Source organism: Hyaena hyaena, unplaced genomic scaffold (assembly GCF_003009895.1).
Source record: "Hyaena hyaena isolate Hyena2069 unplaced genomic scaffold, ASM300989v1 scaffold_1163, whole genome shotgun sequence".
Classification (NCBI taxonomy): Eukaryota; Metazoa; Chordata; class Mammalia; order Carnivora; family Hyaenidae; genus Hyaena; species Hyaena hyaena.
Window position 1 is genome coordinate 41,976 of NW_024081791.1, and position 235,906 is coordinate 277,881.

At 39.0% G+C, this 235,906-nt stretch overlaps 1 protein-coding gene and 1 pseudogene across 2 annotated transcripts; one reads left to right on the plus strand and one right to left on the minus strand.

Annotated features, from left to right (window-relative positions):
- Window positions 1-49,492: 49,492 nt before the first annotated feature.
- Window positions 49,493-205,198, plus strand: ARHGEF9 (Cdc42 guanine nucleotide exchange factor 9). Of its 2 annotated transcripts, none has more exons than XM_039222567.1 (10): window positions 49,493-50,312; window positions 77,986-78,165; window positions 126,320-126,511; window positions 144,728-144,907; window positions 160,112-160,344; window positions 165,658-165,787; window positions 176,532-176,663; window positions 183,367-183,610; window positions 189,464-189,532; window positions 204,969-205,198. In XM_039222567.1, the coding sequence occupies exons 1-10, from the start codon at window positions 50,304-50,306 to the stop codon at window positions 205,148-205,150; spliced, it is 1,551 nt and encodes a 516-aa protein (XP_039078498.1). In that variant the 5' UTR covers window positions 49,493-50,303; the 3' UTR covers window positions 205,151-205,198. The 2 variants fall into 2 exon arrangements, with proteins under 2 accessions (XP_039078498.1, XP_039078499.1); XM_039222568.1 differs by having other exon boundaries at window positions 49,493-50,305.
- Window positions 62,326-62,915, minus strand: LOC120224325 (annotated as a pseudogene).
- Window positions 205,199-235,906: the final 30,708 nt, after the last annotated feature.

Genomic DNA, 235,906 nt, shown 5'->3' on the forward strand with positions numbered 1-235,906 from the left:
CAGACACTTCTCCAAAGAGGACATCCAGATGGCCAACAGACACATGAAACGATGCTCAGCATCCCTCCTCATCAGGGAAATACAAATCAAAACCACACTGAGATACCACCTCACGCCAGTCAGAGTGGCTAAAATGAGCAAATCCGAGGACTCTAGATGCTGGCGAGGATGTGGAGAAACGGGCACCCTCCTACACGGTTGGTGGGAATGTGAACTGGTACAGCCCCTCTGGACCACAGTGTGGAGGTTCCTAAGGAAACTAACAATAGAACTCCCCTATGACCCAGCATTAGCACTGCTAGGAATTTACCTAAGGGATACAGAAATCCTGATGCATGGAGCACATGGACCCCAATGTTCATAGCAGCACTCTCCACAATAGCTAAAACATGGAAAGAGCCTAAGTGTCCATCAACAGATGAATGGATCAAGAAGATATGGTTTATCTATAGCATGGAATACTACATGGCAATGAGAAACAATGAAATCTGGCCATGTGTAGCAACATGGATGGACCTTGAGGGTGTTATGCTGAGCGAAATAAGTCAGGCAGAGAAGGACAAATATCATGTTTGCACGTATAGGAGGATTAGGAGGAACTTGACGGAGGAACAAGGGGGAGAGGCAAACCATGAGAGACTCTTGAATGCTGACAAAAACTGAGGACTGATGGATGTGGGGGGGAGGGGGAATGGGCATGGAGGAGGACATTTGTGGGGATGAGCACTGTGTCTTATGTGGAAACTAATTTGACAATAAACTATTTGTAAAATAAATTAAAAAATAAATAAATAAAATATAAATAAAAAATAAAATGACTGATTAGATTAATTCCATCTGCTACCTTAATTCCCCTTTGTTGTATAACCTAACCTATCCATAGGTTCCAAGAATTAGGATAGACATCTTTGGGGGACCTTTATTCTGCCTACCTCATCATGTGTCAGGCACTATTCTAAGTGCCTAACATGTATTAACTGCAGTTAATCCTCAAAATCAGAATTCTGAAGTAAAGAATATTAGTATTTTCATTTTATAGACAAGGAGACTAAAGCATGCAAAGTTTAAATGGGATCCGAAGGTCCCACAGCTAAGAAATGGTGGAGTTAGAATTTGAACCCAGGAAATGGAGCTCCTAAGTTTTACTCTTATCCACCCAACTGTTACAGGTGTTCCAATCAGATTGGGGTGGGGTCTTATTCAACTGTATATAACCCACTGCCTAGCACTGAGCCAGGCTCACCTGTCTATTGAAGATAATCAAGTAAATAGGTCTTTATTTAAGGTAGACCTGGTATTTATATACTCGACTAGAGGCTAAAAGGTAAAGTGTATAATTTATGAAAATGAAATAAGTTGCCTAGGGCAGGAGGAAGGGCCAAGAGAAAAAATGCTCCGTTTTTAAGATGTTTTACAAACATAAGATGTTATAAGGTCCTATAAATTATATTGTTCCATCTAGCATTTATCTTTACCACCCCAAGGCCAAGAACTTTTATGCTTGTTTTATCCGGTAGGAATTACATATAGCTGGTGGTAACAAAGATGTGATATAACAGTGGCTCAAATAAAGCAGGCATTTTTCTATCATGTGAAAGAGACCTACAGGTGGGTTGTTCAAGGCTGGTATGGTGACTTCATCATCCTTAGCACATGGTTTTAATCCTCAAGGTTGTAAGATAGCTACTGGAATTCCATCTGTTACATCCATATTACAAACATTGGGAAGGGCACAAATGTCACATACTACCTGTCACCATTTTTAAAAATTGACGTATAGTTGACACACAGTTTTACATTAGTTTCAGGTGCACAGCAAAGTGTTTGACAAGTTTATATATTATGTTATGCTCACCACAATTGTAGCTTACATCTGTCACCATACAATACTCTTATGATACCATTAACTATATTCCCTATGCTGCACCTTTTATCCTTATGACTTATTCATTCCATAATTGGAAATGTATTTCCCACTCCCTTTCACCCATGACTATTGTCACTTTAAGGAGCTCTACCTAAAAGCTTCCACTGACCTCTTATTTGCCACTCTTAGTAAGCAAAAGCAGCGAGGCACATTCATACTCAAGAGAAGGGAAAATAGGTTTTTGGTAGGTAGATCTCTACCACAACTGTTAAGACTGAGAAGCAAGCCTCTTACTTGCTTGGTCCATGGCCCTGCCTCCTTTGCTCATATTCCTCCTGAAAAACCTGGAAAGGGAGCTTCTATTTCTTGTTTGGAGAATGCAACAAGGTTTAGGGCTGGGAAGGTCAACCACAGGTGCCTATAGGGGCTTGACTCGTAAGTCACATGAGAGATATTAGACTGAATGTATTTGAGAGTGGTAGGGAGCATGGCATTATAATACTAAAGGAGGCAGCCACAACTCAGTTCCACTGGATCCTGGCCGTTTGGAAAAGTGGGCATATTTTACTGGATCTTCTGATTTTGTTCAATGCGATTTGGAAATCCAGATTTTCTTGTGCAATATTCTGCTTTGTAAATGCCTTTTTAAATTTGTGGGACGAACTGAACAAAGAATCTAGCCCCAGAACACCAGCTTTCAACCACTGGTGTAATGTAAAGAGTAAAAAATTTGGAGAACAAGATTCTAGCCCCAGATATGCTGTGTGACCATGTATAAGTATCTTTCTGATTCTGGGCTTCAGATTCCCCATCTTTTTTTTTTTTTTAATATTTTTATTTATTTCTAGGAGAGAGAGAGAGAGACAGCGTGAGCAGGGGAGGGTCAGAGAGAGAGGGAGATACAGACTCTGAAATAGGCTCCAGGCTCTGAGCTGGCAGTCAGCACAGAGCCTGATGCGGGGCTCGAACCCATGAACCGCGAGATCATGACCTAAGTGAAAGTCGGACGCTTAACCGACTAAGCCACCCAGGCGCCCCCAGATTCCCCATCTTTAATCTTACAGTGTTTGACTAAAGATTTTTATGGAGTCTTTGAGCCTTGATGGTCTATGATTTTTTTCCTTATATGTAATATCCAAATGAAAGAGTACTTTCTTTAAAGTTTTTTAGATGTTTACTTTAAGTTTTACTTTTTAGGAGATATAAGCCATCATACATTGATTTACCATCTCTGTAATTGTTATTTGGGAAAAATATCTGGTCAGTTATTTGCTATATGCTGTCAAGACATCTTAGAACCTATTTGCTTCATCCAATTCACTTAGAAACTTTAAGACAACTGATAGTTCTATTGAACTTAACGTTTTTTAACATGCTGTGTTTCAAGGGTGACATTCAAATAATAATGGTTGGTATCACTATTTAACTCAATTATTTCTGGTAACTTTTTAGCAAAGTTTTAGGGAAGGATATGGGAGGCTTGGAATGAGTCAAATCTAAGAGTAATTCCTTTGGGGGAACATGCAGGAAACAGCAGATGACAGAATGAATATAAAATTAATCATATGAAACTACTATGTTTTAGCATCTGTAGGTATTGTATATTAATTACATCATTTGATATACCCACAAACGATTAAGAGATATTATTTTTTCCATTTTATAGTGTGGAACAGTGCTGATAAACTTTTTCTTTAAAAGTCCAGAGAGTAAATATTTTAGACTTTGCAGGCCCCATTAAGTCCCTGTTGCATAATTTTTTTAACAACCTTTTAGAAATGTATCAAAAATGTATAAAAATAGACCATGGGCAGGATTTAGCCCACACCTGCTATTGCCTTGTGTAGAAGGTTAAGAGCACTGGAGACAGCAGGGTTAAAATAGTGGCTCCACCTGTCACTCTGCAATTGAGCAAGTCACTTAGCCTCCCTTTGCCTCTGTTTCTTCATCTGTAAAAATGAGATAATTAAAGAATTTCCCTCACAGAGTTGTGAGGATTCACTGAGCTATTATGTTGTAAGTGCTTAGACCAGTGCTTCATGCTTAGTATTTGTTGAATGAATAAGAAAGCCTAGAATTCATCTTGATATCGAAGAGACATGTTAGGGGAGTGAGGCCTCTCTAGTGGCATGATTACACCCTATGGGGATCTACTCCCCCTACATCTGTGATTTGTGGGCCAGGTTTTACAATTTGGCTCACTATTCCAGATGCTCTGCTTTCTGTATCATATGCCTCAGATGGCACACCAAGCATACAGGATTGTTGGCCAATCCAGCCCAGATCCATATGCCTTTCAAACTGGAAACTTGATGCCACACTGCCTCTATACAGGCCACTTAGGGAGCTGCTGGTTAGGGAACAAGCCTTTCCTCTTCCCTGAGAACATGTACCACCATTGTATAAGCTTGCCATGGGCTAGACCCTGCCTGACCCCTAAAAGAGCCTCTCTCACAGCACTTGACAAAGTTGATCACTCCCTCATCCTTGAAATTCTGTCTTCCTTGGTTTCCAGGACACCACACTCCTGGTTTCAGTCCTATCTCACTGATTACTCCTTCTAATACTCCTGTGCTTTTTTTCTCCTCATTTCCCCATCTCTATATGTAGAAGACCCTAGGGCTCAGCCCTTGGACATCTTCTACATTTAGACTCCATTTTTTGGTGATCTGTGGCTTTAAATAACATTTATACATTAATTTCTCCCAAATTTATAGCTCAGCCTGGCCTCCCTTGACACACATCTAACTTCCTACTTAACATCTCCACTTAGATATCTAATGAGCATTTTGAACTTAATGTGCCTCAAACTGAGCTCTTATAAAACCCCAGATCCTCTTCTCCTGCACTTTTCCTTCAGTTAATAGTAACTTCCAGATACTTCATTCTAGATGCTCAGACCAAAATCCTTGATGATTCACTTTCTTACACCCCACATCCAATCCCTCAGGAAACCTGTTTCTTCAACCTTCAACATTTCTGTAGCATCAATTACTTCTCACAAATCCCGCTGCCATCACCCTAGTCTAAACCAACATCATTTGTCACTAGGAACACTACATTATTCTCTTTACTGTACTGTTTCCTCCCTTTACCTCCTGAAGTCAATTCTCTACATAGTAGTCAGAGTGGATTTGTTAAAACTTAAGTCAAATCATGTCACATCTCATGCCTCTGCTTAAAACCCTTCACATACCTCCTAACTTCCTCAGAGTAAAAGCCTAATCCTCAAAATAAACTATAAGACCTTACATGATCTTTTACCTTTTACCTCCATGACTTGATCTCCCACCGCAGTCTCCAGTGCTCATTCCACTCCAGTCACACTGTTCTCCCCTCTTCTTTAAAGCCACCAGGCACACTCCAGCCTTAAGGCCTTGCTTGCTATTTCTTTCGCCTAAAATGCTTGGCCTCAGATACCTGCATTGCTTTCTTATCCTGGTCTGATCTAGTTCACATGTCTCTTTCTCAGTGAGATTGTCCCACACTATCCTTGTAAAAATTGCACACTTGCTACTCCCATCTTACTCGTATTTTTTTGTCCCCAACAAGTATAATCATCTGACATACCATAAGTGTTATTTATTTGTTTCTTTGTTATTTGTCTCTCCCTACTACAATATAAGCTCCATGAAAGCAAGAATTTTGACTGTTTTAGTCACCAAAAAATCCCCAATGCCAGGAACAGGAAGTGCTTAGGACATAGAAGCTACCCAGTAAATATTTTTTGAATCAATATATAAAAATAACTGCTCTCTCCCAGTGCCTCCTTATATTGGTTTCCCTCTCATCAAGAATGTACAGTAGACCTAACTACCCTGAGAGGATCCAGAGGCAAGTTCGCAGAGGAATCACACCCCAAAAGGGGAGAAAGAGTGATGGAAAATAAGCAAGTGGTCTTATCCCTGCTTGTGTTTTATTTGTCTTGCTGCCAGTGTTTCATATGGCTTTTTCATTCTAGGTCCTGAGCTTTGGAAACTGGTATATTTTCACTGCCCCTAACACAGTCTCTACCCCCCCAACCCGGGCCCCCTTTTCCTCCTGGATATTAGACCCCAAAACCTTACTCTATGACAGGATCATATTCCTTACAGGTGTGAAGCACAGGCACACCTGGCTGCTGGTAGAGAATAAAGGCTGTATGGGGCCATTAGGTGAAGGAGTGTGTGTGTGTGTGTGTGTGTGTGTGACTATATAGTGTGCATAATTTTTTTATCTATTGTGTATTGGTATTAACCCATATGGTCTGCAAAAGGTCTGGCAAGGTCATTCGCCATCCTTAGAGGACCTTACTGTAATCCCTTCAAACTTATGCATATCTCCAACTCCCATTTAGTCACCATCACCAGAGCTAACAGGTGCCAGAGCACTTGGCTAAACGTTTTATGTGCATTCACTTATTTACTCTTCACAGCAAATATTTGCTATATGTCTTATTATTATTCTTATTTTCCAGACGAAGAAATTGAGATTCAGAGAGGTAAAGTCACTCAAGTATTGGGGCACCTAGGTGGCTCAGTTGGTTAAGTGTCTAACCAGCTCAAGACATGATATCATGGTTTGTGAGTTCGAGCCCCACATCGGGCTCTCTACTGTTGCCACAAAGCCCACTTTGGATCCTCTGTCCTTCTCTATCTTCCCCTCCCACCCCCCTCTAAAAATAAATAAGCATTTAAAAAAATTAAAACAGCCCCTCAAGTATTTATTTGCTGCCAGCTGATGTTGGGTTAGTATAGCATATTTCAAACTGGTCTGCTTAAGACCCACATTAAAAAAATATATATTCAGAGTGCCTGGATTGCTCAGTCTGTTAAGCATCTGACTTTCAGTTTTTGGCTTATGTCATGATCTCATGGTTTCTTGAATTCGAGCCTCACATCCAGTCCTGCATTGACAGTGAAGAGCCTGCTTAGGATTCTCTGTCTCCTTCTCTCTCTTCCCCTCCCCCACTCATACTGACTCTGTATCTCTCAAAATAAATTATATATTATGCATAATATATATGAATATATATTCCAAATCACAACTAACATAAAAAATTGAAACAAACATTTTATGGAATAATACCCCTACTATTTGCTTTGTACTCTAATATTTTCTCTTTAGGAAACAACAACAATAACAAACCTGTTCAGGACATGCCTAATTGATTTTTACCAACCATATTGGTCTACTTCACCATTCATTAAAAGGCTTGCAAACCACCCTTTGACAATCACCGCTTTAGGGTAGGTGCCCCCTTTCAAGGCTATTTGTATTTCTCAGAGACCTCCAAAATTTCTCCAGCCTCAAAAAGTGTTATTCTAATTGTGGAATGTGAGAACTCAAGAGAGACATGGTAGGGGGAGATGGAGGCACTTTAGCATGCCTTAGAATGCCAGATGAAAATTAGAACCTCTATGGCTCACTCTGCCCCTCTCAAAATCTGCTCAGCCATTTTTTCTCCCTTATCTGAGCATAAATTCATTCAACAAGAATTTTCTGAGCCCCTTAACACTAGGTGCTGTGCCAGAGGCTATGAGAAAGCAAAACTATGTGGGGGAGACAAGCTTATAAACAGCTAACTACATAAAGTAAGCATTAGCAAGTGGCTAAAAAGGATGCCCATGAAATGTCATGAGCATGTAGAGAAGGAGATGGATTTCAAGTTGGGTTGAAGCTTTATAAAAGACATGGCTTTTGAGCCAAACCTGGAAGTATGACTAGGATTTATACAAGCAGGAATAAGGGAAATGAAATTCTCAGAAGATGTTAAAAAAAAAAAAAAAAGCATGTGAGCTGGAAAATGTGAATACGTAGAGAGACTAAAGTGCATTTAGAAGAGGATTTCAGGGGCACTTGGCTGACTCAGTTGGTTAAATGTTCGACCTTTGGTTTCTGCTCAGATCATGATCTTGCAGTTTCATGGGTTCAAGGCCTGTATTGGGCTCCATGCTTACAGCACTGAGCCTGCTTGGGATTCTCTCTCTCCCTTTCTCTCTGCCCCTCCCTGACTCATGCTGTCTCTGTCTCTCTCAAAATAAATAAATAAACTTAAAAAAAAAGAAGAGGATTTCAGGCCAGGCTGTGGAGAATTGTGAATATATTGCTAAAGAGTTCAAACTTCATCTTGTCGGCAGTTAGGAGTCATTAGAAGCATTTAATCAGAGGATCAGGCAATGCTTTTAAGGTTCAATTGACAGCAGTGTGAGAATGGGTTGGACAGTAGTAAAAATGGAGGTAGGTATACACCTAGGAGGCTGATATAATGGTCCAGGAGAGACATAAATGAAGGCCTGAGCTGGAGTAGTGGTTATAGGTATGGAAAGGAGGTGGCACACAGAAGAAATGGCATTGGGGTAGAGGCAACAGGACCTGGCAACTAATTATATGTGTGTGTGTAGAGGTGACATCTTCTTTCCTCCTTCCTAGTTTGCCCTTCACCTCAGGGCTTCCCTAACAGCCTAATGAACCCTTTAATTCATCCATACCATGAAGAGGAAGCATGGGTGTGGGTGGGTGGCTTCTCCTGTGCAACAGGTGAGGAAGAGGACACAGTTCATCATAGGCAAGCCAGGAGGCCAGGCTGGATGGAGCCAGGTCACCCTGTTGCCATATAGCATTTCAGATCACGGAACTTTAGAGCTGGAATGGGACCTAAGGATCCTGTTGTAAGGATATCCTAATGTGAGGAGGAGCTGGATTAGGATGGAGGTGTCTAGTGAGGACAGAGCCATTAGGAAAAGCCTCAGTCTTGATCTCTTAGGCTCTTCTCTTCCCCCTTCCTCCTTTCCCTTCTCCCCCTCCTCCTCCTTTTCTTTTTTTTTTAATTTTTAATATTTTTTATTTATTTCTGAGAGAGAGAGAGACAGCATGAGCAGGAGAGGGTCAGAGAGAGAGGGAGATACAGAATCTGAAGAGGCTCCAGGTTCTGAGCTAGCTGTCAGCACAGAGCCCAACGTGTGGCTCGAACTCATGAACCATGAGATCATGACCTGAGCTGAAGTCGGACGCTTAACCACTGAGCCACCCAGGCACCCCTCCCTTCTTCCTATTTTCATCTTCCTCTTTATCCACCACTGTCTCTTCCTCCTTCTTTTCCCTCCTTTTCCCCCTCCATCTATTCCTCCTCTGTACTCACCTTTTTCTTCTCTTCCTTTTCTTCTCATCCTCCTCTTCAACTCCTCCTATTCTTTTTCTCCTTCATCTCTCTCCTTCTCTTCTTCCCTCTCTCCCTGACCTTCCTCAGGATATTTGCCAAGAAAACAAATTTCTCTTGGAGTTTAGGAGTCATTACATGGAAACTAAAAGGTAACTCAATCCATCCCAAGTTGGGGAGGGGCAGATCCCCTAGAAGGAGTCTCACCTCTCATTAAACAGATACCTTGCCAATTTTCTTTGTAATGCTTTTTCTGGTCAATCACTCCTCTGGCTGCAGGAATCTCTTTTTCTCTTCTTATTACCTCACTGGAGAATTGCTCACTAGGCCTGTTGAACAGAGGTTTAGCAGTTTCCCCAGTGCAGTGAAGGACAGTGAGAGCTGGTGCTGGAGACCACGGCTCTTTCTTCTCCACTTCTTGCTCTTTCTACTGTCCTCTCACTTCTATAATTCAGATCCATGGACCAGCAGCATGACACTTGGGAAGTTGTTAGAAATGCAGAACTTCAGGACCCAACCTAGACCTACTGAATCAGAATCTTCATTTAAGCAAGAAAATCTGTGAACATAGCAGTTTGAAAAGCACTGTTCTGCATAGACTATACTCCTTTATAGACACAGCCATTCCTAGAGGAACCCATTCTGGGTTTGCCTGGAACTGTGGAGGGGTAAAGAATTTCAAGGTGATAAAGCCCCGGAGGGCAGAGATCACCACTCAGACATCTGCAGAGTCTATGCAGAAGCCAGTAGGCAGGGACTCTGGCTCTAAAGGAGGCAGTTGCCATTCAGCTCCAGCTGAAAAGTTACAAGGTAAGAATACTAGTCCAGGGCTCATGGATCTTCTGTTGTTTTAAAAGAAGCTGGAATTCTAGATTATTGTATAAAATATCCTGATTTTAAGATTACATATAATTATATAAAATTATATAAATTATATATATTTTTGTATATTATATAAATTATATATTATATTATATTATATTATATTATTATATTATGTTATATTTAGTTTAACATCCAACAAACTTAAAACACTATTGCAGGCTATCAGCTAGACTTTTCATTACAGCCTCCAACGCAGTCTAGGCTTTTTTGTTTGTTTGTAGCAGCAGGGACTCTGTAAAATCACAATCTTACCTGGAAGCTTAATGTATTAAGCAGATGAAAGGAAAAACACTCTGGTTGAAGTGGGGCCCAGTGATCCTCCCTCTTAGCCTCCTCCATGTCCCACAGGGCAAGAAATAGCCTCTGAAGGATTCTACCTACATTCTATAAAAGCACTGGTCCAAAACCATTGAGAGACTCTAAGGATACCATTTGACAGATGAAGAGACTGAATATCTTGTCTAAGGTCATGTAGCCACTTAGCAGTCACCAGGCTTCCAGTCCAGTGCTCTTCTCACCTTGGCTCACTGACTTCTTTGCATGGTTCTCTAGCGTGGCCTTCCATTGATGGAGGATTCGTTGTATAACATCTCTGGCAGTTATTCTTCCAGACTTTGCTTGGATGCCTTCAGTGACAGGAAGTTCATCACTTCACAAGATTGGACATTAATATGTGAGTTTGATTTGCCAGAGAATCTTTAAGCAGATACATATTGTTTGTAAGCTCTGCAGGTCCTGAATCTACTCAAGTGGTTTAAGCAACACCTCCACCCAGATGGGGGTTAAATCTGCTCATCTAATTGAAATTCCTTATGAAGTTACTTCAGTTCTTGCCTTTGTACTGAAAATGAATAGTGGACTGAATAGCAAATTCCTTAGATAGACAGGAAGTTGTTTGGTGCTGAAAACATACAATGGGGGAGAGAAGAGGGAGCTAAAGAGGAAAGGGGTGAGTGCTAGTAAAAGGGGTGGGTAAGGTGAAATTAAATTCATTTATACTAACTTGGGAGTAAAGAAGCCATGGAGAGTTTAGAGAAGGAGAATAACTAATGGGTCCCTAATCACAGTGAAGGAACATAATTTTCATCTGACTGGTCCCTATGATTAAACTGAAATGTCCCTGGGGGGATGCTGTTAGACCAAGTCCCCCTACATTCCGAGGTGGTACTTTCTGTAGCAGCCCATTAAACAGCATCTCACTCTGTTTCCAGGCTCTTCCTGTTGAGGCCTGAAGAAAGACAAATAAGACTAATTTCTGCCTGCGCTTCCTTGAGCTGCTTGGAACTTGCTTCACATGACTCCAGAATCTACTGAGTCTTTTCTCTAGCCTGGGTCTACAAGGTCATGTAGCTGCTTGGGAAACCTAGAAGTGAGGAATTGCATTCCCAGGTGGATGACTATTTTAGCTGATGTTCCCACAGAAAAAATTGGAGCCCACATGCCCAGAAAACTTTCTTCCCTGAATTAGAAACCCTTACTGTCCTCAACATCTCTTACTATTAAGCTTCTAAATACAGATGAAGATGTTTCCCATTCTTTCTTGGACAAAAAAAAAAAACAAAAACAAAAACAAAAACAAAAACAAAAAAACAAAACTTATCTCAATGACTCAAACATAATTACAGGAGTTTGGTCTAGAGCTGAGAGAGAGAGAGAGAGAGAGAGAGAGAGAGAGAGAGAGAGAGAAAGAGAATCTTAACCCAGTCTGGAGCCCAATGTAGGGCTCTATCTCACGACTGTGAAATCATGACCTGAGCTGAAATCAAGAGTCAGATGCTTAACTGACTGAGCCACCCAGGCACCCCTGGATTCAGCATTTCTATTACGCTCTCAGGTGATGTTGATGCTGCTGGTCTGAGGCCCAGACTTTGAGTAGTAGCTAGGGGCTAGATGACCCTGAGAATTCATCCAGCTAGATTTGACTTTTCAAAGTCTAAACTAGATTATATTTAATCTATACACACTTTACTATTGCACTAACATCTTGCTTTGAATTCTTTCCTGTGTTAGCTTATTTGGGATGACATCTATCGTGTTTCCCAATTCTTCATCTCCTGCCTTCACAACTCCCAGCTTCTTGGAAGAAGATGCCATCTGCCTCTGCCACCCACTATCCCTTCTTTTTTCTTCCATATCCTGACATTCTGGCCCTGCCTGCTTCTCTGACATCATCTCCCACCACTGTCTTTTTTTTTTTTTTAATATTTTTATTTATTTCTAGGAGAGAGAGACAGCGTGAGCAGGGGAGGGTCAGAGAGAGAGGGAGTCACAGACTGAAACAGGCTCCAGGCTCTGAGCTGGCAGTCAGCACAGAGCCCAACGCAGGGCTCGAACCCACGAACCGCGAGATCATGACCTAAGCGAAAGTCGGACGCTTAACCGACTAAGCCACCCAGGCGCCCCCTCCCACCACTGTCTTATACTCCACTACATTCTGCCATGCTGACCTTCTTCTGCTCCTTGCACATATCAGTCTCATTTTCATCTCTGAACCTTTTCTTTTGTCATTCCTTCATGTTTGAATGCTCTTCCCCCAGATCTTTGCATGACTGGTTTCTTCTCATCATTCTGTTGTCAACTCAGGTAAGACAGTGTCCTTCTTCCTTAGTTACCTTCTATTATAACACCTTAATTTTTTTATAACACCTTAATTTTTTACTTTGTAGCTATTCAATACCTAAGATTATTTATTGGCTTTTGGGTTCAATGTCTAAATCCCTTCATTAGAATATAAGTTCCTTGAGGACAGAGACCTAGTCTGTTTTGTTCACTTCCATGTCCCCAGTACTTAGAACCAAACTAGGCAAATAGTAGGTATTTTACACATAATTCTTGTCTCACAAATTGTCTTTCTGGGCATTCTTCCTCATCCATTAAAGACTTTACCTACTGGATTATCACTATCTTCATCTTTTTCCTGTCTATTTTCTTGTCTAAGTGGGCTATTCAACCCTGTCCTCACTTTCAACAACCCCTTTCTTCACTTCATCACAGCCAGAAAACTCCTGTGGTAATACTTGGATTTTGTCATAGTAAGTAACTAACTGAATTCTCTCCATAATCTACATTTTAGGCATTTCTTCTCTGATCACTGCCCTGCTCTTCCATCTCACTTACTCTGGTACCTCTCCTCCAATAATTCTTCCACATCACCAAGAATGCCAATCATTGATCCTACCATTCCATTAGCCCCACCCTGTTACTCATCACACCTCCTCATATCCTCTTTTTCCTTCTGTCCAGCTTAGAACTCCTAGTCCATTATTATGATCACTCCCTTAAAAATATTTGGAACTCTATTGTCCATTTATGTTTCCATTGTACTTTTCTGTAAAATCTCCCCTAGATATCACCCAACCACCTATATTCTCTCTACCTGGTTGAGCAGCAGAATGAATAAAAGTCCCACAGCTGAGCTGATTGATTTTGTTTTACCACAAAGACAAGCTGATTGATTTTGCTTTACCTTCCTGTTTATGTAAAGGGCAAATATTTTCTCTTATGCTCTGGACCTTATGCCTCCCACCTTCTAGAGACATTGCTCCTGCAAGTATCCTCTCTGCTATACCAGTGCTTCTCAGACTTTGCTGTACATGCAGATCACCTGAGGATCTAGTTAAAATGCAGATGCAGTAGGTCTGAGATGGGACCTGAGGTTCTGCATTTTAAAACAAATACCTAGGTGATGATGATGCTGTTGATCTGTAGACCATGCTTCAAGTAGAAAGGTTTTGTATTGTCAGCTTCTCCTCATTCCCCTCATCATATAGGCATGCTCTTAACCTCATGTTAAAAGAAAAAAATTGCTTCCTTGACCTTATATACCCATTCAAATATTACCATATTTCTCTTATTCCCTTCAGAGCACAACTTATCAAAAGGTTCTATATACGTCTCTTCACTTTACCTTCATTCACTTTCCACTTTCTCCCTCTCATTTACTCTTCAAGTACTCCAGAATGATTTCTGTTACCCTTGTGCCAGTGAAACTACTCTAGTTAAAACCACTAATGGCAACCATGTTGCCAATACAATGGACATATCTGTAAGCATCCATTCAACTTCTCAGTATAATTCCTTAAAACTTTTTTTTCACCTGAAAGATTTCTCCTGGTTTTCTACCTTACCGACCACTACTTCTCAGTCTCAATTTTTACCCCTCTTTTTCTACTCAACTTTAGTCTAATTGTTGGACAGCCTCAAGACTTGGTTCAGGGCCCTCCTCCTCCTCCTCCTCTTCCTCCTCCTCCTCCTTCTTTGTAAAAGGTCTATCACAAAGATGTATTTGCTTTATTTTATTTTTTTATTAATTTAAATTCAAGTTAGTTAATATACAGTGTAGTATTAGTTTCAGGAGTAGAACCCAGTATTTCATCACTTACATATAATACCCATTGCTAATCCTAAGTGCCTTCCTTAATGCCCATCACCCATTTAGCCCATCCCCCCACCCAACTCCACTCCAACAACCCTCAGTTCATTCTCTGTATATAAGAGTATCTTATGGTTTGCCTCCCTCTCCGTTTTTATCTTCTTTTTCTTTCCCTTTCCCTATGTTTATCTGTTTTGTTTCTTAAATTCCATATATGAGTGAAATAATATGATATTTGTCTTTCTCTCACTGACTTATTTCACTTAGCATAGTACACTCTAGTTCCATCCACATTGTTGCAAATGTCAAGATTTCATTCTTTTTGAACACTGAGTAATATTTCCTAGATGATCACATCGTGTTGTGTGACTTCAAATACCATCATCTATATGAGGACCACTCCAAAATGTATATCTCCAGGCAAATCTCTCCTGAGCTTCAGGCATATGTATCCAATTGTCTTTCTTATATCTACTCTAATATGACCAATGGACAGCTCACACTTATTAATACATCCAAAATATAAGTTTTGATTTCTTCACTTCCTCAGACCTGCACTTATTCCACTCTTCCCACATTAACAAATGGTGCCACTATTTGGCAGAAACCAAAGCGCCCCTATCCTAAGAATTTTTATCTCACCTGTCATCTTCAATGATCTTCCAGTCTAAGTTACATCATCTCTCTCCTGGATGATTGCAACAATTTCAACTTCTTGGCTCTCCTTTAATCTGTTTACCCCACAGCAACTTCTTTCACAAACGTAAATCAAATCAACTTATTCTCTTGCTTAAAATCACTCTATTCCCTTCCCTCTCTTTCTGTTGTCCTCAGAATAAAATACAAATTTTCTACTGTGACTTTCAAGGCTTTATGTGACCTGGTTTCTGCCAAATTTGTCTCCTATAACTCTTCCCTTTTCTCTCTAGGTTTCAGCCCCATTGTGTTCTAAGTCCCAGGATACTAGGCCCTTTCAATTCTTTGGACTTACTTTTTTGTGTGCCTAGAATATTTTCTCCCACCTCTTTATTTGGCTGGCTCACTTTAAGTCTGTAGGCCTCAACTAAATGTCATTTCCTTGGAGAATCCTTCTTTATCTAAGTTCTCTCTCCCTTCCACCAAAGTTACTCTTTATCTTTTCACTTTCTTTCATAGCACTTATCATCATCTATATTAGCACATTTATTTACCTTATTTACTTGTTTACTATATAGAAATGAAGACATGAACGGTGTTTGTCTTGTTCATTACCGTGTAATCAGTACTTAGCATGCTGTGTCTGGCACACCGTAGAGATACATGTTTATTGAATTTATAAAATGAATGAATAAGAATAGGCAGTGATATATGTGCTAAATAATATCATTTTGTCAAGACAACATTGGTTGGAGTATAGATGTTAGCCTTAGGCTCTCAATACTAGCATTATAGTAGGTATGTACTTCTAATTTTTATCCTTTATTTTTTACTGTTGTATTCTACTCACTGTTGAGAATCAAGAGTCTGAGTTTTCATTCCACCTTATCCACCAACTTACTTTGTTACTTTGGAAGTCCCTTTTATTCCTAGGAGTTATATTTTCTCATTTTAAAAATAAAAATGTCGGAGGCCATAATCTTTAAGATCTTCACCAACTCTGATCTATGGATAAGTGCCTAACACTATTAGGTAAATAATAATTAGTGTGTTCATTGTATGATTGGGGAACCTGAGACACAGAGAAGCTGGATAGTTGTCTCAGGTTATCCACTGGTAGTGAGTTCAACTTTTCACTCGGCTCTGCACACAGGTAAGGACCAGCTTGCACTGGTGCCTCTGGCCTCCAGAAGCCTACCTCTGGGCTCCTTGAATTACTATGGACTCTAATAAAGAGAATGTGGTAGACTAAGAACCTACCTAAGACTGTCTTACTCCTTAAGCTGCTCATGGCTGAAAAGAGGACAGCATTTGGCATTTGTTTATTGGAGAGCTGGTGCAAGGCTAAGTACCAAATAGGCTTCTAGGAGATCACAGGGCTTCAGGGGAGAGGTCTGGGGTAAGGAGATTATGGAAACCTCTTTTCTAAGTTTCTATTATTCTGACCTGAATATTTACTGCTTGCCAGGCCCTGTGGTAAGTGCTTTTATTTTCCCATATGAATTGATCAAATCTTATGAAGTAGGCACTATTATTATCCCTATTTTACAGATAAGGAAACTATCAAGATACAAGAGATTAAATGACTTTCCTAAGTAAGTAGCAACGCGAATAATTGAATCCAAGCAGTTCTGGCCCCAGAGCTCATATTGTTACCAAGTACATTATTATATCACTTCTAATTGCTCATAGGTACACAATACATACTGAGTTCAATAGCCTCTATGCCTCTTGGATCAACATTTATTCTTTTGAAAGAGTCTCTAGGCACATACATTAACACAGGTCTCTCTGCTCTCAGATCCATCTTCTACTCTTCTCCTGCACACTAAATTTCTTAGGCTCCCTTGTTGTCTCACTTCTTCTGTCCAATGAGAGACACCTGAGGGAGATTGGTGAGTGGGCAGAAGGAAGAAACCTGGATATTTCCTTTACCTGCCCCAACCCACCACTGCTTCAGAGAGGTATTTTCTGGAAATGGCTGTATCTCCTACATGATTCCAGTATCTGCTTAATCCTTCATTCATGACCCCTGAACCATCAGGCCACCCACCCCATGCCTTTAGCTTCAGTTTAGCACCAGTCTCTGGGTTCTTGTAACATCACCTTTTCCCCATTATCCATCTAGCCTAGGGGTAGTAGCTGTTTTCTGTGGTTGCTGAATGCTGGCTTTTCTCACCAGCCCCTGTTTGACTTTTAGCTCTGCAAGTAAGATATATTTCCTGTATTAAATGCTCTCTCTATATTTGTCCTTCTCTGCCTGACTTATTTTGCTCAGCATAACACCCTCAAGGTCCATCCATGTTGCTACGCATGGCCAGATTTCATTGTTTCTCATTGCCAACAAACTGAGGACTGATGGATGTGGGGGGGAGGGGGGAGATGGGCATGGAGGAGGGCACTTGGGATGAGCACTGGGTGTTATATGGAAACCAATTTGACAATAAACTATTTGTAAAAAAAATAAAAATAAAATAAAAGAAGATGATGAATAAAAAAAGAAACAAAAAAAAGAAAAGAAAGAGGGAATAAACAAATGAACAAAAGGAGAAAAAAAATGCTCTCTCTATAAAAGACCAAGGGTGGATTCTATTTTCTTGACTGGACTATGATTGATATAGACAACTCTATAATTCCAGGACTACTCACTATCACATAAATTCATTTATAATCCTTCAAAGCATATATCACAACCTTTAATTATCTTGTTTGTTACTTATTTGTCATCTGTCTTTCTTTCACTCCACTCTAAGTAGATTATTATGTCCATGAGGAACTTTGTCTTGCATCCTGAGCATCTATCATAATGCTTGGCACATAGAGGTTCAATAATATTTTTGAATGAATACATCCATAAAAATACAAGTTTCTATTGGACATCTCCTATGTGACAGTCACCATTGTAGGAGATACCAAGGTGAGTGATTCATTTTCCCTGATCTAAAAAAAAACAAAAAACAAAAAAACAAAAAAAACAAACAGCTTATAATTTCTTTTAAATAACAAGACATAGAAAAATATATACATGACCAGTGCATTAGTTTGCCAGGCCTGTCATAACAAAGTACTGGGTGACTTAAATAACAGAAATTAATTTTCTCAAAATTCTGAAAGCTAGAGGTCCAAGATCAAGGTGGTTCTACTAAGGTCTTGGCTTGTAGATGACTTCCTTCTCCCTTTCTTTTCACATGGTCTTTCCTCTGTATCCATCTGTGTCTAAATTTCCCTTCTTATAAGGACATGAGACATATTGGATTGGAGCTTACCTTAATGATCTTAATTATATCTTTAAAGATACTATCTCCAAATAAAATCACATTGTGAAATATTGGAGATTCAGACTTCAACACAAAAATATTTGGGGGACAGAATTCAGCCTGTAACAACCAGTAAGTAAAAGATAATTTTCAATTGAGAAGCATAAATGATAGTGCTATAGGAGTTACATAAAAGATGATAAAACCAGACCCTGGAGTATTCCAGGAAAGCTTCATAGAGGCAGTTGTCTAGTACCGAATCTTAAAGAAATCTTAAAGAGTCATGACAGTCTGATGGGGCTGTTGACAAGGGAGGCGTATCCAAGAGGCTCAGTGTGAGTGAAGGCTCAGAGGTGAGAAAGTGAGGAGATCATTGTAGAATTATTAGACTATCAACCTTGGGAGGAAGTTGAAAGGCTAACCAGGTTAAAGTCTCATTTAATTCAAGAATCCCTTGCCAAAGGAACTTCTGCTCATATCCCTCCCAGGACTGGGTGCTCAACAAAGCAGCTGCTTAGATCTTTGGTCAGCTCTGTCTGGCCAAAACAATGTGTTGGATGAAGTGGGGGAGAGTCTGCTAGGACATAGAGGACAATAAGTTTGTGTGTGTAGCATGCCAGTGATGTCTTTCTACCAATCACCTTCAGGCACTCCTTTCTGATGTCATATTTTATTTTTTTAAATTTTAAATAGTTTATTGTCAAGTTGGTTTCCATATAACACCCAGTGCTCATCCCCACAAGTGCCCTCCCCCCTGCCCATTACCCCCTTCCCCTCTCCCCCAGCCCCATCAGCCCTCAGTTTGTTCTCAGTATTCAAGAGTCTCTCATGGTTTGCCTCCCTCCCTCTCCCCAACTATTTATCCCCTTCTTCTCTCTCATGGTCCTCTGTTAGCTTCCTCTTAATCCACCTATATGTGCAAACATGGTATTTGTTCTTCTCTGCCTGACTTATTTCACTCAGCATAACACCCTCCAGTTCCATCCATGTTGCTACAAATGGCCAGATTTCATTCTTTCTCATTGCCATATAGTATTCCATTGTATACATAAACTACATCTTCTTGATCCATTCATCAGTTAATGGACACTTAGGTTCTTTCCATATTTTGGCTATTGTTGAGAGTGCTGCTATGAACATTGGAGTATGATGTCATATTTTAATTCCTTCTTGCTGAAGCTGCAACCTCTGTTTTTATAATCCTACGCTTGCCTGACTTATCCTGTGAGTCAGAAGTCTTGGATTCTTCTCTTGTTTAGCTGTGCTACCTTGGGCAAATGTCTTTCAATCTTTGGGTTTCAGTATTTATGTATGTAACAGGGGCTAATTAACACTCCCTATCATGTTCTTCTCACAAGGTAATTGCAAGGAGTACATAGAATAATCATGGGTGTGAGTGTGACCCACAACACTTAGCAGATGTAAAGGTGCCAGCCTAAATTGCATTGCCCAGAGTTAGGGGCATCATGAAAAGGTGGGTGGTTTCTCCATTTGCCTGTTTTGCTGATATTATTTTGATTCATTCTCAGCCACACAAGCAAATGGAAACTTCATCCGTCAATAGGTTACCTTTCATATAACTCAGGATGTGAGGGAGAATCCTGGAATGGTGTGTTTATATATGTGCATGTATGTGGGCTTATGAGCTCTTGCCTGCGTGTGCACGCACTTGTGCTAGCAAAAAGAAGCTTGGAAAGCTGCAGAGGGTTAAGTTGAGGCTTTATCTTTTTTATGTGATCTTAGATAGGTCCCTTCCATCTTCTAAACCTCCATTTATCTGTAAAATGAAGATACTAATGCTTGTGTTTACAGGGTTGTTCTGAGAAAGCCCCCAAAGAGTACACAATAGGAGAGAAGATCTGAGGGGAGTATGCAGAGGGAGAGCTGGGGGAAACGGAGGCAAGAGAGTGTTGGCATAGTTCCACTGGGGCAGGATCTTTTTATTCCAGAGGATGGCCCAACACCTCTGGCAACTTTGGAGAGGACTTTTCGCTGACTCGACACAATTGGCACAACCGGGGAGCCCCGCAATAAGCAGCATCCAACTACTGCTCGGGGTGGGGGACAGGAAGAGGTGGCAGCTGCCTTCTCCTGGTGGTGATCATTTACCCCCATCCTCTCCCTGCACCCCACCTCCCAGTTCTGAAGCCTTGGCAGGGGACAAGGCAGTCGGTTGGGACCCTCCTCCTACGCTTTTCCCAGCCGAGCACCCCTGGAGCTGCAGGGCGGAGAGGCAGAGCCTGCCAGCTGGGATGGAACAACCTGACTAAAGGGGAGGTCCGGGGCGGAGGGGATTGGGCTGTAGGGCTGTGGAGGAGGGGAGGCGGAGGGGGCGCTTGGGCTTTCACTGGATCCAGCCCTGCCGGCCCAGCCAGCCAGCCTGAGACAACCCGCGCCGGCTACCCAGGCCTCAGAGAAGCCGGAATAAGCGGGCACCATGCAGTGGATAAGGGGCGGATCAGGAATGGTGAGTGCATATAACCCTGGCTAACCCTCTCTGAGCCTCAGTGCCCTAGCCCCACCCCAGCTCCTTCGCCAACCGCCCTGCCGGGAGCCCCCTGGCTTCTGCCCACCACCCTCTCCGCCGTCCTTGAGACGCTAGCGAGCTTGCTGTGGCCATTTTAAGAGCCCTTGCTCACTCGCCTGGTAAAGAAAGACCCCTCCCATTCGCTCCGTATTTCTATCGATTCCCTCCTTCCCCCCCCCCACCCCGCAATGGGGTGGGATAAGAGTGGGGGGTCTCCTGGAAGAACAATGAGGCAAAGGGGGTGGCAGAGGGTCTCTCTCAGAACAGTGGGGCTCCAGGGAGGCCGGTTAGCTGGTACGGGTTTGAGAGGGAGAAGATAGTCAAAAACCCTGGGATTGTAGAGGAGGCAGCATGGGAGAGCTTCGTGATCCGCCAAACAGGCTGCATGGACCCCTCACCCTGGCCAGTCTCAGGGCTTGAGGGCCAGGGAGTGACTTTCAGGGAAGCTGCATAGGGGAGCCCTTGGAGCCCTTGCTTGCTTGGGCTGGGGTCATCCTATACACACTTGGGGTTTTGTACAGGAGAGAAAGCTGCAGATACCTCAATCCTGGAAATGGGTTTGAGCCCCATTCAGTTAAGAGAGCTCTTCCTCACCCCTACCCCATCCAAGGAGTGTGTGCTTGTGTGTGTTTTTAGTATTGTCCTCCCACAGTTCATTGTATGCTATGGTGCTCCCTTCTTCACCTGGAGACCTTGGAATGACTTCCCTTGCAGAGGGGAAGTGGTTGCTGCATTTTGATGCCTCTCTGATTCAGCCAAGGGTAGCTCAAGTCTGGTCAGGGACCCTGGGGGATAAGAGCCATGGACAAGAGGCTCTTGGAGAGGAGGTAGGTTGGGTCAGCAGGTGCTGATGGCAATCCTAGCCCACACTTCTGCACTACCAGCCACAACCCGCAGCTGAAGCAAAGTAGCCTGAAGCTGCTGGGCAAAAACTGATATTTAGCTATTGTTTTGCTCCTGTCCTGGAAGGGTAGAAGGAATTTGGTATGGACTAGGACTGTACTTAGAGGAGCTGTCCTCCTTTCCTCAGGGTTTCCTTAGAATTTTGTTTCAGTGGTTATTAAAGGCATCCAGTGTATATTCCTATATACCAGGGCTTTAAGAGACTCTTCTCATACCCCCCTCCTTCCCTGGATTCCCATCAAAGCTGTTTCAAGTGTTTGTAGAACCAGAAAGGGTTAGAGCAGGAAAAGACCTTCAAGTTCTTGTCATCCATCCAGGAAAGCTGAAACCCAGAGAATGGGAGAGACTTGCCCAGGGCCACACAACTCCATGAAGGAAAAGCTGAGTCTAGCACAGGGGTCTTCTGTTTCTTCGTCATTGTCCTTCCCCACTGCTTCACAGGATTGTCAGTTCAAATGATGCTGAAAGAGGCAGAAAGGAGCTAACAGTTATGATCCTGTGAAAAAACTTTCTTCAGGATGAACTAATGCCATGAAATTTGCCTGAAAAAAAAAAACAAAACAAAACCCGTGCCAGCCCTGGTATTTTTGGTAGCTCAGTCTGGGTGAGGCCTCCCTCCTCTTCTAAATATATTTTAGTATAGGGGAGCAGATTGACAACAGATTAAATTAATGGAGAGATTTGAAGTTTGCCAATTGTGTGAGAAAAAGAGTGAATAACATATTTTGTGGAGACTATGGAATTAAAGATTGATTGATAGGGAAGTCTTATAGTATTTTTAGGGGACTGAAGTGGTGAATATCATATGATGAAAGCATTATTTTAATAATTTGCCAGAGCTCAAGAAACTCTATTCTAGCCTAGAGGCAGTTTTTACCCTGCTACTGTTTTGATATAAATATTTGGGGCCTCATTTTTCTTACCTGTTAAATGGGGCTATTAATTATCACCAAAATTCCTTCCAGGTCTGAGATTCTCAGATTCCTAGAAGTAAATGTTGGATAAAACGTGACTAACGGGTCATTATGAAAAAAAAACAAAGGGGGGGGAGTATTTGTTTAATCACCATTTTATAATGTGGCCAGTCAAAGGTCTTTCCTCCATGTTCTTTTATTTGCAAAGTGTTTGGAATTTGCATTAGACTTTTTATAATAGTGAGATTACTTTTTAGAACATTTGACCATTGTTACTGATTGCAAGTGTCACATATAAATGAAGATCCTTGAACATAAAACATCAGTAGGGATTTTTCAGAATAAAATCTGTCTCAGTAGAAAGGTAAAAAAAAAAAAACTGAGTTCACTTCTACTGGTAAATTCTTTAGTATATTTATTTATAACTTCTGTTTGTAATGCAATATCCCAGAGTGGAAAGAACAGTGGTCTCACACTTCTCAGCTCTGAAACACTTGCCAGTTGTCAAACTTTTTTCATCCTCAGCATTTTCATCCATAAAATGGGTGTAAAATACCTTATTTCATAGGTACGTACTATTGAGGTTGTTAATTCATTCAAAAATATATAAAGTAGCTACTATGAGTTGGCACTGATCTAGGTTCTGGGGAGACAGCACTGAACAAAAACAAATTTCTCATTCTCACGAATATTACATTCTGGGAGCTGGGTGTTCACTAAACAATTACACAAATTAATATACAATATGTCAGGAGCTGCTACATGCTAAGAAGAAAAAGAAAACCTCATAAGAGGTTAAAGAGAATGATATGGATGATATATCATTAGACAGATGACTCAGAGCCTCTGATTAAGAGACATTGGAGCAGAGATGTGAAGGAAATGAAGGAACAAGCTCTGTGCAGTTATTTAAGAGAAGCGGGTTCTAGGCATAAGCAAGAGCCAGAGAGAGAGAGAGAGACAGAGAGACAGAGACAGAGACAGAGAGACAGAGAGATAGACAGACAGAGACAGAGAGACATAGAGAACACAACTGATTTGTTTAAGGAACAATAAAGAAACCAATGTCCCAGGGACATTTAATCTGAGTGAAATTGGTAGCTTTTGGAAGGTAAGGAACATAATCTGACTTAAAATTTAACAGAATAAATTATAGTGGGACAAAGGAAAAAGGTGTAAGGAGGCTCTTACAATAGTCCAGGCTAGAGGTGATGGTGGCTTAGACAAGGATGAAAGTGCTATACTCAACATCATTTGTAAATAATTTGTGTCTCTCCTTTTTGAGCACCCACCTGATTCTCAGATGGCTAAGTGTGGGGCTAAAATGAACAAAGAAAGGGTGTATGTGTATGTGTAAATTGCACATCTAAGTCAATGATCAAATGATCTGCTTTGGGTCCCTGGCCTCTGATGGGGCTGATAGAGGGTTGGTTCTATGTGGATTACCAGTGAGCCAGTTCCTTGCTTTCTTGGATTCTGGACAATAAGATTAATTGTATTATGATTACTTTAGAGATGTGGTATACTTAGCATGTGTGATATCTGGAATAAATCATTTTTAATACTCCTTAATCTATATGACAAAATTATTTTCAATAATAATCATGTAGTGATCAGACTAATAATTATTTTATTGTTTTATTTTAAATTTTTAATCAGCAATGAATAAGAGGAATAAATTTCAATTTGAGAGATATTTAAATTCAGTAACATCTCACCTATAACTTAAAATGTACACTTACTGAACAAAAATAGTACACATTGCAGTTTGTATTGTCTTTGCTGTTTTAAATTTTAAGCACGAATGAAAACTCCAATTGGTCAAATACAGTGACAGAATTGAAGTGACTTATATTCTTTTTCTTTGATTTTACAATCCCTGTGCCATCATTGTTTACTTTGAACCTACTATTTAAATGATGGAACATATAGTACCAGAGACATTGCAGACATGAAATGCACCTGAAGCTCCCTTGAGTGAGTCTAAAGCTTTGTAACTGGAATGAACTGAAGGGACATATGTAGAGTCTGTGTTTAAGGGGTGCTACTGAATCAACTTCTATGTAGAATATAGTTTTATTAAAGTATAAGTAATAAAGATGCTGATTTAAAACTCAGTAGTAACAACAATTGTTTAGAATTTTGACCAAAATAGGTGTTTTTTTTTTTTCCAGGGAGTATTTTATTACTGACATTGTTTAAAATTGCTGGTTCAGAGGGGCCTGGGTGGCTCAGTCGGTTAAGCGTCTGACTTCGGCTCAGGTCATGATCTCTCCGTTCGTGGGCTCGAGCCCCACGTTGGGCTCTGTGCTGACAGCTAGCTCAGAGCCTGGAGCCTGCTTCACGTTCTGTATCTCCCTCTCTCTCTGACCCTCCCCTGCTCATGCTCTCTCTCTCTCTCAGAAATAATTTTTAAAAAACATTTAAAAAATAAAAAAAAATTGCTGGTTCATGGTGATAACAACAACAACAGAAAAAAAAAATCTCTAAAGATAGTACACTCCTTCATTGCCGGCACTAAGGGTTATCAGCTTCATTTGCCCCACTCTTGGTTAACCTCTAATTTGGAGAAGAATATGAAATTATGAATTAAATTCTACGCCAAATTTTATGTGACCTTTATAAAAGCCACAACATTGGAGTTGGTGGAAATCTCTGCATATGCAAGATGGAATGGCTAATTGTTAAGTGTAATGGTTGATTTGATTCTGCTATGAATAACAGATATCTATTTACACTGGCTTAAAACACACAAGTTTTATTTCACATGAAAGAAGCCAGGGGAGGGGCACCTGGCTGGCTCACTTGGTAGAGCATGTGACTGACTCTTGATCTCTGGGTTGTGAGCTCAAGCCCCACTTTGACCATGGAGACCACTTAGAAAAGAAATGAAGTCAAGAGATAAGCATACCAGAGCCAGTATGGTAGTTTTCAGGAAACTTTTAGGAACTTCTCTGCTCCACTAATTGGCTTTCATTGTTGAGGTTACTTAATGGTCCAAGATGGATATGGAATCTCCAGAACATCTATTAACATCCACTTTCTAGGCAACAGGAAGGCTTTTAAGACGAGGAAAAAAATTTGGTTATCCTTTTAAAAGAAATATTTCTAGAGGTCCTATTTAATATTTCTACTTATATCTCATTGGTCAGAATTGAGTCACATGGATGCTTCCAGTTGCAAAGGAAACTTGGGAAAGTAGTGATATAAACTGGGAGGCAATGTGCACAGCCAACGATTAGGGGCAAGATTTCTGATACAAAGGGAGAAGAGGAGAATGGACTGTGGGGAGACAACCTGCAGTCATTGTCACAATTAATTCACATGTATGTTTTCCAGTGTAAAAATGCAGAATCTCAGAAATTGAATTTGGCTTTGGATTATGAGCCATACATTGATGGACGGGGCCAATAGTAAAAATGCTGCCATCAGTCTGGTGAAGGATCAATCAAGACTTGACATACTCTAGTCCTCCTTTGCCTCCTCCCAGTGACAGTCTTCTTGTGAGACCAAATGAATAGTTATATCCCTCGCAGAAATGAGGAATGCAAAATGAGGACCAGTGTTTAGGGAAAGGTTGGAGAAGTGATATGACAAGTACAGTCTGAGCTATGTTGAGTCTGAGATGCTTGGGAAGTATCATATGGGACATACCCAATAGCCAGTTGGTGATCTACATATCAAGCTCAGAGGATTGGGAGGCATTAGTGACAGTTGAAGTTCTGACAGGAGACGAATTACCAAGTATTTCAAAATGCAGTTCAGCCTGGTGAAATGAAGGATGGGAACAAACTTTGAGCATTCTCTCTCTCTCTCTTTTAAGCATTCTCCCAAGGTAGAACAGAACCAGCCCACTCTACTTTCTTGAATTTCATGTTTCAGGCTTTATTCTCTCCAATGCTCATGTTGCTTCTGGGCTGCCTCAGCTGTAATATCCAAGTTGAAGGACACTGGGAATATTTTAGTACAACTCCTTAAATCAGAGGTCAGCAAACTACAAGTCTGCTGGTCAAGTTCAGCTGACAAGCTAAGAATGATTTTTATATTTTTAAATGGATAAAAATTTGAAAAAAAAAGAATATCTTGTGACACGTATATAAAATTTTACGAAAATTTATAGGAAATTAAAATTTTGGAGTCCATATGCTAAGTTTTCTTAGAACAAAGCCATTCTGCCTTTATGATACAAAGGCAGAGTTGAGCCGCAGTGACAGAGACCATATAGCATACAAAGCCTAAAGCATTTACGATTTGACCCTTTAATTAAAGGTTTGCAGACCCCTACTTCAATGCCCTAGAGTTACTATGGCAGTGCTCAAGGAAAGGAGGTCGGCAGGAGTAGCCAGGAATTTGGGTCTCCAACCTTTGATCAGTAAAGAGCACATGGTTTTTGCTTTAAATAGTTTATCGTCAAGTTGGTTTCCATATAACACCCAGTGCTCATCCCCACAAGTGCACTCCTCCATGCCCATCATCCCCCTTCTCCTCTCCCCCACCCCCAATCAGTCCTCAGTTTGTTCTCAGCATTCAAGAGTCTCTCATGGTTTGCTTCCCTCATTCTTCCCCACTATTTCTCCCCTTCTTCTCCCCAACAGTCCTCCGTTAAGTTCCTCCTAATCCTCCTATATGTGCAAACATATGGTATCTGTCCTTCTCTGCCTGATTTATTTCTCTCAGCATAACACCCTCCAGTTCCATCCATGTTGCTACACATGGCCAATTTCATTCTTTCTCATTGCCATGTAGTATTCCATTGTATAGATAAACCACATCTTCTTGATCCATTCGTCCGTTGATGGACACTTAGGCTCTTTCCATATTTTGGCTATTGTTGAGAGTGCTGCTATGAACATTGGGGTACATGTGCCTCTATGCATCAGCATCCTGTATCTCTTGGGGAAAATCCTAGCAGTGCTAATGCTGAGCCATAGGGGAGTTCTATTGTTAATTTTTTGAGGAACCTCCACACTGTTTTTCAGAGGGGCTGCACCAGTTGACATTCCCACCAACAGTGTAGGAGGGTGCCCATTTCTCCACATCCTCGCCAGCAACTAGAGTCTCCTGATTTGCTCATTTCAGCCACTCTGACTGGTGTGAGGTGGTATCTCAGTGTGGTTTTGATTTGTATTTTCCTGATGAGGAGGGACACTGAGCATCGTTTCATGTGTATGTTGGCCATCTGGATGTCCTCTGGAAAAATGTCTGTTCATATCTTCTACCCATTTCTTCACTGGATTATTTATTTTTTGGGTGTGGAGGTTGGTGAGTTCCTTAAACATTTCAGATACTAGCCCTTTATCTGATATGTCATTTCCAACTATATTTTCCCATTCTGTCAGTTGCCTATTCGTTTTTTTTTTTTTTTACAAACAGTTTACTGTCAAGTTGGTTTCCATATAACACCCAGTGCTCATCCCCACAAGTTCCGAACTCCATGCCCATCTACCCCCTGCCCCCACACCCATCAGTCCTCAGTTTGTTCTCAGCATTCAAGAGTCTCTCATGGTTTGCCTCTCTCCCTCCCCCCACTATTCTCCCCCTTCTTCTCCCCCATGGTCTTCTGTTAAGTTGCCTATTAGTTTTATGGTTTGTTTCCTTTGCCGTGCAGAAGCTTTTTATCTTGATTAGGTTCCAATAGCTCATTTTTGCTCCTGATTCCCTTGCCCTTGGGAATGTGTCAAGGAAGAAATTGCTGCGGTTGAGGTCAAGGAGTTTGTTTCCTGTTTTCTCTTCTAGGGTTTTGATGGTTTCCTGTCTCACATTCAGATCCTTTATCCATTTTGAGTTTATTTTGTGTATGGTGTGAGAAAATGATCTAGTTTCATTCTTCTGCATGTTGCTGTCCAGTTCTCCCAGCACCATCTGTTAAAGAGGCTATCTTTTTTCCATTGGATACTCTTTCCTGCTTTGTCAAAGATTAGTTGGCTGTATACTTTTGGGTCAAATTCTGAGTTCTCTATTCTATTCTATTGGTCTATGTGTCTGTTTTTGTGCCAGTACCATACTGTCTTTTTTTTAAACGTTTTATTTATTTCTGAGAGAGATAGAGACAGTATGAGCAGGGGAGGGTCAGAGAGAGAAGGAGGTACAGAATCTGAAACAGTCTCCAGGCTCTGAACTAGCTGTCAGCACAGAGCCCAACACGGGGCTCGAACCCAAGAACTGTGAGATCATGACCTGAGCTGAAGTTGGATGCTTAACCGACTGAGCCACCCAGGTGCCCCCATACTGTCTTGATATTGACAGCTTTGAAGTAGAGGCTAAAGTCGGGGATGGTGATGCCTCCCGTTTTGGTTTTCTTCTTCAAGATTACTTTGGATATTCAGGGTCTTTTGTGGTTCCATACAAATTTTAGGATAGTTTGTTCTAGTTTTGAGAAGAATGCTGGTGCAATTTTGATTGGGATTGCATGGAATGTGTACATTGCTTTGGGTAGTAGTACATTTTACCTATATTTATTCTTCCAATCCATGAGCATGGAATGTTTCTCCATTTCTTTGTATCTTCTTCAATTTCCTTCATAAGTTTTCTATAGTTTTCATTATACAGATCTCCTATATCTTCAGTTAGGTTTATTCCTAGGTATTTTATGATTTTTTGTGCAATTTTGAATGGGATCAATTTCTTGACTTCTCTTTCTGTTGCTTCATTATTGGCGTATAAAAATGCAACTGATTTCTGTGTGTTGATTTTGTACCAGGCAACTTTGCTGAATTCATGGATCAGTTCTAGTAGGCTTCTGGTGGAGTCTCGGGTTTTCTATGTAGAGTATCATGTCGCCTGCAAAAAGTGAAAGTTTGACTTCTTCTTTGCCAATTCTGATGCCTTTTATTTGTTTTTGTTGTCTGATTGCTGATGCTAGGACTTTCAGCACTATGTTACACAACAGTGGTGAGAGTGGACATCCCGGTTGTTTTCCTGATTTCAGGGGGAAAGCTCTCCGTTTTTCCCCATTGAGAATGATGTTAGCTGAGGGTTTCTCATAGATGGCTTTTGTGATGTTTAAGTAAGTTCCTTCTATCCTGACTTTCTCGAGGGCCTTTATTAAGAAGGGAGACTCTTGAATGCCAAGAACAAACTGAGGGCAGATGGGGTGGGGGGAGGGGAAGGAGGGTGATCGGCATGGAGGAGGGCACTTGTGGGGATGAGCACTGGGTGTTATATGGAAACCAACTTCACAATAAACTACTTAAAAAAGAAGAGATGCTGTATTTTGTCAAATGCTTTCTTATAAATTTTTTAATGTTTTATTTATTTTTGAGAAGGAGATATAGACAACGTGAGCAGGGGAGGGTCAGAGAGAGAGGGACACACAGACTCTGAAACAGGCTCCATGCTCTGAATGAGCTGTCAGCACAAAGCCCGATGTGGAGCTCAAACTCACGAACAGTGAGATCATGATCTGAGCCGAAGTCAGACGCTTAACCGACTGAGCCACCCAGGTGACCCTCAAATGCTTTTTCTGCATCTATCGACAGGATCATATGGTTTTTATCTTTTCTTTTGTTCTTATGATGTATCCCATTGATTGATTTGTGAATATCGAACCAGCCCTGTAACCCAGGAATGAATCCCACTTGATCAAGGTGGATAATTCTTTATATGTGCTGTTGAATTCGAATTGCAAGTATCTTGTTGAGAATTTTTGCATCTGTATTCATGAAGGATATTGGCCTGTAGCTCTATTCTTTTGCAGAGTCTCTGTCTGGCTTGAGAATCAAAGTAATGCTGGCTTCATAAAATGAGTCTGGAAGTTTTCCTTTGATTTCTATTTACCGGAAAAGTTTGAGAAGAATAGGTATTAATTCTGTTTTAAATGTCTGGTAGAATTCCCCAGGAAAGCCATCTGGCCCAGGGCTCTTATTTGTTGGGAGATTTTTAAAAAAAGTTTATTGTCAAGTCGGTTTTCATATAACACCCAGTGCTCATCCCCACAAGTGCCCTCCTCCATGCCCATAACCCCACTTCCCCTCCCCCCACCCCCATCAGCCCTCACTTTGTTCTCAGCATTCAAGAGTCTCTCATATTTTGCCTCCCTCCCTCTCCCCCACTATTTTTCCCGTTCTTCTCCCCCACGATCCTCTGTTAAGTTCCTCCTAATCCTCCTATATGTGCAAACATATGGTATCTGTCCTTCTCTACCTGACTTATTTCGCTCAGCATAACACCCTCAAGATCCATCCATGGTGCTACACATGGCCAGATTTCATTCTTTCTTATTGCCAAGTAGTATTTCATTGTATGGATAAACCACATCTTCTTGATCCATTTGTCAGTTGATGGACACTTAGGCTCTTTCCATGTTTTAGCAAACCATGAGAGACTCTTGAATGCCGAGAACAAATTGAGGGCTGATGGGGGTGGGTGGGAGGGAAAGGGACTGATGGGCATGAAGATTGTTGGGGGATTTTTGATATCTGATTCAATTTTTTCACTAGTTATGGGTCTGTTCAGACTTTGAATGTCTTCCTGTGTGAATTTTGGCAGTGAGTGTGTGTTTAGGGATTTGTCCATTTCTTCTAAGTTGTCCAATTTGTTGGCATATAATTTTTCATAGTATTCCCTGATAATTGCCTGTATCTCTGAGGGGTTGGCTGTAATCAGTCCATTTTCATTTATGATTTTGTCTATTTGAGTGCGCTCTCTTTTTCAGAAGCCTGGCTAGTGGTTTCTCAATTTTGTTTATTTTTTCAAAAAACCAACCCTTGTTTTCATTGATCTGTTCAACTGTGTCTTTTGTATCTATATTCTTTATTTCTGCTCTGATTTTTATTATTTCTCTTCTCCCACTGGGTTTGGGGTGCTCTGGTTGCTCTCTCTCTAGTTCCTTTAGGTGTGCTGTTTGATTTTGTACTTGTGCTTTTTCTAATTTCTTGAAAGAGGCCTGGAGTGCAATGCACTTTTCTCTTAGAACTTCCTTTGCCGCATCTCATAGAGTTTGGATTGTTGTATTTTCATTTTCATTTGTTTCCATATATTTTGTAATTTCTTCCCTAATTGTCTGTTTGGACCATTCTTGTTTACTTGGGTGTTCTTTAACCTCCATGGTTTTGGAGGTTTTCCATAATTCTTCCTATGATTGATTTCATGTTTCATAGCATTGTGATCCGAAGTGTGCATGGTATGACCTCAATTCTTTTATATTTATGGAGGGCTTTTTTTATGTCCCAGTATGTGATCTGTCTTGGAGAATGTGCAATGCACACTTGAGAAGAAAGTGAATTCCATGGCCTCAGGATGTAGAGTTCTAAATATATCTGTCAAATCCATCTGGTCCAATGTGTCATTCAAGTCCATTGTTTTTTTTAGTGATTTTCTGTCTAGTTTATCTATCCCATGCTAAGTGAAGTATTAACGTCCCCTGCAATTAGCACATTCTTATCCATAAGACTGTTTCTGTTTGTGATTAATTGTTTTACATATTTAGGTGCTCCTATATTTGGTACATAGACATTTATAATTGTTAGCTCTTCCTGATCGATAGACCCTGTAATTATCATATAATGCCCTTCTTCATCCCCTGTCACTGTTTTTACTTTAAACTCCAGTTTGTCTGGTGTAAGTATAGCTACTCCGGCTTTCTTTTGACTTCCAGTAGCATGATAGATATATCTCCATCCCCTTATTTTCCCCTTATTTTCTATCTGATGGTGTCTTCCTGTCTAAAATGAGTTTTTTGTAGATAGCAAATAGATGGATTTTGTTTTTTTATCGATTCTGCTGCCCTATGTCTTTGATTGGGGCATTTAGTTCATTTACATTCAGGCGTACTATTGAAAAATATGGGTTTAGAGTCATCATGTCCTTTGTGGGGTCATGCTTGTGGTAGTGTCTCTGGTATCTTGTGTTCCTTGCAACATTTCCCTCAGAGAGTCCCCCTCAGGATTTCTTGTAGGACTGGTTTAGTGGTGACAAATTGTTTCAATTTTTGTTTATTTGTTTATTTGGAAAGGACTTTTATATGTCCTTCTATTCTGAATGACAAGCTTGCTGGATAGAGCATTCTTGGCTGCATATTTTTTTCTGTTCCTCACATTGAAGATATCCTGCTATCCTTTCTGGCCTGTAAAGTTTCAGTAGATAGGGTGTAACCACTCTTATAGTTTTCCCTTTGCATGTTAGGGCCCTTTTCTCCCTAGCTGTTTTCAGAATTCTCTCTTTGTCCTTCTATTTGGCCAGTTTCACTATGATATGTTGTGCAGAAGGTCGATTCAGGTTACATCTGAGGGGAGTTCTCTGTGCCTCTTGGATTTCAGCGTCTGTTTCCTTCCCCAGATTGGGGAAGTTCTCTGCTATAATTTGTTCAAGGACTCTTTCAGTGCCTTCCCTGTCACTTCTTCTTCTGGAAGTTATATGATATGGATATTATTCTGTTTCATTGTATCGCTGAGCTCTTGAACTCTCCTTTCATGTTCCTGGATCAGTTTATCTCTCTTTAACTCAGCTTCCTCTTTTTCTATAATTGTGTCTTCTAAATCACTTATTCTCCTTTCTGCCTCTTTAATCCATGCATTTATTATGCCTCTCATTTATAACATTTTTTAATTCATCACAACTATTCTTAAGCTGATAGAGTGTTATTTTAAGAAATTTGTTTATGTGAATACAGAGGTTCATGTCCATAATATGCAGTGTAGGCCACCAAGCTGGGAAGAGTTGCAGTCTGAATCCAAAGGCAGTTTGTTGGCACAATTCCTTCCTGCTCAGGGGAGGTCAACATTTTTTTCTATTAAAACCTTCAGTCAATTAGATTAGCCCCACCCACATTATAGAATATAATCTGCTTTATTCGAAGTCCACTGATTTAAGTGTTAATTTCATCAAAATATACCTTCACAGAAATATTCAGAATAATGTTCTGAATATTCACCATAATCTGGGCATGTTGGTTCATCACGTTGACACATGAAATTAACAACCATACCTTATCTGTGAAACTTCAATAATATTAGTACCTGGTTATTGGTACTATTATGAGGATGAAATTATTTAATCTATGTAAAGCACTTGGTATGGTTTTTCACATAGCAAGCTTTCAATTAATGATAGTGTTTATTGTTTTAATACAATAATAATTCCTCACATTTGTTTGGTGTATTGCATTTTCAAAGCACCTTCGCACACATGAATTCATGTAAATATCACAACAGTATTTGCACTTTAAGCTTGGGGAAAGTAAATCTGGGAGAGATGAAATATCTTCTCCACACACATATCTTTAAATGGAGCCTGATGAGAAATAGGCCTATTCAGAATGCTGGAGGTGGCATCAAGGAGTCTTGAATGGGTAGAATCTCCATTTAGTATGCCCTCTACCTTTGTCTCCTATAAACAATTCTTCTCTTCACATCTTAAACAAAATTTTTTACTCCATAGAGCACTTTCAAATCATTTATTTTATCATCTCTTTGGTAGGTATTATTTGTTTCTCTCATTTATAAATGTGGAAACTGAGGGTCAAAGAGTATATGATTTGCCTAACATTAGGGGCAGAGATAGTATTCAATCCCTAAAATTATAGTCTTTTTTAGTATTAACTGAGTATTATTGTGTGCCAGCATTGTTCTAATTGCTTTGCATGTATTCACTCTTTAAACCTTCATTAACAACTGTATGAATCTGTTTTACAGATGAGGAACCTAGGGTAGTGAAAGTATGGGGCTTGCTGCATGTGAAGTGCATTATACTATTCTCCTCATTTTCAAGATGAGAAAAGTTAGGCTTAGAGACATTAAATAGAGAGAGAGCAGAAAGATGACAGCAGAGTAGGATGACCCTATGTTTGCTTCATCCCACGAATACAATTAGATAACAATCAAATCTTTGTAAATACCCTAGAAACTGACCTGAAGCCTGGCAGGCAGAACAAACTCCACAACTAAATATAGAGAACAGGCTACATCAAAGAAGGCAAGGAGTGCAGAAACAGTTTGGGAAAGAAACAGATAATGGTTCCTGCAGTGGGGTGGGAGCTACAGTTGTAAAGAAGGGCAAGAAACATACTAGCACATGGATGATGATTCCCCATAGTAATTGGCTTGGAAAGTAAGGGGGGCTGAATTCCTGAGTTCTTGCAATCAGCCAGGCTTAAAACCTAGAATTCTAAAGGTTAGTGGCTCAAGGAGAGCCCAGAGGGCATTGGGGCTGCTCTAGGAGTGAAAACAGTGCAAACAGCCCTGGGATAAACAGCCTGGAAACAGCAATTTGAAGACCGCCTGAGGTATACAGTGAGAAGGTGTTTTGCTCATCTTGGAGTGTGCCCCAGAGAGCCAGCATTCATAGAGAGACCCCTCTGAGAAGAAAAGAACTGGCCTATGCCACTTCCCTCCCCTGCCCCTTAGCAAGTACAGGGCCAACTGTGCAAAAACAGCACAGCAGCACTGACACTGGCTACCTAACTTGTTTACACCAAGTCCTGCCCCCATACACTGGTGAAACTGCCCTTCCCAGTCACACTTGTAGGGGTTCCCGAGAACCCCTTCTCCCGAGAAGACTAGCACCAAACCCTGCTTACACTGCATCTCCTAATGTGGGAGTTTTATGGAGCCATGATTTAGGTGGTGGTGGCAATAGGTCTCATTTCACAAGCAGACAAGATCACACCTAGAAAAAAACTTACCACATTCAGACCACGGACCAAACACTGCCCATAACAGGTAAAGAGAGCTTCTTTAGACTACTGGCCTGAAGGATAAAATGACCAGAATGCAACAGTAGAGCACATTTAGCACACATTGGAAACACTCCGCAAAGAACAAGGCCCTGGCGAACAGGGGAAACTTCACTTCAGGACACTACAAGACCTCTTGTTCATAAGACCATTACACTTAAGAAGAGACTTCGCTGCCTTTCCTAACACAGAGAAATTGACAAAATGAAACGACAGAGGCATTTGTTCCACATGAAAGAACAGGACAAGGCCATGGCCAGAGATCTAAATGAAACAGATATAAGTAACATGCCTGATAGAAAATTTAAAGTAATGATGACAAAGATACTGGACTTGAGAAAACAGTGAAAAGTGTCAGTGAGACACTTAACATAAAGAAATACATAGCAGAGATAAAGATCTAAATAAACAAAATGAGAAACACCCTTGATGGAATAAACAGCAGGATGGAAGAAGCAGAGGAACAAATTAATGACTTAAAAGATAAAGTAATGGAAAGTAATCAAACTGAAAAAAAAGAGACACAAAAGAATTATGTAAAACAAGAATAGACTTAGGGAACTCAGTGACTCCATCAAACTTAATAACATTAATTATAGGAGTCCCAGTAGATGAAGGGAGAGAAGAGGGGAAAGAAAATTCATTTGATTAGATATTTAATACCTAAAAACTTCCCTAATCTGGGGAAGGAAACAGATATCCAGATCCAGGAGGCACAGAGAACTTCCAACAAAATCGAAAAAAAGAAGATCCATAGCAAGCCATATTATATTTAAAATGGAAAGATATAGTGAGAAAGAAAAATATTAAAGCAGCAAGACAAAAGAAGACAGTTACATACAAGGGAAACACCATAAGGTTATCAAGGGTTGTTTCAGCAGAAACCTTCCAAGCCAGAAGGGAGTGGCATGATATATTCAAAGTGCTGAAAAGAAAAATCTACAGCCAAGAAAACTCTATCCAGCAAGGTTCTCACCTAGAATAGACAGACAGATTAAGAGTATCTCAGACAAACAAAAACTAAAAGAGTTCATGACCATTAAAACAGCTCTACAAGAAATATTAAAGGGGATCTTTAAGTGAAATGAAAGACCAAAAGTGAAAGTATGAAGGTAGGAGAAACACGAAGGCAGCAAAATTAATATGTTTTGTAAAATATCACTCAAGGAACTTACAAAATAAAAAGATGTAAAATATGACATCATATACCTAAAACATGGGGAGGAGAAGAGTAAAGAATGGGTTCAAACTTAAATGACCATCAACTTGGGGCATCTGGGTGGCTCAGTCAGTTAAGCGTCCGGCTTTGGCTCAGGTCATGATCTCATGCTTTGTGGGTTTGAGCCCCATATTGGGCTCTATGCTGACAGTGCAGAGTCTGGACCCTACTTCGGATTCCGTGTCTCTCTCTCTCGCTGCCCCTCCCCTGCTAGTACTCTGTCTCTCAAAAAATATGAATAAACATTAAAAATTCAAACTTAAATGACCATCAACTTAATATAGACTGTTTTATGCAGAAGAGGTTCTATAAAAAAGCCTAATGGAAACCCTATATCAAAAAGCATGAATAAATATGGAAAGCGAAAAAGAGCAAGAAATCCAAATATACCACTAAAGAAAATCAGCAAACCATGAAAGAGAGAAGGACAAGAAAGGATCAGAGAAAATCTTCAGAACAACCATAAAACATGTACTAAAATGGCAGCAAACATATATCTTTCAATAATTATTCTGAATGTAAAGACTAAATGCTCCAATCCAAAGACATGGGGTGTCAGAATGGATAAAAAACCAAGACCCATCTATATGCTGATATACAAGAGAGTAATTTTAGAACTAAAGTCACCTGCAGACTGAAAGTTAGGGGATGGAGAAACATCTATCATGGAAATGGATGTCAAAAGCAAACCAGAGTAGCAATCCATATATTAGAAAAAAATAGACTTTAGAGCAAAGACTGTAACAAGAGACAAAGAAGGTCACTATATAATCATAAAGGGGGGGGGGAGTCCAACAAGAAGTTATAACAACTGTAAATATTTATGCATCCCATACAGAAGCATCCAAATATATAAAACACTTAATAACAAACTTAAGGGAACTAATTGATGATGATACAATGATAGTAGGGGACTTTCATACCCCATTTACATCAATGGACAGGTTATCTAAACAGAAAATCAAAAAAGGGAACAATGGCTTTGAATGACACACTGGACTAGATGTATTTAACAGATATATTCAGAACAATCCATCCTAAAACAGCAGAATACACTTTTTTAAGTTCACATGGTAAGTTTTCTAAATAGATCACATATTAGCCCACAAAAGAAGTCTCAGCAAATTAAAAAAGATTGAAGTCATACCATGCATCTTTTCTGACTACAATGCTATGAAACTAGAAGAAAACCACAAGAAAAAAAATCTGGAAAGACCACAAAACACGGAAGTTAAATAAAAACAATGAATGGGTCAACGAGAAAACAAAAGAAAAAAAAGTTCATGGAAACAAATTAAAATAATAACCAAACCATCTAAACCTTTTGGACGCAGCAAAAATTGTTTTAAAATGGAAGTTTATAGCAATAGGGCTACCTCAAGAAACAAGAAAAACCTCAAACAACCTAGCCTTATACCTAAAGGAGCTATAAAAAGAACAACAAACAAAACCTAAAACCAGCAGAAGGAAGGGACTAATAAATACCAGAGCAGAAATAAATGATATAGAAATTTAAAAAAAAGAAAAGATCAATGAAATCTGGAGATGGTTCTTTGAGAAAATCAATAAAATTGATAAACCTCTAAACAGAGTTATCCATAAAAAAGAGAAAGGATTCAAATAAATAAATTCTCAAATGATAGAGGGGTAATAACAAACAACATCACAGAAATACAAACAATTATAAGAGAATATTATAAGAAAATATATGCCAACAAATTGGACAACCTAGAAAAAAATGGATAAAATCCTAGAAACATATAACCTACCAAAACTGAAACCGAAAGAAATAGAAAATTTGAAGAGACCAATTAGCAGCAAAGAAATTGAACAGTTATCAAAACACTCCCACCAAACAAAAGTCCAGGACCAGATGGCTTCACAGGCAAATTCTACCAAACATTTAAAGAAGAGTTAGGGGCGCCTGGGTGGCTTAGTTGGTTAAGTGTCCAACTTTCGCTCGGGTCATGATCTCGCGGTTCGTGGGTTCGAGCCCCGTGTCGGGCTCTGTGCTGACTGCCAGCTCAGAGCCTGGAGCCTATTTCAGAGTCTGTGTCTCCCTCTCTCTCTGGCCCTCCCCTGCTCATGCTGTCTCTCTCTCTTTCTCCTAGAAATAAATAAAAATAAATAAATAAAAAATAAAAAAAATAAAGAAGAGTTAATACCTAGTTTCCCAAACTATTCTAAAAAATAGAAAAATAAAGAAAACTTCCAAATGTAATTCTATGAGGTCAGAATTACCCTGATACCAAAAGCAGATAAAGACACCATGAAAAAAGCAAGTATAGCGCAATATCTATCCCTGATGAACATAGATGCAAAAATCTTTAACAATGTATACATACCCACAATGGAATATTATTCATACATAAACAAAGAATGATATCTTGTCATTTGCAATGACATGGATGGAGCTGGAGAGTAGAATGCTGAGTGCAATAAGTCAGAGAAATATAAATACCATATGATTTCGCTCGTATGTGGAATTTATGAAACAAAAGAAACAGGAAAAAGAAAAAGGAGAGAGAGACAGACAGACAGAGAGAAAGAGAGAAATGAAGAAACATACTCTTCAACTATAGAGAACAAACTGATGGTAACCAGAGAAAAGATTGATGGGGGGTTGGATTAAATAGGCCATGGTGATTAAGGAGTGTATGCGTCGTGATGAGGGTGATTTATGGAATTGTTGAATCACTATATTGTACACCTGAAACTAATACAACACTGAATATTAACTGGCTAGAATTAAAATAAAAACTTAAAAAAGTAAGTAACTTGTTCTGGGTCACACCACCAGCAATTGGCAGAACCAAGGTTGAACTTCAGTAGGCTGACTCTAGCGCCTGAGTTCTCAGCTACCAAGCTATACTTCATCTAAGTCTAGGGCTATTCTGGGCTTGCTTAATTGAAGCAAAGAGTGAGGGTGGGGATAGAGAGGGCAGGAGGGAGGAAGAGAGCAAGAGCTAGAGTGAGAGCCAGAGAGAGAGAGAGAGAGAGAGAGAGACTATGACCAAAACCTTGTGCTTAATTTGAAGATGAGTGTTTACTGTCCTGACTTCCTAATAGTTTACTGTTTAAATGAAGCTCATAAGTAAATAATCTGGACATGGGGGTCAGAGAGGGTAGCTGGTTGAATGATCTATGAGGCCCAAAAATAGAACTATACAGATTAGGCTCCAAAACTAAATGCTGGGCCTGATACTGAGGGAGGCATTCACTGCCCATCTCAGTCTTGAATTGATTCATAACTGGGTTTGGCTGTTCCAGAAAGATCCTGAGCCTGAACCTGAAAGCATTGTACTTCCTCTGAAGGGGCTTTTAGACCCTTGCTTCTCTTTTCCTATCAGTTCTTTCTACCCTGTTTGGTCCCCTAGGCCCCTCCACCCCCCATAAAACAGGTCTGAAATAAATCCATGTAAAGAATAGGGGGAAACTGCTGTTCTTGTGTATTTATTCAAATATGTATTCAGTCTTTGGCCACATGAGATCAGTATGGGCAGTGATTTTTGAGGGAAGGGCTTCTGGGTGATGGTTTAGAGTAGAGTCTGTGCCAACGGGGAACAGAAAACCAAAGAGGTCCTGAAATTCTCAGCCTGTAATGTGGAATGTGTAGTATTTTTTGGAGGAATTCTAACTAATGAAAGCCCTTGGTAGGGGAGGGGCAAAAGTTAGTGTTCACAGGCTGCAGTAGAAAATATTTTCCATGATACATTTCCTTTTTATCTTATATTGTGAGTCAGCAGAGCTATGCTTTTATCCACCTATTCATTCATTCATTCATTTAGTTATTCAGTTATTTAAAAATTATTTGTTGAATGTCAAGTACTGCTCTATGTGTTGGAGATACAGCAATGAACAAAACAATCTCTGCCTTCATGGAACTTACAATTTATATAGAGAGACAATAAATCAATAAAAAATAATTATATAACTTTTCATATAGTGATAAGGCTAGAATGAAAATCAAGATAATAGGATAGTGATGAGGTGGTACATTTTACAGAGGGTGGTCAGGGAAGGATTCCTTTTGAAAAGATGAAATAGCTAAATTTATAGAGAGAAGAAAAGTCTTCAAGAAGAGTCCAATTCTTAACCCTATGTCTAAAATAAAACCCTAAAACTCCACCCCTCACAACCACACAATTATATGCATCCTTATTCTTTAATCTCAACAAATCACTTATCATCCTGTCCTCAGTTTACCCTACTTGGGACCAACTTCATGCCTTCCACACCTTTGGCAAGGCAGTTGAAAATTTAAAACAACACTTTATGTTAAGTTACAATTGAAAACTAGCCATAGCTTTTTGAACTTTAAGGAATTTAAGAGACTTGTTTGAGGTCACACAAATAACGAGAAGCAGAGGCTGGACTTCTGAAAGTTTTAACTTCTTATCCACTGTTTTTTTTTTTTTTTTTTTTTTCACTTTGCCATGAACTTCTCAAGGCATAGTGAGGGCACAGTAAAACACATGAACATCAGACATTTTAAGTGAATGTGAGCTCATAAGTGTCTTTTCCTAAGAACTAGTGTTAATAAGGGAGATGATAGTCCCACTCCTCATTGTCATTCCCATCTGGATATGTGTTCTGAGAGATCTTGGAAAAACTGATGAGCAACCAGCTTGGGGAGGATTGCAAACCATGCCACAAGGAGGAGCTTAAACAAATGGTCATATTTATCTTGGAGAACAAGTAATGTGTGTGTGTGTGTGTGTGTGTGTGCATGTGCGCGTGTTAATGTATACAGAGAGAAATGTGGTTGTCCAGGAAGGATCAGAGTTTGAACCATACACGTGTGCTGTGTATACAGAGAGAGAGGGGGTTGTTCAGGAAGAATCAGAGTTTGAATACTTTAGGAAGACTATTGTTTAGGACTTAGCTTTTTTTGCATGGCCCAGAGGATAGTGTTCTAAGAAATGGAATGGAACAGCAGAATAATTAATTTCAGCTTAAAATGAATAATGGCTTTGAAAGCTTCAGAGTGAGTTTCCTGTTACTGAAATATTACAGCTGCTGCTGGACAAAACTAATCAGATAGTGGGCTTTGGAAATATATCTTAGTTTAAATTATGTTACTGCCACATCCTACCTGTATGGCTATGGGCAAAAGTCCTGAACTTTACTCTTTAAAATAGTGTTAATAATTCCTTCTATTCAGGATTCTGTGGAGAATTTAAATAGAATAATATGCTGAAAAGCTTTGTACCATGCATGCCCAAAGTAGGCGTTTCCTCTTCTTCCTCCTTCCATTCCCTCTACCTCATCACATATACTGTAGAGAGGATTCCTATGTAGGCTGGTTGGGAGGAAATGAACTTTTATTCCCATTTCAAGTGTAAAATTTTATGATTCATTCTATAATCATCAACAACTTTATTCATTATCTGATTATGCTTAAGACACTTTGCTGTATGACATGGAAATTATGTGTCATTATGACTATGTCTCCCACTAGACTGTGAGCTTCTTGAGAGCCTTCCTGTACCCCATCACTGTCAGAATAAGTGCTTATTGGGGCACTTGGCTGGCTGTCAGTAGAGCATGCAGCTCTTGATCCCAGGGTTGTGAGGTTGAACCCAATGTTGGGGATAGTATTTACTCAATAAAATTTTTTTTTATAAATTAAAAAAATAAGTGCTTATTGCATTTAACCTTGGAGGAGCAGTGATCTCTGTGCTGAATAATTGAACAAAACAGGAATCTGTCCTCAGAGAGCTGATTCTTTTAAGTGAAGTTGGCATGCACAAATGTGCAAAAGCATCTAGTCACATCAGTAGCCAAGACAATAAGCATATAAGACTCAATATCTTCAGACTGCCTGTAGCAGCATTGGGGATTATCAGGTGGCTGGAGTGCGGGTTGAAAGGCAATAAATGAGTAGTAGTGGGTGTCAGGATAAAATGCGGAACTTTTTTTGGTTATACTTCCTGGAAGAAGTGTGACTTTGGGAGTTGTTTGAACCATAAGAGGCAAAAGACAATGAGGCATTGGCTTTTCCCTGAGAAAAAACAAAGATTTAAGATTTAAACATCTTGCAGGTAGGTAAGCCATTAGGACTCAGTTCAGAACATTGAAACATTTTATTCCTGTGACCCAAGAGACATCTTGTCAGATGCTATTGGGAGATGGGATATGTGTTACTTAGTAGCATTCATATAGCACAGTGTGTAAGAGTATAGGCTCTAGAGTCAATGTGTTTGGGTTTACATCTGGGCTCCACTACTGACTAGCCATGTGACTTCGGGCAAGTTATTTAAACACCATGGCTCAGTTCCATCATCTGTAAAATAAGGACAGTAATAGTCTCTACCTCATCTAGTGGTTGAGAGGATTAAGAGATAATATATGTAAAAGGATTAGAACAGTGCCTGGCACTGAGTTAGCACTTTATAAGTGTTTATTATTAACTAATGAGTGGTCTTCAGATCCTGAGAAATATACTGGTGCTTATAGTACTTTCAGTGTGAGTTTGGCAGCATTTATGTTCCAAGATTTGCAGAATTTTTTTTAAGTAGGCATCACACTGAATGTATGCCTTGAGTCACTTACATCAAGGGTCATATACTCTACTGACTAAGCCAGCCAGGTGCCCCCTTGGAGCATTTATATTCCAAACCATCTCATGGAGTTGTTAGCTCCTCAGCAGCGGCTGTGGTAGAAGTGGTGATAACATCTGGTTAAAAGAGATGGAAGAACTTTCTATCAACTAAGATTGTCCAAGAGATGAATGGCCTGTCTTAGGAGAGAAGAACCTCTCCATTGTTGCGGGTGTTAGAGTTGAGACTGGATTTGGTGGGGATGTTGCAGAAGGGAGTGAAGGATAGAAGTGGGGTTTTGCTACACCAAAAATTCTGATTTTATTGATACTTGTCAGCAGAAAAGTTGGCTATGGGATGTGGAGACTGCTATTTGAAATATGGGGGACTTGTTTACTTTTTAAAATTGTGAGCAGAGTCAGGCAATCACTTCACTCAGAACACTAACTGCCATGGATGGAGCTGGGATCAAATGCCATATTCCAGAAATCTCTCAGAAGTACGTTTGGGACTAAAGCGACAAGGGTTTTGGTTTCTGCCTTGCCAGCAATTAGCTATATAATCTTGGGCATGTTGCTTCCATTCTCTGGGCCTCAGTTTCCTAACCTAGAGCATAAGTGTTTAGACTAGATTTTCTCTGAGGTCTTATGAAGTATTGCCTTCTGTGGTTGGAAGATATGATTCTCTGAGTGGAAACAAGTGGATGAAGAAGACACTCATGCATTCAGCAAATGTTTAATAAGCACTCATTTGTTAAGTGTTAGGTACTGTGCTAGGTATGGGGGAGAAAGCAGTGAACAAGACAGGCATGGTCTCTGCCCTCTTAGCTCCACAATCCAGTGCAGGATACAAACAAGAAAAAAAATTACAATACAGTTTAATAAGTATTCCAAAAGGGGAAAACACAGGGCCCTGTGGGGGAAGAATATGATCCAGAATAATTTTGAGGGAGAGCATCAGAGAAAGCCTTCCGGAGCAGGTGGCATGTGAACTGAGTTTTGAGGTGGGAGCTGGGGAAGGATAGCAACATATACATAATTCTTGAGGCAAGAGAACCTGATAGTTATGAGGACTATGGTCGGTTCTGTTTACCTGGAGAATGGAGAATGAGAGGGCATTGGTGAAAGTTGGTGTTAGAAAGACCAAAGAACACCAGACTGGCAAGAAATTGTATGGCATGCTACAAAATTTGCCTTAAAGGCAGTGCGGAGTTATGGAAGGCCTTTAAGCAGAGCAGTTACATAAGTCAGGGTTCAGTAGCAGAAATTAAATCACTCTAGCTATTCTCAGTAGAAAGAGTCCTGATACAGAAAATGATGTGCTTCTAAAATTGATGGAAGGGCTGGAGGGGCAACCTTTAGGCTAAGCTTCCAGGAATCACTCCCAGAATACAAGGGGAGCTATTTTCTGTGCCACCAGCAAGAAGGTGAGATATCAGGGGCTTTGGAAACATTCCACTTTACGTGAAGTCTAAGAATCTAGAATTTGCCATTGCCTTAACTATTGACTAGAGTATCATTATGCCTTCTAGATTCTCAGTGGCAAAAAAAAAAAAAAAAATCCAATGCTCTGGCTTCCTAAATATACAAAGCCAGTAACAACTGGGGCCTATGGAAAAATAATATGGTTGCAGAAAATCCTAAAATCTCCATCACTATGCTTGCCAATAGAAACAGCAGAAATATGGCTTCTGCGTCATTACCTCCTTCCAAATATTGTGCATGTGCATATGATTACCAGAAATAAATCACATCCAGAACGCTGGATGCAAAGGAGCCTGAGAAATGACAGGCTATGGTAGGTTTTTGGTTTTGAGTTTTTCAGCAATATAGGAAGGCAGACTAGAAAGAGGATGGTATGGATCCTGAGCACCCAATCTATAGTATCCACCATAGGATTGATAAGAGCTGTACTGATTTTGAGAGAGATAATTTAGACAGGAGAATAGAAGCTAAATTGGAGAGAGAGAGAGCAGCACAAGTAACCAAGTAATGGATAGAAATAGAATCTGAGATGATGAGGCACTGATAAAGATACTGGCAGCAGGGAAACAGAGGAAGGACACATGAGATATTAAAGAAGGGGAGAATCACCAAGACTTGGAGGACTGGTTGGCTGGAAGCAAGATGAGTGAGAGACAAGACTTATGTATGTATATCTCCCAGGTTTTTGGCAAGGAGACGTTCCTACGAGACAGGGAACTCAGGGAAAGAGGAAGCTGGCAGGGATGGGAGAAGATTATTTCAATTTTAGATTTATTAAGTTTGACGTTCTTGTGAGGTATTTGGGAGGATAAATCCAGAAAGCAGTTGGAAATTCATCTCTGCAATTCAAGAGGACTACCTGGGACTCATCAGCAGAGAGTTGTAAGATCCAGTCAGGCAAGGGTTTTATTCCCCCTAGTGTCCATTAACTTTGTTTAAAGGAGGTGTATCAGCGTGTAATGTAGGTAGTAGTTCAAGCTTCGGGAATGGATGGGTCCAACATTCAATGCAAGCACAGAATGAGAAGAAAAGTAGAATGAGATTAGAAAACCATGAGAAATCATGGCCTTAATGAATGAATGAAGAACCCAGGCAGGAAGTAAAGACTGTATAACTAGACCGATCATGTGGATAGTGTTTCCAAGGCAAAGGTTGCATTTCAGGAAGGAGAAAGGCATCAATGAAATCAAGAGGGAGAGAAGCCAAGAGAGATAAAGATGGAAAATTCACCATGCCATTTAGTAACAAGTTGGTCATTTGTTTATATTCACAAGAAGTTCTAGTTTCCTATGATGTGATGGGAGTGAAAGCCAGGCTACAGTGGATTGAAGGGTCAATAGAAAATGAAGTGGAGATAGGATATGAATGCACTTTCAAAGTCAAGGAGAACAAGAAAAAAATAGGTCTTGGCAGGGATCTGGAGAAAGAGGAACCCTCTTGCACTGTTGGTAGGAATGCAAACTGGTGCAGCCAATATGGAAAACAGTATTGAGATTCCTCAAAAAGGTAAAAATAGAACTGCCCTATCATTCAGCAATTGCACTAGGTATTTAACCAAATAATACAAAAAAAACTACTTCAAAGGGATACATGCACCCCAATGTTTATAGCAGCATTATCTACAATAGCCAAATCATGGAAACAGTTCAAGTGTCCATCAATTGATGAATGGATAAAGAAGAGGTGGTACACACACACACACACACACACACACACACACACACGGATATTACCCAGCCATATAATAAAAGAAGGAAATCTTGCCATTTGAAATGACATGTATGGAGCTAGAGAGTATAATGCAAAGCAAAATAAGTCGGTCAGTGAAAGACAAATACTGTTTGATTTCACTCATATGTGAAACTTAATGAAACAAATGAGCAAAGGTAACAAAAATTGAGAAAGAGAGGCAAACCAAGAAACAGGCTCGTAACTATAGAGAATAAACTGATGGTCACCCGAGGGGAGGTGGGGGGATGGGTTAAATAGGTGATGGGAATTAAGGAGTTCTTTTGTTGTGATGAGCACCAGGTATTGCATGGAAGTGTTGAATCACTATATTATGCACCTGAAACTAATATTACACTGTATGTTAACTAACTAGAATTCAAATAAAAACCTTTAAAAAAGCAAGGAGAACGATTCTGGTTGCTTACATTATGGTACTATTCTGATCACTAGTATCTGTCTCAACATAATCTAGCAGAGTGTCTTTTAAACTATTTTGGGATTACCTTCTATAAGAAATAAATTTTACATCACAATCTAGCACATTTATATTTATATATAAGTGAAAAGAAAGCTTCATTAAACCACAATAATATGAACATATCATATAAATGGAATCATACAAAAGCCTTTTGTGTCTGGCATTTTCTCTGAGCATAATATTTTCAAAGTTGATTTATGTAGTTACAGTAATAGTATTCCATTCTTTTTTGTGGGTGAATAATATTCCATCATATGGATATACCACATTTGTTTACCCATTCACCTTGATGGACATTTCAGTTTTTTCCATCTTTTTGCCATTGTGAACAATGTGATTATGAACATTCATGTACAAGATTTTGTGTGGCCCTTTCTTTTTTTCATTTCTTTTAGGTATATACATAGAAGTAGAATTATTGGGTCAAACTACTCTATGTCTAAATTTTTGAGGAATGACCAGACTGTTTCCCAAAGTGGCTTCATCATTTTACATTTTCGCTAGCAGTGCTAAAAAGGTTCTGATTTCTCCATATCGTCCTCAATACTTGTTATTGTCTAGCTTTTTTATTGAAACCATTCTAGTGGATGTAAATTGGTATATTACTACAAATAATTCTGTAGTAAATACCCTGCATCTGAGCTCCCTGCATTTGATTTGAATTCTCCTGGTGGCTAATATGTTGAGCATCATTCCATGTGCTTACTGACTATTTCTTTGGAAAAATGTTATTCAGAACCTTAGCTAATTTTTTAAGTGGGTTATTCTTTTTATCATTGACTTGACTTGATCTCTTTATATATTCTAAGTACAAGTCTCTTATCAGATATATAATTTCCAAATATTTTCTTCCATTCTGTGGGTTGTCTTTTTATACACCTGATAGTAGCTTTTGAAGCACAGAAGTTTTTTAATGTTGATGAAGTCCAATTTATCTATTGTGTTGTTGTTGCTTGTGTTTTTAATGTCATATCTAAGAAAACATTGACAAATTCAAGGTCACAAAGATTACTCCTATTGCCTCCATTTTGTTAAACTTTGCCACAATATCATTAATACATCTAAGCACTTAATAGTGATTCCTAATATCATTGAGTATCCAGCCTGTTCAAATTTCCGATGGTTTCATGTCACAAATGTGTGTGTATGCACAGAAATCAGAACACACACACACACACACATTTCACCTGAGTCATACTTTTTTCTTCCTATTTATTTGCTAAAATTTCAGGTTGTTGGTCCTGTATTTTTTTAGTGTGTACTTCCACATTACAGTTTAATATGTTTTTTATGTCCTCTGTGTGTTTTATAAATTGCTAATTGGATGTAGAAGCTTGATCTGATTCAGGGTTTTGTGTTGTTTGATTTGACATCCATCATTCATAGGTGATGTTATAAGCCAAAACCTTTGAAGTGGGGACTTCTTTGGGTTTTATTCTATCTTGTAGGGCTAAGGACCATTTTGTTTATAGCCTGCATTCATTCAGAATATCCAGTCATCTAGTTAAGATATGTGGCTGTTCTAGCCTCAACAATTTCTAGAGAATAGATAGCAATATTCATTCCTCTTAGAGTCTATAGTATTCTAAGAGTTCCAGAATTTAATTTGTTTTATTCCTGTCTAATCTAGTTCCTGCCCCCCCTCCACCAATATCTATCTATTCACTTTTACAGTCTTTGGATGAAAGAGGAAGAAGGGCCTTCAGAGATCTGTATAAGGGAGTCCTGGGTTCTTGAGGGCCCAGGAGCCTGCTGAAATTGAAATTGCATGTATTTTTCTGAGGTGAGGGTTCAGAGGTTTCACTGAATTTTCAGATAGGTCTAAGTCCTCATGTGACAGAAGGGAGATGGAGGCCAAGAGAGGGGAAAGGAAAGGAGTGACCCAAAAGTCAGAAAGTAAGATTGAATTTGGGCTGGGAGTAAATCTGAAACCTTTCTGTCTCCAGCACAGTGTGTTTTTTTTTTTTTGTTTTTTGTTTTTTGTTTTTTCCCCTAGCTCCAGATATCGGGTCAGGAACGCAGAGCAGGAGGGCAATGATTACAAATATATTTCAAGTTTTGTAGAAGCTTTTCCACTGCAAAGTTGGCTTCTCTTCATAGTACTCAGCTGCAAACAGTCTAAAGAAACCATAAACAGGAAGGGAAATAGACCTGTGAATGGAGGGATAGCAGTGTGTATTTGTAGTGTGTGCTTGTAGTTCTATACACAGCACTGATTTTTTAAAATATGTACTACTAATTAAGAGTTGTCTATAAATACTTAAAGCAGTGGCCGAAGACACCTTTGCTTCCTTCTTGGCCCAGAATCCAAAAAATGTGGCTGCCAAGGCATGCCTCCTCCCCAACTATCTCTTTTTTTCCATTCCTTTTCCTTCGTCAACCTTTTCCCCCTTACTTTCCATCACCCTTCTCTTTCTTCATCTTATCCTAGATCTTTTCTCCCTCCTCTTTCCTTCTCTTTTCCCCTGCTTCCTAAAGTCCTCCCCTTATTCCTCTTTCCCTTCCTTCCTGCCATAACCTCTTCCTTCCTCCCACTTCTGTGTACTCCCTTCACTCTCTCTCCCTACATCCCTCTCAGTGCACCCTCAACAAACTCCTCACCCCCACACCGGTACCCGTGGCCTTTGGCTCTAGCTAGAGGGACGGGGTTGGGTGGGGGGAGCTTGGGCCCTCTGATTGGCTACAGTGGCTAGCACGCCAGCTGAAGTCCCGCCCCACCCAGCTAGTAAATGCGCGGCTGTAGCACCTGCTATTGGCCGGCAGCACTGTCAGCAACACGGGTCGTGCCTCACGCAGGCGCCCACAGTAGCTAGGTGAATAAAAAGGCCGCCTACCGCCTGGGGGGTGGGGAGAGAGAGGGAGAGAACCAGCAAGGGAGGATTTAAATGAAAGGCTGGCAGCCGGGACCCCCGCGGAGAGAGCGACAAGCTGGCTAGAAAAGCGAGCAAGCTAGGAAAGCGAGCGATATAGAGGGAGTACGGGGAGACCGAGACTGACTTATAGCCAGGCAGGTGGACAGACGAACGCCCGGACAGAACGATCAGGCGCCGGAGAACCTTGCACTGGTTCCTCCCGCGTTTCCCTTTGAAAGCCAGGATTTTGCCTTTTCCTTGACGCCTGAGAGAGAATGCTGGACTCTGCCGACTTCAGCGTGAGCTAAAATTTCTCAGCTAGGGAGGAAAGATCAGCTCAATCCTGAGAAGGGGGAAAGCAGTCTCCCCTGTCCCCATCCCCTCCCCCACCCCATACCAAACTCGGGCGCCAGACCCAGCCCTTCCCCAACCATCCGACTTCCTCCTCTTCTTTTTAGCATGGTGGCTGTATGGACAGTCTGACAGAACAGAGACTGACATCTCCCAATCTGCCGGCCCCCCACTTGGAACACTACAGTGTTCTGCATTGCACCATGACCCTGGATGTGCAAACCGTAGTTGTTTTTGCCGTGATTGTAGTCCTCCTGCTTGTCAATGTCATACTCATGTTTTTCCTGGGAACGCGCTGAATGGAGTCCAGCTTCCTGAGCTGTTGCGAACTCTCGCTTTGATTTCATCCCGAGAACTACCGAGAAAAAAGAGAGAGACGGACAGACAGACAGAGACAGGGAAAGGAAGGGAGAGAAAGACCAAGCTTTCTTACTCAGGGGGGAAACGTTTTGAGCTTCAACATGGCCTCGCTGTGATATGTATGACGTTGGTATATTCTCTCTCCCTAAATCTTTTGTCATGTCTTGTCTTTTAAATATGGCTGTGAATGTAGTTGCTTATTGCTTGAGTAAAATTGTTGATAAAGAAATGCATCCTATTTAAGTGTGCATGTATGTGTGCATTCTCCATCTATGTGACGTTCACGGAGCAAGATCTGCGTCCTTTAACAGTGGCTTTGCAATTTATGATGTCTTGTCAACTCATTTTCTTGAAAACTACCTTTAAATTCCATCAGGGAATTTTAGTCAAAAATTTTCTCCTGCCATCAGGAGTGAATTTGGGTTTGTTTCTGGAGAAAAGGGGGATGTGGGAAGAGCGTTATAGATTTTGGACATTTTAGGAAAGACAGCCCTGCGCTGGATGTTTAGAGGGAAAAATCGATACAAAAAATGAATTTAAGGAAAATGATTCTTTAGTTTCTAATGAGAAGCGAGAATTTGAGAAGGGATGTGGTGGGGTGCAATGAGCTGGCAGTTGGTGACTGTGTCCTTTGACTCTAAATTTGCTGTCCAGGGTTCACAGTTTACAATCTGGAAAGAAGCCACCTTTAAAGCATTTATTAAAACATTTAATGACAGTTTCTTTGGAATCATGGACTGAGACATAAAAGCCTTCTCTGATCTTTATGAATTGGCAAGAGGAGACATTGACAAGAGCTGTTTAGCTTCCTTTTCCAAAAGAAGATTGTACCATTGGATTTGAGTTTGCAGATTTTTTTCTGTGTGTCCTCTGAAAAACAACAAAAGCCAGCTTTTTACCCAGTCTGGGAATAATGGTATTTGTATATGCCTCTTTTGGATATTCTCATTTGCATGATATTCTTGGGACTACATTTTAAATAGAACTTGCTAGTGCTAATGACAAAGTGGTGGTTTTTGTTTGCTTCCTTGTTCTTTAAGATCAGAGGTTTCTCTAATTGAAAGATTTCCATAACAAAATGCAAGTGTTTATCATGCTAAATTGAGAGTTTTGAGCACCCTCCCCCCAAAAAACGTCTGGATGGAATGGGATGAGAGCTGGGGAAGACATGAACTACAAGTAACATTCAATTTTGACATATATTTGCATTTCTGTCAGCTGGTGGTGGTGGTGGTTGCTGTTATTATTGCTATTGTTATTATTTTATATTTCTCTTTCCACTGGGAAAGCTTTTGGAAAAGCCAGGAAGAAATTGTCTCTGATGCCAATGTGTATGATATTTATTTTCTCCCAACTCCCACCCACTGATTGGCAGATATTCCTCATTCTGAGTTTACCTGACTTGAAATAGTGCCATATCTGGCTCATGTAGCAATGAATCAGGGCGCATACAGTCTACAGGCATGTTCCCTGTGTACCCATGTGGGCGGCTGCCCCTGTGTGATATATGAATCTGCTGCCATTGTGCTGTCAAGTTCCATATCCTGTTGTTCAATTTCTTTGGAAATGATTATGAAGGGAAAGAGGCTGTGAAGGGGGCTCTTGAAATTGCCCTGACCTCAGAACCCAGAAAGTATTATTTAATGGCGTCATAAGAGGTTTTAAGCCTCAGGGTGTGCTCTTGGCTTGATGTGGGTAAAAGGTGTTTTTTTTTTTTTTTTTTTTAATTCTGTTGGTACCATAGTATAAGCATAATCTGGGAAGTGTGGTGGTATTAATTCTTATTATTTACCCTTTGGTCCCTTTTTTGGGGGGGGGTTTCTGGATTGACCTGAATTCCTTTCTTTGCAAAGAGAATCTTGTAAGCACCCCCCTACCACACACACATCCTTAGCTCTAGTGGTATTATTTAAAGTAAGCTTATATTTTGGCTGGGCACTTTGTTTTGAGACACATTGGACAGGAAAATCTCTAGGCTGGGCAGCTACAGACTTGGGTTCTCTCACGCGGTTTATTTGACCTTGGGCATTTTTTTCCCTTCTCAATGTGTTTAGGATTTCCTCTAACATTGGCTTTTGGGGATGGTTGGCTTAGGTAACCTCCAAGTTATTGAATTTGGTGACTTTGGGTGCCCATGTGCACTTGAAATCAGAGGGTGATGAACTGGAAAGACAAGTGAGAAGAAAAATGAAATGTTAATCAATGGGTAATAGGGTTGAGGGAGGAGATAACCTGATTGCTGGTATCTGGTGAAACTTAAGTTTTCCCTAAGAGATTTTTTACCTAGCTTTGTGGGAAGAAAACTGGGTTACAACAATGGGATGCTTTTTTCTTTCTTCCCCCCTCTGTCTTTAAAGTGGGAAGTGTTCTCTAAGTCTAGTCTTTGAGCCAGGTTTGTGCCAAAGTAGTGTTATGAAATGCCACAACCTTCACTTCTGAGTGCCTGACAGACCCTTGGTAGAGAACCTTTGGGAATGTATGTGTGTAGGGTGTATGGCAGTATGTTTATGGTGTGTATGCACACCATTCTCTGTGTGTGTATGTGGAGGGGAGAGGGTGCACTTTTGAATGTGGGTGAGGGTTGGTTGTGCTAGGAATGAGGAAAAACAGCAGGGCATGCATTGCGTGTTCCACAGTTCTGAATGGGCTCCTTGTGCTAGGGCCTGTAAAGATTTGACTGGTGCCAGAATGGATGGGTATTTCCCCTACCACTCCTCCAGCTACCTCACAACCCCTCAGGCTAAAGGGGTATTTCCATCTGTAATTTAGTTGGCAAAATGGGTAAGCATTTTCCAGATTAATTTATCTCTAGGCAAGTAAGGGGCTGTTGCTAGCCAGATGGCAGGCCACCCAAGAGCAGCTAAAAGGGAGTTTGGGAAGTAGAAAACCAAAGTTGGCAGTGTGACTTTTTCCTTGTGTGAATCCTAAAGGTTTGGCATTTCTCCTTCAGACTTGTGAGGATATGCAAAAAGAGAAGAGTGGGAGAATATGAAAAATGCAGCCCAGAGGAGTGGAACCCTTTGCGTTTTAACTTCCCCCCCCCCTCTTCTGTCTCTTCATCTTCTCCGTTCTCCATTTACTCTCCCCTCTGATATAGCCTCATCTACTCTGCCCCCATCTGTACTGTAAGTGGAAGGGGAAAAGGAGGAGAAGAGGGCTTTTCCTCTCTGATTTGTCCCATCTTTTCCCAACTAAGTTTCTAGTTCCCTTTCTTCCTTTCTGACCTAATTGGATAGAGGATAGGATTTTGCTCTTACGATGGACAAAATTCTGGCTCAGAAATTTTCCCTTCCAGCTCCTCACCAGGGGATTCTGGAACAGCCATTTACCAGTATCCTAGCAACCTCCTGCATCACTCAGCTCCTGCTGAGCTCCAGAGCCCACCCATTAAAGGTCCAGGCACTAGAAAGTCCTCTAGAAAATGCGAGCTGGAGCCCAGCAAGACTTGGAGAGATGTTTTTGGGGAAGTGGACAAAGAATGAGCAAGATCCTCGTTGCTTGCAAATGCCTAGAAAACATGTCCACAGAAGGCATACAGAGCCTAGCCACCTTCTAGCCATGGGGACTGTTTATCAGAAAGCTCCTGGGTTCCACTTCCTTTCTCCTTTCTTCCAAATGCCTTCTAAAGATTAACTGAGTCATGTAACAGCCCAGCTTGAGCGCAAGGAAGTCCGTAGGCCCTGAAAAACATTTTTTTTTTCACTCTGACTTTTGGCTGACTCAGGGAGGAGTTGGAGGGATAGGGTTGTGCTTTTCCCCCATTGAGACAGCCCCTGTCAGAACCTATCACATCTATTTGTGTTTTGTGCCCCAGTTTTGTCTGTGGCTTAGGAAACTGCCCAACCTGGCCGTGATGTGGAGTTTGGGGGGTTTTGTTTCTGGGTTGTTGGTCTCTGAGTAGTTTCCAAATGGGAAGGCTGGGCAAATTAGGAAGACTATTTTGATTGTGGTACTGGTGAATGGGTCTTGGGCCTTGGCTGATTTTCTCATTCACTTGTGTGGGTGATTAAGTTTTAGGGAGCTGAGAAATCTCAGTGAGTCTATGAGTGAGATATTCTTCTGCCCTGTAGTGAGGCCTAGATTGAGAGCACTTAGCTATGACTAGAGGGAACAGTCTCACAGTTCCAGGGATGGTGCCAAAGCATGTCCTCCCAGCCTTGTTTGTTATCTTGGCCTCTGCTCCCTTTGTACTATGGAGTGTTTCTCTGGATGAGCACATGATTGGGAATTGAACCTATTCTTCCAAAATAACCACCTCCTCAGAAGATCTCACACAAAGCATCTGGATCCAGCCCCATTAGCTTTGCCCCCAAGAAGTAGGATAGAGGTGGGGAATCATATTTTCTAGCTCTTATTTCTAGCTTTGGAACTTCTTATAAGTCCAACTGAGGCTCTGATTTTCTAAGAATCCTTAATCAAAGCTTAGCTCTTCTGATATTTGCCTAGAGTGTCTCCTGTCATTAGGTGGAGCTAACTCTCAAGAGTATTTAGTTAACTGTGCTTTGCCCTGTCATCAAACACAAAATAGAAAAATTATTAAGGGGTAAAGGCCTAAAGGATAGAGAAGACTTGGGATATAGTCCAGTAATGACAGTACTAGTGACCCCTTGTCAGCTCATGGGCCTATGGAGTTTACAAAGCAATTTCACATTTTTTCTAATTCTGTTCATCACATCAGCCTTGTGAAGTGGGTAGGGTGATTGTTATTACATTTTACAGATGAGGTAAGTAAAGGTCAGAGATATTGGTGAGATGGACATAGGTCTGCCTTTCAAATGGAGAGTGAGGAAAGTCAGAGTTGATCATTCCCAGCTAGTGTGAAGCTGAATGAAGTCAGGTAGAGAGAGAGGTGTGTGTCATTCCTGAAGTCACACTAGCTTCCTCAAGCTTGCTTGCTTACATTTCTTAGTACTTCATACCTTTCATTTTTATAGCAATTTTGCACAGAATTCCTTATTAAATGAAATGCTTACTTTTTATCTTGAATATACATCAAAGAGTTTCCTCTAGTCTTATGAAAACTTAATATTTAGGATATTTAAAGGAGAAAAGCAGTGTGAATTGGTGAAGCCTAAAATACAAAATGTTTTGAAGGAACTGCAGTTTTTATACAATTGTCCTATCTTTCTTATTTTTCTATAGTTTTCTCTATTTCTTTTAAAATGTGTTGCTCGGAATTGATTATGTTACTCCAGATGTCACTTGATCAGGAGATTAAGTACAAAGGGACTTTGATCTGTTTGTGAAATATCTAATAAGTAGTTCTCAACCCTCCCTGAACATTCATATCAGTTGTGGAGTTTTTAAATATCCATGCCAGGTCTCCACTCTGAGGGATTCTGATTTAATTGGTGTAGGATAGGTCCCCGACAGTTTTTCCCCCTAAATTTAAAATTTAATGCTTCCCAAGGTAATTCAAATGTGCAACCAGCATTAAGAGCCATTGTACTGCTCTTTGGGGTTGTAAACTCAAATGCTTTGCTGTCTAGTCCAGTCTTCTACTATGTTGTGAAATAGGTTCTTTGAGGATTTTTTTAAACCAAATTCATTAAATTTCATTTTGTTTGGTTAGTCCATTCTAGCTTTTTATGGGTTTTAAAATTTTTTCTTTATACTGTGCAACACATTAGCAGTCCCTTCTAACATTGCACCAGTTAAATTTTATGTCTATTCTTGCTTTTGGGGATGAGTTTAAAATTTTTTTCTTTATGTCATGAAGTATATTAACAGCTTCTTTATCATTGCATCATTTGGAAACTAAATAAGTATCATCTAAATTGTTGATTCAAAGAAATGTTTAATATAGAGGGGGTAATCTCACCAGAGCCCCTTCTTGGAGTTACAACCCATTAATTTTTGTATATATCTGGTCAACCAGTGCAGAATCCACTGGGCTCCACCATCATTTATCTTACCAACATGTTAATAAGGATAGTGTGGCATGATAGGTTGTATGCTTTGTAGACATTAAGATGTATGCAAGATTTATAGCAATCATCTACCAAGCCAATGACCTCATCAGAAAAAGGAGTATGAGTCACTTGGCATCTTAATCCTGGTAAATCCTATTTCAGGCTCCAGAGTTCCCTATTTTCTTTCAGTACCCATAAAGTGTATGTTTATTAACTGGGTCCAGGATTTGCTGAGGGCCAGTGCCACAATTGTAGATTCTGTGTACCATCACTTTCTTTTCCCCTTTTTGGAAAAACAGGGCATTGCAGATGTAGCTTTAAAACAATGTAATTAGTTTCCAGAAAGTTTGGGAACATCTTTGTGCATGTTTGCATTGGTTGGCCGAATTGTTTCTGTTAACCAGTGGTTCTCAGTCCTGGACACACATTGGAATCACCTGAGAAGTTAACAACACTAACAACAGTTCCCAGAACCTCTGGGGGAGATCTGGTGGCCATGGCATCAATATTTTTTAAAAGCTCCCTGAGGTGACAATAATGTTCAGCCAGGGATGAGAACGACTGCTATGTTAAAAGGAAATGTCAGCTCAGCCTGAATCTAGCTTATCACACACGTGAATAGGCAGGCTTTACAGATGGTAAGATTTTATTCTAGGATTGTGGGGGCCTTGATGAATTTGAGGGGCTTATGCCCACTCTGAAAAGGACTCAACCCTAGAGAGTGAGTAGTCGGGGGACCTATTTGGATTTAAAATGATGGGCTGTGAGATGGTTTGAACCCTTCAGGAAAAAGAGTCAGTTCTTGTGTATTTGCTGTAATAGTGGGGAAGATTTTGTTCATTTGCTGTGTGGCTTTGGGTAAATTACTTTTCCCCTCTGAAATTTGTATTCTTCATTTGCAAAATAAGGTTAGGAGGATTAGACAGCTTCAAAGATTTCATCTGGCTAATGATGTGTACTTACTACTTTGTGATTAATAAAAATGATCAAAATGATTATTCAAAACCAGCAGGTAATCCAAAAGATCCCTTTCAGCAGGTTTGGAATGCATAGAATGATTTGGGGGGTCATAGACCTGCTTCCCTAATTATATTTGGCTTAGGTTTCTTCTAAAAGGTTGTATTCATTGAGCACACAGTGGCTGCCATCAGGGGTGGGAGCCCTACAGTGAGCTGAGTGGCAGAAGGATTCCAGTGTGAGATTTAGCAGTCTTTAAAAAGACATGTTGCATGGATAATTGAGAATTCTCTCTTATAGATAAAATATATCAGCCTCATAGGTCTGGGAAAGGAGGCAAGGGGCTGGCTGCTTCGACAGCCCAGAGCACCTTCCTGTGGTATTTTACATAGCTATTTATTTAGTTAATACTACTACTGTTAATAAGAATTTTGAAAAAGTTCCCTAGTTATTTCATTAGCTCCTTTTAAAACCTGAAAGTAGTTGAGGAAACTAAGGCATAGAAAGATTAAGTAACACACTTAAGGTCACACAGGAAGTGGTAGTTCCTGACCTAGAAACCAGGCCTCTTGACACTATATCCTGAAGTTCTTCTAATGTGTCCTGTTTGGTGGGCTCTGTGGTCAGAATGTGGTCATGACTCAGAAGTGAAGGGGTTCCACTGACATAGAGCAGAACTCATGAGGAAACTTAGAAGAAAGGGGTGAAGGGGCAACCTGGAGGAAAATTAAACATTAAGGATGTATTTGAAGCAAGTTCTTTCTTGCCCTTATCATTCTTCTGTGATAGTTTCCCCCTGACAAGAATTGGCCATTTGGTCTTTGAGCATCAAGGTCAAGAGTTGGTAGCAGAGAAGAAGGAAAGTTGTGCATGTCTCTGCTAGACGGTATATGGAAGGCAGACCTTCAGTAGGAAATAAAAATACTGGAAATGGTCTTGGGACCCCTGGAAGCAAGCCATGGCTCTGTTCCTACCTTGTTGCCAGAGCTCGATCAAGGCCCTTCCCCACTAGGCCTCAGTTTCTATGTCATTAAAGTGAGGAGTGGATTTAATAGAAGGACCATGTTTTCAAATGAAATCTGAGCCAGAAGTTTCTATAAAGAACAGGAAAAGGCAGAACTAGTTTGGTTGAAATGGGCCTAGGACAGAGGTGGAGAACAGCATCTAGAATCTTGCCAGTATAGACCTTAGATATTAGGGGAATTGGGATTAGGACAGTGGGGATGGCTATATGCAGCTCAGACAGACTGCTTGGAAGATAGGACAACCTTAGGGGAGGGAATTCTTTCATTTAAGTGGGCAGGATTCACAGAGAATCACATAGAGACAGAGATAAGAATACCTTGGAGATCTGTAGCATGCATTTCCCCTTCCTATTTTACAAGTGAGAAAACTAAGACACTGTAGGGAAAAGGGATTTGTCCAAGGTTTCAGGCCTGGGATCCTGACTTCTCAAATCAGGACTTTATATTCTGTAACCTGCTACCTTTACTATAGGGTGCTGGATCAGTGCTCCTTTGGCTGGATCAGAGACCTGAATGCGCTCTCAAGTATGGCTGGAGAAAGCAAGCTGATAGAGAAACTGGGTGAACAGTAGTATTATGTAACCTCCTAGAGGGGAGCAGGCCTGTCAGTAGTCCTTGGGGTGCCAGGCAGTGAGATGAGGGACAGGGAATCATAGAATCTCTGGCAATGCAGACTACATTAGTTCTCCTGAGGGAGGGAGCCCTGGATGTAACCCTGTGCTGTGCAAATATCCACCCTCAGAGCCCAGAAGAAGCCAGCACTGCATATCCATAGCCATCTCTGGGAATGGTTCTGGAAGCTTTGATCTCTTTGCCTGCCTGCCTGCCTGCCTTCATTTGAGGAGGGGGAGCCATGCACCTCCATGCCCAGCTGGCTGCAAGAAGAATGTGCTAAGTGCCCACCCCCCACCCCCTCAGAATGTGGTGCCTAAAGACAGCAGCTACTTTTAGCTGTACCTCCCACAGCCTCTCCTCCGCCCACTCTCTTCCTTCCTCCTCCCTCTGTGAACCCTGCTGGTTGGCAGGAGGGCTGGGCAGTAGTGGGTGCTTTGGCATTGGGAAAGAGGCAGGCAGTGGGGAGCCAGGTGTCCCTAGGAGAGGCTGTGGTAGACCTAGTACAGTGGGGGAGGTGCTTAGGACAAAAGCAAAACTATGAGACTGTTTTGTGGTTAGGGCCTAAAGGGAGTGGGGGGGATTTATTAATTTCCTTTAGACTTTGCAGCCAGCTGAGCTGCTTGTCTTAAAAATCTAGGTTGAATTGCACAGGAGGACTCAGAAGGATTTATTAGACGAAATGAACATAGACACTTTCTGTACTTAGATTTAAAGAAAGGCAACTGGGGCTAGTGATGCTTGCTTTATTCTTGACTCTCCCTCTTGAACACTGTCTTACACTTTTCAGGGGTTTTACAAATTGTCTCACTTGATCTTTTCTGTGGTCTTGTGAAATAGGAAGTGCAGGAATTATCATTTTACAGATAAGAAAAATGAGGCTCAAAGAGTTATTGTCATATAGCATCTGATCTGGGCTCAGGCTCTGGAAGTTATAGTGCCATTTAAAGTCATTCCAGATGGCTATATCTTCTAGAAAAGTGGTATTACAGCTATTCTGAATCTACTTCCTTCATTGTGAAAGCTGGAAAACTAGGCTTAGAAAGAGAAAGGACTCACTCAAGGAAGCACAGTATGTTTGTAGTAGTACTGCAACTAGAACATTGCCTTGCAAGGATGTGAGTTCCTGGACCTGTGACTTGCAAGCTGCTTTCGATTTTCAGGGATGGTGAAGGAAACCTGTGTAGTGTGATGGGAAGCAAATGGTCAATGAACTAGTAGTCTGTCATTTTTCAGTTCTTTGACCTTGGGCACGGTACTCAGCCTCTCTGAGTTCATTTTCTTTTCTGTTAATTGGGGCTGAAAGTCCATGAGAACTCTCTAAGGCAGAAATCTGTGTGACTGCTATAATGGAGGGAATTGACACTCAGTAGGCCCTTTGTAAAGGTTTTGTTAATGAAGGACATACACATGAATTAAGAGGGGTTGTAAATATGAACTAAGTCACTGGGCGACCTTGAACAAATACCATTGTCTTTGTGCCCTATTTCTCAGTCACAGCATGAAGGACTCTTTTACTTCCCTCCCTTAAAAGTATAAAAGTCTGTGACCTGGCCCATGTCTTGGGTGATTGGTAGAAATCTGGAATTTTTTTTTGTTTTTACAAATAGTTTATTGTCAGGTTGGTTTCCATATAACACCCAGTGCTCATCCCCACAAGTGCCCCCCTCCATGCCCATCTCCCCCCTCCCCCCCATTGGAATTTTTTTTATAGGAGGCTTTCTTTTACTTTCCCTCAGCTCCATCTCCCTCACCCAGCCACATACATATTGCTATGAATAGCAGACTAGCTTTCTTTCTCCCTGTCTCCTGCAAAGCTAAAAGAGGAACTTGGCAGAAAGCCAGAATTAATTGTGTTTTTATTTAGTGCCTTCTCAAGTCCATCAAGCCAGAACCATCTAGGCACTTAGCAATTAAAAATCAATTCTTGGACCCCAGGTCCTTGGCTAGGATTTGTGATGAGCATTACTGGGTTTTCATGATATGATTAAGAGTTGTGTTAGAAACTGCAGGCTCCTAACAGATGACCTACTTAGAACAAATCAACACTCTTCACCTTTGTCTGCATCATTTTGTTTGGAAAAATCTTATTGCTCCAGGGGCAGGGCAAGAAGATAAGGACTATTGTATAGTTTTCTGTTCCTGAGACATTAGCCTTTTATCTACAACCCTATGAGGTGAGCAAGGCCAGGATTATTTCCCATTTTATGGCTAAGGAAATTGAATCTCAGAGAATTGCTCTGATTGACTCAAATCAGTGCTGCCTCTTAAAAGCAGTGGTGTGCATGGAAGAGCTGAGCATGTAGAGTTAGCTGTTATCAATCTACCAACCAACCAACCAACCAAGTGACCTTAGGCAAGGATATTGTTCTAAAGATGTTTTCTGCACTTTATTTCTATCTGGGTCTTGTTATAAAAGTTAGACAATAGCAGGCAATACATGGCAGATGACACTAGATAATTCTGGCTAGATTTCTATTTAACTACTGATTGACAATTCAGATATATCTCTTTGACCTATGGAATGTCCACTCAAATATCATATCATCCAGGGATCCATGAGAGAACTTGCCAAATGCATAGTGGTTGCCCTAGATTATTCGGTCCTTCATGTTCAGTTTGGAGGTTTTCTTTTTGTGAGGTATATTTGGGGTACACATGGGATACAAGCGCCAAGTACACTTTCACATTGACATGCTTGGAACACACACATTCAGTTTACTATGGGGCACACTCACATTTGGACATACTCTGTACAGCTAGGGTATATACACAAAGGCATATATGATGCATGCTTATGCAAAGTTGTATGTGTGGACATATGTGTATGCATATTTAGCACAACCACATACCCAAATACACATAGGGCACACTGAAATGCACATTCAGATATATTCCTATCCCCAGAAAATATACTCCTATCCCTAAGATACACACTTTTAAGAACTTACATGGATGAATCACCCTACCCCCATGAAATATGTTTTAACACACCTATGGGGCATGCTCACATGTCCCATACAACCCTATGGGGCACACTCTGATCCAAAATACATGCTGTCCTTAGGACCAGCTAGCTGTTCCAGCTTTCCAAGTGGGCACATCAGAGTACTGGCCCCACCTGGTGGGCCTTTATCAGTTTGCTCTGGCTCTGCCTTCCTTTATCCCTGAAATCAGACTTCAGGGGCAGTGAGCTCAGGGATAAAATGGATACTCAAGATGGCATGTGTTATAGCAGTCTCTTCAAGGCAAACAAAATTTACAACTAAGCCCTCAGATGTTGTATTAATAGGCAGAGGGATGGAGAAGAATGGCGAAGATAAATTAGCATTCATCAGTGCAGAAAGCTTGAGCCTGCTCCTTCGTCCACCAATCCACTTCCAAACAATTATGGAATGATGTGATTGTGAAATAATGTCCTAGACAGCCTAAAGTAACTGAATATTAAAGTACAGTTTTATTGGGAATGAAGTAACAACTTGGACCTGAGCAATTATGTCTAAATTGGGAGGATGTGAGGGGAAGTAGTAGGATGCATAAGACCCAGCGCCTTTGAGTCAGTGGTGTGTGGAGAGAACAGCCATTTTCTTCTGCTTCATTTTAACTTTTATTTGCATTTTATCTGCATAAAATTTACTCCTGCGCTATGAGTTTTTGTTTCTTCAGTTTCTTCTGGGTTATCTTTTTCTTCTGTGCAACCTCCTCTTCTGGTTTAGGAACAAGCTGCTGTTTTTCAGTAAAGATCATCTTGATGTGGCAGGGAGAGCTCATGTATGGGTTAATCCAACCATGAGCCCTGTAAGTTATATGCTGCATCTTGGGGACTTTGTTCACCTGGGTGTGTTCAATGACCAGAGAATCTGCATCTAAACCCTTAAGTTCAGCATTATTCTGCAGTTTTCAGCATGTGAAGTAAAAATTCAGCAATGTTTTTGGGCCACTGGCCCTGTGTCCCACTGTATTGTTTGGCCTGGGCATACTTAACAACTCCACCATTGTAGTGATGAGATGGCACACATTGCTTCTGCAAAGTGACATCCTTCACATACTTAGTAGGATTTCACATATCCATACCCTTGATGGCCTGGGAAGTTTCATGTGTGTTCTTGAAGTGACCATGAAGGTTTGACCCTCTTGCTTTTGCCTGATTTTTTAGGGTTTTCTGGGTCAAGTGAATAGGAACCATTTTCAGAGATCACCTCAGGCCAGATAAGTAGCCACATTCTTAATGACCACAGCCCTGCCTCTAGGCCCAACAGCTTGAGCCATCTGGCCCCACTAATGAGGACCTGCTATTTTTAGAGTTTCTCAAGCTGGAAACCAGGTCAGGATGTCCTGGGGAGGCCTTTCTAGCCTTTAGTAACCAAAGGCTGGATCTGGAAGGAGAGAACCCTAGACTGGGTCTTGATTGAAGAGTATGAAAGCAGTGAGACAGGTGACTAGAGTGTGCCAAGTCTGCCTTGGAGCAGCAGCCTTAGCCTAAGTGGGATACTCTTGACTATGACAGGCCTATGCTTGTTTCTCAACTTTGCATTTGAGATCAAGAAACATGAATTCCAGTCACTGTTTTTGAAACTTAGGGTGTACCTCAGTCATGGTTCCCTCCTCTGTCTGGGTCTTGTTTGGTCTGTAGGCAAAATAGCCAGTATAGCCCTGGCTATAGATGCTGGCAAGAACTCAGACTAAGAGTTGAGGAAATGCCTTGCAGATGTACTAATTCTTCACCCACGAAGCTTCTTCCCTAAGTTACTTTCAATGCCCATCAACAACCAGGCCTGACTCCTACCACAGTAGCCATAGGAAAAAAAAAAAAGGAGTCAGGGGAAGGAAACCTCATTGTGTCAGGCTGGTCAAAGTCATACTGGGATCACCTTCAACCTTACAGATGCATTTCAGTACTAGGTCAATCCTTTCTCAGAAAACAGGTTTGCAACATTATACAGTTTTGGCTCCTCAGGAACCCTAGGCAGTGAGGAAAAGTGGACATTAGGACATTAGGAGCAAGGACTTCTTCCTAAACTAGGAAAAGCAAAGTCAGACCACCTATACCTGCTACCTGCCAGAGGAAGCAACCTGGAATGCTGACCCCAAGAGAGTGCCTTATTCCATTTTGTGCTCAGGACCATTTCACCTGCTTTGTTGAAGAGGATGGGTCAGGAACTAGACTATGTAGCTCAAGTTCAGATTTCTTCTTGCCATTCTACATTGTGGCCAAAGTTCTTCCAAGTCTCAGCTTTTTTATCTGTAAAATGGGCTTAACTGTAAATCTCAGGATTATTGAGTACAAGAATCCATCATGGCAAAGGATGTGAAATGTGCCTCATAAAATGTTGAACATGTTTAGCTGCTGTTTGAATTTTTAAGAGTTCATCCAGGTCATTATTGCAGGTAGTTTAGAGATAATTCAGGAGCTTGTTTTCATTTTATTTCCCACTCCTTTCTCCTATCCTTCCTTTAAGGCCAGTATTGTCTCCATTTTACAGATGGGGATACTGAAGCACAGAGAAGGGAGGGACCAGCCTGAGGATATAAGATTAGGCAGTGGTGGATCCATGCCTTCAGGCGCTGTTTAGTGCTCTTTCTATACTTCCAAGATACCAACGAGAAATCCTCTGCTAAAGGAAGCTGCCCATGGCAGCTTAAGTTAGTGTAATTTAAAAATTTAGGTTTGTTTCTGACTTAGAACAAGGTAGGGGGCTATCTGGGGCCTGGTCTTCCCCAGAAGAGTCCTGTGTGCCCGTGAGAGGCACATCCACTGAACTTTCATCCCTTCTACAGCTGCTTATGTCCTACTGGTATCCTACATGTTGGAAGCAGTGAAGCGTTGGAGAAGATGCTAAGCTGTTGGGATAGGGAATTGTGCTGCCCATTTAAGCTACTTCAGAAGGGTCCCTGAAGGCACTTGATCCACCCCCGCCTCCTCGTAGCTTCCTGGGTAGAGAGGTTTGTGTGGCTGAGCTGCATATGGGTATAGGTAGAAAGGTATCTAAGAATATAATGTTTGAGGGCTTTAATCTGTAGAGTATTTTGCCAACTCTTGAAGGATAAGATAGTGGAAATCTAAGAACCAAAGCTGGGAGAGTCCCTTGAGACCATCTTGGCCGATTCTCACCTGGCCTTTATGTGGACATTAAATTTCAGCTGGGCTGACTTTCTCACTTAGTGTGCTCTTTCTTGTATGTCACAGACTTTTGAGCTGGGCCAGATTTCCTGGAGGCTTTCTACTTTGTATATTTTTGTCTTTCTAAACCTAGGAGAAATACATTGAAACTGAGTGGTGAGAGGAAGGTGATGAAATAATCTGTGGAGGTCATGTCTTGGGTGCTAGGCATTTGAAAAGGTGGCCTTTTGTGTCTTTCTTCAGCTGTCTTGCTGTGAATATGTTAGTTTTCTAACATATATTGGCTGTGAGAGTCTAACTGAAAGTGTTGTTTTTTACTTGTGCTGCTAAAACCAGTAGGATGACTATGGTACTGTCCTGTCTGGTGTATTAGACAGTTTCTGGGGTGGGGAAACTGGGGGGAAAAAGGAGAGAGACACTTTCTGTAATTCAAGTTTAAGAGCCCAAAGAGTGGATAGGGAAGAGTTAGCTGCCAAAGCCCTGCTAAGAAGCAGCCACACAGTTTTCCCAGCTCCCTTGACCCTAGACACCTCATTTTTAAATTATTTTATTTTTGAATAGGAAATACTTCCACATAGTCAAATTCTAAAAGATATAAGAGGGTGCACAGTGAAAAATCTCCCTCTTGCCACTCCCTTCCAGCCACTTGGCTGCCTCTGCAGAGGCCACCAATGAGTCCTTCCAGAGAAATGTTCTATGGGTATATGAGCATATATAGATATATTCATTTTTCCTTTTCATGGTAATATACCCACTGTTCTATGCCTTGCTATGCTTTGAAGGTTCTTTGCACCTTTGGGGCATGAGGATGTGCCATGGAGAGGAGAGGTTAAGATCACTGGTTCTAGAGGAAACTATTTGGGTTTTGGTTCTGGCTGTGTGACCTTCAGCAGCCACTTCAACTCTTCGAACCTTGGTTTCTTTGTTTTTAAAATGGGGAACAAATAAGTTAGTATATGTAAAAACTTAGATTTGCCCCTGACATATACTAAGCACTCAGTAAATGTTAGCAAATGTTAGCCATTTTTTTTTTTATTATTAGAAGAAAAACATTGGACTCTGAGTCAGAAGATCTGGGTTTTCTTCAGGCCTCTGCTCCTGAGATAACTGAGTGACTTCCTTTGCCCAAGCCTATTTTCTCATTTTTAAAATATAAGGTCTTATTCCCACTTGGCTTATCCTCCAGAGTTGCTAGGAAGATCCAGTGAGCTCATGAATGTGAAATGAATGTGAAAGCAACTTAAAAACTGCAGTGTGCTAACCACATGGAAGTGGTGGTACTTAGTCTTTTCACAGAACTACTTTGAATGGCTTGAACCCAGTGGCCTGAACTGTGTGGAGAAGGCAGCACCCTTTCTTCTGGCAGTAGAACCTAAATGCCATCCTTGAACTGGAGTTCTATTTTGGGTAAAGGTAGCCCATGGCAAAAATTCAAAATAGTCAAGTGTTATCTTTTGACGTTTTTTATCTTACTGCATACCTCTTCTGACCTCCTTGTTTCTGTTTCCTTTGCCTCTGCTCTGTCCCCTTTAACTCCCCTCTGTCTCTTATCAAAACCTGCTTTTAGAAGCAAGGCAGCAGCATCTTTCAAAGGTGACCCCAACTTTCCATTTGAGATAACATAGTTCAACTAGCTCAGAGAGGAGCTAGATCTGCCCAAGTTCATACCACAAATCAGTAACTAAGGCAGGCCTGGAATCCCTTCTTCCCATCCCATTGTTTTTACACTTTGCTTTTTGGTGTGAATTTGAATCTGAGATTCTTTAGCAAAGATGTTTGGTGATGAGAGAGATCTGGAAAGGTCTGTATTTAGCCTTCATAGTGAGGTGTTCCTAATTTCCAGGGTCAGACTTGTCTGGGGTCCTGAGGGATAGGAGAGGCAGTGCTGGTTGTAGTATTGAAGGGGTGATATCTGTAGAACAGAGGGAGGAAAGAGCACCAGAAAATATCTAAAACAGTGAGCTCCAAAGTGAAGCTCAGGGAGAAAGTCCTGGAAATTCTTTATATATTAAATTGCTAATCTCATCATTATTTAATCTAATTTTTGTGTAAATTTTTATAAAACACATAGTACCTTAGTAGTACTTAGATATTCAGGTAGATGTTAATTTTTTAACCAATTGATTTTTAACCAAAAACAATTGACAACCATCTTTCTAAAATGTTGTAGGTTGGGTTTCTAATCTTGGCTCTGCTGCTGATGAGCTTTACATGTTAGGTAAGCTCTTCACTGGAACCTCAGTTTTCTTATCTGTAAATTGTTAGACTGAACTAGGTGTGCTATTTCTTGAGAGTCTCCAATCCTGATCTTCGCTGAGTATAAGAATCCACTGCCATGATCTTGAAACTGAGATGGAGTCAAGAAGATTATGTTCAAGTTCTGGCACTGTACTGGATGCTTTGTCCCTCAGTCAGTTGCCCTGGGCCTTCCCTTCTCCACCCCCGCCTCCTTCACCCAGCCCAGATAGGCAGAAGCTGTCTTACATAAGCCTGGCTGATGTACTTGAAGTTCTGTTGTTACAAGCACAACCACTTTTCCATCAGACACAGATCCAATGCCATCCCTCCTAGGCCCTGAGGGTGGGTCTGATTGTGCTTCTCTTGTGTCCTCTCAGATAACCCAAGTTTAGATGTTGCATCCCTCTGAAGGGAAGACAACTCCAACTCAGCCAGTTTGTGTCCCCTCTGGCCTGATCCCGTGGCTACTCACAGAGAACCCCTGCCATCTGCTCATGCACTATTTACCATGTCTGTTGAGAGCAAAAAATTGTGCTAGACTTTGTTAGGATAAACATGGCCAACCCCTGAACAGGAAACAATGCTGATAGGGACAAGGGCTACTCCTTAGTGCCTTGACCAGTCTTTTCTCTCACTGTGAGCCAGCAGGCAGAGGGAAATCAATAAGCCACTAGAAACCATCTACTTTATGATGGGCTGTTTAAATGCAGATTTCCTCTTTGAGTTGTAAGGACTCCCCCTGGAGACAATTACATTCTCATTGGAAAGGCTCAAAGCCTTTAAAGGGCTTTGTCCTGGGTGAGCATGCTTTGTAGACTTAAAAGTGTTTAAATTGATTCAAATATATTTATTTTTTCCTTTCTATTCTCCAGATTTAGGAGCAGGTCAAAGTGCTCCTAACTAAATGCTGTTCCTGTTCTCACCACCTTACAGCAGATGGCCACATTTAAAGATGACATTAGAACCATTAGTTCCAACCTATCTCCTTCTCTGCTCCTCCCCCCACCTACAGCCCTCCCCCTACAGTATTTTAACACGACATCTGTCAAATGGATAAAAAAATGACTTTCCCTTCTCTCTGCCTTGCCCACCCACCCTCTGGCTGTGGTGCTGATGAGTTTAGAACTATGCATGTGGGAGGCATGGAGGACAGATTCTTCATTCTCCCTCTCCCCTTTTGTAAACCTAGATAAGTCCCACCTCCACTCCTTCTCAGGAAACTCCAAGGCTGGCCTTCAAGTCACAATTCAGGAAAAGTTAAGGATCCTAGGGCTGGTCCCAGTAGAACCACATGAAGAAATTCACGAATACAGGTGCAGAACCTTAGATAGGTCTAGGTCACCTCAGGAATTGGGGGCTCTTTGAGCCCCCTGCCTCTCCCCTAGGCTTGCCCTTACCATCTCTTAAGGTTTGAAGGCAATGCAGAGACTCCAATGGGTGGCTGGAAATTAGTGCCCATAAGAAGTTCATGAAGATGGTCACAGTACCCAGGGCAGAAATATTTTGGAAATGGAGCCCAAGGTGATTCAAGAATCAGGTAGGGGTCAGGGTAACCTCCAGTTTGGGATGGTATGCTTCTGAGTTAACTCACAGAAACAGCATTGCTGAGTCATTTTTTGTTTGTTTTACTAATAATTTGTCTTTTAGATATTAGAGTCTGACTTGGATACTTGAGGACAGCTCTTAGAAATTGCTTTTAGACTGGGGGTCTCAGGGCTGAATTTCGGGGCAGGGGTGGGAATAGGGATGCAACAGAGCAGGTGCAAATAGCCTCTTAAGGATGGGAAAATCATCCTGGACAAGCTACTATACTCCCTCAGCCTGCCTGGAATCTAATACAAGAAGGAAAAGTCGGGGACAAAGTTTCAGAAATTCTGGATCAGCAAATGATCCAGTGCTGTCAGAGGAAATTCTTGTATTTCAAACTCTGGCTCTAGTAAATTTAAGACACTTGGTCTCAATATGATATATTATTCTGGATCACTCTGGCTGCTTTTTAAAAATTCTAGGGTGGGGGTGCCTGGGCAACTTAGTTGTTTGAGTGTCTGACTCTTGATTTTGGCTCAGGTCATGATCCCAAAGTTGTGGGATCGAGCCCTGTGTCGGGCTCTGCACTGAATGTGGAGCCTGCTTAAGATTATGTCTTGCTCTGACTCTCCCTTCTCCCCTGCTCACATGCTCACACTGTCTCTAAAATAAGATAAAAGAAAATAATATTTAAAAGGTAAAGTTTAAAAAAGTAAAAAAAAAAAAAACTGGGGTGAGTCTGAGCAGGTCTTTGAGAACTAGCCTAATGGGTTAGAGGCCAAAAAGATCCCAAAACAACTTGACAGTAACTCCTAACTCCAATGATTTGGATTTTGAAGATGATGTTTATCAGATTGGGAGGTGTTCTAGGTGGGAGACTTCTCTAGCCAACAGGATCATGACTGGTTGGTGGTCCAGAAACATGTCTTCTCTGTGATCTGTGCAATTTTTGACCTATTTGGCTGCGTGTTCTCTAACGGACTTATTTCTTCCACAAGACCAAACTCTTAGCATCATGAATTTTCAGGCAGTATCTGGGTCTCACTTCATTAACTCCTGGGACCATTAGGTTGAGCTAGTGGCTGAAGTTTCATATCAGAAGGGTCCATTGCTAAGGTTCAGACCAAGCAAGTAAATCCCCTTGCTTCATATATATTTGGTTGTTTACCATTATAGCTAAGATAGCCTTGTAACTTCTTTGGAAGTACACAAAGGTGTTATCCTTTGTTATTAGTCTATAATGAATGAAAAAAATCTCCTTCATAACTTAGGAAGCTTATTTGGGTTTCCCAAACTTTTATAGCCTGGCAGATATGAGTTGGCTTCTGACCAAAGTACATATTGGCTTTTGGCTCAGGTGATCGATCTTGGTCTTGCTGAGCCTTACCCTCATTTAGGCTGATCTTTCCAAATCAAGTCAGCACAGCTGAGTTTTGTGTTTGTCAGGTGTGGGTGAAACCATCTGTAGACCTTTCATTTTATTAAAGTGAAAAATGGATGGTACAATGGGACATTCAAGGGGGCCAATGCCCAATGACTCACAAATCACATGAGCAAACTAAGAAAAAAATGATCATGTCATGAAAAGATGATATTTGTATACTCCCTTTTAGTACATTTAGCCATCATCACTTGAATTCATTAACTATTCTGCTCAGAAATGAAATTATTTAGTTATGGGTCATAGCAACATCCAGATTAGAGCTGAAATCAGCCACATGTGAACTATTAAGTCACAGGGAAAAGAAAAATCAGTTCTTGGGTTTTTTAAAATACTTTTTAAAAAACATTTATTCATTTTTGAGACAGAGAAAGAGCGTGTGTGGAGGAGGGTAAGAGAGAGAAGGATACACAGAATCTAAAGGAGGCTTTAGGCTCTGAGCTGTCAGCACAGAGCCCGATGTGGGGCTCAAGACTATGAATTGTGAGATCATGACCTGAGCTGAAGTTGGACGTTTAATCAACTGAGTCACAAAAGGGCCCTAAATTCTTGGGATTTAAAAAATATTCATAGTGGTATTTTTCTTACCTGGCATCTTTTCTCCTCCCCCTGATGACCATCAAGCATCTGTGTATGTCTTCAGCAAAAACCTGCACCCCACCCCAGAAGCCATCTAGACATAAATACTATCAACAACAGAATGGCCTATAAGCCACCTGGTACATATTATGTAAACAGATTTCTTAGCCCCATAGTGTGTTCTGCAACCTGATAGAGATGCTAATTCTGTTGTTGTGATCTTCCTCAGAACTTGCCTGATTTGAGGGCCCAGGTTGTAGAGGCTAAAAACAGTATTGTTCTTTATGGATCAAGCAGATTTTTTAGATCTACTGTTCACAAGTATGTACTCTGGTGGTTTGGAGAATAGTACTCTGGTTGACAACTTGAATAAATCCACATTGCTTTATTTTCTTCTTATCCTACTTAGAAATTAGTAAAAGAGGCAAGGGGAAAGGATACAAACTGGAGTCATCTGGTGAGGAATTAAGGAACAGGCAAGCCAACATCACACAGCTAGGAAGAGGCAGCCTCGCTCCAGTGTTCTTATACTTACTTAACCAGGGCTAAGGCCTTTGCTGAATCAGAGGCATGGAGGTAGAACTGCATTTGCCTGCAGGAGGGTCAGTTTGGCTAGAGTGGAAGGTTTCTGCCAGGATCAAGATAAGGGTTGGAACCATAGGTGGGGGCTTGATTAAGGAGAGCTTTGAAAGATTGACAGTAGGGAGTTATTAAGGCTTCTTGAGCATGGATAGTGCAACCAGGAAACAAGTTTTAAGAAATGTATCATTAAGGAGTAGCTTAAGGGGGAGAGAGAGAGAGAAAGAGACAGACAGACACAGACCTGTGGGCAGCAGGAAGGCCAATTGGGAGGAAACTTGAGGTGATAAGAGCTATACCTAGTGTGGGACACTGGAAATGAAGATAAAGGGGGGAGAGAGAGAGAGAGAGAGAGAGAGAGAGAGAGAGAGAGGTGGAAGAAAACAATAGCAGGCCAAGAAGAGGAATTAGAAATGGGAAAAATTATGAAGAATAGGAGTGGGGGCATATGATGAGTTTTACATGTTTTATTGGCTCTGTAGCAGGTCATCCAGTGAAATGTAGAGCAGTAAAGTTGAAAGTATGAGACTGGAAGTGCAAGAGCTGATGACATGAGAAAGATGATTTCTCTGACTTTTGAATGTGGTAATCAAGGGTCCAAAGTGGAAAACCCATTCCTCAGTTTTCCTAGCCAGTCCAACTAGCCTGGGTCACCAGCAATGCCTAAATATTCAGGAAGGGACTAGCCAGCTCCAAGTTCTCATTTTCCTGAGTAGAGAGTAGTAAAAGCATCCTATCAAACACAAAGGAAAATGAGAAATACATTGTGATAATGAAATTTCTGTCCTTTGAGATTCTGAAATGTTAGCCTCAAATAGAAAGTCAGAGCTTAAGAGGTTGTCTGTCTGGTTCAAGTCTGTAACTTGACTGATAAAGAAGCTGAGACAGGTAAAGTACTTGCCCAGGTTCATTCAAGAAGTTACTGGCAGAGCTTCATTCAATAAACCAGTCTTTGCTGTATGCCATGATGCCTCCTAGCTGTTGTTGGAACATCCTGGGTCACAGCTTTCCAGAAGTTGGGATGATTGTTGTCCTTGAACATTTTGGGCAAGATAGTCAGAATCTATTTACAAGGCTGTATTTAAAAAAAGACTATTCAGGAGAGAGAATAAAATCCTAGCCTATTTTAGATGTACTTAAAAGGAATGAAGGACAGGATTTTGCTCTTGTCAATGCCTAGCTGTTGAGGGAAGGGACTTTCTGAGAGGATGGGGGCAGACACCAACTGAGAAAACCTTATAGAGGCAAAGATGCCTCATGTCCCTTCTTTGCATCCTGTGAAGCTTCTCAGAAGGTAGGACCAGGTCAGCTACCTTCATGGCAATTGACACATTTGCTATTCTGCACAACACACTTTAATATTTTAACATTCCCCCCTTCTGTTTCTTGCTATTAAAATTCTAATATTTCTGCCAGTCACCCTGGATGATTATATAACTATTTGGGGGTGGTATTGTTCAGCTAGACAGCAGGAGCAAGAAAAGGAAGACAAATGTTATGGCTCTGGATAACTGAGATCCCAGGGCTCTTTTCTATATTGGCAAGATATGGCATTGGGAATACTCCTTATATGACCCAAAATATCTGTTCTCAGACATACATCCTCTCTCACTGAGGGAGATCTTGTGGACAGGCAGGGAGCCCAATGTACAGGGTGGCATGGGGGTCCCTGGGAGAATGAGGCATTAGGAGAGGCAAAGGTGAAGCCTAGACTATGAAGGTCCTTCAGGGTGGTGGTTCATCAAGTGTGTCTGTGAACCAGCAATGTAGGCATTACCTGGGAACTTGTTCGAAATGCAAGTTCTCAAGTCATACTTAAGACCAACCGAATCAGAGAGTCAGACTTGGTGGCCTAGTAGTCTGTGTTTTAACAAGCCTTCCAGGGGGTTGAGAAGTACTACTCTAGGTCACTCACAGTGTGAGTTGGTATTCCTGGAAGAAGAAACCAGCTGGGAGCCTACTCTCTGCCTTCTTTTGGGGGTATTGGCAAAAGCAAAGTTGTAGAGTAAGGCCAAATAATAATTCAAATTTGCTTTACCAACTACTAACTGGGTGACTGTGGGCTACTTAGTGTCACAGATTATCTTCAGTAAAAATGGGGATGTTAATGCTTACCTTGGAGCGTTATAACGATTAAAATCACAAAGTCCCTTGCCAAATGCCTGCCATGTGTTTTCAATAATTCAAATTTTTCTTATTCCTGATTACTTTCTTCCTCACTTTTTCCCTGCCTTCTTTCCTTCCCCTTGAAAGGGCCCACTGGCCACCCACTCCAAGTTAGCTGTAGACACATGTGTCATTGTTGACCAGAGACCAGGCTTAGAAGTCAAACTCTTAGAGGTCAATTCCTGTAAGGTATGGTGGTAATATTTCTAGGTTAAAAGTCAGCGAACATGGGTATGATAACAGATGTATCTACTTATAGTATCAATGGAAAAGAATATTTGATAATTAGGATTATCCTGGGAAATCTAGACAAAAATAAATAGGATCTCATTCCTTTTATAGGAATGATATTATGACTCTTTTCCCTCCCTGTCTTCTCATTCATGTCCAAAAGTATCTTTGATGTTGAGGTACAGAGCACTGTGTGTCCCACTCACTGACAAGTCTGAGGAAGAGCCAACCTATATTTGGTGCTATACCTGAAATATCTTGGGGATTAGGAATTATTTTGTTAGAAGTCACATCAGGACTGTCCTAAGGCCAAGAGCTATTTGAGAACCTTGTTGGAGTAACCCAGTAAGTACCATCTCCTGATTTTATGTTGGACTTGCAAGATGAAGGGGTGGGGATAATTGGGAAATTAAGGTTATTGGTGAGGCAAAGAGTATAAACCAGTTTAAGATATAAAGAATTTAACCGCTGATATAGCTACTCCCAAATGACCATTTCTTGGCTTTCATCGTTTTATAGCTCTTTACCATTTGATAATTTGATAGCTCCTGATAGTTAAAACTCTTGGCTTTGGCTTTTCCAATATTACACTCCTTGTATCCTCATTAGGTACTGAAAGCTTCACTTTCATTTGTTTCTCTGGCTCCTCTTCTCTTCCTCACCTCCCATTCTTGCTATTTCCCAAGGTTTCTGGTCTTCTTTCTTGTCACTTCCTTCCTGGGCAAACTTCCTTGGCTTCCACAATTTCTGAGCCATTGACTCCAAACCCTATATAACTATCTCTCCTGACATCTCTTGAACTTGAAATCTACATATCCTGATGGACCCCACGTATTCAACACATTGAAGAGAAAATTTGTAATCTCTTTTTTCCCCTCCCAAACCAACATTCCCTCATGTAACTTACTTCATCACACTTTGACTTGAAATACCACTCCCACCCTCAAATCAACTTTGACTTATTCTTTTTTCTCAAACTAGATTTAAGAGCCTTCAAACAGGACTCCATCCTACCTTTCCAGTTGTCTTTCCTCAACTCCCCCAACTTCCTCTTCCCAGCCCTTTCCAAACTCCACTACCTTTGCCATCAAATTCCTCATAGTTTTATATCTGAGACTTTATGTAGTCTCATTCCTCTGCCTTAAATGCCTTTCCTGCCCCTCTTCAATATGTTACAATCCTACCCATTCTTTAAGGCCTATCTTCAGTATTCTACAAAATCAATCTAAAGCCTAATAGCCACATATGTTCCTCCCTTACTCTGAAGTCATGTACTAGGCCAACATGTACCAAGTACTGTAGTAGGCACTGTACATACATTGCTCAATTTGCCCTCTACTACCCTGCCTGTGAGGCAGGTATTATTATCCCCATTTTATATATGAAGAAACTGAGTCCAAAAGTTGTATCTCTTGAAACTGTTCTCTTTGGCTTTTGTGATATTGTGCTCCTTGGTATCCTAATTACATGCTGAAAGTTCCATTTTGGTTTGTTTCTCTGGCTCTTCTTCCTCACCTCCCATAGGTAAAACCTATGGGGAATTTGAAAGCAAACAGGTAGTGGAGTTTGAAATGGTCTGAGAAGAGGGGGTTGGGGGAGTTGGAGAAGGACACCTGGAAAGGTAGGATGGAGTACTGTTTGAAGGCTCTTAAATATAGTTTGAGGAAAAGGAAGAAGTCAAAGTAGATTTCGGGGTGGGGGTGGTATTCCAAGTTTAGAAAGTTACTGATACTTTCTAAAGTAGGAAAGCCCAGAATTGAAGCTAGGTTTGCTTGCCCTTAACCATTTTACATACTGCTTAAAGGGCATTCAGTGTTGGTGCCTGAAAGGCCTTTGATCTTCAGGTAAGGACTATGCCTGCATCATAATAATAAGATCTGTGTACATGGTGGAGGCTCACTGAATGAGCCAAGCATAAAGTTGGAAAGATGACTATAGAAAGAATACAGGAAGTGGAATCAGCCAGACCTGGACCTAGGGTACCTAAGACAGCATCACAGATAGTGTTCTGAGCAAAGTATTGATAATTGCTGCCAAGATACTCTTGACCTTTGGTAAAACGCCAAGGATATAGCTTTAAGCTACAGGCCTTGATGTTGTGATTTGGGAGTGTATGAGCTTATTGAGCTATAGCGACACCCAGTTGGAAACCATCTTTGGCAGGAGAGAAATTTTTTTATGAAGATTTATTTTATTGAGGCAAGTGACCAGCAATTTTTCTCCGCTGAGGTCAGAACAAGAAGAAATTGACTGTTAGTGCAATTGGAAGAAAGCAGGTTCAATATAAAAATAAATCTCATAGGCAGGGGTACTGGTGACTAAAGGTAGTTATCCATATCTCCTTCTTTGGGATTCTTTAAGAATAGGAGTTATATGCTTTGTGGTATGGATGGAATTTTATGACTTCAGGATAGCTAGTGAGTAGACATTGTCAGTATGGTATGATGGGCATTAGAGCGTATGAAGTCAGAAGGCCAGGCTCTATAATTTATTACTTGTATGACTGACCAAAGCACAGGTCACCTATATGAGCCTCAGTTTCCTTATCTTTAAAATATGGGTAATAGTGAGACCAGCTGATTCATTGAGGATCAAGTGATACAGTAGATGTGAAAATATTTTGTAAACAGTGAAGCATGATGTACTTGAAAGGTTGTGTTATAAAAGGCCCTATTGGAAATCTCTTTTGCATCCATGATGAGGAGTTCCCCTATGCTGTACCTGACCAACAGAATGCCTTAACTAAGACAAAAGATCAGGTTTTTTTCAATGTTTATTTATTTTTGAGAGACAGAGGTATAGAGCACAAGCAGGAGAGGGGCAGGGAGAGAGGAAGACACTGAATCAGAAGCAGTCTCCGGGCTCTGAGCTGTCAGCACAGAGCCAGATGCAGGGCTTGAACTCACAAACTGTGAGATCATGACCTGAGCCGAAGTCAGACGCTTAACCGACTGAGCCACTCTGGTGCTCCAAAAGATCAGGTTGTTTTTTTTTTTTTTAATATGTATTCATGTGTTATATGCTAATTTCATGACTGTAGGGTTATTCTCTAGTTGGGTATATTGAAAGGCAGACCTGTGTGAGAGGATACATATTCTATATTCTGTCTCTGTTGCCTTTGAACCATTTTGCCTTTGGGCTTGTGAAGCCACAGTTGCCTTGGAGAATCAGTCCTTCAAAACAGAGTGATGGAGAACATGTTCAAAAATTTAGTGCTAGGGAGAGAATTCTTGAATCCTTTGCCTTGACAGGACATATGTTCTCTATTCTGGAATATGTTTCCCCAAATGCCAGGAAGATTGATGGCCCATATAGGCTGGAACCAGTTGGGGAAAAAGGAGAACAAACAACATGGTGGTTAGGATGGCAGCCATAGAGAAGCAGACTCTTCCCTCAACCCCAACTTCATCACTGTGCTTAGATGAATGTGTGTGTGTGTGTGTGTGTGTTTGTGTGTGTGTGCACGTGCCTGCGTGCTCGCGTGAGAGGGAGAGAGAGAGACAGAGAAAGATAGAGTGACAGAGAGAGAAAGAGATATGGAACTGGCATAGATGTCTTCCTGTTGCTGTGTGGATCCCAGTCCTACTGGTCACAAAGTTTAATGACCAGGGTTAAGGTCTTTGCATAGCCCCTGTCTTGCTGTGTGATTGTAAGTTCACTCCTTAGTCTCCTTGTGACTCAGTTTTGCCATCTGTCAAATGCAAGATTCAACCTAGACCTCCTATGTATCTCACAGTGTGGTGGTACAAATCACTGAGTGAATCTGTGCCAAAGTTGAGTTTAGTGGAAGCAAGTCATCACAGAAAGCCATATTCTTTCATATCCATGACCTCTCTGGATGGCATCATGTGTGGGTGAGAACAGGAGGCTGCAGGACTGGAGTCCATTGTGTGTGAAGAATGCCATGATTTGTAACCCCTTGTGGGTGGGGTACAGTGGTGTTAAATAATGTACCACCAACTCTCAATTGGTCAGTTCCAAGAAGGAGGAGTAAACAGGGAAGAACACAGAGAATTTAGAGCAAATATGTTTGAGCTTCATTTTAGCCTTTGATTTTAACCTCTTCAGCCATTCCAGACCCAGTGCTGCCTTGAAGTACCAAGCAAAGATGCACTGGAACTTTTTTTCTTTTCTGGGGAAGGAGATTATGAGTAGGGATAAAAGCATAAGGCTTATGTAGTTCATATTCACATTCTGGGTCATTCCATCTACTGGCTAATGGAGAGTTGACAAGTATTGTTTGTTGTGTGGTCCAGTGGAGCTTGTGCTCCCAGTGCCATATCCCTCTCCCTAACCCTTCACCACTAGTATGTCAGTTTTTCCATAACTAGTAGAGTTCTGTGGGTGGGGTAAAGAGTAAGTAAGGTAGCCAGTTGTGTGGACTGAACACATTCTCATTTTGTTTCCTAAGCTGATCACTGGAGATTCCATCGTTAGTGCTGAGGCAGTATGGGATCACGTCACCATGGCCAACCGGGAGTTGGCATTTAAAGCTGGCGACGTCATCAAAGTCTTGGATGCTTCCAACAAGGATTGGTGGTGGGGCCAGATCGACGATGCGGAGGGATGGTTTCCTGCCAGCTTTGTGAGGGTGAGTGTCAGTCAGCCTTCACTCTCTTCTCCTGTCTCTTTGGCTACCTGCCCCTGGCTTCCCCTTCACCAGCCTCTTTTCTCCTGTTCATTTCTCTCCTGGTGGCTCCTCTCACATTTTTCTCTTTCTTTCTTTTCTTTCTTTCTTTCTTTCTTTCGTTCTTTCGTTCTCTCTGTCTCTCTCTCTCTGTCTCTCTCTCTCTCTCATCTATCTGTCTTTTACCAAGGATGTGAGCCCCCTTTAACCTTTTCCCTTCTAATTTTGAGTCTTTTCTTTTTATCCCTTATTTATTTTAACAATTCCAATATTCTGCCACCTTTCTCCTAACTACTGTGCCTTTGTACAAATCACTTCCCTTTTGCCCTTGATGGTTTTTGAAGACTCTTTTAACTCTATATTTCTGTGAACTTTTACCTTATCTCTCTTCTGCTTTCATCATTTTCCTTGTCTCCTCTTTTCTGTTCTTTCTTTTTATAGATCCCACCTTTCCTTCCTTCTCCCCTCCTCACTCCTCTCTGCCTCATCTAGGAAAGTATGAACACCCTTTGTGTTGTCTTCAACTCTTAATGTACGGGTGTGGGCTTCCTACCCTCTCAGGGGCTAGAGTTTACTGATTGCAGATCTTACTTTGAGTTAGGTGGCTGGGGTTTTAGATGTGTTGAGGGTGGGAAGCAGGCACCTTGACAGAGCTTATAAAGTTTTTGCCCTTTTGACATTGTGCCATGAAGAACCTGGCCCTTAATAGAATGGGCTCTCCAGAAAGGTCATGTGAGCAGTTTCTGCTTCCTCTTGGTTATCAATTAGCAGGATGCTATGGAGGAAGAACACTGGCCTGATGTCTCAGCTTTTGGCCCTCCTTAGAGTTATGAGCTAGAATCTGTTTTGTTTTGTTTTTGGTCTTTTTTTGTTTTGTTTTGTTTTTGTTTTGTTTTGTTTTGTTTTTTTGGTAACTGTGAGCTCTGATTCCCCCAGTCCCAATCACAAAATAGTGTTGACAATTCTTTCATGCCAGTAGATATCACAGTGAAATAACTTTGTGGTAGTGTAAGTACAAAAGCTACATTTAGGATGTCTTATGATCTTCCTTGCCACAGTCTATCACCTGTTGTTAGTTTCTTCTGTAAGATACCTGATGCCAAACAAAAGATCAGAGTAGCTTGGGCTCTTGGAAGATGAAGGGCCTCAGGATTATGATGACATTGTGACATGAGGAAAGGAACAGGACATTTGGAGCCAGACAACCCACAATGCAATTTCAGCTTTTTTTTTTTAATATTTTTATTTATTTCTAGAAGAGAGAGAGAGACAGCGTGAGCAGGGGAGGTTTAGAGAGAGAGGGAGTCACAGAATGAAACAGGCTCCAGGCTCTGAGCTGGCAGTCAGCACAGAGCCCGACGCGGGGCTCGAACCCACGAACTGCGAGATCATGACCCAAGCGAAAGTCGGACGCTTAACCGACTAAGCCACCCAGGCGCCCCTAAGTTCAGCTTTACTACCTCCCAACTCCATGACTTTTGGCAATACTTCAGTTCCCAGAACCTTGATTTCCTCATCTGAAAAATAAGGATAACAGAATTTTATGAGGATTTAAATGAGATCATATAAAGGTCTAAAGTGTTTAGGACAGTGCTTGGCACATGGTGGGTAATTGGCAAATGGTAACTTGATTTATCATCAGTATTATCCTCCTCATTATTACCCCTGTCACCTTATTAGCTCCAAAAGGTCTATGTTAGTGGTTAAAAGAGGACTCCTTTCTTGAGGGCTATAAACTCAGGAAACACTGTTATGTGGTTGGAAATATTTTGGTGAGGACAGTACTCAGAAACAGAAAGGTGGACAAAATGATCTTTCATCCTCATCTGTCCTGAAAATCTCCTAATTAAATATCCAAACCTTTTTCCTCCATGTATGTGGCATCTTCCATCAGTCTTCAAGTGTCATCTCTGTTTCAGCTTAGCCTTGCTGCTTGATGAATTGGTCCCAGGGGTAGTCAGAAAGAAAACATCAGTAATCATGGGCCTTTAGGATTAGTGTGTGGTCCTGTAAAGAAACAGCTTGTGTGTCTTGTGCTGACGGGCCCTTGTGCTGACAGGAAGGATGAAACTGTACCCGTGTCATCCCAATTCAAATGTATTTGACTTTCTGTGAAATGTCATTTTTATAATAAACAGTAAATCAAGGAATGGGGCAAAATGATTGAATAAGGCAGAGTGACTCAGGGAGGAAAATGGGAGAGCCAGGCTTTAGCATATCAGTGAACTGGCATTTATGCTTTTACATCCAACACCAAGGGAGGCATACAGTCCCAGCAGCTGAAGTTTACCTTTGAGAAGATCACTGGCTGGCTCAGACAAGCATGGTAGAGTCTAGCCTAGGGCTTTCCATCCTGGCTGCATGATGAAATAAGTCATGTGGATGAAAAAAATTAAAATATTGTTAAAAAAAACATCAAAACTCAGGCTCCAGGCTAGTTAAATCAGAATCTTTGATGTTGAGAACCACTGCTCTATACCAGCACAGTTTTGTATGTAACTGATGAATCACTAAATTCTACTCCTGAAACCAATATTATACTGTACATTAACTAAAATTTAAATAAATAAGAAAATAAATATTACGTGAGCCACAGATGTGAGCCACATGAACCATAAATGCAAGCCACAAATATATTTAAATTTTTCTAGTAGCAGGTGTTATATGGAAACCAACTTGACAAACTATTTAATAAAATAAATTTTTCTAGTAGCTACAATTAAAAAAGTTAAAAATACAAAAATACAGGTGAAATTAATTTTAATATATTTTTCTTGATCCAATGTATCCAAAGAATTATCATATAATAATATATTATCACTATAAAAATTGTTAATAATATATTTTTATAATTAAATATGGAGTATATTCTATAATGACAGTACATCTTCATTTACATTAGTCACATTTCAGGTGTTCATTAGCCACATGTGGTTAGTTGCTACTGTATCAGATAGAACAGGTCTAGACTGAGGACTGTGATAACAGACCAGGGCCATCAATGACAAGGTCCAAACCATAATTTAGTGATCCAATATTCTATCTACTATACTGATGTTTATTCTTTGAGAAACTAAAATCGCATAACATGTTGCCTCAGATTGTATTTAGAATGAGCATTTGATCATTATGAACCTTTTTTGTTTTAATAATAGTTTAATGTTTTTCACATCTCTACATGGGAGTACCATGGAACCTTAGGGTCCAGCTGTTGTGGTGTTTCAAATAAAAGAAAAAGGGGTCAGACTGTTGGATGAATGATATGAATATTGTCTCTTTCAATTCTTCTTTATGAGAATTTGTGTTTAGGTTTACATTTCTGGTGAGATTTTATGATACTCAAGGGATTAAATGATGGGGATTATATAGGCTCTTATCTAGTAGATAGTTTCTAGTAGTAGATATTTAAAAATAAAATTGCTGTCTCCATTTTCTACATTGATTTTGGTTGGGGGTAGAATAGTATTATGGAAATGGTACTAACTATATTAAGAAATGATAGATCTGAATCCTAGTCATGGCTCTCCCAACCATTTGGTATATAATCATGGGCTTTTATTTTCTCCTTTATTTCTGAAGCACCTTCTAGAATTTATTCAAGCTCTGACATGTCTAGGTAGGACATAGAGATGAATCACATTGAACTATTGAGCTTTCATTAATGCTGATGTAGTTGGTAGGTACATGGGTGAATTTCTGGGATATTGTACCTCCATGTTGTAGGACAGTTGCCTGCTTTTTCCAGACTCACCTTGACCTGAGATTAAGTACCTCCTTGAGAACAAAATCCCTAGGTTGTTTGGCACATAGCATGAAAGTATAGTAGGAGAGAAAACACTTTCCCCTGAACTGCACCTTTTGTAGATCATTGAACCAACTTGAGCACTGATGTAGTGGGGCATCCCCATTCCCTACCTGGAAGACCCATTGTCCCATGAGCATCCCAGTCCTAGGATGAATAATCAAGGGTTCTTAGGGTGGTTCTGTCCAAGCTAGCCCTACTTTTTATTAGGTTAAAATCCAGTGTGGAGTGTAAGGAACCCAGATTCTTTTTGTTTTCAAGGTTTTAGTTAAATTCCAGCTAGTTAACATACAATGCAATATTAGCTTCAGGTGTAGAATTTAGTGATTAGTCACTGTCTGGTGCTCATCACCTTCCTTAATACCATCACCTATTTAACTTAAACTCCCAACCTTCCACCCTCCCTGCAACCACCTCGCCGCTAATAACCACCACTTTGTCCTCAATAATTAAGAGTCTGTTTCTTGGTTTCTCTCTCCCTTTTTTCCCCACTATGTTCATTTGTTTTATTTCTTAAATTCCACATATGAGTGAAATCATATGGTATTTGTCATTCTGACTGATTTCTTTCATATAGCATAATATTCTCTAGCTCTGTCCACATCAATGCAAATGGCAGGATTTCATTCCTTTTTATGGCTGAGTAATATTCCTCTCTCTGTCTCTCTGTCTCTCTCTCTCTGTCTCTGTGTGTGTGTGTGTGTGTGTGTGTGTGTGTGTGTGTGTGTGTACCACATCTTCCTTCTCCATTCTTCAATCGATGGGCATTTGAGCTGTTTCCATAGTTTGGCTATTGTTGATAATGCTGCTGTAAACATTGGGGTGCATGTATCACTTCAAATCAATATTTTTTCTCCTTTGCGTAAACACCTAGGAGTGCAATTCCTGGATCAAGGGGTAGTTCTGTGTTTAACTTTTTGAGAATCTCCATACTGTTTTCCAGAGTGGCCACACTAGTTTGTATTCCCATCAGCAGTGTAGATGGTTCTCCTTTATGCAGAGTCTCACCAGCACCTGTGATTTCTGTATTGTTGATTGTAGCCATTCTGACAGATGTGAGGTGATTGATATTCACTGTAGTTTTGATCTCCATTTCGCAGATAATGAGTGATGTTAAACATCTTTTCTTGTGTCTGTAGGCCATCTGTTTGTCTTCTTTGGAAAATGTCTCTGCATGTCTTCTGCTCATTTTTAACTGAACTATTTCTTTTTTGGGGTGTGTGTGTTGAGTTTTATAAGTTCTTTATATATTTTGGATACTGACCCTTTATAAGATATGTAATTAGCAAGTAAGTTCAATCATTCTGTAGACTGCCCTTTAGTTTTGTTCATTGTTTCCTTCATTGTGCAGAATCTTTCTATTTTGAAGAAGTCCCAATAGTTAATTTTTGCTTTTATAAGAAAACCAGATTCTTTCATCACGTGTGCTGTTAGATGTGTAGCTTGAGCATGTTCCTGTACACCTTGAAAACTTGGTTTTCCTCCTTGTAAAATGGGGATAATTGAGTATTGTGAAAATATTCTGTAACCTGTGGTATATTGGTTACCTGTGATTAGGAAGTTTGATACCATTTTGGATGCTTTATAAGAAATTGATAGGTATATGTGTCTTCATTTTTTAAAATTGTTTATTTTCAAGCTGGTTTACATATAACACCCAGTGCTCATCCCAACAATTGCCCTCCCCCATGCCCATCACCCACATTTCCCTCTCCCCCACCCCCATCAGACCTCAGTTTGATCTCAGCATTCAAGAGTCTCTCATGGTTTGCCTCCCTCTCTCTCCCCAACTATTTATCCCCTTTTATCCCACATGGTCCTCTGTTAGCTTCCACCTAACCCACCTATATGTGCAAACATACGGTGTCTGTCCTTCTCTGCCTGACTTATTTCGCTCAGCATAACACCATCAAGTTCCATGCATGCTGCTATTCATGGCCAGATTTCATTCTTTCTCATTGCCATGTATACTATTCCATCGTATAGATAAACCACATCTTCTTGATCCATTCATCAGTTGATGGACACTTAGGCTGTTTCCATGTTTTGGCTATTGTTGGCTACTATGAACATTGGGGTACATGTGCCTCTATGCATCATCACTCCTGTATGCCTTGGGTAAATTACTAGCAGTGCTACTGCTGGGTCATAGGGGAGTTCTAGTGTTAATTTTTTGAGGAACCTTCATACTGTTTTCCAGAGGGGTTACACCAGCTTATATTTCCACCAACAGTGTAGGAGGGTGCCCATTTCTCCACATCCTCGCCAGCATCTGTAGTCTCCTGACCTGTTCATTTTAGCCACTCTGACTGGCATGAGGTGGTATCTCAGTGTGGTTTTGGTTTGTATTTCCCTGATGAGGAGGGACACTGAGCATCATTTCCTGTGTATGTTGGCCATTTGGATGTCCTCTTTGGAGAAGTGTCTGTTCATGTCTTAAGCACATTTCTTCACTGGTTTATTTTTTGGGTGTGGAGTTTGGTGGGTTCCTTATAGATTTTGGATACTAGCCCTTTATCTGATATGTCATTGGCAACTATCTTTTCCCATTCCATCAGTTGCCTATTAGTTTTATGCATTATTTCCTTTGCTGTGCAGAAGCTTTTTATCTTGATGAGGTCCCAGTAGTTCATTTTTGCTCTTGATTCCCTTGCCTTTGTGGAGGTGTCAAGTAAGAAATTTCTGTGGTTGAGGTCAAAGACATTTTTTCTGCGTTCTCTTCTAGGGTTTTAATGGTTTCCTGTCTCACATTCAGGTCCCTTATCCATTTTGAGTTTATTTTGGTGTATGGTGTGAGAAAATGATCTAGTTTCATTCTTCTGCATGTTGCTCTCCAGTTTTCCCAGCACCATTGGTTAAAGTGGCTGTCTTTAGTCCATTGGATGCTCTTTCCTGCTTTGTCAAAGATTAGATGGCCATACATTTGTGGGTCCAATTCTGAGTTCTCACTTCTGTTCCATTGGTCTATGTGTCTGTTTTTGTGCCAATACCATATTGTATTATGATGACAGCTTTGTAGTAGAGGCTAAAGTCTGGGATGGTGATGTCTCCACTTTTGGTTTTCTTCTTAAATGTTACTTTGGCTATTCGGGGTCTTTTTTGGTTCCATTCACATTTTAGGATAGTTTGTTCTTGTTTTGAGAAGAATGTGGATGTAATTTTATTTGGGATTGCATTGAATGTGTGGATTGCTTTGGGTAGTAATTACATTTTACCTATATTTATTCTTCCAATCCATGAGCATGGTATTTTTTCCATTTTTTGTGTCTTCTTCAATTTCCTTTATAAGTTTTCTATAGTTTTCATCATACACATCTCCTATATCTTTGGTTAGGTTTATTCCTGGGTATTTTATGTTTTTTTTGTGCAATTGTGAATGGGATCATTTTCTTGATTTCTCTTTCTGTAGCTTCATTGTTGGTGTATAAAAATGAAACTGATTTCTGTATGTTGATTTTGTGCCCTAAAACTTTGCTGAATTCCTGAATCAGATCTAGTAGGCCTCTGATGGAGTCTGTCAGGTTTTCTAGGTAGAGTATCATGTCGTCTGCGAAAAGTGAAAGTTGACTTCCTCTTTGCCAATTCTGATGCCTTTAATTTCCTTTTGTTGTCTGATGGCTGATGCTAGGACTTCCAGCACTATGTTAAACAACAGTGGTGAGAGTGGACATACCTGTCGTGTTCCTGATCTCAGGGGAAAAGCTCTCAGTTTTTCCCAATTGAGGATGATGTTAGCTGAGGGCTTCTCATAGATGGCTTTTATGATGTTTAAGTAAGTTCCTTCTATCCCGACTTTCTCAATGGTCTTTATTAAGAAGGGATGCTGTATTTTGTAAATGCTTTTTTTGCATCTATCGACAGGATCATATGGTTTTTAACTTTTCTTTGTTGATGTGATGTATCACATTGAATATTGAACCAGCCCTTTAACCCAGGAATGAATCCCACTTGATCTTGGTTGATAATTCTTTTTATGTGCTGTTGAATTCGATTTGCAAGTATCTTGCTGAGGATTTTTGCATCTGTATTCATCAAGGATATTGGCCTGTAGTTCTCTTGTTTTGCTGGGTCTCTGTCTGGCTTGGGAATCAAAGTGATGCTGGCTTCATAAAATGAGTCTGGAAGTTTTCCTTGGATTTCTATTTTTTGGAATAGCTTGAGAAGAATGGATATTAATTCTGTTTTAAATGTCTCATAGAATTCCCCAGGGAATCCTTCCGGCCCAGGGCTCTTATTTGTTGGGAGATTTTTGATAACTGTTTCTGTTTCCTCACTAGCTATCGATCTGATCATATTTTCTATCTCTTCCCATGTGAATTTTGATAGTGAGTGGGCGTTCCCGAATTTGTCCATTTCTTCTAAGTTGTCCAGTTTTTTGGCATATAATTTTTCATAGTATTCCCTGATAGTTGCTTGTATTTCTGAGGGGTTGGTTATAATCAGTCCGTTTTCATTCATGATTTTGTCTATTTGAGTGTGCTCTCTTTTTGAGAAGCCTGGCTGGAGGTTTGTCAATTTTGTTTATTTTTTCGAAAAACCAACTCTTGGTTTCATTGATCTGTTCAGCTGTTTCTTAGTTTCTATATTGTTTATTTCTGCCCTGATTTTTATTAATTCTCTTCTCCTACTGGGTTTGGGGTGCTCTTGTTTCTCACCCTCTAGATCCTTTAGGTGAACTGTTAGATTTTATACTTGCACTTTTTCTAATTTCTTGAAATAGGCCTAGACTGCAACGTACTTTCCTCTTTGGACTGCCTTTGCCACATCCCATGGAGTATGGATTGTTGTATTTTCATATCATAATGATCCTGGCCAAATAGAAGGATAAAGAGAGAATTCTGAAATCAGCTAGCGATAGAAGGGCCCTAACATACAAAGGGAAACCTTATAAGAGTGGTGACAGACCTATCTATTGAAACTTGGCAGGCCAGAAAGGAATGGCAGGAGATCTTCAATGTGATGAACAGAAAAAAATATGCAGCCAAGAATCCTTTATCCAGTAGGCCTGTCATGCAGAATAGAAGGAGAGATAAAAGTCTTTCCAAATAAACAAAAATTAAGAGAGTTTGTCACCACTGAAACAGCTCTACAAGAAATCCTCAAGGGGACACTATGAGAGAAATGTTGCAAGGAACACAAAATACCAGAGACACGACCACAAGCATGAATTCCACAAAGGACACGATGAGCCTAAACCCATATCTTTCAATAATAACCCTGTTTGAAAATGGACTAAAAGCCCCAATCAAAAGACATAGGTAGCAGAATGGATAAAAAACAAAATCCATCTATTTGCTATCTACAAGAAACTCATTTTAGACTGGAGGAAATTGTCAGATTGGAAATAAGAGGTTGGAGAAATACCTATCATGCTACTGGGAGTCAAAAGAAAGCTGGAGTAGCTATACTTATATCAGACATACTGGACTTTTCATTTGCCAGTTCACTATGATATGTCGTGCAGAAGCTCAATTCAAGTTGTGTCTGAGGGGCGTTCTCTGTGCCTCTTGGATTTCAGCGTCTATTTCCTTCCCCAGATTGGGGAAGTTCTCTGCTATGATTTGTTCAAGGACTCCTTCAGCACCTTTCCCTCTCTCTTTCTCTTCTGGAATTCCTATGATACGGATATTGTTCCGTTTGATTGTATGACTGAGCTCTCAAACTCTCCTTTTGTGGTCCTGGATCAGTCTATCTCTGCTTATCTCAGTTTCCTTTTTTTTTAAAATTGTGTCTTCTAAATCACTTATTCTCCTTTCTGCCTCTTCAGTCCATGCATTGGACACCTCCATTTTATTATGTGTTTAATTTATAGCATTTTTATATTCATCACAACAGTTTTTAAGCTCCATAGTCTTTGTAGCAATAGTTTCTCTGATGTCTTCTGTGCCTTTTTCGAGCCCAGCGATAAATTTTATGACTATTGTTCTAACTTCTTGTTCAGTTATGTTGCTTATATCTGTTTTGAGCAATTCTTTAGCTGTCATTCTTCCTGGAATTTCTTTGGAGGAGAGTTCTTCCGTTTCATCATTTTGGTTAGTTTTCTATCTCTTGTTAATTTTAATAGCCTGTTATGCACTCTGCCCCTGCAGATGCTGCTGTATTAAAAAGGGTTCTTTGACTGTCCAGGGCCTGTCCATTCAGGAAGTGTTCTTGAATGGTGTCTCTTGGTTTTTCTTGTTGAGAGTTTGGTTATTTTATTTCCCTACTCGTAGTGGTATTTGGGACTCTCCACCATGTGTACTTTGGCTTGTTTCTTGAGGTAGCCCATGCCCCAGTATGCAAGGATCAGTGCACAAGCTAGGATGGAGGTGGCCGGATGGCAGAAACTTTGTAGCTGGATACTCTGAGACTCCAGAGCCCCAGAGAAAGCAGTGAACTCAGTTGGCTCCGTGGGTGCTGGCACCTGTTGGCTCACCAGCCTCAGAGTTGTTCAGGAGTCTTCTCTGGATCCCACTCTGATCACTAACTGACATTAACCTTAAAAATAAAATGGCAGGGGCTGAGGCGTCTGAATGGCTCAGTATCTTGATTTTGTTTCGGGCCATAATTTCACAGTTTGTGAGTTTGAGCCCAACGTGGGGCTCTGCGCTGACAGCACAGACCCTGCTTGGGATTCTCTCTCTGCCCCTCCTCAGTTCGCTTTCCCTGTCTCTATCTCAAAATAGATAAATAAACTTAAAAAAAACAACAACAACAGGTACTTTACCATCAAGAAGGAGCTTATTCTAAACAAGCAAGCTACTGCAAGTTCAATATTTATGTCTTCTACTCAGATATTTCCATTTCCTGTTTTTCAGAATTTTATTATTTGTGTGTGTGTTTGTGTGTGTGTGTCTGTGTGCATTCTCAGATATTCTCCCCTGTGAACTTGGGAAATGTCTTTAAAAGAACAATGCAGGAGTTGATGTACCTTACCAGCAATTAGTCAGGTTAAATAAATTACAGCTTTCTGAACATCAGTCCCCATATCTAGCTCTTGACATCTTTAGCTGCTTTTCCTGGGCTTATTTCTCCCCTGGGAGCTAAAAGCAGACTGCTGGGATATGATTGTACCCAGAAGTAGCAAATCCCACTCCTCTGGTGAGCCTCCTTTAACATGCTGAGCCCTAACTCCAAATCATTCAAGCACTTTCTTTGTTTGTCTCCATGTAAAAAGGGGCTTTGTTTCTGAATCTGGGCCATGGCCTGGGGAGGACTTACTGCCCACTTGCAGGCAGGATGTGTACAAGACACATGGCAGCCTTCTATTGATGGTGGTAGGTGAACCTTGTATGACAAAACATAGGTTTGGTCAGAAAGCAAAGAGACTGTTCAGATTTCATCAGCATGTATTTTCCTTGCTTCTTTAAATTCTATATTTCTCTGGTTTCTGGCCTAGCTTGAGGCAGGGGATTGAAAGCTTGAGTTAATCAGGTCATTACTGTTATTCCTTGCAAATTGTACAGATCAGATGTCACAGTAACTAAATGTGTCCTGTCTATCAGGAAGCTGTTTCAGAGTGTTATTTGGCTTTTTATTATGTAGAATCCCTTTTTGGCTGCATTTTGGGAAAGATTTTCACCTGTATGAAATGCAGACTTATAGTAGATTTAGAGCTGGAAACACTCATCTTTGCCATCAGCGGTCAACTTAGATGTTTATGGGTCCAGGTCAGTAATTTAATGAGTAAAGCAATCTGAAATTAGGGTAAGTGGGTGTCTGTGTCCGGTTGAAAATCTATATACCTTTTAAAGTGAACAAAAGTTATTAGGATGGTTCTCATTGGTGGGGTAGGGTGTAGGAAGAAGGAAATTCCAGTGGGCTGAGATCTTGCAGTTTTTTTCAAGAAAAGCCAAAAATTAGATTTTATGTAAAAATCTTCATATATTTAAAATATTGATCAGTAATACACTTTGAAAAAAAAGAAACACTGTGAGGGACAAATAGAACACATCTGTGGGCTAAATTGGTTCTACAAGTCTCAGCTTGTGACCACTGATCAGCCTGACCTCCTGATTGTATAAATTCTGAGGAGACATAAATCCAGAGAATGGAAGTGATTTGCTTAGCTCATGTGGTGAATTAGTGACAAAAACATTACTTGAACGTAGACCTCCTGAATCTTAAGACAATTAAATTATTTGTCTAGTAATTATAATGTCTGAGCTTCTTCAAGTATGATTTCTGTTGATTTTTTTTTCCTGTTGATGGGCCTTAATTTCCTGTTTCTTTGTATGCCTTGTAATTTTTTCATTGAAACTGGACATTTTGAACATTATAGTGTAGTAACTCTAGAAATCAGATTTTTCACCTTCTGCAGGGTTTGCTGTTGTTGATTGTTGAGGGCTGTGGTCTATTTGTTTTGTGACTTTTCCAAACTTTATTTCATGTGTTTGCACAAAGACTGTATTCCTTGTCATGTGTGGTGGCTAAAATCTCTGTTATGTTATCTTATTGGTCTACCAATCACCTGACAGAGACTTCTTTAAGTACTGAAGCCAAGAAAACAAAAGAGAACAAAACAATTATTCTCCTGGTCTTTGCAGCTTGGCTCTGAGCTGGGGCATTTCTTCAACACTACTTCAAGCTGCTCACAGTTTTACCTTAGTTTTCTTTTACTACTCTCCTCAGAAAACCCACAGATCCTCCAAAAGTGTGAGTCTACAATCTTTTAAGGCTTTTTCTGAGCATGAATCTACTCCAAGGCATGTATGTTGTGCGCTTACTTCCTCAGTAAGTACAGTGGCCCTTCTGAGTCCCAATAAATTTCTTTCTCAGTCTCTTCCTTCCTGTGCTATTGGGTCTGTTTTCTACTTTCCCCTTCTACCATGACTTACTCTAAGTGATCATAGGCAATGTATATCTTCAAATCTTTTAACAGAGGCAGTCACTGCCTCAAAAGCCACTTTAGCCCAAGGGGCGGGGGTACAACACAAAGTTTTGGGGTTTCTTTGTTGTTTTGTTTTGTTTTGTTTTGTTTTGTTTTTGTCTGTCCTCTGTGCCTGTCCTGCAGGGCCAAACAGGTCAAAACATACAGCTACAGTATTTTAAAAACAAGATCATTAGCCTGGCACCAGCAAGTTGCATGAAGAATGTGTACCACCTTCCTTTCAACTTCTGGGAAAAAGGGGATAGTAGACAAATGAGCAAAAATGCCTCAACATTCTCAAACCCATTTTAGCTTCCTCTTCTTGCATCAATAAATCCCTGGTTGTAGTAAGCTTTGGATCTAGAATTTTGAAAATGTTGGTTCTATCAGTCTTTGCAAGCTAAAGATTGTTTCAGTGGAGGGACTGATTTTTGTACATCCTAATCTACAATGTTTAGAGGTGTTATGCCCCTCTTGAATCTTAATCCTGTGCTTTCTGGACTGTAGGATATTAGAAAAGGATATGCTTGGACTGCTAACAAGACTGTTAACACTTGAGGACCTACCTCCATTCCAGGTTAATGGCAACAGTGTTTTTGCTTTCTTGTGATGACTTAGTATATGCCAGCCCTTGTTTATCCACTCAAGCTTCAAGTGGATACAGGCCTTTAGACTAAACCATCTATACAGAAGTTTCTTGTTTGTGGCCCTAGAGGTGACTCATTACAGGATCTGTGAGTTGAAGCTGATATTAGCAGGAAGGGCCTTTCTCTCTAGATTACAGAGATTTATCTCCTCTATAATAGAATTTCAAATGGCATTATTAGCACTTACTCACATGATCTATTTTAATGTATTCTCACTGTGCAAATGCTTTGGATGAGATCATCCAGTACATCCTTTGGCTTCTTAGAAGGGGATTTTTTTAAAATATAGAACCATCTCCAGCTCAGAGAAAACACTAAATCTGGCTGTTGCCTGATCCACATGATTTCCTCCAAATTCAAGTAGGTCACACTGTAGGCCTTTCTTATAATCTCCCAAATTTAAAGCAACCTTGAATGTCATATAATGTATCCCCTTAGCCTCTAGGCAGGATTTATAACTAAATAGCCCTAAATTTCTGAGAATCTGGCTAGATTGCTTTGTTAAAAAGCAGTTGAAGGTAACATGGGGGGCCAAACTCTCCTGCCTCTCCTTCCCTTCCACCAACCATCCACCTCACCACCCATCCACTGTTCCCTACCCAGCAGTGGAAGACCCAGAAGATGAAACTGCTTCTTAACAGATAATATGTAACTAAACAAAATAACTTTATAAGGTTTCTTGGCCATGCTAAATAAAAGATAGAAATTAAATAGATAACAGGGACAGGGGTGAGCAATCAAAGAGCAGAGCCCAAGGAAAAAAAGAGGATGGAAGAGATGGGGAGGTTAGGGGAGTTCTCTCCTCTAGAAGATCTTTCATCACTCTCACTATTATTACCATTGCTACCAAGTGTTTGGGGAGCCCCTCCTTACCAGTTGACTCTCCATGGCCTTAACAAGCTCAATTAAAAGGAGTATTTCCTCAGCCTGGAATCCCATGTTCTCATTACTTTTACTAGCTAAACTGATGTCAGAATGGAGAAATGTGTTTTGTTATGATAGTTCCTTTCATTACCTAGGGTCTTTCTTTAAATTTTTATGGCTCACTTGACATATCCTATCTCATGACAGCCTCTCATACTAGCCTTTCTCATCCTCATTGTAGATAAGCGATGAGGAAACTGAAGTCCCAAATGGGACATAAATTACCTAGGGTTATGTAGCAAGTTTGAATTTCAGAGCAGAAACAAATATCTAATTTAGCCCTTCTGGGTACCTAGCTCAGTGTTGTTTCTATGTCTCCTACTAGGTTGCCTAATAGGAGATTTTGCTCTCTGAAGATACTTAGAAACCAGACTTTTTTTCCAGAAAAATATAGCATGAATGTCACTATAATATCACTTGTGCTAATACCTTTTATTTGCCTCCATGGATTGTCACAGAGAAGCCTTCAGCATTGGTATGTTATCAGTATACTGTTTGTATTCATACTCTAAGAGTCATTGCCCATGACTACCCACGGACTCTGCTTAGGGAAGGACATTCTGGTCAAAGTTTGTATTTGTCTAAACTTGGTTGAATTGGATCCAGCCAAAAGGCCTGACTTTGATCCTTCTTAAAATGATCTGTGAGCAATGGTTGTTGACTCATATAGCCAGGGAATTTTATGGCTTGGGAAGAGTTTAAAATACATCTATTATGGTTCCAGCTCTGTGAAAATGCTGTTGATATTTTGATAAGGATTGCATTAAATGTGTATATTGTTTGGAGTAGTATAGACATTTTAACAATATTCATTCTTCCAATCCATGAGCATGGAATGTCTTTCCATTTCTTTGTGTCCTCTTCAATTTCTTTCACTGGTGTTTTATAGCTTTCAGAGTACAGGTCTTTCGCCTCTTTGATTAGGTTTATTCCTAGGTATCTTATGGATTTGGTACAATTGTATATAGGACTGATTCCTTCATATCTCTTTTTTGCTGCTTCATTATTAGGGTTTAGAAATGCAACAGATTTTGTATGTTGATTTGGTATCTTGTCACTTTATTGAATTCATGTATCAGTTTTAGCAAATTTTTGGGAGTGTTTTGGGTTTTCTATATAGAATAACATGTCACCTGCAAATAGCAAACGTTTCACTTCTTCCATGGTGATTTGGATACCTTTTATTTCTATTTGTTGTCTCATTCCTGTGGTTAGGACTTCCAGTACTATGTTAAATAGCAGTGGTGAGAGTGGGCATTCCTGACATGTTCTTACTGTAGAGGAAAAGCTCTCAGTTTTTCTCCATTGAAGATGATTTTAGCTATGGGTTTTTCATGTTTATAATATTGAGATATGTTCCCTCCAATCCTACTTTGTGAGATTTTCTTTTTAAGTTTATTCATTAAGTTTATTCATTTATTATTTCAGAGAGAGAGAGAGAGCACACTAGTGGGGGAGAGGCAGAGAGACAGAATAAAACAGAGAATCTGAAGCAGGCTCCAGGCTCTGAGCTGTCATCACAGAGCCCAATGCAAGGCTTGAACTCACAAACTGTGAGATCATGACCTGAACTGAAATTGGATGCTCAACTGACTGAGCCATCCAAGTGCCCCTGTGTGGGTATTTTATCACGAATGGATATTGTACTTTATCAAATGCTTTATCTGCATCTATTGAAATGATCATATGGTTCTTATCTTTTCTTCTATTACTGTGGTGTATCACAGTGTTTGATTTGTGAATACTGAACCGCCCTTGCAACTCAGGAATGAATCCCACTTTATTGTCTGAATGATTTTTTAAATATATTGTTGGATTCAGTTTGCTAGTATTTTCTTGAGCATTTTTTGCATCCTAACAATCCTAAAATTTGTATGGAACCACAATGACTCTCAATAGCCAAAGCAGCCTTGAAAAAGAAAACAAAGCTGAAGGAACCACAATTCTGGACTTCAAGTTGTATTACAAAGCTGTAGTGATCAAAATAGTATGGTGCTAGCAAAAAAATAGATACATAAACCAATAAAGCAGAATAGAAAATTCAGATATGAACCCACAACTATATGGTCAATATATCTTTGACAACTTTGGAATGGGTAGCCAATAGGAAAAAGACAGTCTCTTCAACAAATGGTGCTGGGAAAACTGTACAGCAACATGAAAAAGAATGAAACTGGAACACTTTCTTATTCCATACACAAATATAAATTCAAAATGAGTTAAAAACCTAAATATAAGACATGAAACCATGAAAGTCCTAGGGGAGAATATAAGCAGTAACCTCTTCAACATCACCTGGAGTAACTTTTTGCTAGATATATTGCCTGAGATAAGGGAAACAAGAGCAAAAGTAAACTATTGGGATTTCATCAAAATAAAAACTTCTGCACAGAAAAGAAAAGAATCAATAAACCTTAAAAGCAACCTATGGAAGGAGAGAGGATACTTGCAAATGACATATCTAATAAAGGGTTAATATCCAAAAAATATAAAGAATTTATGAAACTAAACACCCCCAAAACAAATAAAGTTTATTTATTAGAGAGAGAGAGAGAGAAACACGAGCAGGGAAGGGGCAGAGAGAGAGGGAGAGGGAAAGAGAGAATCTCAAACAGCCCCAATGTGGGGCTTGATCTCATGACTGTGAGATCATGATATGAGCCAAAATCAATAGCTAGGCACCTAACTGACTGAGCCACCGAAGCGCCCCCCAAAAACAAATGACCTAATTAAATAATGAGCAGAAGACATGATTAGACATTTTTCCAAAGAAGACATACAGAGGCCAACAGACATATGAACATCTGCTCAACATCACTGATCATCAGAGAAATGGAAATCAAAACTACAATGAGATATCACCTTCACATCTCTCAGAGTGGCTAAAATCAACAACACAAGAAACAACAGGTATTGGTGAGGATGTGGAGAAAGGGGAACCCTCTTGCATTGTTGGTGGGAATGTAAACTGGTGCAGCCACTTTGGAAAGCAGTATGGAGGTTCTTCCAAAAGATAAAAATAGAACTACCCTATATTACAGCAATTGTACTTCTAGGCATTTACCCAAAGAATTTAAAAAAAATGAAATCAAAGGGATTCATGCTCCCCAATGTTTATAGCAGCATTATCTACAGTAGCCAGACTATGGAAATAGCCCGTGTCCATTGATTGATGAGTGGATAAAGAACACACACACAGAATGGACTATTACTCAGCCATAGAAAAGAATGAAATCTTTCCATTTGCAAGGACATGGATAGAACTAGTGAATATTATGCTAAGTGAAATAAGTAGGTCAGAGAAAGACAAATACCATATGATTTCACTTATATGTGAAATTTAAGAAACAAACAAACAAAAAAAACGAGCAAAGGGAAGGGAAAAAAAGACAAACCAAGAATCAGATTCTTAGCCATAGAAAACAACCTCATGGTTACCTGAGGGGAGGTGGGCGAGGGGATGGGTTAAATAGGTGATGGGCATTAAGGATGGCACTTGTGATGAGCACAGGGTATTGTATGTTAAGTATGGAATCACTATATTGTACACTTGAAACTAATATTACACTGTATGTTAACTAACTGGAATTTAAGTAAAAAGTTAATGAAAAGTCATCTAATTCAGCCTCCTTGTTGCTGTTTTAACCCCTCCAAAATATTCTTACCTCCCAAGTTTTAATCCAGTAGCTGCCTTTATGCCTCCATTAACAAGTGGCTCCCTACATTTTCAGACCAGTGGTTGTAGCTCAAAACAACTCTGAGAGAGTTTGTCCTTATGTTGAAATGAAATCTGTCTTTTTGGAACTTCTACTTATGGAAATGGTGTAAGTAGCTAAGAACACTATGGATAAAATCTGGATTAGAATAGTAGCCTTCATATTAATTAGCAGTGTAGTGATGGGCAGACCACTTGTATTTTCTTTGCTTCAGTGACTCCATCTTTAACTTGATGAGATAATAATACCTACCTCATTAATTTGTTGTGAGGACTAAACAGAACTATGTCTTTTGCATACTCTTTTAAATTACTGATAATAGGTTCTGACACATAGAAAGCAATAATAATGATGATTATACTAGCAGAAAATTTTAAATATTAATAGTGGAAGTAATGTCCTTATTCTACCCCCACCCCTCACGCACACCCTCCCAAGAGTACACTGACCCTCTACTCTGTAGTTCTTCAGAGGTCTGAAGTCTGAGAGAAAGTCAACTAAGCCTCTCCTGTTCTCCTGGCCTCTGTATCTGGCTATACTGAGGCCATTTGACCAGTAAAAGCTTCCGTTCCCCCATTAAGTCACTTGTATGAAGACATGGGCTACAGGGAAGCCCAGAGGTGCTGATAATGCCAGAATTATTATTATTTTTTAAATGTTTATTTAATTTTGAGAGAGACTGCACAAGCAGGATAGGGGCAAAGAGAGAGGGAGACACAGAATCCGAAGCAGGCTCCAGGCTCTGAGCTGTCAGCCCAAAGCCTAATGTGGGACTCAAACCCACAAACCGTGAGATCATGACCTGAGCTGAAGTCAGACACTTAACCAACTGAGTCACCCAGGCACCCAGGTACAGACATAATTTAGACCTGGAGCCATCCTATAGAAGTCTGATAGATATGAGAACTTATACAGAAGGAAATGGCTTGCCTAAGCTCTGTGACCTTGGCCAAATTCTTTCTCTTGGCCAGGTCTCAGTTTTCTCCAGCCCATAATCTATAGTTTTTTCATTAAGGTTAAATACAAATAACATAAACTTTACCATTTGGCTCTTTTAATTTATAGAACTCAGTGCATTTATGATGTTGTACAACTATCACCACTATCTAGTTCCAGAACGTTTCCATCATCCCTAAACGAAACTCATACCCAGTAGCAGTAATTCCCCATTCCTCCCTCATCCCAATCCCTGGGCTCCATAATATTTTGTACCCAGGTCTGCAGTTGGAAGGTAGAGGGTAGTTATAGAAGGGAGCTGATGTCAGGAAGAGGCATATGACTTGAGTAGCCACAGGAGAATACCTTAGCCTGGACAGGGACTATAAGGAGTTAGAAATACAAGGCAGAATCCTAAACAAGGAGCAGGCCAGATTTAGGATACTGATAGAGTTCTGTAGGATAAGATAGTGAGACCCTGACAGTATAGTAACAAATTGCACAGCCTAGACAAGATAACAGTTTTGACTCCAAAGCCAGTGTTTTGCCAGGTCACTATGCTGAAGTAGTTTTTCTGAATGTCAAATACTGTGAACTTTCTGGAAGATAAATTAACTCAGGTTAGCTTGATTTCAGCATCCTTCCTTAGTGTGGCTTTCATCCTGAAATCAGAAAGGGTAGGGATTTGTACTTCCATATCTGAATAGCTTAACTAGAAGCCTTCTCTTTCTTTTATCCCAAACAAAACAAATATCAAAGGAAATGCAGATAAAATGAACATTTAAAAGTCCTGGCAGTCAATTAATATGTATACATCTACACATGTTATTTGTTTGCTTCTACTCCCCCAAGAGCACAAGACCCTGCACATAATATTTGTGAAATAAATCCTGAGTGATTTAATTTGACATAAATATTATTTTTGTGTCTATTTGACTAATATAAACCTAAATTCTATCAGGGTCTAATCAGGAAGTAGGCCAATGAAAACCAATTAAAAGTAGGACTTAGATGTAATATGGGGCATAATCTGTTTCAGAGGCATCTAGTGGTTTGTTTGTTTGTTAGCAATTATACTATTAAATATAGATTTGAATAGATATTTGAATGCCTACATATTGAACATATATATTATTGAAAGTATTTGAAATATTTGAAGGTATTTAATTGGCTTGAAGTATTTTTTTCAATGTTTAAAAATTATTTGTGACAAAATTGTATATATGTAAGGTATACAATGTGATGTTTTAGTATATGTATACTCTGTGAAATTATTATCACAATCAAACTTCTTAATATATCAATCACTTCCTGTAGTTAACTATTACGATTACTTTTTATGGTAAGAAGACCTGAGTTCGATTCTCAGAACATTTCAAGTGTACAATATATTATTATTATGTATAGTCAATGTACTATACACTAGATATCCCGAATTTATTCTTCTTATAACTAAAAGTTAGTATCCTTTGTTGAATATCTTCCCTTTTCTCATTGGACTTTCTGTTGCTATGAGTCTGACTTTTTTTTAGATTCCATATATAAGTAAGATGAAGTGATCTTTCTGTATCTGGCTTATTTCACTTGGCTTAATAACCTCCAGTTTCAGCCATGTTGTTGCCAATGACTGTATTTCCTTTTTTAAAATATTGGGGTGCCGGGGTGGCTCAGCTAGTTGAGCATCTGACTCGGTTTTGGCTCAGGTCATGACCCGAAGGTCATGGGATTGAGATCATGTTGGGTTCCGCACTGAGTATGGAGCCTGCTTGGGATTCTCTCTCTTGCCCCACTTGCTCCTCTCCCCCACTTGCTCACTCTCTCCTTCTCAAATAAAAAAAATGCTTTTAAATTTTTTTAAAAATAAAAGGTAATTTAAAATTAAAGAAACAATAATATTCCATTGTGTGTATGTGTATTCTATTGTGAGTGAGTGTGTGTGTGTGTGTGTGTATTTTTTCCTTTCTATTTATCTATTGACTGGCATTTATGTAGTTTCCTTATCTTGGCTACTGTGAATAAAGCTGTAATGAACATGGGAGTGCAGATTTGTCTTTGAAACAGTGATTTTATTTTTTTTAATTTTTAATGTTTATTTATTTCTGAGAGAGAGATAGAGACAGCATGAGCAGGGGAGGGTCAGAGAGAGAGGGAGACACAGAATCCAAAGACAGGCTCCAGGCTCTTAGCTAGCTGTCAGCACAGAGCTAGAACCCACGAACCATGAGATCATGACCTGAGCCGAAGTCAGGCGCTTAACCGACTGAGCCACCCAGGTGCCCCTGAAACAGTGATTTTATATCTTTTGTATATATACCCAGAAGTGGAGTTGCTAGATTATATAATAGTTCTACTTTTATTATATTTTTTAGTTACCTCCAAACTGTTTTCCATGATGGCTGTAACAATTTACATTCCTACCTATAGCACATAAAGGCTCACTTTTCTCCACATCCTTGCCAACATTTGTTATCTTTTGACTTTTTGATTAGCTATGTTAACATGTATGACGTGATATCTCATTAATGTTTTGATTTTCATTGTGGTTAGAAAATATACTTGATATGCTTTTCATTTTCTTAAATTAGTTAAGACTTGTTTTATGGTCTGACAACACATGGCCTATCCTGGAAAGTGTTTCATGAGCACTTAAGGAGACTGTGTATTTTGTCACAGATGGAATTTTCTGTGTATGTTTGTTAGATACATTTTGTTTAAAATGTAGTTTAAGTCCAATGTTTCCCTACTGATTTTCTTCTGGATGATCTATAAATTGTTGAAAGTGGGACACTGAAGTCCCCTACTATTATTGTATTGTTATTTCTACCTTCAGATATGTTAAAATTTGCTTTCCATATTTAGGTGCTCCAATGTTGGACACACATGTATTTACTATTGTTATTCCTCTTGATGTATTGATCCTGTTGTGATTATATAATTACATTCCTTGTCTCTTATTACAGTTTTTTTTCATAGTTTATTATCAAGTTAGTTTCCTTAAAATACCCAGTGCTCATCCCAACAAGTGCCCTCCTCCATGCCCATTACCCCCCTTCCCCTCTTCCCTACACCCATCAGCCCTCAGTTTGTTTTCCATATTCAAGAGTCTCTCATGGTTTGCCTCCCACCCTCTCCCCAACTATTTTTCCCCTTCTCTTCCCCCATGGTCCTCTGTTTAGTTTCTCCTGATCCACACAGAAGTGAAAACAATGGTATCTGTCTATCTCTGCCTGACTTATTTCGCTCAGCATAACACCCTCAAGGTCCATCCACATTGCTATGAATGGCCAGATTTCATTCTTTCTCATTGCCATGTAGTATTCCATTGTATAAATATACCACATCTTCTTGATCTATACAACAGTTGAAGGACATTTAGGCTCTTTCCATGTTTTGGCTATTGTTGAGAGTGCTGCTATGAACATTGGGGTACATGTGCTCCTATGCATCAGCATTTCTACATCCCTTGGGTAAATTCCTAGCAGTGCTATTGCTGGGTCATAGNCCCCTTCTCTTCCCCCATGGTCCTCTGTTTAGTTTCTCCTGATCCACACAGAAGTGAAAACAATGGTATCTGTCTATCTCTGCCTGACTTATTTCACTCAGCATAACACCCTCAAGTTCCATCCACATTGCTACAAATGGTCAGATTTCATTCTTTCTCATTGCCGTGTAGTATTCCACTGTATAGATAAACCACATCTTCTTGATCCATTCGTCCATTGATGGACACTTAGGCTCTTTCCCTGTTTTAGCTATTGTTGAGAGTGCTGCTATGAATATTGGGGTACATGTGCTCCTATGCATCAGCATTTCTACATCCCTTGGGTAAATTCCTAGCAGTGCTATTGCTGGGTCATAGGGGAGTTCTATTGTTAATTTTTTGAGGAACCTCCATAGTGTTTTCCAGAGGGGCTGCACCAGTTTACATTCCCACCAACAGTAGGAGGGTGTCCGTTTCTCCACATCCTCACCAGCATCTATAAATATGGTCTTATAGGTGTTATCATAGACTCCTGATATGTTCAATTTAGCCACGCTGTCTGGCATGAGGTGGTATCTCAGTGTGGTGTTCATCTGCATTTGCCTGATGATGAGGGATGCTGAGCATCATTTCATGTGTCTGTTGGCCATCTGGATGTCCTCTTTGGAGAAGTATCTGTTCATATCTTCTGCTCATTTCTTCACTGGATTGTTTGTTTTTTTGGGTGTGGAGTTTGGTGAGTTCCTTATACATTTTGGATACTAACTCTTTATCTGAAATGTCATTTGCAACTATCTTTTCCCATTCCATCAGTTGCCTATTAGTTTCATTGATTGTTTCCCTTGCCGTGCAGAAGCTTTTTATCTTGATGAGGTCCCAATAGATCATTTTTGCTCTTGATTCCCATGCCTTTTGGGAGGTGTCAAGTAAGAAATTGCTGCATTGGGGTCACAGAGGTTGATTCCTGCTTTCTCCTCTAGGGTTTTGATGGTTTCCTGTCTCACATTCAGGTCCTTGATCCATTTTGAGTTTATTTTTGTGTATGGTGTGAGAAAATGATCTAGTTTCATTCTTCTGCATGTTGCTGTCCAGTTCTCCCAGCACCATCTGTTAAAGAGGCTGTATTTTTTCCATTGGATACTCTTTCCCACTTTCTCAAAAATTAGATGGCCATACATTTGTGGGTCCAGTTCTGAGTTCTCTATTCTATTCCATTTGTCTATGTGTCTGTTTTGTACCAATACCATACTGTCTTGATGATGACAACTTTGTAGTAGAAGCCAAAGTTGGGGATGGGGATGCCTCCTGTTTTGGTTTTCTTCTTCAAGATTACTTTGGCTATTTGGGGTCTTTTGTGGTTCCATACACATTTTAGGATAGTTGTTCTAGTTTTGAGAAGAATGCTGGTGCAATTTTGATAGGGATTGCATTGAATGTGTAGATTGCTTTGGGTAATAATGACAATTTACCTATATTTATTCTTCCAATCCATGAGCATGGAATGTTTTTCCATTTCTTTGTGTCTTCTTCAATTTCTTTCATAGCTTTTCTATAGTTTCATCATACAGATCACTTATATCTTTGGTTAGGTTTATTCCTAGGTATTTTATGGGTTTTTTTTTTGCAGTTGTGAATGGTATCAGTTTCTTGATTTCTCTTTCTGTTGCTTCATTGTTGATGTATAAAAATGGAACTGATTTCTGTATGTTTATTTTGTACCCTGCGATTTTGCTGAATTCATGGATCAGTTCTAGTAGGACTCAGGTGGAATCTGTCAGGTTTTCCATGTAGAGTATAATGTCTGTGAAAAGTGAAATTTGACTTCTTCTTTGCCAATTCTGATGCTTTTTATTCCCTTTTGTTGTCTGATGGCTGATGCTAGGACTTCCAGAAATTTGTTAAACAGCAGTGGTGAGAGTGGACATCCCTGTCGTGTTCCTGACCTCTGGGGAAATCACTCATTTTTTCACCATTGAGGATGATGTTATGTAAGGGCTTCTCATAAATGGCTTTTATGCTGTTTAAGGAAGTTCCTTCTATCCCGACTTTCTCGAAAGTCTTCATTAAGAAGGGATGCTGTATTTTGTCAAATGCTTTTCTGCATGTATCGTCAAGATCATATGGTTTTTATATATTCTTCTGTTAATGTGAAGTATCCCATGGCTTTATTTGTGAATATTAAACCATCCCTGTAACCCAGGAATGAACCTTACTTGGTCATGTTGTATAATTCTTTTTATGAGCTGTTGCATTAGATTTACAAGTATCTTGAAGATTTTTGCATCCATGTTCATCAGGGATATTGGCCTGTAGTTCTCTTTTTTTGCTGGGTCTCTGTCTGGCGTGGAAATCAAAGTGATACTGGCTGGCTTTGTAGAACGAGTCCAGAAGTTTTCTTTCCATTTCTATTTTTTAGATTAGCTTGAGTAGAATGGGTATTAACTCTAATTTAAATGTCTGGTAGAATTCTCCAGGGAAGCCATCTGGCCCAGGGCTCTTATTTGTTGGGAGATTTTTGATAACTGATTCAACTTCTTTACTAGTTATAGGTCTGTTCAGATTTTCTATCTCTTCCCGTGTGGATTTTGGTAGTGCATGTGTGTTTAGGAATTTGTCCATTTCTTCTACGTTGTCCAGTTTGTTGGCATATAATTTTTCATAGTATTTCCTGATAATGGCTTGTATTTCTGAGGGATTGGTTGTAATAAATCCATTTTCCCTCATGATTTTGTCTGTTTGGGTGCGCTCTCTGTTTGAGAAGCCTGGCTAGAAGTTTATCAATTTTTTTTTTCAAGAAACCAACTCGGTTTCATTGATCTGTTCAACTGGTTTTTTGGATTCTGTATTCTTCATTTCTGCCCAGATTTTTATAATTTCTCTTCTCCTACTGAGTTTGGGGTGCTCTCATTGCTCTCCCTCTAGTTCCTTTAGGTGAGCTGTTAGATCTTCCACTTGTACTTTTTCTAATTTCTTGAAATAGGCCTGGAGTGCAATGTACTTTCCTCTTAGAACTCCCTTTGCTGCATCCCATAGAGTTTGGATTGTTGTATTTTCATTTCATTTGTTTCCATATATTTTTTAATTTCTTCTCTAATTACCTCATTGGCTGTTTCATTCTTTAGTGGGCTGTTCTTTAACCTCCATGTTTTTGGAGGTTTTCCAGATTTCTTCCCCTGATTGATTTCAAGTTACATAGCATTGTGATCTGAAAATGTGCATGGTATGATCTCAATTCTTTTATATTTATGGATGTCTGCTTTATGACCCAGTATGTGATCTATCTTGGAGTATGTGCCATGAACAATTGAGAAAAAGTGAATTCCATAGCCTCAGGATGTAGAGTTCTAAATATATCTGTCAAATCCATCTGGTCCAATGTACCATTCAAGTCCATGGTTTCTTTTTTGATTTTCTGTGTAGTTGATCTATCCATTGCTGTAAGTGGTGTAGTAAAGTCTCCTGCTATTAGCACATTCTTATTCATAAGAATGTTTCTGTTTGTGATTAATTGTTGTATGTATTCGGGTATTTCCATATTCGGCCCATATACATTTACAATTGTCAGCTCTTCCTGATGTATAGATGCTATAATTATTATATAATGCCCTTCTTCATCCCTTGTTACTGCCTTTCCTCTAAAGGCCAGTTTTTCTGATATAAATATGGCTACACTGGCTTTCTTTTGACTTCAGTAGCATTGTAGATATTTCGCTATCACCTAACTTTCAATCTGAAGGTGTTCTCCAGTCTCAAATGAGTTTCTTGTAGACAGCAAATAGAAGGATTTTTATTTTCTATCCATTCTGCTACCGTATATCTTTGATTGGAACATTTAGCCCATTTACATTGAGTGTTATTGTTGAAAAATATGGGTTTAGAGTCATTGTGTTCTTTGTAGGGTTCCTGCTTTTAGTGGTGCTTCTGGTATCTTGCGCTCCTTGCAACATTTCCTCATAGAGTCCCCCTCAGGATTTCTTGTTAGGGTGTTTTAGTGGTGATTAATTCTTTCAATTTTTGCTTATTTGGGAAGATTTTTATCTCTCCTTCTATTCTGAATGACAGGCTTGCCGGATAGAGGATTGTTGGCTGCATATTTTTTCTGTTCATCACATGGAAGATTTCTTGCCATTCCTTTCTGGCCTGCCAAGTTTCAGTAGATAGGTCATTAACTATTCTGATAGGTTTCCCTTTGTATATTAGGGCCCTTTTATCCCTAGCTGCTTTCAGAATTCTCTTTTTCCTTATATTTTCCAGTTTCGCTATGATATGTTGTGCAGAATATCGATTCAAGTTACATCTGTGCCTCTTGTATTCCAATGTCTGTTTCCTTCCCCAGAGTGGAGAAGTTTTCTGCTATAATTTGTTCAGTGCCTTTCCCTCTCTCTTCCTATTCTGGAATTTCAGTGATACAGTAATTGTTCCATTGGATTGTATCTCTCAACTCTCAAACTCTCCTTTGTGTTCCAGGATCAGCTTATCTCTTTTTCTTGGCTCCTCTTTTTCTATAATTAGGTCTTCTAATTCACCTATTCTGTTCTTTGCCTCTTCAATCCATGCTTTGGACGCCTCCATTTTCTTATGCACCTCATTTATAGCATTTTTTAAATTCATCACAACTATTTTTAAGCTCCATAGTGTTTGTAGCAATAGCTTCTCTGATGTCTTCCATGCCTTTTTGAAGTCCAGTGATTGATTTTATGACTATTGTCCTAAATTCCTGTTCAGTTATGTTGCTTATATCTGTTTTGAGCAGTTCTTTAGCTTTCATTTCTTCCTGGAATTTGTTTAGAAGAGAGTTGTTCCATTTCGTCACTTTGGCTAGCTTTCTGTCTTTTCTTAGTTTTAAAAGCTTGTTATGTGCTCTCCACCTGCGCATACTGATATATTAAAGAAGGCTCATTGATTGTCCAGGGCCTGTCGGTTCAGGAAGTGTTCTTTTAATGATGTCCCTTGGTCTCTCATGTTGAGACCTTGGTTATTTTATTTCCCTACTCGTGGTGGTATTTGTGACTCTCCACCATGTATACTCTGGCTTGTGTCTTGAGGTAGCCCTGGAAAGGAAAACAGACAGACAAACACACAGGGAACAATGGCACACAAACGCACAGACAAATCCAACAAACAAGCAAACTGAAAGGGAAAAAAGGAAAAGAAAAAAAAAAAGAAAGAAAGAAGAATAAAATCCCAAAAGACAAAGGACAGTATAAAAGTATAAAACCAGAATTCCCAGAAGCTAATAAAGAGCTGGATGTATGCACTGTTGATGGAAGAGAATATACAGAAAGAGAAATGATGGGGGCAGGGAGGAAGCAAATTTGGACAATGACCAGGTAGAGATACTATGAGGCTTAATACAGAGGGAGAAAGAGGAGAATATGGTAGGAGGTGAGGAGAAAGAAACAAAGATAGTGTTACTCAGAGAAATAATATAATCTGATTACTCCAGAGAGAGAGAGAAAGATAGTGGTGGAGGTGTAGAATATAATACTAGAGAATGGATTAAATGTGACTATTTAAGCAAACCAATGACCAGAGTGCCCAATCTAGCAGAGTGGATGGATACGAATGAGACAAGGGAAAATATATCTGAATAGAAAGAATTGATGTAGAATTAATCATGGCATTGCATCCATGTTCGTCTTGCCCCGGGCTCCGGGAAAAAAAGAAAAGCAGCTCTCTAGTGGGGATGGGCATGGTTTTGTGTAGGCAGGTTCTAACCTCCACTGCAGTCTGCGAGCCACTCCCTAAGGTCCCGTCTTGGTGGTTGTGGAGATAAAAATGACAGCGCCCCAGTCTGTTCCTGAACCAAGCATTGCAAATCACTCCCTTTGGTCCGATCTCCCTGTGCCACAGGTGCAGCCAAAGTGGGCCATGTTCTATCTTCCAAGCCCTGCCTCATTCCAGGTCTTAGTCCATGTGCTTTATTGATATTGCCCAAAATATAATCCTGCAGGCCGGGCCTCTTCCCAGCCATGGATCTCTTATTAAAGTTTTTGACTTCTAAACCACCTTTTTTTTTCTGATATAGGTATAGCCACCCCTACTGTCTTTTGGTTTATATATTTATGGAATATCTTTTTCTGTTACTTTCAGTCTACTTGTATCTTTTTTTCTTTTATTATTTAACTCATGTATAATTAACATAAAGTATTATATTAGTTTCAGGTGTACTATATAATGATTCAAAAATTACATATGTTTATTAGTGCTCATCAAGATAAGTGTGTGTTAATCCCTGTTATGTATTTCAGCCATACCCACACCCACCTCCCCTTTGGCAATCACCAGTTCATTCTCTGTATTCAGCAGTCTATTTGTGTTTGTCTCTTTATTCTTTGTTCATTTGTTTTGTTTCTTAAATTCCTAAATAGATATTTTGCCAAAGAAGACATACCAATGGCCACCAAACACATGAAAAGATGCTCAACTTCTCTATTCATCAGTGAAATGCAAATTAAAACCACAATGAGATATTATCTTATACCTGTCAGAATGGCTAAAATAAAACAATATAAGAAATAACAATTGTTGGCAAGGATGTAGAGAAAAAGGAACCCTTCTACATTGTCGATGGGAATAAAATTGGTGCAGCCATGTGGAAAACAGTATTCAGTTTCCTCAAAAAGTTAAAAATAGAATTACCATATGATCCAGTAATTCCACTTCCACATATTTACCAAAAAAATGAAAACACGAATTCACAAAGATATATGAACCCCTATGTTTATTGCAGCATTATTTATAATAGCCAAGATATGAAAACAACCCAAGTGTCCATAGATAGATAAATGGATAAAGAATATGTGTGTATATATATGCTTATATACAATGGATTATTATAAGCCATTAAAAATTATGAGATTTATGGGTTCCTGGGTGGCTCAGTCAGTTGAGCGTCTAACTTCGGCTCAAGTCATGATCTCGTGGTTTATGAGTTCAAGCCCTGGTTCAGGCTCTGTGCTTACAGCTCAGAGCCTGGAGCCTGCTTAGGATTCTGTGTCATTCTCTGTTCCTTCTCTGCTTATGCACTCTCTCTCTCTCAGAATAAATAAATAAACATTTTTAAAAATCATGAAACCCTGGGGCGCCTGAGTGGCTCAGTCGGTTGGGCGTCCGACTTCAGCTCAGGTCATGATCTCATGGTTCATGGGTTCGAGCCCCGCGTTGGGCTCTGTGCTGACAGCTAGCTCAGAGCCTGGAGCCTGCTTCAGATTCTGTGTCTACTCTCTCTGCCCCTCCCCTGTTCGTACTCTGTCTCACTCTGTCAATAATAATTAAATGTAAAAAAAAATAAAAATCATGAAATCTTGCCATTTGCAACATGAATAGACTTAGAGAATAAGTGAAATAAGTGAAATAAGTCAGTCAAAGGAAGACAAAAAACATGATTTCTCTCATATGTAGATTTTAAGAATCAAGACTCCTTAAGCTGATCCTTAAGAATGAAGTCAATCCCATAGCTAGCATATAGTTGGGTGTTGTATTATATCCATTCAGTCACTCTGTGTCTTTTGATTAGAGATTTTAATCAGTTTCCTTAAAGTAATTATTGATTAGTAAGTACTTATTATTGCCGTTTTGTTCATTGTTTTCTGAGTGTTTTATAGATTTTGTTTTGTTTTGTTCTCTCTTGCTCTCTTCTTTTATGATTTGATGGTTTTCTATACTGGTATACTTTGGTTCCTCTTTATCTTTTGTGTATCTAGTATAGATTTTTGTTTTATGGTTTCCATGAGGCTAACACAAAACATCTTAAGGCTTTCAGTAGTCTATTTTAAACTAATAACAAGTTTGTCCTAATACAAAAGCTCAACACTTTTACCCTCCACACACATTTTATGGCTTTGATGCCTTTGCTTATATCTTTTCTCTTTTTATTTAAATTCCAGTTAATTAGCATACAGTGTAATATTAGTTTCAAGTGTATAATATAGTGATTCAACACTTTCATTGGTATTGGGTTTTTTAAATTTTTTTAAATGTTTTTATTTATTTCTGAGAGAGAGATAGAGAGACAGCATGAGCAGGGGAGGGTATAAGAGAGGGAGATACAGAATCTGAAACAGGCTTCAGGCTCTGAGCTGGCAGTCAGCACAGAGCCTGACGCGGGGCTCTAACCCACAAACTGTGAGATCATGACCTGAGCCAAAGTCAGACGCTTAACCGACTGAGCCACCCAGGCGCCCCACCTACATTGTTTTATATTGTGTATCCATTAGCAAAATATTGTAGCTATAGTTATTTATAATGTTTTTGTCATTTAGTCATTGTACTAGAGTTAAGTGATTTATATACAACTGTATTAGAGTATTTTTAGTTTGACTATATATTTATTTTTACCAGCATCCTTTCTTTTCAGCTTGAAGAACTCCTTTTAGCATTCCTTGTAATGCAGTTCTAGTGGTGGTGAAACAGCTTTTATTTATCTTGATAATGTCTTTATTTCTCTTTCAGTTAATTTTGATGGTTTTGCTGGGTGAAGTATTCTTGGTGGGCAGTGCTTTTCCTTTTTTAAAAAATAAATTTGTGATTTTTAAAATTTATTTTGAGAGAGAGAGAGAGGGAGGGAGGGAGGGAGGAGGATAAGAGAGAGAGAAGAGAGAGAATCCCAAGGAGGCTCCACACTGTCAATGCAGAGCTGAATGTGGGGCAAAAACCTAAGAACTATGAGATCATGAGCTGAGCCCAAAGTCAAGAGTCAGGTGTTTAAACGAGTGAGCCACTCAGATGCTCAGGTTGGCAGTTTTTTTCTTTCATTAATTTGAATAAAGCATCCCACCTATCTGGCCTGCAATGTTTTTGCTGAGAAATCCATTGATAGCTTTGTGGGAGTTCTTTTGTATATAAGAAGCTACTTTTCTCTTCTGCTTTCAAGATTTTTTCTTTTTCTTTGATTTTTGACATTTTTATTATATTTCTGGGTAAAGTCTTCTTTGGATTGGACCTGATTAGGGATTTTTGAGCTTCACATACCTGGGTGTCTGTATCTTTCCCCAGATTTGGGAAGTTTCCCTCTAGTTTCATTAAATAAGCTTTCTGCCAGAGCCATCTAGTTCCTGCTCCCTACACATTTTGAACACTTTTGTTGTCAAAGTTTTAATGTATGCCAATCTGGTGGCTGTAAAATATCATCTCATTGTGGTATTACTTTACATTTTTAATATTTCTGAGCAAATTGAGCATATTTTCATAGGCTTATTAGTTATTCATTATTCCTTATCTGTGAAATGTATCTCAAATTTTCCCCATTTTTTTTCCCTAATATGTTATTGGTGTTTCTTTTCTTTTTAAGATCTCCTTTATATATTTTGGAGATTAATCATTTGGGCAAACATTTCCTTCCAGATTATGGGTTGTCCTTTACTTATGCTACCTTTTTAGAGAGAAGTATTTAGTTAAAGTGATTAAACTTATTAATTTCCTTCTTGTTTGTGCTTTTTGTTGTTGTTGTTTCTTAAGAACTTTTCTCTGAGGCTATAAAATCATTCTTCTAAGTTGTTTTTTGAAAGTTTTTGTAGCTGTTTTTTTTTTTTAATTTTTAAAAATGTTTATTTACTTTTGAGAGAGAGAGAGAGACAGAATATGAACATGGTGGGGGGGGCAGAGGGTGAGGGAGACACAGAATCTGAAGCAGACTTCAGGCTCTGAGCTGTCAGCACAGAGCCAGACATGGGGCTTAAACTCACAAACTATGAGATCATGAGCTGAACTGAAGTCAGAGGCTTAACTGACTGAGCCACCCAGGCACTCTTTTATAGCTTGGTTTTTAATTTTAAGTATTTGATCCCTTGGGACTTTGAGAAAGGGACCTGATTTTTTTTCTCCCAATTATTAAATGCATTCTTATTTTCTCAATAATTTGCAATGCTAGATCTTTCATTAATCCTGTTCTCATATATATTTGAATTTCTGGTACTTTACAGTTGGTTATACTGGCTTATCTTCGTTACTATAGTTTTATTATATCTTTGTAAGTTACCCCGTTTTAATTTTTTTTCTTCAGACATGTCTTGGCTATTCTTTTTTAAACATTTATTTGTATACATTTTATAATGAGTTTATTATGTGTTCCAAAATCCCTATTGAGGTTTTCGTTTGAATAAATTTAGTCACTAAATCAAGTTAAGAATTGATATTTTTTAAAGTTTTATAGTTTATTTATTTTTGAGACAGAGAAAGACAAACATGAGGGGGGAGGGGCAGAGAGAGAGGGAGGCACAGAATCTCAAACAGGCTCCAGGCTCTGAGCTGCCAGCACAGAACCCGATGTGGGGCTCAAACCCATGAATCGCGAGATCATGACCTGAGCTGAAGTCGGATGCTCAACCGACTGAGCCACCCAGGCACCCTGAGAACTGACAGTTTTATAATATTGAGGTTATCTAAAAGCATGTTTTCACACTCCATTTATTTCAATTTTAATGTCTCTCAAAAACTTATTTATTTTCTTCACAAAATGCTTATGCACATTTTCTTTGATTTACTTTTAGGAGTTCTGTATTGTTTTATAATTATAAATAATATCTTTGTAATATCATTTTTCCCTAGATGATATTTACTAATTTACAGAAATTCTGTTCACTTTTATATGTTGATTTAGCATCTGCCAACTCTGCCAAAGGCATCTAGTTTTGCCGATTAGCAGAATTATGTCATCTACGAAGTGTTTCCCTGTACCCCACACCCATTCTGGCTTGAGCTCTCACCTTAGAATGCTTTGTCACAGGCAAAGGATATCAACATCTACAATTCAGACTGTCTCCCTTAGTGGGGGCTGGTTAGGGTCTGCCTGTCAATGAAATGGCATTTGGAATGTGAGATATTTGTGAAAATTATGAAAGCAATTACAAAAGCACCTCCAAAATCCCTTTCCTGTCTAGAAAGAACATTTTATTTTCCCAGATAGCATGTTTCCTTGTGCTTCTAGAGCAGATGGTGTCAAATTGGAGGATAATAATTAACAGTGAATACATGACTCTGTACCAGGAACTGTTCTAAGGGTTTCATATGTATTACCTTATTTAATCTTCATAACAACCCCATAAAGTATATTGATATTATTCTCTATATTTTATAGATGAGGAAACAGTACCAGAGATATTTACTAACTTATTCTACATTATTCTACAACAAGGCAGTTTTAGAGCCAGGATTAGAACCCAGGTTCTCAAGTCTATACCCTTCAACACTGTCATTGATTATCTCTCTTAAATTTGTCCTGAGTCTTCAGAATTTGCTTCGATCTTGACTGCTTGTAGTTCACTGTGAGGCATCCATAGCCCTCTCTGGTCTTTAATGTCTCATCTAGGATATAGAACTAATAATGGTATATGTGTCTGTCTTACAGGGCTGTTTTGAAATGGGAAAATGCTGTTCCTTAATTAAGTTTTCAGAGAAGCCAGGAATAATAAAAAAATAATAGAAAACGGTAGGGAATGTCTTCTTATACAGAGAGTGAAGGGCAGCCATTAGAATGATACAGGAGTAGAGGTGGGAATAAGTAGGATGTGTTAGAATGACCATCAAGAGAGGCTCGACTCATGTTATGGTCTCTGTTAGGAAGGAATGTAATTCAGTGGGCTAAGTCCATTCTAACATGCTAATAGATAACCATGAATGCTAAGACATGATATCCACATGGGTTTTGTCTTTTATTTTATTTTATCTTTTCCTTTCCTCCCTCCCTCCTTCCTGCCTTCCTTTGTTCCTTCGTTCCTTCCTTCCTTCCTTTCATTGCTCATTTGTTCTTTCTTTTTGTCTGTTGTATAAGCAAAATTTTCATTGCTCAGGTTGAAGCTTATTGCTCATTGTGTGTATGCTTGAAAAGGAGAACAATTTGTTAGTAGCCTTATTATAATGATCTTTCATGTGACAGTTATTATATGTCTTCCCCTTGAGGGGCAAAGAATGGTTTCTGTGCCTGATTATACCTGCCATGCTGTTTGTCTTTGTGCTAGATAGAAATGTAAAATGCTTCCTGGCATGCTTGCTCAGGGATCTCTAAGCATACCTGATTCTCCTGGAAGCTGGGATTGAGACTCCAAAACAGAGTCAGGGTATGTGTGCAAGAAGTGAGAGCTATGCCTACAGCATACCAGGTTTCTTTTAGTTCCCCACACTCACCTTTGCAGCCACTTTCATTGCTTAATTCTTGTAGCAGAGAAGGGTGTTCCAGTGACCTTTGTTATAGGAGAGTTTATTTCCTACATTCCTACTCTTTTGTCTGTGTTTTTTCCTTTTGCTGAGTTTTTTGGCTGGTGCTTTCAGAAAACAGAGGTATAGTAGAGCCCTGCTCATGATTAGAGTTATCTGAAAAAGGAAAAGCCTGCCGTGGGAGATAGTGATCTCATCATTGGTTGTGTTCAAGCAGAAGGGCTGGGCAATTGTTGGCAGTGGACATTGTCACTGGAGTTTATGTGTTGATTAAGGGGCTGAGGGTAGTATGGACTGGATGAGCTACCATTTCCTTTATAACTTTGGTTCCACAACTCTGAGATTCTATTATTTAATGTGACTGGTAGTAACACTTCACTTTCTCAAAGGATGGATAATGTTTTATTCCTCTCTGGCTGGCTAGATTTGACCTTTGAAAATATTGAGGTGATACTCAGACAATATTGCTTACCCATTTTCTTTTCAGAAACATCATACTGCTAGAATCAGGGTTAGGCTGGCTTTCTGTGACACTGCTTAAACCACTGTTAATCTCTTCACAAGTGCTAAGGCATCATGCCAGGACCTGAGAGAGCTGGATATTATGGCACCTCTCCTATAAGAACTACCAAGCCATTTGCAGGGAGAGGCTACTAAAGAGGCTGAAGAGTATGTACCAAGGAATGAGTTAGCACGAGTTTAACATGTAGAACAATGAATTCACTGGAGTATACATATAGGTACATAAATGCATGGGAAAAGGTCAGCAAGCATTATACAAAACAATGTATAACCATGGTTTCTCTAGGAAAGGTGGAAATAACTGGGATGAGGAGTAGTCAAAGGAGAACTTTCACCTTATGTAGACTATTTTAACTTTTTCTTTTTAAAATTTAAGTCCATGTTAGTTAACATATAGTGTAATAATTATTTAATGAATCGAAATTAGTGATTCAACATTTGCATTTAACACCCAGTGCTCATCCCAAGTGTCCTCCTTAATGCCCCTTGCCCATTTAGCCCACCATCCCCCCCGCCCACCCAACATCCCTTCAGCAATCCTTAGTTTGTTCTCTGTATTAAGTGTCTCTTACAGTTTTTCTCCCTCTCTGTTTTTATCCTATTTTTGCTTCTCTTCCCTTATGTTCATCTGTTTTAAATCTTAAATTTCACATGAGTGAAATAGTCTATTTGTCTTTCTCTGATTGACTTCGCATAGCATAGTACAATCTAGTTCCATCCATGTGATTGCAAATGGCAACATTTCATTCTTTTTGATCGTTGAGTAATATACCATTGAATATATATATATATATATATATATATAATTTTTATCCATTCATCAGTTAATGGACATTTGGGCTCTTTCCATACTTTGGCTATTGTCAATAGTGCTGCTATAAACATTGGGCTGCATGTGACCCTTCAAAACAGCACTAGTGTATCCTTTGGATAAATATCTAGTAGTGCAATTGCTGGGTCATAGGGTAGTCCTACTTTTAATTTTTTAAGGAACCTACATACTGTTTTCCAGAGTGGCTGCACAGTTTGCATTCCCACCAACAGTGAAAATATGTTTCTCTTTCTCCACATCCTCACCAACATCTGTTGTTTCCTGAGATGTTATTTTTAGCCATTCTGACCAGTGTAAGGTCATGGTTTTGATTTGTATTTCCCTGATGATGAGGGATGTTGAGCATTTTTTCATGTGTCTGTTAGCCATCTGGATGTCTTCTGTATAAAAGTGTCTATTCATGTCTTTTGCTCATTTCTTCACTGGATTGTTTGGTTTTTGTGTGTTAACTTTGATAAATTCTTTATAGATTTTGGATACTAACCCTTTATCTGATATGTCATTTGCAAATATCTTCTTCCATTCCATAGGTTGCCTTTTAGTTTTGCTGACTCTTTCCTTCACTGTGAAGAAAACTCCTGATGAGTTACCAATGAGTTCATTTTTTGCTTCTGTTTCCCTTGCCTCCAGAGACATGTCAAGTAAGAAGTTGTTGCGACCAAGATCAAAGAGGTTGTTGCCTGTTTTCTCCTCTAGGATTTTGATGGCTTTCTGTCTTACATTTAGGTCTTTCATACATTTTGAGTTTATTTTTATGTATGGTGTAAGAAAGTGGTTCGGGTTCATTCTCCTGCATGTCGCTGTTCAGTTTTCCCAACACCATTTGCTGAAGAGACTGGCATTTTTCATTTGGATACTCTTTCCTGCTTTGTCAAATATTGGTTGGCCATACATTTGTGGGTCCGTTTCTGGGTTCTCTATTTTGTTCCATTGACCTATGTGTCTGTTTTTGTGCAGTACCGTACTGTATTGATGATTACAGTTTTGTAATACAGCTTAAAGTCTGGAATTGCGATGCCTCCAGTTTTGGATTTCTTTTTCAACATTACTCTGGCTATTCAGGGTCTTTTCTGGTTCCATACAGATTTTAGGATTGTTTGTTCTAGCTCTGTGAAGAATGCTGGTGCTGTTTTGATAAGGATTGAATCAAATATGTAGATTGCTTTAGGTAGTATTGATATTTTAACAATATTTGTTCTTCCTATCCATGAGCATGGAATATTTTTCCATGTTTTTGAGTCATCTTCAATTTCTTTCATAAGTATTCTATAGTTTTCAGTATATAGATTTTTAACCTTTTTAGTTTGGTTTATTGCTAGGTATTTTATGGTTTTTGGTGCAACTGTAAATGGAATTGATTCCTTGATTTCTCTTTCTGCTGCTTCATTATTGGTGTATAGAAATGCAACCAATTTCTGTTCATTGATTTTATATGCTGTGACGTGGCTGAATCCATGTATCAGTTCTACCAGTTTTTTGTATGGAGTCTTTTGCATTTTCCACATAAAGTAACATGTTGTTGGCAAAGAGTGAATGTTTGACTTCTTCCCTGCTGATTTTGATGCTATTTATTTATTTATTTATTTATTTATTGTCTAAATGCTGAGGCTAGGATTTCCAACACTATTTTGAATAACAGTAATGAGAGTAAGCATCCTTGTAGTGTTCCTCACCTTAAGGGGAAAGCTCTCATGTTTTCCCCATTGAGGATCATATTAGTGGTGGTCTTTTATATATGGCCTTTATAATCTTGAAGTATGATCCTTCTATACCTACTTTATTGAGGGTTTTTGTCTAAAATGGATGCTGTATTTTGTTAAATGCTTTCTCTGCATCTATTGAGAGGATTATGTGGTTCTTATCCTTTCTTTTATTAATGTGATGTATCATATTGATTGATTTGCGGATATGGAACCAGTCCTGCATCCCAGACTTAAATCTCACTTGATCATGGTGAATAATTCTTTTAATATATTTTTGGATCTGGTTGGCTAGTATCTTGCTGAGAATTTTTGTACCAGTGTTCATCAGGGAAATTGGTCTGTAGTTCTCCTTTTTAGTGGGGTCTTTGTTTTTGGAATCAAGGTAATGCTGGCGTCATAGAATAAGTTTGAAAAGTTTTCCTTACATTTCTATTTATTGGAACAGCTTCAAAAGAATAGGTGTTAACTTTTCTTTAAATGTTGGGTAGAATTCCCCTGGAAATCCATTTGGCTCTGGAAACTTGTGTGCCTGGAGATGTTTTTTTATTGATTCAATTTCTTTATTGGTTATGAGTCTGTTCAAATTTTCCATTTCTTCCTGTTTCAGTTTTGGCAGTTTATGCTTCTAGGCATTTGTCCATTTCTTCCATACTGTCCAATATGTCGGCATATATTTGCTCATAATATTCTCTTATTATTTCTTGCATTTTTTGTGGTATTGGTTATGATCTCTTCTCTTTCATTTGTGATTTTATTTATTTAGGTCCTTTCTTTTTTGTTAATTCTTTCAAAGACCCAGCTCCTGGTTTCAGTGATCTGTTCTACTTTTTTTGTCTTTTGATATCATTGATTTCTGCTCTAATCTTTATTATTTCCTTTCTTCTGCTGGTTTTGGACATTATTTACTGTTCTTTTTCGAGCTCTTTTAGGCATAAGGTTAGATTGTATATTTGAATCCTCTCTTCCTTATTTAGAATGGCCTGGATTACTATTTACTTCACACTTATGACTGCTTTTGCTGCATTCCAGAAGTTTTGGACTGTTGTCTTTTCATTTTCCTTGGCTTCCAGGTACTTTTTAATTTCCTCTTTAATATCTTGGTTAATCATTCATTCTTTAATAAGGTCTTCTATACTTTTTAAGTATTCATGGTCTTTTCCAAATTTTTCTTGTTGATTTCGAGTTTCATAGCATTGTGGTCTGAAAATATGCAAGGTATGATATCATTCTTTTTGTACTTGTTGAGGGCTGCTCTGTGACCCAGTATGTGATCTGTTCTGTAGAATGTTTCATATGTACTTGAGAAGAATGTATATTTTGCTTTTTCAGGATGAAATGTTCTGAATATATCTGTTAAATCCATCCGGTCCAGTGTGTCATTCAAAGCCATTGTTTCCTTATTGAGTTTCTGCTTCAGAGATCTGTCCATTGCTGTAAGTGGGGTGTTAAAGCCCCCTACTATTAAGTTATTATTATCATTGAGTTTGTCTATGTTTCTGATTAACTAATTTATATGTTTGGGTGTGTCTCTATCGGGGGCATAAATATTTACAATTGTTAGATCTTCTGGGTGGATAGACCCCTTAATTATGTTACAATACCCTCTTCATCTCTTGTTACAGTATTTATTTTAAAATCTAGGCGCATCTGGGTGGCTCAGTAGGTTGAGCATCCTACTTCGGTTCAGGTCATGATCTCACAGTTGGTGAGTTCAAGCCCAGTGTCAGGCTCTGTGTTGACAGCTCAGAGTCTAGAGCCTGCTGTTTCTGATTCTGTGTCTCCCTCTCTCTCCATGCCTCTCCCCTGCACATGCTCTGTCTCTCTCTCAAAAATAAACATTAAAAAAATTAAAATCAACTGTGCCTGATATAAGTATGGCTACTACAGCTTTTTTTTTTTAATGACCATAAGCTTGATAGATGGTTCTCTATCCCCTTACTTTCAGTCTGCAGGTATCTTTAGGTCTAACATGAGTCTCTTATAAGCAGCATATAGATGAGTATTGCTCTTTTATTAATTCTGGTAGCCTGTATCTTTTGATTGGGGCATTTAGTCCATTGACATTTAGGGTGAGTACTGAAAACTATGAATTTCATGCATCATGAATTTCATGAATTTACAGCAACAGCCTGTAGTGTTTGAGTTTCTGGTGATGTTCTTTGGTCCTTTGTAGTCTTTGTTGCATTTGGTCTTTGCTTGTTTTGTCTTTTCTCCACTCTAAGGCTCCCCCTTAAAATTTCTTGCAAGGCTGATTTAGTGGTCATGGGCTCCTTTAGTTTCTATTTGTCTGGGAAACTCTTTATCTCTCCTTCTATTTTGAATGACAGCCTGGCTGGGTAAAGAAATCTTGGCTGCATATTTCTTCCATTCAGCACGTTGAATATATCCTGCCACTCCTTTCTGGCCTGCCAAGTTTCTGTGGATAGGTCTGCTGTGAACATAATCTGTCTTACTTTATAGGTTATGGACTTGTTTTCCCTTGCTGCTTTCATAATTCTTTCCTTGTCTGTGTATTTTGTGAATTTGACTATGACATGCCTTGGTGATGGTTGGTTTTTGTTGAATCTAATAGGAGTTCTCTGTGCTTCTTGGATTTTGATGGCTCTGTCCTTGCCCATTAGGAAAGTTTTCTGCTATAATTTGCTCACATTAACCTTCTGCCCCTTTTTCTCTCTCTTCATCTTACGGGAGTCCTATTATTCAAATGTTATTCCTTTTTAATGAATAACACTGAGTTCTCTGACTTTTGTAATGTGATCTTTGTCTTTTTTACCTTTTTTTTTCTGCTTCGTTATTCTACATGATTTTGTCTTGTATATCGCTGATTCACTGCTTTGCTTCATTCTTTCTTGCCACTGTGGCAGCCAGTTGAGATTGTATCTTGGTGATAGCATTTTTAATTTAATCCTGACAAGATTTTTCTGGTGTGCCTGGGTGGCTCAGTTGGTTAAGTGTCCTACTTTGGCTCAGGTCATGATCTCACAGTTCGTGGGTTGGAGCCCTGCATCAGGCTCTGTGCTGACAGCTAGCTCAGAGCCTGGAGCCTGTTTCAGATTCTGTATCTCCCTCTCTATATGACCCTCCCCTTCTCACACTGTCTCTCTCTCTCTCTCTCTCTCTCAATCTCTCTCTGAAATAAATAAATAAATAAATAAATAAATAAATAAATAAATGGATAAAAAAGATTTTTCTTCTCTTATCGCCACAGGAAGGGATTCTATACTTTTTCAACCTCAGATAGTATTCTTATTATTGTGGTTTTAAATTATATTTCAGATATCTTTCTTATATTTGTGTTAAGCTCCTGGCTGTCATTTCTTCCTGTTCTTTCTTTTGGGATAAATTCCTTTGTTTTGTTATTTTGGAAGAAGAAAAAATTAATAAATAAAAATTTAAAATTTAAAAATAAAACAATCAAATAAAAGAAGCTAGGTCCTGGGTGTGTTCTGGACTGCTTGTTGAGAGAAGCTGATAGAATAGAGAAAAAAGGCAAAGAAAAGTAGGAAATGAAAAATTAAAGTCTGAAAAACTTTAAATGAAGAAAATTTCATATAATAGAATAAAATGAAATAAAGAAAATGAAATAGAATAAAATTAAAATAATATAGTGAAAAATAATTTATAATTTTTTAAATTAAAAATGAAAATGTAAGGAAAAGAAAGGAAAAAATTAAATAAGGACAGAAGAGAAGAAAAAAAAGGGAAAGAAAGAAGGAAGGAACCAGCAAACAGAATGAAATCCAAATGAAGGTATATCCAGTTTCCCCTAGAACTCAAGCTATAAAGCACTTTATAGTCTGTATACTAAACAGGCTGAGGGACTTGTGCTCATACTCTAGGGTATGTGCTTGGAAGGCACAGTTTGGTGGGGCTTGGAGTAAGGTCTCCATTCTCCACTAGGTGGTGCTACCTACCTTACTGAGGTGGATCAGTGTGGCACACATATGTGTGCTTGGGAGAGGTGGAAATGGATTCACCCAGCTCCCTAGTCTCAGGAATAGAAACTTTGAGCTCTCACCATCCTCCAATCAAGCACTCCTCCTTTGTCTCAGGCCTCCATAACTCCCTGCAAGCTGTCTGCCTGCTAGGCAGCACCTCCCTTCAGAGTTTTATCTCAGATGGGTTGTGTTTCATAATACCACCCTTCAGAGATCCCTGTGGCTTGGACCCATGGTAACTCTCTGGGGTAGGGTCTCAATGAGTAATGGCTGGGTGCCAGCTTGCCCTAGAAAATTTTTGTTCAATTGTGCAGTGGTAGAGGTTCAGAGATTATGGAAAATCACAACACACAGTTGGCAACAGGTTTCATCACACTCTGGCATCTTTGTCTCAATACCAGCAAACGTGGCTGCTCTTTGGAGTTCCCTGGGACCTTTGCCTGTTTGGAGGCCATATGGCCTCTACCAAATTCACTCCAAGCAGGGGAACTGCTTCTCCCTGTGTGGCACATGGACCTGTCAGACCCACTTCCTGCTCCTGGGGATTCACCCTACTTACTTACCAAAGCACTGAGCTCCAGAACTTCAGACTCAATGCTCCACTGTTTATAGAATCCTACTGGTATTGAAACCTTCTGCTTTCTTCCCTTCAGTGCTTTTGGGGAACAGATTTATTGTTGAGTCCCCAGTGTTTTCACCCTTTGTCTTTCTCTCTAGCTACTTTTGGGGAGTGTTTTTTCTGTACTGTCCCAAAGTACCACACTCTCCCCATTTCTCTGTCCTCTCTCTGCAAATACAGCTCCATACCCTCCATGGCTTTTATTACCCCCAGTTCTTTGCTCCACACCATGTACCTGCCAAGTTCTGTGTCTGGAGTTATGCAGATTGTTGTGTTAATTCTCAGATCATTTCCCTGGGTGTGTAAAATCTTTTGGTGTTGATCTAGCTGCGTTTCGGGGATGAGACAGGTTGAGGATCTCCATGCTGCTCTCCCATCTTCCAAAACACACTTAACTTTTTACTTTTTGTAAAGATATGTTACATGTGCCAAAATTTACCATTTTAAAGGATACAATTTAAAGGATTTTAGTACAGGTGACCCTTAACACAGATTTAAACAGTGTGGATCCACTTACACATGGATTTATTTCATAAATATAGTACAGTACTATAAATATATTTTCCTTATGATTTTCTTAACATGTTTCTCTCACTTAATTATAATAATACAATATATGATACATATACAAAATATGTATTAATCAATGTATATATATATACATACATAAACACACACACCACATTTTGATTTATCTATTTGTCAGTTGAATTTTGGTTTTCACATTTTGACTATTATGAGTAATGCTGTATGAACATCTGTATACCAGCTTTTTTGTGAACATATACTTTCAGTACTCTTGAGTATATACCTAGGAGTGGAACTACTGGGTTAAATTATATGGAAACTATATGTTTAATCTTTTGAGAAACTGCCAAAATGTTTTATGCAATAGTTGTACCAATTTACACTCCTACCAACAGTGTATGAGGGTTTTAATTTCTCCATATCCTCATCAACACGTTATTATCCATTTTGTTTATTATAGTCATCCTATTGTGTATGAAGTGATATCTCATTATAATTTTGATTTCTATTTCCCTGATGGCTAATGATATTGAGCATCTTTACATGTATTTATTGGCCATTTATATATCTTTTTTGGAAAAATGTTCAGATGATTTGCCCATTTTTAAGTGGGTTATTTGCCTTTTTATTGTTGAGTTCTATATATTTTGGATACTAGATCCTTATCAGATATAGTGTATGCAAATATTTTATTCCATTCTGTGCATTGTTTTACTTTCTTGATGCTATCATTTGCAAAGCAAATGTTTTTAATTTGGATGAAGTCTAATTTTTTCCTTTGGTTGGTTGTGTTTTAGGTGCATATGTAAGAAACTATTACATAATCCAAGGTCACAAAAATTTGCTTCTGTGTTGTGTTTGACATGTTTTATAATTTTAGCTTTTACCTTTAGGTCTTTAATCCATCTTGAGTTAATTTGCACATATAGTGTGAGGTATGGGTCCAGGGTTATTATTTTGCATTTGGATATCCAGTTGCCCAGCACCATTTGTTGAAAACACTATACTCTCCCCTTTTGAATTGTCTTAACAATTTTAGAAATACCATTTTAGCATAAATGTTTGGTATATTTCATTTTTTAAGTTTATTTATTTGATAGAGAGTGTGTGCACAAGTTGGGGAAGGGCAGAGAGAGCAAAGGTGAGAGAGAAATCCAAGCAGGTTTTGTGTTGTCAGTGCAGAGCCTCATATGGGGCTCAATCTCATGAACCATTAGATCATGACCTGAGCCAAAACCAAGAGTCAACTGCTTAATTAAGCCACCCCAAGCTCCCCTAGGTATATTTATGTACTCTCATCTATTTCATTATCTTTATCTATTCTTGTGCCAGTACCACACTCTCTTGTTTACTAAAGGCTTATAGTAAATTTTGGAATTAGGAAGTGTGAGTTTTCCAACATTGTTCTTCTTTTTCAAAAATTGTTTTGGTTATCCTGGGTCTCTTGAATTTCCATATGAAATTTAGAATCAACTTGTCAATTTCTGCCAAGAAGCAAGTTGAGAGGTTTGGTAGGGATTGTGTTGAATCTTAATCAACTTGTATAATATTACTATCTTAACAATATTAAATCTTCCACTCCATGATCATGAGATATATATTTACCTAGTTAGGTCTTCTTTACTTATTTTCAACAATGTTTTGCAGTGTTTAGTGTACAAGTCTTGCACTTCTTTTGTAAAATGTATCCTGGAGGATTTTGCTCTTTCTGATGCAATTTAAATGCAATTATTTTCTTAATTTCATTTTCAGAAATACATTTGGTCTTTGCATATAGGCCAATCTCCATAGATTATTATGTATTTTTTCAAATCTTTATTCCATTAATATGGTGTATTACATTGACTTGAGTTTCATATGTTGAACCAACCTTGAATTCCTGGCATTAATCCCATCTGATAAAGTGGACTTTTTAAATATCTATATCTATATCTATATTACTGGATTTGATCTGCAAGTATTTTGTTGAGAGTTTCTGCATTTCTATTTTTGAAAGTTTATGAAGTATTGATGTTAATCTTTAAATGCTTTGTAGACCTCACTAGTGATGCCATCTCATCCTGATTTTTTTCTCATGTAAGAAATTACATGGGTTTTAATTACTAACCCAATCTCTTTGCTTATAATAGGCCTATTCAGATCTTCTATTTCTTCTTCAAATCATTTTCTATAGTTTTTATCATTCTAGGAATTTATTTAATCAGGCTATCTAAATTGTTGTCATAGTATACCCTTTAATGAGTTTTTAAAAATCTCTGTTAGATTGGTGATAATATTTCCTCTTTTATTTCTGATTTTAATAACTTGAGTCTTCTATTTTTCTCTATTTTAACTTTTTACAAAGCTAATGTATTCCTGTATCAATTATGTAATTAAAAACATTTAAAAAGTGGAAGATACATACAAAATACAAAAGCATATCAAAATGGGGATCTGGGTAAGGTGGTAACTCTCTGGCAGTCATTCTCCTCCATGGGCCTAGATTTCTTCATCAGAAATTTATTAGCTTGGTTCATTGTTACTTAAGTGATTGAAATTCTCATTAATTTATTATTTACATGATCAAATGTGGGATTAAGGACCATAGTTGGGAGTATTTGTGGGCAGAAAGTTGACTCATTTGGGAGAAGCCCAGTATTCATAAAGAACACAGTAGAGAGGCTAAGAATGGAAATTCAAGTTGAAGCTGGGTTATGGTAATGATTGAATTCTGGGGTGAGATATTTGAACTTGGTAATGGGGAACTACTGAGGATTTTGGAGTGTGAGAGTAGCTAGTCAAAGTGATAGTCAAAGAAATTGGTCTGATAATGGTATATGGGAGGGATTAGAGCTGGAATATAACCCAGGAGAGTCATCTAGGGAATGGGGGTCATGACAGTGGGAATGGAAAAAAAAAAGAGATGAGGACCAGAGATATTTTCTGCTTCAGAAAGCAGTCCCTGGAATGGCTAAGGGAGCAGAGGAGGGAGGAGTTAGTTTTCTTGTTCATCAGTATGTCTCTAATAATTGATGGTGAGGCACAGAATAGGTCCAAAATATATATTTATGTGTTAAATTGAATTGCATTACCCCAGCCTTGCTTAGAGTTCAATGGAGGCTGAAGAAAATAGTCTTTAAGTACTCTGAGAGGATTTCCAGGAAAGCCTTCCAACTTGCCAGGCTTTAGACACTGTCTGTTCACATCCCACTCCTGCAAATATCCTGTGTTCCTTCCTACTGCAACTGTTCCAATCATCTAATTCCAGCCATCCAAAATCCAATATTTTGAATGGACTTGTCTTAAACTCCTGAAAAGAAAAGAAATGTTTATTTGTTTGTTTTTTAATCTTTTAAAGTCCTGCCTATGGTAACCCTTTTTTTTGTTTGTTTTTATTTAAATTTTAGTTCGTTAACATACAGTGCAATTTGGTTTTAGGAGTAGAATTCAGTGATTCATCACTTATATACAACACCCAGTGCTCATCACAACAAATGCCCTCCTTAATACCTATCACACATCTAGCCCACCTCCCTCCATCTCTTGTGATTTGTTTCCCCCTCCTCTTCCCCCACACCCCCTTCCCATATGTATATCTCTTTTGTTTCTTAAATTCCACATTTGAGTGAAATCATATGGTATTTATCTTTCTCTGACTGACTTACTTCACTTAGTATAATGCATTCTTGCTCCATCCATGCTGTTGCAAATGGCAAAATTTCATTCTTTTTGATTGCTGAGTAATATTCTGTTGTATATTCTGTTGTGTCTTTTACCTTTTTGAACAGATCTGTTCCTTGAGTAATCATCACTCATCATTGCCTATTGATTGTATTAAAGGGCAGATATCCTATTGAAGACACAAATTTGACCTTTGGTAGCTGGAAAGGGATTTCCAATAGAACATTTGTAGAAGGTGATAAGTTTTGAATAGAGATACATTTTTGCACATGTGGCTGTGTATGAAAAGTGCATTAAAAGAAGTCAGCCCTATTTTGGCCTGTGGCAAATAAGTAGATTATATGCTTGTGACATCTTTAGGCTTGCTTGGTGGTAACTATACTTCCCGTCCTCTGTGAGGCAAAAAGAGAGGGGAGAATACACAGAGTTGAGAAGTAACCACTGTTCCTGTAGCTCCATCCCGAAGCCTCTTTCCTCTTAGGCCACTCACCAATATGGCCTTTCTGGTGGCAGAAATAATAATGCATCTAAATTGCTTGATCTCAGCTTCTTGAGGCAAGAAAGTGGAAAAAACTGGGTAGGGTTTATTGAGGGGGAAAGGTATATCGTTGATTAAAGCTGTTGAGACAACTAACATGCTCTTTGGTTAATTCCCCTGGCAGATTTTACCACTATTCCTAGGGTCCCACCCTTCCTTTCTTCGCTGAAACCCTGACTTTCCTCCTTCCTAGGACTGGGGTGAAATGAGCCACCTCCCTGATTTAAGTTGTCATCTTAGATCCAGAAATATCTCACTCAGCTTCCCCAAAGGAGATACATCCTTTTGCCTTCATGTGTTGGAATGGATAGTTTCAATGTCTACCAACTGTAGCTAATTTATGATGATTCTGATAATTCTCATCTCACCTTGGCCCAATCCCTTCCCTACTCTTTTACTGTTTTCCTTAGACCCAGAGGTGCAAAGATGCTAGCACAGTGGTTAAGAGCACAGGCTATGAAATCAGACCACCTGGTTTCTGTCCCATCACTTCTGTTTTCCTAACTGTGTGACTTGGGATAAATTTCTTAACTTTTTTGAGCCTCTGTCTCCTCTTCTGTGAAATAGAGGTAATAATGGTACATGCCTAGCAGGACTGAGTAATACAGTTCATTAAAAGCTTTAGCATAGTAGTTGCTGTATATTAAAGTGCTCAATCAACAGCTATTATTATTATGTGATGCAGGAACATTCTGTCATTTCCACTCTAAGTTTGAAGATGTCAAGAACTTTATATGCCCAAGGCATGTTATAGTCAGATTTTAATTATTATTTGTCATCTTTCAATGTAAATCAACACTGAGGTCCTGTTTTCGAAATGCCCACTCCAGTATCCAACTTTGGTCTCCATGATCATAGGTGTTGTGTTTGATCCAGCTGTGCCCCAGGCTCAACATGTATAGGTTAGTTTTTTTTTTTTTATCCAGCTGTGCTGCCTAGATCCGCTCAAGCATGAATGAATTCTGTTTTCCATAACTCTTCAACTTCTCTGAAACCTTAGACAAGAAGCCTCTCAGAGATGACTTATCCTTCTTCAAAGTTCTATCCTTCTGCATCCTCCATTTTACAGATAGTTCATCAGAGACTTAGAGAGGATTATACTCATGGATAGGGCCCGCAAGTTACCCTAGAGCCAAGCTTGGCATTTATTTTACAGGGGCCTCTGGTTGAATGTTTTCTGAATTCTTGAAGAATTTAGTTTACTTGAAGAATACTTGACTGGAAACTTTTCAAAGAAGGAAACTACTCTCTTCTTCTGCCTGCTTCCACAGCTCTGGGTGAACCAGGAGGATGGGGTAGAGGAAGGGCCCAGTGATGTGCAGAATGGGCACCTGGACCCCAACTCAGACTGCCTCTGTCTGGGCCGGCCACTACAGAACCGGGACCAGATGCGAGCCAATGTCATCAATGAGATCATGAGCACCGAACGTCATTACATCAAGCACCTCAAGGACATTTGTGAGGTAGGCCCAGCTATGATAGTTTATGTGGGGGCACCCAGGGTGGAGTTGAGGGCATTTTCATGAAGAACCAACAACTCTGCTGAGTTCTACCTGTGATAGTCCTAAGATGTGGGAAAGAGCAGCTGGAGTGGCCTCCTATATTTTGTTCACTGTGTGAAACAGCTCCTTTGGAGCTTCTGAGTCCCTACATCAGTTTCCTTCTTTCTTTGTCTACGTGTCTGTCTAGTGTTCATCTTTCAACTTCATATTCCTTCTTTCTCTATCTCTCCCTACCTCCCTCACCTCATCTTCCCTTCCCTGAATCTCTCCCCCTATCTTGTTGGCTTCTAATTTGGTTGTTGCCACCCATAGAAAGGCCTAACTGCATTCATTAAAGCAAGACACATCTCCCTCCAACTCAATGATTCACAAACTTGAATGTGCACTAGAGTCCCTGGAGAAACTTGTTATACATGCAGATTCCAGTCCTCTCCATCTCTCCAAAGTTGTGAATTCTCACTCTGGGATAAACCACAGGCATCTCTATATTTAACAAGCAACCCTGGTGAAATTGATGCTGTTGGTCCTCCTCCTTTACTCGAAGAACACTGGTTTTGAGTTTGAGCAGAAGAGTTTAGGGGGAGAAATATATACGAGATAAAGGCTGAATGGACAAGTCTCAGCTCCTTCAATATGCCACTTTTCCCCCAGGAGCTATGGCTCTACATTCCCTAACTCTATCCCTTCCATCTCTCTAATCTGAGTAAGGATGAGAGCCCTTTTCCCAACATTCCTTTTGATGTCATGAGATAAGATGACATTTTGAAAGGGCATTTTACTAAACACTTTGGGAATACCAATGGGAAGTAGAGGAAAGAATGTTTTAAAAAAGGTTTCTCTCCTTTCTCTCTCCCTCTCTCTCTCTCTCTCTCTCTCTCTCTCTCACACACACACACACACACACACACACACACACAGAAGCATTCTGCTCGACCCAGGGAAAATTCTACTTTGAATATATTTATCCTCTTCCTTCTAGATGAAGAGGCAGGTCCTACTTTCGTTCCCCAAATCCTGTTGAGTGACCCCAGTGCCTACGCTGGAATCAATAGCACAGCTTTAACATTTTTTAATGATCTTATTTCTTTAGAATAGTGTTGCCTAGTAGAACTTCCTATAGTGATAAAATGTATCTGCATTCTCCAATGCAGTAGCCACTAGCCAGCCATCTGCGACTGTTGAGTAGTTGAGATGTGGCTAGTATGATTGAGAAATGGGATTTTGAATTTTATTAAATTTTAATTTAAATAGGCACATGTGACTAAACGGCACCTACATTGGACAGTTCAGATCTAGGAAGATCAAGGCCAAGGAATATGGGCCTTATTTTCTTCACCTCAAGTCATTTTTTTCATCCCTTCTAGGAATGTTAAAGTTTATCCCCAGTCTCCCACTCCATGAGTCAGTAGAGCGCAACAAACAAGAGCTCTGGGGACATGGAATGCTGGCTTTCACATCCTGACCTAGTCACTTAGACATTCTATACCCTTCAAGTTGCCCCTTAACTCCTCTGACTTTTGATTTTTCTGATTTGTCCAGTGTGCTTCATTATACCAACCTCTTAAGTTTATTAATAAAATTAAGTAAAGATAATGTTGTAATTATTTATAAAAATATAGTTTTTCTTTCCTTCCCTTCCCTTTTCATCTATTCACCCATCAATCCATGTCTCTCTTTTATCATTTTCTCTCCCTCTACCTCCATACAAATAGCTGAAAAAATATCCTCTGAAATGTGCTCTGTGGCATTGGGCATGAAACCACTGTCATTCATTCAGCAAACACATAGTAGACTTCTGGCAGCCTTGGACATAGCTCTTACTTTCAAAGTTTTCTTCCCTAGACTAGTATCTGTATCACCTGGAAGCTTGTTAGAAATGCAGAATTTTTAGCTCCACTCCAGACCTACGAAACATGATTCTGCATTTTAACAAGATTCCCATTTGTCTTACATTATATATTAAAGTTTGAGGAGCACTGCTGTAAAATGATAGATGTTTTATAATGTCAAAGAGTCTACGATATAAGTACAATATGTTCTTTACCTGGCAGCTGAGTGATGCTATCAAGATCTAAATTGGGTCATATCACTCTTCTGCTCAAAATCATCTAATGGCTGGCCATTTCTCCCTGAGTAAAAGCCAAGTTCTTACTATTATTTACAAAGTCCCATGTGATCAACTTATTGTTACCTCTGTGACTTTATCTCCTTAATCTTTCCCACCTTCTATAACTGCTCCAGGCACACTGGCCTCTTGCTGTTCCTAGAAAAAAATGTCTGGTGTGCCCCCCTCCACAGAATTTGCACTGGCTTTTCCCTCTGCCTAGAGCACTCCTCCCCCAGATATCTTCCTCACCTCCTTCAAGTCTTTACTCAAATATCACCTTTTCCTTGAGATCTTTCCTGATCTTTCTACTTAAAATTGTAAACTTGCACTATAGCTCCTCTTTCCCGCTTTACTTTCCTCTATTGTACTTATTGCTATCTGATATATCATATATTTTGCTAATATAATTTTTTTATTGTTCTTCTCCCCTGCCAGAATGTAAATTACATGAAGGGCAGGTGTTTTTAACTGTTGATTTACTAGTATATCCCCAATACCTAGCACAGTGTCTGGCACATGGTACATGGTCAATAAATATGGTTGAAAGTCGGAATTAAATACAAATGCTCACATGCATGTATTACTTTGGCAAAGTATATCCACAGTTTATGCCACTTGATTTTCAGGCAGGACAGAGGTGTTACTGTTTTTCCTATTTTCTAGATCAATAGACTTGAGTTTCTAGGAGACAAAATTACTTTCTCAGAGTTTTCAGGCACTAGCCCAGTGAGAGTCCTTTACAAGTATCTTCTGTTCCCAACTCTGAAACATATTGGCCTCTTCTTACAAGGCACAACCTCAGGACAGCAATAGAAATATTCATCTTTCTAGAGGAGGGAGTGCTATGTCTCTGCTTTGAGGACTTGCCCAATCTAGCCAAACTAAGAAAAACTTTTATTCATGATCTGTTGGTTCTATATTTATCAGTTATTCTTGGTGCTGAAGTTAAGGGTTTAAGTGGGAAGTATCTCTTTGTCCCACACTGCAACCGCAGTATCAGAAGAAGGTTTAGCTAGAGGAAAAGAAGGATGGAGAAATCTGTGTCTAGCTGGACCAGAAGACAGTATTTTGGCCGAGGATTGTGTCACCTCTAAACCAAAAGCTATAAGTAACAATATTGTTTATTATAGAGAATACCAGAGTCAGAAATGAATACCCAGGTTCAGGACACACCTTGGTCTCTTACTGGCTGCGGAATCTCAGGTGAATGTTTTCCATCATGGGCCTTGTTCCTCAACTCTAAGATGAGCAGATTGGAAGAGTTTTTAAGTGTTTACTTTCTGTGATTCTGTACATTCTTACTTAAGAAAGATAAAGAAAGCTGTTGTAGGGGCCCCTGGGTGGCTTAGTCGGTTAAGCCTCCGACTTCAGCTCAGGTCATGATCTCACGGTTCGTGGGTTCAAGCCCCACATAGGGTTATCTGCTGACACCTAGCTCAGAGCCTAGAGCCTGCTTTGATTCTGTATCTCCACTGGTTCTCTCTCTCCCAGAAATAAATAAACATTAAAATATTTTTTAAAATAAGGAAAGCTGTTGTAGTGATCCAGGTTACTTTTATATTTTCTGCTGCTTTTTCCCCGGTGCCTATGAAAACAGGACATAATCAGACATGACTGTGTTCACATCGCATAATTTATTCTTTCTGTAAATTAAGGGAAATAACTAAACACTTCCCACTCTTGAGCTTTTGAGGAGGAAATTTGAGACACTGCAATCAGTAAAAAAAGAAAGTATCTATTGAAATATATATATATATATATTTACTATATAATCTATAGTAATATATGTGGCATAGATTATTAAGTATATATATGTCATATGTTATAATCTTATATAATTATATACATATTTACTATTTACTCCTGGGAATAGAAAATGCTTTACAAACATTTAAGTTACAATACCCTCATTTTACAAATAAGAAAATGAGAAACAAAGTATTTTTTAAATCAAAGTAATTCAGTGATGCCAGTCAGATAAATGATCATTTTTAACGAGTTCTTTGTAGAAGATGACGTTTTTCTTTCTAAATCCATAAAGTGGGATAAAATAGCCTTGGTTCAGTTCTAGGTCACTTTGAACAATGATTGGTGGTATTACCTCTTGTAACCTTAGAACTCACAGTATAAGGGAAACTGAGACAACAGGGTAAGTAAAGCTAAGGATGCCTTATAAAGTTGTTTTGTATGCCTCTCTAGAGGAAGATTATCTCAGCCATCTCATTTCTGTGAAACAAATTCTGTTCTCAAATACCTCCAGAGAAGCTGGACTAGCTTTCCTCGGTCATTTGCATTAGTGTCTCATATCCTTCACCATTAAGAAATTCTTCCTTAGGTCTAGTTGAGTTTATCATGTTATTTCCATTTGATATGCTTAAGCCTGGGGTTTCCAAACTTATTGCCCATTTCACTTTTCCTTTCTGTGAATCGTCTATCCTGATGCTTTCCAGTTGTCTTTACATCTCCAGGTACACACAGCAAATGATAGTACATTGTAAAATGGTAATTTTTATATAGCATACTAAGGTATAGGGATAAGGCAGCTCAGCAGCTTGAAGTGATCACCTCAGGGGTTACTGGCTTCCCTACATCTTACCTGTTCACTTTGTATCACCTGGATACTCTAAGCCCTGTTCCTATCCTTATCCATTCTCCTATATTTTCTTATTTATTAATTAATTTGTTTATTCATTTTTTTCTGATTTACAGTTGTTCCTTGTATATTCAAGATATTAATCCCTTGTCAGTTTTCCATGTTGTACTGTCCTCTTCCTGTGATCTTATTTTTTAATTGTTTTCTTTCATTTGAAGAAAGGATTCCCTGGCCCAAAAAGTGGGGAGAGAGAAAAAAACACCAATATAAACATTCTTCTTCTAATTTAGCTTTTAGCATCATTAGAATGAAAAGAGCTAGTCATTTTACAGTTATTCAACATATATTTATTGAACAGCAACTATACTCCAGGTACTGTTAAACTCTGGGTTGCTGCTATGAACAGGAAGACAACCATGATCATAATTATTGTTAAGATGTTTATCAACTCCCCTGTCAGGCCTCAGGTTTCCACACAAAACAATATATAGAATCTCTAGTAAGTCACAGCTGAAAGGGGCCCTGGAAATTTTTCCGATATATGCATTTTCAGGATGGAGACACTGAGGGCCAGACTTGTGCAAGTGTTTCCCTTGGGGATTTCCCATCCATAGGTGATCCACAGGCTCTTTGGTCCATTTTATTTCCCTGCAGTCTTTGGAATCTTCCCTGGATATAATGGGTATGATTTATATCCCATATCAAGGCACTAATTTTAACTCAATGCACTAGATCTAGACTTTAGATCAACCCTTGTGGGTTTAAGAACAGAGTGAAATAGATAGGCAACCTTTCTTGACTGTTACCATGGCAATGCCAGGGCTAATTTATGCCAATGGTGATTGATTTGAAAGTCTCCCATAGTATTCTTAAGTACTATATGGTCTGCCTTCTCAGAGGCTCTCAGATACGGCCTCTGTTGAATCAGTTCACACTACTGCCATATCACCCTTTTCTCTCCTACCATTCAATGGGGTAGCATCTGGCAGCGCATTGAAGCATGCTTGACAGTAAGAGCCATAGACCCCTTTTGCTTTTTCTGCCTTGTGTTGTTTTTCAGGCCCTTGTCTACCCTCCCTACTCCCCTTTGACTCTGTATTATTTTCTCCATTTTCTTCTGAAAACAGGACTCACAATTGAATTCTGCTCTCCTGCCATGGTGTAACACCTTCCTATTACCTCTCTCATTCTATCCTCTCAATTTGTTTATTTTTTTCTCTCCAACATAAACTGGCATTAGATTTTTGCAGTCACATTCTACCGCCAACCCATCTTAATCTTACATGCCCTCAAAAATGAGTGAATGAGGAGAAACAAGTATTGACTGACCCCTAAGCCAATCATTTTATTCACCAATACTATGGAAAATTTAATATAGTCACCAGGTCAGACAAAGGAAAGGGAAGAAAAATAAAAGCCAGACTCCAGGGACTAGTGATGTCTCCTGGTGTTTCTCCCCTAGGTAGTTGTGTTGGGTAGAGGCTAAAGGTGACATTTTGAGGTTCTCTTACAACTCCCATATTCTTATGTCCTTGATAAGGGCAGTTTCTATTTTTAATCCCTTCAGCAAGTCATGTGCCTTAAACAACAGAAATGGAGATTTTGAGAAAACATTGGTTTCTCCCTCTTTCCTCGATAATACTGTTCTCAAGGCAGCCTTCTTGAGATTGTATTCTTTACATTGTTCTCACAAAGACTTTTTTCCCATTTTCAATAAAAAAAGACAAAACCATTAGAGGAAGATTAAAAATAGGAAAAAAGACAACCAGAATTCACCAAATAGAACTGTTTGCACTTTTGTATAATTGCTTGAAAAATCTCTGTCTCTCTGTCTCTGTCTTTCTCTCTATCTATATATGTATGTATGTATGTGTATATATATGTGTGTATGTATTTACAGAGCTATAATTATGGTGAGATACAATTTTTTCTGCTCTTTAATGTTATTTCATAAACACTACTTTATGTTTCTAGACAGTTTTTTTTAATTTAAATTCCAGTTAGTTAGCATGCAGTGTAATATGAGTCTTAGGTACATAATATATTTATTCAACACTTCCATACACTACCTGGTGAGTGCATTCCTTAATTTGCATCACCTATTTAACCCATCCCCCCAGGCACCACCATTCTAGTAATCATCAGTTCTCTATAATTAAAAGTCTATTTCATGGTTTCCCTCTCTTTTTTCCCCTTGGCTCGTTTGTTTTGTTTCTTAGATTCCACATATGAGTGAAATTGTATCATTATTTCTTTCTCTGGCTGACTTATTTCACATAACATAATAATCTCTAGCTCCATCCACATCATTGCAAATGACAAGGTTTCATTCCTTAAAAAACACATTTATTTATTTGTTTATTTATTTTTGAGAGAGAAGCTGAGTGGGGGAGAGGCAGAGAGAGAGGGAGAATGCAAAGCCCAATGTGGGGCTCAAACCCACAAATCATGAGATCATGACCTACACACGTGTATGCAGCATATATTTACACATTCATCAGTCAATGGACACTTGGGCTTAGGCTTCCATAGTTTGGCTATTGTAGATAATGCTGCTATAAACATTGAGGTACATATATACATTCAAATTTGTGTCTTTGTATTTTTGGGGTAAATACCTATGAGTTCAGTTGCTGGATAGCAGGGTAGTTCTATTTTTAATTTTTGAGGCAGCTCCATACTGTTCTCTAGAGTGGCATGCTCCAGTTTGTATTCCCACCAAATTGCAAGATGGTTCCTCTTTCTCTACATTCTTGCCAATACCTGTTGTTTCTTTTGTTGTTGACTTTACCCATTCTTAGAGATAAGCAGTGATATCTTGCCCTAATTTTGATTTGTATTTCCTTGATAGTAATGTTGAGCATCTTTTCATGTTTCTGTTGGCCATCTATATATCTTCTTAGAAAACTGTCTATTCCTGTCCTGTGCCTATTTTTTTTAAGAGAGAGAAAAAGAGGGCATGTGCAAGGTGTGGGGGAGAGTGGGAGAGAGGCAGAGGAAGAGAGAGAGAGAAACTTAAGCAGACCCCATGCTGAGCGTGGAGCCCAACTCAGGGTTTGGGCTACCCTGGGATCATGACTTGAGCCAAAATCAAGAGTCAGATGCTCAACCCACTGAGCCACCCAGACACCCCATCCTCTGCCCATTTATTAACTGGATTATTTGGTTTTGGGATGTTGATTATTATAAGTTCTTTATATATTTTGGATACTAACCGTTTATCAGATATGTCATTTGCAAATATCTTCTGCTATTCTGTAGGTTTCCTTTTAGTTCTGTTGATTGTTTCCTTTGCTATGCAGAGTTTTAGTTTGAGGAAGTACCAACAGCTGAAATTTTTCTTTTCCTTGCTTCAGGAGACATATCTGAGAGAAATTACTATGGCTGATGTCAAAGAGGTCTGCCTGTGTTCTCCTCTAGGATTTTGATGGTTTCAATTCTCACATTTAGATCTTTAATCCATTTTTAATTTATTTTTGTGTACGGTGTATGTAAGCGGTCCAGTTTCATTCTTTTGGATAATACTTTTGCACAATACTGTCCAGTTTTCCAACCATCATTTGTTGAAGAGACTGTCTTTCCCATTGGATATTCCCACTTGCTTTGTTGAAGATTAACTGGCCATGTAATTGTGAGTTCATTTCTGGATTTTCTATTCTGTTCCATTCATCCATGTGTCTGTTCTTTTACCATACTGTCTTGATGACTACAGCTTTGGGATGCAGCTTAAAGTCCGGAAGTATGATGTCTACAGCTTTTCTTTTCTTTTTCAAAATTGCTTTGGCTCTTTGTGGTCTTTTGTAGTTCCATATAAATTTTAGGATTGTTTGTTCTATCTCTGTGAAAAATGTTTTTGTTATATTGATAGGGATTGCATTAAATGTGTAAATTGCTTTGGGTAGTATAGCCTTTAACAATATTTGTTCTTCCAATCTGTGAACTTGGAATGTTTTTGCATATCTTTGTGTCATCTTCAATGTCTTTCACTGGCGTTTTATAGTTTTCAGAAGACAGGTCTTTCACCTTTTTGGTTAGGTTTAATCCTAGGTATCTTAGTGTTTTTAGTGCAATTGTAATTGGTATTTATTCCTTCATTTCTCTTTCTGCTGTTTCATTATTGGCGTAGAGAAATGCGAAAGATTTCTCATGTCATTTTTATATCCTGCAACTTTACTGAATTTGTGTATCAGTTCTAGCAATTTTTTTGGTGGAGTTTTTAGGATTTTCTGTATAGAGTACGATGTCATCTGCAAATAGTGAAAGCTTGACTTTTTTCTTGCTGATTTGGATGCATTTAAATTCCTTTTGTTGTCTGATTGGTGTGGCTAGGACTTCTAGTACTGTGTCAAATAACAGTGGTGAGAGTGGACATCAATGTCTTACACCTGCAAAGCTCTGTTTTTCCACTTTAGGATTATATTAGCTGTGGGTTTTTCATATATGGCCTCTATTATGTTGAAGTACATTCCCTCTACTCTGACCTAGTTGAGAGATTTTAACCATGAATGGATGCTGTACTTTTTCAAATGTTTTTTCTGAATCTTTTGAACTGTTCATGTTTCTTATCCTTAATTTTATTAATGCAGCATATCATGTTGATTGATTTCTGAATATTGACCTACCCTTGCAACCCAGAAATAAAACGCAATTGAATGTGATGAATGAAGTTTTTAAAGTATTATTGGATTTAGTTTGTTATTATTTTGTTGAAAAATTTTACATCCATGTTCATCAGAGATATTGGCCTATAGTTCTCTTTTTAGTGGAGTTTTTATCTGCTTTTGATATCAGAGTAATGTTGACTCAGAGAATGAATTTGGAATTTTCCTTCCTTTTCTATTTTTCTGGAATAGTTTGAGAAGAATAGGTATTAATTCTTCTTTAAATGTTTGGTAGAATTCCACTGGGAAGCTATCTGTTCCTAAACTTTTGTTTCTTGGGAATTTTTTGATTACTGATTCAAATTATTTCCTGGTTATAAGTCTGTTCAATTTTTTTATTTCTTCTTGTTTCAGTTTTGGTAGTCTAAATGTTTCTAGGAATTCATCCATTTCTTCCAGGTTGTCCAATTTGTTGGCATATAGTTTTACATGATATTCTTTTTTAAAATTTTTAATGTTTTTTATTTCTTTGTATTTATTTATTTATTTATTTATTCTTTTACAAATAGTTTATTGTCAAGTTGGTTTCCTTATAACACCTGGTGCTCATCCCCACACGTGCCCTCCTCCATGCCCATCTTCCCCCTTCCCCCCCACACCCATCAGTCCTCAGTTTGTTCTCAGCATTCAAGAGTCTCTCATGGTTTGCCTCTCTCCCCCTCCCCCCACTATTTCCCCACTTCTTCTCCCCTGCGGTCCTTCGTTAAGTTCCTCCTAATCCTCCTATAAATGCAAACATATGGTATTTGTCCTTCTCTGCCTGACTTATTTCACTCAGCATAACACCCTCAAGGTCCATCCATGTTGCTACACATAGCCAGATTTCATTCTTTCTCATTGCCATGTAGTATTCCATTCTATAGATAAACCACATCTTCTTGATCCATTCATCAGTTGATGGACACTTAGACTCTTTCCATATTTTGGCTATTGTTGAGAATGCTGCCATGAACATTGGGGTACATGTGCTCCTATGCGTCAGCATTCCTATATCCCTTGGGTAAATTCCTAACAGTGCTATTGCTGGCTCATAGGGGAGTTCTATTGTTAATTTTTTGAGGAACCTCCACACTGTTTTCCAGAGGGGCTGTACCAGTTTACATTCCCACCAACAGTGTAGGAGGGTGCCCATTTCTCCACATCCTCGCCAACAACTAGAGTCTCCTGATTTGCTCATTTTAGCCACTCTGACTGGCGTGAGGTGGTATCTCAGTATGGTTTTGACTTGTATTTCCCTGATGAGGAGGGATGCTGAGCATCGTTTCATGTGTCTGTTGGCCATCTATATGTCCTCTTTGGAGAAGTGTCCGTTCATTACTTCTGCCCATTTCTTCACTGGGTTGTTTGTTTTTGGGTGTGGAGTTTGGTGAGTTCCTTATAGATTTTGGATATTAACCCTTTATCTGATATGTCATTTGCAACTATCTTTTCCCATTCCATTGTTTGCCTATCAGTTTTATGGATTGTTTCCTTTGCCATGCAGAAGCTTTTTATCTTGATGAGGTCCCAATTGTTTATTTTTGCTCTTGATTCCCTTGCTTTTGGGGATGTGTCACATAAGAAATTGCTGCGGTAGAGGTCAAGGAGGTTGTTTCCTCTGTTCTTCTCTAGGGTTTTGATGGTTTCCTGTCTCACGTTCAGGTCCTTTATCCATCTTGAGCTTATTTTTGTGTATGGTGTGAGAAAATGATCTAGTTTCATTCTTCTGCATGTTGCTGTCCAGTTCTCCCAACACCATCTATTAAAGAGGCTGTCTTTTTTCCATTGGATAATCTTTCCTGATTTGTCAAAGATTATTTGGCTGTATACTTTTGGGTCCACTTCTGAGTTTTCAATTCTTTTCTATTGGTCTATGTGTCTGTTTTTGTGCCAATACCATACTGTCTTGATGATGACAGCTTTGTAGTAGAGGCTAAAGTCTGGATGGTGATACCTCACGTTTTGGTTTTCTTCTTCAATATTACTTTGGCTATTTGGGGTCTTTTGTGGTTCCATACACATTTTAGGATAGTTTCTTCTAGGTTTGAGAAGTATGTTGGTGCAATTTTGATTGGATTTGCATTGAATGTGTAGATTGCTTTGGGTAGTAATTACATTTTAACTATATTTATTCTTCCAATCCAGAGCATGGAATGTTTTTCCATTTATTTGTGTCTTCTTCAATTTCCTTCATAAGTTTTCTATAATTTTCATCATACAGATCTCTTATATCCTTGGTTAGGTTTATTCCTAGGTATTTTATGATTTTTTGTGCAATTGTGAATGGGATCAGTTTCTTGATTTCTCTTTCTGTTGCTTCATTATTAGTGTATAAAAGTGCAACCGATTTCTGTAGGTTGATTTTGTACCCTGCAACTTTGCTGAATTTTTGGATCAGTTCTGGTACACTTCTGGTGGAGTTTGTTGGGTTTTTTATCATGTCGTCTGTGAAAAGTGAAAGTTTGACTTCTTCTTTGTCAGTTCTGATGCCTTTTATTTCCTTTTGTGATTGCTGATTCTAGGATTTCCAGCACTATGTGAAACAACAGTGGTGAGAGTGGACATCCCTGTCATGTTCCTGATCTCAGCGGGAAACCTCTCAGTTTTTCCATGGAGGATGATGTTAGCTGAGGGCTTCTCATAGATGGCTTTTGTGATGTTTAAATAAGTTCCTTCTATCCCAACTTTCTCGAGGGTCTTTATTAAGAAGGGATGCTGTATTTTGTCAAATGCTTTTTCTGCATGTATCGACAGAATCATATGGTTTTTATCTTTTCTTTTGTTGATGTGATGTATCATATTGATTGATTTGTGAATGTTGAACCAGCCCTGTAACCCAGGAATGAATCCCACTTGATCTTGGTGGATAATTCTTTTTATGTACTGTTGGAGCTTCTATTCTTTTCTTAAGCACAGCTAGTATCCTTATGATTGTTGCTTTAAATTCTCCATCAATCGTGTTAATTTATCTGTTTCACTTAGACCTCTTCCATGGATTTCTCCTGCTCTCTCATTTGGGATAAATTTCTCTGTCTTGGTATTTTACCTAAATCTCTGCCTGCTTCTGTGGGTTAGAAGAGCTAGCTATGTTTACTGCTCCTTAAAGTAATGGCTTCAAGTCATGTAGTATCCGGGGCCTAGTACTTCAGTGAATGTCTCTGGTGTGTGCGTCATGCCCTCTGCTGTTGTCTTTTGACTGTGCTTTGTCTCGGGCCAGACATCTACAGAGGCTTTCCTTGCCTGTTTGGACAGTGTTTAGTCCTTGGCCTGAATGTGGCTAGTTTTAACTAAGTGTGCTCTGGTCTGCTTGTGACCAGATACTACTTCCATGAGTACTGAGGCCCTCCAGAACTCTCTGGCTGAGAGATATTGTGTGAGTAGGGGTTTGTTCTGGTATTATGGGAGAGGGGCACTGGGACTGAGGCAAATTTGACTGAGAAAAGCCATCCTTCCAGAGCACAGGAGTATGGAACTTGGTGTAAGTAAGTTGGGCAGTCAGTGTCTGCACGGGGCTGCTTCTGGCAAGTGGCTTTGTGTTTATGCTGAGGGTCAGATGGGGTAAATCTAGCCAGCCATCTCCTTTGTTCCCAGAAAGCCGACTGCAGAGAAGTTGCCTCTGAGAGAGGTCCTCAGAGCAGAGACAATAATCTTGCTATGTGTCCCAGGAATTTTTCTGATATTTTCCATGCTGTCTGCCTTGGGTTTTTGCCTGCTTTCTCTGCAGGAGCAGGGCAGTGTCCTTCTGGCTATATCCCAGCCAAGTTTGCTAACCTTTAAAACTCCAACCTTTACATGTCTTCTGCACATTTCTTATCTGGATTATTTATTTTTTGGGTGTTGAGTTTGATAATTTTTTATAGATTGTGGATAGTAACCCTTTATCAGATATTTTATTTGCAAATATCTTCTCCCATTCCAAGGAATGCCTTCTAGTTTTGTTGATTGTTTCCTTTGCTGTGCACAAGCTTTTTATCTTGAATAGACATTTTTTTTTCAAAGAAGACATCCAGATGACACATGAAAAGATGCTTAACATCACTCTTCATTAGGGAAATACATATCAAAACCACAATGAGATACTACCTCACATGTGTCAGAATGGCTAAAATTAACAACACAGGAAACAACAGATATTGGCAAGGATGTGGAGAAAAGAGAACCCTCTTCCACTGTTATTGGGAATGCAAACTGATGCAGCCACTCTGGAAAATAGTGTGGAGGTTCCTGAAAAAGTTAAAATTAAATTACCCTATGACCTAGGAATTGCACTGCTAGGTATTTACCTAATGGATACAAAAATACTTATTTGAAAGTGCATATGCACCCTGATATTTATAGCAACATAATAAACAATATTCAAAGTATGGAAAGAGCCCAAGTTTCTATCAACTGATGAATGGATAAAGATTAAGAGGTATGTAGGGGCGCCTGGGTGGCTTAGTCGGTTAAGCGTCCGACTTTCACTTAGGTCATGATCTCGCGGTTCGTGGGTTCGAGCCCCGCGTCGGGCTCTGTGCTGACTGCCAGCTCAGAGCCTGGAGCCTGTTTCAGAGTCTGTGACTCCCTCTCTCTCTGACCCTCCCCTGCTCACGCTGTCTCTCTCTCTCTCTCCTAGAAATAAATAAAACATTTAAAAAAAAAAAAAGAGGTATGTATATACAATGGACTATTACTCATCCATCAAATACAATGACATTTTGCCATTTGCAACAGCATGAATGGAGTATATTCTGATAAGGAAAATAAGTTAGAGAAAGACAAATGCCATATGATTACATTCATATGTGGAATTAAAGAAACAAAACAGATGAACATAGAGGAAGGGGAAAATAAAAGAGTGAAATAAACCATAAGAGACATTTAACAATGGAGAACAAACTGAGGTTTGTTGGTGGGATATGTGTGGGGGAATGGATAAATGGGCAATGGCATTAAGGAGGATATTAGTTATGTTGAGGACAGGGTGTTACATGTAAGTGATGATTCACTAAATTCTACTCCTGAAATTAATATTACACTATATGTTAACTAACTAGAATGTAAATAAAAATTGAAAAAAAAAAAACAAACAGATACCAAAACCATAACACAAAATAAAACTCCAGGCTTTAGGGATGTGGTCTGGGCAGTGTTTTGTGCTCGTCTTCTGGGAGAGGGGCCTGCTGCACTGGGACCGAGGCAAGTTTCACCAAGAAGGGCAGTCTCACCAGAGCACATGGGTCAGAGACTTGGTGTAATCAAGTTCAGCAGCCAGTGTCAGTGCTGTGTTGCCTCTGGCATGTGGTGCAGAGGAGTGAAATGGTGCCAGCCAGCTCCTTTCTTCCTGGAAAGGTGTCTCAGTGAATTCTGCCTCTCTGAAAACTCCAAGAAAAGGGAATAATCTCCCCACTGTGTGCCCCAGGCGTTCTTCAAATCAGTGTTTTCATGCCTTCTGCCCTGGGTTGTTTGTTTGCCTGCCATCTCTCCAGGAGCATGGCAGTGCTCTCCAGGCTCTATCCTAGTCAAACCTGCTGACCTTTTAAAACTCCAGGCTTTAAGTCCCAGTGGTTGCAAGAACTCACAAAATTAAGCCCCTCTCATTTTCCAAGCCAACGTCTTTGGGGAAACATTCTCCTTGTGCATTCTCCTGTGTGCTCTACTCTCTCTCACCTTTTTCTGCAACCATAGTTCCCTCCTTTCCACAGCACCGTCAGTCTGGTTTTCCCCTAAGCCATGTCTCCATACTTCCTACCTTCTTTGATGTGTCTTCTCTTTGCCTTTAGTTGTGGAGTTTGTTTTGTCAGTCTTCAGATTGATTTCTGGGTGTCTCTAGGATGATTTGATACTTATCTAATTGTGTTCATGAGGTGAGAGGATCCTACGGTCCTCCTACTCTGCCGCCATCTTCCCTCTCCTTTTTAGTCAATCTTTCTAATCATCATAGAATAGCTATATGACATTCCATCAAGCTAAATGCATCAAAACATATTTATATCTAAAATTTAGTTTTAAAAAATCTATTTATTTAAATTCAAGTTAGTTAACATACAGTGCAAGATTGGTTTCAGGAGTAGAACAGAGTGATTCACCATTTATATATAATATCCAGTGCTCATCTCAAGTGCCTTCCTTAACGCCCATCACCCATTTAGTCCATCTTCCCACCTACCACCCCTCCAGCAACCCTCAGTTTGTTCTCTGTATGAGTCTCTTACTGACTCTCTCTAAGAGTCTCTTATACTTTGCCTCTTTTTCTGTTTTTATCTTTTCTCCCTTCCCTTCTCTTTATCTGTTGTGTTTCTTAAATTCCACATATGTGTGAAATAATATATTTGTCTTTCTCTCACTTATTTCACTTAGCATAATACACTCTAGTTCCATCCAGGTCATTGAAAATGACAAAATTTTATTCCTTTTGATTGCCAATATGACCCAGCAATTGCACTACTAGGTATTTATCCAAAGATAGAAAAATGCTGATTCAAAGGGGCACATACTACCCAATGTTTATAGCAGCACTATCAACAATATCCAAATTATAGAAAGAGCCCAAATGTCCATAGACTGATAAATAGATAAAGAAGATGTGGTATATATACACTTTTAAGAAAAACAGTTGACAAAACACTCTAAGGTCCCACCATCCTATGAACAGTTACGTTTCTCTTCCTAAATAGCTAATAGTCCCTTGCTACAACATATATAATAGAAAATTATGTCCTTGATAATGGCGGTAAATTGCTTATTTAGGGAATTAGCAAGCTGTACTGATATCTCTATCAGTTCTTTCTTTCCCAGAACCCACTTTTTCCCCCTTCTTTTTCATTTCTGTTATATTCCACACTGATGCTGATATCTAGGATCCCTGCTGCACTTTGGGGATGTGATCCTTATTTGTTATTTCCCTGAGAACTTTCAAATAGGAGCAATGAACAAAACTATTAAGTATTTTCTGAACTGGCTCCTCAGGGGTTGAATGAGCTGTCCAGTCTGGTTTCTTATGTCTCGCAAAGTGGTTGCTCACCAATACCTACTACTTATCCAGAAATGACATGCTGATATGACATTGTTAGCATTTTTTCCAGGTGTGCTCAGAGGCCTACCTTAAAGAGAAAAATTGGGAGGAAATTGCTGCCCCTTTGATGAATGTTGGAAGGGAACTGCTTTTCCTTCTCCACTATAGCTAAGACACTTCCAAAGGTGATAGGGTGAGAGAGAGGAAGAGAGATGGTGGTGGAAAGGGAGAGAGACAGAAGCAAACAAACGCTGGGACTTACATATTAGGCAGGGAGTTTATTCCTCTATCTCTTAGTTAAGGAATAATTTCTAGAGAGGCAGAAGTTTGGGAGCTACTTCAGTAAAGGGATTGGAACTAAAAGAGTATTCTGGAAATAGAGGACATCTTCTTCCTGGTCCAGATTTGGATATGAATGAATGCAGGACAACTTGAGCATGTCAGTCAAAGAGAGCAACAGCCATTAGTTAAATAAATGTCAACACAGAAAAAGACTATTAACTTGCAAATTGTTGAATGACAGCATTTAATGGCTAAATTGGAGGGTGAGAAGTGATTACAGAAGTGAGATTTTGTTAGAGGTTGTAAAAGGTACTGAAGCCAGGGTTGAGAATCTTCCTAGAATATGCCTAGATGAATGGTTTTATTGGAAGCTGTGTTAAAGGGAGACAAAGTGGATGTGTAGACAGTTGTTAGTGACTACAACATTCCTCATTAGGAGCTCAACACTTAAGGTGTTACAAAAATCACATTTAGGGGCGCCTGGGTGGCTCAGTCGGTTAAGCCTCCAACTTTGGCTCAGGTCATGATCTCATGGTTCATGAGTTCGAGCCCTTCGCCGGCCTCTGTGCTGACAGTTAGCTCAGAGCCTGGAGTCTGTTTCAGATTCTGTGTTTCCCTCTCTCTCTGACCCTCCCCTGCTCACGCTGTTTCTCTCTCTCTCTGAAATAAAACATTCAAAAAAATTTTAAAAATCACTTTTAGCTTTTAGATGAACGCAAATGACCATAATTTAGTCTCACCAAGAACATTTAATGCCAGTGATTTCTGAAGAAAACAGTCGCCAGTAAAATTTTACACCAGTTGGTTCAGAATGGAAGATGGTGGCTTCTTATTTTTCCTTTTTTTCTTTCAGTTTACTTTGACTTACAATGTGCCCTGAGGCTGGTTGTGTTGCTATAGTGCTCTCTTATCAGATATTTTTCATTGATTCTATTCTTTCATCAATAACTAACTATATTAATTCATCTATTTATTCATGAATGTGTGCTGAACACGTACTCTGTTAAAAACACCATGCCTGGGCATTTGTGGACTTATTGGCGAAGCTCATCCAGATGATCTCTCCTGGTCAGCTGTCTTAGGTGGCTAAGACATTCTTTTTAAGGAATGGTTTGGTTTTGTTAATTATTATTCCCTGTTGGGAAATTTTCCTGACTTGGCCTCTGTTTCTAAATCGTTCTCAATTTTATTAATACATTTTGCATTGGTCCTATAAAAATAAGACTTTTGAGATGTGAATGCTAAATCAATAACCACTAAAACAGTAAAAGTATTTGTGCTTAATCACGTTCTGAGAAAGGGCCCTATGACTTTTGGGGTTAGAATGGTGGGAAAAGCTCTATACTCTGGATTCTGCACTCTGAAGAACTTTCCTTGTGACCCAACTTTCCTAAGTGACTTCCTTCTCTCAAACACAATTTATCTCCTCATAAGAAAAATGGAAATGATTATTCCCTGTCTATTTCATAGAACAGTAATGAACCTTCTTAGTGCTTAATAAATGGTAAAGCCCTCAAGGAATCAGGAAAATCCTCATCCTGGGCTTTTCCTTTGTGTGCAGGGCTACCTGAAACAATGCCGAAAGAGAAGAGACATGTTCAACGATGAGCAACTGAAGGTGATCTTTGGGAACATTGAAGATATATACAGGTTTCAGATGGGCTTCGTGAGAGACCTGGAGAAACAGTACAACAATGATGACCCCCACCTCAGTGAGATAGGACCCTGCTTCCTGGAGCACGTAAGCATCTTCCCCCTGTGGAAGGGATTTGAGAAATGTTAGGAAGAAATGGAAGGAGTGTCTGAATTTTCTGGTCCTGCTCAGTTTCTTTGTCTTATGGTGGGGGATAGTTTCTTGTAACCCTGATGTAACCCCATTACCAGGGTATGAGGATTTAGGAAGGGTACTGTGATTTGGCCTAGGACTCTTCCTTTACCATTCATTTCACTTTTTTTCTCTCCTTCAAGACAGCTACAAGTAGGATATTCCTCATCTTTTTTTTTCTGTACCTGTTGGGTTCAGTTTCTGTGGGACCCACTGTTTTGGAAGAAACTGAACATATTCACTGCATGGAAAATTCAGGAATCTGAGAAATACAGTCAGCATGAAAGTAGGCCCCTTCAAGGCATTTAGAGAGGTAGGGTACTGTAAAGTAGAGGAAGTAAGAAGTGTAGGAAAAGGGGCCATGTGACTTAGAGGAAGGAGCATAGGAAATAAGAAAGCAAGGATTTGGTTCCTGTGTCTGTAATGACAGTCTCGGTAACTTTAGGTAAGTCCCTTAACTTCTTTGGGCTTCCTCATCTGGAATATAAGAAGACTTCTTTGTATACTTCTGTGGTTCTCTAACATCTCTGGGGGCTCATTCACAGGAGACTTAGTTGTTTTGACAACTCTTCTCATTTTTTTAAAATAAAGTATTGATTTCTAAAGAGGTAATAACTTGATTCAAAATTCAAATGACACATAAAAGTGTGCAGTTAGAAGTAAATCATTTTGTAAATTCTCCTGCTTTGCTTATGTAATATTCACTGGGGGATTATCCTTAAGACCACTCTTAAATTCAGTGATTTTCTAGAACGAACCAGCATATACTCATACTCGTGGTTGTGATTTATATAGATAAAAGATGCAAGGCAAAATCAACAAAAAGAGAAAGCACATGAGGCAAAGTCTGGAGGATTCTAAGTACAAGCTTCCAAGAGACCTCTCCCAATAAAGTCATACAAGATACACTTAATTCCCCTTGCAATGAGTTGTGACAATACATGTGAATGTTTTCTACCAGAGAAACTCATTAGGGACTCAGTACCCAAGATTTTTATAGGGGACTGGTCATGTATGCATGTTCTGTCTAGACTGTACCAAAGTTTCAGACTTCCAAAATGGAAGCTGGTATTCAGTATAAACCACTTTGTTTATAAAAACAGTTTAGGCACAGTGAGACACTCTTGACAGGGAATAATGACAGCCCTCTTGATATCCAAGTTCCAAGATATCAGCCAAGATCCAACCATCCAAATAGGTCTTTCCAAGAATAGCAATCTCAGGTCTGATAAGTTAACATTTTTTCTGCACAGTATTTTAAATAGTTCAACCATTCAGGAAACACTTGGGCAGTAATTATTAAAGTTAAATATATGTATGATATAGTGTTTCCATTCCTGAATATATATCCCAGGGAAATTCTTATAGAGGTTGGAGTATTTGCAAGGCTGTTGTCTGAATGGCAGTGTTGTATGTGGTAGAGTGCAACTGGAAGCAAATTAGATATTCACCACCAGGGGATTAATAAGAAACATATAGAGGATGCTTACTGTGGGATATTGTGTTGCAAGAAGCAACAGACTAGAGGTATGTACATTATAGCAACAAACAACAGACTTGATGTATGTATCTTATAGCAATATGTATGGATATCATAAGTACTGTGTTGCTTGAGAAAGTAGAATATAGAATAGTGGTTCTCATTTGGAGCCTGCCCTGTGCATTGTAGTATGTTTACCAGGATTCCTGTTCTTTACCCACTGAATGCCAGTAGCACCCTAACACCATTGAGTTATGACAACCAACAATGTCTGCAGACATTGTCAAATATCCTGTGGGGGACAAAAGGTACCTCTGATCTGTTGAAATGATCACATGCTTTTACCCTACAATCTATTAAAGTGGTTAATTTGGATTGACTAATCTTTGTATGTTAAATGAAATTGTATTACTGAGATAAACTCTACCTACTCATAGTATATTATCATTTTTACATGTTAGTTTGACTTTTTTTAATAAATTGTTTTGTTTACTTTTATATTATTCAGTTCTACAGTGTCATTTAAAAAAAACTGTATTAATTTTGAGAGAGACAGAGACAGTGTGAGTGGGGGAGGGGCAGACAGAGAGCGGGAGACCTAGAATCCCAAACAGGTTCTCCACTGTTAGTGCAGAGCCCAACACAGGGCTTGAAGTCATGAAATTGTGACCTGAGCCAAAACCAAGAATCAGATACTTAACTGACTGAGCCACTGAGACACCACTACAATGTCATTTTTTAAAATCAGGTTTGTTTAGATGTAATTTATATACACTAAGATTCACCAATGTTTAGTGTATAATTTGGTGAATTTTAATAAATGTATATGGCAGTGTAACTACCATCATAATCAAGATATAAAACATTTCTATCACTTTATCAAGTTCTCTTATTCTCCCTTTGTAGCCAGTCTCTGTTCCCACACCTTGCCCTTGTTAAATACTGATCTGTTTTCTGTTACAGTAATTTTACTATTTCTACACTGTCATATAAATGGAATAATACAGGTAATAATATTTGTGTTTAGCTTCTTTTACTTAATGAAATGCCTTTTATATCATCCATGTTGTTGCATGTATCAGTAGTTGGCTCTTTTTTATTATTTAGTAATATTCCATTGTATGAATGCACCACACATTCACCAGTGCATTCCAGGATATCTGGGTTGTTTACTAGATTGTTTCCATCTGTGGGATTACTGTTTTTCATGGTAGGTGTGTTTTTTCTCTTTTCTTTTCATTCTTTTTTTTTTCCTTTTTCTTTTTTAGCCATTCTAATAGGTGTGTAGTGGTATTTCATTGTGATTTTAATTTGTATTTTCCTAATAACTAAAGATGTTAACCATTTTTTTCATGTGCTTATTTGGCATTTGTATAAAATCTTTGGCGAAATATCTGTCCATGTCTTTTACCCACTTCTAGGTAGATTGTTTTCTTATTGTTCAGTTTTGAGAGATTTTTAATTTATTATTTATAAGTTGTTAGATATGTGGTTTGCAAAGATTTTCTCCCATATTGTGGCATATCCTTTCATTTTTTGACAGTGTCTTGAAAAGCATAACCTTTTAATTTTTTTGAAATTCAGTTTATCACTTTAATGGTTCATATGCTTTGGGTCTTATTTAAGAAAACATTGCTTAACCCAGGGTCACAAAGATTTTCTCCCGTTTTCTTAAGGAAGTTGTGTAGTTTTGTTTATTATATTTAAGTCTGTGATTTTTTTTTGAGGTAGTTTTTATATATGGTGCAAAATAACAGTTGAGGTTAATTTGTTTCTATATGGATGTTTTGTTGTTTCAGCACCACTTGAAAAAACTTAATTCCTCCATTGAATTACTTGGACAGATTGGTCAAAAGTCAATCATATACATGTAGGTCTATTTTTAGAGACATTGTGTTCCAGTGATCTATATGAGTATTCATATACAAATACCATGCTTTATTTGTTGTTGTTGTTTTTAATTAAGATATAATTAACATATGACATATTCGTTTCAGATGTACAACATAATTATTAGCTATTTGTATTGCAAAAGGATCACAATAAGTGTAACTAATGTCTATCACTAAACATAAATAAAAAATATTTCTCATACTGTCTTGATTAATGTAGCTTCGTAGCAAGTCTTGAAAGCAGGTAGTGTTAGTGCTCCATATTCATTCTTAAAACGACTTTGGCTATTTTAGGTGATTTGTATTTCTATATAAATGTATCTCATCACAAGGAGTAATTTTTTTTCTTCTCTTTATTGTAACTGTATGAGATGATGGATATTAACCCATTTGTAATCATTTCACAACATATATAACATCATGCTATATGCTCCTTAAACTTTTTAGGTATGTATTTAAATAAACTTATGAACTTAAACTCATGAAATATGTATATCCATATTTTCTCAGTAAAAATAGGGGAAAAATCAGCTTGCTAAGCTCTGCCAAACAACTAAACAACCAACAAAAACCTGGTCAGCATTTTGATTAGGATTAAATTAAATCTATAGATCAGTTTTGTGGAAATTTGTAGGTTTTCACTCCATGAACAAATATCAATCTATCTAAACTTTCTATAATTATTTTATAGCATTGTTTCTAGTTTTTATTGTATAAATCTTGACCTTATTTTTAAAAATAAATTTCTAGTGTTTTTTTTTTACTGCTATTGTAAAGAGTATTTTTATTTCAATGTCTTATAGCTTGTTGCTATGAGATATAAATACAGTTGTTTTTGTATATTGACATTGAATCCTGACACATTACTGAATTTAATAATTGGTTATAGCATTCTTTTGTAGATTTCTTAGGATTTATACACATACAGTCATATCATGTCATTTCTTGTTTTTCTTCCTAGATTTTATTTAAATTCAAGTTAGTTAACATATAGTATAGTATTGATTTCAGGAGTAGAACTTAGTGATTATCATTTATATGTAACACCCACTGCTTATCACTTGAGTGCCCTCCTTAATGACCATCACCCATGTATCCAATCTCCCCACCCATCTCTGCTCCAGCAACCCTCAGTTTGTATGTTATAGTTAAGAATATCTTATTGTTTGCCTCCCTCTCTTCTTTTATATGTTTTTAAATGTTACTTATTTTGAGAGAGCAAGTGAATAGGGAAGGGGCAGAGAGAGAATGAAGAGAATCCCAGCAGGCCCTGCACTTCCAGCACAGAGCCCAGTGTGGGACTAGATCTCACAAAACATAAGATCATGACCTGACCTGAAATCAAGAGTCAGATACTTAACTGATTGAACCACCCAGGTGCCCCTCTCTGTTTTTGTCTTATTTTAGTTTTCCTTCACTTCCCCTGCATGCATCTGTTTTGCTTCTTGAACTCCACATATAAGTGAAATCATATGGTATTTATCTTTCAATGACTGACTTATTTTGCTTAGCATAATACACTCTAGTTCCATCCACATCATTGCAAATGATAAGATTTCAGTTTTTTAAATTTTTCTTTAATGTTTATTTTTGAGAGAGAGAGAGTGAGCAAGTGAGCGAGCAGGGAAGGGGCAGAAAGAGAGAGAGGCACAGAGTTTGAAACAGGCTCCAGGCTCTGAGCTGTCAGCACAGAGCCCAACACAGGGCTTGAATTCACATCTTTGAGATCATGACCTGAGCTGAAGTTGGACACTTAACTGACTGAGCCACCCAGGCTCAAGATTTCATTCTTTTTTGGTAGGTGAATAATATTCCTCTGTGTGTGTGTGTGTGTGTGTGTGCGTGCGCGCGTGTGCACGTGCACATGTATACACAGCATGTCTTCTTTAGCCATTCATCATGTCCTTTCTGAACAGAGATAATTTATTTCTTCATTCTATTTGTTTTTTGCTTTTGTTTTGTTTTTATTGTTTGAGTATAGTTGACATGCAATGCTGAATTAGTTTTATTTCCTCATTTTCAATCTACATGCCTTCTCTTTCCCTTTCTTGTGTTATTGCACAGGTGAAATGGTGAAAACAGGGATCTTTTGTTCTGTACTTAGGTACCAGTATTCAGTAATTCAATATTGAGAATGATATTAGCTTTAGGTTTTCATGGTTGACCTTATGATATTGGGGACATTTCTTTCAATTCCTAGTTTGCTGGTAGCTTTTATCATATATGTGTTTTTCTAAATGATTACTATATATCTACTAAAATGAACATATGATTTTTCATTTTATTTCATTTTGTAGTGAATTGGATTGGGATCAACCTCTCTTAATCATGGTATATCATACTTTTAATATACTGCTTTGCTTGTTTTTCTTTTTAACTACGTTGCTTGTCCTGAACAGGTGAGAGACAAACAAATACTGCATAATAAAAACAGACATAGAGACCTCAGTGACCCCATAAAGTGAACTGATATTTACATTATAGAGATCTCAGAAGAAGAGAGAGAAAGGTGGCAGAAAATATATTTGAAAAAATAATAGCTGAAAAATTCCTTATTCTGGGGAAGGAAGGAGAGATCCAGATTCAGGAGGCACTGAGGTTCCTCCAACAAATTCAACTTAAGGAGGTCCACACCAACACACATAGTAATTAAAATGGTAAAAAGTAGTTATAAAGAAAGAATTTTAAATGCTACAAGAGAAAAGAAGACAGCTACATGCAAAGGAAAACTCATAATGCTCTCAGATGATTTTTTTTTTTCAGCAGAAATCTTCCAGACAAGATGGACATGGTCAAAATGTTGAAAATGCTGAAAGAAAACAATATTCAGCCAAGAATATTTTATCGAGCAAGGCTATTATTCAGAACAGAAGGAGAGAGAAAGTTTCCCAGACAGGAGTGCCTGGGTGGCTCAGTCGATTAAGCATCTGACTTCAGCTCAGGTCTGATCTTCCAGTTTGTGAGTTCAAGCCCTGCATCGGGCTCTATGCTGACAGCTCAGAGCCTAGAGCCTGCTTTGGATTCTGTGTCTCCCTCTTTCTCTGCTCCTACCCTGTTCACACTCTGCCTCTCTTGCTCAAAATTAAGTAAACATTAAAAAAAAAGTTTCTCAGACAAACAAAAGTTTAAAAAATTCATGATCATTAAACCAGCCCTACAAGAAATATTAAGGGGTATTTTGTGATTGGAAACCACAAACCAAAAGTAAGAGTATGAAAAACAGGAAACACAAAAGCAAAAAATTAGTATATCTATAAAAATCAATTAAGAGAAGCACAAAATAAAAAGATATAAAATATAATACAAAATATCTGAAATGATGAGGGAAAAGTAGTAAACAATGAGTCCAAAATTGGTCATCCTCTGTTTAATATAGATTTCTGTATGCAGAAGATGTTACATACAAACTGAATGGCAACCACAAATCAAAAAACAATAATAGATATGAAAATAATAGAATAAGGAATCAAAGTATATCACTAAAGAAAAGTAGAAAATTATGAAAGAAAGAGAAGAATCAGAGAGAAGCTACAAAAACAACCACAAAACAAGTAGCAAAATAACAATAAACGCATATCTATCAATAATTACCTTGAATGTAAATGGGCTAAATGCTCCAATCGAAAGATGGGGCCACAGTAGTGATAAAACAAAATTAAAAAAAAAAGACTCATCTACAAGATGACTCATTTCAGATCTGAAGACCAGCAGATTGATAGTGAGGGTATGAAGAAACATTTGTCAAGCAAGTAAATGTAAAAAAAAAAAAAAAAGCAAGAGTAGGAATACCTATATTGGACAAAATAGAATTCAAAACAAAATCTATAAAGGAGACAAAGAGAGATACTATATAATCATAATGGGGACAAGCTACCAAGAAGATATAAGATCTGCAAATACATATGCATCTAACATGGGGCACTCAAATACGTAAAGAACTTAATATCAAACATAAAGGAACTAATTGATACTAATGCAATAATAGTAGGGAACTTTAACACCCCACTTAAATCGATGAACTCTTCATTCAAATAGAAAATCAACAAGAAAACAGTGGATTTGAATAACACACAGGACCAGATTATATTTAGAACATTCTATCCTAAAGCAACAGAGTACACATACTTATCAGGTACACTTGTCCAGAATAGATCACATTCACAAATCAGGCCTTAAGAAATACAAAAAGATTGAGATAATATCATGCATGTTTTCTGACCAAAACGGCATGAAACTTGAACTCAACCAAAAGAAAAAAAAAATTGGAAAGACCAAAAATACATGGAGATTAAAGAACATCCTACTAAATAATAAATGGGTCCATCAGGAAATTTAAGAAGAAATATAAAAATACATGGAAACAAATGAAAATGAAAGCACGATGGCCCAAAACCTTTGGGATGCAGGAAAAGTGGCCGTAAGAGGGGAGTATATAGTAGTTCAGACCTACCTCAAGAAGCAAGAAAAATCTCAATTACACAACCTAACCTTACACCTAAAGGATCTAGAAAAACAACAACAACAAATTAAGCCTTAAGCAAGCAGTGGGAAAATAATACAGATTAGGGCAGGAAGAAAATGATATAGAAACAAACAAATAAAAAAGTAGGATAACAGATCAATGTAACCAGGTGCTGGTTCTTTGAAAAAGTTAATAAAACTGATAAACCCATCGCCAGACTTATCAGAAAGAAAAGAGAAAGGAGACAAATAAATAAAATTATGAATGAGGAAAGAGAGATCACAACCAACACCACAGAAATATAGACAATTATAAGATACTTTTATGAAAAATTATATGCCAATAAATTGGGCAAGCTGTAAGAAATAGATAAATTCCTAGAAACATAAACTGCCAAAACTGAAACAGGAAGAAATAGAAAACTTGACCAGACAGATAACCAGCAAAGGAAAGGAATCAGTAATCAAAAATTTCCCAAAAACAAAAGTCCAGGGCCAGATGGCTTCACAGGAGAATTCTACCCAGCCATGTTGGATCCCCCTCCACTACCAAACTTTTTTTCAAATTTTTAACATTTATTTATTATTGAGAAGCAGAGGGAGAGAGAGAGAGAGAGAGAGAGAGAGAGAGAGAATGATCAGGGGAGGGGCAGAGAGAAGGGGAGACACAAAACCAAATCAGGCTCAAGGCTCTGAGCTGTCAGCACAGAGCCCCACAGGGGGCTTAAACCCACAAACTGTGAGATCATGACCTGAGCTGAAGTCAGACCCTTAACCGACTGAGCCACCCAGGCGTCTGCCCTACCAAACTTTTAAAGAAGAGTTAGGACCTAGTCTCAAACTGTTCAAAAGAGTAGAAATGGAAGGAAAACTGACAAACTCATTCTGCAAAGCCAGCATTACCTTAATTCCAGAAGCAAAGACCCTACTAAGAAAGAGAACTACAAGCCAATATCCCTGATGAACATGGGTGGAGAAATGTTCAGTAAGATACTAGCAAATTGAATCCAACAGTACATTAAAATAATCATTCATCATAATCAACTGGGATTTATTCCTGGGTTGCAAGTGTGGTTCAATATTTGAAAATCAATCAATATGATACACCACATTAATAAAAGTGAGATAAGAACCATATGACCCTCTCTATAGACGCAGAAAAAACATTTGACAAAGTACAGCATCCATCCTTGAAAAAAAACCCTCAACTACGTAGGGATAGAAGGAACATACCTCAACATCATAAAGGCCATTTGCAAAAGACTCATAGCTAATATGATCCTCATTGTGGAAAAACTGAGAACTTTTCCTCTACAATCAAGAACAAGACTGCAATGTCCACTTTGACCACTGTTATTTATAGTACTGAACATTCTATCCTCTGCAATCAGACAACAAAAGCAAATGAAAGGCATCCAAATGGCAAGATAGAAGCCAAATTTTCACTATTTGCAGAAAATATGATACTCTATGTAAAAAACCCAAAGGACTCCACACAAATTTTGTGAGAACTGATATATGAATTTAGTAAGGTCCCAGGATGCGAAATCAATGTACGTAAATCTGTTGCATTTCTAAAATAACAAAGCAACAGAAAGAGAAATCAAGGAATTGATCCCATTTACAACTTTCCCAAAACTTTAAGATACCTAGTACTAAACCTAACCAAAGAGGTAAAAGATCTTTACTCCAAAAACTGTGAAACCCTGATGGAAGAAAGTGATGGTGAGACAAAGAACTGGAAAGTCATTCCATGTTCATGGACTGAAAGAACAAATATTGTAAAAATGTTTATACTACACAAAGCAATCTACACATTTTATGGAATCCCTATCAAAATACCAACAGCATTCTTCACAGAGCTAGAACAAACAATCCAAAATTTTTCATGGATTGAAAAGACCACAAAAGACCCCGAACAGCAATACAATCCTGAAAAATAAAAGCAAAGCCAAAGGATCACAATTCTGGACTTCAAGGTGCATTACAAGCTGTAGTCATCAAGACAGTATGGTACTGGCAGAAAAATAGACACATAGATCAATGAAAAAGAATAGAATACTCAGAAATGGACCCACAGCTGTATGGTTAATTAATCGTCAACAAACCAGGAGAGAATATCCAACGGGGAAAAGTTTCTTTAGCAAATGGTGTTGGGACAACAGGACAGCAATATGCAAAAGAATGAAACTGGTCCACCTCCTTACACTATACACAAATATAAATTCAAAATGGATGAAATGCCTAAGTGTGAGACAGGAAACCATCAAAATCCTAGAGGACAACACAAGCAGCAACCTCTTTGACCTTGGCTGCAGCAACTTCTTACTGGACATGTCTCTGGACAAAAAAGGCAAACAAAAGCAAAGCGAAAGTGTTGGGAACTCATCAAGATAAAAATCTTCTACACAGTAAAGGAAACAATCAATAGAACTAAAAGGCATCCGGGGTGCCTGGGTGGCTCAGTTGGTTAAGCGTCCTACTTTGGCTCAGGTCATGATCTCGCAGTTCGTGGGTTCGAGCTCCGCATCAGGTTCTGTGCTGGCAGCTCAGAACCTGGAGCCTGTTTTGGATTCTGTCTCCCTCTCTCTCTCCGCCCCTCCCCTGCTCATGTTCTGTCTCTCTCTGTCTCAAAAATAAACTGTACAATTTTAAAAAATCTAAAAGGCAACTGATGGAATGGGAGAAGGTATTTTCAAGTGACATATTGGATGACATTCAGGTACTAATATATATTCTAGTATCCAAGATCTGTAAAGAACTTATCAAACTCAACACCCCAAAAGCAAATAATGCAGAGAAGAAATGGGCAAAACACAAGAATGGACACTTTTCCAAAGAAGACATCTAGATGGCTAACAGACACATGATAAGATCCTCAACTTCACTCATCATCAGGGAAATACAAATCAAAACCTCAGTGAGATATTACTTCAAATCTGTCAGAATGGCTAAAATTAACAACTCAGGAAAGAACAGATATTTGTGAGGATGCAGAGACACTGGAAACGATTTGGACTTTTGGTGGGAATGCAAACTGGTGCAGCCATGTCTGGGAAATGGTGTGGAGGTTCCTCAAAAAATTAAAAATAGAGCTACCTTACAACTCAGCAATGGCATTACTAGGTTTTTATTCAAAGGATACAAAATGGTGATTCGAAGGGGCACATGCACCCCTATGTTTACAGCAACACTGTCAACAATAGCCAGATTATGTAAAGAGCCCAAATGTCCATCAACTGATGAATGGATGAAGAAGATGTGGTGTACACACACACACACACACACACACACACACACAATGGAATATTACTCAGCGATCAAAAAGAATGAAAACTTGCCATTTGCAATGACATGGATGGAACTAGAATGTATTATGCTAAGCAAAATAAGTAATTTACAGAAAGAAATATATTATTTCACTCATATGTAGAATTTAAGAAACAAAATAGGTGAGAATATGCAAAGGGAAGGAAAAATAAGATATATACGGAGAGGGAGGCAAACCATTAAAAGTCTCTTAGATACAGAGAAAAACCTGAGAGTTACTGGAGGGGTGTTGCATGGAGGGGGTTTGGGGTAAATTGGTGATGAGCATTAAGGAGGGTACTCACTGGGATGAGCACTGGGTGTTATACATAAGTAATGAATCACTAAATTCAACCACTGAAAGCATTATTATACTACCTGTTAAGTAACCTGGATTTAAATAAAATTAAATAAATAAATATTTTACAAATATAAAAATATATCTGTATCTATCTATCTATCTATCTATCTATCATCTATCTATTACAAACCACACATAAAAGCGGAGGAGCATAACGAAAATTATTGGAGTGCTTGCTTGAACAAAAGCTTCATAAAAGCTAAAGTGAGTAGAGGTGCTTAGATACTGGTGATTAAATGTTGGGGGCCAATAAATTGAGTCTGTTAGAAATGGCGAAGAAAAAAATCCTAGAGGAGAACACAGGCAATAACTAACCTCTTTGGCATCAGCCATAACAACTTCTTACTAGATATGTCTCCTGAGGCAAGGGAAACAATAGGTAAAATAAACTGTTGGGACATAATCAAGATTAAAATTCTTCACAGGAAAGGAAACAATCAACAAAACTAAAAGAAATGGGAAAAGATATTTGCAAATGACATCTATGATAAAAGGTTAGTATCCAAAATATATAAGAATTTATGAAACTCAACACCTGAAAAACAAATTATTCAGCTAAAAAATGGGCAGAATACATGAATAGACATTTTTTTTTTCCAAAGAAGTCATAGAGATGGCTAAGAGACACATGAAAATATTTCCAACATCACTTATTATCAGGGAAATACAAATCAAAGGTACAATGAGATATCATTTTACACATTTCAGAATGACTATAATAAACACAGGAAACAACAGATATTGGTAAGGATGTGGAGAAAGAACCCTCTTACACTGTTGGTAGGGATGCACATGGTGCAGCTTCTTTGGAAAACTGTGTGGAGATTCCTCAAAATGTTAAAAATGGAATTACCCCATTCAGAAATTGTACTACAATGTATTTATGCAAAAGGTACAGTATTAGTAATTCAAAGGTATACATACACCCCAAAATTGATAACAGCATTATCAACAATAGCCAGATAATGGAAACAGCTCAAATGTCCATCAATTGATGAATGAATAAATAAGAAACAACAACAACAACACACACACACACACACAGTGGAGTATTACTCGGCCATATAAAAGAATGAAATCTTGAGAGGAGTAAAGATAATGGAGACATAGGGTTACCCTAGGCTTCCCTGGTCTCTCAAACACAGCCGTATTGAGGTCAGATCACTTGGAACACCCAGGAAATCAATTTGTGGACTGGTAGAAGGAAACTTCTTGATAATAATAACACAGTAGCAGCGGACTTTCATACGCCATTTATAACAATGGAAAATCAACAGAAGCGATTTTCTAAGAAGAATATGAACAAAGAAACATGGATTTATTACACAGTACACAAAAATAAATTCAAAATGGATGAGGCCCTAAATGTGAGAGAGGAACTCACAAAAATCCTAGAGGAAACACAGGTGGCAAACTCTTTGACCTCAGCTGTAGGAACTTCTTACTAGACATATTGTTGAAGGTAAGCAAAATGAAAGCAAACATGAACTATTGGAACTTCATCAAGATAATAAGCTTCTGAAAAGTGGAGGAAATAATCAACAAAACTAAAGGGCAGCCTATGGAATGGGAAAAGACATTTGCAAATGACATATATGATAAAGGGTTAGTATCCAAGATCTATAAGGAACTGATCAAACTCAACACCCCAAAAACAAGCAACGTAGTTAAGAAACGGGCAGAAGATATGGACACTTTTCCAATGAAGACATCCAGATGGCTAACAGACACATGAAAAGATTCTCAACATCACTCATCATCAGGGAACTACAAATCAAAACCACAATGAGATACCATTTCACACCATTCTGAATAGCTAAAATTAACAGAAGAAATAAGCGTTGAGGAGAATGCAGAGAAAGGGGAACTCTCTTGCACTGCTGGTGGGAATGCAAACTGGTGCAGATACTCTGGAGAACAGTATGGAGATTGTCAAAAAACTAAAAATAGAAATACCCTATGATCCAGATATTGCACTATTAGCTATTTACCCAAAGGATACAAAAATACTGATTCAAAGGGGTACATGCACCCCAGTGTTTATAGCAGCATTATCTACAGTAGCCTAACTATTGAGAGAGCCCAAATGTCTATCAACTGATGAATGGATAAAGATGGGTGTAATATGGAAACCAACTTGACAATAAACTATTTGTAAAGAAAAAAAAAGTAAATAAGCATTAAAAATGTTTTAAAGGAAATTAAAAAAAGAAGGTGTAGTATAGATACACAATGGACTATTACTCAGCCATAAAAAATAATGAAATCTTGTCATTTGCAATGATGTGGATGGAGCTAGAAAAATTATACTAAGCGAGGTAAGTCAATCAGAGAAAGACAAATATATGATATATGGATCAAGCTAAAGGATATAAAATCTAGGAGAAAGAAAAATGCAATGTGATTTCACTCATATATGGAATATAAGAAACAAAACAAATGAGCAACAGAGGAAAAAAAGACAGAAACAAACCAAGAAACAGATTCTTACCTGGCAGAGAAAAAATTGATGGGGATTAAGAAGTGTACTTGTTGTGATGAGCACTGGGTGATGTATGGAATTGTTGAATATATTGTACACCTGAAACTAATATAATACTGTATGTTAACTATCTGGAATGAAAATAGAAACTTGATTTCTCTATTCTATTCCATTGGTCTATGTGTCTGTTTTTGTGCCAATACCATACTGTCTTGATGATTACAGCTTTGTAGTAGAGGCCAATGTTCATAGCAGCACTCCTAACAATAATCAAAACATGGAAAGAACCTAAGTGCCCATCAACTGATGAATGGATCAAGAAGATGTGGTATATTTATACAATGGAATACTACATGGCAATGAGAAAGAATGAAATCTGGCCATGTGTAGCAACATGGATGGATCTTGAGGGTGTTATGCTGAGCGAAATAAATCAGGCAGAGAAGGACAAATACCATATGTTTGCACATATAGGTGGATTAGGAGGAAGTTAACGGAGGACGAGGCGGGAGAAGAAGGGGAAAAAGTTGGGGAGAGGGAGGGAGGCAAACCATGGGAGACTCTTGAATGCTGAGAACAAACTGATGAGAGGGGAAGGGGGCGTGGTGCGCATGGAGGAGGGCACTTTTTGGGATGAGCACTGGGTGTTATATGTAAACCAACTTGACAATAAACTATAAAAAATGTTTTAAAAAGTATACTTTATGTAATTATGGGTTTCCCTGGATAGCCCAACAGTATATTAGTAACAACAATTTCATCAAAATTGCCCATATCAAAACAAGGGGAAAAAATAAAATAGAAACTTGAAAAAATAATAAAATCTAGTGCCATAATTTTATTGCTGTAGTATTCTCACTTTTGTCAGGGTCAGCGCTCCATTATTACCCTTTTTTTATAGAATTTCATTATGTTCCTACTTATTTTCTCTATACAAATGTTTGCAGTTTTTCTACTTCCCAAATAATTCCTTTATTTCTATTACTAATTAAATTTTGGATCAATTTAGGAAAAATTGATATTGTTATCATTTTAATATACTACATAAGGACAAGATCTGTTTTCTTATTTCTCCAAAATTTCTTTGGAATACTCAGTACTCATTTTTTCTTCTCCATTTTTCCTGTGCTCATAGCAAGATGGATTCTGGATATACTCTGAGTACTGTAACAACCACCTGGATGCCTGCATGGAACTCTCCAAACTGATGAAAGACAGCCGCTACCAGCACTTCTTTGAGGCTTGCCGCCTCTTGCAGCAAATGATCGACATTGCTATTGATGGATTCCTTTTGACTCCAGTGCAGAAGATCTGCAAGTATCCCTTACAACTGGCTGAGCTCCTCAAGTATACCGCCCAGGACCACAGGTAAAGGATAAAGGGAAGCAGGAGTTAGGGAGATTATCATCTACATATTGGTGTTTATGAAGAATATATCTCTTTTAGCCATTTCTGAGCTTCTGTTAGCTTATCTGCACAATGGGATGATGATTTTTTTTTGTTACATTATTGTGTGTGTAAAGCACGGGGACACTTATGAGAGTTTCTTATAAAGCTGTAAATCAGTATGCACAAAAAATCAGTATGCATCATCATTACTAAACAACTTAGACCCTTCCTTCAGGGAACTCAGCTGGGTCCTTAGATCTGAGTTTAGCCAAGTTAATGAATCCAAATGGAATGATTGTATAAGTGTTTATTCCACTCTGTTAGGTTCAATATCCTAATAACAGCCTACATAACTTGTACTCATGTTAGTTTTCTTCTACATGGCCACATCCCTGGTATTCTTTAGTCTTTTCCACTCTCCTCTGCCTCATCCCAACTGTACCTTCCCTTTAGACCCAGAGTATGACTGGGGGGAAATAGACTTGAGACTTCTCCTGAAGTATTGTTTTTTGTTTTTATACAATTTTTCAGTATTTTCAAGAAAACCAACCCCTAAATGAAGAAGCTTATCTCTCCCTCTCTAACTGGAAATGACCTACCAGCAAATGAGCCTACCAGTAAGGTATATGCTGAGAGTCATCTCCAACAATGAGTGAACCACCCCCCCTCACATGCTTTACATTATGAGCTAAAGCCCTCAGCCTTTTTATAGCCTGCCTTTAATTATTATTAAATCCGTGACCTTAGACTTATTTCAACTCTCTTCCTGATTGAACCATCCAAGAAGAAAGATGACTTTTGTCTAATTTCCCTTAGCTTTCTGCCTAATTCTCATTAGGCCTACTTTCTACCTCTCTACTTCCTACTTTCATTTGGCTCCATTGCCTAGTTTCTTGGAGCTGACCTCCAGACCTAGTTGCATAAGGCCATGGATATTGGCTAGATGGCTTTGTTTATGCTAAGCTTAAAGCCAATTCCTGGGTTCATTTTTAAGTTGATGTTGTTTCTTTAGCAAATCATGGGTCATGTGCCTCAATAGCACTGGAGCCTTGGAGAAATTTCAAATTTGAATCTAAATGTGGTAACACTGGACTCTCCCTTTGTGTGTGAATACCACCAGTGGTAGCTCTGCCTGCCATGCTGTGTTGGCTATGAGGGAGACAGGTAATGAAGGACCTCACAAAAGAGGACTCTGTTCCCTCCTTCCCGAGTCTGTTTACTAGCTGGGGATTGGTGGGCATCCTCATTAGACATGAAATTTGGAGGTGACAGAAAGTTATTTTAAAATACTTAATACAGACCATTGCCAGAATGGAGTCCCAGTTTTTCTAAGGATACAATTTCTTGTGAGAACTAATAAGACACTGAAGAACTCCCACTAAAATTAGTATATTTTAAAAATAACAATGGTGATGGGCATGGAGGAGAGCACTTGTGGGGATGAGCACTGGGTGTTATATGGAAACCAACTTGACAATAAAGTAATTTTAAAAAATGGAAAATATTTATGGCACCTAAAATGGAAAGGCCCTTAATTGAAGGTCTTGCAGCCAGATTTTCTCATTTTATGACTGGAAGGACTGAGGCCCAGAAAGCAAATATATATGTGTGGCAAGGCAGGGACACAAAGTGTGGACAGTGGTCTGGGAACCTAGATTTGTAAGAGGCTTTCAGATAATTTTCATGTCCCAAAAAGGTTTATGAACCATATAACTAGGCAATCTGGAAGACCTCTTCCAGTTATCCCAGCCTATGATGTCATGAGCCTAAATGACTTCCACAGTTATACTTCATGGTGCTAAGTGACCAGAAGCAATAATCATTTGAACCTAAATCTCATAGGAGTGACCGGGGTATTCAAAGAGTGTTTCTCAAATGTTTTTATCTTGCAGCTCATCTCTCACCTACTCCTGAGTATCTATTTCATAGAATATAGCAGGAGGTTCTAAAAATCATACTTGCGGACTGATGATATTAACAGATAAATTATATATTGTGTAATTGTTTTTAATAGCCCCACAAAGACCTTTTCAAAGCACAGCCAAAAGCTATGTAAGTTTCTTAAGCCAATGCAACCTCAGGCCCTTATTGAGTTTAGTGGGATCTAGTTAGATGGGATATCTGCAAGGGACTTGCTATCCCTATGCTCCTTCACCTTGTGACTAGAACCCCTGTCTCAAAGCCTTCTTGCCTTCTGGGTCCCTGGTCCCCTCTTTTTCCATGCCCTGGGCTCCAGAGTCCTGAGAGAATGGCTCAGGCATTGGTAGGGCACATGAATCACTGTCCCCCTTTAGAGTGACCTGTTGGGCCCAGCACTACCCCTAGGCCATGGGCCACCTATTTGGGCAGGTCTCAGGAAACTGTATTAAGATGATGGCTCCTGTGATGCATCTCAGAGTAGCTTGGATTTGAAGTCAATTAGAGGCTGCTGTCAGCTTGAGGGCTTAGTCGGATAGGTGTTCAGATAAGGAGGTCTGAAATGCAAGCAGTCAAAGCGGCCTCTAAAGGAGAAGATTCAATGGATGGAGAGTAATAAATGAATGATAATACTGCCTTTTCTTGAAGACGGGTGATGTTTTCCCACCCTGCCATACAACCTTCCTTAAGCTGACAGGAAGGAAGACTATATCAGGGGGAGGTTAGCTGACATGTCTGGAACAAGACAATCCTGGTTTAGTAGATCTCATCAAGGAGCTGGGGGCTCTGAGCAGGGTTCAGGCAAGACAAAAACTATTCACTTCTTTTCTCAGCCACTGCTAAATCTAGTGGGGCAGGTTAAAAATCGGGACATTTCACCCTCGAACCATTGTAAGAAAGGCAGCCAGCTAAATATGGCAAAGGTTGACTTGTCTCGAATAGTGACAGTAATGAGTCCATGGCTAAGTAGTACATGGGGTCAGAGATGATAGGCATTCTGATACCAGTGCTGTCCAATGGAACTTTCTACAATAATATAAATGTTTTATATCAGTTCTGTCCAATGTAGTAGTTGCTGGTCGTATATGGCTATTGAGTGTTGAGAAATGTAGGTGGTTCAACTGAAGTAATAATATTTAATTATATTTAATTTTAAATAAATGTGGCTAGTGGCTACCATATTGGACATAAAGCTTTATGTTTTACCTCACTAAAAGTGGCTTAAGTCATTTTCTGATATCTCAAACCAGAGAGAGGAATAGCATGGGAGACATTAAGTGGGCCCAAAGAAAAGGGGTACTTATTTATGTCAGCATCTTCTACACTTCAGCTACCCCTTCCATTATCACCCTATTCTGTTTCCAAATGGCAGACTCAGGTAGTCTTGCCAGGGAGAAACTTTGATAGTCACACAGAGTCCAATAGATTGCCCATAGGCTGCAGCAAGTAACTGTAAAAGGATGAAATATAACAGGAACAAATGTAAGATTTTGTAATTGGGTCTAAGAAATTAAGAGGGAGACTTAGAGCTCAAGGACAGACCTAGAGAGATTCAGCTTATAGACAATGTATTTAATTTTATAAATGTTTATTTATTCTTGAGAGATAAGGAGGGAGGGGCAGAGAGAGAGGGAGACACAGAATCTAAAGTAGGCTCCAGGCTGTAAGCTGTCAGCACAGAGCTGGACACGGGGCTTGAACTTACAAACTGCAAGATCATGACCTTGGTTGGTCTGAAACATGGATGCTTAACCAATTGACCCACCCAGGTGCCCCCAAGACAGCATATTTTAAAGAGACTTAGGAAGCATTAGTCAACCATGAGTTCAGTATAAGTCAGCAGTAGGATCCAGAAGGAAAACTGATAATAGCTAACATTTATTAAGGCTCAGAATAAATATGGGTTTTTATGTTGTTTTTGTTTGTTTTTAACACAGCTATCTTGAGACAGAGTAAAGTGGTTAGCAGGTGTAGAATATCTGGTCACTGGAGGTGATAATATGCAGTAGCATTTGAAGACTATGGTCTGGCAAGTGTTCAGAGAACACAGGGAGGCCATCTAAGAGGAGGTACTGCATAATGTCTGCTTTGGCAGTTAGAACTACCTTCCCTGTACCTATGATTGGTCAACCATCCTGCACTTCAGTGTATTAGGAAAGAAAAAGTTACTGTGTATCTTTTTTTTTCCTCCTTTCTTCTTTCAAATGGGTGCTAGGACAGTGAACAGGTTAATGACCACAAAGCATGTTCAGTTTTTAAAGAAAAGGTTAGTTAAGACTGAATCATAACTCATCCTCTTGCCTTCTCAGTCTATTATAGCTCCACAAAATGGCTGGGATCTCATTTTCAACCTGCCTTTCACAAGAACTATTTAATTGGAAATCAGATCAGACAAGCATAGAAAATTGAGCAGGGTGGTATAACTTTCAACAAGTAGGCCATCCATAATCCCAGGAAACTAGGCTTAGAAGTTGCACTTTGATTTGTATTAATAATACTGCTACTATTTACTATAAGCCAAGAGTAAAAATGTCTATGTGGATGACTAAACCCTCAATAAATCCTACTATAATTCTCCCCATTTTGCATATGAGGAAACTGAGTCATTGAGAGAGTCAGTGAGAATTGCCAAGGGCCATACCACTAGCCAGTGACAGAACTAGGGTTTGAGCCCAAAGAGTCTGGCTCCAGAGTCTATTCTTAACCACTATGCTACATCCTATTTCTATATCATACTGGAGGAAAAGAGTGGATATTATTTCACAGTGACTTTGGGCAGAGTTCCCTAGAAATAAGTGATAGAAAGGATGGAAAAGTTCTGGAGTGTGCTGTGAATAAGGCTGCCTTCTTGATTCTTGGCTGGTTATATGATACTGGATACAAAAATAATGCTGTAACAAAAGATAGGAGTCTATTTCCCTTGCATGTAAATAAGAGTATGCAGGTAGGCAGTCCATGACTGCTATGGTACTCTATGGTTATCAGAGAGTTGGGTTTCTCCCAACTTTCTGTTATTATATCCCTAGAAGAAGGAACCTTGTCCTCATGGTCCAAGATGGCTGCCAGAAGTTCAACTATCCAAGCATCAGGATTGAGTAAGGGCTAAAGAAGGGTATGCTATCTTCCTTAAAGGAGGATTCTGAAAATTTCTGCCCAACATTTCTATTTATGTATCACTGGGCTAGTTGCATAGTCACCCCTTACTGTAAATAAATATAAGAAATGTAATTTTTTATTCCATGTGACATGGGTTCCATCTGAAAATCAGGGCTCTGTTACTAAGTAAGAAGAGAAGAATGGACATTAGGGTTGGCACCCAACAGTTGGTTCTCTAGCACATTGATTCACTGAACTTGCACTTTTGTGTCTTCACAGTGACTACAGGTATGTGGCAGCTGCTCTAGCTGTCATGAGAAATGTGACTCAGCAGATCAATGAGCGCAAGCGGCGTTTGGAGAATATTGACAAGATTGCCCAGTGGCAGGCATCTGTCCTAGACTGGGAGGTAGGATCCTTACCAACAGGGGCATTGTGGAGTCTGAATAGCTTATCTAGGACATCACATCTTAGCCACAGATGGATAAAAAGAAATTAAATATGAAGAGCAGCAGAAAGGATTTAGATTAGAGCCAAGGCAATACTTTCTACTAATGAGAAGTGTTGTGTACTTCAATGTCTTTCTAAGAAGGTTGGAGAAATCTTTGAGATAACACTTCATTAAGAAATGAAAGATTTGGGGCGCCTGGGTGGCTTAGTCGGTTAAGCGTCCGACTTTCGCTTAGGTCATGATCTCGCGGTTCGTGGGTTCGAGCCCCGCGTCGGGCTCTGTGCTGACTGCCAGCTCAGAGCCTGGAGCCTATTTCAGAGTCTGTATCTCCCTCACTCTCTGACCCTTCAAGCCTCTTTCCAGTCTTGGAGTTTTATCACAACCAGATAAACATTTGTATAAGTAGTATGTACTAATTCACTACCAGACACAGACTATGAGGTTGGTTCTCTGGGGCAGGCCCATCAACCTTTTTCTTTTTCTATTGGTGAGATTACCTCATCCTGACATATTTTACTAGGTTTACCCAAGCTTGCACACTTGAGGCCAAGGTCCTCATTCCTGCCCTGTTGACAGACCAAATTATCTTTTTTATTATCTGCTTATAAAAATAATTCCTGACAGCCCTCTATTTCATTGGAAACAGTCACATCTCTAAACTCAGCAAGTCTTCAGTGGCTGAAGTCACTAAAGCATTTCCTAGATATTCACTTGCAGAGGATATATACAACCTAACAAATAAATGGAGATTTTCCTTCTGTAATGCAGCTGCTTTGTTGAGGTTCTTGGGGTTCTGTTCAATTGAAACAGATCTGTGAATTATAAGGACTCACAGGTATATGTGCTGAGTATACCATTTAGTGTTTGTCTCTTGTGCCTACCAAGAGAACCAGGAGTAATGAGATTTTACATTTATCTCTCAGACCCAAGTTGTGAAATCTGATGGTTCACAGGCTAACATAACGAAGATGAGAGAGGCTGGAAATGCTACCAAGGAGGGGTCAGCAATATTAAACCTCATAGTCACAGTATAGAAGTTGAGCCAGTTGTTCCACTTGGTTGAACTGAAGTATAATTTCCAGTGATTGAGAGGTAGTGGCTGCCGAACATTTCAAGCAGTTTACCATATTCTAAAGAGATGAAGCCTTGCAAACAGCTATTTTACCATGGTCTAGACAAAAAAAAAATCTTTCCTTTATTCTACCTTTGATCCTTCTTTTTTTTTTAAAGTTAATTTATTTATTTTGAGTGAGACACAGCACCAATGGGAAGGGGTCAGCGAGAGAGGGAGATGGGTGCCTGGGTGGCTCAGTTGGTTAATCGTCCAACTTCAGCTCAGGTCATGATCTTTTGTGGTTCGTGGGTTCGAGCCCCGCATTGGGCTCTGTGCTGACAGCTAGCTCAGAGCCTGGAGCCTGTTCTGGATTCTGTGTCTCCTTCTCTCTCTGATCCTCCCCTGCTCATGCTGTCTCTCTCTCTCTCTCTCTCTCTCTCTCAGAAATAAATAAAACATTTAAAAAGAGAAAGAGAATGTTCAGAGAGAGAGAGGGAGACAGAGAATCCCAAGCAAGATCCCCACTGCCAGTGCAGAGCCCGATGAGGGGCTCAGTCCCAAAAAATCATGAGATCATGATCCGAGCTGAAACCAAGTCAGATGCTTAACCAACTGAGCCACCCAGGTGCCCCGCCTCTGATCCTTCTTTTTTTTTTTTTTTTTAATGTTTATTTATTTTTGAGAGACGGAGGGAGACAGAGCATGATCAGGGGAGGGGAGGAGAGAGAGGGGGACATAGAATCTGAAGCAGGCTCCAGGCTCTGAGCTGTCTGCACAGATTCTGACACAGGGCTTGAACTCACTAGCTGTGAGATCATGACCTGAGTTGAAGTCAGACACTTAACCAACTGAACCATCCAGGTGCCCCTCTGATCCTTCTTAATATAGATGGCTGGAATACACCACAATTCTGAGCATTTGGCATATTTTTTTTAGTCTTATTTGAAGGATAAGTTTATTTGAAGGATACTCTAAAGAGTAGAAAACAGCAGTGGTTGTTTGAGATGAGGATAAAGGAATGAATCTATATAAAGAAACTATTGCTTGTAAGAGGAAACCAGCGCTGGCCTAAACTTATTATGGAATCATGGATACTCCTTCCCTTGTGTCTTGCTTACGTTGGATAGTTGACTGAGCAGAGTCAGACGGCTACACCAAATGACCTTTAGCAAGACCATCAACTCTAAGGCACACTGAAATTGTGGCTGGTTAGCAGGCCTCTTTCCCTCTACCTCTGCAGAGGAGGTTCCCAGCAGCAGTTGTCTTCATATTCCCTGGAATATTTGCCTCTTCCCAATGCCTGAAAGATCTAATTCCCTCATATGCTCTGGGGCTCCAGTCCTGAAGCTTGAACCAGTAATAGCTCAAAATACCTTGGCCTATCTAGGGAGCCTCATTAATACCAAACTTGAAAGCACTGAACTATGATTTATTTTTTTAAGAATTTTTCTTTTCTATCTATCTATCTATCTATCTATCTATCTATCTATCTATCTATCTAATCTATTTTAGAGAGAGAGACGGAGTGGGGTAAGAGGCAGAGAGAGAGGGAGAGAGAGAATCTTAAGCAGGTTCCACACTCAGTAAGGAGCCCAACATGGGGCTCAATCTCACAATCCTGACATCAAGATCTGAGCCAAAATCAAGAGTTGGTCGCTTAACCAACCTGAGCCACCCAGGCACCCCTGAACTATGATTTAAAGACTGCATATAGGAAGGAATTTCATGTGTTTTTGTCTGGAAGTGGGGAGTGGGAAACAAAAAGGCAATTTTGAACAGGATTAATGGGGCAACAGGTACTCTATGCCTCCTTTATTAGCATGATTGGTTTGACCTATAAATCTCAACCAAGCCCGTGTGTACAACCCTGACACCCTGCTGCTTGGTGAAGCTCTTCCTCGTCTCATTTGGTAAGAAAACTTTCTCATCATTCCCTTTTCAGACTCGGGTCACTGTGGAACTCAATAGCTACAGAGGGATTGTCTTATAGGAAGCTTTTTCTCTAGTGAATCCTTATGGGTACATTCTGAAATGTAGGGCAAGCCTAAAATGTCCATCACATTTGTCATATTTAGTCTTCAAGACTTCTAGAATGTCAGTCACCAGGGCTTTTAGAGGACTACCCTCCCCATCAACAATTTTGGCCATGGCCATGCATATGTGCATGCATGCACATGTACATATACACACACATGACTTATAATGATGGGGAGTCTAAGAAACCTATTCCTGACCAAGACCACACAGCAAGTCAATGGCAAAGCTAAAATTTGAATCTGGTCTCCAGATTCCTTCTGTGATATTCTTTCCACTTTTGCACTATATATTCTTTCAATCTTATGTTTACCACAGTCCAGTTGTTTTCGTTTGTCATACTGAAAGTACTAGGGTCCATATCTAAGCAAGGCAGTAAGACTGCCTTGGGGTGGGGGGATCCAAATATCAGTATGGCTAAAAGTGGATGAGTGGTGGAGGACCACACTTAAAAGGCAATGAGACATGTCCACTCCATGGCTTGCTAGCTATTTACATAAGTGGCCCAATCTCACTGGTTCCCTGGTATAGGTTCTTTGTATGTTCTACCTGTCCAAATAGTTACACAAGCAAAGAGAGGTCCTGCCAACTTGCTGAGGCCTGTTGTGGACAAGCCTTGCAAATCAAGAAAATTAAGCAGTGTTTTGCTATCTCCACCATTCCCTTGCCTCCCCCAGATGTTTGAACAAACAAGGTGGTAGCCAAAAGCATCAACATAATAATTTCAGCTTAATTTGTCAAATTAAAAAGAAGAGTCATAGGGGAAATCTTCAAAGCTTAATCTCCTTTGAAGAGGAATTGGGAGAGAGGGTGGAGGGCTGGCAGCATACAGGTAATTGGTACCCACTCAATACATCAAAACATCTGGCTAGACAGTAGGAAGCCTTTTATTATATCCAGAACTGACCGTGCATCAACTAATTTCATAAATATTCTGGGTCTTTTTGATCAACTCCAGTTGTCAAACCTGTTTCCTGCTAGCCTATGAGGACTAGAGTTCATGAAGTACCCCTTGATATACCCTCCCTCCCAGGGATCCTAAAAATTAAATGGATTAGTGAAAGGATTACCCATACTCAATATCACTCATCATCAGGGAAATGCAAATCAAAGCCATAATGATATACTACCTCACACCTGTTAGAATGGCTAAAATTAACAACTCAGGAAATCATAGGTGTTGGCAAGGATGGAGAGAAAGAACACTTTTGTACTGTTGGTGGGAATGAAAACTGGTGCAGCCAGTCTGGAGAACAATATGGGGGAGGTTACTAAAAAAATTAAACATAGGGCTAACTTCCACAAAGCAATTGCACTACTAGATATTTATCCAAAGGATACAAAAATGCTGATTTGAATGGGCACATGCACCCCAATGTTTACAGCAGCAGTATCAATAATAGCCAAGTTATGTAAAGATCCCAAATGCCTATTGACTGATGAATGGACAAAAAAGATGTAGTATATATGTATGTATGTCTGTGTCCACACACACATACACACACGCACACACACACACACACACACTGAAATATTACTTGGTGATCAAAAAAGAATGAAATTTTTTTTGACATTCACATTAACTGATTTTAATTCTCCACTGGGACTAACATGCTCCTATTCAAGAAATATTATACACTCTGACCCCTAAGATAAGATATCCTTTAAAAGAAGAAATTCAAATGGATGGCACATATAACACAGAAGTAGTTTGGTACCAGAACTTGAAACGATGCTTTTTTCAAGTATTTTCTTAATAATAGAGCATACAAGTAAGAGTATGCTTACTTGAATGCTAAATTTCCTAGCAATTGATAAGTTAATTATAAAGAGGAAATTGATCTTTGTTTTTCTATGACCCCTTCTTCATCCAGTTAGCTTTACCATTTCAAAGCTTCATATTAATAATGAGCCATAGCTGTTAATGTGCTTACCATATGCCAGACGTTGTTTTTTTTTTTTTTTGAGTGCCCATTTTTTTACAAGTAGTTTATTGTCAAGTTGGTTTCCATATAACAACCAGTCTCATCCCCACAAGTGCCCTGTTCCATGCCCATCTCCCTCCTCCCCCCCATACCCATCAGTCCTCAGTTTATTCTCGGCATTCAAGAGTCTCTCATGGTTTGCCCCTCTCCGTCTCCCCCACTATTTCCCCCCTTCTTCTCCCCCATGGTCCTCCGTTAAGTTCCTCCTAATCCTACTATACATGCAAACATATGGTATTTGTCCTTCTCTGCCTGACTTATTTCGCTCAGCGTAACACCCTCAAGGTCCATCCATGTTGCTACACATGGCCAGGTTTCATTCTTTCTCATTGCCATGTAGTATTCCATCGTATAGATAAACCACAACTTCTTGATCCATTTGTCCGTTGATGGACACTTAGGCTCTTTCCATGTTTTAGCTATTGTTGAGAGTGCTGCTATGAACATTGGGGTACATGTGCTCCAATGCATCAGCATTCCTGTATCCCTTGGGTAAATTCCTAGCAGTGCTATTGCTGGGTCATAGGGGAGTTCTATTGTTAATTTTTTGAGGAACCTCCACACTGTTTTCCAGAGGGGCTGCACCAATTAACATTCCCACCAACAGAGTAGGAGGGTGCCCGTTTCTCCACATCCTCGCCAGCATCTAGAGGTCTCTGATTTGCTCATTTTAGCCACTCTGACTGGCGTGAGGTGGTATCTCAGTGTGGTTTTGATTTGTATTTCTCTGATGAGGAGGGATGGTGAGCATCGTTTCATGTGTAAAAAAGAATGAAATCTTGCCCTTTGCAACAATGTGGATGGAGCTAGAATGTATTATGTTAAGTGAAATAAGTCAGCCAGAGAAAGGTAAATATCATATGATTTCACTCATATGTGGAATTTAAGAAACAAAATAGATAAATATAGGGGAAGGGAACGAAAAATAAGATAAAAAGAGAGAGGGAAGCAAACCATTAGAGACTTAAATACAGAGAACAAACTGAGGGTTGCTGAAGGGGTGTTGGGTGGGGGTATGGGCTAAATGAGTGATGGACATTAAGGAAGCCACTTGTCATGATGAGCACTGAGTGTTATACACTATATGTTAACTCACTTGAATTTAAATAAAATTAAAAAAATAAAAAATCTACATAAAAAAAGAGAAAGTATCACCCATACCTCCAAGTAGTAATCAATACCTTAGAGTTCCAAGGACTACAGTTTCAGGAAAATTTACATTTCTAATATCTCTGATACCTATGTTTGATTGACCTGTCACATTGCTGCCCTTCACACTCATTAGATCTACTTGAAGGGAGAAGAAACATATGACAGCTTCCTTTTAATCTTTTTCCCCCTGGAGATGTTTACCAGGAGCCCATATTTACAGCTTATATTTGGGAACTTGATTGTATATGATTGTTATGACACCCCTAACCTCACAGCCTGTTTGCATAATATGCAAAGGCTTGTTCCAGTTTACCATTGGATTATTGAATCCAAAAAGTCAGAGGAAACACAAAAATCCCAATGTGATGGAAGCAGCAAAAGTATCTATTTAGAAGGGAATGTGGCTTGATGAGAAATACTTCTAGGACCAGGAGATTATGTGTGGAGCTGGATTTATTTATTTCCTGCACTCCTGTGAATAGGCAGCATTGAAAATAAACTGTATGAAAAGTATGGCATTTCCTTTGTCCTTTTTTCCCTGGATCTTCTCAGGCTACAACGTCCCATCAGAACAATCAGCCTGTAACTAGAATGGGGTCTTGACCATTGGGCTATTGATATGAATGAGATGTGGCATTGGTTTTCCAGTGGAACAAATATGTTCCAGACAGAGGGAATGGTATGTGCAAAATCTTAAGAGAATGGAAAAAAACAGAATTTTCATGGTAGAGGTGTCAGTGGGAGGGGATTGCACTTTTGGGGACAAGGCAAAGTAATGTATGGTGCAAGTGGGGTAGAGGAAGCAAAGGGTGAGAAATCTGAACTCTGAGAGGGCCATTTTCCTTACTACATGATCTGATTTGTGCTTTCAAGCAGCCATGTGAAGTGAACAAAGCAGGAACTGTTCTATTATCCATTGTTCAACTGAGAAAACAGACTGAGGGTTGTTAAATTACTTCCCAAGGCCACAGAGCGAGTTGGTGGCAACACTGGGCCCAGAACCCAAGTCTTTTGAGATTCTCACTTCAGAAATCTTCCAACATAGCTGGTTGTTCCACTAGGGATTATCATTCTACTGTGGTTTGGTGGATTAGAACATGGATTTAGGAGGTATTCTGGCCTGGATTCTGCCACTATGAGCAAATTAGTCCCAATTTCTCTGACCTTGGTTTTGGGGGTAATAACAGTACATTCCTTATTGGGTTGCTGTGAGTGTTAATAGGAATATGTGACACAGGATATAAAGCATACATTAATGGTCAAGATAATAGCTAGCATTTCTGTAGAACATACAGTGTAAAGTGTACTTTCCTAAGCACTTTCTATATATTAATTTACGTAATCCTCAAAACAGACAAATGAGATTGGTACTGTTATTACCCTCATTTTAAAGATGAGGAAACTCAGTGTAGCACAGCCCCACTGCTACCTTAACTTGGCATGATTTGACCCTTTATGGCATTGGAATTGTCTAGAATAGGCAACACTTGGCTGTAGCCAACACCAGTCTGGAGTTGCTGGCGCCCTGCTGGTCCCTTCCTTTGGGGCAGCGGGCCAAGCCAGGAACAAGATGGCCTTCTCTCTCCCTCTGGACTTACAGTCTTTGCAGAGTCAAGCTCCACTTGAAGCTCACTCAGTAATATTCTTTACATGTGTTTTATATTGTTTTGACTGCCTTTTTTGTAGAAATAAAAATTGACCTCAGGATTTAAAAAATAAAATTAAGATGAGAAAACTGATACACAGAGAGGACATGTGAGTTGCCTGGTATCAATCAGCTTGATGAGCATAGGAGTATATTTCTCTCTCCCTCTCTCCCTCCCTCTCCCTCCCTCCCTCCCACTCCCTCCCACTCCCTCCTATCCTTCCTTCCTTCCTTCCTTCCTTCCTTCCTTCCTTCCTTCCTTCCTTGTCTTTCTTTCTTTCTTTCTTTCTTTCTTTCTTTCTTTCTTTCTTTCTTTCTTTCTTTCTTTCTTTCATGTGTCTTTCTCTCTGTCTGTCTGTCTGTNTTTCTTTCTTTCTTTCTTTCTTTCTTTCTTTCATGTGTCTTTCTCTCTGTCTGTCTGTCTGTCTCTCTCTCTTTCATTCTTTCTTTTTTTTTTTCTTCATGGAATAATGTGTGGCAAGTACTTAAAATAGAATTGGAGTGCTCCTGTCTGGTATGGTAGGTGGACCATATGACATTGAGTGGTCTCCTGGTCTGATCATCCTCAGTTTAGCAAGTGTAATTTTAAAAGTCATCCTTCCATTTGTAATGATGTGGATGGAGCTACAGTATATTATACTAAGTGAAATAAGTCAGTCAGAGAAAGACAAATACCATATGATATCACTTCTATGTGGAATTTAAGAAACAAAACAGATGAGCATATGGGAGGAGGGAAACAAACCATGAGACTTTTAAAGAGAGAGAATAAACTGAAGGTTGATAGAAGGATGTGGGTGAGAGATGGGCTAGATGCGTGATGGCTACCAAGGAGGGCACTTATGATGAGCACTGGGTGTTGTATGTAAGTGATGAATCACTGAATTCTACCCCTGAAACCAATATTCTGCTATATGTTAACTAACTAGAATTTAAATAAAAATTTAAAGAAGAAAAAAAAGTTATCCTGAAAAAAATGTTATCTCGGCCAACTTTGTTTGGCATTTACCCCTTTTTATAGCTTTCCCTCACTTTATACATATTCAAAATGGACTGAGGCACATCTTGTGTCCTGCCTTAGGGTGGGACATGGTAGAGTGGTACCACTCTCAACTTATTATCCATCCAACAGGAAAGTCCTACACAAATGCCTCTACCTGTGGGCTTCCTGTCTCAGAAGTTCTGTGTTAGTATGTGAGCCCCTCAAGGATGAATGTTTACTTAAATTCCAAGATACCCACAAAGTAGAGTTTGGAATCATAGTAATATCTCTGAGTTTTCTTTTTTGAGATCATATTATTAGAAATTACTTCCACTGAGCTCCCTTTTCCTTCTCATCCCTTAGACTGAAAAAGTGGTATGCTTAAAAACACCATTTACAGCTACCCCTCTTTTTGGCTTACTGCCATGCCTAGCCTTTTTGTTCTGACTGCTTGTGGGGGGATACAGAGATCTACTCTAACCTTGACTTGAAGCTTTTGGGTGCAAGGCTGACATCTTAGCATTAGAGTATCAGGGCTAGGCCCTTGAATATCATCCTCATGTACCTCATTTAGTATCTGGAAAAATTGAAACCCAGAGAAAAGAAGGGACTGACTAGCCTAGAGACATTATAATGTAGTGGCATGAGTGAGCATACTTTCTGGAGCCACAGAATTGGGGTTGAGTTATAGGTCTTTAGCTAACAAGCTGGGTGACCTTAGCTGATCACCTGACATCTCTGTGCCTTGGAGTGTAAAATAAGATTAAGAACATCTCTACCTCCCAGGGTTCTCTTGTGGCTCAGAAGGTTTAGAGTGAAAATATGTAGCCCAATGGCTTATGCATATAGGTGCTAATATTAATTCTCCTGAGTCCTGGGCCACTGGTCTTTGCCCCTATCTTCATATAGGTTCTGGGACACCCATGCTTATGCCCAGGGCTTTGGTGTGGTTTGCTTTGTGTTCCATGATTTCTGTGCACACCTGCATTAGTTTCCTCCGCTGACTGTAAGCTCCTTGAGAATAGGGGACATATCTGGCTTGGCATCTGATATATGTCCCCACATACCTCTGACCTAGCAGAGTTGCTGTAAAGAAGGGGCCTTGGAAACTCTGTAGAATTGAATTAACTAGGAGTTAGATGTCTTGGTACTCTTTGTTTGACTATGTGGCAAGGAGGAAAAGTGGTTTCAGGCTGTAAATAACAGCAAAGAATCATGTCATTGTAAAGTTTCCTATTTAATCAATATATTTTAGTGAACTGAGGGGAGAAGAAAAAATAATTGTAAGAGAGTAACTGTATTTTCTTTTTCTCCCTCTATCATTGTTTCTTTCTTGCCCTCCCCTGTCCCCTTTTACTCATCGGGGAAGCAGACAGACTTCTGTTATTTGCTCAGGCTTACTCTTCAAGTATAAGCAAGAGAATAAGAGACTAGATCTGGGATGAAGGACTGATATAGAAAGAGAAATTCATAGAGCAAAAGAGGGAGGGAAGGAGGGAGGGAGGAAGGGAGGGAGGGGGAGAGAGAGAGAGAGAGAGAGAATGAGAATGAGAATATGAATGTCATGGAATCAGAATGAACCTTGGTGCCTATAGTGCTAGAAAGCAGCTGGCATAGAGGGTCTATAGCAGTCCTGGGTGGTATGGCTCATTTGGCCTCAGGATAAGCAAAACTATGGGTCTTTCCAACTCCAGGACTTCCCAGGGGTCCTTCTCTCTATCCCTCTTTCCGACCAGGCCTTTTCTATACTCCTACTTCCCCAGTCTGTGCCCAACCTTAGGTGCTTCCAGGCAGGTGACAGGGCCGTCCCTCCTTCCTTGCTGCCTCTCACTATCACATGTTCTTCCCAGGGTGAGGACATCCTAGACAGGAGCTCGGAGCTGATCTACACTGGGGAGATGGCCTGGATCTACCAGCCCTATGGCCGCAACCAGCAGCGGGTCTTCTTCCTGTTTGACCATCAGATGGTCCTCTGCAAGAAGGTAACCTCAACCCCTTCTTTACTGAGGGAGATAGTCACCTCAGGAGCATCAGCCCCTCCCTCTCCATCATCCCCAGCCCCAATGAAGTGACCATTATAGTAAGTGTCAGAATACATCAGTGGCTTCTAATTTTGTGATCCCTTCTTTAACTTTTGTTGTTTTCCCTCTTTATCTATTTTCTTTTCAAAAATCTAGAATAAGACTTTGTTCTCTATTTTCTTGTCTTCCACGATGGCTGTCTATGCTCCTCTGTATCCCTTTGCCCTGTTATTTTAGTTATGCATGTGTTTTGGTATTTTCTTCCTGAGATGATTCTACTGGGAATAATTTGGTGTTTTGGGGAATTTTTCCTTTTTCTTCCTTTCAATTTTTTTTTCAGGAGGGGAGGAGATCCCCTTTCCTGTTCCTCAGTCATCCACTAATGTTCCTACAACCTTGAAGTTGGCCCAGACAACTTTTTCCCTTGTCCTTTGTTTTTAATTATATCAGCATGGACATACTCTGTTGTCCTCTGTGTTATAATTAGTCGTTATTTATGTAGGTTTCATTTTATTCTGGGAGTATCAGGACTACATAGAGTATAATAATGCTGGAGAAAGTTCAAGGAACTTTTTGCATTTGGGCTATTTATTCTTTCACTGAAGGGCCAGACTTGGAGGATGAGCCATTTGGGAATCATAAATGCAATAATAGCAAGAGAGACTGGGGATAGAGGACAAAGGAGCTGGGGATTTGAAACCAGAACACCTGGGTCCTAGACTTTACTGTCTCTAAACTTGGGCCAGCTTTTTAACTTTATGCCCTTATTATTCTCAGTGCCAAATCAGGCTGATGATAGATTTCATCTCAGGAAGCTTTAAAGAGGATCACCTGAGGTCATGGGGAGTAGTGAAGTATAGTGTTAAGAGCATGGGTTCTAGGGCCAGACAAAGGACACCAATCAACTTTTATCCATGAGCTGTGTGACCTTGGACAAATTCCCTATGCCTCGTATTATCCCCTCATCTGAAAAATGGAAATCATAATGGTATCTACATAGAAGAGAGGTTGTGAAGGTTAGAAGAAACAATAGAGTTGCAGTGCCTGGAACATAGTAAGTACTTAGTAAATGCTAGCTATTGATACTATTACTGTATTTTTGGTGTTAGTACTCTTTATTCAGCAAATCATTGTTGGGAAGCAGTATATTCAGTGGTTGAACAGGCACATGTTAATTTAATTTAACATTATTAATATTTTTTATTTTTAAAATAGTTTATTCTCAGGTTGGTTTCCACACCCAGTGCTCATCCCCACAAGTGCCCTCCTCATCACCAAAAAAGTAACCATGTGAGATGATAGATAAGCTAATTAGCTTGATTATGGTGATCTTTTCACAACGTATACATATATCAAACTACCACATTATATCCCTTAAATATATTTAATTTTTATTTGTCAAATATGCCTCAATATAGCTGGAGGAGAATGCAAAGCATTTGAAATAGTGTCTGGCACATGATATATGCTATGTGTTGACTGCTGCCATTGTTGTTGCAGTTATTATTTTGTTATTAAGAATGTACTCTAGATATTGGAATATAATAATGAGAAAGATAAGTCAAGTCCATTCCCATGTGACTTCCTCAGGATCTGGAGAAACCCCAGGGTGGTCCAGACTAGGGGTGTGGAGTAACAACTACGGTCCCTCTCTAAAGAGGAAAGACTTTACTAACAAGCAAGTAAGAGAGGCTACAGTCCTTAAAAGTTACATGCTCCAGATTGCAGCATATGTCATTTATACAAAATGTTTTACAGTGTCATTTTACAGTGTTTAGTAACAACATGAATACCCAGTGAGACCAGATTCAAATTTCTCCCAGCTATTTGAATTATGTAATATCAGACACTGGGATAGTCTCCTTGCTGGATCCATGGCTAGGCTTGGTGCTTATCTACAGACTGCCAGGGTCCTTCTGAAAAAACACTATCTCCCTTAATATCTTCCAACTTGGATGAGTAGAAGGGAAAAGGAGGAAGGCTGTTATCCTTTTAGAAACAACCCCATTTAGGCAAGGAACTTGTGATGACCTAAATAACATCTGTTCTGAGCACTATTCACCATGTCACTTAGACAATCTTTAATAAGTGGCTTTTGGGCAGCCTGGTTCCAATAGGAACTCAGCCAACCAGGGTTCAGGAGGGCTTTGTCCCTTTGCCATGTGCAGAAGCTAAGCAGAGAAATTCCTGAGGCTTTGTCATCTGTCTTTCCCTGGACAACCCCCGAGTAAGACAAAAGCAAGGAAGGCTAACTACTGGGCACAGCTAAAATGGGCAGACTAAAAACTGTGAAATAGAACTAATGTAACTCAGCAGTGTGGTGGCTGAGTGTAAGTTGTGTAAGGGTCTTCATAATCACTGCTAGCATTTAGAGAAGGGAAACCAGAATGATTTGAGCTAGAAGATGCAGTCAGGTAAGGCTTCTTTGAGGAGAAAGAATGTGTAAATTTGACCATGAAGTCTAGAATGATTGGAATAGGAGGCATTGTTGGGGCAGTGAGGGCACATTAGTGTAAGCTTAAGTATATATCTGTGAAAACCCCCACCCTGGAATTGTATATGGAATTTCCAAGGACAATGGTATAGTCATGTAAGTTTTAAGATGTTCAGTTGGCTTTGCTTTATTTCTTTGTCACAATATTTAACTTATTTTGAAAGTTTAAATGGACTAAAGCAGGCAGTGAGATTTTTAGGTTTATCAGAAAGGAGGGTTTTTTAAAAAAAAATTTTTTTATATTTCTGAGAGAGAGAGACAGCGCAAGCAGGGGAGGGTCAGAGAGAGAGAGGGAGACACAGAATCTAAAACAGGCCCTAGGCTCTGAGCTAGCTGTCAGCACAGAGCCTGGTGCGGGGCTCGAACACATGAACCGCGAGAACATGACCTGAGCCGAAGCCGGATGCTCAACCGACTGAGCCACTCAGGCGCCCCTAGAAAGGAGTTTTAAAGGTCCACAAAACATCATTCTGGGAGCAAGAAAGCTCAGCACCATATTTATCAGACAAGGGTGTCCTCATGACCTGGAAACTGCATGTTTAGATTTGAGCTTTATAACCATTTTACAAGGTAAGGATAACTTGTCTAGTTTCGTAGTTGAGATAATTGAAGTTCAGAGAGATAAAATGGCTTGCCCGAAAAAAAAAAAAAAAAAAAAACCACAGCGAGCAGATTAAGCAGCTAGAACTCAAACCCAGAGCTTTAGACTTTAACTCACACTCCTTTTGTGGAAGTTACATGATGCTTTGTGGCCTTAGCTACCATTTCTAATGGGACTTTTTGAACAGTGGGTCATTCTTCATCATTCCTATCACATTCCTAAACCTGAATTTATGACTAAGCTGATACCTAAAAACTCTGGAGAGCTAGAAAGAGCAGACGAAGGAAGAACGTTAATGAAACGTTCTCTAATCCTGCTTACCTACAACAGAGGCAGAATTCTCTCAAGTTTCTTGTTATCCTTAAATACCTAAGGAAACAATAGGAGTTTCAGTTCATGCTTTTAATTTAGCTCCAAGATCATGTACATCCTTTCCTTTTTTTTTTTTTTTTTAACCAGTAAAGGTTTTGAAGACTGACAATAATAATGACACACCATCTCAGAGATAAAGGAAGCTGCAGGTGATGCTGGCAGGCTGGGTCCAGAGACCCAAACAGGTCCTGCAGGACCAGCCGAGAGGGTATTTGGCTTCGCAAATGATGAAAATCAAATGTGAGCCAGCAGGAGAGGGAAAGCAGAGTTTTTTGAAAATAGATAGAAATAAAAAAGAGAGAGAGAGAGCAGACACAGAGTGTCTGGGAGACTCAGAAAGGAAAGGAGGGAGTCTCGTCTTTGTTCAGGGTCTGGGGATTTTATTTAGGGTGGTAGTCTGGTGTATGTATCCTCTCAGGCCTTCAGGTACCAGTTAGAACAAATATGAGGGCCCACATATTATTCCTTGGAGTCAGAGGGCCTTAGCATTGAGATGTCTAGTTACAGTTCTCTGGAATATGCAAATGATAACTGTCCAGTCATTCTCTTCTTGTCATTTCTTAGATGTTACATATTATAGAGAAATCATTAACTCCTTTTCCCTTACAAGGAGGACAAATGCTGTTTGTATTACAAGGCATGTGTAAAGTGAGGTGGGGATGCAAGTTCTAGTGAAAATAGAAGCAGGAAAAGGAGCTAAAAGCAGATTTTATGGAGTTCTTCATTTTCCTTGTCTCATAGGTGAAGTTGGGAATAGAAGGGAGGTTAAAACTTCGTATGTTCTAGTCAGGTAGGCACCCACCTATTAACTGTGTGGTCCAAACCTGGCTTCCCAGGTCTATGTGTATTTATATTAAGTATTGTAAGACATATTTCAGACTTTTGAGATCAAACTAGATCACATCAATCCATTCTCTTTAACTTGTCCTGATTTCTAGATTAGACTGACAAAGCCCACTATTTACGCAAAAATCTCACAAAGTGTTCCTGAGGATTGTGTAAGTCAGTGCATGGGAACTACCCCATCCTTTTGGCCAGGACTGAATTTGTCCACTTTGAGCATGGTAAAAGGAACCCAGGCTCTGAAGCAAGCTTGGAGCAACATTGGCCCTCTCTGTATATCTGACCTTTTCCTCTCTTGTAAACTTGATCCCAGTGGAACCCAACAGATCAGAACTCATCTATACTTATAGCTTATTTATATGTACAATCATTATGGGAGGGAAAAGAACAATGTGGAGGTCATTTTTTGCAAAGCAATTCAACAACACCTATATTTCACAGCCTGGAGCTTCAAGATTGACAGAGCTATGTTGGGAATTCTTAAAGACAGCCTTCCCCAGACATACCAAAAAGCCCAGTTTACCATACAGTGTGAAGAGTTAGGATTACAAAAGCAAATTCTTTTCAGGTAGAAAAAGAGAAATGAGACATGCAAGGCAATTCAGCAAAATGAGAGTAGTTTAACCAAACTATATAATGTTAATGAAAGTTAAAGAGCATTTCTAATTCTGCCAAATTGTCTAAAAGGACAAATATAAGCAGAGAGGAGGGAGAGTTTGTCAGATCGAGTTGGCCAGTGAAGAAATCCATCAAGACAGGGCTCGTGGGACCTCCTTGGCCAGACTCAGCCACATCACATGTTCCAGCAGCAGATGTGCTCTCAGGGGAAGCCAAGAGCAGTGCTAAGAGGAAGAGGAGCTGAAAGACACTTACTTAACATACTTTACATCCCACAGGTTTACAGGTCATATCATACATCCCTCTGGTTTTATTTTGTTAATTTGTGAAATATTACATTCAAAAAGATGCAAAAATAATATAATGGGCACCTGTGTACTTACTATCCAACTTAATTCATTACAGATATATTCTTTCCCCTCTCCTTCTCTGCTCCCTCCCTTCTTTTCATTCCTTCCATTTTCCCATTCTCCTCTCTGTACTCTCTTGAATTTGGCATGTGTCATTGCATATTTTTTGTATGATTTCTGTACATAAGTGTGGATCCCTAAACATTATGTGGCATTTCTTCGTAGCTTTTTAAGCCTTATATAAGTGGGGCGCCTGGGTGGCTCAGTCGGTTAACCATCCGACTTCAACTCAGGTCATGATCTCACAATTCGTGGGTTTGAGCCCCACATCAGGTTCTGTGCTGACAGCCAGCTCAGAGCCTGGAGACAGTTTCAGATTCTGTATCTCCCTCTCTCTCTGACCCTCCCCTGTTCATGCTCTCTCTCTCTCTCTCTCTCAGAAATAAAACATTAAAATTTTTTTTTAAAAAATAAGCCTTATATAAGTATAATATATGTAGATGAGATAAAACTGTATAGAAATGTAACCAGGAGAATGATGAGCATGGGATTTAAGATTCCTGTGGCATCATAGCTTTTGGTGGCAGGTTCACCAAAACTTAATTATTATTAAAAGTAAATAATAAATAGAGAAGTAATAGTACCCTGTATGGACTAATGATGACTGTCTCATGGACTAAGAGTATTAATCCAATTCTGTATACCAGAGAGTAAAACAAAAATAATAAAAGGCAATATACTGTTTGTATCCATCTATAGCTTTTATTTTTCTCTTTCAGTAGGGTTTGTGAAATTTATCCATCAATATATGAAGCTTTTTATTCAATCTTACCCCCATTTCTCCTTCCACACTAGGCATTCTCCAAAATTCCCCAGAGTGCTAAGTGTTAAACCCTCTCCATGGAATCATTCCTGGCCAGCAGCCTGTGGCCACCTTGCTACTCTCACCGCACATACCCACTCTGATATGCAGGTCTCACTTGCTGGCTTGAATTCCTAAGTATGCTCCAGGAAACCATCCAGCTTATTTCATACTTCTATAAGGCTTGCAAATATTTTTGGAAAAGGCCTATGCTAGCAATGCTTGTGTGGCTTACTGCTTCATACTTCCCATCAGAGTCTTACAAATTAATACATATAAGGCTTGATGCAGGAGTCTGAGACAGAGTCTTTGGATGTAGGGCAAAGGCTTTCTGTAAGAGCATCTTCTAACCAACCTGTCAATGTCATAATGCTAAGCTGAACTGCTTAAATTTGGCCAAAACAACCCCTATTTGTACTTCAAAATAGTGGCAGTCAGCATCCTATTGTGTCCACGTGCCAACTTTCCTGGTACCTACTTTCCATATACCTCCAGTAAAAAAGAATTTTATTCCTTCCACCTAGGACCTGATTCGAAGAGACATCCTGTACTACAAAGGCCGCATTGACATGGACAAATATGAGGTAGTTGACATTGAAGATGGCAGAGATGATGACTTTAATGTCAGCATGAAAAATGCCTTCAAACTTCACAACAAGGAGACTGAGGAGATACATCTATTCTTTGCCAAGAAGCTGGAGGAGAAGATACGCTGGCTCAGGGCTTTCAGAGAAGAAAGAAAAATGGTACAGGAAGATGAAAAAATAGGTAAGTGACCTGAGAAGAGAAAGAAGAATATGGCTATGAAGAACATAGAGGATTTAAATTATTTTTTACTTTTCTAGAAGCAGAGGGAAGATTTCTGTTGCAAACTGACCTAATCCGTTTTGGTAGTTTCATATTATTAGGTCCTTTTTGGCAGATACTAGTAGTTTCTACTAGTCAGGGTTAAATGAGAGTTAAAATTTGGCCTCCCTTACAGTTTCATGACTAGATAAAACTATTACACTGAAAGCAAACCTCAATCTCAATTCTCCCAAACATACAAGCATTTATTAGCAAACAAACACAAAAGCAGTCATACAACCTGTTCTATAATTTCAATGAAGTCCTGGTTCTGTTCTTAGATACATGGCAGTATCTTCTGTGTAAAGGTTAGTCAAGGAAGAGCTGGTGATATAACGACAGCATTCAACTAACTTTCTAGTAAGAAGAATCTGGTGACAAAATCCTCTGATGGGGCACAAGGCATAGCACCTGTTTTCAATATTGACTTGAGACTTCCTTCTGAAGGATACAGGCTATGGGGCCCACTGTATTTTTATGACCAGTTCTTGTGAGGGCTAAAAAGCCTGTAAGACATTTGTGGCTAGTCCACATCTTAAATAACATTCATTTTACCAATAAAAATTCATTTTAAGCATGTGTTAGGCTAACTAGGCCTCCTGTTAAGGTGACTGAACTGCTGGTAGTAATGGCCTCTGGAGCAAAGACTTCTGAGTGTTTAATGTGTTAACAAATCACCTCTTGAGTGTATATGCCAGATTAGGGCACTTCAGATGTTAAGTAAATGCTCTTAGAGCATAGGTTAAAATTAATGTGCATGTATATATCACACTGTCTGTATGAAAGTAAATTGTAGAAAATATAACTGGGTCTAAAACCATAATCACTTGCATGATTTAGAGTCACAGTAAACCATACATTTTGGGCTTTAAACAGATTGTTCTCCTTTTTGAAAGAGTGCATAATTAGTAGAGAGAGTTTTCATGGTGCTTTCCAACTATGAGATTTAGATCCCATTGACTATAGCTTTGTGGTTTACAAAGTACTATCCGGTCTCTTGCTCATGGTCCTGCCATTTTGGCATAAAAATACCAAACAGCTAGGCTTTGTAATTCTCTGAGAAGACAGTTTCTGTTTTTGCCTCACTCTTAATGAGAGTATAATTTTGTATTAAAACACTTGTATGTTCAAGCGGGTAGAAAAATGCCTCTAGAAAAATAGGCCTAGCCATTGAGTCCTGGTACAAATGGATTCTTCTATCCTTCAGTGTTGGGTATTTAAATAGCTGAAAAATAAGGAAGAATGATCAGAAAGACACTGCTTAGTCTAATCCTAGTTTTTCCCTAGGGTTTTGTGTGGAGTGCCCATTAATAATTCACTTTGAGTCCCATTGAAACCAAATTGCTTTTAATATGTGAGCACTGCAATGGGACATGATGTGGAGTGGTACAGAAATGCTACTTGGCTGCTTCTCTCAATGGTAGGCAGAAGCAGCCTCTGATACCACTTAGGTTGTTACAGCTATTAAAAGAATTGTCTTAGTGTGGTTTGTGCAGACCCTGTATCAACTAGAAGATCCCCACCATTCCATCTGATTCCAGTGTGATATCTCCCACACAATGCCCTAATAACCTGTAACTTTAAGAATCTGCTTCTAATAGAAAAGCTTCCAGAAATTAGTTTCTTTTTTTTTTTTAATTTTTTTAGGTTTTCCTTTAAGTTCCAGTTAGTTAACATACAGCATAATATTAATTTCAGGTGTACAATTTAGTGATTCAGCACTTTCATACCATATCCAGTATTCATTACAAGTGCACTCCTTAATCTGCATCACCTATTTAACCCATCTGCCTGACTACCTCCTGTCTGGTAATTATTGGTTTGTTCTCTATAGTTAAAGAGTCTACTTTTTTTAATTTGTCACTCTCTTATTTTTCCCTATGATCATTTGTTTGGTTTATTTAATTCCACCTATGAGGGAAATCATATGGTATTTTTCTTTAACTTATTTTGCTTAGCATCAGACTTTACATCTGCACCCACCAATGGAATATTACTCAACCATAATAAAGAATGAAATAAAAGAATGAAATCTTGCCATTTGCAGCAATGTGGATGGAGCTATAGAAATTACTTTCTGACAGACATGTTTATCTTTTTGAAAACAATGTTTTTTTTTCTAATTATAACACTTTAATTTTAGGCAATTTTGGGGGAAAACACAGAAAACTATAAGAAAAAATAAAAATAACACAAGAACATTCTACCCAGAGAAAGATAACTTTTATAAACATTTTGAAATACTTCCTTCCTATGTTTTTATAATGTGTCTAAATAAAAAAAATTAGGACTAGGATTGCTGAATCTTTCTTTCTGTCTCCCTCAAACTTTACCTCTCCATGATGAATAGTTCTAATTTTATATCCTTATTTTGCATTTAAAATCATATAATTAGTATTTCTCTAAGTCACTTAATATTTTTAATCATATTTTTATTGCTGCCACATAAATTTATCATAATTTTTTTTATTTTTATTTCTTAATGATAAAATAAATACCTAGACATAATAACTATTTAAACACATACCAAAATGTAATAAAGAAGTGTTAGCAATATTTTTCCTTCTCTGTCACTCTCATGCTGTGTGAGATAATCGGTATAAATTTGGAGTGCCTATTTCCATACTTATGTTAATATAAACATATATACACATAAGACATTTTTAAATTTAATTACAAAAATTATACCAAACATATTACTCTGTAACTTGTTTTTTTTTAAACCTAATTCATCATAAGTAACTCTCCAGGTGAAGAATATAGACTATATAACTATAACTTCTTCTATCAGTCAGGGTTCAACGAGAGAAACACAACTTATAGGAGATGCATTACTATTTAAGAAATTTATTATAAGGAATTGGCTGATATGATTGAAAAACCCAGCTAAGCAACTCCAAAATCTATGGAGCAGGCAGTCAGAATGCAAGATCATGGGCAAGCTCAAACTCAAGGGCATAGTCCAAAGCTGTCATCTGTAGGCAGGAAGATCATGAGAAGAATGGGACTCTGCATACATGGATTGAAGCTGAGACAGAATTTCTTCTCCTTCCTGGAGAGACCTTAACCCTATTTTTTAAGTGCTAAAAATCCATGAGTTCTATGCTCTTAACAATTTTTTAAGTGCATAATATATAATGTTAACCATAGGCTCAATGTTGTACAACAGATTTCTAGAACTTATTCATATCTTGTATAAATGAAACTGGAGTTTTGATAGGATTCCTTTGGCAGAATGGATATTTTAACAATATTAAGTCTCCCAGTAGAAGAAAATTAAAGGCCAATATCCCTGGTGAACATACATGAAAAAATTATTAATAAAACAGCAACAAAGAGAATTCAGCAGCACAATAAAAGGATCATATACCATGAACAAGTGGGATTTATCCCTGGGATGCAAGGATAGTTTAACATATGCAAATCAATTAATGTGATACATCACTCTAATGAAATGAGAGATAGAAATCACATGATCATATCTATAGATGCAGAAAAATGATTTGATATAATTTATCATTCTTTCATGATAAAGAAACTTACAACAAACTATGTATAGAAGGTATTTGCCTGAACATAATAAAGGCTATGTATGAAAGGCCCCACTGTGGGGCGCCTGGGTGGCTCAGTCGGTTAAGCATCCAACTTCACCTCAGGTCATGATCACATGGTTTGTGGGTTCGAGCCCTGGGCTCTGTGCTGACAGCTCAGAGCCTGGAGCCTGCTTCTGATTCTGTGTCTCCCTCTCTCTCTGACCCTCCCCTGTTCACGCTGTTTCTCTCTCTGTCTCTCAGAAATAAATAAAAAATATTAAAAAAAAAAAAAAAGGCCCCACAGCTAACTAACATCATACTCAAGGGGGAAAAACTGAAAGCTTTTTTTCTTAGATCAATGATAAGACAAAGATTTCACCATTTCTATTCAATGTAGTAGTGGAATTCCAAGCCTAAGAAAATTAGGCAAGAAGAAAATAAAAGTCCTCCAAATGGGAAAGGAAGATTTTAAATTATTTCTGTTTGTAGATGACATTATGTTATAAAGAGAAAACCTTAAAAACGCCACAGAAACTTTTATATCTAATAAATGAATTCGGTACAATTGTAGGATACAAAATTAACATACAAAAATCAGTTGTGTTTCTATATGCTAACAATGAACTATCTGAAAAAGAAATTAAGCAAATACACTATTCCCAATTATAATCAAATCGAAATGAATACAATACTTAAGAATAAACTTAACCAAGGAGGTGAAAGATTTCTACACCAAAAATTATAAACCCTTGCTGAAAGAAATTAAAGAACACACAAATAAATAAACTTAATATTGTTAAAATATCTATTTTGTCCAATGCCGTCTACAGATTCAATGTGATCTTACCCCAAGTCCAATGGTATTTTTTATACAAATAGAAATCACAATCCTAAAATTCATGTGGAACAACAAAAGACCCATAATAGCTAAAGATATTTGAGAGAAAGATTAAAGTGGAGGCATCATACTTCCTGAATCAAAATATATTAAAAGCTATATTATTTAAAACAGTATGGTACTGGCATAAAGACAGACATATAGGCCAATGGAATAGGATAGAGAGACTAGAAACAAACCCACACATATGCAGTCAACATATCTTTGACAAGGGTACCAAGAATACACGATTGGGAAAGGATGGTTTCTTCAATAAATGGTGCTGGGAAAACTGGATATCCACATGCAAGTGGAAGAAATTGAACTCCTACCTTATACCATACATGAAGACTAATTCAAAATGTATCAAATACTTTCTTGGATAACCCCAAACCATAAAACTTCTAGAGGAATACATAGGGACAAAGCTTCTTAGCATTGGTCTTGCCAATGATCTTTGGATATGACACCAAAAGCACAGGCAACAAAGCAAAATTGCATCATAATAAAATGCTTTTACACAGCAAAGGAAACAGAATGAAAAGGCAACCTAAGGCATCAGAAAAAAATATTTGCCAATTATAAACATATATAAGTATATATAAATTATAAGAGGTTAATTTCCAAAATATATAAGTATATCCTACAACTCAACAGGAAAATATCACATAAGTTAATTTTAAAAATAGACAAAAATAAAAATTTCAAAAATAGCCTGTGTCGCTCAGTGGGTTAAGCATCTGATGTCAGCTCAGGTCATGATCTCAGGTTTCTTGAACTTGAGCCCAGCGTTGGGCTCTGTGCTAACAGCTCAGAGCCTGAAGCCTGCTTTGGATTGTGTCTCCCTCTCTCTCTACCCCTCCTCCACTCATGCTGTCTGTCTGCCTGTCTGTCTGTCTCTCTCTCAAAAATAAACATTAAGCAAATTTTAAAAATGGACAAAGGACTTGAATACACATTTATATTATGTCATTACTTTTTGCCATTTGTATTTTCTTCCATTTGAAATTTTCTTTACAAAAATTTTGCTTTAATCTCTTATATTTTGCCTCATTATTTCCTTGTTTTTGTTTTTTGCTTTTGGTTGTGAAATTTTTTTCCACTTTATGCCATACTTTTTTCATCCATTCTTAATTTATCATCATCTTGACTCATATTCTCACATTTTTTTGCCCCTGTATAGGGTGAAAACCATGTTTGTAGCTGAGTATTTGTTCAAGCTTCTCACCATTTATTTGCTTATTTATTTATCCAGACTTTTGATATATCTTGCCAAAATTAATCTTTAAGAAAAGTTGAACTAATTTATACATTTAAGAAAAGTCTGTGTTTCTTATAACAAAGTCATGTGTTTTTATATTATAGGCTTTGAAATTTCTGAAAACCAGAAGAGGCAGGCTGCAATGACTGTGAGAAAAGTCTCTAAACAAAAAGGTAAAGCTGCCTTTAACACCCCCACTCCCATCACATCTACTCACTCTCTTTGTGAGCTTGTGAAGCCATAAACTTTGTGACTGCATATCCCCAGGCTTGTTTCCATGCAAAAGTTAATTTGGGGTGGTGGGGAGTATCTGGGTTTCAAGGTGTTCCTGACAAGAGACAGCAAATGCTCTTAAAGGAATAAGGTTTAGGAATAAATAGTGTAAGGTACTTATGTCCAAGATAGTTCATTGGGTACAGGAAAAATAGAATTTGTTTCCTTTTATTTTTATGTAAGTAAAAGAAAGAAAGAAACTAAACTTCATTCACAATTTAGAGACTGATGGACAATACTGTGTACATTTTATTAATAACTACAAATATATTTGGAATATATACACAATTTTCTTTCATTTGTTTGGGGACATTTGGAAAATCAGGAGTCCCAAATCATAATGGAGAACTTCAAACTGGACCAAGACAGAAGATTCAGATATTCATTTCCTTTCTCTGAACCATAAAAGTACTTTAAAAAGGAAAATAACTTGAGAATCAATTTGAATATGAAATGAAGCTTTATTTTCTCATTTTCATGAACTAGACAAAATTAAAATGTTTGGGTGAACAAAAGGAAGTAACTATCCTTTATTTTATTCATTACCAGTCATTTTATACAAGTTCTTTAATTTCATCTTTATGGTACTTCTGAAAAGGTAGGCATTATTAGCCTCATTTTCCAGATTAGGAAACAAGATATTTTGGGATGAACTGATTGTGAACTTAACTCATTTTAATTCCATGTCCAGTGTTCTTCCCTCTCCATCTCAGGGTTCTACTGATTCTCTGTGCTAGGAAAGAACAGCTCAATTTTTTGTCTCACCTCAATTACTGACAGCTACTTCTCCTACGGACAGGCATTTGTCATTTTCCCCAGGGGTAGGTGATCTTAATGAGAACTCACTTTCCCCACACCCTTCTGCTTTCTCAGTTGACTCTTTGGTTCAGAATGAGTCCCCATACAAAATTATTAAATTCAAGTTGCCTGAAATTCTAGCAGCCACATAGAGCACCCTTAATTATTCCCAAATGAAGCTCCTTTACACTGAGGAGGTTGAGTAGCTATGAATATCTGATTTCCAATTAAACAGTGCACCTAGTTGTGGTCCCTCTGGCTAGACATGCCTTCCTTTTAACTGCTTATTGTTTCTTGCCCGAGGGAGGCACTCACTTGCTTTTTCCATCATCGTGGAAATATGATTATCTTTAGGTAGGGAATTAAAGGCAATCATTGTTAACCACTTGGGAGTGAAAACATGAAAGACAGTGTTAGAAAGCTATCTGAAGTTAATGTCAGTATAGATATGATCTGTATGAGTAGGGGAACACTGTGAGAGAATGTACCCATTCCTTAGAGATATAAGTAGAAAAGAACCCCAGCCAGTTGGGGAGTCCTCATGCTACAAAGAAGCTACTGTCCTTGTGTTCTGCCTGTTTCCTGGAAGCTCTTAACCCCTGAGCTTTTCTCACTATGATTACATCCACTGTCTTCACCACACTGACCTTCATTTTGGGATTGTACCCCTTTACCTCAGGGCAGGTTCCCTCAAGCCTATTAAATACTGGCTGGTCTTTTCAGTACAAACTCTTAAAGCAAAGGGGCTTCCATAAAGCAACAAACCAGAAAACAGTCCTGTTCATTCATACCAAGCCTTTGTGTCAGGTTCCTTTTCCACCCTGTCTAGTCATAAGGCTATTCCTTTCAGGTCTTCTCTTATTCCCCAATATCTACACACTGATTCAGCAATTCTAAAGTTTTCAAAGAAACTCATTTAGTTTCAGACTTCCCAGGGGCGCCTGGGTGGCTCAGTAGGTTCAGCGACTGACTTTGGCTCAGGTCATGATCTCACAGTTCGTGGGTTCGAGCCCCACGTCGGGCTCTGTGCTGACAGCTAGCTCAGAGCCTGGAGCCTGTTTCGGATTCTGTGTCTTCCTCTCTCTCTGACCCTCCCCTGCTCATGCTGTCTCTCTCAGAAATAAAATAAGAACATTAAAAAAATAACAAACTTCCCAGAATTTCTACAGATCTCCATTATTTCTGTTTCTAGTTTTCAAGACTCTCCTAGTATAGGACTGTGATGACGAATATATTTTGAAACTTGAGAGAACTGCATATGTGGAAGAAGTTGCCAAACTTAGGAATTTAATAGTTATATTATGTACATGGGAAGAACAAGAAGGGAATTCTTTCAGATACCCATAAAAGCCAATTTCCTTAACTCTTCCAATGACCCCTTCCTGGAAGTGATGGGAGCATTGATATTAAGAATTCTCTAATGAAGATGTATTGAATAAGCTAATTATTGTAGTGTCCCTTTCCATGGCCCTTATCAACTCAGTCTACTGCTCTGTAGGAGGGGAAGCCTGGCTATAAGATAAGCAAAGAGGACAGAGCCTAACTCCAAGGAAGGCCTTTTTACCTTTATGTATCATCTTGATTTTAAGAATTGATACATAACTTCTTGGAATTTGAATACTAATTCTTAGTCTTGTGGGTTTTTTTTTTAATGTCTTCTTGGTTTTAAGAATTGACATATAACTTCTTGGAATTTGAATACTAATTCCTAGTCTATCAACCTATTTCAGTATGTCATCATGGGACTCTCTAGGGCCATGAGCACAGCTCCCATCTCCAGAGGCTGTAGGACCAGCTCAAAATCAAATGAATATCCTGAAATAACTAAAATAATCTTGAAAATGAAGAATAAAGTTAATCAGTCTATCCTGATTTTAACACTAATTATATATCTACAGTAACCAAGAAAATGTGGTATTGGCAGAAAATAGACATATTATATCAATGGAACAGAATATAGAAACCAGAAATAGATCTACATAAGTATCCCCAAGTAATTTTTGACAAAGAGGCAAAATAAGTTTAGTGGAGGAAGGACAACCTTTTCAACAAATGCTACATTAGCCATAGACCAAAAAACAAAACAAAACAAAACAACCTAAACTCATAACCTATAAAAATGAACTCAAAATGAATAATGAACTTAAATTTAAAGTTAAAAAACTTTTTTAAAAAGGAGAAAATCATCAGTATTTAAGGCTAGGCAAAGAAGTTCTTAGACTTGACACCAAAAGCTTGAACTACAAAATGAAAAATCGATACAATGTACCTATTCAAAATAGAAATTTTTGCTCTGTAAAAGATTACATGAAGAGGATGAAAGACAAACTAAAGACTAGGAGAAAATAATTGAAAGTCATGTATCTGACAAAACACTATTCTCTAGAAGATGTAATGAACTGTAGAAACTCAATAGTAAAAAACTACACACTTCAGTTAGAAAATAGGCAAAAAATAAATATTTTACTGAAGAGAATATATGGGTGGCAGTTAAACACATGAAAAGATGTTCAACATTATTGATCATTGGAGAAACGCAAATAAAAACCACAATGAGATATCACTACATACTTATTAAAAAGGCTAAAAAAAAAGTGACAACACCAAACACTGGGAAGGGCATAGAGGAATGGAATCATTTATATCTTGCTGGAGAGATTGCTAAATGATATAGCCACTCTGGAAAATAGTATGGTGGTTTCTTAAAACACAAAACATGCAATTACCATATAACCTAGCAATTATACTCCTGGGCATTTTTTCCAGAGAAATGAAAGGTTACTTTCACACAAAAACCTCTAAACAAATGTTTATAGCAGCTTTATTTAGAATGGCTCAAACTGTAAACAACCCACATATCTTTCAGTGGGTGAGTAATTAAGCAAACTATAGTATATCCATATCATACAATATTACCTCTCAGTAAAAATGAGCCAACTATTGATACATACAACAAGTTGGGTGAATCTCCAAGGAATTATGCTAAGTGAGAAAAGCCAATCCCCAAACGTTATATATGGTATGACCCCATTTATATAATATTCTTGAAATGATATCATTTCATAATGGGAAACAGATTAATGGCTGCCAAAGATTAAGGAGGGGGTGAGGACAGGAGAGGAGTGTGGTTATGGGAGTGTAACAAGAGTGATCTTGTGATGACAGAAATGTTCTATCTCTTGGCTCTGTCATGTAACAATGTTAAAATCCTTGTTGTAAAATTGTACTAAAGTTTTGTAAAATGCTATCAATGGAGAAACTGAGTAAAGGATACAAAGTATATCTCTGTATAGTTTCTTACAACTGCATATAAATCTGCTGTACTCTCAAAATAAAAAAAAAAGCTTAATTGAGAGAAATTAAAATGAACACTTCCCAAACTTTCCCCCTAATATTTTCATATCATTTGTTGGTACTCATTACCTTTGTAGTTCTGATATTTACTGCCTTTTAAAATTGCCTCTTAGAGGACATCATCAAGATGGCAGAATAGTTTTCAACTGTCTTCCCCCTGAAGAACATTGATTTTGACAGTCACCCACAGATTAGTGTGCTTTTGTGAAAGTTCAAAAGTCCAGCAGAAAAGTTCTAGATCACCCAGGGAAAAAATATCCACGGTTAGTTGCATAGAGAAAAGAGGCCAGTCAATAAAGACTAGAGGAAGTGAATGCTTTTTCAAATGCCATGAGGGCAAATCAATACCACAAGGAACATGAAAAATCAGGGAAATATGACATCACCAAAGGAATACAGTTTTCTAGAAACTGACCCCCAAAGACATGGAGATATGCAATTTTTCTAATAAACATTTCAAATTAATTGTTTTAAGGAAATTTAGTGAGCCACAAGAAAGCACAGAAAATTAAACAAAATCGGGAAAACAATACACAAAACAAGAATTTTAACAGGGAATAGAAATCATAAAAAAATAACCAAACAAAAATTATAGAGCTGAAGAATAGAATGAATGAAATGAAAACAAATAGGGGCGCCTGGGTGGCTTAGTCGGTTGAGCGTCCGACTTTCGCTTAGGTCATGATCTCACCGTTCGTGGGTTCGAGCCCCGCGTCGGGCTCTGTGCTGACTGCCAGCTCAGAGCCTGGAGCCTGTTTCAGTCTGTGACTCCCTCTCTCTCTGACCCTCCCCTGCTCACGCTGTCTCTCTCTCTCTCCTAGAAATAAATAAAACATTAAAAAATTTAAAAAAAAGAAATGAAAACAAATATAGTAGAGAGCATCAACAACAGATTTTATCAAGCAGAAGAAAAAAATTTCTGAAGTCAAAGACAAGTCATTTGTAATTGTCCAGTTAGAGACAATTTCTGTATTTTTCTGTATTCAGAGACAATTTTCTGTATTCTAGAATACAGAATGGAAAAAAAGTGAAGAAAGCCTATGTGAATTATGGGATAAAATTAAGATAACTCATATATACAATATTGGAGAACCAAAAGAAGAAAAGAGGAAGAAAGGGGAAGAAAACTTATTTAAAGACATAATGGCACAGAAAATTCCAATTCTGGATAAGTATTTGAATATTCAGCTTCATGAGGCTCATTTGTTGCTAAATAATTTCAACTCAAATGATATTTTTCAAGATATATTATAATAAAACTATGTAAAGTCAAATACAAAGAGAAAAGTTTAAAAGCAGCAAGAGAAAAAAAATCCTCATATACAAGGGAACGCACATAAGGCTATTAGAAGATTTCTCAGGAGGAACCTAGCAGACCAGTAGAGAGTGGTATGCTGTATTCAGAGTTCTGAAAGAAGAAAACTTTTAACTAAAAATACTATACCCAGGAAAGTTGTCCATTAGAAATGAAGGAAAAAGAAAGACTTTCTCAGAGAGAGAGAGAGAGAGAGAGAGAGATAATCATCACTAGACTTATCTTACAAGAAATGCTGAAAGGAATTTTTCAAACTGAAGTGAAAAGATGCTAATCAGTAACATGAAAACTCTATGTTAATCAGAAAACTCATGCTAATCAGAAAACATGAAAAGCAAGTAGATAATAGAATTCAGAATACACTAATATGGTAGTGTATTAATTACTTATATCTATAAAGGATAAAGTATAAAATGATTTAAAAAATAACTAAGGTACAATAATTTATTAATGGATAATAATAAAAATATGTAAATTGTGACATCCAAAACATAATATTTGGGGTTGGGGAGTAAAAAGTAGAGTTTTCTTTTTTATGTGTCCAAAGTTAATTTGTTACCAGAATAGACTATTGTAACTATAAGGTATCTTATGTCAGCTTCATTGTAACCACAAAGCACGTACCTACAGTAGGTACACACAAAAAAGGAGGTGAATCAAAGCATACCAGTTTGGAAAAACATCAATTCATACAGGAAAATAGCAAGAGAAGAAGAAAGGAGCAAAGGAACTATAAAACAGAAATAATAAAATGACAGTAGTAAGTCCTTACCATCTCAATAGTTACTTTCAATGTAAATTGATTAGATTCTCTTATTAACATTCATAGAATGGCTGAATGGATAAAAATATAAAACACAACTATGCACTGCCTATAGAAGACTAAGTTCATCCCTAAGGATACATATAGCCTCAAAGTTAAGGGAAGGAAAAAGGTGTTTTTTTAAGGTTTTATTTATTTCTGAGAGAGAGAGAGAGAGAGCGAGAGCAGGGGAGGGTCAGAGAGAGAGAAGGACAAACAGAATCTAAAACAGGCTCCAGGCTCTGAGCTAGCAGTCAGCACAAAGCCCGTCGCAGGGCTCGAAGCCATGAACCGTGAGATCATGACCTGAGCTGAAGTCGGCTGCCCAACTGACTGAGCCACCCAGGCGCCCTGGAAAAAAGGTATTTCATGCAAGTGGAAGCCAAACTAGAGTAAGGATAGCTATACTTATGTAAGTCAAAAACTGTCACAAGAGTCCAAGAAAGTCGCTATACAATCATAGAAGTAATTCATCATGTACCCAAAACATAAATATATAAATTGTAAATATATGTACTTATTATGAAGCACCTAAGTATGTTAAACAAATACTTACAGATCTGAAGGAAGAAAGAGACAATAAAATAATAGCAATAATTAATAGATCACCTAGCCAAAAATTGATTAATAAAACATTGGACTGGAAATATATTTAGACTAAATTGATTTAAAAGACATATAAGGAACATATCATCCAATAGCAGCAGAATTCAAATTTTTCTCAAGCACAAATGGAACATGCTCTAGGGTAGTATGTATTAGGTTACAAAACAAGTCTTAGAAAATTTAAGGACACTGAAAATATATCAAGTGTCTTTTCCAACCACAGTAGTTCGAATCTAAAAATCAATAACAGGAGGAAAACTGGAAAGTTCATATATGTGGAATTTACACAACACACCTCTTTTTTTTAATAGTTTATTGTCAAGTTGGTTTCCATATAACACCCAGCGCTCATGCCAACAAGTGCCCTCCTCCATGCCCATCACCCCCCTTCCCCTCTCCCTCACTCCCATCAGCCCTCAGTTTGTTCTCAGCATTCAAGAGTCTCTCATGGTTTGCCTCCCTCCCTCTCCCCCACTATTTTTTCCCTTCTTCTCCCCCATGGTCCTCCATTAAGTTCCTCCTAATCCTTTTATACGTGCAAACATATGGTATCTGTCCTTCTCTGCCTGATTTATTTCACTCAGAATAACACACTTAAGTTCCATCCATGTTGCTACAAATGGCTAGATATCAGTAACACACTTCTGAATAACCAATGAGTCAAAGAAGAAATCAAAAGGGAAATAAAAAAATATATTGAGATAAATGAAAAGACACAGCATACCAAAGGTTATGGGATGTAGCAAAATCTGTTCTAGGAGTAAAGTTTATAGCCATAATGCCTACACAAAGAAAAAATTTCAAATAAACAACCTAACTTTACACTTCAAGGAACAAGCAAAATAAGAAAAATAAAGCCCAAAGTCATCAGAACAAAGGAAATAACAAAGATCAAAAGAGAAATAGAGACCAGAAAAATAATAGAAAAGTTCAATGAAATTAAGACCTAATTTTTGAAAAGATAAACAAAAATGACAAACCTCTGGCTAGACTAAGAGAGGGAGAAAACTCAAATAAATAGAATCAGAAATTAAAGAAGAGATTACAAATAATACCAAAGAAATAGAATCATAAGAGAATACTGTGAACAAGTATACACTGAAAAATTGGATGACCTAGGAGAAATGAATAATTTCCAAATAAAACATACATTGTACTAAGATTAAATCATGATTAAATAGAAAATCTGAACGTACCAAAAATGAGTAAGAAGATTAAATTAGCAATAAAAAAACCTCCCGACAAAGAAAAGCCCAAGAATAGATGGTTTCATTGGTGAATTGTACCAAGTATTTAAAGAATTGATGCCTATCCTTTTAAAGCATTAAAAAAAAATGAAAAGAACACTCCCAAACTCATTTTATGAGACCAGCATTACACTGATACTAAATCCAGATAAGAACACTTCATAAAAAGAAAACTACAGGACAATATTCCTGATGCAAAATTTATTAACAAAATACTAGCTAACAACATTCAACAGCACACTAAAAGGATCATACAGCATCATCAAGTGAGCTTCATTACTGAGATGCAAGGATGATTTAACATATGCAATTAAAAACAATGTAATACACCACATTAATAGAAAGATAAAAATCATATAATCATCTCCATAGATGCTAAAAAAGCATTTGACAAAATTCAACATCCTTTCATGATAAAAACTCTCAACAAATTAGGTATAGAAAGAATGTACTTCAATATAATAAAGGCAATATATGGCAAATCCATAGCTAACATCATACTTAATGGTGAAAGTTTGAAAGCTATTCTTCCAATATAAGAAATAACACGGTGGCACCCAACTTCATCATCCCTATGCAATATAGTCCTAGAAGTCTTAAGCAAAGAGCAATCAAGTAAGAAAAAGAAGGAAACAGTATCTGAATCAGAGAGGAAGTAAAATTGATTCTGTTTGACTATGACAAGATTTTATATATTTAAGATCATCTATAAAACATCCACAACTAGCACCATGCTTAGTGATGAGAGACTGATGTTTTCCCCTAAGATCAGGAACAAGGCAAGGATGTCCAGCCTCGTTACCTCTATTCAGTATTGTTCTGGAGGTTCTAGCCAAAGCAATTAGGCAAGAGACAGAAACAAAAGGCATTCAGTTTGGAAATAGCAAAAGCCCACAAATAATCCAATTAAAAAGGTGGCAAAAGACCTGAATAGATATTTTTCCCAAAGAAAATATACAAATGGCCAGTGAGTACATGAAAAGGTGTTCAACATTACTAATCATTAGGAAATGCAAATAAAAAGTACAATGAGATATCACTTCAAACCTATTAGAATGGCTAATGAAAGATAAGCAATAACTGGTATTGACAAGGATCTGGAGATAAGAGAACCCTTATATACTATGGGAATGTAAGTTGTTACAGTCAGTATGGAAAGCAGTATGGAGTTTCCTCAAAAAGTTAAAAATAGGGCCACCTGTGTGGCTCTGTCAGTTGGGTGACTGACTTCGACTCAGGTTATGATCTCATAGTTCGTGGGTTCAAGCCCTGCGTCAGGGTTCGAGCTGACAGCTAGCTCAGAGCCTGGACCCTGTTTTCAGATTCTGTGTCTCCCTCTCTCTCTGACCCTCCCCTTCTCACACAGTCTCTCTCCCTCAGAAATAAATAAATAAATAAATAAATAAATAAATAAATAAATATATGTATGTTTATGGCTCCTTACATCTTACAACCAGCAAAGGCTCTTTGAATCCTTATCACACTTGGAATTTCCCTCATGTTCCCTACCACTATGTCTCTTCTGCCTTCGGCATGTTGAGAAAGTTCTTTGGTTTGAAAGGCTCATGTATTTAGATTGAACCCACATGGATAATCCAGAATACTTTCCACTTTTGAGGTCTGTAACCCAAATCTGCAAGGTCCCTTTGCCACATAGCATAAGATATTCACAATTTTCAAGGAGCTTCACATAAACATCTTTGGAGCACCATTCTACCTACTGCAGGAAATATTTACAGGTTCACACATTCAGAAAAAGCAGCGTTTTTCTAAAAGTATTTTTCTGTCATTTTAATGTCCTAAAGCAAGAAACACTGAATGTATAATTTGAAATAAAACAAATAAAACTAAGAAGGAAACTGAAAAAAAATAAATGTGTGATTGAAAAAAAAGTTAAAAATATAACTACCATATACTCTAGTAATTCCAGTTTGGAGTATATATCTAAAGGAAATGAAATCAGTATCTCAAAGAAATACCTTCTCCCTGTGTTCATTGCAGCAGTATTCAACAATAGCCAAGACATGGAAACAGCCTAAATGTACTTTGGCAGACAAATGGATAAAATAAATGTGGATAAAGTACACACACACACAGAGAGAGAGAGAGAGAGACAGAGAGAGAGAGAGAGAAAAGGAAATCCTGCCTTTTGTCATATCATGGATGAACCTGGAAGGTATTATGATAAGTGAAATAATTCAGAGAAAGATAAATACTGTATGATCTCAGTTACATGTGGAATGTAATAAATAATAGAAACAGAATAGATTTTTAAAAACAGAAACAGAATAGATTGGTGGCTGCCAGATGCAGAAGATGTGGGGTTGGGGAAATGGGTAAAGGTAGTTAAAGGGTACAAGCTTATAAAATAAGTTCTGTATAGCATCATCACAAGTTAATAATACTGTATTGTAAATTTGTAAGTTTTAAGAGAGTAGATCTCAAAAATTCTCATCAAAAGAAAAAATATGTAACTATGTAACCTTAAAGTGGTTATCATTTTGCAGTATATACATACATCAAAGCATTATATTCTACACCTTAATATTATACAATGTAATATGTCTATTATATCTCAATAAAACTGATGGAAAAAAAATACAAACTCTAAGTAGACCAATAACGACTAAGTAGATTGAATTAGTAATCAAAAACCTCCCAAAAATAAAAGCCTAGAACCAGATGGTTTCGCTGGGTAATTCTGTGGAACATACACCAGTTCTTAAAATTTTCCAAAAAACTGAAAGGAATACTTCCAGACTCATTTTATGAGTCATTTATTAGTGCCAGGATTACATTGACACTAATGCCAGATAAAGACAATATAAGACAATGCAGGCCAATATTTCTGATAAATATAGACGTAAAAATTCTCAACAACATGCTAGCAAACCAAATTCAACAGCACATTAAAGGATCATACACCTCTTCTACTGGGATTTATCTCTAGGAAGCAGGGATCATTTGACGTATGCAAATCAATAAATGTGATTCACCACATTAACAGAAAGTAAGATGAAATCACATATCATCTGCATGCATGGACTAAAATCATCTGACAAAGTTCAACATGCTTTCATGCTAAAGATTCTCAATAAATTTGGTATATATGGAACATACTTCAACATAATCAATGCCTTATATGACATGCTTACCACAATTAATATGCATGCTCAATGGTGAATGGTTGAAAGCTTGTCATCTAATATCAGGAACAAGACAAGGATACCAACTCCCACCATTCTATTCAACATACTGTTGGAAGTCCTACTCAGAGCAATCAGGCAAGAAAAAGAAATAAAAGAAAGGAAGAAGGAAATTTTTCTCTATTTGCAGATGACATTATTTTACATATAGAAATATCTAAAGATTCTCCTAAGAAATTTAAAGTATTATGATAATAATGGAATCCAATAATGTTTCAGTATACAAAATACATGTACAAAAATCACTTGTGTTTCAGTTACAATGAACATTCAAAAGAGACATTAATGAAACAATCCCATTTGCAATAACACAAAATGAGACAAAGTACTTAGGAATACATTTAACTTAAGAGGTTAAAAATCTGTACATTTATAAAAAGAAGTTTGGACATTTAGGGGCGCCTGTGTGGCTTAGTCGGTTAAGCGTCCGACTTTCGCTTAGGTCATGATCTCGCGGTTCATGGGTTCGAGCCCCGCGTCGGGCTCTGTGCTGACTGCCAGCTCAGAGCCTGGAGCCTGTTTCAGTCTGTGACTCCCTCTCTCTCTGACCGTCCCCTGCTCACTCTGTCTCTCTCTCTCTCTCTCTCTCTCTCCTAGAAATAAATAAAACAGTAAAAAAAAAAAAAAAAAAAAAGAAGAAGTTTGGACATTTATAAAAGAAATTGAAGAAGAGATAGATAAATGGAAAGATATTTCTTGTTCATGGATTGTAAGAATTAACATTTTGGAAATGCCCTTACTGCCCAAAGCCATCTATAGATTTATTGTAATCCCTATCTCAAATTTCATTGCATTTTTCACAGAAGTAGATAAAGCAATTCTAAAATTCATATGGAACAACAAAAGACCCTGAATAACCAAAGCAATCCTGAGAAAGAAGAACAAAGCTGGTGGTATCATGCTTTCGGATTTAAAACTTTATCCCAAAGCTATAGTAATCGAAACAATCTTGTACTGACATAAAATCTGACATATAGTCTAATGGAAGAGAAACAAGGGCCCAATTATAAACCCATAGTAATCTAATATTTATTAGGAGACCAGGAATACTCAGTGGAAAAAAATAGCCTCTTCTATAAAAAGTATTGGGGAAATTGAACATTCACATGCAAAACAATGTATTAGACCCCTATCTTACACTATTCACAAAAATTAACTCAAAATGGATTCAAGACTTAAGACTCAGCACCACAAAAGTCCTAGAAGAAAACATAGGGAAAATGCTCCTTGACATGGTTTTGACAACAAGGTTTTGAATATGACACCAAAAGCACAGGCAACAGAAAAAAAAAAAAAGTGGGACTACATCAAACTAAAAAATATATATATATATATATATAAATTATAAAATGTATATATATATACAAACTTCTGCACAACAAAAGAAACAATCAACAAAATGAAAGGGCAACCAAACAGAATGAGAGAAAATATTTGCAAACCACATATCTGATAAAGGATTAATATGCAATGTATATGAGCAACATATACAACTCAATTTAAAAATGTTCAGGGGCGCCTAGTCGCTCAGTTGGTTAAGTGTCCGGCTTCAGCTCAGATCATGATCACACGGTTCATGGGTTCGAGCCCCGCATTGGGTTCTGTGCTGACACCTAGCTCAGAGCCGGGGGCTTGCTTCAGATTCTGTGTGTCCCTCTCTCTCTGCCCTTCCCCTGGCTCATGCTCTGTCTCTCTCTGTCTCAAGAATAAATAAGCTATAAAAAAAATTTTAAAAAGTTCAATTAAAAATGGGCAAAGGATGTAAATAGACATTTTCCCAAAGAAGACATTCAAATGCCCATGTAAACGTTCTACAGGTATAAGAAAAGCAGTTCAACATTATTAATCATCAGAAGAATGCAAATCAAAACCATGAGTTGTTATATTTTTTAGAGAGGCTGTTATACAAAAACAAAAACAAAAACAAAAACAGGTAACAATTTCTGGTGAGGATGTGGAGAAAAGGGAATGCCCATCCTACTGATGGTAGGAATGTAAATTGTTAAGCTACTATGAAAATACTATGAAGCACCCTTAAGAATTGCAAATAGAGCTGTGTATTTTGGAAGAAAATGAAATTAGGATCTCAAAGAGATGTCTACACCCTCTTGTTCATTGCAACATTATTCACAATAGCCAAGACAGCAAGCAAACAAATGTCCTTCAGCAGATGAATAGATAAAATAAATGTGGTATATACAATGCAATATTATTCAGTCATAGAAAGAAGGAAATCCTGCCATTTATGGAAACATGAATGGACTTTAAGTGCATTATATTATGTGAAATAAGTAAAACAAAATTACAAATACTATATGATCTCACTTATATTGAAATCTTAAAAAGTAAACTTATCGAAACAGAAAGTAGATTGGTCATTGCCAAGGGCTGGGATTGCGGGAAGTATAAACATGTTGGTTAAAGGGCACAAACTTTAGTTATAAAATGAAGAGATTCTGGGGATATAATGTACAGTATGGTGACTGTAGTTAACAATAACTTATTGTATACTTAGGAGTTGCTAAGAGTTCTTAAATGCTCACACCACACAAAAAAGGTAATTTTGTGATGTAATGAATATACTAACTTTATTATGGTAATCATTTTGTAACATATATGTATGTCAAATTATCACATTGCACAACTTAAACTTACAGAATGTTATATATCAAGTATATCTCAATAAGTCTGGAAAACAAAAGTAAGAACCAAAACAAAGCTTTTAGAAAAGAACTGATTCCTTGTCACATAAGTGCCAATGGCTGGTGATGGCTCAATATACTACTTCTAGTGTAATGGGATGAAATCATTAAACAAAGGCAAACAAATAAGCTGTAATGTTGAAATTTCAGCAAATTGGCCAGCAGATGAGGAACTTTTTTGGGAATAGCAGAGAGGTCTTCATTGGATTCTGAATCATATACTATATGCATCAGCCTATTATGTTAACTTTTAAAAATTTTTATTGTTTATTGTTGAGAGAGACAGAGTATGAGCGGGTGAGGGGCAGAGAGAGAGGGAGACACAGAATACAAAGCAGGCTCCAGGATTTGAGCTGTCAGCACAGAGCCCAATGCGGGGCTCAAACCCACAAGCTGGGGGGTCATGACCTGAGCCAAAGTCAGATGTTTAATGGGGTGAGCCACCCAGGCACCCCTATAATGTTCTGAATATAGGTTAGGATTAAACTTTCAGTTTAGCCTCCCACCTCCACCAGTATCCTCTATTCATGTGGATTTTGTTTTGATGGTTGCAAACACTTCTATGAAAGTTGAAGTCATTGAAGTGTTCCATTTGAAAGGTTACAAATATATTCCAAATCTTCCTTGCAGTCCATGAGTCATATCTTCTTTGCTTTCTGCCTCATCTACCAATGTCACCTCCACATTAAATATGGTTTTAGCATTCTCAACCTGGTGTAGAATACTGGATCACTTGTACCTTAGCTTTTAGAAAATAACTTTCCAACTAAAAACCTGCTTTGAAGTCAGTAGTTCTTAACAGGCTCTTTTGACACTTTGAGGGAGTTGAGAAGGGAGAAAACCAAAGAGCTTTGAAGTTAAATGGAAATTGTTGGGTGATTTGCAATAACAGTCCTGTGTAACAGATTATGGTCTCTTGAAAAGAGCTTGAACTGAGAAATCAAAGAATGTGAATTCTATCCCTCACTTTAGGACCTTGAGTGTGACATTTCACCCCATATGTCCTCATCTGTAAAATGTCAGATCTCAATGTCCTCATCTGTAATATGGCTAATGATAACACCACAAACTTCTCAGGGATACCTAGTAGATGAGAAAGCATGTGTTGTTGTTGTTGCAGTAGTCATCACACCATTCCAAAATCTGTTAAGGAATATAATTCTTGACTTGGAGATTTTCAATTCCAGTTCATACTCTCTAAAATAGACTGCCTTGAATTGTCTGCCCAAAGTGGCCACTGGGTCATTTCAGAAACCCCTTGCTACTTAACTTATCCCATTTCCCTTTGATCTCTCCTCTACTCTAGGTGTCAACTCTGCCCGCTCAGTTCCTCCTTCCTACCCACCACCGCAGGACCCGTTAAACCAGGGCCAGTACCTGGTCCCCGATGGCATCGCTCAGTCGCAGGTCTTTGAGTTCACCGAACCCAAGCGCAGCCAGTCACCATTCTGGCAAAACTTCAGCAGGTTAACCCCCTTCAAAAAATAATACCTACAGGGAGGCAGATAATTTTAAAATAAAGTAAATAAAATTATATTTATAGATGGACATTTTTTTGGAGAAGCACTGTTGAAATATATATATATATATATATATATATACATATATTTATATATATATATATATATATAGAGACATATATACACACACACAGACCCTTGAGTATACACATACACACACACACACACACACACACACACACACACACACACACAGAAGGACCAAAAAACGTTTTCTGTTGTTTTGGGGAAGTGAAATCTGTAGTTGGTAGGAAGAGGTACCAATGACTTCCAAATATGTGATCCCTTCTTAAAAGTTTTCTGTTCTTACCCTGTCCCCCTCCCATTTATTTCCAAAAAATGATATTTCTATGTGTTCCTTTTCTTGTTGAGATAATCTCTTTGCTCCCCTGTGAGTGATTCATTGACTTGTCATTATTACCATAGATGTGTTTGTATTGCTTTTTTTCTTTACTGATGATACTGATGCTGATGACTTTTTAATTTAATTTGATGTGATAGAGTTTGGTAGTTCAAATTTCTTTTTTTCTTCCTTTTACTATTCAATGGGTAAAGGGAAGATTCACCTTTCTCTTATCCCTAAGATGACCATCTGTGAATGTTTCTGCAGCCTGGCAGTTGCCCCAGACAGCCTTTTCCCTGCATCTTTGTCCTCAGTCGTGCCAGTCTAGACATGCTCTGTTGTGCTCTGTGACATAACTGCTTGATATTTCTCTTGCTTTCACTGTGTTTTAGGTGTTGTAGAGGGATCAAAACCAAACAGAATCAAGGGAGAGTCAGAGTATAATAATGCTGGAGAGGACTTCTGTTCAGGGGACATTCTGCATTTGGGCTCTTCTCTAGCACTGGGATTTCCAAGTTGTACCACTGTTAGGTCATGACAGTTTTGTATCTGGGGTTTAGTTTGAGCCAACTGTTCTCTTCAAGCTGTTTTGGTTATGTTGTTACTTGTAGGCCTTTCCCTCCCCTAACCTAAAAGATTTGAACTTGAAGAAAATCTTCAAGGCTGAGGCTGAGACTCTGCTTCCTGGTGAAAGGGATTCAATTGCCTCCAGCACCAAATAGGCTTAAAGTTGGGGTTTCCCACTGCAGTCATTTCAGGGGCCTGGTCATCCCTACTTCCATTTTCAGATTGTTTAGGCAGCATTGATATGAGTCTATGAAGGGGTCAAGACAGAGCCCACCTGACCAAGATCATCAGCTGCCTTCGAATTATTGACCTGGACAAGATACAAGACTGACCTTAAACTCTTAAAGGAAAGAACAGTGATGGGCGTGGAAAGAGGCAGCCTCAACCCAAAATATGTACCTGCAGTTCCTATCACTCAGGCTATATGAGACTTCCCCTATTGTTAACAGATTGCATGGACAATCTTCCATGATTCTTTCCCTCCCCTCTCCCTGTAGTCCTTCTTTCTCCTGTTCTCCTGGAACAGGAGAATTGCTGCTATTAGCATAGTTAAATAACTTCTGTGACTCTAAGAAGGTCCTATTTCCAACATTCTCTCATCCCAGGACATTGAAACAAGTATGTGAAGACCCCAGGGGACTCTTCCCTGTGGAGAAAAGATCTGAGGTAGAGACACTACCCTCAGGCTCATTTTAGGCAGGCTTTATACTTGGGGAAAACTAACTTCTCCCACTAAGGGGCAGGCTCCCTATGGGTGCAGGAGTTCCTGTTCCTTCTCCCCACATAACCCTTTCAAGTGGACAGACCTTGAACACCAAGGAAATGGAGTCCAAAGAAGTGAGAATGGGCCCTGCTATGGAGAACCACTTAATGTAAGAATCTGGAAATTGTGAGTGTGTTCTGGACTCTATGGGAGAAAACTTCATCATGAAAGGACTTCAGCTTACTGAGCAGCAGTTATGGCTGCATGGGGTCCTCAGCATAGTTGACTTGATTGCTGCTCTATGCCTCCTGACCCAGACCAGGTCCTGCCCAGCCTGGGAGTTTTTCCTCTGTAGGAATCAAATTACAAGCTGTTTATGCTTCCATTCAACCACATTTAAATCAGACTTGTGGGGTAAGTCAAGGGTAAGTAAGCCTGAGCTGGGCAGAGGGCTGGGGCTCGGGACTGGCCATGAAAGCTCAGCAAATGACTTAGCTACTTAAGCCCCTTTTGCAAGGAAACTGGTACCCAGCACCTAAGCTAAAAGGGCCTCCCTAGCAAACAGCATGTGTTTCAATGGCTGTGTAGGCCTCCCCGGAGTATACATCCTTTCCCTACTTTCCTTTCCTCTCCACTAGGGTTAAGCAAATTCTCCAGGGGTGAGGAGCAAACCAAGAGGGGATTCTTGGCCAAGTCCCTGGACTTACAGCATCTCTTAGCCAAGTCCCTTACCCTCCATCCATGCCCTTCTCCCCTGAGGTTGTCTCAGAGCTCCAGGATCAGGGATATTACCCCTTACAACCCACCTCTCATCTACCCAAACCACTGGCATCACTAGATGCCAATAACTTGTGAAAACAACAAAAAATCAGCTTGCCATTGGTTGGAGTGTTCCCCCAGCCTATGGTAGCAAAGCAGACCAGTGACCAACAACCCCAAGTGGAGCCCTATTACCTGAGATCAGGGTCCAAGTCTATTCTGTGTCCCCACAGCAGTGCTATCCCCAAGAACTCTGTAAATCTCCTCTATGCGTGCATGGCCCCTGAGCTCCCCTTTCCTCAATTCAATGAGGCCTGGATTTGCTCTCCAAAAGGCTTTGCTAATGTGTTTTATGGGCCCTGCTGTGGGATGGTCCTAACACAGAAATCCAACTCCTCTTTCTCTCTCCCTCTCCTCTTCTCTCTATGTGTATAACTCTAATGGATTTATCAAGGACAGCAACAAGAGAGTTCTAACAATTCTAGTGTGAAGCCAAATAGTGATCTTTTAGTGCTTTGGGGCTGGGGTGGGCTGGGGTGGATGGATGGGTAACAGTGATTTTGATTACCCCTGCTGCTCTGCATTTGCCAGTTTATTATTTTGTTTATTCTGACTGTTTGACCCTGTCAAACAAGTGTCAAAGTTGTGTGTTTAAAAAATGTTTAACAACAAAAATATGATGTTGTAATGACACAAAGCCTTATGAAAATATTTATGGAGTTCAATAAAAGAAGTAAAAAGACACTTCCAGGCAAAGCTTTCTTGCCATTGTGTGTGTGTGTGTGTGTGTGTGTGTGTGTGTGTGTGTGTGTATTTCACTAATTCCAAAATAAAGGGAGTTTTTCCTGATCAGGGGCTGTTTATTCCAACCTAATGTTGGCCTGCCAAACCTGCTGTTCCATTGTCAGGCATCTCATGGGCTATCTATCAACTTCCATGTCCTTTCTAGAAGAGTGGGCCATAAGAACCAAGTTTGATCCTGTAACCAGGGACACTTCAAGTATCTTTATAGCTGGGACTGTCGTTCATGTCACCTGTCCCTTTGGTAAGACTTGAGGACCCATACCTGACCCCATTCTTTCCCTTGCAGCTACAAGTCCAGTACCTGCCCTGGGCACTCATGGGAGCTAAAAGCTACTTTTTGGACCCACTCAGAGGCCATATAATATTCTGGTCTGTCTTCTCAGAAGTAGACACATTCCTTAACCATCACCCAAAGTGGGTGGAGTAATCTTACAGTTTTTTTCATCATAGTGTTGCCTGCAAGTAGATGCTCCTAGCTGTCCACAACACCTCCATGTGTTGTCTTAACCTGCCCATCAGTGATCCAATAGTGGGTTTGTTCTGGCCTCACCTGCCTGCCTCCGGAGTGACTAAACACCCTAATAAAGTGCTTATTTACTAAAAGGGACCAGGTAATTTTTCCAAGCTACAGAGTTAAGAGGAGGAGCAGGTGTGTTACCTCTTGGTCAAGGTGTGAGCCCTGTGTATCTAGACCTAAGAGATGTCCTTAATCTAATATTTGGAGAAAGTAATTATTAAAACATATCCTTCAGTAAGCTACTCTTTCTCCATTTCTTGAATCTCAATTTAACCTCTTTCCCTTTCCCATGGGATCTGACATCTTTTTTTATCACACTCAGAAAATTCAGTTCTCTTAGGGTGCCTGGGTGGCTCAGTTGGCTAAGCATCCGACTTCAGCTCAGGTCATGATCTCACGGTCTGTGAGTTCGAACCCCACAGCGGGCTCTGTGCTGACAGCTCAGAGACTGGAACCTCCTTCCGATTCTGTGTCTCCTCTCTCTTTCTGCCCTTTCCCCGCTCATGCTCAGTCTCTCTCTGTTTCAAAAATAAATAAAAACACTAATTTAAAAAAGAAAAAGAAAATTCAGTTTTCAGTAGTCCCTTCTCTGTCTTGCCACTTCCCGGCCTCATCAACTTCCAAAGGTGAATCTCAGTTACCTCCTGCAGAGCAAGAGGACTATCTCTGGTCTCAGTACTCCCTGACTACCTCCTGAGAGTTCTAGAATAGAGAGTGGGGAGATAAATGCTTGGCATCTTACACTCTGAGATGCAGCTGATTCTCTCCTAAGTTACCTAATATCAAACATGTCTCATCACCAAAAAGAATGGCTCGACTACTTACAAGCTTATTTGCTAAGAGCATTTATACACTTGGTGCTCTCAGTTTTATTACAAAGCACCCTATATTCACTGTGGAGAGTGCTGCTATACTCATTGATGAAAGTGCCACTTGCCTAATTAAGTTTCCAATTTGCCATTTTTAAATGTTTATTTTTGATAGAGACAGAGAGCAAGAGAGAGTGCAAGCATTTTTGTGTGAGTTGAGGAAGGACAGAGAGAGAGGGAGAGAGAGAGAATCCCAAGAAGGCTCCAGACTGTCAGTGCAGAACCTGATTCAGGGATGGAACTCAGAAATCGTGAGGTCATGACCTGAGCCAAAACCAAGAGCCAGACGCTTAACTGACTAAGGCACCCAGGTGCCCTCAATTTGCCTTTTCTAATTTCTAAGTTTCTTCCTTTGACTGGGGATAGAAGGGATAGTAAAGTATCACTTTTAGGAGGTTTTCAAAAGGAGAAGGCCTTAGCCCATCCCAAGATCATTGTAATCAGGATGATGGCTTCTTATTCTACTTTCCTCAGGATCTTCTGGGAGGTTCAGGAGTGGAGAGAGAGATCTGTGGTGTGCCCAGATGGTCAGAACTAGAATGGAGAGAGGAGACTCTTCCCAGCTTCCAGGCAAAGTCTTCTTCCTAGAACAAGTTATCCCCTGACCTATCTATATACAGGGTCTGATGTAGGAGGCTAATGACTTAAGTATAACATTTATCCTATTTTCAATGAACTTACCATATATAGTGTCTCATGTAATCCTTCTGACAACCATTTGGCAATGGGATTATTAACCACATTTCACACAGGAGAAGCCAGAGGCTCATTTGAAGTCACTAGTCAAGGTTACCAAGCTTGTGAGTATTCATCACCTAAATCCCACCCCCATTCAAACTTATCTAAGTTCAAAGATACTTGCTCTCAGTATTCCTGGGGGTTGCATGGGTTGGGGAAGGGCTGGAAACAAAAATATGAAATAAGCTGGTATTCACATGTGAATAAGTATAATTCCTTGTACTCTACTCCTTGAGAGCCATCTACTTGTAACTGAAACCATAGGTCCTTTTGTCCCTAGTACTGATAGAAAGCGAGTGAAGGACAAAAGCCTCTGCTTACTTAAGTGTTTCAGCCAGTGAGGCCACCAATGTGCTGCTTGGCTCACTTAGCTTTTGGCTCCTTTGGGATTTCCTTATTCATTCTGACCTGCTCATTACTGGCTTCCAGAGGCTTTTAAGATATGGGGCTGATGAAGTAGATCATGTTTCCCCAGGACTTTCCCTGCCAGTCTCAAGATAGCAAAATGAGACTTCTTAGCATGAGTCCTAAGCACCTGCAGGACAAGTTTGCCTGGCCATAGGTAGATTAAATCAACTGGGTTTGCAACACAGTTGAAGAGGGACATTTGGCAGTAAGTTTCATGTCCCCTGGAAACACACTATTCTTGTTTCGTCTCCTCCATTTCTGTCTTGGGCTGTGACCTCCTCCTCTAGGAGTGTCGCAGGGACACTGTTCCCTCATATAGTTAAGAAAGGTGCAGGGGGGAAGATGGTACATGAGGATACAGTAGCCCTGTGTTCTTTAAAAATCTCTATTATTTCTAGTTAGCTCATCAACAGGTCACTTAAGGCAGCTTCCTAGATGATGCTATATCCATCTCCACAACAGCCATGCTTCTTCACAGGTCTGTCAACCAGATGAATGAGATTCAGCCCACATATCCCGAGTATGTAATCTGGGCCAGATCTTGTAGGGATACCAAGATAACTAAAATAATGTTTCTACTATGGTTACTGAGAGTTTAGTAAGAACATATAAGAATGGGTCGTAACAAGGATGGATGGGGGCCTGGAGGTATGCAGAGAATGGAGTGGTTAATTCTGATTGAGGAAATCTTTGTAACCAGTAAGGACAAGTTTAGTTGTGCTGCAGGAATAAATACTCCCCAAATCTCAATATGGTATATTGAGTATATATGGCTTAATATAAAAAGTTTATTTCTTCCCATGCAAATATTTCTGTAGATCCCAATAACTGTCCAAATCAGGGTCTTCCATGTGATAGTACATGGTCTGGGCTGTTCTAACACATACTTCCATAATCGTCACTGCTGGAGAAAGGGCCCTAAAGTGTTTCTCACTTATGCTTAAATTCTCTATCCCTGCTTTCAGTCACAGTCCAGAGGGCCAGAACTGATCACATGGCCTAATCCAACTTCGAGGGAGCAGGAAACTGTAAAAGTTCTGTAAGTTCAGATGGGAAGATATGGATGAACATTAGAAACCCTTACCAAAGAAGGAAAGGTTTGAACTAGGCCTCAGAAGACAGGGAAAATTCTACCATGTTGTGAAGGTTAGAGCAACTGAGAAGTTAGGGGAAACAGTCCACATAAGATCATCTTTCCTTCTGACACCAATTGCAAGTCCAGGGATTCCCAAGACCACTCTTAGGTTTGACAAACAGACTCACAGAACTGACTGTTTTGGTCATGGTTTATGAAACCTATAGAGTTCAGATTAAAATCAGTTAAGGGAAGAAACCAGAGAAGAGTCCAAGAAAGTACCAAATAGAGAGCTTCAGTTGTCCATTCCCTGCGGACTTGGGACAGTGTTACTTATTTGGCATCTCTATATGACAATTTGCATGGAGTATTCCTAGGAAGAGAAATTCACTCAATCTTCTATAGATTTTATTGGGGCTCCATCACTATCTCTGTAGCTGATCCCAGTCTCCTCAGGAAGTGGGCTGGTGTCAGGCAAATCAGAGCCCCACCCTAAATCACATCTTTAGTGTGGCCAGAAATGCCACCCTAAATCATATTGTTAGATTGTCAGGTGACCCAAGGCTCCCAGGCAGACATAAACATTCTTATCAGACACAACATTCCAAGCTCTTAAAGATTACCTCCCAGAAGCTGAGAGTAAAGGCAGGACCTCTCTTTATGCAAGGATAAAGTCTTTATTTACACACATATGGAAAATCCATGGGGCAGAGTTTGGAAAAAAGAATAGGTAGAGTGTATTCCAAGTGAAGAGAATGATATGACTAAAATCCTGGCAGGTTAGGTCACACTGAGTAAAAGGTTTTGTATTCATTTATTTATTAAACCAAAAAATATTTACCTGCTTGCCTAAAACTTCCAGGTTCTAGAATATAGAAAAAAGCAAATTAGATACTGCTCCTATTTGCATTGTGCTTATGAATGGTAAACTGCCTTCAGGTACAAATTTCTCTGTAAGTGTGAATTTTCAGTATGAGAAATGGGAGGTTCCAGCTCTCATAGCAAACTCACCACAAGTAGAGCTTCAGCTAGAACCCTCATAAATGACCAGCCTCCTGTTCACGAGATTCCATACCCTCTGCCTCTTGTTCAGCTAAGGCAACCCACACTCATTTTCAGTCCTATATATGTATGTCTATGTATGTCTAGCAGACTAGAATTACTGCAGGCATGGGAATTACTGTTTTCCTTGTCCTTTGAGTAGCCCTTAATGAATGGATGATGAGGGAAGTTATAAGTGTCCAGATTCCTTTGCTCCTCAGATGTGACAATTCAAAAGTGTTTTTGACATTTTCCCTGGAGTTTCTCTAGGGATTAGGCTTCAACTGCCTACTCTACAGTAGCTGGTTTAATAACACACCCCTTACTGTCTTCCTTCACTTACCTGTATAACTTACTCCCCTTATATTAGAAGATGTACTTCTTGGGGAGATTCAGCTAAGACACATGAATTAGGGCTTACTATGTATTGTATGAAGTTTTATACATTCTCATTGAAGCATTGGTGCTTTTTTCAGTTTAGAATTGTGTCTGGCTGTATAAAACAGGAAACTTCAAATAAAGCATCCACCTTCCTGGATGAGACTCAATAAGAAACAACTATTTGGACAAGGAAATAAAGAAATAGGCAGCAGTTGAGAGTGACATAGCACCAGGACATCTTTCTTGGCACACCCAGAAATTCCATTAGAGAAGTGTGGTATTGAAGCAAGGCAATCCACTAAAATTATTTTCAAATTGCAGGCACATGATATCAGTTTACTTGAGTATGACTAGCATTTCAAAAAATGAAATGATAGAATGGAATGGAATAGAAAAAAATATTGCAGGTAAAAAAAAGTATGTAGTGTTTTGAATTTGGAAGATATGTATACTTTAATATTGGTGCAATATTAAAGGTGATTTTTTGCCATTTTATTTTTATTTATTTTTTATAGTTTATTGTCAAGTTGGTTTCCATATAACACCCAGTACTCATCCCCACAAGTGTCCCCCTCCATGCCCATCACCCCCCTTCCCCTCACCCCCACCCCCATCAGCCCTCAGTTTGTTCTTGGCATTCAAAAGTCTATCATGGTTTGCCTCCCTCCCTCTCCCCCACTACTTTTTCCCCTTTTTCTCCTCCATGGTCCTCCATTAAGTTCCTCCTAATCCTCTAAAGGTGATTTTTTTAATAGTAGATTGTCACAATGTTTCAGAAACACTGGTGTAGAGCCAGATAGCCTCAGTTTAAATCCTAGCTCTACTGTTTGTTGGCTATGTGACTCTGGGTAAGTTAACTATTTCATGCCTAATTTTCCCTATTTGTAAAATAGGGATTATAATAGTATTTCTCTGTGACTGAAAAGCTGTTTATTGCCTTCTAATATACATTTCTTCTTTCTTATTTGCAATTTGTACCCCAGTTTAGTTTGAGGCAACAACATACTCATTAAGTACCATTTTTCCAGCTTCTCCAGTAGCAAGAGGTAGCCATATAAGCAACATTTGAAAATGAAATGTAAGAGAGAGTCTGATGGTAGGGGGCAGGTTTCTGATAAATTTTTTGCTTTCCTGATGAAGGGGAGAAATATGACTGATGCCAACAGCTCTTTTCTTCTCCCTACTTTGAATATGGATACAATGCCTGAAGCTAGGACAGCTATCTGTGAACACAAAATAACAAGCATGAAGCTAAAGGCCTATATGCTAAGGCTGGTAGCAAAGAAATATGGGAAGAGACTAGGCCCTGATGACATCAGTAAACTACAGGAATAAGCAGAAAATACCTACCCCTGGATTGTTACTGTGTGAAAGAAAGAAACTCCAATTTAATTAAGTCACAGATTATTTTTATGTTACTTAAGGTCAAAAGAAATTCTGAGACTCATAAGGATTTGTTACTATGATAAAATAAGTTAATACATGTCAAGCATCTACAACAGTGGTAGTTTAACAAAATGAAGACTGTTCTTATTACATGTATTAGCTGTGAGGTTGAAGGAAGGGAAGGAGGGAAGGAGGTTTTCCAGGGTCATAGTTCCCTCTTCTGAAAACTGAATGTTGTGACTCAATGGCTGTTAGAGCCCTGCCCAGCTCCCTGTGCCCTGGAAAGAGAGCAAAGTGATCAAGAGGAATCTGAGAGTTTTACTTTATCATTTTTGGGCTCAGCATTTCCTCTGTGCTCATTGAGGTTGGAAGCCCAACATGACTGAGACAAAGGATTTTACTGGTCTCTTCTGCCATTCTCAGTTTTAATAAATAAAAAGAGCTCATCACATCTGGTACTCACCTGGACTTTATATCCATACAGAGAAAGATTGAGACCATTCCCTTTACTTGGTAAGGTGTAGATGTCTGTAAAATGGAAACCACTCATTATGTTATAGGTAACAGATGCTTCCCTTCCTTCTGAGAAAACCTTTAAAAGAAAGAACTTATGGTTATAACCCCTAGAAGTCCTTTGTTCACCTTGTCTGCACCTATTCCTTTCCCTACCCACATAGGAGACATAGGCCTAACCCCCCTGTATCATAGCAGTAGTAGAGAATGTGGGGTAAGTCACTTCTGCTCCCACTCCAGGCTTGTGTGCCCCATCTAGGACTAGGCCAATGGTCAGGGTGAAGCGCACAAGATTATTCATGGGAAATACAGAAGAAAATATTAAGACTTCTCTATTATCTGAAAAATAAGAAGAAACTTAAGCTGTTACAGTATGGATTGTCAATAGTACATGATTATAATTTATAATAAGTAAACAAATTGAGAAGATGTGCTCAGAAATGTTTTACTAATGGGGTGCACAATCCAAATGTTGGGAGGACACTGGGCCATATATCTTTAAGATTTATTGAGCACTTACCATATACTAACTCTATTTTAAGCACATTATGTATATTAAATCAATTTAATTTAATCCTTACAACAGACCTATGAGAAAAATTCCATTTAATAATTTTGTATTTGAGGTAACTGAGGCACATATTGGTGAAGCAAATTGTTCAAGGTCCTGTAAGTACTGAGTAACATATCTTGGACAAAAGCCCAAGACATTTGGCTATAGGGTCTCATTATTAACCACTTTCAGTCAGTGAAAACCAAAATCCAAATTTCTGGTATAAAATGGATATGCTAATCTGAAATCATCATTTTTTGGAACAAGAATTGTTTTACTTCTGTCTGGCCATATCCTCCTCCAAGAACTCTGGAGCCAGACTGCCCAGGTTCAAATCCTAGCTGCATCATTCACTTCCTAGCTGTGGGACTTTCTAGCTGATAGGCAGATGATATAATCTCTATGAGCCTCAGTTTCCCCATCTGTTAAATAGGAATAAAAATATTTAGTTATTACTTTACATAATTGTTGTAAGGAGAAAATCATAACATGGAAAACAGCACAATGACTAAGGCATAGTAAAAACTCAAATTTTTAAATTTGGGCCCAAGTTCCTCAAAAAGCTTGATGTAGAGTTACATATAACTCAGCAGCAATTCCATTCTTAGGTATATACCCTAAAGAAATGAAAATATTTCTACACAAAAATTTTACATATGTGTTCATAGCAGATTTATGCATAATTGCCAAAGGTAGAAACAACTCAAACATCCATCAACTGATGAGTGGTTAAACAAAATGGTATATCCCTGTAATGGAATATTATTCAATCATAAAAATAAATGAAATACTGGTACCTGCTACAACATGGATGAAGTTGAAAGCACTATGCTATATGAGAAAAGCCAGATTCAAAAGATGATGTATGATTTCACTTTTATGAAATGTCTGGAATAGGCAAATCCATAGAGACAGAAAATAGATTAATGATTGCCAGGGGCTGAGAAGTGGACAGAGAGTGACTGTTAATGAGTGAAGTATTTCTTCTTGGGGTGGGTGATGAAAATGATTTAGATTAAATGTGTTGTTGGCTACACAATTATGTGAATACACTAAAAAGCACTGACTTGTATACTTTTTAAAGGATGAATTTTGTTATTTAAATTATATGTCAATAAAGCTGTTACAAACAAAAAGAAGGGGATCTTAACACTTTCTTGCTTTATGCTATTGGAGAATTCCCCAACATATCTCTGCAAATTTGCCTCAAGGAGAAATCCCTGTGCCAGTGCCCTCACCCCCATGCCTATATGAGAATTTTCTCAAATAAATGATTGACCTCCCCTCTCACTCTGCCTGGCTCCCAGCCTTTTCCCTATCAACCCTCTCTTATCTTTCTTGCTAGCAGAGGTCCATAGTCCCACCCCACAAAATTTGACCCCTGGAGAGATGTGAAAGTGGAAGAGGGACTGACCATCCATAAACACCCCTGGTAACAAGCCTACCAACCACAGACCCAACTTTGGAGCCAGCAGCATACACAGGATGTGGCTACAGCCCCATATGACCATGACACTGAAGGCAAACCTATTAACCAGGAGAAGGTTTTTACCTGTTAAAACCAGGTGGATAGGGTGCCTGCTCTTTCCAATGAATACACACCAAATGCAAAGCTACATGGAATGTGAAGAATAAGGCAAATATGACACCACTAGACACAAATGAAGCTCCAGTAACCAAGCATAAATGAATGGAAAAAGAAGAAATAGAGATGTATAAACCAATTGCTTGAGGGCAACTGGGTGGCTCAATTGGTTAAGCATCTGACTTCAGCTTAGGAGATGATCTCCCAGTTCATGAGTTTGAGCCCTGCATTGGGATCTCTGCTGTCAGTGCAGAGCCCACTTTGGATTCTCTTTCTCCCTCTCTCTCTCTCACACACTCTCTCTTTCTGGCCTTTCCCTCCTTGCTCTCTCTCTCTCTCTCTCAAAACTAAATAAACATTGAAAAATAAAAAAAAAAACCTACTTGACAATTCAAAATAATTCTTAAAATAGCTCTGCGAGCTACAAGAGAACATGGACAGACGACTAAATGAAATCAGAGAAACAATATATAAAGAAAATGAGGAGGTTAATAAAGAACTTAAAACCATTAAAAAAAAAACCCACAGAAATCCTGGAGCTGAAGAACACAATGACTGAACCAAAAACTACAATAGAGGTTCAATAGTGGACATAATCAGGGGAGGAGGACAAGATGGCAGAGAAGTAAGGAGCTCCGTACTTGCACTCGGGCCCATACATCACACAGAAAAGATCTGAAGCCATTGGAAACCTTACAAAACCTGAGAGATTGGGAGAAAAAGGACGCAGAATCCACTGAGAGAGGCTTCTAACGTGAGTGCGAACTGGGGAAGTTAAAATCGGGCCGGGATCGGAGACTCCAGGGTCGGAGGCGATCCCCCTCTACCCTCTACGGTGAGTGAGAGGGGAAAAGGAGAGAGTCCAAAACAGAAAAACCTCCGCTCGGGGGGAAAAACCTCCACTCGGGGCATAGAAAGACCGTACTTGCCAAATACCTGCATGCCAGGTCCCCTCGCGCCAACTGGTCCCGGGGGGGGGGAGGGGGGGGCTGAGCGCACAGACTGCTTCTATGTGCTGGCTCCTGGCGACTGGACTTTGGAGTGGCAGCGCACCTACCACCATTGTCCTCCAGGGCGGCTTGGGCCCCTGAAAGAGCTGGGCAGACACCGGGCGTCCACGCTCCTGGCTGGCTGTAACTCGAGAGGGAAGGCAAAGAACTAAAAACTGGGAAATTTTCCTGTGAGTTCGTGTTTCGGGTGACGAGCCATAGAGGGACCTGATTTTCCTCACTCCAGCGGGCTCGGGCTCAGCACACCCGGCAGGCAAGCCCACGCCCATGCTCGCCAGCCTGACACAGAGAAGGAAGCAGAGATTCTGACTCTACCCCCAGAGCTTGGCAGGGGGCCTGGAATTGCCCGGAGGGGGTTGCCTGGGAAGCCTGGGAAGCTGTGTCTAAGGCAATTTCAGTGGGGAGCCTGGCCTAGGATTTGGAGATTGGGACTGGCCTGGGTTGAAGAGTGCAACCAACTTTGGCTGTGCCCCCGGTACGGGGAGTTTACACGCCCAAAAAAGCGAGGTGCAGCGCTTGGTTCAAGAAGGGACTGGAGCACCTTCACTCTCTTCCCCACAACCGCCAAGGCAGAACTCCTGCCTGAGGCATTGGATCACACCACGCCCATCCCTGCCTGAGAGCTTCCCTCCTCCCTTTTTTTTTTTTCCTTTTTCTTCTTCTTTCTCTTTTCTCTCTTTTTTCCCCAGAACACTGACCTGATTAACTCTGGTTGCCAGCTTGCTTAAACAATCACAACGAGTCCATTCTATAAATGTAAATTCTACACCTACCGACATTTTCATCTCTTTCTCTCAGGAGTAATTAGACTATATAGTTTCTTTGGATAATTACAGCATCCTTCTCTCACCTATCCAACCATATTCTACCCTTTACCTCTTTGAATAAAGCTTCTTATCCTTTCTGCCTATTCATTCTATTTCCAATTTTGCCTCATCCTGCCCTGACTTCTCTCTCTTTCTCTATGCTCTTCAACCAGCTCTGCATACACACGGCTATTTAACTGTAGCTGGAAAATCCAGTTATATGCTTTAAACCGTTATTTATCCATCGGTTTTCTTCTTTTTTCCTTTTCTTTTCCCCTTTTTGACCCTTTTATGTATTTTATACTCCCTATTATTCGCCCTCCCTCCTGCGTCTTTTCTCTTAACTTTTTCATTTTCCCTCCCGCTTTGCATGTTAGTTGAATTAGCCTCTGCGTTTGTGTGCTTCTGCTCCCTGTATGTTTGTCTGTTTGTTTCCTTTCCCAGGGCTACCTCAAGAGAGAAGCCAGAGTACACAAGGTGGAGAGTCCCAAATATCACTAAGAATAGGAAAACAACATAATCAAGGTCGCAACAAGAGAGACAAAGAGATACTATTCAAAAAACACTCTCTGAAAGGATAGGCCCTGGAAAGTCAAAGAGTCTTCTTAAATATAGCAGCGCTCATAGATACAGAGAGCATAACAGGTCTTTAAAACCAACAAGAGCTGAAAGCGAACTAAAATGATGAAACGAAAGAGCTCTCCTCCAAAGAAACTCCAAGAAGAAATGACAGCTAATGAACTGCTCAAAACAGATATCAGTAGCATAACTGAACAAGTTTTTAGAATAATAAAGGTAAAAATAATAGCTGAACTTGAAAAAAACATAGGGGACATCAAAGAAACTATGGCTACAGACAGAATGGAAAATAAAAACAGGCATGAAGAATTAAAAAATGCGATAAATGAGATACATAATAAATTAGAGGCCTCCAATGCACGGATTGAAGAGGCAGAAAGGAGAATAAGTGATCTAGAAGACACCATTATAGAAAAACAAGAAGCTGACAAAAAAAGAGACAAACTGATCCAGGAACAGGAAAGAAGAATTCGAGAGCTCAGCGATACGGTCAAACGCAACAATATCCGTATCATAGGAATCCCAGAAGAGGAAGAGAGAGGGAAAGGTGCTGAAGGAGTCCTGGAACAAATTATAGCAGAGAACTTCCCCGACCTGGGGAAGGAAGTAAATGTGGAAGTACAAGAGGCTCAGAGGACTCCCCTCAGACGTAACCTGAATCGATCTTCTGCACGACATATCATAGTGAAAATGGCCAAATACAAGGACAAAGAGAGAATTTTGAAAGCAGCTAGGGAGAAAAGGGCCCTAACATACAAAGGGAAACCTATCAGAGTGGTGACAGACCTATCTACTGAAACTTGGCAGGCTAGAAAGGAATGGCAGGAAATCTTCAATGTGATGAACAGTAAAAATATGCAGCCAAGAATCCTCTATCCAGCAAGCCTGTCATTCAAAATAGAAGGAGAGATAAAAACCTTTCCAAATAAACAGAAATTGAAAGAATTTGTCACCACGAAGCCAGCCCTACAAGAAATCCTGAGGGGGATGCTCTGAAGGAAAGGTTGCAAGGAACAAAGATACCAGAGACACCACCACAAACATGAACCCTACAAAAGATACAAAGACTCTAAACCCACATATTTCAATAATAACACTGAATGTAAATGGGCTGAATGCTCCAATCAAAAGACATAGGGTAGCAGAATGGATTAAAAAACAAAATCCATCAATATGCTGTCTACAAGAAACTCATTTTAGACGGGAAGATACCTTCAGATTAAAAGTAAGGGGATGGAGAAATATATATCATGCTACAGGAAATCAAAAGAAAGCCGGAGTAGCGATACTTATATCAGACAAACTGGACTTTAAATTAAAGACAATCACAAGAGATGAAGAAGGGCACTACATAATAATTACAGGGTCCATCCATCAGGAAGAACTAACAATCATAAATGTCTACGCACCGAATATGGGAGCACCTAAATATCTAAAACAATTAATCACAAACAGAAACAAGCTTATAGATAAGAATGTGCTAATAGCAGGGGACTTTAATACTCCGCTTACAGCAATGGATAGGTCAACCAGACAGAAAATCACTAAAGAAATAATGGACTTGAAAGACACATTGGACCAGATGGATCTGACGGATATATTTAGAACTTTACATCCTGAGGCCAGGGAATTTACTTTCTTCTCAAGTGCGCATGGCACATTCTCCAAGATAGATCACATACTGGGACATAAAGCAGCCCTCAATAAATATAAAAGAATAGAGATCATACCATGCACACTGTCAGATCACAATGCTTTGAAACTTGAAATCAATTACAGGAAGAAGTCTGGAAAACCGCCAAAAACATGGAGGTTAAAGAACACCCTTCTAAAGAATGAATGGGCCAATCAGGCAATTAGAGAGGAAATTAAAAAATATATGGAAACAAATGAAAATGAAAACACAACAATTCAAAATCTATGGGATGCGGCCAAGGCAGTCCTAAGAGGAAAGTACATTGCTCTCCAGGCCTATTTCAAGAGATTAGAAAAAGCACAAGTCCAAAATCTAACAGCTCACCTAAAGGAGCTAGAGGCAGAGCAACAAGAACGCCCTAAACCCAGTAGAAGAAGAGAAATAGTAAAAATTAGAGCAGAAATAAACAACATAGAGACCAAAGAAACAATTGAACAGATCAATGAAACCAAGAGTTGGTTTTTTGAAAAAGTAAACAAAATTGACAAACCTCTAGCCAGGCTTATCAAAAAGAAAAGAGAGAGCACCCAAATAGACAAAATTATGAATGAAAATGGACTTATTACAACCAACCCCTCAGAAATACAAGCAATTATCAGGGAATACTATGAAAAATTATATGCCAACAAATTGGACAACTTAGAAGAAATGGACAAATTCCTAAACACACACTCACTACCAAAATTCACACGGGAAGAAATAGAAAACCTGAACAGACCCATAACGAGTGAAGAAATCGAATCAGTGATCAAAAATCTCCCAACAAATAAGAGCCCTGGACCTGATGGTTTCCCTGGGGAATTCTACCAGACATTTAAAACAGAATTAATCCCAATTCTTCTCAAGCTATTCCAAAAAATAGAAAGCAAAGGAAAACTCCCGGACTCATTTTATGAAGCCAGCATCACTCTGATTCCCAAGCCAGAAAGAGATCCAGCAAAAAAGGATAACTATAGGTCAATATCCTTGATGAATACGGATGCAAAATCCTCAACAAGATCCTTGCAAATCGAATCCAGAAGCATATAAAAAGAATCATCCTCCAAGGTCAAGTGAGATTCATTCCTGGGTTACAGGGCTGGTTCAACATTCGCAAATCAATCTTTGTGATACATCATATCAATAAAAGAAAATATAAAAACCATATGATCCTGTCAATAGATGCAGAAAAAGCATTTGACAAAATACAGCATCCCTTGTTAATAAAGACTCTACAGAAGTAGGGATAGAAGGAACCTACTTAAACATCATCAAAGCCATCTATGAGAACCCTTCAGCTAACATCATCCTCAATGGGGAAAAACTGAGAGCTTTCCCCCTGGGATCAGGAACACGACAGGGATGTCCACTCTCACCACTGTTGTTTCACATAGTGCTGGAAGTCCTACCATCAGCCATCAGACAACAAAAGGAAATCAAAGGCATCAGAATTGGCAATGAGGAAGTCAAACTTTCACTCTTTGCAGATGACATGATACTCTACATATAAAACCCGATAAACTCCAGCAGAAGCCTACTAGAACTGATCCAAGAATTCAGCCAAGTTGCAGGGTACAAAATCAATGTACAGAAATCGGTTGCATTTTTATACACCAACAATGAAGCTACAGAAAGAGAAATCAAGAAGCTGACCACATTCACAATTGCACAAAAAAAACATAAAATACCTGGGAATAAACCTAACCAAGGATACAAGAGATCTGTGTGATGAAAACTATAGAAAACTTATGAAGGAAATTGAAGAAGACACAAAGAAATGAAAAACATTCCATGCTCATGGATAGGAAGAATAAATATAGTCAGGATGTCCTTACTACACAAAGCACTCTACACATTCAATGCAATTCCAATCAATATTGGACCAGCATACTTCTCACAACTAGAAGAAACTATCCAAAAATTTGTATGGAACCACAAAAGACCCGAATAGCTAAAGTAATATTGAAAAATGAAACCAAAACGGGAGGTATCACCATCCCAGACTTTAGCCTCTACTACAAAGCTGTCATCATCAAGACAGTATGGTATTGGCAGAAAAACAGACACATAGACCAATGGAACAGAATTGAGAACTCAAAAGTGGACCCAAATGTATACAGCCAACTGATCTTTGACAAAGCAGGAAAGAATATCCAATGGAAAAAAGACAGCCTTTTTAACAGATGGTGTTGGGAGAACTGGACAGCAACATGCAGAAGAATGAAACTAGATCATTTTCTCACACCATACACAAAAATAAACTCAAAATGGATAAAAGACCTGAATGTGAGACAGGAAACTATCAACACCCTAGAGGAGAAAGCAGGAAACAACTCCTTGAACTCCACTGCATCAACTTGTTACTTGACACATCCCCAAAAGCAAGGGAATCAAGAGCAAAAATAAACGATTGGGACCTCATCAAGATTAAATGCTTCTGCACGGCAAAGGAAACAACCCACAAAACTAATAAGCAACCAACAGAATGGGAAAAGATAGTTGCAAATGACACATCAGATAAGGGATTAATATCCAGAATCTATAAGGAACTCACCAAACTCCACACTCAAAAAACAAACAACCCAGTGAAGAAATGGGCAGAAGATATGAACAGACACTTCTCCAAAGAGGACATCCAGATGGCCAACAGACACATGAAACGATGCTCAGCATCCCTCCTCATCAGGGAAATACAAATCAAAACCACACTGAGATACCACCTCATGCCAGTCAGAGTGGCTAAAATGAGCAAATCAGAGAACTCTAGATGCCAGCGAGGATGTGAAGAAACGGGCACCCTCCTACACTGTTGGTGGGAATGTAAACTGGTACAGCTCCTCTGGAAAACAGTGTGGAGATTCCTTAGGAAACTAACAATAGAACTCCCCTATGACCCAGCAATAGCACTGCTAGGAATTTACCCAAGGGATACAGAAATGCTGATGCATAGGTGCCCCTGGACCACAATGTTCATAGCAGCACTCTCCACAATAGCTAAAACATGGAAAGAGCCTAAGTGTCCATCAACAGATGAATGGATCAAGAAGATGTGGTTTATCTATACGATGGAATACTACATGGCAATGAGAAAGAATGAAATCTGGCCATGTGTAGCAACATGGATGGACCTTGAAGGTGTTATGCTGCGCGAAATAAGTCAGGCAGAGAAGGACAAATAAAATATGTTTGCAAGTATATGAGGATTAGGAGGAACTTGACGGAGGAACAAGGTGGAGAAGAAGGGGAGAAATGGTGGGGGAAAGGGAGAGAGGCAAACCATGAGAGACTCTTGAATGCTGACAAAAACTGAGGACTGATGGATGTGGGGGGGAGGCGGGATGGGCATGGAGGAGGGCACTTGTGGGGATGAGCACTGAGTGTTATGTGGAAACTAATTTGACAATAAACTATTTCTAAAAAAAAATAATAGTGGACATAATCATGCAAAAGAATTAGTGGAGTCAGTCTAAGATAAATAATTTGAAATTACCCAGTCAGAGGTACACATAGAAAAAATAACAAGGAAGAGTGAAGAAAGCTTATTTGTCTTATGAAAAATTAAAGTTAATTTATATATGCATTATTAGGTTCCCAGAAGGAGCAGAGGAATAGATTTCAAAAGTGGGGCACCTGGGTGATTCAGTTGATTGGCATCTGACTTCAGCTCAGGTCATGTGACTTCAGCTCAGGTCATGGTATGGTAGTTTATGCGTTCGAGCTCTCTCTGACTCTGTGCTGATAGCTCAGAGCCCGGAGCCTGCTTCAGATTCTGTCTCCCTCTCTATCTGCCACTCCCTCATTCCTGCTGTATCTCCTGACAATCTCTCAATAATAAATAAACATTAAATTATTTTTTAAAATATAGGGTTCAAAAGTGTTTAAATACAAATAATCAAAGAAAATAGACCCATGATTTCCAAAGAATCCCAGAAGACCAAACATTAAGAGGTATAATATTAAGAGGTATTCACTGATTAACATTATAATACAATTGTTAAAAATCAATACAAAGAAAAAACTGTGAGACACTGGGTGGCTCAGTAGGCTAAGCATCCGACTTCGGCTCGCGTCATGATCTCACGGTTTCTGTGTTCAAGCCCCGCGTCAAGCTCTGTGCTGACAGCTCAGATCCTGGAGCTTGCTGCCGATTCTGTGTCTCCCTCTTTCTCTGCCCCTCCCCCGCTCACACTTTCTGTCTGTCAGTCTCTCTCTCAAAAATGATAAATAAACACTGAAAATTTTTTTAAAAAAAGAAAAATTGTAAAACAGTAAGAGATAAATGACTTGTCACATAAGAAAACTAATCAGGCTAAAGGGGAACTTCTCAGCAAGAAACCATTGCGGGCTGGGGAGAGTGAAAGATATACCAAAAGTGCTGAAGGGAAAAAAAATTCTGACCAAAAATACTATTCCTATCAAGGCTGCATTTCAGAAAGGAAGAAGAAATACTTTTCTAGAGAAATAAAAGCTAAGGGAGTTCATGGACTACTAGACCTGGCTTGAAAGAAATGGTAAAAGTAGTTCTCTAGGTTGAAATGCAATAGCAACATGAAACATACAAAAGGATAAAGCTCACTAGCAAAGGTAAGCATATAGTCAAGTTCAAAATTATCTAATACTGGTACATAAATCATTTTCAACTCAAATATAAAAGTTAAAATTATTAAAAATAACTGTAACTACAATAATTTGTTAATGGGTACATGATATAAAATATGTATATTGTGACATCTATAACATAAAATGTGGAGAATAAAGTGTATAGTTTCTGCATGTTATTCAAGTTATATTGTTTTTAACTTAAATATACTCTTATAGCTAAGTATGTTTCATGTAAGCCTCATAGTAACCACAAGCCAAAAACCTATAGCAGAAACACAAATAAAGAGAAAGGAATGAAAGCATACCACTACAAAAAAATCGCCAAAAAAAAGACATTAAGGAAGGAAAAAAAGAATGAAAGAATTACAAAACAGTCAGAAAAAAATAAGATGACAATAGTAAGTCTTTCCTGTCAATAACTATTTTTTGTTTATTTGTATATTTTTAGAAAGAGAGAGAGGTGTGTGTGTGTGTGTATGTGTGTGTGTGTGTGTGTGTGTGTGCGCGCGCACAAGCAGGGAGGGGCAGAGATAGAGGGAGAGAGAATCCCAAGTAGGTTCCTTGCTACCAGTACAGAGCCTGATGCAGGGCTCTATCCCAAAAACCATGAGATCATGACCTGAGCTGAGATCAAGAGTCTGATGCTCATGGTGCCTGGGTGGCTCAGTCGGTTAAGTGTCCGACTTCAGCTCAGGTCATAATCTCACGGTTCGTGGGTTCGAGCCCCGCGTCGGGCTCTGTGCTGACAACCAGCTCAGAGCCTGGAGCCTGTTTTAGATTTTGTGTCTCCCTTTCTCTCTGACCCTCCCCTGCTCTCTCGCTCTCTCTCTCTCTCTCTCAGAAATAAATAAAACATTAAAACATTTAAAAAAGAGTCTGATGCTTAACCTAATGGGCCACTCAGACGCCCCATCAATAACTAAAAAGAACCACTTTAAATGTAAATAGATTATTATCTCTTCAAAAAATATAGAGTGGATAAATGGATAAGATAAAAGCTATATGCTGTCTGTAAGAGACTAATTTTCACTATAAGAAACCACATAGGCTGAAAGCCAAAGGTTAGCAAAGGTCATTCATTCAATAATAACAACAACAACAAAAAGCAAAGCAGAAGTAAGCTATACTTAATACAAAATAGGCTTTAATTTAAAAAAAAGCTCACAAGAGACAAAGAAGGTAATTATATAATGATAAAGGGTTCATTTCATCAAGAAGATAAGACAATTGTAAACATATGCACTCACGGAAATGTAATATACCACAAAAATACAAAGAATAATGAGAGAACATTATGAAAAATTATAAACCAAAAAAATGGATCAATACATTTCTAGTGATATACACCCTAACAAGACAGAATCATGAAGAAATAGAAAAGTACAAACAGGCCAATTACTTGTAAAAGATTAAATGTGTAATCAAATCCTTCCAACAGAGAAAAATTCCACCAACATATGGTTTCAATGGTTATTTTTACCAAACATTTAAAGTATAATTAATGCTAAACTTTCTCAACTTCTTTATATTTTTTTGAGGGAGAGAGTGGGAGTCCATACTAACAAGTGAGCAAGGGCAGAGGGAGAGGGAAAGAATCTTAAATAAACTTTGTGCCCAGTGAGGAACCCAACACAGGGCTTGATCTCACCACTGTAAGATCATGACCTGAGCTGAAATCCAGAGTTGGATGCTTAACCAACTAAGCCATCCAGGCACCTCATCAAACTCTTCAAAAAATTTGAAGAAGTGAAATTTAATTCATTTTATGAAGCCAACATTACCTTGATACTAAGGTGAGAAATGAAAACTAAACAAAAATAAAATTATAGTCCAACATCCCTGATGAATTTAGATGGAGATAATATCAACAAAATACTAGCAAAGTAATTTCAAAAGTATATTTTAAAAATTTACATCATGATCATATCTACACTAAAGGTCTCAACACAGTCAAATAACTTGTAGCTGAGCTTCTTCAGTATGCTATGTCTCCACATTGACACAAACAAGGTGTAATTCAGTGAAGGTTACAGGAGTTATTCTTTAATATCTCAACTGGGCACACATGCACACACACACATACACACACGTACATGTACTTGCACATACGTATATGCATACACACGTACACATACACATACATACACGTACACTCGTCTTTATCAAACAGATAAAGAATTAACTTAACCAAATCCCTCTTACCCCCCCAACCCTATGATGAGAATACTATTTATTAGTGTCCTGCTAAACCCTAAAACATGACTAAATTTTCTTCCAAACATAAGGCCTAAGTACAAATCTTTATAGATACATCAAAAATCCCAATTAAACATCAGTCACAAACACCAGTATGACACATCGATTCATAGCTACCTATAGATACCTTGCATCCCTGAGATGCAAGATAGTTTCAATATAAAAGAAATCAATAAGACTTGTATCCTGAAGGTGGTGGTGTAGTAGGAGGATCCTAGGCTTGTTTCACCCCCTCAAACACAACTAGGTATCTATCAAATGATTCTGAGCACCCAAGAAATTGACTTGAGGATTGATAGAACAAACTGCACAACGAGGGGGAGAGAAGAAGCCACACTGGGGAAGGTAAGAAGTGTGGAGACTTAGTTTGGGAGAGAAACAGAACTCAAGTGTTGCAAAGGAGAAGAAGTCCTGGTCTCTAATAAAAGAGAGAGACAGAGAGAGAGAGAGAGAGAGAGAGAGGAGCACACTGGGAAACACACAGAACACTTCCCCACTTCCCCAACACTTCCCCAAAGCCGCTGGCTGGGAAAACAAGAGTGGCTGAATTTCATGAGTTTTTGCAGCCAGTGGGGCTCAAACACAGGAGTTTTAAAGGTCAGAGGGCTTGGCTGGGATAGAGCTTTGAAGTTACTGCCCTACTCCTAGAGAGAGTTTGGCAAAAAATCCTGGGGCAGGTGGTATGATCTGAAGATTACCTGAGGTACATGGAGGAAAGACTGTTCACTGTTCTTACAGTCCAACTGTAAGATGGTGTTCACAGAGTTGTCTCTCCAGAGACAAACCATCCAGTGGGTGCTATTTCCTTCCCCCACTTTTCAGCATAGGAACAGAGACACCTGCTGAGGGTGGCTAACCCAGATACTTACTCTTTAGCTTCCTTGTTCCAAATACCACACCTCTGCACTCTGGTGCGATTGTCATTCTTTGTCAAATCTGCATCAGTCCCAGTATGGTAAGACCTCCCCCTGGAAAACCAGCCCAGGTCCCTGGCACAGCACTTTCTTAATGTTTAGAATTTTAAACGTCAGCAGTCTTAGCTGGGATACAGCCCAAAGAGTGCTGTGCTGTTCCAGGCAGGCAAGCAACTAGGAGACAGACAGCATGAAAACAGTTATGTGAAAAACACCTGGAACACACAGAGTGAAGTTATTAACTTTTCTGGGTGCCGGAGTCCAGCTCCAGCAAGGTCCAGGGATCCCTGAAGGATGGATGGTGTCAGCAATGGAGTGATGAGAGAGGCATGAGATTCTTTCTGGTCACCAGCCAGATGGCTCTGCACTGTCTGAGACTCAACTTTATTTTATGATTTAGTGTTTGAGGATGGCACAGAAGTGGCATTCTGATGATAAATCCTTTTATCAATAAAAAGTTTCCAGAACACTGATATGCAAAAGGATGGGGAACAGCCCAGAAGTGGCATTCTGATGATAAATCCCTTGATCAGTAAAGATTTTCCAGAACATTGATATGCAAAAGGTATGGGGAAGAGCCCAGAGGTGGTATTAGCATAGTAAAGGCTAAAGTTAGTTCTTTGTGAGTAGGGGTGAACAGCCCACTCATCGCTCGCTTCATGGGAATTATTAAGAAAAACAGGTCTTTCAGGAATGCAATGTTGCTCCCATAACCACAAAAGAAGTTCCTACAGTAAGTTCCTTGACAAAGTGCAATCAGCATATCAAGGCCAGAATGAGTCACTCCTAATACGAATTAACAAGGTGACTTGGGGGTAAGTACTCAAGCAGAAACAACTGGGTGGGGATGGATATCAGCTGCCATCTGACGGTAAGAGTCCGTGCAACTTATTTTAACCTCACAAGGAGTTATTTCTCAGCCTATGAATTCAGCAAATGGCTCCCAAAATCTGGGGGTGCTTCCTTGAGAGCAGCTAGCATGGAGACTCCTCTCCAGGGACAAAAGAGCTGGTAGATGCCATTTTCCTCCCTTGCCCTTCAGCACAGTCACAGAATCATCTGCAGTAAGCAGCACAGGGCTGACACTGGCTGCCTAACCTGCTTACACCAAGTCCTGTCCTCTCCAGTGCTCTGTTAGTACTACTTTTCTTGGGTAAGTATGCATAAGGACCAAAAAGCCCTTTCCTGAAAAGAACAGGAAAAACACACAGACACAGAAAATCTCCCAACCAGAGCACTCCACAAGGCTTCAGTTCTAATGTAAGTAGCATCAGGTCTGATTTAACAAGATGAGTAGAGCACAACTAGTTAAAACTGGTGGCACTATGGACAAAGGTCAGACACTGCCCACTGCAGAAGACTGTTCTGAAGGATAGAATAGCCAAAACACAGCAAGAGCATGCCTGCAGCACACACCAGAGACACTACCTGAAGCACCAGGCCCTGGACACTATATGACATCTTCTTCATGAAGCCATTACTCTCAAAAGCAGGAAACATTAACAGGGTTTTCTAACACAGAGAATAAGACTGAAACTTAGACAAATGCCAAAGTAGAAGAATTCATCCCAAAAGAAAGAAGAAGAAAGATGACAACTAGAGATCTAATTGAAACAGATATAAGTAATATGTCTGATGGAGAAGTCAAAGCAACAATCTTAAGGATATTTGCTGGCTTGTGTAAAACACTTATAAATGAAAATGCAATAACTGAATTTGCAATTGACCGCATATAATGACCACAATGATGGAAGAAGTAGAGGAAGGAATAATTGATACAGAAGATCAGATACTGGAAAATAATAAAGTTGAACAAAAGAGAGAAAAAAAGAATTATGGATCACAACAATAGACTTAGGGAACACAGTGCTTCCATCAAATGTAAGCATATTTCTATCATAAGAGTTCCAGAAGAGAGAGAAAAGGGGGATTATTTAAATAAATAATAGCTGAAAACTTCCTTAATCTGGGAAAGGAAACAGATATCCAAATCCAGGAGGCACAGAGAAGTCCCATAAAAATCAACAAAAGCAGGCCAACAACAAGATATATTGTAATTAAGTTTTCAAAATATAGGGGCGCCTGGGTGGCTCAGTCAGCTAAGTGTCTGACTTCAGCTCAGGTCATGATCTCATGGTTCGTGGGTTCGAGCCCTGTGTCGGGCTCTGTGCTGAAAGCTAGCTCAGAGGCTGGAGCCTGTCTTCTGATTCTATGTTTCCCTCTCTCTGACCCTCCCCTGCTCACACTGTCTCTCTCTTTCTCTCAAAAATAAATAAAACATTAAAAATTTTTCAGATTTTCAAAATATAGTGATTACAAAAAAAATAAGTCCTAAAAGCAGCAAGACAAAACAAAAAGGCCCTTAACTTACAAGTTAAGACCAATAAAGCTAGCTGGAGATATTTCATCAGAACTTTGGCAAGCCAGAAGTTAGTGGCATAATATATTCATTTTGCTGAAAGGGGAAAAAATCTGTATTGAATAGAATATAAGAAAAGATAAAGAATTTTCCAGATAAGCAAAAACTAGAGGAGTTTATGACCATTAAACCAGCCTGAAAAACAAAAATGAAAGGGGACTCTTTGAGTGGGAGGAAATGACCAAAAGAGACAAAGACTACAAAAGGGCAGAAAAAATCTCCAGAAACCACAACAAAGCAAGTAATAAAATGGTACTAAATACATATCTACCAATAACTACCTTGAGTATAAATGGAATGTAAATTGGAGAATTTCACTCCAACAAAAAGATAGTATGACAGAGTTGATAAAAAAAAAAAAGACTCTTCCTTAAGCTGCCAACAAGAGACTCATTTTAATACTTTAATGTTTTTTTTAAAATTTTTGAGACAGATAGAGACAGAATATGGGTAGGGACGAGGCAGAGAGAGAGGGAGACATATAATCTGAAGCAGGCTCCAGGCTCTGAGCTGTTAGTACAGAGCCTGACACGGGGCTAGAATCCATTAACTGTGAGATCATAACCTGAACTTAAGTAGACCACTTAACCGACTGAGACACCCAGGAGTCCCAAGAGACTCATAGTTTTAAAAAATATTTTAATGTGCATTTATGTTTGAGAGACAGAGAGAGACAGAGCATGAGCAGGGGAGGGACAGAGAGAGAGACACACACACAGAATCTGAAGCAGGCTCCAGGCTCTGAGCTGTCAACACAGAGCCTGATGTGGGGCTCGAACTCACGAACCGTGAGATCATGACCTGAGCCGAAGTTGGATGCTTAACCGACTGAGCCACCCACGTGCCCCGAGAGACTCATTTTAGACCTAAAGACACCTGCAAGTTGAAAATGAAGGGGTGGAGAAACATTTGTAACGCAAATGCAAGTCAAAAGATTGGATTTATGCTACCGTTTTTATTTATATCCAAAATATATAGAAAACTTATAAAACTCAACACACAAAGAACAAATAATCCATATAAAAATGGGCAGAAGATATGAATAAACATTTTTCCAAAGAAGACATCCAGATGGCCAAGAGACACATGAACGGATTCTCAACATCACTCATCATCAGGGAAATATAAATCAGAAGCACAATGAGACATGACCTCACATATGTCAGAATGACTAAAATTAATAACACAGGAAACAACAGGTTTTGGCAAAATGGAAAGGAAAGTGCTCTTCCACCTTTGGTGGGAATGCAAGTTGTTGTAGCCACTTTGGAAAACAGTATGGAGGTTTCTAAAAATGTTAAAAATAGCAAATACAGTACTAGGTGTTTTCCCAGAGGATACAAAAATATTAATTTGTGGCTTTTATCAACACATTACACCAGATCGAGCTAACAGATTTATGCAGAATATTCCATGCAGAAACAATGGAATACACATTCTTTTCAAGTGTATATGGGACATTCTCAAAGATAGAGCACACGTTAGGCCACAAAACAACTCAATAAATTTAAGAAGTTTGGAATCACATCAAGCATCTTGTCCAAACAAAGAATACGAGAGTAAAAATTAATTACAAGAAAAATATGAACACAAACACATGGAGGTTCAGCAACATGCTGCTAAAATGTGTCAAACAAGAAATCAAAGAAGAAATAAAAAATATATGTAGAAAAATGATCAAAAATAGTTGGAACATAGAAAAAGTACTTCTTTTTAATTTTAATGTTTTATTTATTTCTGAGAGAGAGAGACATCATGAGAAAGGGAGGGTCAGAGAGAGAGAGGGAGATACAGAATCTGAAACAGGCTCCACGCTCTGAGCTGGCTGTTAGCACAGAGCCCGATACGGAGCTCGAACCAATGAACCGTGAGATCATGACCTGAACCCAAGTCTGATGCTTAACCGACTGAACCTCCCAGGAGTCCCCAGAAAAAGTACTTCTAAAAGAGAAGATTCTAGCAATACATGCCTACTTCAAGATACAAATAAAATCCCAAATAAAAAACCTAATGTTACACCTACAGAAGCCAGAAAACAAGAACACACAGAGCTAAGACTAGCAGAAGAAGAAAAAATAATAAAAATTAGGGTAGAAATAAATAAAGTAGATACTAAAAGTGCAATGGAAAATATCAAAAGAACAAGAGTTGATCATTCAAGAATATTTAAAAGAATTGAAAACCTATACCAAGACACAAAAAGAAAAAGAGAGAACCCAAATAATCAACATTCAAAATGAGAAATTCTGGATGACACTATAGAAAATAAATGTTTCGCAAGAGAAAGTTATGAAAAATTATATACCAAGATGGCGGAGAAGTAAGGAGCTCCGTACTTGCACTCGCACCCATACATCACACGGAAAAGATCTGAAGCCATTGGAAACCTTACAAACCCTGAGGGATTGAGAGAAATCCACTGAGAAAGGGTTCTGACGGCTACCTCAAGAACCAAACCAGAGTACACAAGGTGGAGAGTCCCAAATATCACTACGAATAGGAAAATAAAATAACCAAGGTCCCAACAAGAGAGACCAAGAGATACCATTCAAAAAACACTCTCTGAAAGGATAGGCCCTGGAAAGTCAAACAGTCTTCTTGGATACAGCAACACTCATAGATACAGAGAGCATAGCAGGTCTTTAAAACCAACAAGAGCAGGAAAGAGAACTAAAATGACGAAAAGAAAGAGCTCTCCTCCAAAGAAAACTACAAAAAGAAATGACAGCTAATGAACTACTCAAAACAGATATCAGCAGCATAACTGAACAAGATTTTATAATAATAAAGGTAAAATAAATAGCTGGGCATGAAAAAAACATAGGGGATATCAAAGAAACTATGGCTACAGACAGAATGGAAAATAAAAATAGGCATGAAGAATTAAAAAATGTGATAAATGAGATACAGAATAAATTAGAGACCTCCACTGCACGGACTGAAGAGGCAGAAAGGAGAATAAGTGATTTAGAAGACACGATTATAGAAAAACAAGAAGCGGACAAAAAAAAGACAAACTGATCCAGGAACAGGAAAGAAGAATTCGAGAGCTCAGCGATACGGTCAAACGCAACAATATCCATATCATAGGAATCCCAGAAGAGGAAGAGAGAGGGAAAGGTGTTGAAGGAGTCCTGGAACAAATTATACCAGAGAACTTCCCCGACCAGGGGAAGGAAGTAAATGTTGAAATACAAGAGGTTCAAGGAGTCCCCTCAGACGTAACTTGAATCGATCTTCTGCACGGCATATCATAGTAAAAATGGCAAAATACAAAGACAAAGAGGGATTTTGAAAGCAGCTAAGGAGAAAAGGGCCCTAACATACAAAGGGAAACCTATCAGAGTGGTGACAGACCTATCTACTGAAACTTGGCAGGCCAGAAAGGAATGGCAGGACACTTTCAATGTGATGAACAGTGAAAATATGAAGCCAAGAATCCTCTATCCAGCAAACCTGTCATTCAAAATAGAAGGAGAGATAAAAACCGTTCCAAATAAACGGAAATTGAAAGAATTTGTCACCACGAAGCCAGCCCTACAAGAAATCCTGAAGGGGACGCTTTGAAGGAAAGGTTACAAGGAACAAAGGTACCAAAGACACCACCACAAACATGAACCCTACAAAAGATACAAAGACGCTAAACCCACATATTTCAATGATAACACTGAATGTAAATGGGCTGAATGTTCCAATCAAAAGACATAGGGTAGAAGAATGTGTTAAAAGACAAAATCCATCTATATGCTGTCTACAAGAAACTCATTTTAGACTGGAAGATACCTACAGATTAAAAGTAAGGGGATGGAGAAATATATATCATGCTACAGGAAATCAAAAGAAAGCCGGAGTAGCAATACATATATCAGACAAACTAGACTTTAAATTAAAGACAAAAAAAAGAGATGAAGAAGGGCACTACATAATAATTACAGGGTCCATCCATCAGGAAGAACAAACAATCAAAAATGTCTAAACACCGAATATGGGAGAAACTAAATATCTAAAACAATTCATGACAAACAGAAACAAGCTTATAGATAAGAATGTGCTAATAGCAGGGGACTTTAATACTCCACTTACAGCAATGGATAGGTCAACCAGACAGAAAATCACTAAAGAAATAATGGACTTGAAAGACACATTGGACCAGATGGATCTGACGGATATATTTAGAACTTTACATCCTGAGGCCAGGGAATTTACTTTCTTCTCAAGTGC

Bases quoted from the DNA above. Each gene is read 5' to 3' on its own strand.
- ARHGEF9 (XM_039222567.1), top strand. The intron at 126,512-144,727 runs GTAGGCCCAGCT...CTTTGTGTGCAG, and splicing joins ACCTCAAGGACATTTGTGAG to GGCTACCTGAAACAATGCCG. The intron at 160,345-165,657 runs GTAAAGGATAAA...GTGTCTTCACAG, and splicing joins TATACCGCCCAGGACCACAG to TGACTACAGGTATGTGGCAG.